Below are 269,309 nucleotides of genomic sequence, written 5' to 3'. Positions count from 1 at the left end.
TTCCTAGGAGCCAGACTCAGGTCTGAGCTAGAGCCCCTCTCACAGCATAGCAACTGACTTTTTCAAAGCCAGCAAGAGAATCTCACCCCAGCTTGCTATGATGGAGTCTTACATAACATAACATAATCATGGGAGTAACTATCCCATCACCTTTACCATATAATGTAATCTAATTAAGGGCATAACCAATCATATCCCTATCCACACTCAAGAGAAGGTAAATATACAGGGCATGCATACCAGACAATGGATACCTTTGGTGCACCATGTTAGAATTCTGCCCAATCATTTAAGAATAAATATAACAAAAAATGTGCAACACATCTTTGAGAAAAAAATATGAAACATTATCGACTATCAAAAAGAACATACCTGAATGGAGAGCCGTAAAAAGTTACTGTATGAGAGAAGGATCAAGATGGCGGAGGAGTAAGACATTGGTTGCACTCACCTTCTCCCACAAACACATCTACACATAGAAGGATTCACACAGAACATCTACTGAATGCTGGCAGAAGAACTTGCCAAAGCAATCTTGAGAAACAAAAAACAAGCAGGAGGCATAACTCTCCCAGACTTCAGGCAATATTACAAATTTTCGGTAATTATGACAGTGTGGTACTGGTACCAAAACAAACATGCAGCCCAATGGAACAGAATAGAGACCCCAGAAATAAACCAAGACACCTACAGTCAATTAATCTTTGACAAAGGAGGCAAGAATATAAAATGGGGAAAGGCAGTCTTTTCAGCAAGTGGTGCTGAGAAAACTGAACAGCTGCATGTAAATCAATGAAACTGGAACACACCCTCATACTATGCACAAAAATAAACTCAAAATGGCTTAAAGACTTAAATGTGAGACAAGACACCATCAAACTCCTAGAAAAAAACATAGGCAAAACATTCTTTGATATCAACCTCACAAACATTTTCTTAGGTCAATCTTCCAAGGCAACAGAAATAAAAGCAAAAATAAACCAATGGGACCTAATCAAACTGACAAGCTTTTGCACAGCAAAGGAAACCATTAAAAACGAAAACAAAAAGACAAAGTATGGAATTGGAGAAAATAGTTTCAAACACAACTGACAAGGGCTTAATCTCTAAAATATACAAATAACTTATACAACTCAACAGCAAAAAAAAAAAAGAAAGAAAGAAACAAAACAAACAAACAAAAAAACAACCCAATTAAAAAATGGGCAAAAGGCTTTTTTTCAGACATTTCCAATCAGACATTTCTCCAAAAAAAGATATATAGATGGCCAACAAGCCTATGAAAAAATGTTCAACATCACGATTATTAGAGAAATGCAAATCGAAATTACTATGAGGTACCACTTCACACCAGTCAGAATGGCCATCAATAACAAGTCAACAAATAACAAATGCTGGAGAGGGTGTAGAGAAAAGGGAACTCTCTTACACTGTTGGTGGGAATATAAATTGGTACCACCACTATGGAAAACAGTATGGAGGTACCTCAGAAAACTAAATATAGAACTACCATATGACCTAGCAATCCCACTCTTGGGCATATATCTTGTCTGGACAAAACTTTCTTTGAAAAAGATACATACACCTGCATGTTCACTGCAGCACTATTCACAATAGCCAAGACAGGGAAACAACCCAAATGTCCGTCAGCAGATGATTGGATTAGGAAGATGCGGTGTATATATACACAATGGAATACTACTCGGCCATAAAAAAGAACAAAATAATGCCATTTGCAGGAACCTGGATGGAACTAGAGACTCTCATACTAAGTGAAATAAGTCAAAAAGAGAACGACAAATACCATATGATATCACTCATATCTGGAATCCAATATACAGCACAAATGAACCTTTCCACAGAAAAGAAGGTCATGGACTTGGAGAACAGACTTGTGGTTGCCAAGGGGGAGGAGGAGGAAGTGAGATGGACTGGGAATCTGGGGTTAATAGATGCAAACGATTGCATTTTGAGTGGAAATGCAATGAGATCCTGCTATATAGCATAGGGAACTATATCCAGTCACTTGTGATGGAACATGATGGATGATAATGTGAAAAAAAGAAGAATATATATATATGACTGGGTCACTTTGCTATACAGTAGAAATTGGTGGAACCCTGTAAATCAACTATAATGGAAAAAATAAAAACCATAAGTAAATAAATACAAAGTCATGGTAAAATAGGAAAATATAAGTTATTGTATGGTAGAGCTCAGTTCATAAAACTCTTAACTCTCCCCTAATTAATCTCTAAATTAAATTCCCAATCTCAACAGGATTTTTCATGGAATCTGCTAAACTGGTTTTAAAATTCATATGAAATAGATTTGTTCAAGAATAATTAATGCAATTCTGGAAAAGATTGAGGAGAGAATGTGATTCATTTTACCAAACATCAAGATTTATTTTAAAGCTATAGTAATTAGAACAGTGTTAAGTCTGGCTCAGAAATAGACAAACGGATTTTTGGAAGAGAATGGAAAACCCAGAAACAGGTCTGTGGAACTTAGAATATTATAGACTGGCATTTCAAACACTGGGGAAAAGAATGAATATTCAATAAATATTCAAGACCAATAAATGATTTTGGAGGAACAAATTTTTACATGAAATTATATCTCTGCCTTGTATCTAACACAGAAAACAATGCTAAGTGAACTAAAGCTCTAAATGTGGAAAGCAAAATTTTAAACCTATTATAAGAAAATATATGAAAATATAATATGACCTTGGAGTAGGAAAGGTTTTCTTAACTAAGTTACAGAAAGCCCAAACTATAAAGGAAAAAATTAGTTTGACTTTATTAAAATTAAAACTTGTGTAAAATAAAAGCACTATTAACAAATTTATAAGACAGGTGCTAGCTTGGGAAAAGATTTGTAACACACATAACAGACAAAAAAAAGTGGTATAAAGAATTCCTGCAGTGCACATACACAAACAAAAAGACAAAATTAAAGAGAGGAAGAGGCAAAGTATGTGAAAAGGCTACAGAAAAGGAAAACCAAATGAGAAGATATTTAACCTCACTAAATATCAATAAAATAGAAATTAAAACAATGAAAAACCATTTCACATCCATCACATTGGCAAAAATTTTAAGTCTTCTGATACAGGATATGTGGAACGACAGAAACCCTAATGTAATGTTGCTGTAAGTGTAAATTGAGACAATCACTTTAGAGAGAATTTTGACACTCTTTAAAAATATAAAAGGCATATTTACCATATTACCCAGTAATTTCACTTCCAATTATTTTCCCTAGAAAATTCCTCAATGTGTGCACAAGGAGAATGTACTGAGATATTTGCTGCAGCACTGTAATAGTATAAAATTGGACAATGATCTTCAGTAAGTGAATTGATAAATAAAATGTGATATAGTCCTACAATCAAATACTACATAGCAGCTAAAAGAAATGAACAGGATTTATGTATTAACATTTGAGTGAAAAAACAAGTTGTAAAATAATATATATTATAAACATTATGCAATAATATATACTATGTATATGTATATTCTGAAACCATTTCTGTAAAATTAGAGGTGCACAATGCAATACTTTATTGCTTATAGAGATATAAATGTTTGCAAATAGTATTAAAACATGAACACCGAGTTCACAAAAGCATTTGTATCTGAGTGGAAAGAAGGGAAGAGGATTGAGGATGAGTGGGAGAGGGCACTTCAATCTGAATGCTTAATTGCTGTTATAGCTTTGAAAAACCCAGATTTGGAGTAGATGTGATGAAATGTTAACAATGAAGAAGCCTGGGCATACGGGTGTTTGTTATATTATGCTTTGTACTTTTCTGTGTGTTTTACATTATAAAATATGTCACAGAAAGCGAAATTTGGGACTCTTCTCAAATGATGCTGACAGAGAGGGTAACATTTTGGAGCCAATTCCAGGATGTTTGTGCTGAGCAACAACCAAAAGTGTAAAGGGAACAAAAAGAAAAGGAGATGATATGCATAATCACCACACTGTTCCCATGGACACGCTACTCAAGTATTCTTGTCTGTTTGTAAATCATATCAGTCTTCTCAAAGCTCAAAATGATATGATGAGATGACTAATACACCATTAATATTCTTATTGTTCTAGGAGTACAAAACTCTAAGGCTCTGGGTAGCAAATGTTATAAAAAGTCAAATTTATGGGACGATAAAGTATACAAGTACAATATTATTGAAAACCTTGCATATTATAAAACAAGATTTCTGTAGAGGGAATTTGATAGAATAGAAGCACTCTTATCCGATGCAATTACAGCTATAGTTAGTCAGCTAATGGAAAAAGTAAAGCAGGGAGTCATAGACATGACACATTAATAGAGTAAAATTTTTATTATAATTAAAATATAAATGTATATTCATGTTATAGACATAACACATTAATAGAGTAAATTTTTATTATAATTAAAACATATACATGTATATTCATTGACACATTAATAGAGTAAAATTTTTATTATAATTAAAACATATAAATGTATATTCATGTCATAGACATGACACAATAGAGTAAAATTTTTATTATAATTAAAACATATAAATGTATAAATATATATTCATTTAATATCAAGGTCTTTTCTTTGTGTGTACTCCTACTAATTGGCCTTCTCATTTTTCCTGTATAAACCATACTCACTGTTCATTATTTATGTGTTATAGTTTTGATGTCTTTAAAATGGAGCAAGAAGTTAAAGAGGATTCTGAAGAAATCTGAGAGAGAGAATCCTTTCAGTGTTTTAAGAGTAGCTAATGGGGGCAAGAGACAAGATGATGGAGTAGAAGGACCTTGAGCTCACCTCCTCTCTCTAGCAAACCAAAATCACAACCAACTGCTAAACAATCATTGATTTAAAAGACTGGAACCTGGAGTTCCCATTGTGGTGCAGCAGAAATGAATCCAGCTAATAACCATGAGGTTTCAGGATCAATCCCTGTCCTCACTCAGTGGGTTAAGGATCTGGCATTGCCATGAGCTGTGGTGTAGGTCACAGATGCAGCTTGGATCCTATGTTGCTGTGGCTGTGGCATAGCCCTGCAGCTGTAGCTCCAATTAGACCCTGGGAACCTCCATATGCCATGGGTGCGGGCCTAAAAAAAAAAGACCAAAAAAAAAAAAAAAAGATATTCCACTTTCGGAGTTCCCGTCGTGGCGCAGTGGTTAACGAATCCAACTAGGAACCATGAGGTTGCAGGTTCCATCCCTGGCCTTGCTCAGTGGGTTAAGGATCCGGCGTTGCCGTGAGCTGTGGTGTAGGTTGCAGACGTGGCTCGGATCCCGCGTTGCTGTGGCTCTGGCGTAGGCAGGTGGCTACAGCTCCGATGAGACCCCTAGCCTGGGAACCTCCATATGCCGCGGGAGCAGCCCAAGAAATAGCAAAAAGACAAAAAAAAAAAAAAAAAAAGCAAAGATTGGCAAAGTGGAAAAAAATATGACTCCAATATGCTGTTTATGAGACAAACATTAATTCAAAGACACACATAGGTTAAAAGCATAAGGATAGAAAAAGATATACCAAGGAAACATACCCAAAAGAGAGCTACAGCATCTATACTAATAGAAAGCAAAATAGACTTGAAGACAAAAATTGTTACTAGAGACAAGAAAAGACATTTCATAATGATAAAAGTGTCTCTATCGAGAGTATATAACATAAATGAACCTAACAACAGTGCCCCCAAAATATATGAAGCAAAAACTGACAAGATTTAAGACAGAAACAGACAATTCAATTTCACTAATTGGAGGCCTTATTCCTCCATTTTCAGAAATAAATAACACAACTGTGTAGAAGATTAACAAAGAATTAGAAGACTCAAATTACTATATACAAACACTAGACATAAGAGACATCTGTAGACCATTCCACCACCACCAACAAAATACACATTCATCTCAGGTATGCATGGAACATCCTCCATGATATATCACATTCTAAGCTGTAAAAAAGGTAGCTCAATAAATTTAAAGTATTAAAATCCACAAAATAGTTCTCTGAACATAATGAAATTAGAAATCAGTAATAAAAGAATGAGGCACTCACAAATATGTGGAAATTAAACAATACACTCTTTTATAACTAATAGTTCAGAGAAGTAACCATAAGGTAAATTACAAATACTTTGGGATGCATGAAAATGAAAATACAACATACCAAAACTTATAGAATGTAGAAAAAGTAGTGCTTATTATAACTTATAATATTGTTATAAATGCCTATATTTTAAAAAGCAGAGAGATCTCAAGTCAATAACATAATCTTCCACCTTAAGAAACTAAGCAGAGAAGAGCAAACTAAACCCAAAGCAAGCAGAAGGAAGAATAGTAACTAGAGAGGAAGTAAATGAAGAAATGAAACAGAGACCAGAAAAACAATAGAGACTATCAACAAAGTCAATAATCGGTTCTTTGAAAAGTCCAACAATATTGACAAATCTTTAGCCAGACTGATATAGAAATAAAGAGAGAGCAGACTCAAATTACTAATATCAGAAATGAGAGAGGGGGAGTTCCCATTGTGGTGCAGCAAAAACAAATCTGACTAGGAACCATGAGGTTGCTGGTTCGATCCCTGCCCTTGCTCCGTGGGTTAAGGATCTGGCATTGCCGTGAGCTGTGGTGTAGGTCACAGACGCGGCTCAGATCTCGCCTTGCTGTGGCTGTGGTGTAGGCTGGCAGCTGTAGCTCCGATTAGACCCCTACCCTGGGAACCTCCACATGCCGCGGGTGCAGTCCTAAAAAGCCCAAGGGAAACAAAAAAAAGAAAGAAATGGAAGAGGGCCCTGCTGATTCTGTGGTATCTGTTGAATAAAGAGAAGGGTAGCAGTGCTTCTCAGGTCCTCCGGAGACTTGGATTTAGAGGTGTATGGAAGGGACTCCATACACCTTTTTTTTTTTTTTTTTTTTTTTGTCTTTTTGCCATTCATTGGGCCGCTCCCGCGGCATATGGGAGGTTCCCAGGCTAGGGGTCGAATCGGAGCTGCAGCGGCCAGCCTACGCCAGAGCCACAGCAACATGGGATCCGAGCCACGTCTGCGACCTACACCACAGCTCACTGCAACGCCGGATCGTTAACCCACTGAGCAAGGCCAGGGATGGAACCTGCAACCTCATGGTTCCTAGTCGGATTCGTTAACCACTGCACCATGATGGGAACTCCCGGAAGGGACTCTTTGCCCTTATCATCATGATTGGCACTCTGACTGCACTACAGTGGTTCATTTATGACTCTGTGAAGGTCTATTTCAGGCTCCCTCACCCTCCTCCACCTGAGATGCCAGAGTCTTTGAAGAAGAAGCTTGGGTACACTCAGTAGATAGATGAAAGCAAATGTGGACTGAATCTGCTTGTTGATCAGGGTTGAGGAAAATGCAAAAGAAACTTTTATGTATTTGACAGTGTAAGAAATTGTCTATTCCTGATATAATTACTGCAGTACTGCCTTTGGCAAGAGTTTCAAACTTATTGTTGAAATAAACCCAAATGTTAATGAAAAAAAAAGAAATGAAAGAGGGGACATCATTAGCAAACTTAAAGAAATAAAAATGATTATAGATGAATACAATGGAAACATGCTAACAAATTTAATAATCTATGTAAAGTGGGCAAATTTGTAGAAAAACACAAACTACTGAAATTGACCCAAGAAGAGAAAAAATATGAATTTACCTATAGCAAGTAAAGAAATTTAATTAATGATCCAAACACTTCCCACAAAGAAAGTCTCAGGACAAGACACTTTCACAGGTAAATTATATCAAATGTTTAAAGAAAAATTAACATCAGTCCATATAAACTCTTCCAGAATATAGAAGAGGAGATTACACTTTTTATATGAAGCCTGATACCAAAACCAACAACATCACCAGGAAGGAAAACTACAGATCAATGTTCTTTATAGATATAGATGTGAAAGTCATCAACATAATATTAGCAAACAGAATTTAGAAGCACACAGAAAGGATTGTACACCATGACCAAGTGGCATTTAATCCAGGAGTATAAGGCTGGTTTCATATACAAAAATCAAGCAATGTAATATAGCATAATAATAGAATAAAGGACAAAAACCATAAGGTCATCTCAGTGGACAGAGAAAAAGCATTTGCCAAATACAGTATCCTTTCACAATCAAACTTAACAAACTAGGAATAAAGTGTAACTGCTTGAACTTGATAAAGGAAAGCCATTTATGAAAAACCTACATCTAATATCATGCTTAATGGTGAAAGACTGACTATTCCCCTGCTAGGGCCACAAAACAATGATATCCATTCTTAGCACTTCTATTCAACATTATACTGAAAGTTCTTACAAGTGTAATTAGGCAATAGGAAATAACTTCTTGTAAACGAAGTTAAACTATATATATATCACAGATGACATGATCTTGTATATAGAAACTTCTAAATAATCTACAAAAAATTCATTACAACTAATAATTGAGTTCATCAAGTTCACACTATAAAAGACTCATATATAAAAATCAATTGTGGAGTTCCCATGGTGGCTCAGCAGTAACAAAACTGACTAGCATCCATGAGGATTCGGGTTTGATCTCTGGCCTCACTCAGTGGGTTAAGGATCTGGCATTTCAGTGGTATAGGTTGCAGATGTGGCTGGGATCCCATGTTGCTGTGGCTGTGGTGTAGGTCAGCAGCTACATCTCCGATTAGACCCCTAGCCTGGGAACTTCCATATGCCACAGGTGCAGCCCTAAAAAGACAAAAAATAAATAAAAATCAATTGTTTTTCACTGGTAATAATTCAAAGATGAAATCAAGAAAACAATTCCAAGAGTTCCTGGGTGGTTCAGCAGGTTAAGAACCTGACATAGTGTCTGTGAGGATGCAGGTTTGATCCCTGGCCTCACTCAGTGAGTTAAGGATCCAGCGTTGCTGCAAGCTGTGACATAGGCTGCAGATGTGGCTCAGATCTGGTGTCGCTGTGGCTGTAGCATATGCCTGCAGCTGCAGCTCTGATTTGACCCCCTAGCCTGGGAACTTCCATATGCCATGGGTAGGGCCATAAAGAGGAAAAAAAAATTCTAGTTATGAAAGCATCAAAATAATAAAATACTTAAAAATAAATTTAACAAAAGTGCAAGACTTATGCATTGAAAGCTGTAGAATATCAATGAAAGAAATTTTAAGACCTAAATAAATGGAGAGAATTCTGTGAAAAAAATTAATAAAGTCAGTTCTCCTAAAATTAGTGAACATATTTAGTGACATTCTTATCAAAATCCCAGCAAGATGTTTTATACATGTAGACAAGATTATTCTAACATTTATGTGGAAAAGCAAAGGAACTGCCATAGATAAAACAATTTTGAAAAAGAACAATAAAGGGTGGGGGAAAAAATGTAATTGTAATGTATACATGTAAGGATAACCTGACCCCCTTGCTGTACAGTGGGAAAATAAAAAAATATATATTAAAAATAAAATAAAATAAAATAAACTTCTGTGTCAAAAAAAAAAAAAGAACAATAAAGAGGAAGACCCACTCGATTTCCAAACACATTATATGGCTACAATAATCAAGACTGTGTGTGAAAGCATAGACACAGAGATAAAGAACCCAAAAATAGGCCCACACAAGTCCAGCCAACTGATTTTGGACAAAGCTCTAAAATAAATTCATTGGAAGAAACGTAGCCTTTTCAACAAGTGGTACTGGAACAATAGGATATCTGTTGGCAAATAGAGGAGACTCAAACTAAACCCCAAACCTTACACAAAAATTAACTAAAAATGGGAATTCCCATTATGGCTTAGTGGTAGCAAATCTGACTAGTATCCATGAGGATGTGGGTTTGATCCCTGGCCTCACTCAGTGGATTAAGGATCCAGCTTTGCCGTGAGCTGTGGTGTAGGTCACAGACGCGGCTTGGATCTTGCGTTGCTGTTGCTGTGGCTGTGGCATAGGCTGGCAGCTCCAGCTCCAATTCAACCCCTAGCCTGAGACCTTCCATATGCTGCAGGTGCAAGCTTAAAAATAAATAAACAATAAAATTAACTAAAAACAGATCATATATTTAAATTCAAAATTATAATAATCTTAGAAATAAGCATAGGGGAATATCTTCAGAACCTACGACTTGAAGTGTTCTTAGGCTTGACACTAAAAGGGTGATCCATAAAAGAAAAATAATCAACAAATTGGACTTCAGCAAAATTTTGAAACTTTGCTCCACAAAAGACCTTGTTAAGATGATGAAAAGATAAGCTATGTACTAGGAGAATACATTTGCAAACCATATACCTGATAAAGGTCTCCTATCCACAATTTATAAAGAAATCTCAAAATTCAACTATAAAAAAATACAATCTAATTAGAAAATAGGCAAAAGATATGAAGAGACATTTCACCAAAAAGGACACGTGGATGGCACATAAATATATGAAAAGGATGTTCACACCATTAGCCCTTAGAGAAATGCAAATTAAGATCATAAAGGGATACTGCTGTACACCTATTAAAACAGCTAAAATAAAAAATAATGGTAAACCCTACTCTGGCAAGGATGTGGAGAAACTGGGTCTCTTATCCATTGCTGGTGAGAATGCAAAATGGTACAGCCATGCTCGAAAATAGTTTTATAGTTTCTTATAAAACTAAACATACAGTTACCATATGACCCAGGAGTTGCACTTTTGGATATTTATCTGAGAAAAATGAAACCTTATGTTCACACAAATACCTGTACACAAATGTTCATAAAAGCTGTATTCCTAATAGCAAAAATATTAGCAACAACCAAAATATCTTTCAATAAGTGAATGGCTGAGCAAACTATGATAACATACATTTAATGGGATAATACTCAAGAATAAAAAAGGAATGAGGAGTGTCCATCGTAGCTCAGTGGTTAACAAACCCGACTAGTATCCAGGAGGACGTGGGTTCAATCCCTGGCTTCGCTCAGGGGATTAAGGATCAGGCATTGCCATGAGCTGCGGTGTAGGTTTCAGACGCGGCTCAGATCCTGCATTGCTGTAGCTGTGGCATAAGCCTAGCTGTGGCGTAGGCCGGCAGCAACAGTTCCAATTTCCAATTTGACCCCTAGCCTAGGAACCTCCATATGCCATGGCTGCAGCCCTAAGAAGACCAAAAATAAAAATTAAAAAAATTAAAAGGAATGAAATATTGATACATGCAAAAATTTGAATGTACTTCAAGGACATTATACTGAATGAAAAAAAGTCAATCCCTAAATGCCAAACATCATATGATTTCTTTCATATCACATTCTTCAAATGACAAAATTATAGAGATGAAGAACAGATCAGGGGCTACCAAGGGTTAGAGATGGTAGGAGTTGAGGAAATGATGGATATAATTATACAGGCATCAGAAGATCATTGTGTTTTTGGAACAGTACTGTATGTTGATTACAGTGGAAGTTACACACATCTAGGTACCTTATATACTAATGCCCATTAGGGAAACTGGGTGAAGGGTACATTTGACCTTTTTGTACTATCTTTTTAACTTCCTGTGAATCTATACTTAGTTCAAAATAAAGAGTTCTTTAACAAATAAATCAGGTTGCTTACAAATCAAGCTGACCTTCCCTGCAATACCAAGTGCCAAAAGACAATAGATATATGTCAACAGTTTTGAATGGAAATACTTGTGACCCAAGAATTTTATACTTAGCCAAGTTGTCTTTCATATATGAAAGACATAAATACATGTTCAACTTCATTCATTTATTCTACAAGGTATTTTGAGCTCCTATTCTGTAATAGGCAATGTGCGAGGTGTTGGAGATAAAATAGTAAAAATAAAGATATGTTTCCTGCCTTCATGAAGCTCCCCTGCCAAAAGTACTGTGAAATAGGTTTAGAATGAAAAAGCAACTAAACAAAATGAAGAAATACTTTAAAAATGAGATAGATTCCATAAAGGAAACAGAAGTGCTATGATTCAGAATAACATGGGAGAACCTAATTTACAATATGTGTGTGACAAGTACTATTGGTCTCCCAATACAAATCATTCCCAGCCCCTTTATTTGTTGACAGAGACCCCTTATTTATCATTACAGAGGCTGAGAGAGCTAAACACCCACTTACCCAACCTTCCTTGCAACTAAGGGCCAGTTATGTGATCCTGGCCAATGGGACCTGAGAAGTTGGCTGTGAGGCTTCTTGGAAAGACTTCTCTCCCTGATAAAATGCAAAGGAGAACTTTTTCTTTTCTCTCTCTCTCTCTCTCTCTCTCTTTTTTTTTTTTTTTTTTTCCGGTCTTTTTAGGGCCACACTTGTGGCATATGGAAGTTCCCAGGCTAGGGGTCGAATCAGAGCTGCAGCTGTTGGCCTATGCCACAGCCACAGCAACTCGGGATCTGAGCTGCATCTGTGACATACACCATAGTTCATGGCAATGTCAGATCTTTAAACCGCTAAGCAAGGCCAGGGATCAAACCTGCGTCCTCATGGATATTAGTTGGGTTCATTACCGCTGAGCCACGACAGGAACTCCAAGGAGAATTTTTTTTTTTTTTGTCTTTTTGCCATTTCTTGGGCCGCTCCCGCGGCATATGGAGGTTCCCAGGCTAGGGGTTGAATCGGAGGTGTAGCCACCAGCCTACGCCAAAGCCACAGCAACGCGGGATCGGAGCCGCATCTGCAACCTTCACCACAGCTCATGGCAACGCCAGCCAGATCATTAACCCACTGAGCAAGGGCAGGGATCGAACCCGCAACCTCATGGTTCCTAGTCGGATTCGTTAACCACTGCGCCACGACGGGAACTCCAAGGTGAATTTTTCTATGCTATTTTTTGACGTGGTTGAATGGGAGTTTGATGTTTAAAGCTACGGCAGCCCCCTGAGGAAAATGGACTGAAAACAAAAGCCAAAAGATTTTCTGCTGTAGGCCACTATTTTCCTAGTCCTTTGGCTAGGGGAACAGGCCTTTCTTGGAGCTTTTTGCATGTGTGCCTGTTGGCAATTCAGGGTTGGAGGCTCCTGCAGCGCCCTATCCAATCAGGATATACAGAAGACACTAAGGAAACCCAGGGAACTCACCACTGTGTTGCTTTTCAAGTCCCAAGGTCCCTAGGCAGTCTATCATCTCTCCACCTTTCAGAGTGTTCCTATGCTTACTTGTTGTGTTATGTGTATTAGTTATAAGAGGGAGGACTTGGGAGGAATGGGATTATTCCATCTTTGAAAGAACTGGAAGTCCAGAAATTAGTGTTAAATGTTTCTTTTGGTTGCTCTGTAAGAGTTTGGCCTATATGGAGGCAAAGATAGAGCATGTACACTTGTTAGGGGACTATTGCATTTTTCCAGGACTGATATGGTAACTTGGACTAGAGTGATAGCAGTGGAATCAAATATACACAGACACATCTGAGATATATGTGGGAAATAGAATTAGATGGACTTGCTATTGGATTGGGTATGAGGAGTAGGAAAAAAAAAGAATCAAATAGAAACTGTTCAATATCTCTAGCATTTTTCTGAGATAGAGGAGACAAGGGCAGAGATGGGCTTCAAGGGGAGGGGTGAGGAAAGAAGCATTTTCATTTTGGACATGCTGTGAGAATTTAGTCTGTGAGATTTCTTAGCAGAGATTTCATGTAGGCAATTGGATGTATAAATTTAGAGCCTGGAGAAATGGTCTGGGCTAGAGAGTTTAACACGGGAATCTTCAGGTTAAAGCCATGAGACTGGACAAAGTTACTTACAGAGGACGTGTAGAGAGAGAAAAGGACCAGGACCAAGTCCTGAGGCGCTCTAATGCATAGAGGAAGAGAAGTCATAAAAGAAATATGAGAAGAGGAAGCCAGTGATGTAAGGAGCAAATCTGCAAGTCTTCTGTGACTGGATTCCCAGAAGCTGAGAAAGAAAAACATTTCAAGAAAGAAGGAATGGTAAACTACCAAATCCTGATGAAAGTAGGATTTAGAAGCCAGCAAGGTGGCCATTGGATATGGCAACATGGAGTCCATTTGTCATAATAAGAGAAGTTTCAGTTGAGTTATGAGGGTGGAAGCCCAACTTGAATGGATTGATGAGTAAAAGGAAGTCAAGTGGTAGTAGCAACAAAGAAGTGTATAGACAGCCATTTTGAGAACTATGGCTGTGAAGGAGAAGAGAGATATTCATTCATTCTGCTAGTAGTTACTGAATCACTAATATAGGCTAGGCATTTTTCTAGGCTCTGGGGATATATCTGTAAACATGGAAGGGTGACACATGCCCTAATGTGGAAAAGTATCTAGATAAAGACTCAAAAGAGGGTTTTTAAGGTTGGATAAACCAGAGTATGTCACTAATCTAATGGAAAAGAATGCTTTAATGCAGAAGAGGGGATAACCCAAGGAGAGAAGTCCTTGAGAAGGCAAAAGACAATAGGCTGAAAAGTATACATCCCCTTCTTGTGAAAATTACTTGAAGATGATCTCCAAACAAATGGTGAAACAAAGTTTAAGAATCGACTTCCAGTTGGAAAAATAATGATTTTTTAAAACATTTTGCTGTGATTTTTTTCAAACATACAGAAAAATTTTAAGAATTATATGGTGAACATTAATATACCCACCACCTAGATTCTATAATTAATATTTAGCTATATTTCTTTTATCACATAGCTATCCATCAACCCATATTACTTTTTGATGCATTTCAAAGTAAGTTAGAGATATTAATATACTTTATCCCTAAGTACTTAAGTATGCATAAAAGATAATTATTTTAGCACATGTATTTAAGTTCCTTCCTTTCATAATCCCACTGAAACAGCCCAAGAACTATAAAAATGGGAAAAAGTCTTTATGTGTTAACAATTAATAGATCAGAAACTTTTAAAAACATTTACAAGACAGATAAAAGCAGTCAGTAACCTACAATTCGATTCAGGCAACGTAGAGGCTCCATCTAAGAAGTAAGAGAACTATTCCCCAGAAGTGCTTTGGAGATGTCCTAAGTCAGCATCATGGCCTGGAACAGAGGTAGGACATAAGACAGGTACCAGGGAGAAAACCAAAGGACTGAGGTAACCGTTCCAGCATCCCACATGTGAACCAACCAGCTGAAGTCTGACCCCAGCCTTCATTTCCTGCAGAGGGCAAGCAAAGTGGGAGGCATCACTTTTTTAGCAATATTCTAAAAAAAGTAGTTTAACCAGTTAGAGAAAGGCTGTTGTGCTCCAACTAGGTTGCGGCTATCACAATAAGCATTGGCACATCAAGAACCATTCCTTGTTGTACTGTGGGCTCCCTATTTTCCACGGGCAATTAGACTTATGATCCAACACAAGAGTTCCAAATCTCAGACAGCAGAAACCTAAGGCAAGAATAGAATGAAAGTTTACTCTCAGGAGAAAATTCAAGTCATGAGAGACATTGGGACATGGTGCTGGCACACAGAATGGCTGTAGGGAAAAAAACTGATCATTTTACAAAATAGTTAGCCTGCCTGGCATATGATCAATTTTTGGTAGCTCATTCCATAACCATCATGTTCCCCAACATAGAAAAATAAATCTATAGAAAATATAAACTTTCTCTTTCCCCCTTGGTCTAGGATGAGGGAGACTATCTCTAACAGTAATAGATAAATATAGGCCCCTCTTCAGAATGAGCCATCAGAAACAAGTAATGAGCTTGCAAAAAGATTCACCAAATTAAGAGAGGAGATCATTCTGAGGAAATATTTACTTTGATAAAAGGTAACAAATAGGTGACAACTTGAGAAGATTGCAAACTAGTACTTTCAATGAGATTTGAGAGGACATTTCAAGTCTGAAGAAGGAACAATTCAAGCTTACTTTCAGATGAAAAATGTAATTACCAAATTTGAAAACACAGTGGAGATAGTAAACAGTACATTGGATCCTGCTGCAAGCCAAGTCAGTTATGTACAATTAAGACTAAAAAAGTCTTCTATAACCTAAAAAATGAAAAGATGATGATAATGCATAAAAAGGAAAAGCAACATGAAATAATTTCATTAGTAAAGAAAGAAATCCTTTAAGAGTACAGAGAGAATAAAATAGGTTAACCACAAAGGGGGGAAAAATCAGGTCACCCTCAGACTTTGTTCTACACCCCAAAATGTGAGAAGACGATTGAGCATTGTCTATGGAGTTTTAGGGGAAACCAAGGTTATGATGCCAGAATTCTATATCCCACCAAGCTATCACTTGTGTATGAAGGCAAAAAAAGAGACAATCCCATATATGCAAGGACTCAGAATTATTTCCTCACATTTATTTTCTCTATGCCTAATCCTGCTTTGTAGAGAAACTTCTCTGTGCGCAGACCACGGAAGGTGGCTCCAAACCCCTGGCCACAGCCCTCTGGACTAGTGCTGGACATATGACCCAAACTGAGCCAGTCAGGTTATTCTGAGATCTGGAAATGGAACCCTAAGGTACTGGTCAGGGCATTTGAATCAAAAGGCCATTTAAGGTCAGGGCAGGAGTCACCAGCATTGTAGACCTGCATGTTGAAATTATGGTGGAACAGTGAGACTCTGAGAGAGAGAAAGAATTGGATTTGCAGAAAAAAGAAAGAGAATGGAAGTGGATCCAGAGAGAGAAAGAAAAGAGAAACAATGAATTATTTTCCTGACCTTGATCATCTAAAGAGGCTGACTTGTTTTTGTTTTATAAAACCCCTTTATTGTCATTTTCATGTTTTATTTGTTAATGTTCTTTTGGTTGCAAGTAGCAGAATCAAACTCAGATTAGTTTATGCATGAAAGAGAATGCTTTATAAGATACAGGAGTGTCTAGAGAAATCCAAAGGCAGAAAGAAACTGGGCCTCAGGAAGGAATCAAAAATCTCAAACACCCAGGAAGTCCTCTCTCTCCATCTCTAATCTCTGCTACTCAATACATACTTGTTTCATTCTTCTCTCTCTCACTGCCAATTGATTCTCGCTGCTTCCTGGTCCACAAAGTGGGAAATGATTACAAACAGCTCATGAGTTTCCATCTCCATCGTTTAAGAGAGCTATCAAACTGAGACTGGAATCTCTTAGTCTCAATTTCAAGGGCCCCTCTGAAAGGGCTTATTGTTTCTGTTTATATCAGATGCCCATTCCCAGTCCAATCCTGTGGTCGGAGGAACAGGGTCATGTTTACAAACTTGGTGTCTGGAAGTATCTAGGGTGGGTCCCAAAGTCCTCTAAGAGGTGTTTATAGTTGATTATTTTAATAACAAAGATGAATACATTGGACAATAACAAATGTTGGTGAAGATGTGGAGAAATCAGAACGCTCTTACATTGCTAGTGGGAATGCAAATGGTGCAACTGCTTTGGAAAATCATTTGGCAGTTCCTCAAATAGTGAAACATAGAATTACTATGTGACCCAGAAATTCCACTCCTAGGTATGTATATACTTGAAAGAATTGAGAACATATGTCTACAAGACGCTCGTACACAAATGTTCATGCATTGTTTGTAATAGCCCCAAAGTGGAAACAACTCAAATGTCCATCAATTGATGAATAGACAAACAAAATATGGTACATTCATACAATTTAATATAATTCAACCATAAAAAAGAATGAAGTGTTAATACATGCTACAACATGGAAAAATCTTGAAAACATGCTAAGTAAAAAAGCCAACATAAAAGGCTACATATTGTGTGATTTCGTTTATATGAGATGTTCAGAAGAGGCAAATGTACAGAGACTAGAAGTGGTTGCCAGTGGTCCCCAGAGGAGAAATGGGGAGTGATTGCCAAGGGGCATGGGGTTTCTTCATGGGAAGAAGAAAATATTTTAGAATATTCAATACCTAGAATTAGATATTGGTGATGATTATATAAACTTGTGAATACACAAAAAAAGATTAAATTGTATACTTTAAAGGAGTGAATTTTTTGGAATGTGAATAATAATTCAACAATATAATCATATGAGAAAAATAATTAGAGACCATAAAAAAACAAATACGTGCTTATTTTTAAAAATCTAAACAATAAAGAACTCCACAAAGTAAAAAGTACAAGTAGTTTTCTGATCACCTCTAAGGGGTAACTATTGTTAATTGGTTGCTGTATATTCTTTCAGACCCTTTGTCATGCATGTAAGATGTATGTATACTCTCCATAAATAGGTTGGTGAGGGTTTTTTTCTTTTTTGCAAAGATCAAATAGATGGAATCATACTATAGGCTGATATGAAGATTTCTCTGAACCCTGCATGAATGCTACTTTATGTTAACCAGAAATTGCACTCAGTGTTAGGGGATGGGGTCAGGGTGCTGCTGGACACAGTACACTCTTAGATAGTCTTCTGGGAGTAGGGAAATTATTCCTTGGCTTCCAGTGGGCATCAGCTGCCTGGGTACTACCTTGCCTCTGCAGCCCAAGTGCTTTTCCTCACACAGCTACCCTTGTTTCATCCTTCAAGCAAACACCCTTGGCTCTCTTTGGCTACAAGTTTCTATCATCTCTAAGTTTGGAACACCTCCTCCCCCAAGATGGCTTAATCTTTTGTAGAAATTTTTGCCTGTTTTTTGATTCAAGGGTTTGGTTTCTTTTGTCTTTCCAATAACATTTGCCTTCCATCTTCCACAGATTCCTCATAATTCTAGGCCTACTGAAAGTACCTCTTCTAGTTTTCAAGGACAATATTTATTTCTTTTAAAAATATATCATTTATATCCTTTCCAAATATTTAGAGTAGGAACAGAATGTTGGAGCATGTGCTTATTCCTCCATCTTGATCTACTCTCCTTCATACTATCTTATGATTTGCCTTTTCATTTAGCAACATATAGTGGGGTACTAATTAGGGTCCCTTGATTGTAAGCAACCAAACTTGATTTTTTTTCTAACACAAAAACCAAAGGAATTTACTGGAAGAAGAATGAGATAATTCACAGAATTAATGAAAAAACAAAAACAGCAACTGAATCTCAGAAAGGACAAGAACCAGGACAACTCAGGATCTAGGTAGTCAGTTCTAATGGACAGGATGCCATTGTCAAGATGGACCTGCTCCAATGATATATTTCCTATCTTTGCGTTATTAAACAAAGGTTCAAGTTCCTGAAAGAGTCTGACTGGCCTAAACTAGATCACATGCTCACCCCTTCACCATGAGAAATAACAGGACTTAAATATTGGTTTCATCAAAAATGTGTGTGATTATTGGAGTGGGATACTTCCCCTTAGGAAAAATGAGTTATTACTAAAAGAAGGATGGTGCATAGGCAAAAACAATAGCTGTCCACCACAGGTCATTCTTGTCTACCCACTCTTGTCTACCTTCCTATACATGTAATTTCAAATTACATGCAACCCCTTATATAATGCAACTATTCTATGTCCAACTGAAAGTACACTCTCGTCTTCTTTATAGAGAGTCAACAAAAGCCTCACCAGCTATGACATTTAGATCCAAGTCCAGGATCTCTGTGTGATGTCTTTCCTTCTCCAGTTCCATCCTGATCCTTATAGTGTGCTAAATGATAAAGGTCAATCCATCACTTCTACAAATAGCAATGGAGGAGAGTTAAAAAAATAATTTTAAAACATATATAAATATGTACTTAACATATGTGTAACACATAAAGATATTCAAGGGGAAATTCATTTCTAGGAAGTTCCTGTCGTGGTTCAGTGGAAATGAATCAGACTAGTATCCATGAGGATGCAGATTCCATCCCTGGCCTTGCTCAGTGGGTGGGGCATCCTGCATTGCCGTGAGCTGTGGTGTAGGTCACAGACACGGCTCAGATCCCATGTTGCTGTGGCTGTGGCGTAGGCCAGCAGCTGCAGCTCCAATTCAACCCCTAGCCTGGGACTGTCCATATGCCATGAGTGCAGCCCTAAAAAGAAAAAAGAGAGAGAGTAAGAAAAAAAGAAAAAAGAGAAGAAAGAAAAAGAAAAGAAAATTCATTTATAAAACTGGTCAGGAACTTGTGGCTGGTATTTATGACTTCCCTTCCTGACTATCCATTCTAAATTCTTAGCCCTTGGTGGGCCTGCATATATGGAGTTGCTTTAGACTTCCACTAGGTTCTGGACATGGTAGTAGCAGGAAGTGTCCCCAGCAGAACCCCTACAGGTACCATCCATACTTATCCTTGCCCCATTGGGAGGTAGTAACCCTATTTCCCCTTCATAGAGTCAATCATCACAACTTAGTGAATAACTCCCTTTCTTTTTTCTGGCCTGCCTTTCCAGTGGCACAAGAAGCTTGAAATGACAAGGTGGCAGCAGTCAATTATACCTCAGGGGGAGCATTCCTATCTTCAGTATTAAAACCTCTAAACTGGGAGAGTTAAGAGTCACACAAACAGGAAGCAAAAATTTTATAAGTGATTCATTAAGTGTAATAGTGAGAAAGATCACTCCCTTTTTCATTGATCCCTGGACCCTTATGTTTTGGCTCTGAGATAAAAGCACCATATATTTATCAGTTACTATAGAATGGCAACTCACCCTAACAAGGTGCTACATCCCAACTAGTGCCCTAAATTCCCTTCCCAGTCTATAAGGCCAGTTCTTTTTGGGTCATGAGATATGTGGTAAGACAGTGAACATCGGTTCACTGCCTGGTTTTTCTGCTGTAAGATGAGTCCCTTGATTAGAACGATATTTTGTGTAATATCATAATGATGAATGAAGTATTCAATAGGCCCAGGGAAATTGAGATTTGTAGAAGCATGCTGAGCAAGGTAGGGAAATCCATTTCCAGAATAATTAGACATTACGGAGACAACAATCACTGCCTGCTGCATGAAGGAAGGGGTCTAATATAATCAACATGTATGAAGCTGGTTTGTCCTCACTAGCCATAACCCCTCATTGGAATCTCATTGCTTGCCATGGTTACTCAGCAAAGAGCCATCCAACCTTTCTGAGGGGAAGTTGGCCCTTTGTTTATGAGTCCGTTGAGCAAGCACTGGAGTGGTTGGGAAGGGAGGTTGACTGAAGTTCACAGGCTGGGTCATCTTGTTCAACAAATTATTGAGAGCCTCTTCTGTAGCTGGGAACTTTGGTGAGTATTATCAAGTCATATAAACAGTCCTAAATTCTGGGACCATTTTGAGAGTTCACTGTGCATGCTTCTTCCCCAGGTACCTATGCCACTATACCTCTAATCTTGTTCCTTTCCAGTTCCCAATCCTGCAATGAAACCATTTGAAATTGTCCATGATTTAGTGTACATCCCACGCCTCTCTCTCTCATTTCTGGAAAATGAACCAGTTTCATTGTTTGAAGTTCTGCCCTCTGATAAGATGTTCCTTTACCACTGTCCTTCAGAGTCATCCCTGAGTGAAACTGTAACACTGTAGCAGTCTACTTCCTTGGTAACAGCAAACATAACATGGAACAATCTGTAAACTAGGCCAAATAGGTTTTTTATTCCTCTATAATCTGACATTAGGTAATTCTTCATGATCCCATTGGTGTGGGATCCAGGGATTGTGAAACACCTGTTCATGCAACTTGCTTGTGCCTCCAGGGTCTGCTTGAATGTAATCTTGCATTTACTTCCCCTTCTTTACGGAATACTTGTGGGAGTGCCACATGCTATTGCTTGGTATATCAGAAAAAAAATAATGATATGCAGTTTAGGTTATATGCCTAAGGGTATTGTATGCCTAGGGTCAAGGCATTCAGTCTCCACCAGAGCAAACCAAGATGTGTTACTCAAAAGGAGATAAATGCTTGAGAAAAGGGGCACTGATGTATCTCAACCCCTTAAAGACCTTGGTTGTGATTCCCCATCAAGGTCTTCCATGGGATCCCCATCCTTTGCAGATTAAACTGTTTGTTTCATACAGGAGACAGGGGCAAGAGTTTAGGTGGATTTTGAATTTCACAGAGGCTACTGTTCCACTCCCCCAGCCAACACCACAGAAGGAAAAAGAGAGGAGGAAGGGAACTTCTTTTGATTCTCCTCATCCTATTGTGAGAATAAGCGGGGCCGGGATTCCTGCAGGAAAATGCAACAAGAAGTTGAGAATGTCCCTGTCACGATACTCCCAGGAGATTCATTCTGTCAAACTATCTCCCACTCCAGCAATTGCCTTCAGCACTTCATCAAATTTTCTAGTTTAATGTTCTTACTGGCTTATAGGGCATCAAGTAATGTCTGCCCCAGGGAAGCAAAATTTTGGATCCTGTAACTCCCTATAGGCACCTGTGTCTCTCCAGGTCATTTGGTTTGTGGCCTCAGTTCTGTGATATATTTATGAAGAGCCATTAATTTGCAGACCATCCAGCTTTTTACTTATTAGGGCAGGAGTGACATCTTCCCAACACTCTACGTCTCCAAGTCGAAACTGGAAGTTCTTTGGACACTGAAATTTGAATTTCATATATTTTCACGTCATAAAATATTGTTCTTCATTTGACTTTTTTACCCCTTTAAACATGTAAAAACAATTATTAGTTCACAGACTGTATTTGACCCAGTGGTGTTAATTTGTCAACCCCTGATCTAAGGGGTTTGCTAGTTTATGGATGGTCATATGATATGGGGAAAGATCTGCTGGGGGGTCTTCCAAGAGAGAGTTCCTCATCCTTAAAGACAGGCATAAAAGATAGTCCAGATTCTTCTTTTTGATGTTTCATGTTCGTATATGATACACAGAACTTTAGCCGCCACCTGGCAACTATGAGGAGACTAGCCTGAAGATAAAGCCAGGAGCCTGAGGATGGCAGAGCAGAAAGATGAAAAGAATTCAAGTCCTTGATGACATTGTTGAGTAGCTAAATTAACAAATGCTGGAGCCATCTTACCTTATTACCTATTACATGAGATAATACAACTTTCTTATCTTTAATTTTTTTTTTTTTTGGCTTTTTAGGACTGCCTCTGCGGCATATGGAGGTTCTCAGGCTAGGGTCGAAACGGAGCTACACCTGCCAGCCTACACCACAGCCACAGCAACACAGGATCCGAGCCTCATCTGTGACCTACACAACAGCTCAGGGCAACACCACATCCTTAACCCCACTGAGCCAGGCCAGGGTTTGAACCTGGGTCCTCATGGATGCTAGTCAGATTCGTTTCCGCTAAGCCACAATGGTAACTCCTAATTATTGTTTCTTATTGAGTTACATTTTCTGTTAGGAATTCTAACTAAAACAGTAAGTCAACAATTCTAGTTTTTTTGGAGTTCCCTGGTGGTCTAGCAGTTAAGGAACCAGGATTGCCACTGCTATTGTGCTGGTTCCATCCCTGAACCAAGAACTTCCACATGCTGCGGGCAAGGCAAAAAAAAAAAGACTGTTTGGGTTTTTCTAGTTTTTTTTTTTTTTTTTACTTCATCACAGAAAAAAATTATGCGCATTGAATGACACTGTTAAGAGAATGAAAACACAGCCACAAAATGGGGGCAAATATTTGCAAATCATATATCTGATAAAGGATTTGAATCTAGAATCTATAACTAGCTCTCGAAATTCAATAATTACAAAAACAATTAAAATTAAGAGCAGGCAAAATATTTGACCGAACACTTTACCACAAAAGACATATGGACAACAATAAGCACATAAAAAGACACTCAACATTGTTAGTCATTAGGGAAATGAAAATTAAAATCAAAATGAAATACTACTACTCAATATAGAGTACAGAATGACTAGAATTTAAAAAAAATTAACCAACCCAATTGCTAGAGTATGTGGAAGAACTGCAACTCTCATACTCTGCTAGCAGAATGTAAAATGATCTAGCCACTTTGGAAAACATTTTAGCAGCTTCTTAAAAAGTTAAACATACATCTGCCATATGATTCAATAGTTCTTTTCCAGGGAATTTAACCAAGGGAAATCAAAGTATATTTTCACACAAAGGCTTGTACCAGAAAGTTTATAGCCACTTTATTTTTTCAATTTTATTGGAATATAGTTGACTTACAAAATTGTGTTAATTTCAGGGGTACAGCAAAGTAAATCAGTTATACATATACATATACCTGTTCTTCTCCAGATTCTTTTCCCACATAGGTTACCACATAGTGCTGAGCTATAGAGTAGGTCACTGTTACCCATCTATTCTATATATAGAGGTATGTGTATACATCAATCTCAACCCCCTAATTTGCCCCCCCCACATTTCCGCTTTGGTAAACATAAATTTGGTTTTGAAATCTTTGAGTCTGTTTCTGTTTTGTAAGTTCTATTGTATCATTTTTATTAGATTCCACGTATTAGTGATTCCACATGATATTTGTCTTTCTCTGACTTATTTCACATACTATGATAATTTCTAGGTCCATCCATGTTTGCTGCAAATGGCATTATTTCATGCTTTTTTATGGTTGAATAATATTCCATTGTATATAGATGTACCACCTCTTCTTTATCCAATCATCTGTCGATGGACATTTAGGTTGCCTCCATGTCTTGGCTATTGTAAATAGTGCTACAACGAACGTTGGGGTGCATGTATCTTTTCAAATTATGGTTTTCTCAGGATAGAAGCCTAGGAATGGGATTGCTGGATCATATGGTAGTTCTCTTTTTAGTTTTTTAAGGAACCTCCATATTATTTTCCATTGCGGCTGCACCAATTTACATTCCCACCAACAGTGTAGAAAGGTTCCTTTTCTCCACACCCTCTCCTGTGAGGTTTTGATTTGCATTTCTCTGATGATTACTGATGTTGAGCATCTTCTCGTGTGTTTTTTGTATAGCCACTTTTTTTTTTTCTTTTTCTTTTTAAGGCTGTACCTGCAGTATATGGAAGTTTCTGGGCTAGAGATCAAATCAGAGCTGCAGCTGCAGGCCTATGCCACAGCCATAGCAACACCAGATATGAGTCACATCTGCAACCTTCACAGCAGCTTGTGGCAATGCCAGATCCTTAACCCACTGAGCAAGGCCAGGGATCAAACCTGCATCCTCAGAGACAACATCAGGTCCTTAATCCGCTGAGCCACAACGGGAACTCCACACTTTATTTGTAAAAGTCTCCAAATGGAAACAATCCAAAAGTCCAATAACAGGTCAATCGGATAAACAAATTGTGATACATCCATACAATGGAGTTCTACTCAGCAATAAAAATGGACAAACTACAATACAACAGCACAGATGAATCTCAAACTAAAGTGTGCTGAGTAAAAGAAGCCAGACGAAAAAGACTGCTTGCTACATGTCTCCATTTATATAAAGTTGTAGAAATTACAAACTAGTCTATAGTGACAGAAAACGGAGCAACTTATTGCCTAGGGGTAGGGCAAAAGGGTAGGTGAGGGAAATACGAAGGGGCATAGGAAATTTGGGGTGATGATGGATATATTCATTATATTGATTGTGATAATGGTTTCGTATATACACACATATATGTCAAAACTTATCTCAATTAATTGTACACTAAATATTTATAATTCACTACATATCGATTAAATCTCAATAAAAATATTAAAATAAAAAACTGCTTACACAAGTGTATATGGGTTTTCTATCACTTTTTACAATTTTTTATTAATGTATAGTTGATTTTATTTTATTTTAATTCTATTTTTGTCTTTTTAGGGCTGCACCCATGGCATATGGAGGTTCCCAGGCTAGGGGTCTAATCGGAGCTGTAGCTGCTGGCCTACACCAGAGCCACAGCAACTCGGGATCCAAGCCATGTCTGCGACCTACACCACAGCTCAAGGCAACGCCGGATCCTTAACCTACTGAGTTAGGCCAGGGATTGAACCTGCAACCTCATGGTTCCTAGTGGATTTGCTTCCGCTGCACCACGACGGGAACTCCAATGTATAGTTGATTTCAAATGTGCTAATAGTGTTTTCTATCCTTTTTAACTAAAGTTTTTAACTGATATAATTGTGATAGACGAACTAAGTCTAAATAATACATTTAACCAACATCCAATACACCCAGTTGCACAATGATGGAAGGAAAACCAGATTACTGAAATTAAAATTAGCATTTGGAAAAGAGAAAAGGAAACAGCACATAGCAGTCAGCTACCAGTCCAAAAATCCAGACTCTACTGGGATAACAAAACTTCCCTTCCTCTGATAGTAGAATAGATCCCTTGATCAACCAATATTTCTACTCCCAAATCTGGATTTGTCTTGGAAAAGTTTCTCCAGCCTGTTTTCCCCTTGGCCCCATAGAAGATGGCTACTGGGGAGAATTCCTCTTCTTGGGGCTGTATCACTTTAGTGGCCCACTTCTTGTTGGCAGATTCAGTGATTCTGAAAGTATGATCCATGATGCATCTGAATCAGAATCACCTGTTTAAAATGCAGACTCCTTGGCCTCACCCCTGAAGTACTGAATCAGAATTGCCGGAGGCCTAGGAATCTTCACTTCAATAAGAATTCTAGATGATTCTTAGGTATACTGTCACTCTTCTCATGTTATGCAGAGAAAAGTCCAATTTAGGTTTCAATATTATTTCTTCCCATATTGATAATCCCTTCTGAGACTGTCCCAACCTAATATTTCTCAAACTTAGGGTCCATGGCCTTCTTGGGGTCCAAAAGCGTATTCTCAATTCACAAATTCTTCATAAAATATTTTAATTTTGTGATTTTTCTTTTGATGATAATCTAATTATGATTTTGATTCTAGATATGAATGACTGTCTTATAGTCAGGTCCATCCATTTAATTTTAGCACACATGTTACCACTACTCTTGGTACTAAGGTTGATACTAAAGCATATTGTCTCAGCTGTTAGGTATATAACAGTGTCTATGCCCCTCTGTCCCTAGCTAGTAATATACTAACATACCCCAGTCCTTGTCTCAAAGATATAGGGGCTTCTCTCTGACAACTGCAGGGTGACCAGAAAGTATCCCTTTAAGTGCCATGGCTCAGAGTCCTCACACATTGGCTAGATGATTGTTGTACAAGGTCTCGAGGCACAGACAGGATCTTGTATCCATTCTTTTAACAAGAAGGCAATGAGGAAGTGAGGTTTGGGGGTACAGGCGGAGCATCTCTTCATTTATGCAGAGGCTTGGGTGTCAAGATGTCAAAGTACAAGTAAGGTGATATTTCCATTAATGAGACGGATACCCTTGAGACTTAGGCCCTGGCTATGGCTCTGGGTTTGGTTCTCTGGTCCCAAGCAGTCTTTCTCATGGCAATATCCCCTTCTACTTACCTGGCCCTTCTCAGCCACTGACCAGCTATGTAACTATATCCAGTGGCTGGTGTCCATTACCTTATTATTATTATTATTTTTGTCTTTTGAGGGCCGCACCCACAGCATATGGAGGTTCCCAGGCTAGGTGTCTAATCAGAGCTGTTGCTGCAAGCTTACGCCAGAGCCATAGCAACGCCAGATCCGAGCCTCATCTGCGACCTACACCACAGCTCACGGCAATGCTGGATCCTTAACCCACTGAGCGAGGCCAGGGATCCAACCCGCAACCTCATGGTTCCCAGTTGGATTCATTTCAGCTGCGCCACAATGGGAACTCCAAACAAGTGGCCGCACCTGTGGCATATGGAAGTTCCCCAGCTTCCATATGGGGTCAAGCCACAGCCACTGTAGAAGCAACACCGAGTAGTTATGCTGTGAGCCACAGGGGAAGTCCTCCATTACCTTAAAAGTCAGGTAAATGTTTTCATTTTTTCAAGATCTCAGCTTACCCCCAAGAAGGACTTCTTGCCACAATGTGTGTGTCACAATTTGGGCTCTCATAATCTACTACACTATGCTTCCATTGAAAATCTTTTGCCTCCACAAAGAAAACTCACTCTGCATCCCACATCCCTCTCTGAGAGAAAAAGGAATGGGTCATTTTCTAGAACTGGTTCAAAAACACATGCGTGATAGTTTCATGACATCATCAAAGGCACAGGGGCATCCATTCTTTTTTTCTCTGCCTTCCTCTACTGAGAGATCTTTCCTCCTGGTTGCAAGATGGCTGTAGCAGTTCCAGCATTGCATGCAGACATAGCAACATCCTGTTTAAAAGAGGGGAATTTCCTCCTATAAATCTCCCTCTGTGACTGAGGAAAACCATCCCCAAAAGTCCCCCAGTAGACTTCCCCTCGGGTCCCTAGACTGGGTCACATAACCATACCTAAACCAGTCACTGGCAAGGAGAATCAGGTCATCAATGATTGGCATTGACTATTCAAGATTCCACCGCCACCTCAACACAGGTCTAGGCTATGTCTCATCCCTAAGCACACGACCACTTCAGGATCATGCCAGCAAGGAGGAAGAGGAGAAATGGATGTGGGCAAACACCTGGCCTTGTCTGCTTTACCCACCTACCTCCTTTGACTATTTGGTTCAAAGAATGCTGCACAGAATTCCCAAGGGCTGTAGGTGGGTGGGTAGCTTGAAAGGTAGCTGTTTCCATATCCCCATTTGAGTTCACCACCCAACTCCCTTACTCTCTGATGGTTAAGTTTCTGTTTTCTTCAATTTCATACAAAGCTGAATCCCTCAAAGGATTTGCTGTTATCTTCTGTTCTGGATGTGGAAAGATTGTTTCCCATCTACACCAGGATATGTGAGGGGAGTTTTCCTAACCAGTTCCTTTATGAGCAATAAGTTATTTTGGTAGATCACTTTATCTGAACTTGTCCCACTTTCCGATTACACTTAGTATACAGTAAAGGGACCCAAGTTTCCTTACTACATGCTAAAAAGTTGCTATCTAATGATGGCTCACAGGGCAGCTTCAAATTTAATAACAGGACCCTTATCCGGTCATTTCCCTTTTTTTTTTTCTTCTTGTTCATGGTAAAAGGCAGTAGTGGCTAACCAGCCACTATTAAGGATACTAAAGGCAGTTTAACAATGGGTAATTTCCTGGTAGTCTTGCCTCCCTCACCCATTCCAAATCAGAGATCAGTGAACAGCCAAGTGTATTTTCCAAACACCAAAAAGCAGCAGCAAAACCTATGGCAGTGATTCATCCTGGTGGCATTTTAGATGTGTGTTAAGAATGCCTCATATTGGCTTCACTGCATTTTCTGATCAGAGATGAGCATCCCAAATATATTTAATAAAAGGTAGTTAAACCTCTCTAGTTTTGGGTCTCCCCAGGGACATGGGGCTCAATCTTGAACCTCTGCACCCTAGCTAACTGAAATACTATTGTCAGGAAATGTAAATCTAGGGAGATTCATATGCTGAGAATTTTAGAGCAGGAATTTCCTAAAGCTTTGGAGCTAAATTGATGCAATCAGAGAATATATTGTGCTGCCTGATTTTGTCCCCAGGTATGTTCAGGTGCATCTCATCAAGGGATCAAAGGCAATGGCTTGCTAAGAAAAGTACTCTAAATTTTCTTCCTCCACCCACCACCACCACCCACTTGCTCCCAGATCACCTAAGTCATCATGCCAGTCTCTAGACAAGGAAGTTATATTCTGAGGACAACACCAATTGCTTTCTCTGCCTTGTACAAGGCACTGAAGCTCCAGATACAGCCCCCACCTCCAACCATTAGGCAGTTCTCCTCTCCAAACTTGCAAGAAAATATGAAGGCCCCGAGGAAATAGAGCCCTTGTCTCTTTCTTTGATCACTTTCCTCAGCTCAGGGTCAGCCCACTCTGCCTTCCTCTACTCTGTCCCCAAATGAGGTAGCAATGACTCACTTAGTGCCACGTGATACCAAGCAGCCCCCAACTGTCAGCTTTTGCTAAGCCTTTTGCTACTCTTTTTGGGTGTGCATTTGAACCCACTTCCTCTGGTTAGGGACTTCCCCATCTTATGATTCTTGGAAGGAGCTGAAGCCTGCCTCCCCCTACAGACTTGAAAGTGCTACATTTATCCTCCTTTGTAGTAAGGGTGTTGGCACATAACCTAGACCAGTCACGCTAGATTTTGTCCTAAGAGAGACAAAGAATCGAGGACCCAAGCAGAGTCTCCAGCACTAGCACTAGCATTCACCAAAAGGTAGAGCTCCTTGCAGGGTGACAATGGTGAAAGCTGCAGACTGAAGTGCTCAGAGGTGCTGCAGTGGGCTCCTTACCAGACCAGTTCTGTGGCGTGGTTTGAGTGTTTGTTCCTGTCTGCAAACCTGCTTCTCTAGCCCATCTGCTGATTCTGGGAGCTGCCCAACATCCTTTTAATGAATTCTTTTCCTGCCTAAATCACTCAGAGTTGAATTCTGTTGCATACAATCAAAGATCTGGACTGACACACAGTTCTATCTCCTTCAGGAATTTGTCCTACTTCCGAGAAGTCCCAAAGGGCTTTTTTTTTTTTTTTTTTTTTTTTTGTCCCCAGGGAGAGTTGAAGGGGATTCTTTGTAGATGTCCAGTCTGTCATGAAAGCTAAAATTAGAAACAAGAGGCTACCCACCACTGTCCCACAATATCTAGTTTAGTTATCAGTGAGCATGTATGTTCTGAGCAATGTTGGAAAGCCCCTTTTAAAGATATTTTGCCCCAGCAAAATCTTTATGATGCTTCTTGAATTAATTAGTTTCACAACATCCTTTATATAGTAGACCTGGTCTTTGTGAATACATTATTTTGAAATGGGGATTTAAAATGTGCATTGGCAGGAACTAAATATTCAAATGTAATGAGTTTAGTTGATTATAAGTGTGTTTCTTTTGAGATGATGCAATAACTGTCTGGTGTTGAGGCTGCTGCTCCAGTGAGCACGAGCAGGAAGGCTTTCAAAGTTTATCTTGATGCATTTGAAATCTGGTAAGCGATTGGTTCTCCCTTTAAGCTCTGGTATAGAATCTAGCCCTAAATGATAAGGCATTAACATTGTCTTAAAACCTGACCAAAATAGGGCCAGCCCTTGCTAAAGCTTTGAATTCAACTCATGTGGGTCTGTCTGGGAAGGCCATGACTCTCATGACTACCAGGACTCACCTTTCCTATTTATCTCCAACTGCTGTGCCCACTCTGGGAGGGTCAAAAGTGGGCTGCATTGGGTGTTGTGTCAAAACTGCCCACAGAGGCTCTAAGCATGTGGGCCTTGCAGAGGATGCATACCAAGTATATATACATGCTGGGAAGGAAATCTGGGGGGAGGTGAAAGAACTGTTCTATATCTTGATTGTGGTGATGGTTATGACTCTAGGCTCTGTCTAAACTCATAGAACTAAGAAGAGGTAAATTTTATTGTATATAAATTAAAAATGAATTTTAAAAGTTTAAAGAATATGAATGCTATAATATCCATTTTCCATGTGTGAATTGTGGCTGTACAGTGGCACAGCCTGTGGGCACATGACCACAGTGCAGGACAGTGTCTCTAGCTAATCTGAAAGTACTGTGTGGCTCTCAGTTCATACTTCAGTAGCCACCTAAAATATGAAATTCTAAGACTTATGAGTGACTGCCCTTTTTAGGGTCAAGAAATCAGATGTGTAAGGAGGGTAATGGGCATGGCTTTTTCAGGCTCCTAAAGGCTGAATCTGTTCTCCTTTTATATTAATATAGTACTATTTATTCCTGGACCCTAAAAACTGACATCTATGTGCATAATGAAAGGCTTAGCAGAATCACTGAATGCTGAAAAATCAATCTGCACCGAACAGTCCATGGTCCCAGAAATAGGACAAATTTTCCCTAAAAGTTACATGGGGTGCCTGGATTCCTATCATTCTTTTGCTTTGTTGGTGAAGCCCTTGTTTCAATCATCTCCAGTTGCCGTACCACAGAACTCTTGGCTGAACTGTCAGGATAGGAGTATCTTAACTCTCAACAGTGTAGAATTTCTTTATATCCACGCCACCACACTGACCAACTGGATCAGAATTTCTGGGGTGTGGAGCCCAGATATCACTATTTTTTTTTTTTTTTTTTTTTTTTTGTGGTTTTGCTGTTGCCCCACTGGTTGGGTGAGGGTCTCTTTTTTTTTTTTTTTTTTTTTAATTTTATTTTTTTATTTTCCCACTGTACAGCAAGGGGGTCAGGTTATCCTTACATGTATACATTACAATTACAGTTTTTCCCCCACCACTTCTTCTGTTGCAACATGAGTATCTAGACATAGTTCTCAATGCTATTCAGCGGGATCTCCTTGTAAATCTATTCTAGGTTGTGACTGATAAGCCCAAGCTCCCGATCCCTCCCACTCCCTCCCCCTCCCATCAGGCAACCACAAGTCTCTTCTCCAAGTCCATGATTTTCTTTTCTGAGGAGATGTTCATTTGTGCTGGATATTAGATTCCAGTTATAAGTGATATCATATGGTATTTGTCTTTGTCTTTCTGGCTCATTTCACTCAGTATGAGATTCTCTAGTTCCATCCATGTTGCTGCAAATGGCATGATGTCATCCTTTTTTATGGCTGAGTAGTATTCCATCGTGTATATATACCACATCTTCCGAATCCAATCCTCTGTCGATGGACATTTGGATTGTTTCCATGTCCTGGCTATTGTGAATAGTGCTGCAATGAACATGCGGGTGCATGTGTCTCTTTTAAATAGAGCTTTGTCCGGATAGATGCCCAGGAGTGGGATTGCAGGGTCATATGGAAGGTCTATGTATAGATTTCTAAGGTATCTCCAAACTGTTCTCCATAGTGGCTGTACCAGTTTACATTCCCACCAACAGTGCAGGAGGGTTCCCTTTTCTCCACAGCCCCTCCAGCACTTGTTATTTGTGGATTTATTAATGATAGCCATTCTGACTGGTGTGAGGTGGTATCTCATGGTAGTTTTGATTTGCATTTCTCTTATAATCAGCGATGTGGAGCATTTTTTCATGTGTTTGTTGGCCATCTGTATATCTTCCTTGGAGAAATGTCTATTCAGGTCTTTTGCCCATTTTTCCATTGATTGATTGGTTTTTTTGCTGTTGAGTTGTATAAGTTGCTTATATATTCTAGAGATTAAGCCCTTGTCAGTTGCATCATTTGAAACTATTTTCTCCCATTCTGTAAGTTGTCTTTTTGTTTTCTTTTGGGTTTCCTTTGCTGTGCAAAAGCTTTTCAATTTGATGAGGTCCCATGGGTTTATTTTTGCTCTAATTTCTATTGCTTTGGGAGACTGACCTGAGAAAATATTCATGATGTTGATGTCAGAGAGTGTTTTGCCTATGTTTTCTTCTAGGAGTTTGATGGTGTCCTGTCGTATATTTAAGTCTTTCAGCCATTTGGAGTTTATTTTTGTGCATGGTGTGAGGGTGTGTTCTAGTTTCATTGCTTTGCATGCAGCTGTCCAGGTTTCCCAGCAATGCTTGCTGAATAGACTTTCTTTTTCCCATTTTATGTTCTTGCCTCCCTTGTCAAAGATTAATTGACCATAGGTGTCAGGGTTAATTTCCGGATTCTCTATTCTGTTCCATTGGTCTGTCTGTCTGTTTTGATACCAGTACCACCCTGTTTTGATGACTGTGGCTTTGTAGTATTTCTTGAAGTCTGGGAGAGTTATGCCTCCTGCTTGGTTTTTGTTTCTCAGGATTGCTTTGGCGATTCTGGGTCTTTTGTTGTTCCATATAAATGTTTGGATTGTTTGTTCTAGTTCTGTGAAAAATGTCATAGGTAATTTGATAGGGATTGCATTGAATCTGTAGATTGCTTTGGGTAGGATGGCCATTTTCACAATATTGATTTTTCCAATCCAGGAACATGGAATATCTTTCCATTTCTTTACATCTTCTTTGGTTTCTTTGATTAAGGTTTTATAGTTCTCGGCATATAGGTCCTTTACCTCTTTGGTCAGGTGTATTCCGAGGTATTTGATTTTGTGTGGTACAATTTTAAAAGGTATCGTATTTTTGTATTCCTTTTCTAATGTTTCATTGCTGGTATACAGAAATGCAACTGACTTCTGAATGTTAATCTTATATCCTGCCACTTTGCTGAATTTATTAATCAGTTCAAGGAGTTTTGGGGTTGAGTCCTTAGGGTTTTCTAGGTATAGAATCATGTCATCTGCATACAGTGACAGTTTGATCTCTTCTCTTCCTATATGGATGCCTTTGATTTCTTTTGTTTGTCTAATTGCTGTGGCTAAGACTTCCAAAACGATGTTGAAGAGCAGTGGTGAGAGTGGGCATCCCTGTCTTGTTCCAGATTTGAGTGAGAAGGCTTTCAGTTTTTCCCCATTGAGGATTATATTTGCTGTGGGTTTATCATAAATGGCTTTGATTATATTCAGGAATGTTCCCTCTATACCCACTTTGGCGAGGGTCTTGATCATGAATGGATGTTGGACTTTGTCAAATGCTTTTTCTGCATCTATTGAGATGATCATATGATTTTTGACTTTTTTTTTGTTAATGTGGTGTATGATGCTGATTGATTTGCGTATGTTGAACCATCCTTGTGAACCTGGGATGAACCCAACCTGGTCATGGTGTATAATTTTTTTGATATGTTGTTGGATTCGGTTGGCTAAGATTTTGTTGAGAATTTTTGCATCTATATTCATCAATGATATTGGGCGATAGTTTTCTTTTTTGGTGGTATCTCTGCCTGGTTTTGGAATGAGGGTGATGGTGGCCTCATAGAATGTCTTTGGGAGTATTCCTTCTTCTTCAACCTTTTGAAAGAGTTTAAGGAGGATGGGCACCAATTCCTCTTTATATGTTTGATAGAATTCACCTGTGAAGCCATCTGGTCCTGGACTTTTATTTGTAGGGAGTGATTTTATGACCTCTTCAATTTCATTTCTAGTGATCGGTCTGTTCAGTTGGTCTGTTTCTGCTTGATTCAGTTTTGGCAGGCTGTAAGATTCTAGAAAATTGTCCATTTCTTCCAGATTGTCAAACTTATTGCCATATAGTTGTTCATAGTATTCTCTTATGGTTTTTTGTATTTCTGCTGTATCCGTTGTGATTTCTCCTTTTTCATTTATAATTTTGGTGATTTGGGTTCTTTCTCTCCTCTTTTTAGTGAGTCTGGCCAGGGGTTTATCAATTTTGTTCACCTTTTCAAAGAACCAGCTCTTGGTTTTATTAATTTTCTCTATTGTTTTTTGAGTCTCTATTTTATTGATTTCTTCTTTGATCTTTATAATTTCCTTCCTTCTGCTGACTTTAGGACTTTTTTGTTCTTCTTTTTCTAATTCATTTAGGTGGAGGGTTAAGTTGTCAATTTGGGATCTTTCTTCTTTTTTGAGAAAGGCCTGGATTGCTATAAATTTCCCTCTGAGCACTGTTTTCGCAGCATCCCATAGATTTTGAGAGGTTGTGTCTTCATTATCATTTGTTTCAAGGTAGTTTTTAATTTCCTTCTTGATTTCCTCATTGACCCATTGGTTTTTTAGTAGCATGTTGTTTAGTCTCCATGGAGTAGGTTTTTTCTCTTTGCTTTTCCCATGGTTGATTTCTAATTTCATGGCATTGTGGTCAGAGAAGATACTTGAGATAATTTCTATGCTCCTAAATTTATTGAGATTCGCTTTGTGTCCCAATATGTGGTCGATTCTTGAGAATGTTCCATGAGCATTTGAGAAGAATGTGTATTCTGCTTTTTTTGGATGTAGTGTCCTGAAGATATCAATTAAGTCTAACTTTTCTATTGTTTCCTTTAGGATCTCTGTTGCTTTATTGGTTTTCTGTCTGGAGGATCTGTCCATTGATGTGAGGGGGGTATTTAGGTCTCCTACTATGATTGTATTCTCATCAATATCTCCCGATATCACTATTTTTTAAAACAGTTCAGGTGATGTCCATACTTTTGAAAAGGGGTGTTTCTATATTGTGGACTGGCAGGAACACAGGAAAAAGAATGTATTAGTCAGCTTAGGCTGCCAGAACAAAATACCACAGCCTAGGTGATTTAAACAACAGAAATTTATTTCTCACAAGGAGACTAGAAGTTGAAGATCAAAGTGTCAGCAGGATTGATTTCTCCTGAGGCCTCTCTCCTTGGCTTGCATATGAATGCTCTCTTGCCACTTCTTCACAGGGTCATCTCTCTGTGCGCACTCACCTCTGGTGTCTCTTTGTGTGCCCCAATCTCCTCTACCTAGTCAGATTGGATCAGGGCCCACCCTAACAGCCTCATTTTAATTTAATTTCCTCTTTAAAGGCCCTATATCCAAATACAGTCACCTTCTGAGGTACTGGGGATTAGGGCTTCAACGTATGAATGAGGGATACAATTCAGTCCATAACAAAGGAGAGGTTCATCTAAAACTCCTCAACTTTTTGTTACCTTAACCTGTTGGGTTTAATAGCCAAACTGATGATCCTTTGGGAGCGTGGCTGCCTGCATCAGGGGTAGGAAACTAGAGTTCAACAGGGCAATCTAGATTCTACCTTCACAAGACCATTCTCCCAGTACCAACCCCTGTTCCCTCTAGGAGCAGTGTTGGACACTTCCACACTGCCACTTGGTCTACAAAAGGCTCTGAAGTGGATCAGATAGGACATTAATCAAATCAACTCCAAGTTCCCTCCCACATCCTGGGTTATACAGTCTATCCCTATTGTATTTTCCCATCCTAAATTATGTCCAGCCACATTGTCTAATATGGTCCACCAAAAGTTACACATTCAACCTAAATGATAGCATTAAAATATCCAAAATAATGTACAAGTGTCCTAGACTTGAACAATGTGAAATTTCTCCTCTTCCAAAATGCCTTTTTTTTTTTTTCTTTTTAGGGCTGCACTTGCGACACATGGAAGCTCCAAGGCTAGGGGTCGAATTGGAGCTGCAGTTGTCAGCCTACTCCACAGCCACAGCAATGCTAGATCTGAGTTGCATCTGTGACCTACACCTCAGCTTGTGGCAATGCCAGATCCTTAACCCACCAGGCAAGGCCAGGGATTGAACCCACATCCTCATGGATACTAGTTGGGTTCTTAAACCACTGAGCCACAATGGGAACTCCCTCTTCTGAAATTCTTGATAGGAAAATTAATTTCAGACTTACAAAGAAATTTACGTCCAAAATAATTTCCTCTCTGATTTCTGTTTCTAATCATTTTCAGCTAGAAGGGTCTCACTCTAAGGTGTGAGGTGAGTGGAGCTTCCTTTGACAACTGCAACCTGGGCTATCATCCACTGGGAATAGGTGAAGCTCATGCAGGACCTCTAAAAAAGAATTAATCTGGAGTTCCCTTCATGGCTCAGCGGTAATGAACCCAAATAGGATCCATGAGGTGCAGACCTACGAAGATTAAAAAAAAAAAAAAAAGAATTAATCCAAGATTCACATATGTCTTACTGTCCAAGAGTTCAAAAAGGTAATTGGACACATAAGATTTTCCCTGTACCAGTGGTACATGTACAAACTTTAGAAGAAAATAATGCAAAAAAACAACCAGACAAACCCAGTAAGTGGAACATTCTGCAGAACCATTGGCCTGGTATCCTCTGCAAATCAGTATCATTAAAAATGATGTCTGTGGGAGTTCCCGTCGTGGCACAGTGGTTAACGAATCCGACTAGGAACCATGAGGTTGCGGGTTCGGTCCCTGCCCTTGCTCGGTGGGTTGGCGATCCGGCGTTGCCGTGAGCTGTGGTGTGGGTTGCAGACGCGGCTCGGATCCCGCGTTGCTGTGGCTCTGGTGTAGGCCGGCAGCTACAGCTCCGATTCAACCCCTAGCCTGGGAACCTCCATATGCTGCAGGAGCGGCCAAAGAAATAGCAGAAATACAAAAAAAAAAAAAAAAAAAAAGATGTCTGTGGAATTCCCACTGCGGCTCAGTGGAAACGAATCTAATTAGCATCCATGAGGACGCAGATTCAATCCCTGGCCTCGCTCAGTGGGTTAAGGATCCAGCATCACCATGAGCTGTGGTGTAGGTCGCAGACATGGCTTGGATCTGGCATTGCTGTGGCTGTGGTATAGGCTAGCGGCTGCAGCTATGTTTCGACTCCTAGCCTGGGAATCTCCAAATGCATGGGTGTGGCCCTAAAAAGACAAAAAAAGATTTTTTTAAATGGTATCTGTGCTAGATTAAAAGAGACTTACAGGACACAGAGACTAGAGGCAATGCATGGTCTGTGTTGGGTACTGCTTTGGATGAAGCAGCTGTAGAGGTCATTTTTAGGTCATTTGGGGAAATATGAATTGGATCTGGGTGTTAGATAAGTTGAAATTTACTAAAATAGCAAAATAGAGGGTGATGACTAAAAAAAGCAGGCTATAGAATAGTATGTAGTAAGATCTCAGTTTGGTGATAAAATAAAAGCATGTATATGCACACACACACACACACACACACACACACACACACACACACACACACACACACAGATCCTGCAGGTCCTACAGTGGTGGTTTCTGGGTAATGGAAATTCTACTTATTTAATCATTTATTATATTCCTGTTTGTCTATATTGTTTAGTGTTCTATAATGCATCTACACTGCTTCTATATTAATAAAAAGTTATTTAAAAGAAAAAATTATTAGCCACAAACAAAATTCAGCCCCTGAAGCAATTATCTGAAGCAAAAATATGTTGCCAAAAACTAGTACATAATACTGTCCAGATCCACACTGCCATCGGAAAGCAAAGCATATATCAAAGACAGTGATTATCTGGAGGAAAGAAGAGTAACCACAGAAAATGTGAGAGAAAGAAAGAATCATCTTGCTTTCTGCCTCAACAGGAGGCAATTTAGAGTGGGTTAGTTGTCTAGGCTAGGGTCTACAATCTCTCAATTTAAACTCTCCTGGGATTTATCAAGAGATTAACAATGGTATTTTTTACCCTATCGGGGAGGGTGGAGTTCCATGCATATTTACTGTTTCCTCTCTTGGAGAGTAGCATTTGAGACAGTTTCGTTTTCTTGAAAAGTTAAGAGATTTTCTGGGGTAGCACCCCTAGTCCTCAGGTCATCCTTGTTTCTGTTTGAAACTACTTATATTCCCATTTTGAACTCCAGGCCCCTGTCATCCCAGCCATTGCCCTGGGGATGGGTTTGGTGTGGTGACCCAGCCTCCATACACTTGTGAACAGCCATCACCTTCTGAAGCAAGCGTGGCTCTGAATCTGGTTCAGAATCTTGCTATAAAAGCTTCCTATTGCTGTTGAAACAAATTATCACAAACAAAGCAGCTTAAAATACACATGTGTTCTCTTACAGTTCTGGAGGTCAAATGTCCCAAATAGGTCTCACTGGCTGATAATCAAGTGTTACAAGGCTTGTTTTTTTCTGTTTGTAGGTTCCAGGACAGAATCTATTTGGTGTTCATTTGAGCTATTGACAGAATCAGTTCTTTGCAGTTGTTGGACTGAGGTTCCCATTTTCTTGCTGCCTACAAATTGAGGCTAACTACCTTCCTTGGTTTGTAGCCCCTCCTCCACCTTCAAAGTCAGCAACATGGGTCAAGTCCTTCTTGTATCACATCTCTCGGATCCACTCTTCTTCCACTTTGAAAGACCCACAGGATTGTGATTAGACCAGGCTCTCTCTGCTGCTAACCCCTTAGAGAGCTCCTTTTTGTTGTTGTTGTTGTTCGCTTTCTAGCTCAGCTGTCTATTTTTTTAACTTTAAAAATATTTTATAAAAATGTGGAACAAATGTTTCAAATTCAAACAAACTAATGAGACATAACAAAATGCAATGCATGAAACTTGACTGGATCCTGGTTTTTAAAAATGCTATGCAAAGACATTTTGGGGACAACTTAGGGAAATCTTCTTAAGGTTTGGATAATATTATTAAGTGATATTAAAGTTTTATTGTGAGAATATTATTGTTCACTTCCTTAGGTGTGATAAAGGTTTTGTAATTGCCCTTTCAAGATGTGATGTCATATGTCGATTATACCTCAATAAAACTAGGGTTGGGGGAGAAAGAAATTCTGGATCTGGAAAAACATCCACGGTTCAACAATTCTTATCTACTTTCACCTCCCAGAATTGGGTAATTCCAGCAGGAGGTACTGTCTTATTAAAATTAATGTCTATTCCAGACTTAACTCAATCTGTTTTTTAGGGCCACACCCACAGCATATGGAGGTTCCCAGGCTAAGGGTTGAGCTGTGTCTTCGACCTACACCACAGCTCAGCAATGCCAGATCCTTAACCCACTGAGCAAGGCCAGGGATTGAACCTGTTTCCTCATGGATGCTAGTCAGATTTGTTTCCACTGAGCGATGACAGGAGCTCCAACTCAATCTATTTTTGTCTTGCCTCATTTCCCTGCTATATGTTTCATTTTCCTTGCTTCCTTCTCTTGGAGTCCTAACCACATACGTGTTCTGAGCTTGTGCCCAAAAAGACAAGTCCTACATGCTTCTCCACCCATAATTTTGTTGCCTTGAAATTCATCTAAAATGCCTGAAGTAGTCTGTAATGATCTTGTTAGTCTCCCTCCTATAAATCCTTTCGAATGTTTCATACCCACTTAATATTATGGCATATAGTAGTTTTCTATTGCTGTTGTAACAAATCACCACAAACTTCAAGGCTTAATAATACAAATTTGTTATCTTACTGTTCTGGAGGTCAGCAGTCAGGTTTGGCTCAACTGGTTTCTCTGCTCTGAGTTTCACAAGGCCATAATCAAGATATTGGCCAGCTGGGCTCTTATCAGAGGCTCTGGAATCTGTTTCCAGGCTCATTCATGTTATTGTTAAAATCCACTGGTAGACTTGGGGACTGTGTTTCCCTGTTGGCTATTATCTAAGGGCAGCCCTTAATTCCTAAAGACATCTTTTCAGTCCTTGCACGTGGGCCCCTACATCCTACCCTTGGAATCCTTCTGACTTCTCCTGCCATATTTCTCCTGCTGTCAGCCAGGCTAGGTTCTCTGCTCTTAGGGGTTCATGATATTAGATTGGGCTTACCCAGAAAATCCAGGATAATCTTCCTATCTTAAAGTCTGTACTCTTATTTACAACTGCAAAGTCCCTTTTGTCATGTAGTATATCATATTCACAAGTTCATGAACATCTTTGGAGGAGACACATTTTGCCTGTACTATGTGGTTTTTTCTCAGCTGCTCTAAATATAGATATTTAAGGTCAGATTTGGAGAAACACCTTTTTATGGGAAACCTGCTCATAGCACTGGAGATCTGGATTCTTGCTGGTAGAGTAATTCCAGTGCATTTTTTCTTCTTTCCCTATGTCTCCTTGGTTTCTTGGGGACCCAGGCAACTTCTCTGACCTAGTAACAATTAAAATATCTCCATTTTCTAGTTATATCTTTAAGGCACTTTAGTTATGAGTGTATCACCTTTTCCCCTTTCATCTCTGCCTGTTCTCCAAGATCACGTTTTCCCAAGAAAATCCCTCTTTCTCCAGCTTAAATAGCATATCTTCTTAGATCTTTTCCTTTCATTCTGTCACTGATTTTGTTCTGACAGTAAGACCAAAGCTTGTTTTTATTTTTCTAATGTTTTCTTAAGGGAAATTTCAAACATACACAAAATTAGAATACTAAATGAACCCCTATGAATAATAATTATTCATTTAGCTTCAACAATTATCTTTCTTTCTTTCTTTCTTTTTTTTTTTTTTAGGGCCACATCTGTGGCATATGGAGTTTCCCAGGCTAGGGGTCAAATCAGAATTGTAGCTGCTGGCCTCACCACACCTCACCACAACGCTGGATCCTTAACTCACTGAGCGAGGCCAGGGATTGAACCGAGTCCTCAAGGATACTAGTTGGGTTCGTTAACCACTGAGCCATGACGGGAACTCCAAGCTTCAGCAATTATCAACGCTTCGCCAATTTTTAATTCATGTATCCATACATTTTCTTCTGGAATATTAAGCAAATCTCAAACATCATGTCATATCACTCACATATAAATTAGTATGAAGCATTGTTTTGAAAGAAAGCCAGTACCACCTTGATTTTGTGAGTAAATCATACTCCTAGAGAAGATGGTCTTTAAAGTTTTGGGGGGGAGTTCCTGTTGTGGCGCAGTGAAAATGAATCTGACTAGTATCCTTGAGGATGCAGGTTCAATCCCTGGCCTCGCTCAGTGGGTGGGGGATGCAGCATTGCCATGAGCTGTAGTGTAGTTTGCAGATGTGCAGATCTCCTACATTGCTGTGGCTGTGGCATAGGCTGGCAGCTGTAGCTCTGATTGGACCCCTAGCTTGGGAACTTCCATATGTTGCAGGTGTGGCCCTAAAAAGCAAAAATAAATAAAAAACGGTTTTTTGTTTAGCCTTTGGAATTTTAATAATTTTAAGATATGTTTCTCCACCTCGATACAAGAAGATGCTATATCTGATATATGGTAAGGACTCTCATTTCTCTATCTGTACCTTAATAAAAATCACCCATTTTCCTTGGTTAAGGCCATAGTGTGGGTCTTTAAAATCCAAAGTCATGGTCATGGCTCATGTCATTAATAAATCCAGTGCCAATCTGAGACCATGTGATGTATGTGTGGTAGGGTGAGTCTAGTAGTCTATGGATATGCCACAAAAATTCAAGAAGGCGGCTCCTCCAGAGTTTTTCCCTTGCCTCTGGGACAGGATGCAATTCAAATCAAGATGGAGAAACAGCACTGACGGAATGCCACCTACTGAATGTAAAGATATAATCTCACTCCTTAGTATTCGCCTGGAATTTAGCTACTTTTGCAATTAAATGCCCCAGCCTATAGTCCTAAGAATTTGAAAAAAGGGAGCAAAAATTTTTTAGCCTTCTGATGCTGTTTTGAAGCTATTTTTAGGTGAACTTTAATGGGTACCAAACTATTCTTTTCTTGATACTCTAATCCCTGTCTCTGCCACAAAAGCATGTACTTTGTTCTTATTAGGGTCCAAGTGGACCCTAATAAGACACCAGCCACAGCTATAGGGTCAAAAGCCAGCCACAGCTATAGGGTCAAAAACCTATGAGGCCTGTGAGTTCTAAAGCTGCTATCTATTAGAAGCAGTTGCATACCTGCAGACACCAATCATAATATAAACTTCTGCAAACTCCCAAAGCCAACAAGGTTCATGACCTACCTCTGTGGGAAAAAAAAAAAAGCAGCTGCAACACCTGTGCATACCAGCCACCACACTCCCACAAGGAGAACTCCCTCTCTCAAATGTTACTCTAGATCTCAAATACCAGTCATTGTATCCATTTTTCAAGTTTTCTCTCTAAAGTTCCTACAATCACCCTACTCTCTCCCCCAAATCCCGAACTAATTGAGACACATGTACAGGAGACAAAGAGGGATCAAAATGTTAAGATCTACTGTTGACTGGTTTGGAGAAGGGGTCTGTGGTCTAAAGCCTAAATCAGGTTTTCAACTTTTTCATCCCAAGACTAGAGTTTTGCACCTTCCTGAGGGAATAGATGGGTCTGTATAGCAGACCCTCATGTTGCTGAGCTCACCTTGGTGGGGCTGACCACACAGAAGGGCAGAGAGGATGACACAAGCATGCTATGAACAAGGGAGCTCTGAAAAAGAGAGCAGGATGCCTTCGATGACATTTTGGAATCTCACCCATTAGTCACTGCAGGGAGGAAGTGAGTGAAGACGCAGGTAGTGCAGAGGGTGCTGGGAAACTCCCTTCCCAATACATCCAGAAGGGCAAAAGTTTCCAGCTCAGGTACAGATGGGAACACTAAAAAGGGAAATAACACATAATTAATAGATAGGGTCAAAGGAGAAGCACCAAGAGAAGCACTCCCTCTCCAAAAGGCTAGGGCTTTCTCCAGTGGCTGGCTTTATAGCCTCACTGCATGACCAGACAATCTAGAACACAGTAATATGTAGAAATGGGTGTTCCAGTGTATGGCAGAAACAGTGGAACCTTATGAACCCTGTGAACATCTCTTAAGAGTCTTGCCTGATTACCGTGGCCATCTGGGAGAGAGAAAGAACTTTAAAGAGGATTTAAGCCCAGTTACTGGTGGTGGTTTTTTCTTTTGCCCCAAAAGTTAGAAGACATCAAGTCCAAATGCAAGACAGAGGATAAAAGCTTAAAACAGAGCTTGCAAACTGGTAGCCTGCTAAACAGATATCCAGTCCACAGATGGGTTTGATTTGGCCCATAAGAATTTTTAAAAATATTTTATTAAGGGTGTTCCTGTTGTGGCTCAGTGGTTAACGAATCCGCCTAGGAACCATGAGGTTGCAGGTTCGATCCCTGGCCTTGCTCAGGGGGTTAAGGATCTGGCGTTGCCATGAGCTGTGGTGTAGGTCGATGGCTACAGCTCCGATTAGACCCCTAGCCTGGGAACCCCCATATGCCAAGGGAGCAGCCCTAGAAAAGGCAAAAAGACAAAAAAAAAGAATTAAAAAAATATTTTATTAAATTACTCATCAGTATATAAAATTATTAGAGTTCATGTAAAACTTATGGCTTCCCTGGAAAAGTTGGGAGATTCTGGCCATATGGATGGCAAAATCAGCTTCTGTATGGCAAAATCAGCTGGACAGAGTAGCCACTGCTTCTTTTAGGAAGAGGCACAGTCTCCATGTAGGCTTTTGTGTGCCCTGCCTAGCCCTTGCGTACATTTGAGTTTATGATCTCTGATTTAAACTGACAAGCACTAGAGATTGTGATATGAAAGACACACAAATCATCTATCTCTGTGAGTGTTTAATCATGTCAGAGCGAGTATTTGGCAATGTGGAGAGTGCCAGGGAGGTGTGTGCCAAGAATCTGACCATACATCAGGAGGAGGGCTAAGAAGGCGTCTGTCTATGTAATAAGGATGGAGAAATTGTTATGAAAGACAAGAGAAAAGGGGGCCACAGCCCGCAGCATGGAGAAGCAGGCTAGGCTGGAGCAGGTGACAGCGGGAGTCAATTACAGCCAAGTGTTGCTAGGGCAACTCAGGTTCCATGAACAGCCTGGAGGGCCTCTGGCCTTCTCACTGCTAAGGCAGCTGATTTAAGAGGCAAGAGCTCTGAGGTCAGGGAAGCTTATGAGGAAAAAGATAAGGTTGCAGAAGCATTGTCCTGGGTTAGGGCTCAAGTGTTGGCAGTAGATACAGAGGAAGCCACAACATCTCACACAGAGCTACTGGTAGCCACTCTAAATGCCTCTCGGATTGATAAACATTTACATCTCCCCTCTTTAGGGCACACTTTCCCAAACTACAGGTTGTAACACATTGGTGGGCTGTAATGTTGATTTAGTGGGATGAGATCATAATGGAAAAAAAAAAAAGCTGAGTACAATTTTTAAAAAAAAAGTTGTATTACACACAGTAAATACTGTTTTGTGAAACGCTTCTTTCAGATGTGTGTGTGCATGTGTGCGTAGGTGCGCATGTATTTGTGCTGTCAAGTATGTTTCTTACTCTGTGAATTGAACTCAGAAAAGTTTAAGAGCTCCTGTCACAGGCTACAGAGTGAGTCACTGAGGCCAGCCAACTGATGTGCCTAATTTGGCATGTCTAGTGGATTTTTTTTTTTTGCACTTTTGTTTTTGTTTTTGCTGTTGTGAGCAAGAATGGCAGATGTACGCCAAATATAGCCTTCTAAGGAGGATTCTCTGGTATCAGAAAAAACACAGGTAATGTTGGGCCAGCTGGGAAACAGGTTTTGGGGTGTGGCTTCTCAGGAGAGGCATAACTACACCTGGCTGCTCCTCCCTGGGAGTGGAAGCACCACAGGTGAGTGTGCAAGTGAAGCCAAAAGGAAAGACTGCTTGGCAGTGCCGGATCCAAAATTTATTCTTGTCTGGAACTTTCCACGGTTTCTAGAGGCAACATCATTCCCACTGTTTTTTTGCACGGCCCATACTGTTGGTACCCTACCCAATGGCCATCCTTCACTTTCTTCCTCCCTAATACAGCCTCCATTTTTGTGACTATTTAGGGCAACCCTGTGCATCATGGGAGCTGAGATTCTCAAATGAAGATCTGCCTACAAAATGCCAGCCCTTGGGAGTTCCCGTCATGGTACAGTGGAAATGAATCCGACTAGGAACCATGAGGTTGCGGATTCGATCCCTGGTCTTGCTCAGTGGGTCAAGGATCCGGCATTGCCGTGAGCTGTGGTGTAAGGTACAGATATGGATCGGATCCCGAGTTGCTGTGGCTGGGGCATGGGCCACCTCCAATTAGACCCCTAGCCTGGGAATCTTCATATGCCGCAGGTGTGGCCCTAAAAAAAGCAAAAAAAAAAAGCAAAAAAAAAAAAAAAAAAAAAAAGAAGAAGAAGAAGCAAAATGCCAGCCCCCAATTTTTATAATATTCAAAAGACATAACAACTACTCAGTGAACTTGTTATAAATGTTTCTAAATGAAAGATATAGAAAACAAATTTATGGTTACCCAATGAGGGGAAGGATAAATTAGGAGGCCGGGATTGGCAAATGCACACTATTGTATATAAAATAGATAATCAACAAGGACCTACTGTATAGCACAGGGAAATTTAGTCAATATCTCATAATGGCCTATAATAGAAAAGAATCTGAAAAAGAATGTATAAAAATACACGCACACACACATACATATATAGCTGACTCAATTTGCTGTACTCTTGAAACTAACATGACATTGTAAATCAACTATACTTTAATTCTAAAAAGTTTCTAAATGTATAACCTCAATCTCTGCACCTAGTTAGTAACCAACAGTTTACAGATTAGCACCAGTCCAGGGACCATACTGAGACTAATCTGAGACAACTAATCACAGTAATTCTATTTATCTTGCCAAATGATTGGTTTCTGCATGGGCATGAGAAACGATTTCTGGCCATTGAGATAAGAAGGAATGTCTAGGGAGTTCCTGTCGTGGCGCAGTGGTTAATGAATCCGCCTAAGAACCATGAGGTTTCGGGTTCAATCCCTGGCCTTGCTAAGTGGGTTAAGGATCCGGCACTGGTGAGCTGTGGTGTAAGTCGCAGACGCCGCTCGGATCCCAAGTTGCTGTGGCTCTGGTGTAGGCCTGTGGCCACAGCTCCGATTAGACTCCTAGCCTTGGAACCTCCACATGCCGCGGGAGCAGCCCTAGAAAAGGCACAAAGACAAACAATTTAAAAAAAAAAAAAAAAGGAATGTCTACAGGAGGATCCTGGGAAAAGTTTTCTCTTGGTCTTAACAAGGGACATGTAATAGTTATGTTCTTTCTTCTTGATATTAGTGTAGGACTACACGATGACTGAGTAGCTGCGCCATCTCAGGATTATAAGATGAAGGACCAAAAGGCTGAGGATAGGAGTTCCCGTCGTGGCGCAGTGGTTAACGAATCCGACTAGGAACCATGAGGTTGTGGGTTCGGTCCCTGCCCTTGCTCAGTGGGTTAACAATCCGGCGTTGCCGTGAGCTGTGGTGTAGGTTGCAGACACGGCTCGGATCCCGCGTTGCTGTGGCTCTGGCGTAGGCCGGTGGCTACAGCTCCGATTCAACCCCTAGCCTGGGAACCTCCATATGCCGCGGGAGCGGCCCAAGAAATAGCAACAACAACAACAACAAAAGACAAAAAGACAAAAGAAAGACAAAAAAAAAAAGGCTGAGGATAGTAGAATAGGATGGAGGTAAAGTGGGTACTTGATGTTGCTGAGCTGCTGAATCACCTGCTCTTGAATCTCTCCCTCTGTTATTGGGGAGATAATAAAATGGCCTTATTGGTTGATCCACTTTGTGTTGGTTTTGCTGTTAATTGCAATTGAAAGAATTCTAACTGATGCACTTTGCAGGACATCACAGGCTTAACTAGTTTGAGTTCAGAGGCCTAACTGTGCTTATGATATTTTATAGTGAGCTTAGAATTCTTAGAAGAAATTGTACAAATAAAAAATGGTTAAACGAAGATGCAGTTGTATACCTGCCAGACAAAGGAGGTGTCATGCCAATTCTGGCATTATTTTTTGTATTTTATCTTTTAATTAACACAAAGTAAATTTTATTTTTTTTGTACATTGCTCTGTTAATTTTAGCACATGCATAGATTTGTGTAATCACCACTGTAATCAGGATACAGAATGGTCCTATTGCCCCATAAAACTCCATCATGCTTTTGCTTTGAAGTCACATCTTCCCCTTCTTCTAACCACTGATTGTTCTTCATGAGTATATTTTTGTCCTTTCAAAATGTCATATAGGAAGTTCCCTTGTGGTGCAGCAGGTTAAGGATGCAGCATCGTTGCAGCTGTGGCACAGGCTGCAACTGCTGCATGGGTTCAATCCCTGACCCAGGAACTTCCACATGCCATGGGTGCAGCCAAAAAAAAAAGTCATATAAATGGAAGTATACAGTATGCAATACTTATTTTGAAGTCATCCTCTTTCACTCAGCACAATGCCTTTAGGATTGATTTAAGCTGTTGCAAACAGAGTAGTGGTTACCAGAGAAGTGACAAGGGCACTGTGAAATGAGTAAAAGGGGTCAGCTGTATGGTGATGAATGGAAAATAAATTGGTGGTAGTGAGCTGCTGCTGTGTATACAGAAGTAGAAATATATAATGAGGTACACGTGAAACATAATGTTATAAACCAATGTTACCTCAACTTAAAATTTTTTTAAATATAAATTTTAAAGAGAGAATTATTCCTAATCAGTAAGAAAATACTAAATTCAATAAGAACATGGGCAAGCAACACAAATAAGCTACACATTTGAAAAAGGAATAAGACCGCAAATGGCTAAGAAACAAATTAAAAAGTGCTCAACTTTAGCAAAAATCAAAAATATGAAAATGAAAGCGATGACATACCACTTTGTATCAGACTAGCAAAGAAAAAAATGAGTGAATGAACAGTTTTGGTAAGAGCATGGGGGAAAATCCTTCTCATACTCTGGTACTATGAATATAAATTTGTATAATCTTTTTCAGAGGGCAAGTTGAAAAGTCATGCTATCCAATTGTAAAATGTGCATACCCATTGGAGTAATTCCATTTCCATCATTTTTCTTATGAAAGTACATACATGTGCAAATCTATTTACAAGGATGTCATTTTAGCACCCTATAATAATGAAAGCTCAGTAACAATCCAAAGGAGCACCCACCCCGTGCAACTAAATTTTTTAAAAAGGTGAATATTTAAGTATCGACATATTAAGAAACCCATAATCTATTGTTATCTTATCCACGTATTCCTCATGATCCTCAGGAGATTCTTGTAGGATGACTGTTACTTAAATTAGTAAGAGTTCTATAACCCATAAAAAGGGCATAATTCTAATATTGCTCACAGTGTTGTTTATTCATTCATTCCTTCAAAAAATATTCATTGAACAGATAAAATTGTAAGGCACTGTGCTAGGTGCTAGAGTACAAATATAAACAAAACAGACATAGCTTCTGCTCTAAAGGAGCTCATTGTCCACTATAGGATGTATGTATGCAGAGTGTATGAATGTCTGTGTGTGGTGGTGGTGGGGGGGAACAGACATCAAGCACTTAATTGTGCAACTGTCTTGGGTGCCTATGGAGTAATATAGCAGAATATAATGAAAGTGTATTACAGGTTTCCTTGGTCTAGTTTGGGGTTGGGGTGGTGAGGGAAGGTTTCCCAGAAGGGATATTTGAATTTTAAAAAGATAGTGATGGGTCAGACACTTTGTATAAATGCTTCCTCAGGAGATTAGTTTAAAAGAATAAGGCAGATGTATATAAACTGACAGAAAGCATGTCAAGAATACATTAGGAGGAGTTCCCATCGTGGCCCAGGGGTTAACGAATCTGACTAGGAACCATGAGGTTTCGGGTTCAATCCCTGGCCTCGCTCAGTGGGTTAAGGATCCGGCGTTGCCCTGAGCTGTGGTGTAGGTCGAAAGACGCGGCTCAGATCTGGCACTGCTGTGGCTCTGGTGTAGGCCGGCGGCTACAGCTCTGATTAGATCCTTAGCCTAGGAACCTCAATATGCCGCGGGAGCGGCCCTAGGAAAGGCAAAAAGACCGGAAAAAAAAAATCTTAGTGGATTAAGAATCTGACATGGTGTCCATGAGGATGTGGGTTCAATCCCTGGCCTCACTCAGTGGGTTAAGGATCTGGCATTATTGCAAGCTGTGGCATAGGTCAAAGATGAGGCTCGGATCTGGTAGTGTTGTGTCTGTGGCATAGGCCAGCAGCTACAGCTCTGATTTGACTCCTAGCCTGGGAACCTCCATATGTCGCAGGTGCGGCCCTAGAAAAGAAAAAAAGAATATATTACATTGGAGTTCTCTTGAGGCACAGCAGGTTAAGGATATGGCATTGTCACTGCAGCAGCTCGGGTCGCTGCTGTGGCGCAGGTTTAATCCCTGGCCTGGGAACTTCTGCATGCCCCACACATAGCCAAAAAATAAATACACAACACTTCTAAATAACTCATGGTCAAAAAAGAAATCAAAACCAAAATTATAGACTAGAAATTAATGAGAATGAAAGCACTACATAGTGAGGTCAAACACAGAAAAATTTATAACCTTAAGGGATTTTAGAAATAAGAAAGACTGAACATGAATAAGCCACACATTTAACATAAGCCATTTCAAAGAAAATAGCAAAACAAACTTAAAGAGAACTAGAAGACATTAATAACTATATAAGCTGAAAATTATTAAGTAGAAAATAGGATGGGGGAAAGTGGTAGAACAGGAAAATAAATCTGAGAAATAGTCCTTTGAAAATATCAACAAAACCTCTATAATCTAGTTAAAACCTCCATAATCTAGTTAAGAGAAAGAAATGCATAAAAATAATAACATGGTTTGATTGATAGATAGACATATGATAGCTATGTGATAAAGTAAGAATAGCAAAACATTAATGATAAAATCTATGTCGTGGGTATGCAGGTGTTCACTCCTTCTAAATAGAGGTAGTAGTGAGGGGGAAGGGTGGTAAAACATGTCTTTCATGCTTTGCTCCAGGTACCGTACTTCTGTGATGTTTGAATCTTTTACAACCAGAATGACTGATATAGTTGCTTGAAAAATGGAAAATAAACCTATAGTAGGCAGAATCCTAGAATTCCCCCCTCCCCCCAGATGTCCCACAGTAATTATTACATTGTGATTCTGATACATTGCCTGGCAAAAGGGATTTTGCAGATGTAATTAAGGTTCTCCTTAAAATAGGGAGATTATTCTGTATTATCCCAGTAGCCTTTAATCTAGTCACATAAGCCTTTTAAAAGCAGAGAGTTTTCTCAGGCTAGTGGCAAACAGGAAAGTCAGAGAGATTCCAAGCAAAAGAAGGATTGATTCAGAGTGCCACTGCTGGGTGGAAGATGGAAGGAGATAGTGAGGAAAAATGTGAGCAGCCTCTAAAAGCTAAGAGCATGGGGATCTTAGTCCTACAACAGTAAGGAACTAAATCCTGACAATAACTTGAATGAACTTGAAGTGGATTCTTCTACAGAGAACCTTAGGTAAAAGCCAAGTCTGGGGGCACCTTGGTTTTGGCATTGTATGATCCTACACAGAGAACTCAACCAAGCCCACCAGGACTTGTGACCTACAGCTGTGAGACAATAAGGTGTTGTTTTTAATGGCTAAATTTGTGGTAATTTATTATGCAACAATAGAAAACAAACACAGGAAGGGAGGAATTAGGAGGATGGGAGTAACATATACACACTACTGTATAAAATATTTAATTAACAAGCATTTACTGTATAGCACAGGGAAATCTACCTGATAGTTTGTAATAATCTATATGGGAAAGACTATTGAACTGATGATTTACATTCAAAGCCATATATGCACTTAGGAATTTGGTTTTTGATAAAGAGACAGAATAATCTGCTACATAAATGTTTAGGGCCCTATGAAAAATACTAATACATAATTAGTATTACAATGGAAAAATAGTCACCTATTAAACATACCATTGTTAGAACATTTAATGGCTTAGAAAAATGTTTACCAAAAAATTCCAGAAAATTAAAGAACTAAACCTAAATTCTAAAATATTACAAGGAAACATAGAACAATGTTTCTAATCTTGGAGTAGAAAGGTCTTCTTTTTTTTTTTCTTTTGTCCTTTTAGGGCCGCACCTGCGGCATATGGAGGTTCCAAGGCTAGGGGTCTAATAGGAGTTGTTGCTGCCAGCCTACGCCAGAGCCACAGCAACGCCAGATCCGAGCCGTGTCTGCGACCTACACCACAGCTCACGACAACGCTAGATCCTTAACCCACTGAGCAAGGCCAGGGATCAAACCCTCAACTTCATGGTTCCTAGTCAGATCTGTTTCTGTTGCGCCATGACGGGAACTCTAAAAGGTCTTCTTATGCAAGATTCAAAATGCAAAAGCCATAAAAGAAACGATTGATAAATTCAAACACATCAACATTTAAAACATCTATACCCAAAAAGACTCCATAAGCAAAGTTTAAAAATAAACTCTGCAAAAAATTTTCCCATACCTGTTAACAAAGACTTATACCCAGACTACATAATTTAATACTAAGTCAAACAATCCAATTGGAAAACAGATAAAAAATATGAACAGGCAAAGTCACAAAACAGCACAAGCAAATGGCCAACAAACATATGAAAATATCCCTTAACTTCAATAATAACCAGGTAAACACAAATAATGAGACATTTTTCAACCAGCATGCTGGCACAATATTCAAATGATTGGTTAATACTCAGTATGGTTAAAAATTTAGGGAAATAGTTATTCACTGCTGGGGGAGGTGTAAACTGGGTCTTTCTGTGTGGCAATTTGGCTTTACATATTAAAATCCTAAAACATGTTATTTTCGAGCCACCTATTTTACTTCTTCATATTTATCTTACAGAAATATTTTAGCATATGCACAAAAAAACCATATACATGGATTTTCATTGCAGCATTGTTGATAGTTAAGAAAAAAAGCAATGTTAACAGTATAAGATTTAAAAGAATTTATACCTATGAATATATAATAATATCAATAGTTAACTCTAGTACCCTCATTCAGTAGAATGCTACATAAAGGAAATGAGGTAGATTTATATATACTGACATGGAGAGATCTGAAAGACATAGTAAGTGAATAAAGCAATTAGAGTAATACATACAACTTATATTCATATTTTTAAAAAGTAAAAAAACATAACAAAGCTATGTATTTCTACATGGGTATATAAATATAAGAGGAATTTTACATTTATCTGTTTTGAGTGTTTTAGAATAATGTATTCATTCAAGTGTAATTAGGCAAACATTTTTTTTTCTTTTTATGGCTGCACTTGTGGCATATGGAAGTTCCTGGGCATTGAAGGTATAGCTGTGGCCTATGCCACAGCCACAACAATACAAGCCACATCGGCGACCTATGCCACAGCCTGTGACAATGCCAGATCCTTAATCCACTGAGCAAGGCCAGGGATTGAATTTACATCCTCATAGAGACAACACTAGGTCCTTAACTCACTGAGCCACAATAGGAGCTCCTATAGTTGAATTCTTAACCTGCTGTGCCATAGCAGGAACTCCTAGGCAACATTTTTTAAATGAAAAAAAGAACAAAAATGAAGCTAATTACATGTTAAATTACATGTAATTACATGTTAAAGAAAGGAATGTGTCATGTTGCCATTAAAATTATATTATGGACAAATAGTAAATGATATGACAAATATTCATTAGGTTATTGAATGTTATGATAACATTTTTGTTTAGAACAATAAATACATACACAATGCATAGAAAAAGGCTGAGGACATAAAACCAAAACATTAATAGTGGTCCTCTCTAGGTGGTAGGATTACAAGTTTTTTATCTTTTGGTATTTTCATATATTTTCTAAATAGTCTGCAATAAGAAAAAGAAACAAGAGGTGTGCGTGAGGGTATTGGTTGAACTAGGACTGTAAAAGGAGTGGAATTGGCAAGAGAAATAAAGGCTACTGCAGACTGAAATTAAAACTAGGATTGTAGGGTATGTGGGATTTTAGAACTAGGAGTTGGGGAACTAGACTTTCCGAGGCCTAGGAATCGACAGAAAAATTTAAAGGTTAGGCGTTAGCTAGAATTAATGCAGATGCTGTGAGAGATTGGAATTAAAATCAAAGTCCTTGTTGGACCTACTACATAGCACAGGGAAATCACCCAATACTCTGAGATGGCCTATATGGGAAAAGAATCTAAAAAAGAATGGATACATGTATATGTATAACTGATTCACTTTGTTGTACACCTGAAGTTAATCTAACATTGTAAGTTAACTATACTCCAATAAAATAAAAAAACAAAGTGTGCATTAAATTAAAAGGTTTTTTGAAAACTATAATAGCGATATTGGTGAAGGTATAGGAATATCTGAATACACTGGAATTCTAATATATTTCTGGTGGGACTGTTTATTGTTAACTGTTCTAGAGAGCCTATTCTATGTTTGGGGGGAGTGACCTTTTGACCCTAGCTACTTTATTTCTACAAATTTCTCCTTGAGAAGTCTCAGAAATATGCAAATATTTAGTTACATCAAATTTCATGTATTTCTTATAATTAAAAAAGACCTGGAGTTCTCTTGTGGCACAGGGGGTTAAGGATGTGGCATTGTCACTGCAGCAGCTTTGGGTTGTTGCTGTGGGGTGGGTTTGATCCCTGGTCCAGGAATTCCTACATGCCACCAGCTGCTTGGCAAAAAAAAAAAAAAAAACCAAAAAACCTGGCATTGAGGATTGCTTAAATAAATAATTAACATTATAATAGAATAACATTCACCCATTAAAAATAGCTTGTAAGAATATTTAATGGTCCGAGCTATCTCAAAGGGGCCTCCATAAAGCTGAGATTATACACAAAATTTTGTGTAAATATATTTGGCAGGCAGTAGATCCATTCATCAGATTCTCAATTTGGTGCATGAACCACTGCTCTGAAAGTGTTGGAATTAGAACCGGAGGGTACAATTAAAATTTTTATTTCCTCTATGTGTCAGTAGTACATCAGATAGTGATTTTGTCTGTATACTTTAAAATACTGAGTTAATACATACTTTTTGTTAAAACTTCAAGCCTTACCAAAGTATCTAGTTTTGACTCAAAGCTCCCTTCCCTTCTCACCCTCCAATTTCATTTTGCACCCCAGATGAAGCATGGTTAATGGGGTAACTCCTAACAGATTTTTATTCCTACGCGTTCACAAATGCAGATCCTCTATAAGCTCTTTGCCAATTGCACTGTCACCCCAAAAAATACCAAGAAGAAAAAGAGAGACTTCTTACTGAGGGTTCAGTACGTGCCTGAAGTAAGCGTTGTAAGGGTTTGCCCCTGTAAACTCACTGTGGTAGGCGCCCCCGACGTCTCCTGCCCTCCACACTGTGTCCCCACTCGCCCTCTTGACCCCCATTCTTCACTAGGCAGCTGGAGATTAATTTTTAAATGTAAATCAAATCAAATCATATCACCCTTCAGCGGTTTCCACCATGCCTCGAATCAAATCCCAATTCCTTAGCGACACTACTATCCTCTTTGGCTGCGTTTACTGAGCCTGGAGTAGCTCAGGCGCGGTCCCCTGCAGGGAACCCGGCTTCACCGCGGAGGGAGCGCCCTCCCAAGTGGCAGAGGCGGGGCTACTCGAGCGGGGGGCGGAGCCTCAGGCCGAGTGTGAGGAGAGCCAGCGGGGGGAGGTTTTCGGCGGAGGGCGAGCGAGGGGAGCAGGTCTAAAGCAGGGCCGCGGACTCGGCACGCTCCTGCGGGCCCCGCGGAGCTACTGCCGCCGAGGTGAGCGTCTTCCTCCGGGCTGAGGGGCGGGCTCTGTTCGCGCGGCCGTCCTCGGCTCCTCGCAGGGGGTTGTTCCCACGGGACCCTGCGCGGAGACGCGGAGGTGGCGGCCTTGGGGAGCCTGCGGGAGAGGCTGGTGAAGGGGCCCGGCGGCCTGCCTCAGCCCTCCCTCAAACCCCGCCTTCTCTCCCCTCCCCCAGGCCTCGGCCGGCGCCAGTGGAAGGCTCGCCGCATCTTCGGGGGCAGCCCGGGCAGCGGCTGGCAGCGCGGCGAGAGAGCGGCGGACAGTGGGGATGCGAGGTACCGGCATTAGTCTTGGCCAAGTGGCCCTAGAGAGGGAGTAAAGGCCGGGCCTTCTGCGTTTCTCTCAGGGGTTAAAGGAAGGCGGCCTCAGAGAAGGGGGAAGGTGAGGGGCTGGCAAGCAGGCTTCGCGGGTAACTACTAGGCGTCGTATATGTATGTTTTGGTATATAAATGGTACTACACACACACGCACACATTCATTTCGGCTAACAGCTTTTTAAAAACTTAATACGTCTTGTAGATTTTCCTATATCAGGGAATCTAAATTTATCTCATTTATAAACAGCTGCATTGTATGATTGTACTACAGTTTATTTAATCATTTCCCCATTGATGTACATTGGCTTGTTTCCCTTTTGGGGGAGGGAGGGGGCTATTACAAGCAATGCTATAATAAATGGGATTGTATATATACATATATATGTATATATATCTATATATCATGCACATGTGTATTTCTGTGGGAGAAATTCTTAGAAGAGTAATCGCTGGGTCAAAGTGTATATGCACTTTGAATTTTGATAGATTTGTCCAAATTGCCTTCCCCAAAGGCTATACTAATTACACTCTTCAATGTTGTGCGAGCGTGCCCATTTTTCCACAGTTGTGCCAACACGAATTATCAATTTTTGTAATTTTGTCTAAAGGGCAAAAATGGTATGTCATTGTTTTCATTTGCATTTACCTGATTACTAGCGAAGTTGAAATTATTTTTTATTTGTCCGATTGCAAAAGTAAACAGGCAAATATCAATAGTCTTCCTATCTATAAGCAATAAGCATTTTGGAAATTTAATACCAAAAAAAAAACCCTATTCTCAATAGCAAGAAAAACGAATAAAAATACCTAGAAGTAAACCCACAAAACTTTATTGAGGAATATAATGAAAGAACGTTTGCATACATGGTGAAGGAATACCATGCTTCTGGATAAGAAGGCTTAATTTTGTAGTGGTGTCCATTTTTCCTATGTTGATTTACACAATTCATGCAATTTCAATAAATATACCAAGTGTTTGGAACTTAATATGATTCTAAAGTTCATCCAGAAAAAAGATGGCAAAGAATAAACGAGAAAATATTTTAAAGATAAGTAAAGATGGGGGTATTTGTACTACCAGCTATTAAAGTGTACTCTAAAGGAACAATATATAAATTAGAATAGACAGAACAATGCATTAGAATAGGAAAGCCCACAAATCGAGCCAGATTGGAATCCTGGATTTATTGGAGAAATATTGTTGGCTAGAGGTGGAAAAACTGCCATATTAAAAGCTTCAAGCACGCATTCCCCCCCCCCCCTTGGAAGCTTGAATTTTCCTTTGAGGGCAGACTCCTTTGTTTGGAGAAAACCACTTTATTGAAGCTTTTGGTTGTGCCAAGGTAGAGCCTCAGGAGTTAAAATTAGTGGCTTTGGAGCTAGAACTAACGATATGAGCCTTTAGTTAGATTAAGATGGATTCAGTAGCCTGCAGTGCGGCGAGGGAAGGAGTCTGGATATTATCGGTCTTAAATTTTTTTTTTCCGATCTAATGGGCAGAAATTGTTATGTCATTGTTTTCTTTTGCATTTGCGTGTTTATTGTGAGATTTGAACGTCTTCTATGTGTTAGTCCAAGATAATATGTAATTCCTGGAGGAAGCTAACAATGGGAGATCTATTGCTCCTCTTCCAGAATGGAGTTTGGCTAATTGGTACAGCTCTGCCCGGAAGCGTGAGAATAAACAGGTTGACTTTTTAAATTTTCCTCAAGCACTAGGCTCTAGACACCTTAGATCGGGGGCGGAGGCAGTTTTCAGGACATGGCCGAGATTTGGCGCTGAGCTGTGTCATCGCGAGGTTTGGCAGCCAGCTCCGCAGTGGGTCGGAAACCTCGTGGTAGGCGAGATCCCTGCAGGACGCGAGTTTCCTCCCTTCCCCTGAAAACTCCCAGTCATTTTCGTGGGGGCCCCGCCTCTCTCCTTTTTAGGAGCGTGCCCCAGGTCTCGCGAGATCTCATGTTTCCTACAGGCGAGGCGAGGGCGGCATCCTGCGGTGAATTCGAAGGTCTCGCGGAGACCAAAACGTATTATCGCGATAGTTCTCATGGCGCATGCGAGAGCTCCCGGCGGCAGATTGGCTCCGCCCCTCGATGCTTCGTGAGGTTGTGCGTCATTTGCTTTTTGCTTCGCGTGGGGTGAGAGCGGAGCCGTAGCGACTTCAAGCTTTGGTGGGAGGAGGGGTCTGGGAAGGGCTGGGCTCAGGCTGTTCCCGTCGGGTAGAAGCTCTCGCGGGATCGCGCGGAGGCGGCCGCGGCTGGGCTACAGACTGCAGTAACCGCGGAGGCGGCCGCGGCGTCTTCGGCTCGTGCTGTTCCTACCCGGTGAGTTCTCGCGGGAGCGGGGTTACGTACTCGTGGGATCCGTTGGCGGTAGCGGAGGTAGCTCGGGGGTGTGGGGGGGCAGTGACTAGGGTCGGTCCGCCTGCTGTTAAGATGGCGGCGGAAGCTGATGTCTGTCCGGCCAGTACCCGGGACTGAGGTGTTGGCGTTTGTGACGCCTCTCAGGTACCCGACGTTAAGGAGGTGACGATTGGCGAAAAGCAGAGGTGCCAATAAGCCTAACCTGAGGCGAAGACCACCTCGCCTCTAGTCGGTTGAGGCGACACCATTTCCCGGGCCTCAGCCGCGTGTGGGCCCGCCTTTACCCCACCAATCGGTCAACGCCTCCGTTGTCGCCGCCGCAGTGGGCGGGTTGGGAAGGGAGGGGGGGCGGGAGTCCTAGAGTTCGTTGGGGAGTGGGGTTGGGGGTTAGATTGGGCAGTGGGGGAGAAGGGACCAACCTACGACGACTGGTTCCCTCCCCTTTGCCTTTTTGCGGGCCCGTTTCGGTTCTCTGCTCCTTCAGGGCCTAAATGATTCCTCTAGCTTTTCTTGAGTTGGGGTGGGCTCTACTTCCCCGACTCCCAGGGTCTTCGAACTAAGGTATAGGGAGGGGGTCACGCTTTGGTGCCTTTGACGTATTTCTCCCCCTTCTCCCCTAATTCCATCGTCCCATTGAATCTTTCTCATCTACATGGATATTTGAGGCTTATATTTAAGAGGGAGAGTCAGAGCTTTTCCCTGTCACCCTGTACTGCTAAGGAAGAGCTTAGCCCAAGTCCCCTAACCCGTTCTGTTCCCCTCTTCCATTGGTCCCCTTGACACAGGCGTTGACTAGAGACCCTTTGCCGTTCCCTGCCTTTATTCCACCTTCGTGGATGGAGTCATAGCAGCCTTCACGCTTGTATGACCCTGATCCGGAGCACAGGACACTGATTTTCTCCAACTCTGCTGCTCAACCACTCTTAGGTGGCACAATGAATGGATTGGTGGTTGTATGATTGCAGTCTTCATGACCTCTTCGTTTTCAGGGCCGTTAGCCTTCCCTTCCTCATAACACCCAATCCCCCTGAAAAGGGGGAAAAAAAGAACTTTAAAAAAAGGCTGTGGAGGGTATCCCTCCAGTAAACCAACTTTTTGCTTTTCTTTCTCCGCCACACTCCCCCTTAGAAGCTTGAGAGCCATCTCGCTCGCTCGCGCTCTCTCTCGCTCTCTCTCTCTCTTTTTTTTTTTTTTTTTTTTTTTTTTTTTGCTGTTAGCCATCTCTTACATGTTTCTCATTTCTTAGTACTCTGTTCCCTGCGGGCCTCCCCCCCCCATGCTCTTATTCTGGGAGCTGACTCCCCTAGAGAGAAAATAGCCTCCCGTTAGGCTCCACTGCATTTATCCCTCTCCATGTGCTAGAAAATAAAATAGCTTTGCTAGATTATTCTTGCCCCTCAATCATTACCCTGTTCTGCTCTCCCCCCATTCCACAATTACTATAGCAATTAATTCCCTATCATTTGTTTCCTTTTTAGATTACATATTCAACATTGTTTTCTCTTAGCCCCAGTGTTGCGTAGCTTGAGGAGACACCAGCATTACTCACTCAAGGGAGGCAGCCTGGTATGGTAGATATACTGTATGCTTTGGGTTCACATCACACCTTCTGACCTTGGGAAAATTACTTTACGTATTCTGTTTGCATCTTTATTATGGGATAGTAGTTGCTAGAATTAAACAATCTATGAAGTGTTTGCCTTATGATAGACATACAATAAACTGGTTACTTCTTCTTGGTTTTAGGATACGTTGGCAGATGCATCTGTGTCATATGGTAGTTTTATGACCTGGGAAAGAAGAGATTTATGTTCTTTTAACTGGGCCAGCCATCATTTTTAGTTTATTTCTGGGCCAGTCATCATTTTTTTATATTTTCCCCCCTCATAAGCCAAACTTTTTATCTCCAATATTTTACTATGTTTGAAGGTGTTTCCCACCTGTATTAACCTTCTAGTCTAGGAATTTTAATGGAAAATCACCATCCTGGAATGACCACTGGCCATAATGTTTCTGTCAAGAACCACACCCAGATGTTCTGCCTTTTGGAAGGGGTGTTTCATCCCTTGCCTCCTCCCTCCTTTGCTCCTTCAAAGGCAGTCAATGTGTCTTGTCACTCACCTTTTATAAAAGTAATGAAATTTGGTGCCATGCTTTTCACAGTAAGAAAGGGAACTTCTGCTAGCTAGTTCCTAAGTGTTCATACCTCTTTTCCCCTACCTCCTTTCTTTGGTCCCTGAGATCAGTGTGGGGATATGTTATTTGGTCTTACCTGAGCAGGATAATTCCTATCTAAGAGGTTTGGGGTTTTAGAAAGGTTGTTTGGGATACCGAGCTTTTCCAAAGTGAATTACTGACCCTCCTTTAGTACAGTACTGCCTGTTGTGTTTTTACCATTTTGTGTTTTCCAACATTCTTACTAAGTAGAAGTATTCAATTTGGATGTAGTTTTCCACTGTTCATATTTTAATTAGACCCACTATTAAAGTGAATGCTTTTTTTCTAATTACCTTGGGTGGATGATGGGGTTTGAAAAAGGAATATGGTGAAAAGTTTATGTAGGATTAAAATTTTATCATGGGTAACCATCATAATTAACTATATGCAGACATTGGTTTTGTGCTTTATTTAGGGTTTGCTTTATTTAGTTTGAGGTGCTTTGGAGGTAATAGGATTTTCCCCTTTTTTTTCATTGGAGGGCAAGAGATCACTTTCTGTTTGAGATTTTGCCTTGGTGTTCACAATGGGTCAAGCAGTGATCAGAAATTAAATCTCTATTTGAGTTTTGTATTCAAAACTAGAATTAAATCTGGGAATGATAATCTAGGTGTGACCTAAAAGGTTTAATTTATTCTCGGTTGGTCTCTGAGAAGAGAGGAAGGAGTAGCAATACTAGTTAAAAACTTCGTCTAAGGTTCAGTGGCGAAGTTCAGTCTGTTTCCAGGGTATTTGTCATTTGTCCCCCAGTATGGCCAAAAAGCATATGTAGGTGAAAAATGATTTATGTGTGTACTTTTTTTCACAAAAAAATTAAAAATTTAACATTGTCTTATTGTCAGTTCACAGAAAGGATATAACATTGTCTATTAAATAATCACTATTCCCTATAATTTTATTTCACTTGAGAGCAGAATTGAGTTTTTTGGGGATGTTGTCGCAAGGTCAGATTAAAATTGCTTTAGCCTTGGTTCTGAATTCTTGTTACTGCTCAAAGCAGTTCCTAAAAATGCAAATTGATATGTGAGGGCTATTGCTTAAGAAATAACTGTGATTATGTTTAGCATTGATATAATGGTTAGCTCGCTCACACCCTAATAAATGTGTTGTGTATCTCTCCCCCTCCTTTTTTCTTGTAGGTCCTCCAGTAGTCTGACCTGAGCACTCCAGAGGAACCAGCAGACCAACTTGGTGTCAGGAAGGTTCAGGAAGCTGTCGGAGCAGTGTTGGGATTTCCCACCAGGATGAGTATGATTGGCTGTGATTTTAGGTTAGTTTTTGTGGATCTTTTTGGGTAGTATTTGTATTTTACTTCCTGGAATGGAGATGGTGGGGGGGGGGTGTATTTCTGTTCTGTAATTGAGCTACTTTGGTTTTTTCCATTATCTGAATCTGATGTGGTACTGACTGTTTCTTGTGTTTAAATGCAGCTCATTACTAAATTAAAATTTAAATGAGTTCTCTCTGTTACATGATTTTTAAAATCACCTTAAGTATCATTCAGAAAATAAAATTGCAAGATATTATGTCTAATTCTTTTTGGAATTTTGAAACATATAAAAATTGGATAATATAAGGATCCCCTGTGTACCCATCATTGGCTGTAACAGTTACCAACTTGCAGCCTTTACTTTTTACCTGTACTCTACTCCAACCCCTCACTCCCTACCCCTTATATTATTTTGACATAAACCCCTGCTGGCATTTTCTTTCTATTTGCAAAATACTTGTATATATACTTTTAAATATCACTTCAGAACCATTGCCACAACTCAAAAAATTAACTGACTTTTTAAAATAGCAAATATTTTAAATTTTGTTTGTTCAAATTTTAGTTTGAATCAGGATCCAGAGAAAATCCATTTATCACAAAGGAGGATTGATACCTCTTAAATCTGTTTTAATCTGTAGGTTCCTTCCCTTTTTCTTCTGATTTATTTGTTGAAGAAATTGCCCTAAAGAGTTTCCCCCACATTTGGTGATTACATTCTCAAAGTGGTATCTAACCCATTCTTGCTAAGTTAAAGACCTTGGAGGACCCCATTATAATGGAACAATGGCAATAATCTCCTCTATCCCAGTTGGAGTTGATACTGCTGGCTTAAGCACTATCCCAAAATAACTAGTCATGGGTTCCTTTTTCTGTGGCAGAGTCTGATTTAATTGATACCTGACTTCAGTCCCATGTCTTGGCCCTGCTTACGGCTCTACATGAAAAGTAGGCCTCCTTGTGGAAGAAGCTAATGTTTCCTAGATAATGACCTGATTGTGCCTTTGGGGTTTTTCACCATGGTTTCAATTTCCTTAGGTGGTTTAGTTATTTTTATACTATCTTATAAAGTTGCTTTTTATTCTTTTGATGTTGGTATCTCAGCTGCTCTGATCCATAACTTCTAAGCTATTAAGACTTAGTGATGAGTTCCTTTGGCTGTAATATAGTTTTTGAAATGGCAATACTAAACAATTTTTGAGAGCTTCCACTTATATCCTGATTTTCCTGCTACCTGTTAAACACAAATACAGTTTTTCTGTTGTTATTTTTTCATTTTATTTCTTCTGAAAATGCTGTTCCCCAGCATAGAGTCCTTTAAGCTGTTCATTTATTTCCTTGTTCAGCATTGGATCCACTGTTAATGTCCCTTCCATGGTCGAAATTGTGAATGGAAGTTAGACATATATGCTCCAGCCAGCCTTTGACTTAAGCACAAGTGGGCAGAGCAGGGCCACTTGTGCCTACCTTTAAAATGAGTGTAATTCCAAGTTGAAGGGCCAGAGAGGATTAGAGGTCATGAATTAAAGTTTCTGAGGTATTTAGATGAAATATGATTGTGAATTACCGCTGCAGTGAATCATGATGAGTTCAGGCTTTTCAGTTCTTTGTTCATTAAGGGAGAAATTAGATCCTTAGTTGTAAATTTACTAAGTATAAAAGAAGTGAAATCCATTCATTAGTTCAACAACAAAAAAAATGTGTGCCCATTATGTAAAGTGATTAGATATTTACCTTTATCCTGAATTTTCTCTGCTTTGGAAGTTTGAACAAAATTCCTTTAAACCTTCTAATCCTGAGTTTGTGAAACTAGGGTAATTGTAGATTTTGGGGACAGACCATTGCACACAGTAGGCATTTCAGTATTTGAATTGTTTCCAGAGTTACAAGTTTACAATGGAAATTCTGTTGCCTTTTTCCCCTTTTGTTTTGTGTTTTCAACCATGGATTCAAAGTATTACTGAAATGCCAAAATCGGTTGCTTTGAAAGTATTTGCCCTTCGCATTCCATGTTAACCTCTCTTGCAGTTTGACTTAAGTTGTGAAAATGTGATGTGTAGCTGTAACCATATTTGGCTGCTTTACAATGATTTCATTATCTGTAAGGTTGATAGTCACAAGCAGTTGGGTGTTTTGCTGTATTGTTCTCTGACTCGTTTCTTCAATGATGGGTTACCAGATGTTTATATGTTAATGTCAGGGATAACTCAGCTCACAAGATTCTTTGGAAGCGCTCTCATTTGATGTGTCATAGGGGCCGAGTTGCTGAAACTCGATGTACTTGTTGACCAGCTTGGTTATAGAAACACTTTCAGATAGTGAAGGAGTGTTTTTCTATGAGTAAACAAGTGTAGGTTTTGTTCAGGCTGTTAAAACCTGAGCATTTTCAACTTTTAATTCCCTTAAAAAGTTTTAATCATTTGGCTTTAAAAATTACAGTGGTGACATGGATTGGTTCCAGAATGTGATTTTACGGCAAATTGGGATTTCTTTTAGCTTCTTATGAATGTATCTTTAAATGGAGTTTAGTATTGTAGATTGATTCAGTTTGGATTGCTGATTGGACTAGGTGAATGTGAAAATTTTTTCAACTCTAAAATTCTGATTGTATGATCTTAGATGTTGAAAGAAAACAGTTTTTCCTTTTCGGTAATCTTTAAGTAGTGACTAAAAGAGACCAGGAGTAGGGAGATGCAAATTGTTCTGGAATGAGTTTTTAGTATAATCATTTAGATTTTAAAGATTGGTAAGTGTGAACATACTGCCATGAATTTATGTACCATCTTTAGCATAACACAGATTTTGAGTCTTTATAATTAGGTTCCAGAGATAATTGGTCTGAAAATACTCGGTATATTGTATTTGGTGGCTCCTTATATTTCGGAACACATTTGGGAGATTGCTTTAATGATTACATTATTTGCTGCAATTATTTGCTTATTTGCCTGTCTTTATATAGTGAGTCGTATTTCTCCTCATCTTTGCTTTTTTTTAAAACTTACTAGTGTAATTCTTTATTTACTGCATTCTGCTGATTGAGTTCGTGTAGATGGACAGATCTTTCAGCACAGTGATTAAGAGCCCAGGCTCCCTGGGTTCAAGTTCTGACTCCATTTCTTTCCAGCTGTGTCATCTTGTGCAAATTATTTCACCTCTGTGTCACAGTTTTTAATCTGTAAAATAGTAATAATAGTGTTACCTACCTCATAGGGTTTTGGAGATGTGTAGCTGAGTTAATGCATGTAAAGTTCTTAGAACAATGGTTCTGAAACTTCAGGGAACATCAGAATCACCTACAAGGCTTGCTAAAACACAGGTTGCTGGGCTCCACCCCCAGAGTATCTGATTCTATAGGTCTGGGAAGGGCCCTGAGATAATGCATTTCCAACAAGTTCCAAAGGAGATTCGGTCGGGGAACCAGTGGAATAGAACAGTGCTTAGCACAAAGTGTTAACTTTTTATTCAGGACTATTTCCCAGTCCCTGAGTAAAACGCTTGACTCTCCAGTGCTGATTAGTACCACCTTCAGCCAGAAGCAGTTTTGAAGCCTTTTGTTACAGTGGTTCTCAAAAAATGTGGTTCCCAGAATCAGCAGAGGCACCATCAGCTGGAAACTTGTCAGAAATGCACATTTTTCAGACTCCACCCCAGTTTTATTTTAAATGTGTGTCTTGGCTTAATTGTGGGGTGTCTTAGACTTTTATTATCACTTTTATTGAGGTATAATTCACATAGAGTTAACCCATTTAAAGTGTACAGAAGTTTTGGAGTTCCCATCATGGCTCAGTGGAAACAAATCTGACTAGTATCCATAAGGATGCAGGTTTGTTCCCTGGCCTCGCTCAGTTGGGTTAAGGATCCGGCATTGCAGTAAGCTATGGTTGTGTAGGTTGCAGCTGTGGCTTGGAACCCGAGTAGCTGTGGCTATGGTGTAAGCCAGCAGCTGCAGCCCTGATTCGACTCCTAGACTGGGAACCTCCATATGCCATGGGTGCAGCCCTAAAAAGACCAAAAAAAAAAAAAAAAGGTGTACAGCGGTTTTTATTTAGTATGCTCATGGTTGTATGACCATTAATTACTACGTCAGTTTTAGAACATTTCAACACCTTAAAGGATAGAAACCCAATGTTTGTTAGTCTGACCCCTTCTCCTTTCTCCCACCTACCCTAGTGCCTGGCAACCGCTAATCTACTTTATGTCTATAGATTTGTCTATTCTGCATTTCATACAAATGGAGTCTTACCATATATTAGTGGCTTTAATGTGATTAAAATATTTTCCTTTTATTATTAAAAAAATACAGATATGAAAATCACTCCCCCCAACAAATTTATAGATTAATTATTTTAAAGCACTTGTATTACCACTACCCAAGTCAAGAACTAGAATTTTGCTTGTCACCCTAGAAGTCCCTCCATGTGCCCATCCCTATGATAGCATTCTCCCTCCCTCTGGATAGTAACTACTATTCTGACTTTATTGTAGTCACTTCTTTGCATTGTTAGGGTTTTATCATTACAAGTGTGCATCCCTGGACAGTGTAGTTTACTTTGTCCATTTTTTAAAATTCGGTTTGTCTTTAAGTATCTGTAGCTTACCTTTCTTCCTTTTCTTCATACTTTGTCTATTGAAGAACTCAGGCTGTTTGATCTCTAGAGTTTCCCACGGTCTGAATTTTACTGATTGCATACTCATTCAGTACAGTTCAACGTGTTCTTCTGTCCTCAGTATTTCTTGAAAATTGATATCCAGAAGCTTTATAAATTCAGGTTCATTCTCTTCTGCAAAGTTATTGGTGGTGTGCTCATGTGTTCATTCTCATTTGTTAGGTTGGAGTGGTGTCTTGGATTTTTTAATTTTTATTTTTTTGATGTTAACAACCACTGCTGCCCAAAGCTTAGATACATTATTAATTCATTGGGAGTTGCAAAATAGTGTTCTAACGCTATCATTTTTTCCTATATCAGCTGGAATAATTTCATAAGTGATAGAGTTTATATAAGAAAGGAGGAATAAATGCTCTTTTAAAATTTTTTTTCTGGCAACTTAACTAGTTCTGTCCCTTTGGACAAGTTAACTTAATAACCTATTAATTGCCTTATTTGTGGGGTTATTGAGAAAAAATAAGGTGTTAGTATACTGTAGATAGTCATTAGATGGTAATTTCTTTCACATACTATTTCACTCAATCTCTCTAGCACCTCAAAGATGGGAAGTAACTGATGATGGGAAGTAACCAGTTAGCAAAGCCTGTCTGGACCCTTCAGGTCTGTGGTTAGGGAGGAATGGTATTTGTTCTCTGATCATTTAGGGGCTAAGGCTCTGGCCAGAGACAACTGAATGTTTCACCAGAGTAGCTTTTCACTTTGCCAAGCCTTGGGAGTCACAAGCATACCCTCTGAAGGCTCTTAACCCAGTTCTGTGGTGATGTGCAATACATTGATTGCCTTGATCTCCCACCCTCCAGCTACATGGCCCCCTATTGTTTTAGTTTGTTCAGTTCAAGGTTCTGCTGAAGCTTAGTAACATGAGTCTTCCTAATGGTAATAGTATCATAACTATTAACATACTTGAGTAGTACTTTTAACATATCTTATATAAAATATAGCATATGACACATAGTAAGTGCTCAATAAATTGGAAACCAGTTTTGTTGTTGTTATGGTTAATATTATATCTTTTTTTTCCCCTCTCACATTGTCTCTTCAGTAAGCATTCACTGAGGGCTTCTAAGTGCAAGGAGCTTAAAGACATAAAATAAATGAGATCTAGTCTCTGCCCTTGAGAAACTCACAGTCCAATTTAGAACTGTATGTGAGATCATGCTTAAAGTTCCTTTTTCTTTGTGTTATCATTTCTTCTTGTGCTTTGTCTGTACGTGATATAACCCGTCTATTGTTTCTCAAAGCCTTCCTTACCTCTGTATCCCTTCCCAGCCTTTGAGACTGCTGAGTGTGAGAAAGCATGCAGTTGTCTTCTATGAATACAGGGTAATATCAAGAAAAACTTTTGGGCCAAGATTGGATTTCAGAGTGGCACATGCGGTTGACACCGCCATATCAGTTAGTTTATGGTCTTTAGATGGACCTACACACACCTGGTCTCCAGTTTCTGTCCTGTTGCTTTAACTGTCTTCCTTTCGCCTTCTTCCTCCCCTTCCCTCCCCTCTACCACCCCCAGGATATTTGCTACATAAAGATAGAGGCTCCTGTACACAGTTAGTGATCTCTCAAATATGTAAAAAGACAGCTATACTTGATATAAAGTAGGATTTGACTGGGCCTGGGGTTTATTGCTAAATTTTCATTCCTATCTATAAAATCATAATCAAAAAGTCTGCTTCATAGGTTGCTGTGAGCACTAAAGTGAGATGTATTGAAAATGTTTAAATTATAGAGTACCGTATAAAGATAAGGCAATTATAATTTACATAAAATAGATACTTAAAAGCTGTGTTAACTTGGGGCAAATTGCATCATCATTGAGCCAGTTTCCTCATCCTTTACATGAGAATGATGATATTCATTCAACAAATATTTGAGAATATACTCAGTAGTGCAGATACTGGGAACACACAGTTGAGAAACCGGAGAATGGAGGGCAGCGTGGTCTACTAGAGGAGGGAGACTTGTAAATCATAATCAAGGGAATCAGCACAATAACATGAGTGAACAAGATGTGCTATAGCAGTTTATAGGAGGGTGTCAGAGAATGTCGCACAGAATTTTGTTAGGGTTAACAAGATACAAAGTATGCCATCAACTCAAAAATACTATACAAATGAAGTTACTTAAATTAAATGTATCCCAGAAGAATCAATAGTTTCTTTGAACTGTTATTTCATTTTCTCATAAGACTTGTACTTTAGATGTGTTTTATTTCTTTGAGCTAGGATTTGTTGTTGTTGTTTTGGTCATACGTGTGGCATGTGGAAGTTCCTGGGCCAGCGGCTGAACCCATGCCACAACGGTGGCCTAGGCTGCTGCAGTGACAGTGCTGGGTCCTTAACCCACTGTGCCACAAGGGAACTCCCTCTTCAAGCTAGATTTTATGAGTCTTTAAGAGTGTTTTCAATTCCTATAGTAGAGTACCCTGGAAGTAATATTTTGGTCCAAGAGGATTTTTTTTTAACTCACTTTATCCCCATTTTCTAATTTCTAGTTAACTAAATTTAGGGAAAAAACTAGAAAATGTTCCTGTTTTGGGAAAAGATTCCTGCTCCCACAATGATACTCAGTTACCATTAGCATTTTGGTTGGTTGGTTCCCATCTTAATGATAAGAGTAAAATTTAAAAAATAAATCCAGTAGAAAATTAGGAGCAGACTTTTCCCAGAATAGGAACTAAAAATTCCCAGGGAGTTCCTGTTGTGGCTCATTGGTAACTGGTATCCATGAGGACACAGGTACAATCCCTTGCCCCACTCAGTGGGTTAAGGATCTGGCGTTGCCGTGAGCAGCGGTGTAGGTCACAGGCACAGCTCAGGTCTGGTATGGCTGTGGCGTAGGCCGGCAGCCACAGCTCCCAATTGAATCCCTAGCCTGGGAACTTCCATATGCTGCAGGTATGGCCCTAAAAAACAAATAAAAGTAATAGAAAAAAATTTTAAATAAAAGTAAAAATTTCCAGTAACAAGAAAAGATACTCAAACTGAATATCAGAAATGCAAATTAAAATGAGATCTTTTAAAACCATTGGATTGGCAAAAAATATTTTGGTAATATCAAGTCATGGCAAAAATACAGAATAGTCTGGTCTTGTAATACTGCTCACAAGTGGTGCAAATTAATATGGCTATTTTGGAGGTAATTTTGGCAAATCGCACTATAGTATATACTATGTGGTACTGTTCGTATATTTTTTTTAAACTAGAGTAAACCGATGAGTTTATTTGGGAGGAATGGTCAACTTTTTTATAATGTTTGCATTTCTGTTTATTAGAAATTGTAAATGTATTGAACAGTACCAAGAATAATATAGCAAAAACCTTTTCCTACCTCCTCCCTCCCCCATTTTTCTTTTTTGCTTTGTTTTATTTTGTTTTTAACGGCTGCACCCTCAGCATATGGAGGTTTTGGGCCAGGGATTGAATCTGAGTCAATGCCACAATGCCAGATCCTTTAACTCACCGTGCCAGGCCTGGAATTGAACCCGCACCTCCACAGCAACCTGAGCTGCTGCAGTCAGATTCTTAACCTACTGTACCACAGCAGGAACTCCAACTTATCATTTATAACATTTATTTTTGCCTCAAGTCCTGGGGGGGTGTAATAATACTTTAAACCAGCATTCCCCTCCTCCCTGCAATCATTACCATGAATTGCTTGAATTTTTATACTGTGAGAATGGTATAAATTACTCATGTAAGTAGAAATTCAGATACTATGTGATGTCCACACAACAGTCTGTTATTATATAAGATTAAATTTGCATACGATTTTAGAGTTGCAAAATCATTTAATAAGAATGCTTGGGGAATGGAACTTTTTAGCTATTTTTAAGTAATAAAAATTCATGATTATAGAAGTATACATAACTTATTGTTGAAAAGTACAGATAAGCACAGAAATCTCCCCAAATCCTACCATTCAGAGGCAAATACTGTTAACATGGTGGTGCACAGTATATTCTTCCAAGGCTTTACTTTATGCCTGTGTAGCATAAACATATATATTTTTTAAAAATACTATTTTTGAAAATTGATACCTTCTACATTTTTATTAGTTTTTAAACATAAAAATGCGTATATCATCAGCTATGTCCAACAATTTTTAAGAATTTACCCTATGTGATTTATATATACATTTGCATGTTTAATTTTTTTCTGAAACAAGTAAGAATAACACTTCATCCTTAAATCCTTCAGTATGCATGTCTTAAAAAGTACCTACAAAACCACATTACCATTATCACAACTAGGAAATTTGTTCTTTTTCTTAATATTATATGTAGTCCATATTCAGATTTCCTCAGTTCCCAAATTGTCTCTTTTTTTATCTATTTATCCAAACCAATATAGAAATCTTATTTTAAAATTTGGTTCTCACCTAATATATTTACCTCTGTTCCCTGTCACACTATGTACTTCTATAATGTTTTAATCACTAAATTATATTCTATTGTATGCATGAGTTACAATTTTATAGCCAATTCCCTATGTTCAAACCTTTTAAGTCCTAGTTTTTTGTGATATTAAAAAGTGTTTCCTAGGAGTTCTCTCCTGGTGTGGCACAATGGGATTGGCAGCATCTCTGCAGCGCTGAGATGCAGGTTCAGTCCCTGCCCAGGCACAGTGAGTTAAGGATCTGGTGTTGCCTCAGCTGTGGTGTAGGTTGCAACTGCATCTGATCCCTGGCCCGGGAACTCCGTATGCTGCGGGGCAGCCAAAAAGGAAAAAAACAGAGACAATGCCTCCTAATAGGCATTTGGTAATAAATAAGTGTTGAATAAAGGAAAGTAATATAGGAACATCCTAACAGAAATCTTTGTGACATACATGTGTATTCCCTTAAGAAATTTCCAGGACTGGAATTCAAAATGTAAGACTTCTGATACTTGTTGCTGAATTGCTCTTTAGAAAGACAACCTGTGTTATTCACTGTGATATCTTTAGCATAAAGTCCATGTTACTTTACAGAATGACAACACCTCAGGGTTGATATATTAGTCTAAGAGCATAAACCTGGATATATCCAGTATCATTTCTATAGATAACCTTTCTCACACCCATAACTGCTGCCATATTTGGCAGGAGTTGGCTTGACTCCTCTCCATCTTAGAGTGCCTTGCAGTCTTTTGACATAATCTGGGGCTCTAGTTCTCTGCTCCTCAAATTTCCTTAGCTACCTTGGTGAGGCCAGCCTTAAAAGGAAGTATAGTCTGGAGAGGTACAGATGTCACTTGAATACAGCCTTTTACATAGAGCATTTTAGATTTTTGCTTTTTTAAAAGCAAGGGCAAACTACCTGCATGGGTGAATTCAAATATCTACCTCTAGCAATACAAATTACCATTGGCTTTAAAAATGGTAGTCTTCTCCATGTCCAACAAAGGAGCTGAATAAAACTCTTATATTTAGTATTATCCATATCAAACTCCTTATTTTATAGGTGTACATTTAGGAGAAATGACCTGCCCAAAGTAACATGGCTGCTTGGTAGTGGTATTGGCCATTGAAATCAGGTTACTTAGTCTGGTATGTTTCTCCTATGCTATCTATATCTTTGCTGAAAGTTGAATTTATTTCTAAATGTGCCAGTAGGTGTCATCCATAGAAATGCAAGATAAGTGGCCCCCTTGTTTTATTTCCCCCCCAAGTGAGGAAAATTTAAGGGAGTATAAGGGTAAATGAGAAAGTCCAAAGAAAGCTCAGTTTCTTTTGCCCTTTTGTTTATGATTGTTACTTTTCAACTTGAGATCAGCCTGGGGCTCTTTCATGGGACAATTCGATGCTGCATGTTTTCATGCATATTTATCAAGGCTGTAAACCTATAGATGGGACTAAATTTTCTGCTTGTAAATCTTTCAACTTAAAGTGATGTTTTCTGGAGTTCCCGACGTGGCGCAGTGGTTAACGAATCCAACTAGGAACCATGAGGTTGCGGGTTCGGTCCCTGCCCTTGCTCAGTGGGTTAAGGATCCGGTGTTGCCGTGAGCTGTGGTGCAGGTTGCAGACGCGGCTCGGATCCCGCGTTGCTGTGGCTCTGGCGTAGGCTGGTGACTACAGCTCCGATTGGACCCCTAGCTTGGGAACCTCCATATGCCGTGGGAAGCGGCCCTCAAAAAGGCAAAAAGACCAAAAAAAAAAAAAAAGTGATGTTTTCTAAAGCTCATCTTTACTTCCCTTCCTTTTATGTTAGAACATACAGCAGGACTCCATTCTCTTTTGTAAATTTTATTTTTAATTTTTAAAAATTTTATTAAAGTATAATTTATTTACAATGTTGTATCAAGTTCTGCTATACAGCAAAGTGACCCAGTCATACATATAGTCTGTTCTTTTTAATGGTTGCATTGCATCCCAAGCATGGGTCTGCTATAACTTAATCATTCCCTGTTGTTGAGCCTTAGAAGTAGAATTCATTCTGGGTCAAAGGGTGGGTTTAATTACCCATTTAATTTTTTGATAGGTACTGCCAAAATAACCTCCAGTAAGGCTATATTGAATTGTCATTTCCACCACAGTGTTTGTAAATGCCCTTCTCCACCCGTTGATCCTTTTAATTTTAACCAGTCTTATGAGTAAGAAATGGCATCTCCTCCCTTTGATTAGCATTTTGAAATTACTAGTAAGATTAGACAAATGTTTATATCCTCTACAAATTGCAAAGTTCCCCTTTACTTGGTTTTCAGTTGGATTATTTGTCTGAGTTAGTTTGGGGAGTTCTTTGTATATTAGAAATATTAACCCTTTTTCCTGTTGCAGATATTTTTTATGTTTATGGTTTGGAATTTTTATGTAGTTGGTTCTTTCATTTATGGTTTCTGTGGTGCACATCTTTCATTTTTTTAAAGTTGTATTGTAGTTGATTTACAATGTTGTGCTAATTTCTGCTGTGCAACAAAAGTGATTCAGTTATACATTGGAAGATATTTTCTTTGCCAAGATTCCAAGAATATTTCCCTGAATTATCTTCTAATACTTTTAATAGTTTTTCATTTGTTTTTTGCTTTTTAGTGGTGCACCTGTGGCATATGGAAGTTCTCTGCTAGGGGTCCAATCAGAATCATAGGTGCTGGCCTCTGCCACAGCCACAGCAACACCCAATCCAAGCCATGTCAATCTGGATCCCTAACCCACTGAGCGAGGCCAGGGATTGAACCTGCATCCTCATGGATACTAGTAGGACTTGTTACTGATGAGCCACAACAGGAACTTCCAGCTTGGTTTTTTTTCTTTTGAGTTGGAGTTTGTGCCAGGTAGGAAACTGGGTTGGTTACTTTTTGCTTTTTAGCTTTTGAGAATAATTCAAGTTGTTCATGTTTAATGCTTTTAACAATTATCTTGAACTGAAGGCATAGTGTTATAGATAATGTTTTAAGGGATCTTAATTACCATATTTCAATTTTACCTACGTTGGAGGCTCACATTGTTTTAAAGTCACAAAGTCAGTTTGTGGCAAGGAACCAGAGTACCTTTGCATACCATTCCTTCATTTTTAGCAAATACCTTTCAAGTTGTAAATGTTTTAAAGCAGCAGAATGTTCACTTTGTTTGGTTTATTTAAAGAACATTGGAAAGGACTATGTGCCAGGCTGTATGTGGTGGTGTTAAATTTACTCAGCGCTAGTTCTGTCTGTATGTTGGGACATAGTCTTTTTCTAAAGTCTTTGTTTTAAAGCTTTTTTATCAATGAACTAATTTGATCCTCATAACAAACCTGTGAAGTTGGAATTCTCAGCATACTGAAAGGAGTTTGCTGCTATGCTGATAATTGTTATAAATAACTTTTTCTTTTAACCATGTAAAAGGATCTTTGTCTTTAGTCAATTAATTTAAAGTACCTCAAGATAGTTGAGATACACTTAGAATTTCTGAATCTTAAGTGGCATTGCCTAAACATTATTTAGTAGATTATTTAACCTTTGGAGAACTACAACTGACTGAGAACAAGACCTGGAGCTTCCTAGTCTTGTCTACAAAGTTGAGTTTATGTCAGTACTTAAAGCTAACAGTTTGGAGATTAATATATTCCTTATGTTCTTCTTATGCAGATAACATGTAGAAAGGCTGAGGGGGAACAGCTTTTTTGGCTCTCAGGTGTGTGGGGGTGGGGGCGTGTATGTGAGAGAGAGAGAGAGAAAAGGGATCCAGCATAAAATTGTTGGCCCTTAGATTAATCTGGAGCTAAAAGAAATAAAACAAATAATTGACTTACTCTTTGCCAGGCACAATCCTATGAGTTAGTCTCTGTTGTTTTGGGTTTTTGTTTTGTTTTGTTTTGTTTTTGGCTCTTCTAGGGCCGCATCTACGGCATATGGAGGTTCCCAGGCTAGGGGTCCAATTGGAGCTGCAGCTGCCAGCCTACGACAGAGCCACAGCAACGCCAGATCCAGCTTTTGTCTGCAAGCTTACAACACGCCGGATCCTTAACCCACTGAGCGAGACCAGGGATCGAACCCACAACCTCCTGGTTCCTAGTAGGATTCATTAACCACTGAGCCACGATGGGAACTCCCTCTGTTGTTTATTTCTAAGAGGTTACTGACTCAGAGAAAGATAGTAACATGTCTGAGATTATACAGCTAGTAAATGGAATTTAAGCCCAGCCTGTCTGACTCCCAGGCCCTTCCATTCTTCTTTTGTCGTCTACTTCATTTTTACTTTCTTCCAGTAGTATTTCTCAGTTTCTGTCTTGAAATTTAAAACAATAATCCACATATATGGAAGCAGGTAAATACATTACTGAGTTCTCTCCTCCTCTCATATAGATATATCTTTTGTCAGAATATTTTGTCATTAAAACCTTGCTTTTATTTAGAAATGTACTTAATCTAGCTTTTTAATAAAAAGATTTTGCTTTCTCTGCCTTTCTTCAGGACAGAGAACTAGAGGATTTTATCCAAGAATACAGAATTCCCCCTTCCATAGGGGAGGCTTAATTTTAGAGATGCTGTGTATTTCTTTATAAGCCTAGGAATATGAGAGAATTGGAGCCGAATAATGCAAAAGAATGGGAATTCTTTTTCTTTGGTTTCCTCTACCGTCTTTATTGTTTTTTGATAGTGGCCTGTCATGTGGCTTCAGGGGAAATACCATATGCCTCTGTTTCATAAATGAAAGTGAAAGCATTGTAGTGGCTAAGCAAAAGTGTTTTGGAGATATTTCTGTGGGGTGATAGTTCCTAATTTTTTCAGGTCACAGATCTCTTTAAGAAGCCAAAGAAGGCTATCAACTATCTTCTCAGGAAAATATATATGTGAAATTTTTCTGTAGAATTTTGGGATTTTTATAGTGATCCTTCAATATAGAACATGAAGGAATCTAGATATTTCTCCACATATCATTCATTATAAGAGGATTCCAAATTGCTGTTGTTTGTTCTTACATTTCCTAGGATATATATTTCTAGACCAAAGCACTATGCCCAAAGGTGGAAGCTGGGCTAATTGTTTCACTTTTACTAAAGGTGTACTCTGCTTTATGCAACTTTAATCTCTAATAATCCACATTTTTTAAAAAGGAAGAGGATTATGGTTGGCCTTATATAAGGATTTATCTTTATATACTGTGTTGATCTTATAATTGATTGTGTTTCTGGCTTTGCTTTGACCACTAGGAAGTTGTAATTTAACTGTTTGTTTTTGTGTACTGGCTTTTGTTGCTCTTATAATACCATTGCTTCTAATCTTCCCTTTTCTCTGATTTACACCTGGCCATCTCATACTATTACAATGCCCTGCATATAGTATATTCATAGCTATTTATTGAGTGAAAGGTACAGATTGAATGAATCTTATAGATTGGTTTTCTCAGTTGAAAATGTCTCCAAAACATGACTTGATTGGATTTTTTTAGCTTTGTTAAACATTTACTGGGTAGTCATTCATTCATTTATTAATCTACTAAGTGACAGCTCCTATGCTGGCAACAGGAATGCAAAGATAAATAGACAAAGTCCCACTCATGCATATCTCACTCCAGTGGGGAAATTGTAAAGAGAGGTGTGTTGATTAAGGGTATATGCAAGATACAGTGGGGACACGAAGGAGTGATGAGTTTTACTCTGGGGGAGGGAACAGCTGAAAGGCTTGACAAGGTAAGTGACATTTAGACTGAGCTTTAGGGGATATGCAGGGAGCACCCATTGGCAGAGAGAACAATTTGAGTCAAGGTATCAAAGGTCTTGAATGGTAGGGAAACTGTAAAAAGCTTAACATGGGTAAAGCATGTGGGAAGCCGAGAGGAATATTATGTAATGTCATGGCCCTGGTAAGAGGGACTGGGTCCTAGAGGTCTTGGATGATGGTTAGGTAAGGGTCCTAGGGGTCTTGGATGTTGGATGTAGGTAGATTCTGAGTTTGAGGGAGATTGCTCTGGCAGCAGTGTGAGGAGGGAGTGGAGGGATCTAGTAGGATAAAGTCATAATTTAAAATATTTTTAATTTATGAGATCTTCAAACACATAAAAGTTTGAAAATAGTATAATGAATCCCCATGTACCTGTTACCTGGCCTCAACAGTTGTCAACACATGGCTATACTTATTTTATTTATATCCCACTCCCTCCCTCCCTCATCATCATCATCATCATCATCATCATATTGTTATTATTATTATTATTATTATTATTTTGCTTTTTTAGGGCTGCACCTGCGGCATACGGAGGTTCCCAGGCTAGGGGACAAATCGGAGCTACAGCTGCCAGCCTACACCACAGCCACAGCAATGCCAGATCCGAGCTGCGTCTGCAACCTACACCACAGCTCACAGCAACACCAGATCCTTAACCCACTGAGCAAGGCCAGGGATCGAACTCGCAACCTCGTGGTTCCTAGTCAGATTTGTTTCCACTGAGCCACGACAGGAACTCCCCTCTCTCATTATTTTAAAGCAAATTCCTAAATGAATCACAGATTGGCAAAGCATAATTAATATCTAACAGATATTAATTGACTCTCAAGTCTGGCTATGCAGCCAAATCACCTGTGAAATCTTGAAAAAAAGAGAAGGTTCTCACCTCATATCTATTGAGTCAGATAATTTGTATGGCCAGATATTTTTCGTTTTCAAATTAAGTGTTATTTGATTTTGCACAGCCAGGGTTGCTAACTCCAGATTTAATTTTTAAATACATTTTTTGGGCGCTATGCCCACAGGATATGGTAGTTCCCAGGCCAGGGATCAAATCCGTGCCATAGCAGTAACAATGCCAGATCCTTAACCTGCTAGGCCAACAGGGAACTCCCTAAGTAAATTATTTTTAAGATATTTTTTAATTACCTCTGACTTTTGACATGTATTTTCCTGAACTCACCGAATGCTACCTGTGGCTCTTCTGGGTGACGTTCACCTGTTATTGGGAGGGTTTTGTGTGGTTAAGTTGTTGACAATTCAAGAGAGAGTGTTAGTTTAAAGGCTGATGTCTTAATTTTCTGCTAGAGCTGGACAAGACTGAAAAAATACTTCCATCTTTGAAATTGGATAAGGTGAGATGGAGAATAACCAACCAGTCATTGTTATAATTGATCTTTTGCACCAAATCCAGCCACAATTAAGGAAGGGGATGGGAGAGAAATCATTCTTTATTTTTTATGGCCAGATATGGAAGTTCCTGGGCTAGAGGTTGAATCGAAGCTGCAGCTGCTGGCTTAGGGCCACAGCCACAGCAATGCTGGATCCAAGCCGCATCTGCAACCTGCAGCTTGCAGCAATGCCAGGTTCGTAACCCACTGAGCGAGACCAGGAGTCAAGCCTCACAGACAAACCTATGTTTGGTTCTTAAGCCACTGAGCCACAACAGGAACTCTGAGAAACCATCCTTAAAGGGTAGACTAAGATTATTCCAGAGCACCAAAAATGTATAGGCAAGGAGTCTCTTCCTCTCCTCTTTAATAAGCATAACTTTCATGCAGGCATTACTGTTTTTATTTTTTTTTTCTTTGGGAATGCTAGGAAGGGCTTCTTGGCATGCTGCCATTTCCTCTCTATTGGCAAAACTGATTTACAACTTCAGTGAGGCATATTTTTTTGCCTTAATTCTTTTGTTGCCAGTGTATCTCACTCTAAGTAATTGGGAGTAATGACCAGAAGGATAATTCCTGGTTCTACAGCTCCCCAGATCTATAGGGTAGATGTGTAGGAGGCATGGTCTCAAACACCATTCTTACCTCCATAGTCAGTCAGTGTTGGAGGTTTCACATTCCTCCTCCTCCTCTGTATCTCTTCCCTTATTATGAGTATACTGCGGTAGAGAAAAGCACCAAGAGCGAGCCTAAAAACTTAGATCTGAGGTATAGTGTTTTCAGATTTCGAAGGAGAGACCCTGTCAAGGTATTTCAGTAGACTATTTTCAAATTTGGCTTGACGAGTAAAGGTTATTCCTCAGTTGCTTTATTATTACGTCTTATCATCAGTGTCCAGTAAAATCTAGGTCAGCAATCCTCAGGGCCATGTTTTATGTAGCCGAGGATAAGGATATCAGTGTCCATAGCAGGAGGTAGCAGGGTGGACTGTGCATATAGACATTTTGTGTACTGTGGAGTCGTGGAGCAAATTTAGTTTGAATCTAGGTTCTACCACTTGCTTGGTATGTGGCTACTCTTGTCCTCAGAAAACCAGGGATGATCTTCACCTCCATGTTAAAAGTATTAGAGGGAATGCATTCTAGTTGGTCAGTAAATGTTATTTGTTGCTATTATGATGGTAAGTGGTTCTTAGAATATTTGTTTGATTGGTATTAATGTAAATAATAGCTGGATGGAAAGGCCTCATAATCAAGTGGTATCCCCTTTAAGAAATCAGTTAATGGTGATGTTTCTGCCTCTAAGCAAATGGTGAATAGTAGGCTGGGTTTCAAGATTCACCTTGCTGTTGCCTGACATGATGGATGCATGGTCTGGGCGTTTTTCACCTGAATTTACTTTGAGAAACTGCAGAGAGACAAAAGGCAAATATAATCAAGTATTATGCTTTGTATTTGTAGGACATTGGAGTTTAGTGTTCTCTAAAGCATTGCTTAAAAACCCCCATAATGCTTTTCCATGATTTCAGTGGGAATTTTAGGCTGGCTTTGATTCATTCACACTCCCGTATATGTGTGCAGCCTTTCTTAATCTACCAATAATAAACCAATAAATGTTGAATGCTTGCTGTGTGCCATACTTCAAGATTTAAACAGCATAAGGTATAGGAAAGAAACTTCAAGAGCAGACAGCAGCCAATCCAAGGCATTTGTTTAGACAGTATTGTTCTTTTTTTTTTTCCTGTCTTTTTGCCATTTCTAGAGCCACTCCCGCAGCATATGGAGGTTCCCAGGCTAGGGGCCAAATCGGAGCTGTAGCCGCCGGCCTATGCCAGAGCCACAGCAATGCAGGATCCGAGCCGCGTCTGCAACCTGCACCACAGCTCACGGCAACGCCAGATCTTTAGCCCACTGAGCAAGGGCAGGGATCGAACCAGCAACCTCATGGTTCCTAGTCAGATTCGTTAACCACTGAGCACGATGGGAACTCCGACAGTATTGTTCTTAATTTGATGCATGCCCTTTGGCTCAGGGACTACTGTTTTCTACCTTAAAAACTGTATAAAAGAAAAAGTTCTCATTATAGATGAATGTGTGATTATAGCTCTGAAAAGCATGAAGCATAAATAAAACTATGTGTTATCTTGCCACCTAGAGGCAACTACCGATAATGATAATGCTGTATATTTCATCCTTTCCCAGGGTTTTTGTTTGGGGTTGTTTTGTTTTGTTTTGTTTGCTTCTTCACCCTGTGGCAGACATTTTCTCATTAATAATCAAGATGTCATAGGTACAGGGTACAGTGTGAGCACATAGGGAGGGACACTCAATCAAGTTTTAAGAGCTTAGGAAGAGGATTGTTCTAATTCTGGTTAGTACTATTTCTGCAGGTCAAAATCCATCTGACTGTTCATTATGTGAAGATGAAATAGTAAGAAGCTAAACAGTCCCTTACCTTCAATTTTCTTAGGGATTTTCTTTCCATTATCTCCTCTTCCCCTCCCTTACCTTTTAATGAGACCCTATAATTCTCTGCTTGCACTTATAGTCAGCCTTTTCAAAAGAGTGTTCTACACATGCCATCTATATTGCCTCACCCTCTATTGATTTCTTGATTCATTCCCGTCTGGCTTCCTTTCCAACCACCCCACTGAAACTAATGCTTATTGAATTATCTCTAGTCCCAATTTCAATGGACATTTTTCTGGACATACCTCATTTTGACATTTGACCCAATTGATCAGTCTCACTGTCTTTTGTCTTTCATGATAACACAGTGAACTAGTTTTACTTCTACCTTACCAGCCTCTCCTTTGCTGGATTCTCCTCTTTAGCCTTGCCTTTAATGTTAGATCAAATAAGTCAAGTTTTGGGTCTCTTTCCTTTATTCTCTGTAAGTGATCATTTCCAGACCCATGGCTTCAAGTACTGTCTATATGCTGACAATCGCAGATTTTATTCTCAGTGCATACTTCTTTCCTGAACTCAGTTCTACAAATATTTGCACACATACTATGTGGAAGATGCTGTGCTAGATACTGAGACCTTAACAACTGTAGAAAGTCAAACCAGTTATATTAATTGATATTTGCAATGCAAGAAATAAAGCCAGGGGTACTATCACAGAAAAATAACAACTAGACTAGTTTTAGGTAGGTTGCCTTGGGAAGCCACTTTGGGTTTTAAGTCAGTTCCTCAAATAGAACTAGCTGTGGGAGGAATGGGAGTGTGGAACAGAAGCATTCCGATAGGAATGGCACCCTAAACAGTCTAGAGTTCAGAAAGAATTTAGAGTACTCCAGAAACTAAACAGAAAGACTGATGTGGTTGTGCAGGAAGATTGAAGAGAGTTCCAGGAGCCAAATCATGCCAGGGCCCTCTGGGTCATGGTTAGAGTTTGGAAATAATTCTAGGGAAACTGTTGAAAGGTTTTAAGGAAGGAAGTAACATGAGCTGATTTATGTTTTAAGAAGATTACTTTTGCTGCTCTCTGGAGAGTGGATTGGATGAACGTGAGTATGGAAGTGGAGAGATAAGTTTCACAGTTGAGGAAACAGAAGTGCACCATATGCTGATTTGTCCATGCTCATACAGTAAGTGATATATGAGGGATTCTAACCTGGGTTTCCTGATTTGAAGCCTGTATTATGATCTGTTGCTTTCTCAAACTTCAATATATGAGTCACCTGAGGATCTTATTAAAATACAGATTGATTCTTAGGTCTGGGTGGGGCCTGAGATTTGGCATTTTTTATAACTCTCAGGTGATGTCAGTGCTGCTGATCCTTTGACCATACTTTGAAAAGTAAGGCCAATCTACCAGTACATTCACCTGATGTTGACCCAGATTTGGGAACTACAGTTGTCCTCTGCCCTTAAGCTGATTTCAGTGTTGAAAGTCATTCTAAATTTGATCAACTGGAGGTGATTACGACATGTAGAGATAGCTTGGTACACGGAGTTCTGGTATGACCTAACAAAGGCAGTAGGCCATTTCCAGGCATTTGTTTAGAATTAACTTCATTGCTTTTTTGGCCACACCTGTGGTGTGTGGAAGTTCCCGGGCCAGGGATCAAACCCGCACCACAGCAGCAACTTGGGCCGCTGCAGTGATGCTAGATCCTTAACCCACTGTTGAGTGCCACAACAGAACTCCTGGAATTAACTTCTTTTTGTTAGAGGCTTTTTAATGTATGTAATGGAATTTTCACTTATTTAACTTCTAAGCATTAGGTAGAACTCATTCCCTAGTTAGTCTTCCATCATTAGAGAGATTGACAGTATCTCAGCTTTTCTTACAGTATTTTTTTTTTTTGGATAATAGGATCCAACAATGTAGAGGAATCTCACAAATTTGTATTTTCATCTGCAAGCATTTATTGTTGTAATAAAACTAGTAAATAAAGTGAACAGCATGTTACTTAAGCATGGACTTGGGTGTCAGAAAGACCTGGATTTAGATCTTGGGGCCAACATTAACTAGGCAAGGTAATTTTCTCTGAGCTTCAGTTTTCTATCTGTAAATGAGGACAAAACTTGGTTTGAGTGGTGAGGATTATATGAAGCCCCCAGGCAGCATGTCTCAAAAGTATATTCTTTGTGATACTTAAATTGGACTTGCAGTAGATGCCACCTGAAAAAAACTGGTTCTGTGTCCTGATAAGTTTCCTTTACCCAGGATTTCTTGGAGCTGTTAGTAATGTCAGTGAGCCATGCGACTGTCCTAAAAGAAGAGAAATTTATAACATTTTCCAAATTATTGGAGCATGGCCCTGGTGGAGCAAGGTGCTCCAAAATGCTTAACTTTTGAATTTTCCTAATTGATGTCTCTAAGGCAGTGATATCTATCTTTTTTAAAACTGTAGGTGTTTCTTGCAGTTATAGAAACTTAACTCATGTTAAGTGCAGTATTAACCAACATGGGGACATATGCTCCTTTGTTCATCTCTTTTGGCTTGGTTAAAAATTGGGTTCCTGTCATCTGAATCTGTTTATGAATAGTTTGGAAACTGTGGCAATTGAAAAAACCAGATGCACTTGTTCTCCCAGAACCCTGTCAAGCATAGGCATGGGAGCTTAGCTTGACCAGTTAGATACTCACACTTGGGACTTTGCATCTAGAGCCACTGATGCAGATAACCTGAGACCCATTTAGAAGTCATACTGCCACAATCAGTAGCTTTCAGGCACCCAGAGTCTAGTGTTAGCAGAGGCACCCCCAACTAAGCTGTGTCTATGGGAGGTTGTTGGCTGTAGTTGCAGCCTGCTTAGCTTCCTTGGTTACTCCTATTTTCTGAATGTGGATCTCGCCTTCCTGTTGATTGCATGAGCTATCTTATCAGTTATCCTTCCAGTAAGTAAATCACTTTTTTGCTTTAGTTAGCCTAAGCCTATTGTTCTTAACCCAGTCCCTTGACTGGTACAAAATCATAAGTCAAAATAAGGTTTAGTTAAAGTGAGATACACACTTTTTTGTGTAAAGATTTGCCAGTGACTTCATCTACATTTTTTAAACCAGTAAAACCATTGTGAGTTATTGGCACAAGTTGGTGCTCTTGTTTGTTTTTTTGTTTGTTTGTTTTTGGCTTTTTTATTGTTGGGTTTTGAGAGGTCTTTATTTTTTTTATTTTATTTTTTTTCCCACTGTACAGCATGGGGATCAAGTTATCCTTACATGTATACATTTTTCCCCACCCTTTGTTCTGTTGCAATATGAATATCTAGACATAGTTCTCAATGCTACTCAGCAGGATCTCCTTGTAAATCTATTCTAAGTTGTATCTGATAACCCCAAACTCCCGATCCCTCCCACTCCCTCCCTCTCCCATCAGGCAGCCACAAGTCTATTCTCCAAGTCCATGATTTTCTTTTCTGTGGAGATGTTCTTGTGTGCTGTATGGTAGATTCCAATTATAAGTGATATCATACGGTATTTGTCTTTGTCTTTCTGTCTCATTTTGCTCAGTATAAGAGTCTCTAGTTCCATCCATGTTGCTGCAGGTGGCATTATGTCATTCTTTGTTATGGCTGAGTAGTATTCCATTGTGTATATATACCACATCTTCCGAATCCAATCATCTGTCGATGGACATTTGGGTTGTTTCCATGTCCTGGCTATTGTGAATAGTGCTGCAATGAACATGCGGGTGCACGTGTCTCTTTTAAGTAGAGTTTTGTCCGGATAGATGCCCAAGAGTGGGATTGTGGGGTCATATGGAAGTTCTATGTATACATTTCTAAGGTATCTCCAAACTGTTCTCCATAGTGGCTGTACCAGTTGACATTCCCACCAGCAGTGCAGGAGGGTTCCCTTTTCTCCACACCCCCTCCAGCACTTGTTATTTGTGGACTTATTAATGATGGCCATTCTGACTGGTGTGAGGTGATATCTCATGGTAGTTTTGATTTGCATTTCTCTAATCATCAGGGATGTTGAGCATTTTTTCATGTGTTTGCTGGCCATCTGTATATCTTCCTTGGAGAAATGTCTATTCAGGTCTTTTGCCAATTTTTCCATTGGGTGATTGGCTTTTTTGCTGTTGAGTTGTATAAGTTGCTTATATATTCTGGAGTTTAAGCCCTTGTCCGTTGCATCATTTGAAACTATTTTCTCCCATTCTGTAAGTTGTCTTTTTGTTTTCTTGTTGGTTTCCTTTGCTGTGCAAAAGCTTTTCAGTTTGATGAGGTCCCATGGGTTTATTTTTGCTCTCATTTCTATTGCTTTGGGAGACTGACCTGAGAAAATATTCATGATGTTGATGTCAGAGAGTGTTTTGCCTATGTTTTCTTCTAGGAGTTTGATGGTGTCCTGCCTTATATTTAGGTCTTTCAGCCATTTTGAGTTTGTTTTTGTGCATGGTGTGAGGGTGTGTTCTAATTTCACTCCTTTGCATGCAGCTGTCCAGGTTTCCCAGCAATGCTTGCTGAATAGACTTTCCTTTTCCCATTTTATGTTCTTGCCTCCCTTGTCAAAGATTAATTGACCATAGGTGTCAGGGTTTATTTCTGGGTTCTCTCTTCTGTTCCATTGGTCTGTCTGTCTGTTTTGATACCAGTACCACCCTGTTTTGATGACTGTGGCTTTGTAGTATTTCTTGAAGTCTGGGAGAGTTATGCCTCCTGCTTGGTTTTTGTTTCTCAGGATTGCTTTGGCAATTCTGGGTCTTTTGTTGTTCCATATAAATGTTTGGATTGTTTGTTCTAGTTCTGTGAAAAATGTCATGGGTAATTTGATAGGGATTGCATTGAATCTGTAGATTGCTTTGGGTAGGATGGCCATTTTCACAATATTGATTTTCCCAATCCAGGAACATGGAATATCTTTCCATTTCTTTACATCTTCTTTGATTTCTTTGATGAAAGTTTTATAGTTCTCGGCATATAGGTCCTTTACCTCCTTGGTCAGGTGTTTTCCGAGGTATTTGATTTTGTGAGGTACAATTTTAAAAGGTATCGTATTTTTGTATTCCTTTTCTAATGTTTCATTGCTGGTATACAGAAATGCGACTGACTTCTGAATGTTAATCTTATATCCTGCTACTTTGCTGAATTTATTAATCAGTTCAAGGAGTTTTGGGGTTGAGTCCTTAGGGTTTTCTATGTATAGTATCATGTCATCTGCATACAGTGATGGTTTTATCTCTTCTCTTCCTATATGGATGCCTTTTATTTCTTTTGTTTGTCTAATTGCTGTGGCTAGGACTTCCAAAACTATGTTGAAGAGCAGTGGTGAGAGTGGGCATCCCTGTCTTGTTCCAGATTTGAGTGAGAAGGCTTTCCGTTTTTCCCCATTGAGTATTATATTTGCTGTGGGTTTTTTTTTTTTTTTCTTGTCTTTTTGCTATTTCTTGGGCCGCCCCTGCGGCATATGGAGGTTCCCAGGCTAGGGGTCGAATCGGAGCCATAGCCACCGTCCTACGCCAGAGCCACAGCAACGCGGGATCTGAGCCGCGTCTGCAACCTACACCACAGCTCACGGCAACGCCGGATCGTTAACCCACTGAGCAAGGGCATGGATTGAACCCGCAACCTCATGGTTCCTAGTCGGATTCGTTAACCACTGCACCACAACGGGAACTCCTGCTGTGGGTTTATCATAAATGGCTTTGATTATGTTCAGGAATGTTCCCTCTATACCCACTTTGGCGAGGGTCTTGATCATGAATGGATGTTGGACTTTGTCAAAAGTTTTTTCTGCATCTATTGAGATGATCATATGATTTTTGACTTTTCTTTTGTTAATTTGGTGTATGACGTTGATTGATTTGCATATGTTGAACCGTCCTTGTGAACCTGGGATGAACCCAACCTGGTCATGGTGTATGATTTTTTTGTTATGTTGTTGGATTCGGTTGGCTAAGATTTTGTTGAGAATTTTTGCATCTATATTCATCAAAGATATTGGCTGATAGTTTTCTGTTTTGGTGTTATCTTTGGTTTTGGTAGAGAGTTCTTTATATATTCTAGATAGTATATATAGTTTGCAAATATTTTCTCCTGGTCGATTTTATAGTTTTACGTTTAAGTCCATGATATTTTTTGAGATGTAATTGACATATAACATTATATTAGTTTCAGGTGTACAACATAATGATTCCATATTTGTATTTATTGTGAAATGAGTACAATAAGTCACTACACATAGTTAAAATTTTTTTGTGATACCTTTTAAGATCTACTCTTAGCAACTTTCGAATATACAACACAGTATAACTATACTAATATATTAACTGTAGTCATCATACTGCATATTACATCCACGTGACTCTTCGTGTTATAAACGAATGTTTGTGCCTTTTGACTACCCTCACACATTTCACCCCCAACCCCTGCCTCTGCAGTCTATTTCCTGTACCTATAAGTTCTGTATTTTGGGGTTTAGTGTTTTTGTTTGTTTGAGATTCCACATATAAGTGAGATCATACAGAATTTGTCTTTTCTCTGGCTTATTTCACTTAGCATAGTGCTCTCAGGGTCCATTCATGTTATCACAAGTGACAAGATTTCCTTCTCTTTTGTAAGATTGAATAATACACATTTTATATATTTAGTAAATACACACCACATTTTCTTTATTAATCCATCAGTGAACACTTAGTTTGCTTCCATGTCTTAGCTGTTGTAAATAATGCTGCAGTAAACGTGGAGTGCATATACCTTTTCAAGTTAGCTTTTTCATTCCCTATAGATGAATACCCAGAAGTGAAATTGCTAGATCATATTTTTAATTTTTTGAGGAACCTTCATTCTGTTTTTCTGTAGTTGCTACACCAGTTTACATTCCCACTGACAGTGCATGGGAATTCCCTTTTCTGTACATCTTTACCACATGATGCATTTTGAGTTAATTTTTATATAAAGTGAGACTGAGAACAAAGTTCATCTTTTTACTTGTAAATGTCTACTTGATCTGGCACCACTTGTTGATAAAACTGTCCTTTGATTGACTCTTTTTTCACCTTTGTCAATCATTTGGGCATATTTGTGTGGATCTATTTATTGGTTCTGTATTCTGGTCCATTGGTATATGTGTCTGTACCTCCTCTGTTACTACATGTATAGTTTTGACTACTGTAGGAGTCGGGGGGGAGGTCTTAAAATTGGATAGGAGTGATTCCCTCCCTCTTCTTTTTCAAAATTGTTTTACCTGTTGTAGTTCCTTTGCCTTTACTATGTTGAATATTCTTAGTCCCTGAATATAGTATATCCCTTAGTATTTTTAGGTGTTTGATTTCCAAATCAACATTTCGTTGTTTTTAGCATACAAGTCCTTATATACTTTTGGATTTACAGCTGTGTATTACAGATTTTTTTGAGCAATTGTGAACAGTGTTGTACTTTTTCAATTTGGAGTCCATGTGTCCATTGCTGGTATACAGAAATATGATTTTGTGTATGTTTATCTTGTATCCTACACCTTTGCTGAGATCACTTGTTCTGGGAGGATTTTTTTGTAGAGTCCTTGGGACTTTACACTTAGATAATCCTTTGTTATCTATAAATAGGGACAGTTTTATTTCTTCCTTTCTGATCTGTGTATGTTACTTTCTCTTCTTACCTTATTTCAGTGACTAGAACACTATGTTGAATAAAAGTGGTGGGACCAGATCTCCTAAGAATTGTTCCTAATTTTGGAGGGAGAGCATTCAGTGATTTGGGTTGTACTGAGTTGGGGCTGATTTCTGCTTCCTGCAGCAGAGGAAGTCTTATAGCCTCCCACAACTGATGACAGCCACAATGATGTGACAGCCACTTGCCCCAAGTAATGGGTGTGAGGTTTTGTGAGAAAAAGCAAACCCGACTATGTGTACAAATAGCTCACTTATAGCTTCCACTACATGAATCAGATTGTTGCTAGAGTCCTGTTGGCCTCATTTGGAAGTTGTTGGCCGAAGGCATTTTGCTTATTTTCTGTTAGGTGCTGAGGTAAATTTTTTTTAAGTAATCTAGAATCATACCCTAAATGTGAATGTTAGAAGGAAAACATCTTTTTTTTTTCTTTAGGAGTGATCCCTACAGCAACATTTTAGAATGTATTCTGGATTTTGCACAGACTCTTTCTGAATGCTCATTGATTGAGTGGATGCTAGCCATATGGGCAAATGCATGTTATTTCTAAAATACCGAGTATGTTGGACTAGATCTAGACCAAAAGCTGCCTAAATTTATATTTGTGCTTGGTCAGCTGTATAGTATGCCAGCCTTCTTGGAGTAGAAACATTGACCTCTAGTGACTGCTGTATAACAAATACATTATTAGAAGTAAAGAGCTCTGCAGATCACCTCTACCTCTGCATATGTCCTAGTTGCTAATGGGGGGAGCTTTATTTCTCCCTGTGCCTTGGCCAGAGCATCGTAGAGGACCTTAGTAAAATGATTGTGTTCTGTACTCAGGACATTTCTAGTGGGAGTCTTATACTTCATTTGCTAATTTAAAAAAAATGAAAGTATTTTGTTTCCTTTGTTCTTATGACACAGTATATTTTTATTGGTTAAAACAGTAGAAGATATAGGAAAAACACAGGTAAAATAATAATATATAGTCATTTTAGTTAGAGCTAACATTTTTGATGCATACCCCTTCTAAGCTGTTTTCATTAGACATGGGTTTATGCTATTCATTCTGTCTTGTAACCTTTTTATTTCACCATGAACATCTTTTTTATTATATAATTGTGTGCAGTGTTTTTAATGGTTGTATAATGTTCTATTTTAAACCAGTCTTACTTTGGATGTTTGATCCTTTTTGTTTCTTCACTATTGTACATGGTCATGCAGTATGGATTCTTATGTTCAAATATTTGTAAACATCCTTATGATTTTCTTTGGATAAATTCCCAGAAAGTGGAATTGCTAAGTTTTCCAGAAAACTAAAGAATATAGTGAATTTTTCCATCCCAAGGTGTGTTAAAAACATTTCACTCCTATTTTCAAGTATGAGTTTGAGAAGTTTGGGAGTGGGGGAGCATTTTCATTTTGGCTTAAATTGGTTACAGGCTTATGTAACATGAATGTGGGCCAGTTTTATCTGGAGAGATTCTATACCCCCTCCCCAACTTCATAGCTGTGCCTCTGAGTTGGCCTGCATCATTAACTCCAATTTTACTTTAAGAATTTGTATCCTCTTTATTCTGTATTGTCTGTGTACAGGCATGTAGAGATTAAGATTGTACTTTTTAAGTTCTCACTTTTGGGGGATTTTCTTTTCAGATCATAAAACAGAAAATCGAAAACATGAAAGTAGACAGGACTAAACTGAAAAAGACACCTACTGAGGCCGTAAGTATCCAAAGTTTGCCTATTTTTTTCATTTCAGAAAAAAATCTTTGTAGCCATTCACTCATACTGATCTTCCAAATATATCATCAGAACAGCAATTTGTCTTGAAACAGTTGAATTTTCTTTTGAATTTCTCTTCTTTAAAAACGTGAATAAGCTAGTGATCGATGGGTAATGAGCACTAAACAGTTTGTAGCATTATGTCTGGCTGCTGTTCCTCTGCATTGAAAGGCAGTATGTTGTAGTAGGAAGAGCAGACATGGGTTCAGATTCTGTCTGTAGTTGCAGAGTCTTTCTCAATTTTTTTAGAAAATTAAAGCAGTAACACCTTTCTTAGTAAATTTCTTGTGAGGCCAGTGTTTCAGCTCTCTTTATTGCTGATTCTTAATCATACAGTTAAGCTTAACCTTATTAATTTGTGTATCAAGTGGCCATATCTGTTGATCCTGTGTAGAAATCCCAGCTCCTAATATTCTGTTGGCTAGCTTATGGTGCATTCTGAGATTAAGAAAGTATTGCATTGTTATGACATTCCTATAGACCCTATGTGCTGTAGTTCAAGAAGCGCAAGCTTTGGAATTAGACACGGGTTTGAATCTTACTAGATTTTGGTGTCTAAAAGTTTATTAACTCACTTCCTTTGCATTTTATTAACTTGCCTGGTTTCCATAGCTGTAAAATGGGGTTGATAATTTCTCCTTCATTGATGTGAGGCATTTTGCTTAGCCAGAGTATCTGGCACATAATTAACTACTTGATTTTCTAAATAAAGGCTACTTGGTCTTTTAAAAACTGTAACTACCTGGTGAGTATCACCCACAGGTATCGCTATTGATTTTTTTGCTGTATTTGTTACAGTCTTTAAAAAATAATCGCATGGGCAGTTTTCCTGCCCTTTTTTATTCAGCGTTATACTAATAAGTATGAGAAGTGCTGTCTTTCCACATCCTCTCCAGCATTGCAGATTATCTTTACAATTTTTGTTAATTAACGGAGAAAAGGTACTTCCCTGTTCTAATTTGCATGCTTTAATACATATATTTCCACATTTTTTGGCCTTACATCAGTTGTTTGCTAGTGCTGTTTATTTTGTATTTGACGTTGGAACATTACTTTCTTACTGAATTGTGTACATATTGAGTGTATTCATTTTACAAACCTGTTCATTTCCTTTTCATTTTGTTTTTTTGATGTGTTTTGGCATCTAGAATTTTTGACAATTATAATCTCAAATATTTTGGAAACCTAAGAGCAAAAAGAAAACTTGTTTGAAGTCATTAAACTTCCAGAATAAGTCAACCTTGTAGATAATTGGGGAAATTTCGTTTCTTTTTCTCTTACCTAGTGGATTGTTAATGACTTTGTTCTTGGAGTCACACTTATACAAGTTCTTGGCTCATGACATTTGATAGCTACTAGAAAATTACTTAGGAGAAACTCCTAGAAATGAAATTTTTAGATCATTGACTGTGTACATTTTTAAGGTTTGAAGAAGACACTTTCCTCAAGCAGCATGCTCAATTCCCCATGCTGTGGTCAATACTAGATATAATTTTTAAGAAAATTTATTTGCATTTTGGCCCCCTTTATTCATTCCCCCCTTCCCCTCTTGCCTCCCCCACTTCTGGCAACCACCAGTCTGTTCTCTGTCTTTATGAGCGTGGGTTTCATTTCATTTGTTTGTTTGTTTGCTTTCTAGGGCCACATTTGTGGCATATGGAAGTTTCCAGGCTAGGAGTTGAATCAGAGCTGAAGCTGCCAGCCTATGCCACAGCCACAGCAACAGAGCAATGTGGGATCCAAGCCGTGTCTGTGACCTACACCACAGCTCCTGGCAATGCCAGATCCTTAACCCACTGGGCAAGGCCAGAGATTGAACCTGCATCTTCATGGATACTAGTCAGGGTTGTAACCCACTGAGCCGCAATGGGAACTCCATGTTCTTTTTGTTTCTTAAATTCCATATATAAGTAGGATCATATGGTATTTTTTCTTTCTCTGAATTATTTCACTTAGCATAAAATTCTCAAGGTCCATGAATGTTATCACAAATGGCAAGATTTCATTCTTTTTTATGGCTGAACAGTATTCCATTGTATATGTGTACCATATCCATTCAGCTATCGATGGACACTTAGGGTGTTTCCATGTCTTGGCTATTATAAATAATGCTGCAGTGAACATGGGGGCTTATGTATCCTTTCAAGTTTTCATTTTCTCTAGATGAATACCCAAAAGTGGAATGGCTGGATCATATGGTAGTTCTGTTTTTAATTTTTTAAGGAACCTCCATACTATTTTCCATAGTGACCTCACAAGAAAGACATTTGTTGATCACATTATGTATTGGCAGCTGTGCAAAGTATTTTCTTCCCTGGATTTGACATCTTTATTGGAGCAAATCAGTATAAACCATGGCAATTGGTATGCAGCCATTGAACTGGCAGGTGCTTTCTTTTGTGTTACCATGAGTAAGGAAAATCACATTTAGTTTGCATTTATGTTGCAGGGACAAGACGGTAAAGATACACTTTTGTCCCTGGTGCATCCTGCAAACTGCAAGGCCCAGAGGGATCTTTATACTCCTGATAAAACAACATCATACTGGTTATGTCAAACAGATACCATTGTGCCACCTCAGTCTTGTGACCAGAAAACACAGACACCTTAGATGCCTTAGATATATTCAAAGGTTGAGAGCCTGACACATCAGGACATTTTCTAGGGGTCCAAAGGTCTGGGATGTCGGGATTTCCCTTCTAAAGAGAGAGACAGGTTTCTACATCTTGTACCACACACCATGAAGAAAGAGGAGCAGTGTGTAGGGTGCCTCTTTGAATTTTGGAGCCATCATATATCACATTTAGGCATGTTTTTGACCCATTTACTGGATAACTTAAAGTGGTAGTAAGGTTTGGATCTAGAAAAGACTGAAGGGTTCAGGCTATGATGTAAACTGCCCTACTCTGTGGACATTATGACCTAGTAGATCCAGGTGTCTGACTTAAGTGTCAGCCAAAGATGCTATATGATGCCTCTGGCAAGGCCCAGTAGAATCACAGCTAAGACCTAGAGGGTAGAGCTTGATCATGCTGTTCTCTGCCAATAGCTATTTAGGAAAGCAGTGTCTGGCTTGCTACTGGGCCTTGATAAAAAAGACTGCGTGATTATGAGATACCAAATGATTACAGGACACAGATGTTTGTCATGAACTAGGTGCCATCTGGTCCACCGAATCATAAAATTGGATCTTCATATATATAGTTGCAATCCTTTGGAAATTGAAGTGGTGTATTTGATAATAGGCCTGAGTAGGTCCAGAATGCACAAGTGAACTGCATGAGCAGATGGATAACTCCCATGTTACCTGTTTCTACTGTTTCACCACCTCTCCCTCAACCTGTGTGACTTCAAGAAGAGGAAGAAAAAGTGCAGGCCTGTTTGTGGAAAGATTTTATACCAAGAATTTTACATCACTTTAATTCCACAGAAATTGGAGGTATCTCTTAATAATGCTTACTTTAAAGAGAGGAAAGGTTTTGGATTTAGCTTTTTAAAAAACCATTTGCTCTTAAGTCCTTATTGTTCCACATTCCATTTGGGGTGCTGAAAATACCCCTAGTTTAAATCTTGGAACATTGCTGGATAAATTGGTTGTATTAATTCATTTTGCAGAAGATGATAATGAGCTTTGAAGAAGTAGCTTACCAACTACCAAATTCTGAAGCCCATGCTCCTTGTAATAGTCTGCTGTCTTTCAGTGTTTAAGCTCCTATTATATAAGATAGTGCTTTATGTACGTGTAAACATTTGAGCTTCACATTTCCCAGATAGTTCTTAGGTCTTTTTTTCTTGCTAAGAAAACCGTGGCTGAGAGGTTGGATTTGCTTGGTAAACATCAAGCTAAAAACTGAACCCAAATTGTTTGGTTCCAAGTCTAGGCCCATTCCCAGGATACCATACTGCTTTTACAAAGTTAAAGAGCAAGTATAATCACTTGCAGCTGCCATCTTAATATAAGCTTCTCTGCCCCAGTCCCTATCCCTTTCCCCTCCCCTCCATTTTCAGAAACTTTACTGTGAACTCTGAATCCACACCTTGTTACCTGACACACAAGCCCTTTCATCAGTAAAAGAGAGCAGGAATATACAGAAGTAGAAATCCCAAGAATGGAGTCCTAATTTTACATAGTTCAGAAGCTCTTTGCCGCCTATAATTGTGTGGTTTAATACTGCAGAACAATAAGAATGTGTATGTGTAACTGGGTCACCTGGCTGTACAGTAGAAAATTGACAGAACACTGTAAACCAGCTATAATGGAAAAAATAAAAATCATTATAAAATAAAAAAATAACAATAATACTGCAGAACAATATAGCCCATACTAATCTTATCTTTGTGAATTAATGAGGGTGTCTCAGTGTTTCTCTAATTAAACATTTCTTATCAGGCATTCTGGTTAACTTTTGGGCCATGATACAGATTCCTTCATTTTGCTTTTATTGATATTTAGCTTTTTCCTTTATTTCTGTTTTCTGTACCCTTCCAAGTAGTTTGTCTATATCTACAAGTTCATCCAGTTAAAAAAAATACACAGGTTAATTTCGTTATAAGATTTCCATATTAATTTCAAATGATTGGCAAATTTCCACTTAAGTAGTGCATTCTGTCAAAAGTTAAATTGTCGAGTGTGTTGGTATAGGGTTTTTTCCTTGTATTCCTTCTCATTATTTTATGTTTCCCTCAAACTCCAAAACACCCTTTTGTGAATACCTGTTTGTTTTTCTCAGCCTGCAGACTGCAGAGCCTTAATAGACAAACTCAAAGTTTGTAATGATGAGCAACTCCTCTTGGAACTGCAGCAGATCAAAACATGGAACATTGGAAAGGTATATAAACCCATACTCCCAAAAAGATGGGCTCTCTGGACTAAGTACATCATTTTATATGCTCTGATATGGAAAAGAAACCACAATAAGGTAGCCTCGCTCAGCAATTAAGCGTCTATTTTAATATGTGTCTGGCACAGCTCTAGATCAGGAACTTTTAGTTTGTGAATGGTTGCCAAGGAAATTTTGAAAGACAAGAAATGTAAAAGGAATATTTTGCTAGCCGAGGATGAAGAATGTTGTTTATATACAAGGTAATAAAGAATCTCAGCCACAAAATTTTAGTTTGACAATATGAGTTTGAGATAGTCTCAGGGTTTTTACTTTTAATTTAAAAGGCTCTTCTTTAGTTAACTCTAAAAATGGACACTTTTGAAAAAATTCATTCTGGCAGGGAAAGTCCTTATATTTTTAGACCTCACACTGTTGCCAGAATTCTCTCTCTGAAGACCTAGCTAGGGGTTTTGTGGTGTCTCCTGGTGTTAGCACATATGTATCTTTTTTTTTTTTGGTCTTTTTTGCCATTTCTTGAGCCGCTCCCTCAGCATATGGAGGTTCCCAGGCTAGGGGTCGAATCGGAGCTGTAGCCGCCGGCCTACGCCAGAGCCACAGCAACACAGGATCCGAGCCGCGCCTGCGACCTACACCACAGCTCACGGCAACACCAGATCCTTAACCCACTGAGCAAGGCCAGGGATCGAACCCGCAACCTCATGGTTCCCATTCGGATTTGTTAACCACCGAGCCACGATGGGAACTCCAGCACATATATATCTTGATGGGTATAACAATGAACTCAGGTCCACATGGCTCAAAGTATGATCTTTCTCATAGGTGCCTGTACTGATCTGGGGTTGAAGAGAAGCAAAGGTGCAAAGTGAAATTCTCTAGGCATCATGCTCAGCAATGTAGCAAAGCTCAGCTGTAAAGCACCCACACAGTACTTCTACCTTATTCTTATATCCTCTTCTTTTTTTTTCCCTGCTCCAGTGCGAGTTATATCACTGGGTGGATCTGTTGGACCGCTTCGATGGAATTCTGGCAGATGCCGGACAGACAGTGGAGAATATGTCATGGATGCTCGTGTGCGATAGGCCAGAAAGAGAACAACTGAAAATGCTTCTCTTGGCTGTGTTGAACTTCACAGCCTTGCTCATTGAGTACAGCTTTTCCCGGCATCTGTATAGTTCCATAGAGGTAGGAGAGGTTCAGGCCTATGTGATCTGTTCTTAACTAGAATTGTTCGTGTCCAGAAATAAGGAAATTACTGTTTCTCTCTAATGATTGCTTGTTTCCTTTTCATTATGGAGTTTTGGTGTTTTCAGCGTCAAAGACAGTGGTAGGATATTTCTAAAGATACCCTTCACTGGGTTGATGGGAAGGTTCTTTTTACTGTCACCTTCACCTTGTCTTTTAAGATTCAAGAAATTAATGAGAATGTATCGAAGTATCGAAATATTCTGGATTTTCAGGAATTGATCTCTGTCCCAGGTTTTTAGAGCAGCCCCAAATTACCTTTAAAACATTAGATGTAGTTTAATTTCCTTGACACATTACTTTACTGTACCTTCTGCTCTTCTAAGTTTTAGCATGCTGTTTTTCAGTCTCTTCTCCCCCTCCCCAAGATGTATATTAACAACATACTATATATTCTTTAATCAGGTGGGTGCAGCAATCAGTGAACTTTTGAATTAGTTAAAAATCAGTGTAAGAAGAAACTCTTACTTTATCCTAGACTTTTTATCATCATTGATTTAGTGCCCTGTTATTACATGTTAATTTTTCAAAGTCTTCTTTAAAAGAATCAGAATCAAAACGGGTAGAAAGTAAATGGCTTAAGAGAAATGCCATAACCGAACTAAAGACCTAGCACCTACAGTTTTACATGGGAGGTGGATAAAAAGTCTGTTAAAGATGAAATAGATAAGCTGCAAAAGGAAATCCATAGCCTTTCAGATAATCAGCAACCAGAAATACTTTGCATCATTTCCAACTAAATTATATACTGATTTTAACACAACCAAATGTTTGAATATGTTGGTGAATTTCAGTTATATTAAAAGGCCAAAGTAGTCACTGTCAAGCTTTTGTTACCTACACTGTGTAACGTAACAGACATAATTGGTTTTTTGTTTTTTGTTTTGAGTTTTTTTGTTTTGTTTTGTCTTTTTGTCTTTTCCAGGGCTGCACCGGCATATGGAGGTTCCCAGGCTAGGGGTCTAATCAGAGCTGTAGCCGCCAGCCTGTGCCACAGCCACAGCAGCCAGGGATCCAAGCCACGTCTGCAACCTACACCACAGCTCACAGCAACGCCAGATCCTTAACCCACTGAGCAAGGCCAGGGATCAAACCCAAAACCTCATGGTTCCTAGTCGAATTTGTTAACCACTGAGCCACGACGGGAATTCCCTGTTTTTGTTTTGTTTTGTTTTTTTGTTTTTTTTAATGGCTGCAGCCTCTGCATATGGTATTCCTGGGCCAGGAATTGAATCTGAACCACAACTGTTACCTATCCCTGCAGCTGTGGCAGTGATAGATCCTTTAACCCACTGCACTGGATCAGGGATCCATGGCACTGAACCAAGCTGCTGCAGTTGGATTCTTAACCCAGTGCACCATAATGGGAACTTCCCAGACATAAGTGTCATGACACCTATTGTTATTTTTGGGTTTCTTTGTTTTTTGTTTTGCTGGGTTTTTTTGTTTTGTTTTGTTTTGTTTTTGCTTTTTAGGGCTGCACCTGTGGCATATGGAGGTTCCTAGGCTAGGGGTCTAATCGAAGCTACAGCTGCTGGCCTACCCCACAGCCACAGCAATGCAGGGTCCAAGCCGCATCTGTGACCTATACCAGAGCTCATGGCAATGCTGGATCCTAGACCCACTGAGCCAGGCCAGGGATCAAACCTGCACTTTCATGGATGCTAGCCAGATTTGTTTCCGCTGTGCCACAAAGGGAACTCCGTTTTTTTTTTTTTTTTTTTTTTTTTTTTGTCTTTTTAGGGCTGCACCTGCTGCATATGGAAGCTCCCAGGCTGGGGTTGAATCAGAGCCACAGCCACAGCAACGTTGGATCCAAGCATCGTCTGCAACCTACACTACACGTCACAGCAACACCAGATCCTTAACCCACTGAGCGACACCAGGGATTGAACTAGTCGGATTCATCACCACTGAGCCACGACGGGAACTCCTATTATTTTTAGTTTCTATGTGAAGGACCCTGTGCTTTAATTAACTCCAGTTTTATATTTATTGTAAGGATACAGAAGGAGCATAAAATTATCTTAGTCTATACTTTTAGTCTGTTTGGAGACTTAATGTTCTTGAGCTCTACTGTTTATTGAAATACCACATTTGTCTCTTTTGTAATCTGTTTCTTCCAGTGGAGACACCTATGCAATTTTGATTTCCCATTCAGTTTTTTTTTTTTTTACTTTAGTTGAACACTTTGGCTTGCTGTTAGATTGTAAGCTTCTTGAGGATAAGGATGCATGTTGTAGGTGCTCAAGTATTTATAATTTTTTTTTGTATTGTTTAACTTTTGGTAGCTTTATAAATGTTGATAAATCTATTATTCCATTGGCATTTTTAAGTTTTCAAAGTCTTGTATGCCTGATACCATAAACTTGCCCCCCAATTTTTTTTGTGCCCTATAGCATTTGACAACTTTATTGGCTTCCTCTGATATGCAAGTGGTGCTGGCAGTCCTTAACCTTCTGTATGTATTTAGCAAAAGATCAAACTACATCACACGCCTTGGATCTGACAAGAGAACCCCACTGCTAACCCGGCTGCAGCATTTGGCAGAGGTGAGTCATGGATGAAGATTTGGAAGGGCATAAAAGTTGGACTGTATCATTCCTTTTCACAGGTGTTTTCTTAGTGTCAAAATGAATAGGAATCCCTATATTAACTTTACTGGCTTAGTTGAGTAGAACTATGGGGGCCCATTTAGCTAAGCTCCAAAAAAAAAAAATCCTAGGAAGTTGTCTCAATTATTATGAAGTAGTTTTTTCATGAATCTGTGGCTCGCAAAGGAGAATCTCTGTTCAGAAATAGCCACTTCTCAGAGTTCCCATCATGGCCTAGCAGAGACGACTCCAACTAGGAGCCATGAGGTTGGGGGTTTGATCCCTGGCCTCATTCAGTGGATTAAGGATCCAGCGTTCCCATGAGCTGTGGTGTAGGTCGCAGATGCTGCTTGGATCTGGCGTTGCTTTGGCTGTGGTGTAGGCCGGCAGCTGTAGCTCCGATTAGACCCCTAGCCTGGGAACCTCCATATGCCATGGGTGTGTCCCTGAAAAGACCAAAAGAAAAAAAAAGCCACTTTTCTGAAAAGTTTAGAATCAGATTCTACCTAGAAGGAAATACTGGGTATAATAAAAGATCTGGGTTTTGAGTCCTGGCCCACCTTATTAGCTCTGAATACCAGTTTTTTCATTGAGAATTTAGTTATATCTACTTGAGTAGTTTCAGAATAAAAACAGGGTTCTTAGTACTGTGCTTAGTAATTGGTCTTCTAGCTCCTCCCTCTTATCCTCAGAGTGGTTTCTAAGGGCTACCTGAAATGCCATCTTCCCAAGTCCTAATTTTGCTCCAAATAAAATTTAACTCTCAGTTTTCAGGTTGTCCATTTTTTTAGGTCGACAGTGAGGAGAAAGGAATGTGAATGGGCAATAATGGGGCAAATGATTTATATAAATATGTGAAAGAAAATAAACCTGAGCAACAGTATTTAAGGTGTTAGAACAAAACTAATAAGCTTCTTACTTAGTTCAAAAGGTGGTGGTCTGCATTTGTTAATACATCTTTTTTGCATGAGACTTGATATAATAGAAGCTGTCTTTGATTAAATTAGAGCCAGTAGTTGGAGGTGTTTTTTACATGATTAATACATACCATTTTTAAAAAACTAAAACGCAAAAGTCGATTTCCTTACTTGTCTTTTTAATGTAGGGCCAAGGACTTGACTTGTAGTAAGACTGTTTAGTCTCTTAAATAAACCACAGCTATACTCAGATTTCATTAAAGTGGAGCAACAATGTAAAGACTTAATTTATAAAGGAACCTTAATACAGAATTAAAATCTTTATAATTTACCCTAAATCTCTTTTCCCTAGTTTGACAGTTTTTTTTTTAGCATCTTGCCTTTTGGTCTTTACAAAATATTCAGCTTAGCTTTTATAAAATAGGAGTTCCCCTTGTGGCTCAGTGGGTTCCAGCATTGCCGCGAGCCATGGTATAGGTCACAGACACAGCTTGGATCCTGTGTTGCTGTGGCTGTGGTGTAGGCCGGCAGCTGCACCTCGGATTCAACCCCTAGCCTAGGAACTTCCATATGCCACATAGGCGGCCCTAAAAAGCAAAAAATAATAATAATAATCTCCTTTTCAGTTTAAGCCATCATTACACATAGTATTTGTGTGTGTGTGTGTGTGTGTGTGTGTGTTATAAGGGCCACACCCATGTCACATGGAGGTTCCCAGGTTGGGGTCAAATCAGCTACAGCTGCTGGCTTACACCACAGTCACATCAACACCAGACCTGAGCCGCCTCTGCAACCTCCACCATAGCTCATGGCAATGCCAGATCCTTAACCCACTGAGAGAGGCCAGGAATCGGACATGCATCCTCATGGATGCTAGTCAGATTCGTTTCCGCTGAGCCACGTGGGAACTCCAATACATAGTATTTTAAATTATATAATTATAATACATACAACTGACATAATTGAGTTTGGGGCCAAACACACCTGACTTGGAATGTATATGCCTATCTGGTGGAAGCAAAAGAGTTCCTGCAGCAGACTGCTTCAGTCAATGTGTTTTACAGAAGGCATGGAAAATACAGTTAATCTGTCAAGTTGGTTTAGTGGAGGCCTGTTAATAGCAATATCCAAAAAGTTGAAATGTACAAAAATATCTAAGAAAACACTGGTAAGGAATCAGGGTCATTTTAATGTATCAGATAACAAAATGTCTTAAGTTGTAATGATTTTTAAGTTCTTGGTTGTCACAGGAAGAGACAAATGTGCCTCTAAAATGAAATAGTAAGCTTCATGTTGCTTATGATCCAAACAGAAAGTTGGCTGTTTAAGGGGAAAATGTGTTTAGATCACTTCACACTGTTCACGTGATTTTGGAAATATTTTTAGAGGTAAATAAGGCAACTTTCAATATCTTTTATGAGGAAGGATTTTCTAAGAAAGACAAGTCTAGAAGCTGTTTTAAAAATTGACAGAGTGGAGTTCCCATCATTGCACAACGATGAAATGAATCTGACTAGGAACCATGAGGTTGCAGGTTCGATCCCTGCCCTCTCTCAGTGGGTTAAGGATCCAGCGTTGCCATGAGCTGTGATGTAGGTTGCAGGCGTGGGTCTGATCCCACATTGCTGTGGCTGTGGTGTAGGCCAGCAGCTGTAGCTCTCCGATTATACTCCTATTCTGGAAACCTCCATATGCCACCAGTGCAGCCCTAAAAAGCAAATAAATAAATAAAATAAATAAAAATTGATAGATTTCATTATGTGAAAATATTAAAACCTCTGTATAAGATAAATATAGATAAAAGCTGACTTAAACTGGGAAGAATATTTGCTCTATGTACAACAAAGGAATAATAAAATGTGTAAACGGCTCCTACAAATCAATAAAAATGTAAATAATCCAGGGGGAGAATATATAAAAGCATATGAATAGATAATTCACAGGAGTATGGAATATTCTTTAAAATTGGCCAATTGAACAAGAAAAGATTACACTAGGAATAATCAGGGGAAATGTACATTAAAGTGAGTTTTTTTGTTGTTTGTTTTGTTTTTGTTTTTTGTTTTTTTTTTTGAGCGAGGCCAGGGATTGAACCCTCAACCTCATGGTTCCTAGTCAGATTTGTTTCCGCTGCATCACGATGGGAACTCTACCACAACTTTATTTTAAAATACTTTTTATTTTTTGGCCACACCCACAGCATATGGAAGTTCCTGGGCCAGGGATCAAATCTGAGCCTCACTGCAACCTACATCACAGTTGCAGTAATGCTGGATCCTTAACCCCTGTGCCATAGCAGGAACTTCCCTACAACTTTCTTACAAGTGCTTGATCTTTATTTTATCACAAAAGATAGATTTGGTAGTGACAGTAATAGAAGTATTCTAAAACAATTGTGACAATAGAAGAAACAAAAGGAAAGTAATTATGAAGATGTATAGCCTTTCAAGCTTATTCCCTCTTGCAAATTCACATCATTGGTTTGACTTACCTGTCTATGTGGTACCAAGTATTTATATCCCTTTATCCTCATGGTTTTGAGCAAATTCTGTGTTACTTCACTGTAAGTCCTGGGAATAGCCAAGAAAATAGTGAAAATGGAATGAGAAAGTAATTTTGCTGTTGGGTAATAAACTTTTCTATAAAGCTAAAAGGAATTTAAATAGTGTAATAACAGTGGGAAAGTTTCCAGAAACAGATCCAGTGTGTAAAAATCACTGAGCTCAATCAGTCATTTCTAGCTTTTGATATAAAGTGAGAGACACACAACTATTCCTTTCAATTGAATATTTAGAGTCCATTAAATGTTTATTAATTGGCCAGATTTCAGTATTGTTGTATCAGGGAATAGAAGGCCTAAGGAGAGGGAGAAAGATGGGGAAAACAGCCAGTCAATGGAGCAGTCAGCATGCACAATTTTTTTCCGTTACATTTGCCATCTTATGTGGGCATGGTTCCTGGCACCCCAAATCAGTGACTATAGTAACATCAGTGATGACTGATTGCTGATCACAGATCGTCATAACAAATATAATGATGAGAAGGTTTGAAATATTGCAACAATTACCAAAATGTAATGGACATGAATGAAGTGAGTAAATGATGTTGGAAAAATGAAAGAAAAAAGAAAAAACAGTGGACTTGCTCAATGCAGGTTTGCCATAAGCCTTCAATTTGTTTGTTTGTTTATTTGTTTTAAAAAAAACAGCATCTTATAAGCACAGTAAAGCAAAAGCACAGTAGAACAAGGTATGCCTGTGCATAGTCTCAATCTTGAGGTAAAAATCAGAGAAATCAAGTAACTTGTTTTGGGTGCTATTAAAGATGAACATAGTAGCTATCTTAAATCTTCCACTTTTCACTGGTTCCTCCTATTTATATGTATATTTAAAAAGAACAAGCATGATGGGAGTTCCATTGTGGCTCAGTGGCTAACGAACCTGACTAACATCCATGAGGATGCAAGTTCAATCCCTGGGTTTGCTCAGTGGATTAAGGATCTGGCATTGCCATGAGCTTTGGTGTAGGTCACAGATGCTGCTCGGATTGGGCATTGCTGTGGCTCTGGAGCAGGCCGGAGGCTTCAGATACGATCGGACCCCTAGCCTGGGAACCTCCATATGCGGCCCTAAAAAAAAAAGAAAGAAAAGGCATGAGAAAGCAAGAACATAGTTTTTTTTTCTTGGGACAGTGTAGCTAAAGGTTTGTCTATTTTTGTTGATTTATTCAAAGAACCAAATTTGGTTTAGCTGGTTTTCTATTTTGTCTCATTTATCTCTGCTCCAATTTTTACTATTTCTTTCTTTCTATTTGCTTTGTGTTTAGTTTGCTGCTCTTTTTCTAGTTCCTTAAGGTGGATGGTTAGGTTACTGATTTGAGATCTTTCTTTTTTAAATGTAGGCAATTAATAGCTGTAAATTTCCTTCTAAGCACTTTTATCACATAAGTGTATCCTATAAGTTTTGATATGAAGTGCTTTCATCTCAAGGAATTTTTCTTTTGATTTCTTCTTTTACCCATTGGTTGTTAAGAATATATTTTTTAATTTCAATGTGTTTGTTAACTTTCCAGATTTCTTTTTATTGTGGCTTTCTAGTTTCTATTGTCACTGGGTATGATACTTTATAAGATTTTTTCTTTTTAACTTAAAGTTTATTTTGTGGCCTAACATGGTCTATATGGGATATGTACTTGAGAAGAATGTGTATTCTGCTCTTGGGTGGATTGTTCTGTGTATTTATCTGTTATATCTAGTTGATTTAATGCTAAAGTCTTCTATTTTCTTGTTTATCTTTTGTCTAGTTATTAATGTTTTTCCTGTGTATTACAACTAATATTTTCATTATTGAAATGTTGGTTCAAATTAATACCAACCTTTTTTTTTTTTTTGGTCTTTTAGCCATTTCTTGGGCCGCTCCCACAGCATATGGAGGTTCCCAGGCTAGGGGTCCAGTCGGAGCTGTAGCTGCCGGCCTACGCCAGAGCCACAGCAATGTGGGATCCTAGCCGTGTCTGCAACTTACACCACAGCCCACGGCAACGCCAGATCCTCAACCCACTGAGAAAGGCCAGGGATCAAACCCGCAACCCCATGGTTCCTAGTTGGATTCATTAACCACTGAGCCACAATGGGAGCACCAATACCAACTTCATTTTAAGAGTAGACAAAAAGAGTTCTTGTCGTGGCATAGCAGAAGTGAATCTGACTAGGAACCATGAGGTTGCAGGTTCAATCCCTGGCCTCTCAGTGGGTTAAGAATCTGGAGATGACATTAGCTGTGGTATAGGTCACAGAGCTCAGATCTGATGTTGCTGTGGCCATGATGTAGGCCAGCAGCTGTAGCTCCGATTGGACCCATAGCTTGGGAACCTCCATATGCCAGGGGTGTGGCCCTAAAATACAAACAAACAAAAAAGTAAATAAAATCTTTGCTCCTGTATAGCACTTTCCCCCCCACCCCCTTCTTAGGGCCACACCTGTGGCATACAGAAGTTCAACGCCAGATGTCCAGCCCAGTGAGCAAAGCCAAGGATCAAACTCACATCCTCATAGATACTAGTCAGATTCATTTCCTCTGTGCCTTAACGGGAACTCCTTTATTGATATTCTTTATTTGATGAGACGTCATTCTCATGGTTTCCATTAGTCGTTTATATATGATTTTCTTTAGCTCTTTAAGTATATTTAAAATAGTTTGTTTAAAGTCTTTGCCTACTAAATCTAGTTTGTGGACTTTGTCAGGAACAGTTTCTATTAGTTTTTTTTCAGTTTTATGGAGATATAATTGAAATGAAACATCATGTAACTATGGTATACAACATGGTGATTTGATACATGTTAAGAAGTGATTACCACAGTAGGGTTAATTAACATCTCCATCACCTCACAAAATTACCATTTCTTTTTTTGCGGTGAGAACATTTGAGATTTACTCTCTTAGCAACTTCGAAGTATATAATACAGTATTGTTAACTATAATTACCATGCTGTATTTTAGATCCCTGATCTTTTTCATCATGCAATTGGAAGTTTATACCCTTTGACCAACATCACCCCATTTCTCCCAACCCCCATCACTTTCCCACAACCAAATACTCTCTATTTCTGTTTCACTGTTTTAGATTCCAGATATAAGTGATACCATACAGTAATTGTCCTTCTCTGACTTATTTCACTTGCTAGAATATCCTCAAGGTCCATCCATGTTGTTGCAAAAAGCAAGATTTCCTTCTTTGTAATGGCTGAATATTTTATTGTGTGTGTATTGCACATCTTCTTTATCCATTCATCCATAAACAGTTGTTTCTGTACCTTGGCTAGTATGAATAATTTTGCGCTGAATATAGGACTGCAAATATATCTTTGTCCTGATTTCCTTTGGATATATAGCCAGAACTGGGGTTGCTAGATCATATGATAGTTGTAGTATTAATTTTTTGAGGAACCTCCATACTGTTTTCTCTAGTGGCTATACCAGTTTATATTCCCACCAGCAGTGCACAAAGGTCCCCTTTTCTCTAATACTCACTAATACTTGTTATGTCTTGTCTTTTTGAAAATAGCCATTCTAACAGGTATGAGGTGATTTCTCATTGTGGTTATGATTTGCATTTCCATGATAACTAGTGGCGATACTGAGTACCATTTTATGTAAGTGTTGGCCATTTGTATGTTAGAAGAATGTCTATCAGTTCCTCTACCCATTTTAAAATCAGATTTTTTTTTTGTTGTTATTGGGTTGTATGAGTTCTTTAGGAGTTTTATGGTTGCAGGTCTTAATTCATTTCCAGTTCATTTTTCAAATGGCGTAAAATAGGGGTCTAATTTCATTTTTCTCTGTTATCCAGAAAACTGGTTATCCAATTTTCCCAGCACCATTTATTAAAGAAATTATACTTTTCCCATTGATTATTCTTGGTTCTCTTTTAAATATTAGTTGACTGTACATGTGAGGATTTGTTTCTAGGCTCATGATTATGTTCCATTGGTCTATGTGTGTTTTTATGCTAATACCAGCTTCATACTATTGGGGTCTGGAAAGAGTAGGATTTCAGCCCTTAATTTGCAAAAACTTGTCTTGTGACCTGTCATTATAATCTATCTAGGAGAATGTTCCACATGGGCTTGAGAAGAGTGTGTATTCCTGCTGTTGCATAAAACATATATACACCTAGTAGGTCCATTGGTCTAAAGTATAGTTCAAGTCCAGTGTTTCCTTCTTGATTTTTCTCTCAGTATTATCTATCCATTGTTGAAAGTGGGATATGGACATCTCCTACTATTATTGTATTGTTCTCTATTTCTTCCTTCATATCTATTAGTATATGCTTAATACTTTTGTGTGTGTGTGTGTGTGTGTGTGTGTGTGTCTTTTTAGGGCCGTACCCACAGCATATGGAGGTTCCCAGGCTAGGGGTCCAATTGGAGCTGCAGCCACCGGCCTACACCACAGCCACAGCAACGCAGGATCCGAACCGCATCTGCAACCTACACCACAGCTCACGGCAACGCCAGATCCTTAACCTGCTGAGCAAGGCTAGGGATTGAACCTGTATCCTCATGGATACTAGTCAGGTTCACTAACTGCTGAGCCATGACGGGAACTACATATGCTTAATACATTTAGATGCTCCCATATATGGCCATATAATTTAGAATTGTTATGTCCTCTTTGAATTGACCCCTTTATCATTATATGATGACCTTAATTGTCTCCCATTACAGGTTTTGAATCAAAGCCTGTTTTGTCTGATATGGATATAGCTACCCCTGCTGTCTTTTGGTTTCCACTTACATAGAACATCTTTCTCCACCTCTTCACTTTGAGACTTTGTGTGTCCTTAAAGTTGAAATGAGTCTTTTCAAGATAGCATTTAGTTGGGGCTTGTTTTTTGTTTTGTTCCATCTAGCTGCTCTGTGCCTTTTGGTCAGGAAATCAGTCTATCAACATTTGGAGTAGTTATTAATAGCCAGGGACTCAGTAATACTATGTTATTAATTCTTTTTAGGATGTTTTATATTTCCCTAGTCTCTTTCTTTTGCTGCCTTTCTTTGTGAATTAGTCATTTTTCATAGTAGTATGCTTTGATTCTCTTCTGTTCATTTTTTGTGTACCTAATCTAGGTTTTTGCTTTGTGGTTACCATGAGCCTTACGTAAAACGTCTTAGAGATATAGTAGTCTATTTTAAGGTGTTAACAACTTAACTTTGATCACAAAAAAACTTCACTTTTTTAAACCTTACTTTTTTGCTCTTTTTTTTTTTTCATGGCCGCACATGTGGCATATGGAAGTTCCCAGGCTAGTGGTTGAATCAGAGCTTCAGCTGCTAGCCTACACCATAGCCTCAGCTCACAGAAATGCCAGATCCTAACCCACTGAGCGAGTCCAGGGATCGAACCCACATCCTCATGGATACTAGTTGGGTTCCTTACTGAACCACAACACGAACTCCTTAAACTTTGCTTTTGACTCCCCTCCCATCTTACGTTTTTGATGTCAGTTTACCTCTTTTTATATTGTGTATTCATTAACAAATTATTTTAGCTCTTTTTTTAAAAAATGCTTTTGTTCTTTATCATCCATGGATGGTTGTTTACGACAGTGCTCTGGGGCTTTCAAACAGCTGCTGAGAGTGGCTGCAGTCAGTTCACAGGCATCTGCAGGGTCCACAGCTGAGACTGAGGTCTCTATGCCTATTATCCAACAAACCGGTGGGCAAGACTTCTCCCAATTCCCTTTGCATATGGGAATTCCAAAGGCACTTTTGTCCTTGGATGGATGCCAAATTGATTTGGGTGGGGGCAACAAAAGACATCTTATTCAGCCATCTTGCTGATATCACTCCTCAGGTTGCTATACTGTCCCATGTCTTCGCCCCATGATTGTTTTATAGTGTCTTGTTTCTTTGCATGCCTCATTTTGTTATTGAGTAATCAAGGTAATGTGGCACCTCTGAAAATCAGATCCTTGCCCTTTCCTAAGATTTATTGTTATGGTTTGTATTTGTTTAGACTTTGCTGAACTGGTTTCGTATGGTCATTGAAATTTATTCTGTTAGCTCTGCTAGTGATTTGCCTTAAACTCTTAGAACTGAAAATAAAAATATCTCAGTCTTCTCCTATGGGTTTTATGTGTATGTTGGCATCTTCAGTATCAGTACTCATTATTGTTGCTATTCCACCATGAAGTTTACAACTCTGGCTTAGCCTTCACGCCTGGCTTGCTTAGATCCTAATGTCAGCCAGAGGTGTGGAAATTTAGTGCTTTCTGAGGTCTTTTCTGAAAATGTGCCCAAACTTGGGCATACATGTGGCCTCCTAGAGTCTCAGGTTTGGAGCTTTTCAAAGCATCTTACTCCCTAACCTTTCTTCCAAACTTTTCGATTTAACTGTTTTTTATCCCAACTGTATGCCTTTTCCTAGGAAGCAGGGACTAATATGCTTACTCTTGAATGTTTTGAGCAAATGCCCACCCTACCCCTGGGAGAGTTCTGAATTAGACAAAAATGATTGATTTCTCAAATGCTGTTGAAAATGTAGGCTGGGTTTTAAGCAAGATTGTATGGCTAGGGTTTGAAATTTAGAAGTCAACATTAGTGTACAGTTGAGCTATTTTCCCCCGTTACCTTACCTGATGAGTTTTTTAGACTGTGGTGGCAGAGTACAATAGTAGTAAGCAATGCAGAATCTTCTACTTTGCACTTTGGCTATGCCAAAAAGTGAGGAACTGGAGAGCATGTGATTCCACACTAGTGAGCAAGGTGAGCAGGCTGAGCATGGAAAACATAGTAGTACTAATGACCCCATGGATCAGGACTGACTTTTCAGCAAGCATGACTACAGGCATGTAAAATGCATTTAGCTTGCAATAGCTGCTTATGTTCTTCCCAGTAGCATCCTCACGGAACAATAAAATTGATCTTGTTGGAGAAATCACTTTTAGGCAGACCATCTTGCCTTGAGTTTTACTTAAGTCCTTGCTTTTGTTTGCTCCCTCTTTTTGTTTGACTTTAACATTGGATGTCTTCTTAACACTGTGTTCCAAACAACCACATACTCTTAAATATTTTATATACAAATAGGCCTTAAGCAGTGTTTTAATACTGTCTTTTTTTCCTTTTCCAAGAGCTGGGGTGGAAAGGAGAATGGCTTTGGACTTGCAGAGTGTTGCAGAGACTTGCATATGATGGTAAGTAACTCTTTGGGATATGAATGTCTTTTGGCAGAGCTGTGTATGGTCTCTTTCTGAGCCTTACTTAATAATGAATATATGGTATTTAAAGTTGCCACTTCACATCAGGACCTTTGAGGAACCTGAGAACAATTGAGACCTAGGATACGTTTTGTAGAAATGCTTGGGTCCTTGGTGTACTGGTGGTAAATGAAAAATCTGAGAAACACAGTATACAGTGTATGATCATACCCATCTCTTGAGTAGGAAATTGAATTTGGCAAATCAGTTTGAAAGTGATGAAAAATCCCAGAAAGTACATTTCCTTGTGTTATCTCACTGGAACTGTCAGAACTCTGGGCACTCTGGCATGACTTAAGAATGGCTGCTTGGAGTTCCCGTCGTGGCGCAGTGGGTAACGAATCTGACTAGGAACCATGAGGTTGCGGGTTCGGTCCCTGCCCTTGCTCAGTGGGTTAACGATCCGGCGTTGCCGTGAGCTGTGGTGCAGGTTGCAGACGCGGCTCGGATCCCGCGTTGCTGTGGCTCTGGCATAGGCCGGTGGCTATAGCTCCGATTCAACCCCTAGCCTGGGAACCTCCATATGCCGTGGGAGCGGCCTAAGAAATAGCAACAACAACAACAACAAAAAGACAAAAGACAAAAAAAAATAAAAAAAAAAGAATGGCTGCTTGGAGAACAGTTCTGCCATTTGGGTTACTGAGAACTTGAAATGTTCTTGTGCTTTCCAAGTTTTCCCCTCATGCCCTGTCTCACGGTGGTGGCAAACCCATGTTTAGGTTATGAGCTCAGGCCATCCACCCCTCTGCTTTGATGTGTTACTGTAGAACCATAAAGCACAATTGGGTTATTAACACATAAAGCACAATTGGGTTAATTCCATGCCATGAAGCAACTATATTTCCCAGCAGATGTACTGTTTTGTTTGTCGTGTATAGGACAAATGGCTGCAATGAAATTTAGCATATTTATCTTAGCAAGCCTTTTTTCCTCTGGGAGAATGGTTCTTTTTCTGGTCACAGAAAACTGCAAACTAGAACAAGTTACTTTCCCACCTTAGCTGGTATACTTTCTTTAGTGTGCATTATATGAATGTATACTGGTTGATATGGGAGGTGATATTTGCCTGTTTTAATCATCAAAGCTATATAAATTTTAAAGGGTTTTCAGTTTAGAATTCTAATTCTGAGAAAATAGTTCTTGGGTTGGGTGTTTTTTGTTTGTTTGTTTTTGTCTTTTTAGGGCTGCACCCATGGCATATGGAGGTTCCCAGGCTAGGTATCTAATCGGATCTGTAGCTGCCAGCCTACGCCAGAGCCACAGCAACACCAGATCTGAGCTGTGTCTGTGACCTACACCACAGCTCATAGCAACGCCAAATCCTTAACCCCCTGAGAGAGGGCAGGGATTGAACCTGCAACCTCATGGTTCCTAGTTGGATTTGTTTCCGCTGCACCATGATGGGAACTCCCTAGTTTTTCATCTTAAAGTTTAGTTGAATAATTCTGAGGCTCCTTTTGTGTATCAATCTTGTTTTTGGCCACTTAGGCAAAACAGTATGGTATACTCTGTAGTCTTTTATGGTGTCTGTTACCCATCTTGGTCCCAATCTATGTTGAGAAATCATGCATCATTTTATTGATATTTGGCATGTCATGGGATTTTGAAAAGTTTATCTATTTTAAAAGGAAGTAAGACATACACATTAAAAATTTTTTCAGTATAAAGAGTGTATAGTAATTCTCCAGCTCCAGAGACAACCACTGCTACTGGTTTCTTTCAAAGATACACTTTAATGGGCCTGCTGGATTGGCAGTCTTTGTTTGTTGTTATTATTGTTGTTGTTGTTGTTTTATTTTGTCTTTTTGCATTTTCTTGAGCCGCTCCCAGGGCACATGGAGGTTCCCAGGCTAGGGGTCTAATCAGAGCTGTAGCCACCGGCCTATGCCAGAGCCACAAGCAATGCAAGATCCAAGCCCTGTCTGCAGCCCACACCACATCTCACGGCAACACCGGATCCTTAACCCACTGAGCGAGGCCAGGGATCAAACCCGCAACCTCATGGTTCCTAGTCGGATTCATTAACCGCTGTGCCACGATGGGAACTCCCTGGATTGACAGTCTTAATTTGTTTTTCATGTTGCTTTTTCTAGAGCTAAAGAGGAGTTTTTGTGAGAGTCTGGTTTATATTGACTTGGTATCTACCTGTGCAGAAAAGCAGTTGGATATCATGAGAAATGATGTAGAATGGTATGGGAAGGAGTATTTAAAGAATTATGGAGGTGTGTCCATGGGGCAAAGTTTGAGTAAAATATTTCAAAAAGTGGTGATACACACTAAGGTTTCCATAATATTTTCTTCCAGTCTCGAAGTGGAACATACCTCCTTGTCTTTATCCTTCATCCTTGGATTTTTATTCATTATTGAGGGCAGACTTGACCCTCTTTCCTCTTAAGAATAACTATAGTCAAAATTGATCTCTTGCGAGAAAAAGCAACTAATAACTTGCAAGTAAGGAATATGAAAGCTTTTGGAGCTCTGGGCTCCATTCTCCTGATTTTGTGTTGTTATATCTGAGCTCTGCTAAAACAAGGAGTGAAGGCACTGTAGCTGCTGACTATGCTGCCCATTCTGCTGCCACAATGAGTTGGACAAGTGGCTAGGGCTTTGAGGGAAGATTTGGGACAAGATGGTATCTGATTCTTTCATATGTTTTATATGCAGAAATACCCACCCAGTGCAACTACACTACACTTTGAATTCTATGCAGACCCTGGGGCCGAGGTCAAAATTGAGAAAAGGGTGAGTTTCATTCACACTTGCTCAAATACAGCCTGTGATCTATAGCTGGGATTGACTTCTGTGAGGGAATGATGTTAAGCTACATTGCTGCCCTGCTAAGCTAAATAAACCCAGCAACTTCCCAGAAATGTGTTCAATGTATGCCTGGCTCTGATAGCTTTGAATCTCTCTCATGTTGAAATTGCCAAAAGACAGGACTCTATTTATGAAGCACTGTTACTTTTCTCAGTCTCAGTTGAGATTTCCACCATGTAGTACAATAGTCTGGATAGTCATGGCTCAACTTTCTCTACTTTAGCCAGCTTGCAAGAAGTCTATATATTGCTTACAGGGTCCTGCTTCAATTATCTGGTTGTTCCATATTCTTTGAGGAGATACAAAATTTCACTTTGGTTTAGAAGTAGACTAGTGAATAAGATCTTTTTTCTATTACATTACAATGTATGTAATATAAAATAATAATCGTTCTAGATTAGTGGTGCCCTGAGAACAGCTCTAATAGATATTTAGAGAGAGACCATTTTCATGGATTCGTTCTTTGCTGTGAATACGGAACAGAGGCTCTAGGTATTTAGTCAGTGAAGGCTAAAAAAGGGTAAGGAAGAGTATGAAACGTATCTGACTGTGTGCATTGTGTTTTGATTCTGCTGCTTTCCAAGAAGCTTTCCTGAGAATATAATCTATATGTAATGGATATTTGGGGAGACTCAAAAGATACTTTGATTTTAAAAGCATTAGTTGAGGCTTCAACCTAGGGTGACATTTGTTTTTCAGATAGCTCTTGTAATTGCAGGCAGGGGAAGCTAAGGTATAAAGTGACTCCTAATAATTCTTCTGTCTTTTAAATTTCAGACAACTAGTAATACACTACATTATATTCACATAGAGCAACTTGACAAGGTAAGAGAAATCTTTGACTATTGCTTAGTTTCTTAATATTTGATTCACTTTTTGTTCCTAACTCTTTTTTTCTAATGTAGATTTCAGAAAGTCCTTCTGAAATCATGGAATCTCTTACCAAAATGTACAGCATTCCTAAGGATAAGCAGGTATGATATGTCTTAAAAATATCTAAAGGGTGTAGTTGTTACCTATATAAGATCATTGGTATGCGCTGGGGCTGGGAGATAATGTAGTCGGACCACGACCACATTAGCCTCTCGGGCCTTAGTTTCCTCATCTTTTATGAGGCTGATACTTACTTTCTAGGCCCTTATGAGAGTTTGAGGAAAACCAAGCTGTCTTATTCACCATGAGTATCTAATAAGTGGTTGGTAGCTCAACGCTTTTGGGTACCAAAAGAGAAAACATTTAGTTTTTTGTTGTTGTTGTTGTTGTTGTTTTTCCTGCTCATTGTAATGGTGATTAAATATTTAATTTGATTAAAAAATTAAAATTAGAACTCTTGCTAATTATCAAATAGCCCAATGAGTAAGATTTAGCCCTCAGAAAATGTAGTCACCTTTTCCACTGGTTTTCTAATTTAGGTCTTATGTCTCTACAGATGCTGTTATTTACACACATACGGCTGGCCCATGGCTTTTCTAATCATAGGAAGCGATTGCAAGCTGTTCAGGCCAGGCTGCATGCAATATCCATATTAGGTAAGCGAATAACACTATAATTAACAGGCCTTGGTTAGGCAGTTTAGACTTGATTTCCTTTGAATTTCATCTGTCTTTGTTGCTTTAAGGCTTATTGTAATTACCTAGGTGGCAAGTTACATTGTAAAATTGCCAGCATTCCTAGTTTTCACTGTTATTTATCATTCTTGGGCTCCCAAATGATGGATCAGAAGAGGATGTGATGGTTATTGACATATCACATGAGTTTAGTCTTTTTTTTTTTTTTTAATGGCTGCATCCCCAGCATGTGGAAGTTCCCAGGTCAAGGATTGAATCACTTAACCCACTGTGCCAGGCCAGGGATGAAACTCCCTACAGTGACCTGAGCTGCTATGGTTGGATTCTTAACCCCACTATGCCATAGTGGGAATGCCTTTTTTTTGTTAGTTTGTTTTTTAAATTTGGGGTGTTCAGATACTCATCTTTCCCCTGCACCCTATTTTTCCCTCTTGCCATTTCATCTTCCTCTTCTTTAGGAGTATAGTTTTTTGTTTGTATTTTTTTAGGGCCACACTCATGGCACATGGAAGTTCCTAGGCTAGGGGTCGAATCGGAGCTACAGCTGCCGGCCTACATCACAGCCACAGCAATGCCAGATCCCAGCCATGACTGCGACCTGCACCATAGCTCACGGCAACGCCAGATCCCTGACCTACTGAGCAAGGCCTGGGATCAAACCCACATTCTCATGGATTCTAGTCAGATTCCTTTCTGCTGTGCCACGATGGGTACTCTTGGGAGTGAAGTTTTGAAATTCATTAAATAGTCAATACTGTGCATTTTACTTTTTCCTGTAAGGTGGTAGGTAGAGCGGAAAGCACATTGGTTTTGGGGTCAGTCCTGGGCTTTCACCCTGACTCAGCAGATTATTAGGCACCTATTTATTCTTTTGGCCTCAGTTTCCTCATTTAATATTGGGACAGTATGTATTTTATAAGCTGATCAGGATTAAATGAAAACCTGTAAAGCACAGGCTAGGCCCATAGAAGGTATGAAATGGTAGCTGCTGTTAATATTACCATTCTTTATTATGTTATTGTTTTTCTACTCTTTTAAACACTGAATTCCTTGAAGTGAAATTCTACTGTACTATTTATGCTCAGCGTAACTAAATGAATGTGCTCAAATCTCACTAGTTTGCACTTTAGAAGGCTCTCTCCAGTATTACCTCTGTGGGATTCATTGGAAATGGATTTACACACAATCTCAAGTTTTCAACTTTTTTTTTTTTTTTTTTTTGTCTTTTTGCCAATTTCTAGGGCCGCTCCCATGGCATATGGAGGTTCCCAGGCTAGGGGTCAAATCGGAGCTATAGCTGCCAGCCTATGCCAGAGCCACAGCAACACAGGATCCGAGCTGTGTAACCCACTGAGCAAGGGCAGGGATCGAACCCGCAACCTCATGGTTCCTAGTCAGATTCGTTAACCACTGCGCCACAATGGGAACTCCACATTCTCAAGTTTTACTCCAGTGTCATACAAGTTTCTCAGTCTGCAATAGTCCATTAAATCTGTTCTTTAGAGCTTATGTGTTTCCAGTGAAAAACAGGAATACATGAAGAGATTAAAATGGAGGTCCATGGCATAATACTTATCAAGTAGTGATGTTATAAAAAATTAACCTTTCATTCTCTTTTCATACTTTCAATCCTGAAAATCCTAGCTTAAGACAATACCATTAATAGAAGAATGTTCTGATTTGGTAGGTATTTAGAGCTTATCACCGTATTTAATTCAGTCCTCTAGAATTCAGTGATTCTGCCCTCTAATGCTGGTGGGAAGGGAATCCTTCCCCAGAACCAGTAGATGCCAAAGGTTTGTCATTGGGCAGTGGCTTGACCACTGCCTTCTTGCCTAAAGTGTTTATTTCTCCTTTTGCAGTGTATTCCAATGCCTTGCAGGAGTCAGCAAACAGTATCTTGTATAATGGGTTGATAGAGGAGTTGGTAGATGTCCTTCAGATAACAGATAAGCAGCTTATGGTGAGTATTTATTAATATTTTCCTGTGTATATCAGGCTTGTTATGTATTTATTTGCCTTTTGGTTTTTCTTAGCGGTTTAGAATGAACCACAAGAGGGAAGTTTAGCCCTTTTACTTCCTCCTCCTCTTTGGATATTTAGCTATAAATTTAACATATGGTGGATTTTCAGTATTATTCTCACCAGACTTTTATCTATCCCAAGCAATTACCAGTAGTAGTAGAATGACTTTTTTTTTTTTTTTTTTGTCTTTTTGCCATTTCTAGGGCCGCTGCCATGGCATATGGAGGTTCCCAGGCTAGGGGTCGAATCAGAGCTGTAGCCACTGGCCTATACGCCAGAGCCACAGCAACGCGGGATCCGAGCGGTGTCTGCAACCTACACCACAGCTCACAGCAATGCTGGATCTTTAACCCACTGAGCAAGGCCGAACCCGCAATCTCATGGTTCCTAGTCGGATTCATTAACCACTGAGCCATGACGGGAACTCCATAGAATGACTTAAATTTTAGAATAGGTATTGTAACTGTTTGGTTCAGTCATTTACTTCTTATTTAACACATCTCATGTATATTTAACTTCTGTTTTCATAGGAGATTAAAGCTGCTTCTTTACGAACATTAACATCAATTGTCCACTTAGAAAGAACCCCCAAACTCAGCAGTATTATTGACTGTACTGGAACTGCTTCCTACCATGGATTTTTGCCTGTACTTGTGCGGAACTGTATCCAGGCCATGATTGGTAAGTTTTGGTGGTTATTATCCTAGGTACCAAGAAGAGCCCTACCCTTTTGTTTGTTTTTTTTTTCCTGATTTTGTTTAACATCCTGCCAACTTAACACCAAATTCTGAGTTTGCTCTTTCTCTCCCTCTCCCAAACTTCCCTTGTAGATCCTTCCATGGATCCATACCCTCACCAGTTTGCCACTGCTCTCTTCTCTTTTTTATACCATTTGGCCAGCTATGATGCTGGTGGTGAAGCCTTGGTCTCCTGTGGAATGATGGAAGCCTTATTGAAGGTGCTTTACTTTTTTAAAAAATATATATCTGTGGGGAATCAACTAAGAGAAGGGTATAGAATTAATTCTAAGTTTGAAGTGGTTTACAGTGAGAAGAGTTAGCATAAGAAAGCTTACTCAGAAAATGTTGTACTTAATTTCACAAGTTGGCCTTCTAGTTACCTCATTAACAACTGTGAGCAGCTATTTCCATTATTAAGAATTGATCATAGTCCAGCATGGTATGATAGGAGGCTTTGGGTTCTAATTAAGATGTTGCCACATCTTATCATGACTTTAGTAATGATAGGATTTGCTATGTGCTGGGCACCAGGCACCAGCTCTTTTCTTCCTGAATATTTAATCCTAAAAAGTAATTTATGTCCCTATTACTTCAGGAGGTTGTCTCTCAGAAGTGATAGAGCTATCATTTGACAAGCGCCAAAAATCAAACATATTTTATTCTGCTATACCATGCTGTTTCCCTGAGACCTTTGACTGCTTATTTCCAAAAGAGCACATAATTTACAGCTTTGTCTTTCCATTTTATTGGTTTTACCTTTTCCTCTCCCTGATAGGTCATAAAGTTTCTTGGTGATGAACAGGACCAGATAACATTTGTCACCAGAGCCGTCAGAGTGGTTGATCTCATCACCAACCTGGACATGGCAGCTTTTCAGTCTCATAGTGGACTTTCTATCTTCATTTATAGACTTGAGGTATACAAGAAACAGTTTGCATGTACTTAAATGTAGTGAGAGCTGAGTCTGGGAACTCTTATAATAACCCTAAAGAGCCATCTTATCCCTCTTTTGTTTTTAGAAACTAATTGTATAATTTGCCTGTGACATTGTTTTGTTATAGTTGTTTTAATCTCCAGTATATGTGTAGGATTATCTTACTGTTTTTCCCTTGATCATAGCATGAAGTAGATTTGTGCAGAAAAGAATGTCCCTTTGTGATCAAGCCAAAGATCCAGAGACCCAGTACTACACAAGAAGGAGAAGAAATGGAAACTGATGTGGATGGTAATAACAGTTACTAAGTCAGTATTTTTGTGCTTGACATCTTCCTGTCATCCAACCCCAATTTTCATTCTTCCTGATAAATGCTAAAGTGCCCAACTGACTTGAGCATATATTGTTTGCAGCAAAACAATTTTTTCTCCATAAACGATTTGTGTATTGTTCTCCACAAGGATAACCAGAAAAGGGAGGCACAAGTTGTTGGGAATAGAAATGGAAAGTAAAGCAGGTGGTGGAGCTGCAGTAGAGTTCTGCAGTCACTCCATGGTGTTAATCTGTTTTCTTTCAAGACTTAATAGCTATTTCCTTAAGTATTGGTTCATTACCTTATTCCCTCTAAAATGTAAATTCTATGAGATGAGGATACTGTTTTGTTCACTGTTATAATCTCAGGTAGTGTCTAATATATTGTAGGTGTTTAAATATTTGTTACAGAAAGATAAGGAGAATATGGACTCTAAAATGAGACCCTCTGAAACTATCTGGCTATTTTGAAAAGGAAAGGGGTGAAAAAGTTGTTGGGTAGGGAACCACCTTCAAATCATAATATCAGGAAGAAGACCAGATACTCATAATCGTGTTGTTCAATGGTCAAATTTATTTTCATTTTGGGTTTCAATATTTTAATCCTCACATTGATATCATTCATCTCACCTCATAGGAAAAATATTCACAGTCTTTCTTTTGGTCGTGCCTTTTATTCAAAGTAATTTCCTCATCATAACTTTTACTTTAGTTGCAGATGTGACTATGGAAAGTAGTCCTGGCTCATCCATCTCTATGGAGCATCGGCTGGATGTTGAACTAAGAGCATCAAGTTCTAGCAGCACTAGCATCTCCTCTGGCCCTGGCCCTCGTCCAGGTGTGTAGACATGTAGATACACAGCCAGTCACACTGATTGAATTACTAAACTAGTGAAGCAGGGTGCTTTGAGGGAGCGTTAAGTGGTACATTTGAAGGTTTGCCTCTTAAGACTGGGCATGTTACTTTACCATTCCAGCATTCATTTTCTCATATTAGCATTTATTTCATAGTGTTTTATAATTTTATCAAAATAGCCATGTCTGAGGGCAGGTAATAGTAACTGGCGATCAAAGAGTTAATCTTTTTACTTTGTAATTTTTCTTTTTTACTCTAGACTTTTAATTTTAATGTAGTTTTGTGTAGTCCTTGGTGGTTTATTTTTTCCAGCTTTAAGGCTTAGGTAAGTGTTTGTCCCAACATTCAGAGATACCACTTCGAATACCTGCTAGTGTTGCTATAGTGTGTATGATTCTCCTAAAAATTATTACTTGTGGTCTAATGGTGAATCCAGTATAATCCTCTTTCTCCCTTGCCAGGAGTCCAGTGTATTCCACAGCGAGCTGCACTTCTCAAATCAATGTTGAATTTCCTCAAGAAGGCCATTCAAGACCCTGCTTTCTCAGATGGCATACGACATGGTATTTGATTCTAAATACTGTCTGGAAGGGTGACTCTCTCAAAGATTGGTCCTTTTCATACTTTTTAGGAAGAGGCTATGCCACTTTGAATAGCTTTTAGTTTAGTGTCACTTTTCCTAGACCTAAGGATATCATAATGATTCACCTGTTTTTTTCCTTTTCAGCTTTTCAATCTGTATTTACTTCCAGCCTGCTATCCCACTCTGTCTCTCATTATCTGTATTCTTTTATTCTTTGACCCACAGTTAAAAGGTTATTTATTGCATGGAAAGGGAATAAATAATAGAATATTAGGAAGAAACAAGTGGGGGCTATTAAATTGGAATCAACATAGATTTTTGTTCACCACTGTGTGGCATATGTAATATATTGATTGCTCCATTATCCCCACTCATCAAACTACTCCCAGACTGATGGTATTCTCCTTGACGTTTGCTTTTCTCTTAGTGATGGATGGTTCTCTGCCTACCTCCCTGAAACACATCATCAGCAACGCAGAATACTATGGCCCATCGCTCTTTCTCCTAGGTAAGTGGAGTTGATGTTTGTATCAAACTAAAATAAAAGAGTTCTCTGTGTGTTTTATACCCTTGCAGGATTTTACTATCCACATTTGTCTACTGTGTGATTATGTATCTTTCTAGTTGGTGATGAAATAGAGAAAGGTCAAAATTGAGTTTCAAATAAATATCCATTTGCAGTGTATTACGAATCATTTGTAATACATAGTATTAGTTTGCATTTGGCTTTTTGTGCCACACTTTCTTTGCAGGTGTGATAAGAAACATCTTTATTCAACAGTTAGTCCCTAACCTTGGTCTAGAAAGTCCAATCAGAATGGTTTTCATTCTCAGAATTGAATGTCAGGAGTTCCCGTTGTGGCTCAGTGAGTTAAGGACCTAATATTGTTTCCGAGGATGTGGATTCGGTCCCTGGCCTAGCTCAGTAGTTAAGGATCCTGCGTTTCTGCAACCTGTGACTTGGATTGGGTATTGCCTTGGCTGTGGTATTTCTCCTGGCCCAGAAATTTCCATAGGTCACAAGTGCAGTCATGGAAAAAAAAAAAATGTCACACCCATTAGCTGTACTATAGAAATTGTTTCTCTCTGTAAAAAATGCAGTTTTGGAACCTGTGGGTACTTTGTAGTTATTTGTAGACAATTTGCTTGCATTTTGACGTTAGCATTACTTTGAGTACTACTGTTGTTAAAACCTCATTTTTTTGGCATTTATTGAGAGCCGTACAAGTTCAAGACAATACACGAGATATATATGTTTCTGGAATTCTCCCTAAAACTGTAAAAGAATTTAGTGAGAGGTATAGAATAGAGAAGCCCTCCTTGTACCAGTATCACACATATTTAATACTTTGGGGGTGTCTAGAGGAAGTAGTTTTGGATACTGCCAGCACATACTTTGTGTTTTGTGTTTGGCAAAACTCCCTTGCCAAAGCAATTTAGGGTTTTTGTATATTTGAATCCTGTGATCTCACTAAATTAGTTAATAGTTGTTTTGTTGATTTCTTAAAATATTCTGTAAGTCTTGTCATCTACAAATAGTTTTATTTCTTTATGATTTTTATGCTTTTTTTTTTAATCTTACTGCCTTGACAAAGATTCTAATACAATGCTTAACAGAAATGGTGAGAATGGGCCTTTTTGTTTTGTTCCTAGGGGAAAAGCACTCAGTATTTCACCGTTATGTTTGAGGTTAACAGAAAATTTTTGTGTTGAATGTTTTGTTCCTCTTGACCAGATCAAGGAAGTGTTTCCTTGTGTTACAGCAACTCCATTTTAACATGGAGAGACTTCCTTCCAAGGTTAGTTTCAGGTGGAAAAATGCATAACAATAGTCCTTTTGTATAATAAAAGAAAGATTAATTACACAGTTGGAGAAACCCCAAGTCAAGGGTCAGGGAATGATGGCTCTCTCTTTGGGAGAAAGCCCTAGAACAGAGAAGAACAAGTTCACAGGCCTTTTCTCTAAAGGGGCAGTTTAAGAAGCAACAGGAGGATACATGTGCTTGTCAGGTAGGGGTGGGGAGCAGGTGCGCTGTCTCAGGATAATTCAGGAAGCATTAAATGAAACCTTTGAGCACATACACAACAAAATGTCGATGGAGATCAAAATTCCTTCTTTAAAGTCTTAATTCATCCTGGTGTTTGAATTAGCCTAACAGCCTCCCAGATTTCCTATAAACAAACTTGTATTGGAGAGGGACCAAATTTGCAAAAGAAACCCAGAATAATTAGCAATTATTATTTTAGCTTCATTAATGATAGTGTGGAGCCTTTCAGAAACCCAGGCAAAAGTAGATGGTCAGGAAAAGAAATTAATGGATATCTGAGAATCTCTTAGAGAAGTTTAGTAATATTATTAGCTGTTTTAGTTTGTTGTTTTACTTGTTGAACTATTCTGGATACCTTTCCTATATTATTAACCCACATGCAACAGGAAGTCCCCTTTTAAGTAAGGCACAAGCTCTACCTTGAAATACCAGTAGGTAATATAATGCTAATCTGTTAACAAAGATTGCTTTGTCCCTCATTAAGGGCTTCTAAGGTCTGAGCTGTTGGATTTATATGGTCAGCCAAGAGTTATGCCATTGTCTGGGTAGTCTTTATGAGATGTGTGTTACAGAATTGAAAACACCTCAACTTGTGCTGTTATACCAAAGATGAAGCCCAATATAATAGCTAAAAAGATGGTCTCTTTTGTAACAGGACTTGATGAAAGAGCTTTCTAGTCAGATCTAAGGTACCCTGGGTATCAGATATCCATAGGACATGGGTGAAGGTATATGGATTTAGAAGGGCACAGGTGGTGAAGTATGGAAGACCCTGATGAGCAGGAGTTGTGTTACTGGAGAACCAGTAGCCTAAGGGCATTGGAGGGTAGAGCTTCTAGTCAGCAAATTTTATCAGGGTAGACATGCAAGGGCAAGATAGCCGTTTAAACTTTCAATTGGATAAGCAGTGAGATCCTGCTGTTTAGCACAGGGAACTGTATCTACTCACTTGTGATGCAACATGATGGAGGATGATGTGAACCAAAGAGTGTGTGTGTGTGTGTGTGTGTGTGTGTAACTGGGTCACTTTGCTGTACAGCAGAAATCGACAGAATATTGTAAATCAACTATAATTTTTAAAAATTAAAAAACTCTCAATTGGTGGGGGAGGCTAGGGAGATCATGAAGAAGTCAGTGAGAAAGTACCTGCTATGATTATGAAGTCCCACTGCAATAATTACATGCTGAAACTCACCAAATAAAGATTCTGATTCCTTCTGAAGCCCATCTCTGGCGCTTCTACCCCACTTTTTGCTTTTTAGGGCCGTACCCACGGCATATGGACATTCCCAGGCTGGGGGGCGGGCAGGGTCTAATCAGAGCTGCTGCTGCCAGCCATAGCCACAGCAACAAAGGATCCGAGCCGCATCTTCCACCTACACCACAGCTCATGGCAGTGACAGATCTTAACCCATGAGCGAGGCCAGGGATCAAACCCATATCCTCATGGATCCTAGTCAGGTTCATGACTGAGCCACGACAGGAACTCCCCCAACTTTTATACCCAGCCATGTCCCCTTTAACTTCCCCAATTGCCTTTTCTTCTCTCTTACCTCCTGTCTTATCCTTGCCACATTTTAATCTGTTGATGTATACATATGCTTTGTCCCTAGCCTAGCTAATGCCAATAACAGCATAGTGATTGTGGACTGCTTAACTAGGGAGGATGACAGTCAGTATGAATACTGAAGACCTCCAAGGAGGCAATATTTATCTGTGTAAGTGGTTGCCTGGCCTCTGGGGCACCTGGTAACATTGGAGGTTTAGCGGTTAGGTGACATTCTCTGTTACTATTACAAAAAATATTGCCCATCAGTTTGAGGAAGAAAGAAATGTGGGATAATGTAGAGTGAAGTATGGGACTGTCAAATGAGGAGAAATCAGCTCATGGAGCCATGGAGTTGTTTTGAGTGATATGACAGCAGTTAGGGGGCAGTTAACATTTGAGGGTATCAGCATTGAGGCCAGGATTATCAGTTATGCTGAAATCATCATCTGGGATTCTGGATTTGTAGAAGGTCCTGGCCTAGCCCCAAAACCTTGAAGGAAAGTTTTATACATTTGAGAAATAATTATAAAAGTGACTGAATTGCTTTGTCTCCAGGAGTTATAGCATAATTTCTTACAGGAAAACTGTGGCCTGAGTGAGGTTATAGCATGGATAAGAAAGAACCCGAAAAGTTTGGCATTGAGCTGGAATGGTAGGATCCCAGACCCAAACCAGCCAAATGAAGTATTGCCAGGCCAGATGGAACTAGAATGTTCGTAATATTTTCAGACCTGTGGTCTATGGGCCTTGGCATGCTGGAGATTCCCACTTATTATAGGAGCCATTGGCATTGTTATCTCAGATAATGTAGTAGTTTCTCATTCAGTATCTCTGTAATAGAATGGATCCAGAGCTAGCATCCTACTTAAGAATGTTGGTGCTAGAAATAATTTAAGGCGTTCCTGTCATGGCTCAGTGGTTAATGAATCCGACACGGGTTGGATCCCTGGCCTCGCTCAGTGGGTTAAGGATTTCGCGTTGCCATGAGCTGTGGTATAGGTCACAGACTCGGCTCGGATCTGGTGTTGCTTCAACTGTGGGATAGTCTGGCAGCTGTAGCTCCAATTAGACCCCTAGCCTAGGAACTCCACATTGCCATGGGTGCAGCCCTAAAATAAGCAAAAGAAAAAAGAAAAAAAAGAATGTTGGTACTGGAAACTAATTTAAGATTTTCCTTTCCTCTTTGGAAGAACCATAAAGTTGTGGATGTGGGGCCAGCTAGGCACCAAGATCTCCATTTCTGGCAAAGAGGGTTCTCCAGGTAGTAGACTATCATGTTGAAAAAGGTGTTTGGCAGAAAATTTCTCATGGCATACAAAATAGTCAGTTTGGGAGGAGGAGGGCTCTTAATTTTCAGTGAATCCCAGTCCATTATCCATTCTCAATACAAGTGCCAGTCTATGGATTACACCAGAATCAAAAAGAGAATGATCTTTTTTTTATTTTTTTTTTTATTTTTTGTCTTTTTGCTATTTCTTGGGCTGCTCCTGCGGCATATGGAGGTTCCCAGGCTAGAGGTCCAATCGGAGCTGTAGCCACCGGCCTACGCCAGGGCCACAGCAACGCAGGATCCGAGCCGCGTCTGCAACCTACACCACAGCTCACGGCAACGCCGGATCGTTAACCCACTGAGCAAGGGCAGGGACCGAACCCACAACCTCATGGTTCCTAGTCAGATTCGTTAACCACTGAACCACGACGGGAACTCCAAAAAAAGAGAATGATCTTTAAGTGAGGAAGGATTTCATCTGGGTATGATAGATTCCCATATGGGGAGTGTCCCCCTTCTGGCTAGAAAAGAGAATAGCAATTCCTAGCAGAATTTTGTTAGGCTGTCAAATGACTTAAAAGGCTAAGAATTCAGAATAACTAAGAAAGTGGGCAAAAGAGAGACCCATTTAGGAGAACATTGTCTTTTTTATAAGTTTAAGAGAGTGTCCTTGAGTAGACTGTTATGTTTATCTGTTATGCCTGCTGTCTGTGGACAATAAGACAGATTGGAAGCTCAAGTGATGTCTTGTTTTTACACCCCATATCCAGACTGAATGAGCAGTAAAATATGTACCCTCATGAGAGTCAGTGTTACTAGGAAGCCCAATGGGAACTAACATTTTGCGATGCCTATAATAGTGGTGTTGTTAGAAGTAGGATGGCAGGAAGGATAAACCAAGAGCAGGCCTGTATAACAATCAGTCTTTGTGAGGACACAGCATTGTGCCAGTGGATTGGGGCAATCGCTTACAAATTTGCTAGTCAGAGAAGGGGTGTTTGTTTATTCCTTTCCATGTATTTCTGTTGGCCATGATGCCAATGAGGGCAGTACATAAAGATCACATTAAGAGGCTCCAGACTGGAGCTCAACTTCTCTCCTAAAAACAACAAAATTCACAACTAAAAGCTGAGCAATCCCCACCCAAATGGACCAGATAGCTTAAAAAAGATATCCTATTCCAGAAGAAAAAGAGGAGGCCACATCAAGAGGTAGGAGGGGCGATTTCACGGCATAAACAACCCCATACCTCCTGGGTGGGAAGCAACACAAACTGAAAACTAACTGGTTCACAGAGAGAGACTCATCTACAAGAGTGAGAGTTCTGAGCCCCACATCAAACCCTCACGTGTGGGGATCTGTCACTGGGAGAAAGAGCCCCTGGAGCATCTGGCATTGAAGGCCAGTGGGGCTTGTGCGCAGGAGCTCCACAGGACTGGGGGAATGGAGACCCCATTCTTTAAAGGTGCGCACGGACTTTCACATGCACTGGATCCCAGGGCAGAGTGAGGTCTCCATAGGAATCTGGGTCAAACCTGACTGCAGTTCTTGGAGGACATCCTGGGAACACAGGGGTGAATGTGGTTTGTTGTGAGGGAGGGACATTGAAAGCAAAGGTCTCAGGAATATTCAGCAGTTCCCTTTCTCTGGAGGTGGCCATTTTGGGAAAATCTGGTCTCACCTGTCAGTCAGCCTGAGAAGCCCCAGGGCAAACAACAATCCAGGTGGGATCACAGCTCCACCCCTCAGTAAACAGGCTACCTAAAGACCCCTCAGGCACACAGCTGCCTCTAATCCCATCCAGAGACTAAGCCCCACCCACCAGAAGGATAAGAATCAGCTCCACCCACCAGTGGGCAGGCATCAGTCCCTCCCATCAGGAAGCCTACAGCAAGCCCCCATACAGACTTCAGCCACAAGGGTGACAGACACCAGAAGTAAGAGAGGCTACAACCCTATTATCTATAAAAGGTCACCACACCAAAAACCTGTAAAAATGAAAAGACAGAGAACTATAACTCAGATGAGGGAGGAAGGAAAAGCCCCAGAAAGTCAGCTAAGCAATGAGGAGATTCTCAGCCTCTAGGAAAAAGACTTTAGCCTGTTGATGCTGAAGATGATGCAAGACATTGGAAATAAACTGGAGGCAAAGATGGATAACTTACAGGACACAGTGACCAAAGAGATACAATATATAAAACAAGAAGAGATGCAAAATACAATAACTGAAATAAAAAACTCACTAGAAGAAGCTAACAGCAGAATACAGGAGGCAGAAGAACAAATAAGTGAGGTGGAGGACAGATTAGTGGAAATTATGGTTGCGGAACAGAAAAGAGAAAAATGATTGAAAACAAATGAAGAGAGTCAGAGAACTCTGGGACAACGTGACACGTGCCAACATCCGTATTATAGGGGTGCCAGAAGGAGAAGCGAGAGAGAAGGGGACAGAAAAAATATTCCGAGATAACAGCCAAACACTTCCCTAACACGGGAAAGGAACCACTCACTGAAATCCAGGAAGCACGAGTACCATACAAAATAAACCCAAGGAGGAATACACCGAGACACATGTTAATCAAACTGACCAAAATTAAAGACAGAGAAAATCTTGAAAGCAGCTAGGGAAAAGAAACAAGTAACATACAAGGGAACCCTGATAAGGCTATCCTGGCAGATTTTTCAGCAGAAACTCTGCAGGCCAGAAGGGAGTGGCATGATATACTTCACATGATGAAAGGAAAGAACCTCCAACCAAGATGACTTTACCCAGCAAGGCTCTCATTCAGATTTGAAGGAGACATCAAAACCTTCACAGATAAGCAAAAGCTGAGAGAATTCAGCAACACTAAACCAGCCTTCCAACAAATACTAAAGGAACTTCTCTAGGCAGAAAAGAAAAGGCCACAAGCAGAAACAAAAATTCCACAAATGACAAGGCTCGCCAGTAAATGTACACTAAAGATACGAAATCATCCATGCACAATTATCCCACCAAAGTCAGAAATCATGAGAAGAGGTGGGTACAAATGCAGGACACTGGAGATGCCCTTGCAATTAAGAGAACAACAACTTAAAGCAATCTCATATACATATAGACTCTTATATCAAAACTTTAGAATAACTGCAAACCAAAAATCTACAATTGATACACAAACAAGGAATCTCTGAAGAAGTATTATCTCATAGTAAATAAGTGCTTAATCTACCATGAAGGCAGTCATTTGACATCATTCTTAGAATGCTGAAGTCTTCTTACATCTGATTCTGATTTCCTCTCCATCAAAGAATTGATGATATTTATAATTAAATAATGCAACTATACAATTAAATAATAACATTCTACAATTGTATTATTTAAAAAAAAAAGATCACATTAAGAAACCAGAGTTTGGGTAAGGCCATTGTCCATGGGGATACCACAATATTTAACCCAATATTTACTCAAGGGTCTGGGGACTACAGTGACTGGCCATCTCATGGACCCATTGAGCTTATTTAAAAGGTGTGGGCTTGTTAGCTGTGGCATTAAAATCTGCTTCTGTTGTGGTCTTCGCTTGAGTTGAGCATTAAAATGTGCTTCTGTTGTGGTCTTCGCTTGAGTTGAGGCATGAAACCAATTGTAATATGCAAAGTCTGAGCAGCAATGTAGCCCCAATGTGGAAGGTTCCATAGGGTATGATCCTGAATGGGATAATAATTTGAGTCCATTCGCCAGAAAAACACCATTAACTGCCACCCAGGAATCTATGAAAACATGGGAAATGGACATACTTTTGTCGAAGTGTGTTCTGCAGTGCCAAATAACCACAGTCAGCTTTTGTGTTGACTCTTGAGTCCCATCCTTTAATCAAGAGTGACCCAGTCATGAAATGGAAAGCAGCAACTCTTGAGCAGGCTCTATCACATGTGATTGCCGTCCATAATGTAAATGAAATCTCTTTCTAGTAGGTTTTCTACTCGTTAAATATATGCCCCTGTGCTTTTATGTCCTATTCCAAGTACCCTGAACAGTCTTGAAAACCGAGGTCACTTGGTTAGGTAAATTACCCTCAAGACAAAAGCCTGAGCCTCTGAATTCTCAATGCTGTTTTCGTATTCTGGATCTTACATTAATTTTTTTATTTTTTAATTTTTTTATTGTTTTATCAACATCTAGACTTTTAAAATGTCTTACTCTGTCTTCTGCCATACTAGACAAAATAAAACCTTTAGCCTGCCTTTACTTCTTTCTTTGATTCATTTTTTAAGTTAGTTGGAATATGTCTTTCAGTAATTTTTAGGGTTTTATACTTCCTTTTCTTTAAGAATCCTGTGTGTATAAATGAGACTGGGTCACTTTTCTGCACAGCAGAAATTGGCACAACATTGTAAATCAGTTATACTTTAATAAAATAAATAAATAAAAGAATTCTGTGGATGTTTCTCTTTTTTTATGTTCATGTTGTGGATAACCCAGATGTTAAACTGGTTCTTGTTTCTTTGTAAAGAGAAAACTTCATTTTCTCTTCACCCTTGAAGTTCACAAATTTTATCAGAATATATTTAGTTCTATTTCTTTTCAGTGCTCCCATAGCAGTTCATTAGGCACTTTGTAAAATCTGATTTTTTTTTTCTGCTTCAGGAAAACTTCATTGGTTCCTTTTAACCTATATGTTCTCTTCTGGAAACCCTATTGTGTAGCCAGTAAGACTATCATATTGATCTCCTGTTATTTGCTTTCTGAGAGAATTTCTCTATAATCTTCCAAGATGCTTTTGATTGCCAACTATTAGCTTATTTTTAAGAGAACTTTTGTCTTAGGAGTTAGTTGCTTGGTTCCATCTGGAGCTAATTGGTTTTTGTGTGTGTCCATTTTAATTTTTAATCATCTATTAATTTTATTTTTTCTCTGGTAATACTCTTTTTATTGTATTTTTCGAGATGTGCTTCATTCAACATAAAATTTACCATTTAAAGTATACCATTTAGTGTTTGTATAGAATATTCCCAATGTTACACACCCATCACCACAGTCTAATTTCCATCATCACCAAAAGAAATTCCAAACCCATTAGCACTCCCTCCCAATTCTACTTTCCCCCAACCACTCATCTACCTTCCATTTCTGTGGATTTATCTGTTTTGAACATTTCATCTCAATGGAATTATATAGTATGTGGCTTTTGTGTTCAGCCCCTCTCACTTAACGTAATGTTTTCAAAGTTTATCCCTGTCATAGTAGGGATCAGTACTTCATTCCTTGTTACAGATAAGTTCTGTTCCATTGCTTGGCTATTCCACATTTTTTTATCCATTCATCCATTGATGGACAGTTGGGTCCTTTCCACTTTTTGACTGTTAGACTAATTCTGCTATGAACAAGTGTGGAAGTTTCTCTGTTGACATGCGTTTTCATTTCTCTTGATTGTATACTCAGAATGGAATTGCTGGGTCATGTGGTAACTCTAACTTTTTGAGAAACTGCCAGTCTATCTTTCACCTTAGTAATTTTCTTTACTCCCTTTATAGATTACCTAGGCTTTGTGTGTGTGTGTTTATGTGTGTGTGTGTGTATTCTATTTAATCCTCATAAACATCTCTGAGGTTGCTATTATCATGATCCTTAAACAGATGACTGAATGGAGGATTTTAGGTTAAGTGATTTCCTGAAGATTAGAGAGCTAAAAAGTGAGGAAGCTGGGACTTCAGGCCAGATATTAGGACCCTGAGTTTAGGGCTCCTTCCACTAAAGCGCATACTCAGTGAGGCGAGTCATCAGATTCATCTGTCACGCTGTTTTGCCATCTGCTCTGTATTATTTTTAATGGATCTTAATCATCGTCCTGCTTATGAAATAGTAACATTAGCTCTTACAAAAGTGCAAACATTACAGTATAGTACATTATAGATATGAAAAGTGAAAGCCCCTGTTTATCCAGCCCCACAGAGAGCTTGCTATTCATAATTTTGGTGTGTATTCCACCAAAATATTTGCCATGCACGATAATGTACTTTTGTAATTATTATTCTGTTTTTTTTAAAGCCTATCTTCTATTCATACTGTTTTGGCACTTGTTTATTTTCTTACCGACTGTTTCAGAAGGAGGAGGAGGAGGAGGGCATGGGAGGGACTGGAAGTTTGGGGTTAGTAGATGCAAAATACTGCATTTGAAGTGGATAAGCAATGAGACCTGCTGTATAGCACAGGGAACTATATCTAGTCACTTGTGATGGAATATGATGGAGGATGATGTGAAAAAAAGAATGTATATGTAAATGTATAAGTAGGTCACTTTGCTGTAGAGCAGAAATTGACAACATTATAAATCAACTATAATAAAAAATTTTAAAAACCAAAAAACCGCAAACATTAGGGTATAGTACATTATAGATATGAAAAGTGAAAGCGCCTGTCTGTCCAGCCCACAGAGAGCTTGCTATTCATAATTTTGGTGTGTGTTCCCCCAAAATATTTGCCATACACAATAATATACTTTTGTAATTCTTTTTTTTTAATCAAGTAGTAGAGGTTTATTTTTATTTTTTTTTTACAGAATAAAATACATATATTTAAACACAATTACATTCACAGAGATTATTATATCATGGATCTTAAGAAAGAGATTAAGTGACTCCCTCTGGAGAAGTGGAGTGGAAAATATGCTGAGACAAATAGGAATCATCCATTAATATTAAAAGAGAGTTTAAACTGTCCCCATTGCACAGTGTTATTATGACTTAGCATTATAGTTAGACCTCCTTAAAATGACAGACTTGATGTCTTAGTAACCTCTAGTAATACACTAGTTTTAGTTTATGAATACTCAATTTTAGTAGCTCCTTGGAATCTACACATTTTGTACAAATGAAAGTCTATGGAAGGGTCTGTCATATACCAGTAGAAACCCCAAAAGGACTTAACATTTGCCATACATTTATAGCTCATCAGAAATAACAAAGTTCACTGACAACTGTTGGTCCCAGTAATTAGCAGTATTATCTGCTGTTTCAATAGCATTTGATGAGTGGTGTTTTGTTCACCATCTTGAACTGAAAATCCTCAGGTTTCTTTTAGTTCTCAGGCATCAACAGTTACAAGTTTGTTTTATAGATGGTTTATAAAGTTTTCAAAAATTTCATTAAATGAATTAGGAAGCCATGTTTTAATTGCTTCTAGAAGGTTTCATAATACATCTAAAATTGTTGGCCTGGTTCCTTTCTGTTACTTGGTAGTATTTTTAATTTTAAAAAACTCTTGTAATTATTGGTCTATTCTGCCTTTCTTTCATTTCTTGATAGGCATTTTTTTTTTTTTTTTTTTAGGGCTGCATCCAAGGCATATGGAGGTCCCAGGCTAGGGGTCTAATTGGAGCTATAGCTGCCAGCCTGTGCCACAGCCACAGCAGCACCAGATCCGAGCTGCGTCTGCGACCCTACACCACAGCTCATGGCCATGCCGGCTCCTTAACCCACTGAGCAAGACCAGGGATCAAACCCACATCCTCATGGATTCTAGTCGGCTTCGTTAACCACTGAGCCACGAAGGGAACTGTCTTGATAGGCAATTTTTAAGGACATTTTCTTACAAAAGCATTGCGTTTCTTTCTTTTCTTTTTTTTGCTTTTTAGGGCTGCATTCATGGCATATGGAGGCATATTACAATTAGGAAAAAAGTTAACCTCGTTAATGTAAAAATATGTTCATTAATGTAAAAAATCTTAAATTTTTCACTTTACATATTTTTTAAAAATTGTTTGTATTTAAGGTATACAACATAATTTGATATACCTAGTAAAATATTTTCTACAGTTAAGCTAATTAACATACTATCTCTTCACATAGTTTACTCTTTTTTGTGAGGAGAACACCTAAAATCTACTCTTGGCATTTCTGATACTCCATACAATATTATTAACTATAATTATCATGCCTGTACATTACCCTCCAAAAATCTTGAAAGGGTAGTCACTAAATTCCTAACAGTGATCGATCTCTAATGAGCAGTATTAAGTACTTTTACTTCATAGTAAGCATATGCATGCATTTAAATTGTTGTACATTGAGTTCTTTGTTTTTATTTGAGCCTTTGGAGTTTTAATACTTGTGGAGAATCTTTCAGTTTCTTATATTTCTTATCCTTTTTCTTAGCTACTGAAGTGGTGACTGTGTTCGTATTTCAAGAACCATCACTGCTGTCCTCACTCCAGGATAATGGATTGACAGATGTCATGCTGCATGCTCTGCTTATCAAAGATGTGAGTCCTTTCTGCTGCTTTGTAAAGAATCTTTTTTGTTTGTTTGTTTCTTTTGCTTTTTAGAGCCGCACCCCTGGCATATGGAGGTTCCCAGGCTAGGGGTCCCATTAAAGCTATAGCTGCCAGCCTACACCACAGCCACAGCAACACTGGATCCGAGATGCATCTGCAACCTACACCACAGCTCATGGCAACGCCGGATCCTTAACCCACTGAGCAAGGCCAGGGATCGAACCCGCAACCTCATGGTTCCTAGTTGGATTCGTTTCCACTGCGCCACCACAGGAACTCCTGTAAGGAGTCTTGTGTATAGTACCCCTGGCCAGAGTTTCCTAACTCTATCTGGACTCTTTCAGGTGTCTCCAAGTTCACTTTATCATCTCTTTAGGTTCCTGCTACCCGTGAAGTCCTTGGCTCCCTCCCAAATGTATTCAGTGCACTCTGCTTGAATGCCCGAGGTCTTCAGTCATTTGTACAGTGTCAACCTTTTGAACGTCTCTTCAAAGTTCTTTTGTCTCCAGATTACCTCCCAGCCATGCGGAGGAGGAGGAGTTCTGATCCTCTTGGTAAGTCACCAGAATTTATCTCACAGTACATAATTGGTTTGCTGTCATGCCAAGATTTAGGTGATTATCAAGCCACCATTTAGCAAGGAAACTCTTCCTTGCCCTTATTCCATTTCTGTGGTTAGGTATGCTAAGCTTAATGGGAATTATCACCATACATTCTCTTGCAGGTAAAAAAGAATACTTCATCTATAACCTCTGCTCATAATACGTCCATGCTTCTCAACAGTTAAATGTTCTGTTATACTGCTGGCAAGAAATAGATATTAGAGAATTAGCAGTAGACTTTCAGGTCTACCATCTAGTCTTCAGCAACGGGAGATAGGGAGTCCCAAGGTGTTGATCCTGGTAATCTTCTATTCTAATGTCCAGGTCCCTAAGATAGTCACAAATAAATAGGTTTCTTTCTCAATGTATTTGAGACCAGACCATTGAGACATAGAAGGAAGGTAAGGTTCCAGAAAGAATCCAGTTTTCAAAAATGTGCTTTGTGCTTTCAGCCACCACTGTAGCATTCTACCCACTAACATTCTTTACTGGAGCAGAAAGGACTAAAAGTTTATATACTTCTTTCTTTTCTTGCTCTCTCTTCACTCTATAATACTAGTTCAGACTTTGGCAGTAGAGATTACTAGGATAGAATATAGCACACATGGTTGCTTTAAAATATGTTTACTAGACTGATAGGTTTCCTTTTTCCTGCCTAGTGATTTGGTTGCGGAGGTTGGTGTGAATTCACTTGTGAAAGCATGGCATTAGAAAAACACTACCAGCTCGGTTTCTTCTTTCCTCCTTATATTGGCACAAAAAATAGCTCGAGCTATATTTTATGCGGTCTTTCTAACAGTTCCATTTTTTTTGCTTTAAGGGGATACTGCCTCCAACCTGGGGAGTGCTGTTGATGAGCTTATGAGACATCAGCCCACCCTCAAAACAGATGCGACAACTGCGATCATCAAGGTGGGAAGTGGCCCGTTGGGCATGAAAAAGCAGTGAAATTGGAGTGTTTAGGAAAAGGCATAGTTTACTGGAAGTCATTTGGATTCTTAGACTATACCTACAAGAGCATTATGTCTGCCTCATTTTGTCCCAAGTCCTTGGGTTGGTTCTTCAGGCCACCCCCAGTCCCTCCCCTGACAAATGTCACTTATGTGTTACTTTCTTTTATAGGATATTAAGAAGTTGCCAAGGCTTAGCTTCTGTTTGTAAAAGCATATTAATTACCCTTTATAATCTTTGTTGCTTATGGGGTTTTTTTGGGTTGGAGTTTGGTTTTTGTTCACATTTACTATCCATGCCAGTTACCTCTTAGAATTGTTGAAACTAGTATGAGTTACTGGTACTTGGCAAGTTAGAACTTGGAGTCAGATCTCAGTCAGTCAGTCACATAATAGCCATGTGACCCTGAAGAAGTTACTTAACTTCATAGGACTTCAATTTCCTTCTTTGTAAAACGAGGTTAATAACTACATTCCAGGAATGATGTATAAAGTATTTTGGGATTTCTGTATGTAAGTAGTGCTCCAAAAATGTTAGTCATCTCCACATTCCTTAATTACTAATAAACAATCTTGTTTCCTTTGCCGTTTAGTTACTTGAAGAAATCTGTAATCTTGGAAGAGACCCTAAGTACATCTGTCAGAAGCCATCAATCCAGAAGGCAGATGGCACTGCCACTGCTCCTCCCCCAAGGTCTAATCATGCTGCAGAAGAGGCCTCTAGTGAAGATGAAGAGGAAGAGGAAGTACAGGCCATGCAGAGCTTTAATTCTACCCAGCAGAATGAAACTGAGCCTAATCAGCAGTGAGTGTTCACAAGACAAATTCTCTAACACTGTGATCTAGAGCATTGTTTCATCTGTAAAATTAAGGGAGTTGGATTAGATCCAGTTTTAAGGTTCTTCAGTCCCTGAATGTCTATAGTTTTTCTTTCTTTGACCCTTGTGTGTCATTTGTGCTTTGGTGTTTAATTGTTTTGGTTGCCTCAGTAAAGCTTTCTTTCTTAAAAAGCTGTTCATGAGGAATTCCTGTTGTGGCACAGCGGAAACGAATCTGACTAGGAACCATGAGGTTGTTGCGGGTTTGATCCCTGGCTTTGCTCAGTGGGCTAAGGATCTGGCGTTGCCGTGAGCTGTGGTGTAGGTCACACATGCAGCTTGGATTTGGTATTGCTGTGGCTGTGGCATAGGCCAGCAGTACAGCTCCGATTAGACCCCTATCCTGGGAACCTCCATGTGCTGTAGGTTCAGCCCTAAAAAGGACAAAAGTTAAAAAAAAAAAACTGTTCATGAAATTGAATCAGAATTTAGTATATCAAATTGAACAATCAGATGGTTTCACTTTGTTGATTTCATATTCCATGTCACTGATTGCTTAAATGTTTCCGTAAGTGAATATGAGACATGTTGCACTTTTGAAGCCTATCTCTTAACAAGTTCTTAAGGGTTAAGAGATTTCTTGTTGGTTGGTCTTTGTTTTTTGTTCATTTGATCTGTTCACTCCAAATAAATCAGACTTTGAAGTATACTATTTTATCTAGGCACAGTAGATTTTCCTTCTAATATTTATTTGCAGTGTGCTGTACACAAAAATTGATTTACTGGGAGAGGGTGAACTTAAAGACTGCTGGTAGATAGTCCACTTTGGTTTTTTACTTACCATGTTTGCATGCAAGGGATGAAATGCACCTGCTGTAGCTGGAACTCTTAATCGCCTTCCTGCTAGAAATGGGTGCGATTCCTCTGGACAGTCATGCATTCACTCATTTAATAACTGTTTTTGATGTGTAAAAGTAGCTATGAGGAAAGCATAAGCATTTTACGCATGGATATGAATGGGTTTGAGCTGGTCTTGAAGGGTGGCTTTGGACTTAGGAGAAGACTATGGTGGAGTAGATAGGAAGAGCAACTGGTCTAGAATCCAAAACAGGTAGGCCCTCCTGGAACTCTAGAAAGTAATGAGCCTGTTGATACGAATCTTTTTGGAGATAATGCATTAACTAAGTGCATTGCTTTCTTGGGCAGATATATTTTCCTTATCTAAAAAGGCAACCTTACTTTCATCTAGCACCATCTTTTGTTTTGATTGGAATGTTCTCTTTCTGGAAAAGGAGGATACCCTAAAAGAAGGCAAGACGTTATTTGCAAAGAAGTTGGAATCTTGGTGCTTCATTGCCACACCCTTGATTGTCAGCCACCTTGCTGGGATAGGGTTCCCTTTCCTGGTTGTAAACTAGGGGAGGATTTCTTGATTGTACACAGTGGTGGAGATTTTGAGTCAAGCTGTGTACATTCATCTGCACATAACTGTTCTGCCTGGACATCTTGTACCTTTTGTCTAACATGCCCAGATTTTAAGCTGTTGTAGTAAATTGATATTTTCTCAAGCCCTCGTATATCTTCATTCTCAGTTCTTTTCTTGGGATGTCATGTGTTACTATGTTCTATCCATATATATCTTCCATCCCAGATTATCTCCTCCTTTTCCATCTGTCAGCTTCCTGCAACTCCAGCTCAAATGTCTTATTCTTATAGGAATTTTTTTTTTTAATCTCCAAATGGGAAGTTGATCTTCTGTGTTCTCCCAACAGTGTTATTAAAATTGTTTATATATTCTAATGATTTCCCCCATTAATCTTCTCCAAAACAAGGACAGTGTATCATTCTACAAAGTATCCCAGTTACTTTGTATATAGTAGATAATCAGTCAATTTTATTTAGTGGGTTGATGGAATGAATCAAGAGCATTAGGGAGTGCCCATTGTGTTGCAGTGAAAATGAATCTGACTAGTATCCATGAGGATGCAGGTTTGATCCCTGGCCTTGCTCAGGGATCTGGTTTTGCCATGAGCTGTGGTGTAGGTCGCAGACATGGCTCGAATCTGGCGTTGCTCTGGCTGTGGCGTAGGCCCGCAGCTATAGCTCCGATTCCACCCCTAGCCTGGGAACTTCCATATGCTGCGGGTGCGGCCCTAAATAAAAGCATTAGATTAAGGATTCCAAGTCCTAAATGCCAAGAGAGCTGGGCCTCATGAAACATGAACGAGAATAAAGAAATAGTAAAAAAAAAAATCTAGACTCACAACATTATGCCCTACCATAGTACTAGTCATTTGTTGCTTCTAATTTGCAAAGGACTCTAATAGTTGCTGTTCATGGTATCAGTGTTCTCTGTAGTCTCCCTGGTCTGGGTGTTGATCAGTACCTCAATGACATGACATGTTCAAGAGTCTCACAGATAGCAATATGTGTACTTTTCCACTTTTGCCACTTTTACAAGCTTGGGTCATCATGTGGATTATTAGAGCTTCAAGGGAATGAAAAAGACTGTCTGGACGCAACCTCCATTTTGAAAGCCACAATCTATTAACTGGTTCTTTTATCTCCTTATCTCAGATAGTTGTGGGAGTTGCGCTATACTTTCTGCCAATATGGGAAGCGGCTTAGAAAATTTTACATTGCGTGCCACCCCTCTCCCCAAAAGTCATGTTTGTATCCCTGCCCCACCTAATCCAAAATTCTTCAATTGCATTTCCAAACAAATTCTTGTCTCCCATACCCACATCTGTTTTCCAATGCCTTAAATACACACATAAGTAAATTTTTTCCATTCTCTTTAATTGAGGTATGATTTCTCTATAATCCACTAACTGTACAAAGTTTCCTATTTCCCTACCCTAAATTGAGGCAGCTACTTATTTTATTTCTATTATTAATGGGAAAGTTTGCCTATCTGGAATATCATATAAATAGAGTAAATGGAGTCTTATATGTATGTGTATCATATCTGATGAATGTACTCTTTTATATCTGGCTTCTTTTAAATAGCATGTTTTGAAATTAATCCATGGTATGTCTTATCAGTATGTTGTTTTTGTTGCTGAATAGTATTCTGTTGTTTAAATATACTACAGCATTTATCTATTCTTCTATTGATTAACTTTTGTTACAAGTTTTTTTTTCCCCCCAGGCTAAAACAGTGTGCTTTTACCTCCCCCCTGCCCCCGAAACCAGCAGTCGGCATTTGAAAAAATGGTTGTTCCTATTTGATCTTGAGACACATGTTTTGTGCTAGGGATCTGGAATTAGTCAACCCCAAATACATGGAGTTCTGTTCTACATTCAGAGGCATTCACCACAAGTAGTTTTAAATAGTTGTCTTTTGGCTTCTTTTCTTCTGCCTTCTAAATTGTTTAATTTCAGCAAAACTAATATTGCTGGGGTGAATATATTTGCGGATAAGTAACCATGGTTTTTAGTTGAGGCACCATGGTTTATTTTTGTGATCTATTCCATTTATTTTACCTGATCTAACAACCTATCCTGAACAAGAAATGGGTTATATAAAACCATGTGTTTAGAACTTGAATAGCAACTGTCTGGGCTTTAAAGGCAGCACATGCAGAGAAGCAGTTGTTCGACTGGGAGGAATCCTTTGCTAAAGGCAGCTGTCTCTCAGGAGTAAGAAGAAAGACCTGATTTTCCTACCCACCCCCCCCCAAACCTAAAACATGAGATCAGTTGTCCTATATCCATGTACTATGACACTCAGTTTGAATCCTTGTCTATGTCTGATTAAGGGCTCCAGAACCATAAATACACATGTAAAAGTGACCAGGGTAAAATTAAGTTTGGGAATGTTTGCATGTTTTGGAGGAGGAGAGGCAGAAGTTTTAAATATGACAGTTAAGGTAAATTGTTTCATTTACTGTGGGAATGTTGTCTTTAATTGTTTCAAAGATGCTGTGGGTCAGAGTTTCATATGAAGTTAGGATTAGAATTTTTCTTAAAACCATTTGGTAGGGGGATTTCTGCTGAACAGAGTTAATCATTTTACTATTCCTATATGATGTCCTGAGCCTGGAAGCTGAGAAGATGAGGGTTGGGAGAAAAATGGTTAGTGAACAAGTTTGTTCCTGGAGAACCACTGTTGGTTTGTTTTCTCTCTTGTTCTCCCCAACTTACATCTAGCAAATGAAGGGAGTACCTAGGTCCCATTTCATGATAGTACTTCGGCTCTTTACCTTTGTATTTGGCTTCTGCAAAGGGGCAGATGTCTCCTTAGGCTAGAGCCACACACTCCTTAGCTGTAGCAGTGGATCTCTGGGGTCTTCCTAAGGAGGTGAAGAAAAGCTGGGGTGGACAATTGGTGTATGTACCAGGGAGCGCTGCAGTGGTTCTGAGAAAGTTTATAGTCAAGGAAAAGTTTGTAATCTTCCTGTGAATCATTTCATTCCTAGCTTATAGGTCCTCCCTTTGTACAAAGTTCTTGCCCAAATTCACATGTTCACAACACCTACACAAGCCCAAGGTCTGGATATTTTGGTTCTAAAGCCATTCGTCATGTCTCTCTCTCCACTCTCTTTGCCTAGTTTTCATTTTGCTGCCAAATGTCCTCATGCCTAGCAAATCTTTGATCACATTTTATCTTGCTCAGAGATGAAAATTACTAGGCTCTTGCCAATTTTCCTGCCTTCTCCCTCCCCTACCTCTCCTTTCTGCCCTTTTCTTCCAAGGACCTATATCCAAAATGCTCCATTTTGACTCAAGTTTTGTTTTTTGCTAGGGTTTGTCTTTTTTTTTTTTTTTTTTTTTTTTTGTCTTTTTGCTATTTCTTTGGGCCGCTTCCGTGGCATATGTAGGTTCCCAGGCTAGGGGTCGAATTGGAGCTGTAGCCGGTGGCCTATGCCAGAGCCACAGCAACGTGGGATCCGAGCCACGTCTGCAACCTACACCACAGCTCACAGCAATGCCGGATCATTAACCCACTGAGCAAGGGCAGGGACCGAACCCGCAACCTCATGGTTCCTAGTCGGATTCGTTAACCACTGTGCCACGACGAGAACTCCGGGTTTGTCTTAATATGTAGATTTTGTTTCATTTCAGTATAATTTTGGAGTTTTTTACATCTCTTTCCTTTGAGCTAATGACTGCATTTTCTGCAGCATGGCATTGCAGTCTTTTTATCTTCAGTGCAGCATTGAAGCATCTGAACTAAAAGGACCTGGTCACAGTAGAAAATTGACAGAACACGGTAAACCAACTATAATGGAGAAAAAAATCACTTAAAAAAAAAAGACCTAATTACAATTTTTGGATAGTTCAGGAAAAGGTTGTTAGAGAAGGAAGCCTTGGAAATTTCTTTGATGAACTTCAACTATTCTGAATGGTTTGTCAATCTAAGCATGGAATTTTGAGCAAAATTAAATTCCATTTTTCGCTCTCTATAACTTTAAACCTGTTGTAAGAACATGGTAAAGATGTTTTTGTATTTGTTTCATTGCCTAGCCCCTTCAAGCAAATATTTAAATAGTCTCTTAATTGAACTTGTTTATTTTTAATATCTTTCCTATTGATGAATTTTTTTTAGTTTTCCCAAGATAGAATAATTTCTTTTGTGATATGTACAAATGCTGTTTGTGAAAGCTTGGTTTTTCCTTTTGTGCTCTCAATGTGCTCAGGCTAAGAAAGCTAGCTTCAGAATTAATTTCAGGAGTTCCCATTGTGGCTCAGCGGTTAACGAACCTGACTGGCATCCATGAGGACGCAGGTTCGATCCCTGGCCTTGCTCAGTGGGTTGGAAATCCGGCATTGCCATGAGCCAAGGTGTAGGTCACAGATTAGGCATGGATCCAGCGTTGCTATAGCTCTGGCATAGGCTGGTGGCTACAGCTCCAATTGGACCCCTAGCCTTGGAATTATGTCATGGGTGTGACCCTAAAAAGAGAGAAAAAAATTTTTTTTTAATTAAAAAGAAAATTAATTTCAGCTCTTTTTTTCCATATACTATATACTAAAGGCTGTAAGTCTGAGAAGAAGTCCTAGAATTTCATGCTGTTTCCTTTTCTTTGCTTTGTTTTCTTGCACTGATATTGTGGATTTCCGTGTAACTTAACTCTTTTCTCCTTAACAGGGTTGTTGGTACAGAGGAACGTATTCCTATTCCCCTCATGGATTACATCCTTAATGTGGTAAGATTAATGGTAGGGCATACTGAATAAAAGGTGTGTGCTTTTCTGGAAAATGTGTGGGGTTACCAAGTAATCTAATAATTTCAGTGTTTATTTTCACTGGGGCCCTTCGAGTGCAGAGTAGTGGGGAAAGATGTGCAAACCTTGTTCTGTGGGACTAATTTGCCAAAAATTAGCTAACAACCCCTTTTTATTGGTATTCCCAATTTTATGTTCATTCCCCTTTGGAATCCAAGCAAGAGGATTAGGCCAATCCAGAATTATGTTCTTTGAATTTGTACCAACATATTTTTTTCCTGTTACTTGCCATTTTTTCCCATTAACTTCTCTTTTACCCCCCAAAAATACATATATATAGTGATGTTTTCTTTTAATTTCCTATGTGTCTCACAGGAAAAAGTGAAGAGTTTGAATTTTCTCAGAATTATTTACATATAAGGGGAAGCCCACTCAGCATTTGTTCTAGCCCAGTAATGCACTTCCAGACTTTCAGAGATGGTTTCTCTTTTTCCTAAAGTGTTTGTGACCCACACTTTACTTTCTTACCCATATAAAATGCTCTTCCAGAGTTCTAGGTTTCATTTGCATTATAAGCATTATGAGTACATTTGAAGGAAAGTATCCTCTTCCAGGGGAGAGGCAACACATTATCATGTAAGAAGCGCTAAATGAGCACATTAAGAGATAAGATCTGATTCTGCCACTAATTCATGATGTGGCCTTGTGCCTTCAAATTATATGATTTTAGATGTGGCTGAAAAGGTAAATTTGGAAGAAGTTGTAATTAGGCCTTATTTTCTGGGTGTTCAGGGTTCATATATATCTATCTCCACTTACCTGAGATTTTAATATTCTAGAAAATACTGATTTCATGACTATAAGGTTACCCATGTCCTTATTCCAAGTTGACATTTTAGTTCCAAATGTCAAACTCTAATAACCTTTTTTTAAAATCTTCATTACCTAGATGAAATTTGTGGAATCTATTCTGAGCAACAATACAACCGATGACCACTGCCAGGAATTTGTGAATCAGAAAGGACTCTTGCCTTTGGTTACCATTTTGGGTCTTCCTAATCTGCCCATTGACTTTCCCACATCTGCAGCTTGTCAGGCTGTTGCAGGTGTCTGCAAATCCATATTGGTAAGAAGCATCTGGCCAAATGTTTTCATTTCTTTTAGAAATCAATTTTGCAATACTTCTATATGTGTTTTTATTCCCCTCGAACTAAAACATAATGAAGAAATTTGTGATTATGTACTACAAGTGAATTTTGTGGCTAATAAATAGTGTGTACCATATTATCTCTTACAGAAAAGTCAAAGTGTTCTTTGTTCCTATGTTTGTTTATAGTTCTAACATTATGAGGTTATTGGAAGGGAAAGTACATCTCCAAGAAATCTTTGGAGCTAGGTTTTAACACAATCTGGTATTGTTTAGCCATGTATTTTTTTTTTCCTTTCTCAGGCTTGATAGTTGTGTATTTTAAGTATGATTGACCTATAGTTCATTGCTCAAATTTTGCCCAAAAATGAAGTTTCTTTATCTTAAATAGTGGAAAAATAGACATAACATGATATTTACCACCTTAACCATTTTGAAGTATGTTAGTTTAGTACATTCACATTGTTGTGAAACTCATCTCCAGAACTCTCTTCTCCTGCAAAACTGAAAATCTGTACCCATTAAACAACAACTTTCAATTCCCCTTTCCCTACCAGCCCTTGGTAAATACCATTCTACTTTCTATCTCTGAATACCTACTGTTCTAGGTATGTCATGTAAATAGAATTCATATCTTTCTGTGACTGGCTTATTTTGCTTAGCATAATGTCCCCAAGTTTCATCTGTGTGTAGCATATGTCAGCATTTTCCTTTTTTAAGGCTGAATAATAGTCCAATGTGTATATAAATTGCATTTCATTTATCCATTCATTAATCAATAGACATTTTGGTTGCTTCCACTTTTATGGAACATGGGTATACAAATATTTCTCCAAGACTCTGCTTTTATGTATGTGGTGAAAACACTTGAGATCTACTGCTCTCTTAGCAAATTCCTAATAAATAATTCAGTATTTATCAACTATACTCACCATGCTTTACATTAGATCCCCAGAACTTATTAATCTTCTAAATAAAACTTTATATGTACCCTTGACTATGTAACTCTCCACCCCACCCCACCCCCGGCAACCATTCTAGTCTCTGGTCCCAAGTTTGAGTTTGATTTTATTTATTCATTTTTGCTTTTTAGGGCTGGACCTATAGCATATACTCACACCACAGCTCACGGCAATGCCGGATCCTTAACCCAGTGAGAAAGGCCAAGGATCAGAACTTGCGTCCTCATGGATCCTAGTCAGATTCATTAACCACTGAGCCATGACGGGAATTCCTGAGTTTGACTTTAAAATGAGACCCTGCTTTCAGTTATTTTGGGTATCTACCCAGAATTAGGATTTGCTGGATCCTATGGTGGTTCTGTTTTTATTTTTATTTTTATTTTTTTTTTTGTCTTTTTAGCTATTTCTTGGGCCACTCCCGCGGCATATGGAGGTTCCCAGGCTAGGGGTCGAATTGGAGCTGTAGCCACCGGCCTACACCAGAGCCACAGCAACGCAGGATCCGAGCCGCGTCTGCAACCTACACCACAGCTCACGGCAATGCCGGATCATTTAACCCACTGAGCAAGGGCAGGGACCGAACCCGCAACCTCATGGTTCCTAGTCGGATTCGTTAACCACTGCGCCACAAAGGGAACTCCTGTTTTTAATTTTTTGAGGAACTGCCATACTGTATAATTTTTTGAGGAACTGCCATATAGCATCTCTACCATTTCACATTCCAACCAGCAAAGCACAAGGGTTCTGTGATTTCTCTGCATCCTCACTAATACTTGTTATTTTTTAAGTTTTTCGATACTAGCCAATCTAAGGGGTATGAAATAAGATTTCATGATTTTGATTCGCATTTCTCTATTGATAGCAATGTCGGCATCTTTTCATATGCCTATTGGCCATCTGTATGTCTTTGAGAAAAAATGTCTCTTCAGGTCCTTTGCCCATTTTTTAATAGGTGGATTTACTTTTTGTTGTTGAGTTGTAGAAGTTCTTATATTCTGGATATTAATCTTATCAGGTAAATGATTTACAGGTTGTTTTCTCCCATTCCATGGGTGCTTTTCTCTCTGTTGATAGTAACCTTTGAAACAAAAAAAAGGGGGTTTTAATTTTGATAAAGTCCAATTTGGTTTTGTGTGGGGGAGTTTTATTTTGTTTTTGTTTTTACTTTCGTTGCCTGTGCTTTTCTGTCATATCTAAGAATTCATTGCCAGATTCAGTGTCATACAGCTTTTATCCTGTGGCTTTTTCCAGGTGTTTTGTAGTTTTAGGTCTTTGATCTGTTTTGAATAAATTGTTTATATGGTGTAAGGTAAGGTTCAACTTCATTCCTTTGCACGTGGTTATCCAGGTTTCCTAACAGCATTTGTTGAAGATTGCCCTTCCCCTGTTGCACCCTTGTCTTGGCAACCCAGTCAAAAAATCATTTGACCATACGTGTATGCAGGTCTTTATTTTGGAGCTTTCTGTTCTATTCCATTGGTACTGATGTCTGTCTTTATGCCAGTACTACACTTGATTACTGTAGCTTTGTGGTAAGTTTACAAATCTGGGGGTGTGAGACCTTTAACTTTTTCTTTTTTAAGATACTTATATATTTATTTGGAATCACTTGAGATTCTGTATGAATTTTAAGAGGGATTTTTCTGTTTCTAACAAAAAAGGTGTTGGGATTCTAGGAAGAATTGATGCATTAAATCTATGAAGCATCTTTATTAGTTGGGTTGTGCAATGATAAGTAATTTCTGCTAAAAATCAGAAATCCAATTTCTTACATGGAAAGATCCATAATTGTGACATCTGCATTTAATATTTCATTTTGCTCTTTTTGCAAATATTTAAGTGTTATTCATAAGGGAGGGAGGGGAAAAAGCTGCTCCATCATTATACTACCTGCTTTAAGATAGACTGCATGAGGATGGATAGATTTATTTAAAGCCATAGGAGGAGTTCCTGTCGTGGCGCAGTGGTTAACGAATCCGACTAGGAACCATGAGGTTGCGGGTTCGGTCCCTGCCCTTGCTCAGTGGGTTAACGATCCGGCATTGCCGTGAGCTGTGGTGTAGGTTGCAGACGCGGCTCGGATCCCGCGTTGCTGTGGCTCTGGCGTAGGCTGGTGGCTGCAGCTCCGATTCAACCCCTAGCCTGGGAACCTCCATATGCCGCGGGAGCGGCCCAAGAAATAGCAACAACAACAACAACAACCAAAAGACAAAAAAAAAAAAAATAAAGCCATAGGAAAGACACATAAATTCTCCTGTCTTTGAATGGCAAGTAATAGTGTTTACTGTCAAGATTTTTCTGTAGATTCAAAAAGAAATTACAAATGCCGTATAATCCTTGACTTGTCTCCAGAAAAAGAAAATACCTACCTAGCTGATGCCTATCCTATAATTGTCTCTTATTGTGGTTTTAAAAAAAAAGTACATTTGTAATAGTGGGTCATTTCCATGCTTTGGGACCTTGCCTAATATTGCTCTCTATTGAGCAAAATTTGAGATTAATCTTAGTGCACAGAGTCTTTGTTGTAACAATATTCCAATTTGGTCATCACCATCTTTTAAATATGACCATGTTTGAAAGTCTCATTTAAAGACGTAATATGTTATTTTTAAAGGAAGCATAAAGGTATGTGATAACTGCATTCATATTTTGGCTCCATTTAACAGGTGAGAGACCATGGCCACATCTGAAATTAGTGAAACCAGTCTTCGACTTCTTTCATTGTGACTGTTCAAGATATATGCACATGAAGTTAATTGTACATTAATGCTTTAATTATTATTGTTATTTCAGACACTGTCACATGAACCCAAAGTCCTTCAGGAGGGTCTTCTGCAGTTGGACTCCATTCTTTCCTCCTTGGAGCCCTTACACCGCCCAATTGAATCCCCTGGGGGCTCAGTGTTGCTGCGAGAACTGGCTTGTGCAGGCAATGTTGCTGATGCTACCCTATCAGCTCAGGCCACACCTCTACTGCATGCACTCACTGCTGCTCACGCCTACATCATGATGTTTGTTCATACATGCAGAGTTGGACAGGTAAGAATTATCTTAAAGTCAGTGAGATACCTAGGGCATATACCTGGCATTTTAGTGTGCTTAGAAGCAGTTCTACTTAGGCTAGTTGCTATAAAAGAACAGTTTAAGGGTGAGGAGTTTTTTTGGGTGGGTCACTTGAGTTTACGCTTCAGGTTGCTGTCTAGATTCACTTTCCCTTAGTATCTTTTTCATTAGAAGTTGAGTGCTCATATGATTTGTTTTGTGAGGTTGAGATAAGTAACAGGCATTAATAGATCTATAACATCCATAGAGATCATAGGGGTATATATAGTCACCCCTTTTAGCAGGCAAGCTCAATTGGGTGCTCATCTGGCCTTATTTCCTACTCTTTCTACAAATGCATTAACAGATTACTAAGGACTTTCCAAATATCAAACCTTGTAACTGCAGCCCATGTTACGTGTTCCAGAAAGTTAAGTTTTTGGGGTTTTGTTTGCTTTTGAGTGTTCACAGTTTTATTTACTACCTTTAGTAGTCAAGCATCAAGTCTAAAGATTAATGGTTTAATATTTTTAGCAGCCCTGTTTTATGCCCTTGAACAGGAGTGTGTTCTTTGGATCAAATTAAATGAAAAGCATAGTTATGAACTATTTAAAAAATAATTACATGACAAAGCTTGAGGGCTTTATTTATTTATTGAAGTAAAGAAATAAAAGGGAAATAACAAGACCTCTCAGCACCTAAAAAAATTAGAAAGTGTCAATGAGTCTATAAAACTCCTTAATTGATTTAGAAAAGAGGAGATGCCTGTGACTCCTGTTTTTCACTTTACAAAAAAGCAATGAGAAGGGATGTTAGAGACAGATAAATATTGTAAGAGAATACCTTGTGGAACTGTGATCTTAAATGTGGAAATTTGGATGAAGTAGACAACTCCGAAAATAATAAGGAAAAATAGAATCCCTTATCCTTCTTAAATAGCTGATTTTGAATGTAATTATTCAGAGGTCATCCCAAAGATCACCTTCCTTTTTACTTTGGTTGCAGAGTGAAATTCGTTCCATCTCCGTAAACCAGTGGGGCTCTCAGTTGGGTCTGAGTGTTCTAAGCAAGCTGAGCCAGTTATACTGTTCCCTGGTGTGGGAAAGCACTGTCCTTCTATCCCTGTGTACTCCAAACAGGTAAGGGAATTGTTAATCTCTTTTGTTGTCTCTGTTGTCTTTCCTAACAGAGAAACTAAGCTTAGTAAGCCTGGAGGATTGCTTTGGTCAAGGACAGAAAAGTGAGTTCAGAGGCTTCCTTGTCTGTCTTAGTCCATTCAGACTGCTATAACAGAATCCACAGACTGGGTCTTTATAAACAATAGCAATTTATTGCTCAGAGTTCTGGAGACTAGAAGTCTGCATGGTTAGGTGAGGGCTCTCTTCCACATAGCAGAATTCTCGTTGTATCCTCACAAGGTGGCAAGGGACTCTGGAGCCTATTGTATAAGGCAGTAGTCTCACTCATGATGATTTCACCCTTAAGAATTAAGTACCTACCAAAGGCCTTACTATTAATACCATCTTATCAGGTATTAGGATTTCAGTGTTTGAATTTTGAGGGGACACAAACATTGCATCCATACATTGTCTTTCCCACTTAGCAGCCGAAGGACTTGCTTGCAGATGTGTCGTCTTGTACATCTTTGACCTCATATCCCAGTTATGTTGTGTCAGCACGGTAGGTATTTATAATTTGGTCCTTTTGTTAGCCAGATCTAGAGAGTTGAGTTGGAAACCTTGTTGAGTGCTACCTCAAGAATTCCATCATTGCAGATGTTTTGTTAGGTTAACTTAAAAACAGGTATATGTTGGTGTCAGTGAAGCGGGTCAGAGACATTAAATAAGCACAACATTAAAAAGACAGCTGTCAGGGCTCCAGTCAGGACCCCCTGCAGCCCAGAAAAGCTGAAACAAGCCTGGCCGAGTCGGGAAAAGATCTCAGACGGTTTTTCTGAGTCGGGCTGCCCTGGGGAGGAGCCTCCTGGGTCTCCAACGGCCCTGCTACCCGCCCAAGCCCCCAGGGGGTGCTGAGACCTAGTGGACCAGCTGCATAGGACTGCCAGCTCCAGACAGGACCCCCTGCAGCCCAGACAAGCTGCAACAAGCCTGGCCGAGTCGGGAAAAGATCTCAGACGGTCTTTCTGAGTCGGGCTGCCCTGGGGAGGAGCCTCTTGGGCTTCCAGTGGCCCTGCTACCCGCCCAAGCCCCCAGGGGGTGCCCCACTCCCGCAGAATAGCTGCTCAGCACCACCAGCCCCCTGGAAGAGCCCCTGCAGCCCAGAAAAGCTGCAACAAGCTCGGCCGGACTGTGAAAAGATCCGCCTACATTCTCAGGCTGTCCTTCTGAGGTGGGCTGCCCTAGGGAAGAGCCTCTTAGGTTCTCAGCGACCCAGATAGCTGCTCCAGCCCCCAGGGGGTGCTGCACTCCTGAGGAACAGCTGCCCAACACCGCCAACCCCCTGCAAGAACCCCACAGCCTAAAAACACCAGAGCAAGCTCTGCATGACCAAGTGAAATCTGCTACCATCGTGATGTGGACCTCCCAGTTCTGTCTTCCCTCAGGAAGCCCTCCTTTGCTTCAAAGAAACACTGTTAGCCCCATTAACACTCCAGAAAAGCCACACTGCCTCAAAAAAGATTGAGCACCAACGCCAGCCCTCAGGAAATATTCCACGGCAGTGACAAGGCAAACACTGCCCGATAACGGAGAGTACAACTCCCTCAGGAGAAAGAAAACAACAAGCAAGATGAAGAAGCTGAGAAACCACCCCCAGTCAAACCAACAGGAGAACTCACCTAAAACAGTCAACAATGAAACAGATCTCTGCAGTCTGACAGACCTGGAGTTCAAAAGAGAAATAGTGAAAATACTGAAGGAATTAAGAGACGATATGAACAGTAATGCAGATACCCTCAGAAAGGAGCTAGAAAATGTAAGGAGGAGCCAAGAAAAACTAGAACATTCATTTGCAGAGATGCAAACTGAACTAAGGGCAGTAAAAACCAGAATGAATAATGCAGAAGAACGAATCAGTGATATGGAAGATAGAATAATGGAAATCACTCAATCTGGTCAACAGACAGAAAACCGAATCAAAAAACTGGAAAGCAATATAAGAGACCTATGGGATAATATAAAGCGGGCCAATCTACGCATAATAGGAATTCCAGAAGGAGTAGAAAAAGATAAGGGGATGGAAAATATATTTGAAGAAATTATCGCTGGAAACTTCCCAAATCTAAAGGATACTGGGTTCAAGATACAAGAAGCACAGAGGGCCCCAAACAAACTGAACCCAAACAGACCCACACCAAGACACATCATAATAAAAATGGCAAAAGTTAGTGATAAAGAGAGGATCCTAAAGGCAGCAAGAGAAAAACAGAATGTTACCTACAAGGGAACCCCCATAAGAATATCAGCTGATTTCTCTACAGAAACACTACAGGCCAGGAGGGAATGGCAAGAGATATTTAAAGTGCTCAAAGGAAAAAATATGCAACCTAGAATACTCTATCCAGCAGAATATCATTTAAAATAGAAGGGGAAATAAAAAATTTTTCCCAACAAACAAAAACTTAAAGAATACAGCAACACAAAACCCAGGTTAAAGGAAATATTGAAAGGGCTTCTCTAAACCAAAAAGAAAGGCAGGAAAGGGAAGAAAAAAGAAAAAAGAAGAAAGAAGAAGAGGAAGAACTAGGACTGAGGAAACCGCAATCAGAGAGCAGTCACTCAAATAAGCCAGCATACAGATTTAATCATGAACATGCTTCAAACAAAATAAAATTAAAAGGAAAAAAATAAGAAAGAGTCATCAAAACCATAAAATGTGGGCAAGGGATGTTAGGAGGTAAATAACCCTTTTTGTTTGTTTGTATGTCTCTCTTAACTTTAATATAGTAATGAAGGGTTTGAACTTACAGGACCATCAGGCTAAAACACACAATTATGGGAAGGGGTTAGCATACTTAAAAAACAGGGCAACCACAAGCCAAAGCCAAATATTGCATTTGAAAAAAAGAAAAAAATACGCTCAAGCAGATAATAACAGGAGACCATCCAACCAAAAAAAAAAAAAAAAGAAAGGAAGAATGGAGAACTGTAGAATCAACTGGAACACGAGGTTCAAATGGCAATAAATAATCATCTATCAATTATCACCTTAAATGTCAATGGACTGAATGCCCCAATCAAAAGACACAGGTTGGCTGAGTAGATAAAAAGGCAAAAACCTTCAATATGCTGCCTACAAGAAACTCACCTTAGGACAAAAGATACATATAGATTGAAAGTGAAAGGGTGGGGGGAAATATTTCATGCCAATAGACATGACAGAAAAGCAGGAGTCGCAACGCTCATATCAGACAAAATAGACTTTAAAACAAAAGACATAAAGACAAAGAAGGACACTATTTAGTGACTAAGGGATCCATCCAAGGAGAGGATGTTACTATCATCAACATATATGCCCCAAATATAGGAGCACCCAGATACATACAACAAATATTAACAGACATAAAGGGAGATATTGATGAGAATACAATCATAGTAGGAGACCTTAATACCCCCCTCACATCAATGGACATATCCTCTAGACAGAAAACCAATAAAGCCACAGAGATCCTAAAGGAAACAATAGAAAAGTTAGACTTAATTGATATCTTCAGGACACTACATCCAAAAAAATCAGAATATACATTCTTCTCAAATGCTCATGGAACATTCTCAAGAATCGACCACATATTGGGACACAAAGCTAACCTCAATAAATTTAGGAGCATAGAAATTATCTCAAGTATCTTCTCTGACCACAATGCCATGAAATTAGAAATCAACCATGGGAAAAGGAAAGAGAAAAAACCTACTCCATGGAGACTAAACAACATGCTACTAAAAAACCAATGGGTCAATGAGGACATCAAGAAGGAAATTAAAAACTACCTTGAAACAAATGATAATGAAGACACAACCTCTCAAAACCTATGGGATGCTGCGAAAGCAGTGCTCAGAGGGAAATTTATAGCAATACAGGCCTTTCTCAAAAAAGAAGAAAGATCCCAAATGGACAACTTAACCCTCCACCTAAATGAATTAGAAAAAGAAGAACAAAAAAGTCCTAAAGTCAGCAGAAGGAAGGAAATTATAAAGATCAAAGAAGAAATCAATAAAATAGAGACTCAAATACTATGAACAACTATATGGCAACAAGTTTGACAATCTGGAAGAAATGGACAATTTTCTAGAATCTTACAGCCTGCCAAAACTGAATCAAGCAGAAACAGACCAACTGAACAGACCAATCACTAGAAATGAAATTGAAGAGGTCATAAAATCACTCCCTACAAGTAAAAGTACAGGACCAGATGGATTCACAGGTGAATTCTATCAAACATATAAAGAGGAATTGGTGCCCATCCTCCTTAAACTTTTTCAAAAGGTTGAAGAAGAAGGAATACTCCCAAAGACATTCTATGAGGCCACCATCACCCTCATTCCAAAACCAGGCAGAGATACCACCAAAAAAGAAAACTATCGCCCAACATCATTGATGAATATAGATGCAAAAATTCTCAACAAAATCTTAGCCAACCGAATCCAACAACATATCAAAAGAATTATACACCATGACCAGGTTGGGTTCATCCCAGGTTCACAAGGATGGTTCAACATACGCAAATCAATCAGCATCATACACCACATTAACAAAAAAAAAGTCAAAAATCATATGATCATCTCAATAGACGCAGAAAAAGCATTTGACAAAGTTCAACATCCATTCACGATCAAGACCCTTGCCAAAGTGGGTATAGAGGGAACATTCCTGAATATAATCAAAGCCATTTATGATAAACCCACAGCAAATATAATCCTCAATGGGGAAAAACTGAAAGCCTTCTCACTCAAATCTGGAACAAGACAGGGATGCCCACTCTCACCACTGCTCTTCAACATAGTTTTGGAAGTCCTAGCCACAGCAATTAGACAAACAAAAGAAATAAAAGGCATCCATATAGGAAGAGAAGAGATCAAACTGTCACTGTATGCAGATGACATGATACTATACATAGAAAACCCTAAGGACTCAACCCCAAAACTCCTTGAACTGATTAATAAATTCAGCAAAGTAGCAGGATATAAGATTAACATTCAGAAGTCAGTCGCATTTCTGTATACCAGCAATGAAACATTAGAAAAGGAATACAAAAATACGATACCTTTTAAAATTGTACCTCACAAAATCAAATACCTCGGAATACACCTGACCAAGGAGGTAAAGGACCTATATGCCGAGAACTATAAAACTTTCATCAAAGAAATCAAAGAAGATATAAAGAAATGGAAAGATATTCCATGTTCCTGGATTGGGAAAATCAATATTGTAAAAATGGCCATCCTACCCAAAGCAATCTACAAATTCAATGCAATCCCTATCAAATTACCCATGACATTTTTCACAGAACTAGAACAAACAATCCAAACATTTATATGGAACAACAAAAGACCCAGAATCGCCAGAGGAATCCTGAGAAACAAAAACCAAGCAGGAGGCATAACTCTCCCAGACTTCAAGAAATACTACAAAGCCACAGTCATCAAAACAGGGTGGTACTGGTATCAAAACAGACAGACAGACCAATGGAACAGAAGAGAGAACCCAGAAATAAACCCTGACACCTATGGTCAATTAATCTTTGACAAGGGAGGCAAGAACATAAAATGGGAAAAGGAAAGTCTATTCAGCAAGCATTGCTGGGAAACCTGGACAGCTGTATGCAAAGCAATGAAACTAGAACACACCCTCACACCATGCACAAAAACAAACTCCAAATGGCTGAAAGACTTAAAATATACGACAGGACACCATCAAACTCCTAGAAGAGAACATAGGCAAAACACTCTCTGACATCAACATCATGAATATTTTCTCAGGTCAGTCTCCCAAAGCAACAGAAATGAGAGCAAAAATAAACCCATGGGACCTAATCAAAGTGACAAGCTTTTGCACAGCAAAGGAAACCAACAAGAAAACAAAAAGACAACTTACAGAATGGGAGAAAACAGTTTCAAATGATGCAACTGACAAGGGCTTAATCTCTAGAATATATAAGCAACTTATACAACCCAACAGCAAAAAAACCAATCAATCAATGGAAAAATGGGCAGAAGACCTGAATAGACTGTTCTCCAAAGAAGATATACAGATGGCCAACAAACACATGAAAAAATGCTCAACATCACTGATTATAAGAGAAATGCAAATCAAACCTACCATGAGATATCACCTCCCACCAGTCAGAATGGCCATCATTCATAAATCCACAAATAACAAGTGCTGGAGGGGTTGTGGAGAAAAGGGAACCCTCCTGCACTGCTGGTGGGAATGTCAACTGGTACTGCCACTATGGAGAACAGTTTGGAGATACCTTAGAAATCTATACATACGACCCCGCAATCCCACTCTTGGGCATCTATCCGAAGAAAACTCTACTTAAAAGAGACACATGCACCCGCATGTTCATTGCAGCACTATTCACAATAGCCAGGACATGGAAACAACCCAAATGTCCATTGACAGAGGATTGGATTCGGAAGATGTGGTATATATACACAATGGAATACTACTCAGCCATAACAAAGAATGACATAATGCCATTTGCAGCAACATGGATGGAACTAGAGAATCTCATCCTGAGTGAAATGAGCCAGAAAGACAAAGACAAATACCATATGATATCACTTGTAACTGGAATCTAATATCCAGCACAAATGAACATCTCCTCAGAAAAGAAAATCTTGGACTTGGAGAAGAGACTTGTGGCTTCCTGATGGGAGGGGGAGGGAGTGGGAGGGATCGGGAGCTTGGGCTTATCAGACACAACTTAGAATAGATTTACAAGGAGATCGTGCTGAATAGCATTGAGAACTTTGTCTAGATACTCATGTTGCAACAGAAGAAAGGGTGGGGGAAAAATGTAATTGTAATGTATACATGTAAGGATAACCTGACCCCCTTGCTGTACAGTGGGAAAATAAAAAAAAAATATTTAAAAAAAAAATTACCAATCACTAGACCTGGGGTGGAGGGTAGAAAAAAAAAACATACATGCAAATAGCCATCTTTATAATATGTGAAAATTTATTAAAAAGGGAAATAGTATAATCCAAAAAAAAAAGACAGCTGTCAGGGATTTTTTTTTGCTCACTGTTTCTCTCCTTGCAGCCTACCATCTGGGTGTGAATTTGGTCAGGCGGACATGCAGAAACTTGTTCCAAAGGATGAGAAGGCAGGTACGACCCAGGGCGGAAAAAGATCAGGTAACTCCAAGAAACCAAAATCCTAGCCATTTAAGTTCTGTCTCTGTGTCTTTACAGGTCTGCTGTGAAATTTTAGTTAGCTCTATCGTCTGTAGTCTTCTTTTTTCTGTTCATTAGTTGTTTTCGTTTGTTTGTTTTGTTTTGTTTTTTGTCTTTTTAGGGCCGCACCTGCGGCACATGGAGGTTCCCAGGCCAGGGGTCCAATTGGAGCTGTTGCTGCCAGCATACACCAGAGCCACAGCAACTCCAGATCTGAGCCGCGTCTGCGACCCAGAGTTCACAGCAACACCAGATCCTTAACCCACTGAGCGATGCCAGGGATCGAACCCGCAACCTCATGTTTCCTAGTCGGATATATTTCCGCTGCACCACGATGGTAACTCCTCTTTCATTAGTTTTTAATTATTTATGTTAAACTATTTTCATTTATTTTCTCTATTAAAAATACAATGATAAAAATTAGGAAATGTAGTAGTAGAAAGAAGAATCACCCATGTTTGTACTACAAAAAATATTTCAGAAGTGTCTACCTAATCTTTTCCCCTGAGGATATGTTTTATTAACATTGTTGTGATTGTCATAGATAAAATACTTCATAGATCTTTTTTCCATTAACATTAAGTGCCATGTAAATGTACCATGAATTAACCATTCACTATTAAGTTTCTAATGTACTATATTGGAAAATTAACATCTTTGTATGTAGTTTTATGCAAATATAAGATTGATTCTTAGGAATTATCTTGTGGTGCTGCAGGTTAAGGATCCAGTGTTGTCACTGCAGTGGCTCAGGTCACTGCAATGTCTCAGGTTCGGTCCCTGGCCCAAGAACTTCCACATACTGCAGGCATGGCCAAAAAAAAAAAAAAAAATTAGAAATTGCTTTATCAAAGTGTATGATGGGACTTTAATTTTTATCTTTTTTTTTATTTATTTACTTTGTCTTTTTGCTATTTCTTGGGCCGCTCCCGCGGCATATGGAGGTTCCCAGGCTAGGGGTCCAGTCGGAGCTGTAGCCACCGGCCTATGCCAGAGCCACAGCAACCTGGGATCCGAGCCACATCTGCAACCTACACCACGGCTCACGGCAATGCTGGATCATTAACCCACTGAGCAAGGGCAGGGACCGAACCCGCAACCTCATGGTTCCTAGTTGGATTCGTTAACCACTGCGTCACGACGGGAACTCCAGGACTTTAATTTTTATATGCTTATTTTTCAGAACCTTAATTTCTTAGGTTAAATATGGTAAATTACCATTCTAAGTGGCTGTGGATCACTTTAGAACCACAGGTGTTCAATTTGGTGACCACTAGCCATGTGTGACTGTTGACTACTCGTAATGTGGCTAGTGCAACTCTAAAAAACCAAAATAGGCATTTCCTTCATGGCTCAGTGGTTAACAAACCTGACTAGGATCTATGAGGATGCAGGTTCGGTCCCTGGCCTCTCTCAGTAGGTTAAGATCCAGCCTTGTCGTGAGCTGTGATGAAGGTTGCAGACAATGCTCGGATCCCCTGTCGCTGTGGGTGTGGCATAGACCAGTGGCTACAGCTCCAATTCAACCCCTAGCCTAGAAACCTCCATATGCCTCAGCTACAGCCCTAAAAAGCAAAAAAAAAAATTAAAAAAAAAATTTCTTTCATTCCTCCTTTCCATGTGCATGCTCTCACTCATGCTTTCTCTCTCTCTCCCTCCTTCTCCCCAGCCCCTTATTAAGGGGAGTGTATTATGGGTGGAATTGTGTGGTTCCCCTGACACACACACACACACACACACACAATTATATGTTGGAGTACTAATCTCCTAGCACCTGAGAATGTGATCTTATTTGGAAATAGAATTGTTGCAGATATGTAGTTAAGATGAAGTCATAGGTTGGACAGAGAAAACAGAACTTTTAATTCTTATTAATTTAAATATAACAATTATTACTTTATTCAGTTGTTGGAAGACTTAAGTATGTACAACTTAGGTATGTGAATCTTTTTTTTCCAGTAAATTACATGAAATATAGATCAATTAATGAAAATTGAATTCAGATGTGTTAAAAGAGATATCTCCTTTTTTAATAATTACATAAATATCTAAATATTTTTATATTTGATTACATGTTGAAGTAACAATTTTTATTATATTGGGTTAAGTAGTGTATTACTAAAAATTAAGCTTTTGGAGTTCCCACTGTGGTACAGCAGGTTAAGAATCCAGCGTTGTGGAGTTCCCGTCGTGGCGCAGTGGTTAACGAATCCTACCAGGAACCATGAGGTTGCGGGTTCGGTCCCTGCCCTTGCTCAGTGGGTTAACGATCTGGCGTTGCCGTGAGCTGTGGTGTAGGTTGCAGACGCGGCTCGGATCCCGCGTTGCTGTGGCTCTGGTGTAGGCCGGTGGCTATAGCTCTGATTCAACCCCTAGCCTGGGAACCTCCATATGCCGCGGGAGCGGCCCAAGAAATAGCAACAACAACAAAAAGACCAAAAAAAAAAAAAAAAAAAAGAATCCAGCATTGTCTCTGAGGTGGCACAGTTTCGTTCCCTAGCCAAGCTCAGATGTTGTTCACATTATATTTCTATTGGACAGTGCCATTTTAGAAAGTAACTTTTATATTATACTACAAAAGAAGTTCCAAATTGCAATAAGCAGAAATTATACAGTCTTCTGGCTCTACTGCAATAAACCTAAAATTAGTAAGACCAGCTTTTCTAGAAAGTTTTTTGTCCTATACTCTGCCTCAGGGAGAAAATAAATTTGACGAAATTATTAAGAAAATAGTAAAGATCATTCTGTGTATTAAAAACTATCAAATATGTTTAAACTTTGAAATTGTACTGTGAGATTACCATAGATAGAGAAAATGCTAAGGAACTTAAAGCAGAGGAGTTCCTGTTGTGGCTGGAGTTCTGTTGTTGCTCAGTGGTTACCAAATCTGACTGGCGTCCATGAGGAAGCAGGTTCGATCCCTGGCCTTGCTCAGTGGGTTAAGGATCTAAGAAAGAAAGAAAGCAGAGATAATTTATGAAACAAGTAAGGACTTACATGACATCTAGTTATTGTATTGTGGGGAAAGGGGAGATAATATATACAAACCTCTGGCAAAGTTAATTTTGAAGATAATACACTAAAAAACTTTAGAATCTCAAATTTTGTCAAAGTATTCAAGGAAAGAATAAAATCTTGGTTTTACAACGAACCCAGAAAAAAATTGGACTCATGGTCAAAGAGTTGCCTTGCATAACAACTCAGTTTTTTTTCCCTAGCGTTTCTTTCACACACTTAACAAAGATTACTCCATTTCCACAGTTTTTCCATAATATTACAAAGAAAACTTGGAAGTGTTTTGTAGTTTTCCTAATGCTGATTCTTAGGTCTCAGAGCACTATGCCAAAAATAATAATAAAAGACACATCTCAACATTCATAAACAAAAATCTTAAATTCTAGGAAGTGTTTTTCCAGTGGTAATCTGTGATGTATGATTTGAGTTTATTAATAAGCTATAAAATTCTAGAAGGGCATGCACCTTGAGAGTGTGGGATCACTGTGCACATTATAGTCTATGTGAAGTTCCTGAATCATGCAGTGTACCTATAGTCTTCCAAGGTAGCACTGGATTAAGACTTCATATGCTCTCATGGGAAAGTGTCAGTGTTAGCTACTTAGAAGGAATCCAGGGAGAGAAGCTTATCAGTACAGTTGTATGCTTTTTGTTTTTTTGTTTTTTTATGGTAGCACCCATGGCATATGGGAAGTTCCCCAGTCAGGGATTGAATCCAGGACGTAGCTGTGGAGACACTGGATCATTTAACCCACTGCGCCAGACTGGGGATTGAACCCAAACTTCCGCAACAACTTGAGCCCCTACAGTCAGATTCTTAACCTACTGCAGCATGGCAGGAACTCCAACAGTACAGTTTTTTGGGGGTTTTTTTTTGGGGGGGGTTAAGATTTAGGAAGTTGTGGACATTTAAAGAGTAATAAGCACTATACTACAGGTAGCTCTTTCTTGGGATTCTTGAGAAAATGGAACCAGGTAAGTGCTGGTTCAACGTGGTCTTACTGCTCCCCTCTTATGTCTGCAGATGGGGAACAGGATGGAACCGCTGGAAGTATGGATGCTTCTACCCAAGGCTTGTTGGAAGGCATTGGGCTTGATGGTGACACACTGGCTCCTATGGAGACAGATGAACCTGCTTCAGACTCTAAGGGCAAATCTAAAATCACACCTGCCATGGCTGCCAGAATCAAGCAAATCAAGCCATTATTATCAGGTGAGTAATTCTGTTCCACTGTCTTTTAGAGCCTTAATCAGTCTTCATACCGATTGAGTTGGTATGGCTTTAAGGAAGTTTTAAACTTAACTAGCTCGTTTTCAGGTATCTGCTATGTGACAGGCTTATACTAACTGTCAGGGATACAGAGACGAGAGAATCGCTTTCTGAAAGGCAGGTCTACCCCTCCTTTCCTTTCTACTGCCTCTTCTACTACTGCAGATGGCTTCTGCTCCTACCATTCCCCTCAAATGTCTCACCAAGGTATCACTTGTCTCTTTGTTCCTAAGTCCATTGGATACTTTTCATTTCTCTTCTCACTTGTCTGAGGGCTGATGGTTGACCTACCTTCTCCTCCTTCTTGAAATACTCTTCTTGGCTTTTGTGGTATTAAGTCCTTCTCTCCTGTTATCTGTCTGACTACTGTACTCAGCCTCCTCTTCCTTTCTCTCTCCCTTAAACGTAGCAGGCAGGTGACACAGCTGATTGATATTTTACTAGTTACTTTGGCAGCTCTCTGGAGACTGCATTAACATGATACAAGACCACAGTGAGGATGTGCATTGATCTGTCTTTGCCATCATTTGCCCCTTCATGTAATATTAGTATTTGGGAAACCTATTTTGTATGTTTTTTGATATTTGCCACTTTCTGATACCTTAATCTAGAGGAAAATGAAGACAATTCCTGAGAATCAGGAGCTCTGCCCCCAAAAGCAAGCAAAACATGGCCTTTGGTGTTTCCACTTGTTACTTACAACCACCTTGAATTTTATGTCCTGTTCTGATTTCTTTTATTCTTCTCCTTGTGTTTTAATTTGAAAGTCTACTGCCATTTTCCCCAAACTGAAGGGAAATTGACCATCCAAGAAGATGCTCTATGACCTTGGAATGTTAATGAGGTTTCTGTAGGCCCAGCCCGTGCTTTTGATGTCTGTTTCTGGTTACTGGCCTTCTTTCTCTTTCATCCTTCTTAGCTACCTTTTACTACTAAATTGGCTATTTACCTGTGGTCAGTGGTGGAAAAGTATAAAACTTAAATGTTATTTTTAGATGCATTAAACTCTCAGTCTAGGCATACCCAGATTCCAGCCAGGCAGTGCAAGTGTCTGTAGGCTGTTCCCTCATTAGGATTAGGAGATCTTAATTTGAATGGATTAAGAAGAAGGAAAACCTGTTCCTTTCTTATTATTCTATATACCTCAGAGCTTAACTAAGTTTTTTGGGTGTAATATGTGACATCAGCTCAAGTAGAACGTATTTTTTCACATTGGGTTCATGTATATAAAACATGTACCTGTATATAAATAAGAGAAGTACTTTGATTTAAAACTAGTCTTTATCTGTAGATCATGATGAAATAATATTTATTTCAGAAATACAGTGAGCATTTTGTGATTTTAAGAGTAATATTTATTGTAGAAAAAGTACAGAGAGATGTTTTAAGCAAAGCAAGGAAACACTCATATATTTAGAAATAGTTTCTTCCCCTTTTTCTATACATTTCCTTGTACATGTATTTATTTGGATTCTACTTCTTTTGGTTCAGTAATACATACTAAAAAGCTTCCTACAAATGAACATTGGAAGTGCTTATAATCTACCTAACACCTTATAAAATTTTTGTAAGAAGGCCACTTTTTAAATTTTTATGCTAACAATTTTTTCTCCTTTGGGGACCATACATTTAATGTTGAGATAAAACACCATTAATATATATGAGAAGTTCTTTTCTGGTCTGAAGTGTTAACATTTTTGCCATTTTAAAAGTTCTCTGTAGGCATTTTAAGTGACTCAGTAATTCAACACATAGACGTATCATGTACTTATTAACTAGTTTATATTGTGTATTGCTTTCTACAAAGGTGGTTTCAATTTATACCTCCTCAAACAGTGTGAATGCTTATCTTGTTTGTCTTTCATATTTATTATATATTGAGTGCCAGCATACATCTCTGCCTCTTGCCCTCAAGAGGCGTTTATTCCCTGTGGAACTTCTTTTTCAGATTATCATATGTAGAGACAAATCGAGGTGTTTCATTGAATGTTGTAGGGGAGGGGAGTCGTCAGTCATTAAAATGTATTAACAGTAACGTGTCTGTTATAATGAAACCATTCTGAAAATACTATACAGCCTTATTCTTACTTTTGGATTCCAGCTTCCTCCAGGTTAGGCAGAGCACTTGCTGAACTATTTGGACTCCTTGTTAAACTTTGTGTGGGGTCTCCTGTCCGCCAGAGAAGGAGCCATCATGCTGCCAGCACCACCACAGCACCAACACCTGCTGCCCGATCAACAGCCTCAGCCCTCACTAAGCTCCTCACAAAGGGCTTATCTTGGCAGCCTCCACCATATACACCTACTCCGCGCTTCAGGTGAGATTTCTGCTTGAGATGAAATAGCTAACTGGTTCCTTCTCTACTTGAATGTAGAGTAAGCCACTGAATTGGAGGACTTAGAGGTCCCTTGTTTTACTAGATATCTATACCCCAAATATAGGTTAAGGTACTTGTTTTGGTTCTACTTGGTCTAAAATAAAGAGATTTTAAAATGCATTTGTGGAGTTCCTGTCGTGGCGCAGTGGTTAACGAATCCGACTAGGAACCATGAGGTTGCGGGTTCGATCCCTGCCCTTGCTCAGTGGGTTAAGGATCTGGTGTTGCCGTCAGCTGTGGTGTAGGTCGCAGATGTGGCTCAGATCCCGCGTTGCTGTGGCTCTGGCGTAGGCTGGCAGCTACAGCTCCGATTAGACCCCTAGTCTGGGAATCTCCATGTGCCGTGGGAGCAGCCCAAGAAATGGCAAAGAGACAGACAAATAAATAAATAAATAAAATGCATTTGTAATCAAACTGCATTCCAGTAACCTTGTATTTTGTAGTAGGTAGGAACTGTCACCCTTTTTTGCCTTAGAAATTTTAATATCCAAACTAGTCACCCACCTGTATTCTAGTCAATCTGCTAGTAACTTGAGTGCAGTGTTAAATTTTACTCTTGACTTCTACTACTTGAATTTCCCATTGCTTCTGTGTCTCTTCAGAGAAGGTTAAATTTTTTTTCCTTATTTATTTATTTTTTTTCCCACTGTACAGCAAGGGGATCAAGTTATCCTTACATGTATACATTTTTCCCCCACCCTTTGTTCTGTTGCAGTATGAGTATCTAGACATAGTTCTCAATGCTACTCAGTAGGATCTCCTTGTAAATCTATTCTAAGTTGTGTCTGATTTTTGCTTTTTTCTTTCAGGCTAACATTCTTCATCTGCTCAGTTGGTTTTACATCCCCAATGCTGTTTGATGAGAGGAAATATCCCTACCACCTCATGCTACAGAAATTTCTCTGTTCTGGAGGCCACAATGCTCTTTTTGAGTAAGAATCATGTTGCTTCATAGAGAAGCATTGCTTCGAGTTTGGTCTTTTCTGTGTACCTTAGAAGCCCACAACTTTTTAAGCCACCTATCCTGTGACAGTGGAATATATAGAGACAGCCATTGATTGTACCCTCTCATGTTTAAGGGACTAACTGTATATATACATCTCCATTTTCCTGGAGGGAGGGATTTCGCCTGTCCTAGACATGTTTGTAAGGGCCTCCTTTTCTCTTAAGTTGGTATTCAATGCCTGATACATATTTTTCTATTAGACATCGTTTTCTACTACTTATCTGAATGTGAGAATTTTTATGCTTTTGGTCAGAAAATTCTAAGCTATGCTTCACTTTGGGTTTTTTGTTTTTGGCTTTAAAAAGTAAAGGTAGAAGTAGTAATAATTTTGCCATATATGTATATAACAAATTATCACTTCATGCACCTTAAACTTAGATATGCTTACACATGTTATATGTCAATAATATATTGGCAAAGCTGGAATAAAAACCCAAATAAAAGGTAAAGCTCTATATTCACTATCTTTTGTAATAACCTATAATGGAGAGGAATACATATATGTGTATATATATATTCTAGAGAGAGAGAATTGAATCACTTTGCTGTATACCTGAAACTAACACAACATTGTAAATCAACTGTACTTCAGATTTTTTTTTAAAGGTAAAGCTAATAAATATTGGACAGACTGAAGTAACAGCTCCAGGAGGGACTTGGGAATTTTTTTAATGTGTTCCTATCTTTCTCTTCCCTCACCTCAATCTAAAATACTAATATTCTACCTCTACACTTTCTCTTATTTGAATTTAGAACTTTCAATTGGGCTCTGTCCATGGGTGGCAAAGTTCCTGTTGCTGAAGGATTAGAACATTCAGACTTACCTGATGGTACAGGAGAATTCCTGGATGCCTGGCTAATGTTGGTGGAGAAGATGGTGAATCCCACCACGGTGCTTGAATCTCCGCATTCTCTGCCTGCCAAATTGCCTGGAGGTGTTCAGAACTTTCCACAATTCAGTGCCCTCCGTTTCCTTGTGGTAACTCAGAAAGTGAGTATTCAGCATTCAAAAACCAAGAGCCAACTAGGTAGTTTCTACTTTGTTTTGTTCTCCTTAGTGAAATAACTTGATTGTTGGAGAACCCGTGGATCTTCCTCCCACTGTATTCTGCACTACCTTGTGCAGAATGGTCTCAAGACCACTTATAATTTTCTGTGGTGTAAACATTTGGGCTGTAAACTTCAGATTGGTTACCTCTAGGTGGGGTTAAATGCCCCTTCTCTGTGCTTCCTCGAGCCCCCTCAGTACTAACTAGGATTTTGTTGTTTGTACTAATGGATTAGTAGAAGGACCATCTCGTAGGTCTTCGACTTATTCTTCATGGGGCTTTGAGTTGAGACAAAATGATCTTCACACAGCTTTTTAAATGACTTATAGGCAGCTTTTACTTGCATCAAGAACCTGTGGAACCGGAAACCCTTGAAAGTGTATGGTGGGCGGATGGCTGAATCCATGCTGGCCATCCTATGCCACATCCTCCGAGGAGAACCTGTGATTCGAGAGAGACTGAGCAAAGAGAAGGAGGGGTCTCGAGGAGAAGAGGATACAGGACAAGAGGAAGGTGGCTCTCGCCGGGAACCACAAGTCAACCAGCAACAACTACAACAGGTGGGGTTCAAGCCTCACACTCCAGGGCCCAGACTTTGCACCTGATGGAGTGCATTGCTTGTGGGGTTTCTGAGTTTCTAAGTACATAGTCCTGTTAGTCAGGGGATAGATTTAAATTTGCTGCCTCTTTTAGTGTTTATTTTCTTCTCCTGAGAAAGCTGGTGTGAAGTCCCAGTACTCCTAATAGGTAAAAGATTTGTGTCCTCCCTAGCATGCTTAGTATTGGAGCTCTTTTACAGTTTTCTCAATAGGCTTCAGCTGCCATGTTCTTTAGAGGCAAACAATCCTCAACTTCTTTCCGATTAACCTATTAAGAGAAAAAGGATATTGTAACCCAGATTTATTTCCCAGCAGGAGCTTTCTGAAATCTTATTCATTGTTTTCATTTTTAAATAAAAATAAATTGGAGACTAGAAGTGGGGAGGAAGCACTTATGATCCTAACATTTCAATCTCAAAAGCATCTAGCATATTCCTCCAGGAATTTCTGTGTACGTTCATGTATTTTCTTTACATCTAGAGTCCTGATCAAACATGTCTTCTATATACATGTCACATTTTAATGTTCAGTTGAAGAAAATTTAGAAATACACCAAAATAAGATAGTCATTGTGTCCTTTTTCATCACTTAGTTCTATGCCATATTTTTACATCGTTAACATCATCCAGTATATAATCCTATACTATTATCATTAAGAAAATAGGTCTTTTTTACTTAGTCATTCTTTTATTTCTGGACATGTTGGTGTTCTTGTTATTTGATGTTGTAAAGCTGTGGTGTGTGGGGGTGATTTTGGTACATATCTTTCTGTGCATCTCATGATGATTTCCTAGTTGTATATTTTCTGGGTCAGTTTTTCAGGCTCTTGTTTTGTTGCCAGTTGGTCAAGAAAAGTAGGACTTGTTTTTGCTCTGTGTGTGAATATCAGTCTTTGAATTAGAGTAATCTTGATAATAATCATCTAGCTGAATTTTCTTAAAGGATAGAATTTAGAATCACCTTGGCTCCTTGCCTCAATGTGTAGTTCTGTTGAAATGGTATGGAAGCACCAGGGAGAAAAGATCATTCATGTTATCTAAATCCCTTAGCTTGGTAAATGTTCTCAGTAAGAAGTTAGGAAAATTTGTTTCCACCTTTCAAGGATTCCTTTTAAAATGTTTGGATTTGGATTTCTCTTTTACCATGGTTTTGAGATCCTGCATTCTTTTTGTAGCTCATGGACATGGGCTTCACAAGGGAACATGCCATGGAGGCCCTGTTGAACACCAGCACCATGGAGCAGGCCACAGAGTACCTTCTAACCCACCCTCCCCCGATCATGGGAGGAGTTGTTAGGGTGAGTTGGCTCAGGGGCTTTAATCTCTCAGGGCATTGGTTTGGCTACTGATGTGCTTTACTTCTCTATGTCAATATTTTCTGTATGTGCTAACCGTCATAGCTCTAGAATATAAGAAGCAGAAGTTTCCTATCTCTCAACTGTGCAAATTACTAGACTTTTGCCGAAGATGATAAATTATCCACAGTCAGAAAGTGATTGGAGAGGTTCTTTTCTGAGATGCAGAATAGGTGGTTACATTGAAGCTCCTTTCCTATATTTAATTTCATGGTGATTTTTCCTTCTTATCCTTGTAATGACGAGGTAAGCCTAATTGAGTTTGACTCTAGGGAGAGGCATTCAGACCCCCTTCTCTTCCTCTCTAAAGCTTGAGCACAGGATGTCTGATTCCTTATGAGGTGTGTGTAATTGCTGGATTTTTCTGTTGTTGCTCTTTAGGATCTGAGTATGTCCGAAGAAGACCAGATGATGAGAGCAATTGCCATGTCTCTGGGACAGGATATCCCAATGGATCAAAGGGCAGAATCACCTGAGGTAACTAGGAAATGGGGCATCCAAGAGGGTCTGACACATTAATCTTAGTATTTCTACGAACATTCTGCTACTACTACAAAATGATTGGTGGATTTAAAGTCTAAACAAAGACATGAGAGTGCTCATTCATCCCAACCTTGCCATCACTAATCTGCATTGTATTGACCTGAAGCTTTAAGTGAAACAGGTAAAGCATTGGTATTTACTATCAAATAAGAGGCCCAAAATGTACTTGGTAGTGCCCATTAGGTCAAATATGTCTGTCTTTTCCTAGGTAATAATCACTTCAGTTTACCATACTGGAAGAGAATGCAGGACAGTGTCTACAAATGATTTTGTGGGAGGTGATGTAGGATGATGCAAATAAGTTGCCAATGCTTTGAGGATTGGCAGCGTTCTTCCCCTGTCTTGCTTTAGCCTGTATAGCTGCCCTCATACTCGTTGCCACACCCTAATGAATGTATCACCTACTTGAAGAGAAGGTGGAGAATATTCATATGGTAGGGCAAATATATTCTTTTTTTTTTTTTTTTTTTGTCTTTTTGCCATTTCTTGGGCCGCTCCCGCGGCATATGGGAGGTTCCCAAGCTAGGGGTCTAATCGGAGCTGTAGCTGCCAGCCTACACCAGAGCCACAGCAATGTGGGATCTGATCGACATCTGCGACCTACACCACAGCTCACGGCAACGCCAGATCCTTAACCCACTGAGCAAGGGCAGGGATCGAACCCGCAACTTCATGGTTCCTAGTCGGATTCGTTAACCACTGCGCCACGATGGGAACTCCCGGCAAATATATTCTTAGAGTCTTCTCACTTCCTTCCTTCAACTCTCCTAAATACTATCATTTTTCTTTCCCTGCCTCCAGGAAGTTGCTTGCCGGAAGGAGGAGGAGGAACGAAAAGCTCGGGAAAAGCAGGAAGAGGAAGAGGCTAAATGTCTAGAGAAGTTCCAGGATGCTGATCCATTGGAGCAAGATGAGCTCCACACTTTCACAGATACCATGTTGCCAGGCTGCTTCCACCTTCTTGATGAGCTCCCAGACACAGTGTACCGAGTGTGTGATCTGATCATGACAGCAATCAAACGTAATGGAGCAGACTATCGAGACATGATTCTGAAGCAAGTAGTTAATCAGGTAAGTTCTCCAGAGGCCAGAAGAAGTGAGTATATAAAATGGTTTCCCTACTGTCTATCAAAGCCTGATTTATTTTTTGAAATCAGTGTTTGCATTTTATCCAATGTGGATGCATTTCTTGGAATTCTATAGATCTGGTTATCTAACTCTTTCTTGTTTCCTAGAAAACATGAATTAACTACTTTACCAAAAAAAAAAAATCTTTGGAAGGAAAAATCAAAGCTCCTTTTTTTTTCTACATAACTCTTATTAGATTCATCTAAAATGTCCAAAATGTATCTCTTGAGCCATATTAGGCCCTCTGGACTAACAGTAAATAAATGTTTTCCCCTCTGTTTCTGTATAACAACCATCTTGACAAGTGAGTCCCCTTCCTAATGAGTAGGCTTTTTTCAAGGAGTGATTTTCTTCATTGTAAAATTAATGTTTGCTAGTTGTTGAAATAGAATAAGAAATAACTCTTAGAGTTTCCTTGTGGTGCAGGGGTTTAAAGATCCAGTGTTGTTACTGCTTGGGTCACTGTGCAAAACCTTAATAGGAAAAACCAGTTATATAGAATTCATTACAAGAAATTTTCAACATGAATACTAAAGCAAGACCAATGTTTCTAACATTCTGGGTTTTGGGGGGGTTTCTGTTTTTAATAATTCTGGGACATGTGTAGTAAAGATTTTAAGTTGGTAGAACCTTTATGGAGTTGATTATATTATGCACCAGAAATGTGTAAAATATTAATTTCCTTTAACTTAGAATTTAGAGTACTTGTAATCTAACCTAAGAAAATAATTTTTTAGAGGTGCTCCGTTAGTAGCATACATCTTCTTTTGATACAGACACTAAATCCCTAGAGTAAATATGTTAATATTTACTTACCTTCCTTCAGTGAATGTGTTAGAGGTAGAGGTATTTTACAAGGTTGAGAATGTTTTGACAAACCTCATCATACTTTATCTACAGTTAATTTGACTTGGCCACTTCTTTGCTTTTCTAGGTGTGGGAAGCTGCTGATGTATTGATCAAAGCTGCTCTTCCCCTGACAACTAGTGACACAAAAACTGTGTCAGAGTGGATCAGTCAGATGGCCACCCTGCCCCAGGCCTCCAATTTGGCTACTAGAATCTTGCTTTTAACACTGCTTTTTGAGGTAAGATTTAGACCTTGGCCCCTGAGATTCATTCATTCATCAAAGAATCTTCAAACACCTACTATTTGAGAAATTGGAGAAGGTAGAGAGAAAAGTACAAAATACAGCATTCCATGCCACACGAATGGTATAAACAATTTTATGTGAGTTCAGGGAGGGCAATATATGCATCATTTCTGAGAAGGGTTTCTCAGAACAAATTTTAATTAATTGAATTGGGTCTTAGAGGATTGAGGGGTGGCAATTAAAAGAAGGTATTTAGAATGACTATCACAATTAAGTTGTGGAATACTTTTGGCTTCTGTGAGGAAAACTAACTAGCAGCCAGAGATGTGGAAATGGGTAGTAGGTGTCATATAGACTCTATCTCTTCTTTCCTACCTGGTCAGTCAGCAGATTATTTGAGGTAAAGTTTGGTTTGGCCAGGACATGTTCTTGTTCTAACAAGCATAGGGATTGACCTTGAACAGGTTACTCTTCACTTGTTCCTTTCTTATTTAATTGAAAAACCTGGACTTAATGGAGTAAACTATAGAACTCAGGAGTTTTAAGTTCAGTATGTGTCAAACTATGTATCTACAGTCTTAGAACTTTCCTTTGTGATGGAAGTGGTAGTTCTTATTATAGCACTTATGAATAGATACTTTTGGGAAAGGTTGCAAAGTACCGAATGCTGGGGATCCCCAGTAAAATCATAAGAATGACCACTCATGAACCCCCCCTTTTTAAAAAAAAATCGTAAATGACAGTGTTAAATATTCTTCTAGTCTTTAATATACATTTAAATAGTTGGGGGTTCTCTTGTGGCTCAGTAGGTTAAGGATCTGGTGTTGTCATTGCAGTGGCTCGGGTCACTGTTGTTGCGCAGGTTCGATCTCTAGCCCAAGAACTTCCGCATGCCACAGGTGTGGCCAAAAAGAAAAAAAACACAAGATCAGACTCTTTGTATTTAAAAAGTTTTATATTCTTTTCTCTCGGTATTATAAATATTTTCCCATGTCATGTATATATTATTACATCTTGGACATCCCCTCGTTTAAGTTATTACCTGCGGTTGGGCATTTAAATTACTTCCAGTCATTTCCTGTTAAATAAATAACACTTTAAGTAATAAAGCAACCCATTAACTGGTTGCTGTGTTTAATTATTCCAATGTCCTTGGAAGATTATAAAGGTTCTCTTGGAGTTCCTATTGTGGCTCAGCAGGTTAATGTTCCAGTGTTGCCACAAGCTGTGGTGTAGGTCCCAGACCCAGCTCTGATCCCGTGTTGCAGTGGCCATGGTATAGGCCAGCAGCTGCAGCTCCCATTCGACCCCTAAGCCTGGGAATTTCCATATGCCACAGGTGCAGCCCTAAAAAGACACAAAAAAAGTAAATAAAAATTATTAAAATAAAGTTTCTCTAATCAGAAGCTTTTCAGCTAGACTAGATGGCAGTTCTTAATGATATTAAGGATACTAATAACAGTTTCCATATGATGCACACACTAATATACTAAACATTATGTTGGACACCATCACATTTACCCTGGGTATAGAAATTATTACTCCCTTGGAGTTCCCGTCATGGCACAGTGGAAGCAAATCTGACTAGGAACCATGAGGTTGTGGCTCAGGTCCCCCATTGCTATGGCTGTGGCGTAAGCCGGCAGCCATAGCTCCAATTAGACCCCTAGCCTGGGAATCTCCATATACCTCAGGTGCGGCCCTAAAAAGTCAAAAAAAAAAAAGAAAGAAAGAAAGAAATTATTACTCCCTTTGACCTATGAAGAACCCAAGGCCTGGAAAATTTAAGGAACTCATCTCATATCACACAGCTCATAAGTGGGGGAAGTGGAATTTGAATTCAACCAATTCTGTTAGTGTTCACCTTTATGTTCTATACCATGCTAATACTTGATACTGAGTAAAAGTTGGTGTTTGGTTTTTTGGTTTTTTTTTTGTTTGTTTGTTTGTTTTTTTTGTCCTCTGATCAATCAGGAGTTGAAACTACCATGTGCTTGGGTGGTTGAATCTAGTGGCATCCTTAATGTCCTAATCAAACTCTTGGAAGTGGTTCAGCCCTGCCTACAGGCCGCCAAGGAACAAAAGGAAGTCCAGACCCCAAAGTGAGTTACCCTGTATCTCTCCTGGTCTCATTTCTGTTGCCCTAAAGCTTAGACCCTCAGCTTAGGGCTTGAGTCAGGCACTTTTCTGGAGCATCTGTGGGACAAATCTTGGCTACCTTTTATAGTTTGAAAATTGTGAGATGGAGTTCCTGCTGTGGCATGGTGAGTTAAGAATCCGACTGCAGGGGCGAGGGTTCAGTTCCTGGCCTAGAAACTTCATATGCCATGGGTGCAGCCATGAAATTTGAAAAAAAGAAGTTCCCGTCGTGGCTTAGCGTTAGCAAGCCTAACTAGTATCTAGGAGGATGCAGGTTCAATCCCTGGCCTCACTCGGTGGGTTAAGGAACCAGTGTTGCCGTGACATGTGGTGGCTCAGATCCCCACGATGCTGTAGCTGTGGTGTAGGCCAGCAGCTACAGCTCCGATTCAACCCCTAGCCTGGGAACTTCTGTGTGCCATGGGTATAGCTCTAAAAAGACAAAAAATGAAATAAAATAAAATTTGTAAAATAGAAAAATTGTGAGGTATCTGATGAAATCAAGATACATTTCCCTGTTGTCTGCAGGTTTCTGGCTTGCCCTGAGTAAATCGTTTGTCCTGTTTTAGGTGGATCACCCCAGTGTTACTCCTGATTGACTTCTATGAAAAGACAGCCATATCCTCAAAAAGGAGAGCCCAAATGACTAAGGTACGTAATATAGTGTATATGGTGAGCAGAACCACTTGGTATCTTGAGGCAAGAATAGACCAAAAGAGAATATGGTACCAAAAAAAAAAATGTTCTCTGATCAAAGCATAGATCTCTTGAGGCATCTTATCTTGATAGTTTCCTCTTCTGAATGGAAAGTTAGAATTAATTTTTTTATGGAGCTGCTTGCCATAGGGCCTAAGAATTTACCCTGGAAGTAAATGTTAAAGAAATGTGCTATGTCCAGAGGAGGAGTGGCTCTTCTGTTATGTGAAGGACTGAGTATGCAACAATTCCTCCAAAAGCAAGTGCTCCTTATGTGAAAATTATATATGCCGTATCATCTCAGTACCTTCTCAGAAAGAGAAATTTTGTTCCAGTACATCTAAACATTTACCTTTTGTGGAAAATAGTTGGAAACAAAAGGAAAGCAGTAGATCACAGAATAAGGGTAATAAAGTGTTCTGTGCCTATGGAGAGGTTCCAGAATGTGAGGATTAACATATATAAAAACTTATTTCTTGGTTTCCAAAATACATTAAATGTCCATTATATTTCTTCTTCCTGGCTTAGCTTTAGCAATGAACACTGATGAAAATAATATTTTTTTCTAACAGTCAACCTCATAGGAAATAAACTTTGTGCTCTTATATTTAGTATCTACAGTCCAACAACAACAACTGGCGCTGGTTTGATGACCGCTCTGGACGTTGGTGTAGTTACAGTGCAAGCAACAACAGCACTATTGATTCTGCCTGGAAATCTGGAGAGACAAGTGTGCGTTTCACTGCAGGCCGAAGAAGATACACTGTCCAGTTCACTACAATGGTGCAGGTACAAGCTCACTTGATTGAAAAGGCAAGGGGCTGGGTATGCCTTTCCATTTGCTTCTTCCTGAACTAGCAATCCTGACCTGTGTTACCACTATTACCACTATTAAATGAGATACAGTTTTCAGAGAACTGTATCTTTCTAAAGTCATTAGGTAGGCCATTGAGGCTGTGGCAGTTTGATACTCTTCCACCCAGAAATGATTTTAAATGTTTAGTCAAGGATTAGGGAATGGTTGGGGATGGTGTCTGCTCTGTTGTGAAGTTTATAATTTGCAGTAGGATCTTGTGTGTACGTACAACTTTCCTTCTGGTGACCTTCAGGCTTTCTCTCTATATATGATAAGGATGGGATAAATTGCCAAGGTTCCTTCCATTACAGAATTTTGCGGGGGAGTTCCAACCTGTCCACTCCCCCCTTACAGCTCTTTTTTTGGTAGAGATATTTCTGTCTGCTTGAATTCATAGGTTAATGAGGAAACAGGGAACCGGCGCCCTGTGATGTTGACACTCCTGAGGGTACCACGGCTGAATAAAAATTCTAAAAACAGCAATGGACAGGAACTAGAGAAGACACTGGAAGAAAGCAAAGAAATGGATATCAAACGTAAAGAAAATAAAGCCAATGGTATGGACTTCTAGTTTTGAATCTTTCAAGGAGTGTCTTACATAAAGTTAGTATGTCTTTATAGCTTAAATTCTGGCCATTTTCATCATGAGTAATTTCTTACCCATCAGATTGCTTGGTGACTTAAAGATACATAGTCCTTCCTTTTTATATCCCTTTTCATCTGGTCTTAGCATTGTTTTTTGGTATGTTTCTCTTAATGGGACCTAAGTATTTGGTTACTTAGGAGGGAGCAGATGAGAGGAAATGTCAGGCTAACTGTCCGAACACTTACTTTCCCATTTGTAGATACCCCCTTGGCTCTAGACAGTACAAATACTGAAAAGGAGACAAGCCTGGAAGAAACAAAAATTGGGGAGATACTGATCCAGGGCCTGACAGAGGATATGGTGACTGTTTTAATCCGGGCCTGTGTGAGCATGCTAGGAGTCCCTGTGGACCCAGACACTTTGCATGCCACCCTTCGCCTCTGCCTGAGGCTCACCCGAGACCACAAATATGCCATGATGTTTGCAGAGCTGAAGAGTACCCGCATGATCTTGAATTTGACCCAGAGTTCAGGCTTCAATGGGTTTACTCCCCTGGTCACCCTTCTCTTAAGACATATCATTGAGGACCCCTGCACCCTCCGTCATACCATGGAAAAGGTGAGTCTTTTTGGTGTCTAATTCTGGTGTAGCTTTATATTTTACTTTGTCCTCCTTGGTCTCAGAACAGATAGACTTCTGGTATCTGTTCAGGTATATAGCTAGGTATTATAGATAATATGCTCTGCCCAGCAAAAATGTCCCATCTATCTGCTCAGGTGCTTAACATTTAAAAATAAATTTAAATTCAATATAATGATAGTTCTTATCTAGAAAGTCCTCTCTAGCAATATAAGTTTCTTAAACCAAAACTTCCTAATAAAGGACTGGAATACTTTCTACCAAGTTCATGCTTTAAAGATCATTTCCATACATCTGAAATTAATACAACATTATAAATCAACTATGCTCCAATATAAAATTTTTTAAAGTCTTTAAGCTAAAAAATAAAAAAATTCATTCCCTTGTAGGAGTACTTCACCCAAGAGGCTGTTTTCTAAACAGGCTTCTAAAAGTACAGTTGGCTCTTGGCAAAAAAAGGTTTGAATTGCCCAGGTCTACTTCTACATGCAGATTTTTTCCAATAGTAAACTCTGTAGTACTACATAGTCCACATTTGGTTGAATCCATGAATATAGAACTCCAAGTGTGGAAGGCCAACTATACCTGGATTTTCAATAGCACAGAGGGTTTGTGCCCCTCACCTCCCCATTCAGGTGTCAGCTGTAGTAAAGTTTGTGGAATATTTATAACTGTGATAAGCTCTTTTTACAAATATCCATTGTGCACATGGGAAAACTGAGGTTTAATATGTTTATTTTAGGAAACATATAAAACCGTAGAAGAAATAAAGTAATTAGAGAAATAATAACCTTTATAACATCAACATTAAGACATCAACAGAGGGGTTGGGGGCTAACATCTTACTAGTAAGGCTTTTTCTCCTTGGTACTTTTACACACTTCCCTCTACTAGTTCTTTGTCAACAATCATCATGTGAATATTACCAGACTTCACTTCCAGTTTCCTCTCTTGGAACATTGTTTCCCACATTTATATGTCATGTTGCTATTTGCATTTTTGTGCATAGCTTTGTCACATTTTTATTGTTTTTCTTATAGAATCTTAAAAATTGGATCAAAAGGTATAAATTATTTTTTTTACCTTGCTTACCAGAAATCTGGTGCCACTTTATTCATCTGTGTATATATGAGTATATATCTCACATTCTTCAGACAGTTCCGAGGAACCTCTTTGATTTTACTTGACATGAGCAAAGTCAAAAGAAGGAGGGCTCTTAAAGGCAGCATGTACACTGATCCAAGGTCAGGAGACAGCCTAGCAGGGAAGAAACTGCAATATACAGACAGATATATTTAAAACATTTAAAGCTTATACAGCTTTTAAAAATGCTAGGAAAGAATAGAGTTTTTTGTTGGATGACAGAGAATTTCTAAACTTAAATTTATTTGGGGGGTGTGGGGAACAAAGGAAAATCAGTGGCAGTTTTAACATATCAAGTGGCAAAATGTAAATGCTTGATAATATCCGTTGCAGGTACGGGTGTGGAGAACCAGGCATACTCTTACTTTTGGTAGGAGTGGAAATTGGTGCAGCCACATTGGAGGGCAATTTGGTACTGTCAGTTTAAGATATCCTTTGACCTAGAAATTCTATGGCTAAGAATTTATCTGATAACTAAAGTCAAGTATGCCGAGGTACATATACAAAAATGTTCACTGTAGAAATGCTTGTAATATCAAGACTAGAGATCTAATATCCAGCAGAGGACTGAATAAATAAACTATGACACATTCTTTATAGTGGAATTACACTTGACTGTATTTTAAAACTCGGAATTATTTTATGATTGCAGCCTGATAAGCAAAATATAGATGTTAATATTGCTAAACTAAAGATCATAGCTGATTTGTTAAGAAAAGCATTAAGAGTCCAAAAGATGTTTACCTTTAGGTACATAGTCCACAAAGAAATAGATCCTGGAAAATACAGTGGGTGAGTTTGAACCATTCTGGTTTAAAATAGGGATGGCATGGGAAGACTAGCAGCTGGCACTTAAATTTGGGAGCCATAATCCGGATGGATGATCAGTGATCTACATAGTGGAGTGTAGGTTTGCCAATTTCTATGAAGATCATATACCATCTAGTCTTATAATTGGTAGTTTTATGGATACATTGAATGCTGTAACTTTTTTATAAGCCACATTTTTTGAATGGGGAAGGAGTAGGATTTGAAAGACCCAAGTGTATCTTTCTCCCAAAGATCAAAGGCTGTCATCCACTGTCTTGAGGCAGAGCTTGGTTAGTATTTTAATCCTGGTAACTCTTCCTTGAATGTCCTTGTGCTTTAGAAAGTGATCTTTAATCAGTACTCTTCTCTGTTTCTTTACTAGGTTGTTCGCTCAGCAGCTACAAGTGGAGCTGGGAGCACTACCTCTGGTGTTGTATCAGGCAGCCTTGGCTCTCGGGAGATCAACTATATCCTTCGTGTCCTTGGGCCAGCCGCATGCCGCAATCCAGACATTTTCACAGAAGTGGCCAACTGCTGTATCCGCATTGCCCTTCCAGCCCCTCGAGGCTCAGGAACTGGTGGGTTTACCTTTCTCCTGGCCTTTGAGACTTCGAGGTCTGTAGCTCAAAATTGTGCAGTATAACCCCAAAGATTTTCTGCAAGGAGACACATATCTTGGAAAACCTCCTTAGGCAAACATTAGGATATTGCTGGTTGATCATGTGGGTTACTTCATAGGTAGTTCAGTAGCTTCTCTGCTCCTTGCCCTGTGATGATTCCTGCTAGAGATGCCAAGGACTCATTCAATCTAGTCCTTGCCTTAAAAGAACTTATCTTGATGTGGCAGTAGGGCTCACAATACAGTGAATAGTTTACGAACTATTATTATCTCTGTAGATAGAGTGATAATTATCGATAGAGTGATAATTTAGGAACAAATGGACATGTGACTTACGTGATGCAATAGAAAGTACATAATATCGTTGGGGTATTCTTGCCAAAAATGTTTGACCTTTAATTATGAGGAAATAATCAGATAAATGCAAATTGTGTGACATTGCATAAAACAACTGGTCTAGACTCTTCCAAAATACTGCTGTCAAGAAAGGGGGGGAAATGCAAACGTCTCCTAGATAAAAGGTAACCAGAGAGAAAACCACCAACCTTGATGGGATTCTGTATCTAGACAAAGGGGGGTTGAAGAAATTAAAGTACTTACTATATATTAGATAATGTAATTTTATCTATGTTAAATTTCTTGGATATTATGGTATTCTGGTTACGAAGGAAAATACTTGGGGGGTCCCCACTATGGCACAATGGGATCGGCAGCATCTCTGCAGAGCCAGGATACAGGTTTAATCCCTGGCCCAGCACAGTAGGTTAAACTATCTGGCATTGCTGCAGCTGGAGCATAGGTCACAACTGTGGCTCAGATGTGATCCCTAGCCCCCAAAACTCCATGTGCCATGGGGCAGCCAAAAGAAAAACAAAAGCAAAAATTATCCTTCATCTTAGGAGGTACAGGTTGTCAGACATATTTAGGGGTAGACAAATGGTGACTCTAGATGAAAAATATATGGATGTTTTTCGTACTAACCTTTTTCAACTTTTCTGTTGAATTGTGGGTGGGGTTTTTTTTTTTGTTTTGTTTTGTTTTTTGGTTGTTGTTTTGCTTTTTATGGCCGTACCAGTGTTATATGGAGGTTCCCAGGCTAGGAGTCCAACGAGAGCTACAGCTGCCAGCCTCCACCACAGCCACAGCAACATCAGATCCGAGCTGTATCTGCAGTCTACACCACAGCTCATGGCAATGCTGGATCCTTAACCCACTGAGTGAGGCCAGGGATTGAACCTGCAACCTCATGGTTCCTAGTCAGATTCATTTCTGCTGTGCCACCACAGGAATTCTGGTTTTTTGGTTTGTTTATTTTTAATAAAAAGTTGGGAAAGGGCCTGATTATTTTTGGAGCCTTTTTGCTAATGTATGGCCCCCTTTAATCATTCAAATTTTCAAGAAAGAAAATCGAGGCTTATTGAAGTAATTTGGCTATGATCCTGTAACAGAACTGGATTTCAAAACAAAGTGTCCCCAACTCCAAAGCCTGTACTCTTTTATTAAAAAACCATTTGAGGGAGTTCCCGTCGTGGCGCAGTGGTTAACGAATCCGACTAGGAACCATGAGGTTGCGGGTTCGGTCCCTGCCCTTGCTCAGTGGGTTAAGGATCCGGCGTTGCCGTGAGCTGTGGTGTAGGTTGCAGACGCGGCTCGGATCCCACTTTGCTGTGGCTCAGGCGTAGGCCGGTGGCTACAGCTCCGATTCGACCCCTAGCCTGGGAACCTCCATATGCCGCGGGAGCGGCCCAAGAAATAGCAACAACAACAACAACCAAAAGACAAAAAAAAAAAAAAAAAAAAAAAACTATTTGATACTGCTATATTAAAGTCTGTGGATTTAGGGAATATAAAAGCCAGATTTTCAAGTAGACTACTTGAACAATGCTTGGAAGTGGCCCCCCTCCTGAGTCTTATCTGTAACCTAATATAGGTACTGCTTCATTAATGATTTTTCTGTCTCACTTTGGCTTAGCCTCAGATGATGAATTTGAGAATCTTAGAATTAAAGGCCCTAATGCTGTACAGCTAGTGAAGACAACTCCTTTGAAGCCCTCACCTCTGCCTGTTATTCCGGATACTATCAAGGAAGTGATCTACGACATGCTAAATGCTCTGGCTGCATACCATGCTCCAGAGGAAGGTATGTAACTAGCCCGCCTGAGGAGGCTGGGCACTTTGCTTGGGTCATTTCAACCAATTCATGGCTTAATGAGCTCTCAACTGTTTGCCCACTTCTTAGGAATCAAGATGAATAAGACACATAATGCACTTCTCTGAACAAGTTAATAGTCACATAAGATGACAGATGCCAAGGTAGAGGTGGGACCTATAGAAAAGTTTCTTAAGTGATTTCTAAAATAAGTCGAGATAAGGAGATTACTAGAGTCGTTGTATGAAAGTACATCCCATATAGAGGGAATAATGAACAAAGACTAAAAAAGGAAATAATAACATCTTATGGGCAGGCTGAAAATAAAACACCAAGAAGTCTCTAATGTTTTCACTCAGAAAAATAAAATATCTTTGGGGGTTTTCTTGTGCAGCAAGTTAAGGGTCCCGTGTTGTCACGGTAGCAACTTGGGTGGCTGCTGTGGCACAAGTTCGATCCCCAGCCTGGGAACCTCCACATGCCGTGGTGGCAGCCAGAGAAAAAGGAAAAGGAGAAAAAAATCTTTGTTTCCCAAAGAGCTGGGAACAATATTAGAAGGTGTAGCTAGGCTTTCTGACCTTTGAGACCAGCATCCCAATCTTCTCTTCCTAGTTAAGGTGCTACTTTTAAGTATTAGGAAGGTCATGAATGAATTGCATGGAACCCAGACCCAATCCAGTCTAATCTTTCTGGGTTTTATTCAGGAAATACTTATTTGATAGGTCCCACAGAATTGCCAAAAATTGATAAATAGTGCATTTAATAAGTCAAATTTTCATGTAGCACTCTTATTCGTATACATACAGAGCTCATTGCTTTTCCTACAATCACAAAACCTTATCTTTTTTTTTCCTTAGGGCCGTACCCAAGGCATATGGAGGTTCCCAGGCTAAGGGTCGAATCAGGTCTGTAGCTGCTGACCTATACCACAGCCACAGCAACCTAGATCCAAGCCATGTCTGCAACCTAAACCACAGCTCACGGCAGTGCCGGATCCTTAACCCACTGAGCGAGGCCAGGAATTGAGCCTGCGTCCTTATGGATGCTAGTTGGGTTCATTAACAGCTGAGCCACAACAGGAACTCCCCAATCATAAAACTTTTACCCCCACCTCCTAAACCCTTCCCCTCCAAAAAAAATATAATTATTTAGCTATATAAACAACCATTTATTCACCTCCCACTATACTAAGCAAAATATCAGGTATATTCATAAGTTTAGTAGCGACAGCTAAGGACAGTGAGGAAACTAAATTGCCTGTGGTCCCAAAACTAGTGATAAAATGAGGCTTTCAATCGTGCTGTCTCTACATATCTCATTCTGGGGGTTTGGGGGGAGCACAGCATGCAGCAGCTTGATGTGGGATCTCAGTTCCCAGACCAGGGATTGAACTTGGGCCACAGCAGTGAAAGTCCTAACCACTAGACCAGCAGGGAACTCCCTATATATACTTCTCATTCTTAAAGTCTAGCCATATTACCATGTAAACAGTTGTACCAACTTGAAGCAGAACTGACCGAGCTACCAGACTGTATTAACATTACACAGTTTGAAGAGTTTCATCTTGTTTTTGTTTTTCTAGCAGACAAATCTGATCCTAAACCTGGGGGTATGACTCAAGAAGTTGGCCAACTCCTGCAAGACATGGGTGATGATGTATACCAGCAATACCGGTCACTTACTCGTCAGAGCAGTGACTTTGATACACAGTCAGGATTTTCCATTAATGTAAGTCAGTTCCAACCTCCCTTTTCAATATCTGTGTTCTTAGTATTTAGGGTTATGCCAACAAAATTTCAAAGGTATTAATTGATGTATCTGTAAATTATGTAATTCATTTTTCATTCTCATCTTCCCCTGTTCCCTTTCCCCCCAGTCTCTCAGTTGCTGTTTATAATGATGGTGTCCCACAGATTTAGTATATAAAGGGAAAATGTGTTGAAAGATGAAACAAAGAGAATCTATAGCATTTGTAACCAGTACCCTGTAAAGGAGTCCTGCCATTCAGGGATAGTGGTCTTTGAAATTAACAATGGCTCAGTAATTTTTTTTTTCCATAGAGTCAGGTCTTTGCTGCAGATGGTGCCTCTACTGAGACTTCCACATCTGGGACATCCCAAGGAGAAGGTAATGGTCCACTTTTTCTCTTTTGTTCTTATTTCTTGAGAGGACAGCTTGAAGAAACTGGGTGCCCTGGTCAGGGGATAGGGGAATACAGGCATAGATTGTGTGACACGAGAAATATAGCCAATATTTTGTAATAACTATAAATGCAGTATAACCTTTAAAATTATGAATCACTTGGGAATTCCCATCATGGCTCAGCGGTAACGAACCCAACTAGTACCCATGAGGATGCTAGTTTGGGTTCGATCCCTGGCCTTGCTCAATGGGTTAAGGATCCAGTGTTGGTGTGGGCTCTGGTGTGGGTCGCAGACATGGCTCAGATCTGCCGTGGCTGTGGCCGGTGGTTACAGCTCCAATTCAACCCCTAGCCTGGGAATTTAAATATGCCATGGGTACAGCCCTTAAGAAAAAATTATGAATCACTGTATTATACAGCTTTAACTTGTACAACAACTGTACTTCATTTAGAAAATAAAATGGGCACTTCTGGAGTTCCCGTCGTGGCACAGTGGTTAACGAATCTGACTAGGAACCATGAGGTTGCGGGTTAGATCCCTGGCCTTGCTCAGTGAGTTAAGGATCCGGCATTGCCGTGAGCTGTGGTGTAGGTTGCAGACGCGGCTCGGATCCCGCGTTGCTGTGGCTCTGGCGTAGGCCAGTGGCTACAGCTCCGATTGGACCCCTAGCTTGGGAACCTCCATATGCCACGGGATTGGCCCAAGAAATAGCACAAAAAAGACAAAAAAAAAAATGGGCGCTTCTGTTGTGGCCCAACAGGCTAAGGACCCAATGTTGTCACTGTGAGGATGCAGGTTTGGTCCCTGGCCTTCACTCAGTGGGTTAAGGATCTGATGTGGCTGTGGCTGTGGCATAGGCCCCAGCTGCAGCTCTGATTTGACCCCTGGCCCAGGAACTACCATATGCTGCAGGTGTGGCCATTAAAAAGAAAAATTAATGAATGGATGGATAGATAAATGAATAAATAAAGTTAATAGAACTGTAACTTAACTAACCTAGTAGCGGTTGCTATGGTAACATCTTTTAATTCTACTCTTTATTCCTTCCCATATATTTCTTTTGGTAGCTTCCATGCTGGCTTATAGAGTTTTGGTGATAGTAATGCTGTTCTAGCTATAAGGTTTTCATGGTGGATTCTTGCCTTCTAACAGAGCTCATTGGCTACTCACCAAAAATTAGCGAAATGTCATGTGGAAATGATTCTAATGAGACCTTTCAAGAACTACTTCTCCTTGATAAGAAAGACCTTTGAAATCTGAGTTAATAGATGTTGTACTTAATACTAGATTAGTCCCTGGAGATGAGTTTTAAATGCTCATAATTAGTAAAGTGTTGATTAACTTCTTTTGGTGGGTTTACTCATATGTAGTGTATAGTACGGGTGATGGCAGTATCATTCGGTATCATTGTCTATTATGTGGCAAACTGTAGTAGACACCAAAATTAATCAGATTCATTCCCTGCACCTTTGTCTAATAAGGGAGACACAATTATTGTAATATTAAGATAATACAACTATTGGAGTAGAGATGTACTGGGATAAGGTATAGTAGGCACATGATATGATACTATCTTAGCTTGCCTGGATGAAACAGGAAAGCATTTATAGAGGAGATGAGCATTTGAGCTGAGCTAGATTAAGTAAACATGTGCCATGCAGACATGTGGGAAAAAGAGGTAAAAGTATACGAGGCATGTTGGGAGAACTACTACTAGTACAATATTTCTGGAACATAAAATGTATAAGTAGAGGGAAATGACGGAAGATGTGTGAAGAGTTGGGAAAAGCCTCCCTGTTGTACTATACCCATAGAGCATATCTGAGACCTGAGTCATCTTAGCTATATGTCCTTCCACTGCAGTAGGAAGAGGGCATTTCATTTGTACTAGTGGCTTAAAGTGGTATCCTTTCCACCTAAGGCTTGATTTTGTCAATGTTCCAGTGTGGAATTGAACTAGTGTTTGGCTCTTTTTCAACAGCTTCAACTCCAGAGGAGTCTCGGGATGGGAAGAAAGATAAAGAAGGGGACCGGGCCTCTGAAGAAGGCAAGCAGAAAGGCAAGGGCAGCAAACCTTTAATGCCCACCTCCACTATTCTTCGTCTTCTGGCAGAGTTGGTGAGATCCTATGTTGGTATTGCTACTTTGATTGCCAACTACAGCTACACTGTGGGCCAGTCTGAGCTGATCAAAGAGGTAATAATTCTAATTCCTGCTTAAGATTTTATACTGTCATCATTTGAATACCTGCTATATATTGGATGCTTTGCTAGGAACCCATGCATGCTAGCACAGTGATGACAGAGCCAGAGGCCTCTTAAGACACATTAAAGAACTAGGCCTTTTTTTTTTTTCTATGATGCTAGCTAGGCCTGATTTTTTTCCATCAGGCTCATTTGCAGGGAATGAATTGATGTAATATAGGGGGTTTTTTGTTTGTGTTGTCTTTTAGAAAATCATTTGGTCTGCCTTATAGGGACTGCAAAAGGCAAGATTAGAGTCAGATCAGTTAGGACTCTGATATAGTAGTCTAGGTAATAAAGAACCTTGGTGAAGTTGGAAGGGAAAATGAGTGAGTTGAAGAGATGTTTTAAAGGTAGAGATGGACAAGATTTGGATGTGGAGCATGAAGATGAAATAAAGGACTCAGATGTTGCTTGTTTTGTGGGGGGGGGGGTTATTCCTTTTGGTAAAAGAAGAATTGGTTTAAAGAGAATATGTGGAATTTGAGTAGTATCTCGGGGACAGAATAAACCAAATACACAATATTGATATCTACTAGATGTACTCAACAGCTGGCAAAGACAGCTGATGTGGTAACAGTATTGGTTATAAACAGAATATAAGAAAAGCCTAAATGATGTTTATCAATAGAGTGTGGGAAAGAATGAAGTTATTTTTTATGTGTCTTGATATAGAATTATCTACAGGGTGGACTTTTTCAAGTGGGAGGGCACTTTAAGAAACCATATCATGGTCCCATTTATGTAAAATGGGTGCTCGAGGAGTTTTTTTTTTTTCATAAAGGGGACCTTGTTTTGGAGGTCACCATAATTATTTTTTGGTTAGTAAGCAGTAAAGGGTGTGTGTGAGAATGGAGCAGGAGCAGTAACGTTGCAGGCAAAGAATCTATGAAAGCAGCTACTGTTATTTTAAGCAATGTTTATCTTAATCCAAGCTCTAAAAATATATACAAAAATACACAACTCCAGTTAATTTTTCTTGGTGACTACCACCCTAAACAAAACATTAAACAAATCATTAGAAACTCCACAAAAGCTACCTCACTCATGCCTTTTGTGCATCTCTCCGTCCCCTTTGAGCTTCCATTATCTTGAGTTCATAAATTGGTTTTTACACTTATGCTGTGGAATCTTATGCTGTGTCCTCCTGTGTCTGGCTTTTGCTTAATATGTTTGCAAGCTTCATCTTTGTGTGTAGTTGTTTTATTTTCATTGCTATAACGACTTCCATCGTGTGACTGTAACACAGTCTTATCCATTCTTTATCTGATAGACAATTGGCTAGTTTTCCTTTTGGAAGTATTAAAAGTAGTGCTGCTACAGTCATTCTTATACATATCTTGGTAAACGTACATAAGTATTGCTGTTGGGTAGTATATGCCTAGGAAGAGAATTGCTGCTCTCTTCAGCTTTAGCAAGTGCTCAGTTTTCCAGAGCAGTTGTGTCGGTTTATATTATCACCAGCACAGCATATGGGAATTTGGATTATTTCACCTCCTTGCCAGTACTTGGTATTTTTCCTATTTCTCATTTTAGCCATTCAGGTTCATAGTGCTATTGCATTATGGTTAAAATGCCCCTGCCTTTATTGACCATTTGGATAGTCTTTTTTCCAAAGTGTCAAAAAGTCTTTTATTCTTGTTTTCTCCTGAGTTCTTCATATATCCTAGATGTAAGTCTTTTATGGAGTATGTATATTAAATATACATTAGACATTTATTTCAAAACTTAAACTCATTTATGCCAGTTGTAGTTATAATAGCATACTTGTGGAATAAGACATTTAATTGCATTTGAATAAGTATCTACTTTCATATATGTCAAATGACTGTTTACTAGCAATGAATACCCATAGATGCTTTACAGATACTATTGAAAATCTTCACCTGGGCACTGTAAGGTTGTTGGTATTGTTCCCCTAACAGAGAAAGGAGAAGGCTCAGAGACATTGTTAACTTGTCCAAGGCCACTCTGCAGAGTAGCAGGACTAGGATTAGAGCCAGGTCTCTAGTTTCATATCCAAATTCTTTATACTCAGTCACAATGCTTTCCCAAATTGCAAAGCTTTTAAAGTATACAATTGAGTGAGTGGCATTTTGTACGTTCACCGTTGTGTGTCTATCATCTCTAATTCCAAAATTTCTAGTGCATTTTTCATCCAAGATGTGTTTGAATGACAACAGAATTAAGTTTATTTCTAAGGTAAAGAATTATCAGGGTAGAAATCAATGTCAGAGGGGGAAAAAAGTCTGACTTATTTCCTTCCTTGTTATTGGGCCTTTCTTGCTATTTTAAGTAATCCTGCATTAAATATTTCTGCATATTCATATCTGTGACTGTGCTGTGTGATTCTTATTCAGCCCCTGCCAGTTTCTCACCTAGGACCCTGGGCACATTCTAAGTGTCAGTAAATGATTATAGCACTCAGTTAGGACTCAAGGTTTGAATCATCACCGTTGACCTAAGTTCTTTGTTCAAGCCACATTTCTTTAGGCCTCAGATTAATGAAGATTAATGAAGTGTAAACTTATAGTGAGAAATGAAAGGGAATTGGAAGCATAAACTCTAGATTTGCTCTCACTTAGCTTGCACCTTTAAGCCCTGATTTTCTTATCTGTAAAGTGGGCCTAATAATGATTGGGTGACTTTGGAGTTTCCATCGTGGCTCAGTGGTTAACGAATCCGACTAGGAACCATGAGGTTGCAGGTTCGATCCCTGGCCTTGCTCAGTGGGCTAAGGATCCAGCGTTGCCGTGAGCTGTGGTGTAGGTTGCAGACACGGCTCGGATCCCGAGTTGCTATGTATGACTCTGCCGTAGGCCAGTGGCTACAGCTCCGATTCAACCCCTAGCCTGGGAACCTCCATATGCCGTGGGTGCGGCCCCAGAAATGGCAAAAAGACGACCAAAAAAAAAAAAATGGGTGACTTCAAGGATCAGTTCTGTGTATGTGTGTACCTTGTTGATGTGCAAACAGTATGGCATAATTGTGCTTGTGAGTAAATGTCATGATTAATAACTTTTCAGGACTGCAGTGTGCTAGCTTTTGTTCTGGACCACCTCCTTCCACATACCCAGAATGCAGAAGACAAGGATACACCTGCCCTGGCCCGCCTATTCCTCGCAAGCCTGGCTGCCGCAGGGAGTGGCACAGATGCCCAGGTGGCCCTTGTGAATGAAGTAAAAGCAGCCCTGGGAAGGGCACTGGCTATGGCTGAGAGTACAGAGAAGCATGCCAGGTAAACTTCATGCCCAACTTAGTGCTGATAACCAGTATCATCCCCTAACTCCAGTCTTGGTCTATGGGATTCCTTGCACTTGAATGGGAGTTTTGGTCATACTGGCACTATACATTCTCTGGTTCTCTTAGATAGTTCTAGCGCTACAAAATTTTGAAAACACTGATGATACTTGGAGGAGGTAGGCAGATGGCTTAGAGAAAACAACGGGATGTTTTCATTATATTTCTAGGGTCTTCATGTGAGAAGTTGAGTTATATTCAACTTTACTTTTTAAAATTGTGTTTAAAGAAAATAAAGAATGCTTCCATCCAGGGAGTGAATTCTTACCTGTTTAGATGTTACTTCCAGAAGGAAGCACTTAAGGGCGCAGGAGGGTTATCCGAGGCAAGTTAGTGAAGATGTGACCTAAGAATAGGCTGTGTTCACATGATGGAGATGCTGAACTTCTCTCCCAGGCTTCAGGCAGTGATGTGTATCATCAGTACTATCATGGAGTCCTGCCCCTCCACCTCCAGCTTCTACAGCAGTGCCACAGCCAAGACCCAACACAATGGCATGAATAACATCATTCGACTCTTCCTGAAGAAGGGACTGGTTAATGACCTGGCCAGAGTACCTCACAGCCTGGACCTGTCCAGGTAATATCATTCCTGAGCTCTAGCCCCAGGCTTTTACCCTTTCTTTAATCATGCTGCATACTTCATTTGCTTAGTATTTCACATGCCCTCACCAGGTAATTAGTGAGCAGCCGGTATAATAGGAAAAGTTTGAGTGTAGGTGGGAACCTGAGTTCTTAGTATTGTGACTTTTAAGCAAAACACATTCTATTCTTTAGGCCTTAGTTTTCTTATTTGCTGGCAAACTGGGGAGTTCAACTGTATCAGTAATTTTTTTCCCAAGCTTCCCCCCTTTAATTAAAAGTAACCTTTTATTAAAAGAAAATTATATTGCAACAGTAACAAATACAGATGAACAAAAATAGACACTATTCCTATCACTCAGATACCACTATTATTTTACTGTATATAGGTATGCAGTGGTTTTCCTCACATACATATTGTATGTTTTACTAAAATGATCATGTATGTGCTATTGTATAACCTGGGTTGGGAGTTTTTTGTTGTTGGTTTGGGTTGTTTTTTGTTTTTAATGTGAGTTTTGTTTGAGGACTTGTTTATTTTTGATTTGGGGAGTTGTTACCGTTTGGAGGGTTTTTTTGTTTGTTTTCTGTTACTCATCTCTGCCTTTCTGTGTAAGTAAATTTTCATCCTGTCTAATGCCCAAATCCATATTCATAATTTTTGTTCAAACCAGAATCCAATTATGGACCTTATATTGCATCTGGTTATATCCTCTGAGTCTCTGTTATTCTAACACAGATCCTTAATTTTTTTTAAATCTTCATTTTATTGCTGTTTTTCATGACACTATCTGGTTGAAGTGGCCAGTTCTTGTTCTCCAGAATGTTTTTTTGAGATTTGGTCCACTTTGTTTCATGCAGTGCAATTTAACATGTTCCTTTACTCCCTATATGCTGTAGACTTAGAGGTAGAGGCTTAACAGAGCAATTTAAACATTATTGGCTAAGATATATCATAGATGATGTACATCTCATATTGTGTCACGGGGAGATACATCTCTTTGAACTAATCATGGTAAGGTTAACCACTAGGGAAGAGTTATAATTATCATTGTACTGTTAAATTTTCCCCCGTCTTACTAGAAAATAAACTATATTATTACTTTGGACTCTAGTTCAACTATATATCAACTGTATACCTAATTAATGGTCTTAACACCAGTTGATAATCCTTGCCTGTGTCTTTTAATTTCCTAGAGGGTCATCAGTGCAACTTGCTAATTTCTGTCATTCCTTCTACATTACTAGCTGCTATTTTTCTGTGATTATAGCTCCAGTTCAAGAGGGAAAATCTGTCCCTCCTTTTTTTAATTTATTTATTTTTGTCCCTTTTTTTTTTTTTCTGGTCTTTTTAGGGTAACACCCACGGCATATGGAGGTTCCCAGGCTAGGGGTCCAACTGGAGCTACAGCAGTGCCAGATCCTTAACCCACTGAGCGAGGCCAGGAATCGAACCCGCAACCTCATGGTTCCTAGTCAGATTTGTTTCCTATGTGCCACAACAGGAACTCTCAGTTCCTACTTTTAAAAGGCAAGATAAAGACCTCATTTTTTCCCTTTAGTCCCCAGTTTTCAGAGTAAAGTCAAAAATGGGTTCAACAGTCTCCTCAAATGCCAGCTCTGGCTTTCTGTTTTCTGTGGAGAAAGAAAACAGAACATTATGGAGTCATGAATTTTCCTTGAATTTTAAAATCTGGCTGAATTACCTAGATCATTATAGTCATTCTCCTTTTCATGCTCTTTTTCATTACATCTTTTGGCTTTATGGGGCTTCTTAAAGCTGACTTTTTTGTCCTTTTAATACAACCTCATCGATTTTTTTAAAACATCTAAAAATTTTGAGCTCATAGTAGTGTAATGAGCATTGTATGTCTCACCTAGACTAAACAGTACTGAGTATTCTGTCCTATGTGCTTTAGTTCCCCCTTCTCCTCCTCTTTTCTGGAGCTAAATTGTTTGAAATTTGTTATAACAATGTGATGCTTAACCTCTGTATACTTTTGCATGTGTCTCTTAAGAACAAACATTCCCATGTATTACATAGTTAGAATACCATCATTGCCTCTAAGAAATTTACCGTTAATATATTAGTACCCACCATATATTACATATTAATATATCCCCGATTACTCCAAGAGTGTCTATAACCTAGGGAAGAACGTGGTGATCCAGGATCCAGTGGGCATCACTCATTGCATTTGACTGTCGCATGTCTCATTTCTTGACATTTGACTGTTTTAAAGAATCCAAAAGGTTAAATGTTTTAGAGAACATCCCATAGTCTGTATTCGTCTAATTGCTTCCTATGGCTAGGTTCAGGGTAAACTTTTTTGACAAGAATACTATCTAGTGATGTTTGCCTCATCTGTGAGATGATCCTTTGAGTTCATGTGAAGATCACATGCATATCCTATGCCTGAAGATTTTCAACTCAGTAGTTTTAGCACTCATTATTGATCTTTGCCTAGATCGCTTACATTGCTGGTTGCAAAGTGATAGTTTTCTGATGCTCTCATTCCTTTTCATTAGCTGGTGTTCTTATATAATGAAGACCTCTTTCTGCCTGCTTTTGGTATCCCTGTGGTTGTAGAGTATATTTAATCTGTTATAATCCATTACCGTCATTATTCTTTTTGATGACCAAATTTGGCCTGTAGTGATGACCCCATTAATTTTTTTAAGCTTGCTTTTTTGCAGGCATTCTGGCATAAGGTGTCTCAGGCTCACCTTCTGATTAGCCTTGGTTCCTTTTAGCATGGATTTATATTTTTGTGTGGCCATCCATACCCATGGTATATGGAAGTTCCTAGTCCAGGGACCTAATCCTGTCTGTACCTGCCACCTACACTGCAGCTACGACAATGCCAGATCCTTTAACCCACTGTACCACAGCGGGAACTCCCTTAGCATGGATTTCTGTGCTCAGTTCATCTCTATATCTTCTTTTATCTCAGTCCCAACATGGCCAACACGGTCAATGCTGCTCTGAAGCCTTTGGAAACACTTTCCCGGATTGTGAACCAGCCCAGTAGCCTTTTTGGCAGCAAGAGTGCTTCAAGCAAGAGCAAGTCTGAGCAGGATGCCCAAGGAGCTGCTCAGGATTCTAATAGCAACCAGCAGGATCCAGGTAGGGAATAAGAGCCAATGGACTAGAAAGCTGGCTGGGTGGGCATAGTTATTTTATGGGCATGGCATCACAACTGTTCTGGCTTGGTATTGTTTCTCTGGGAACTTGCTGGCCTTCCACAGATCTGTCATAGTGGCGTGGGAATCTGCCCCACAAAGAATTCCTTAAAATTGCAGCCTTATTTGGCTCTCCTCACACGTAGCCTTGTCTTTTCCTTTGTCACCCATTCATTTATTCTCTGAGAACTTGCAAATTTTCCCAAGGAAGGGACCTTATTGTCTTCATGCTTGCCTCGTGGTGCCCCACTCATAGGCACCCTTTGATTATTTTGCTGGTTGGTTGATTGTTTCAGGCGAGCCTGGGGAAGCAGAAGTGCAGGAGGAGGATCATGATGTCACTCAGACAGAGGTGGCAGATGGGGATATCATGGATGGGGAGGCTGAAACCGACTCAGTGGTGATTGCTGGGCAGCCTGAGGTGCTCAGTTCACAAGAGATGCAGGTAGGGAGGCAGATCACCCAGCATACCCCTGTTGTGGCACTGAACCAAAACCCCAAAGTGTTGTGGGTGGGTGAGTACTTTAGATCCTTGCCTAAATGCTGTCTATTTTGAAGAGGAGCACAGATGATATGCTTAGTAGATGCTCAGCAAATGTGTTTCAATTGTATTAAATGAGGGGTGGGTTCAGGGCCTGGATGCCATGTGCTATGAAATGGAATAGATCCCAACAGGAAAACTTAGTCATGGCTGAAATGTTGATGTGGAAAGCTGGCCTGCGCCCTTTGGGCCCAGGGTCTTTGATTTACTTGGCTCTAGTCATTAATGGAAGCTCCTTAACATCACTGTTGCACCTATAGCACCAGCTCTCACTGGGGCATTCAAATGGCAGTCTTCTAAAGACCCTAAAGAAAGCGTTATAATTTCTGGAGCTGGTAGCAATAGTAAGAAACGGGGCCTATAGTCCTGAGCTGCTAGCTCTAAGGAGATCTGCATGTATTCCTGAACAGTATAAAGACTTAATCTGGTCTCAGATAACTGGGCGAACCTATTTGAAGGACAGTCTGAGTGTGGATTGGCAGCACGTGGTAGTTTCTGTGCTCTTAGCACCAAGTGTGTGGTGTTTATGTAATATCCTCTGTCACATATTATCCTAGAAATATATGCTCCCTTGCTGGCTTTTTTTAGGGTTTCAGTGCGAGCACAATGATAGACTTGTGTGCATCCATATATATGTTCTATTTCTCTCCAGGTTGAGAATGAGCTGGAGGACCTGATAGATGAGTTGCTTGAGAGGGATGGCGGATCTGGGAACAGTACAATTATAGGTGAGAGCCCCAGAACTGAGTATAGCCTCTTCCTTTGCCTCAGTCTCTCTTGGGAGGACCCTTTTTCTCATCATCTGCTTGCTCAGCTCTGCCTAAGGGCTCATAGCCAGCCTAGATTGCTGCTTGTCTTGATGTTGACAGTCTTACAGATGAGAAATTCACAAGCCATCTACAGACCTGTGGCTGGTCTGAAGCATTGCCTGTGTGGGAGGGGTGGAGGGGGTGGCCATCAGTATAGATAATACATCAGGCACATCAAGAGTGTTTATTCATGGAGGCCTAGAGGAGGCTATAGAGGCTGTAGGGTAAGAAGGCACTTAACTTTCAGTTCTTCAGTGAAATCCAGGGGCTTTCTGCCTCTGAGTCTCAGTAGTGTAAAAATAGTGATCATTCCCTTAAGGATAGCCCTTTTAACAACTCAAGAGGGAAAACAGCAAAGGTACTCTACTGTCACCTGGCTCCAAGGGTATGTGTTATTTGTTTTTTGTTTTTTGTTTTTTTTACTTTTATTGATGAAGGAAATCAAAGGAAAAACGGAAGTAGACATGTATTCCTAAATTTGACAAGGCTTTTTCACACCCATTTATCCTCCGTGGTTTCACATTAGTGGGATTGGCAGGGCAGATGTGATCATCCCATTTTACAGATGAGGAAACTGAGACTCAGACAGGTAAAGTGACTGGCCAAGCTCACCTAGCTAGTCAACAGCAGAGAACCCAGGTCTTCTCCCTCATCCAAAAAAAAAAAAAATGGATATCTGCTGGGTGTACATAGCTACTTTAGGCGCACCCAATCTGGAAAGGGAAGTCCTCTGTTGTTCAGTGAAGGCTCTGCTCTGTAACCTTCAGTGAGCAGAAGTGGAGAGGATGAATCACAAGAGGACGTGCTGATGGATGAAGCTCCTTCCAACCTCAGCCAAGCTTCCACCTTGCAGGCCAACCGAGAAGGTGAGAGTGCCGAGGCCAGAAAGGCCTCCCTTCTTGCCCTGCACGTCTGACAGACACTACACTAGGGTTTTCCTGGAGGCAGCTGCCCACATGTGCAGAATAAGGAAGCATCTGTCTGCATGCGCTGACATACACCATCCACTTTATCCTCAGCCAGTTTTTCAAATAACATGTTACTACTGCTTGCCCAAAAGTTTGTCACTTCTTACTTGGTTCGCTTTCTTCTCACCCACCTGCTATCATCGCTACAGATTTCCCTCTTACCAACAGGATGCAGTCAGTAGCAAAGTAGGGCTGGAAAGGCAAGGGGGCACCAACAGACTTGGCCACGTCCTAGACCATGGCTCCTCAAGCACCACTGTACAGCCAGCCTCCACATTCAGCCACCCTTCTCAGCGTGTTGATGCATTGATTGGCACTCTCAGGAAATCAGGGCTGGCTCACTAAGTCTGTACATCACCCCAGATCTGGTTCTTCCTCTCCTAGAGTCAAATACCCCATTGCCTTCCCACTCAGTCTGCCGGCCTGCACAGTAGCCTGTTTTCTAGCTACTCAGTATAGTCCTCCAATGTGCTCCCTTTGTTTTAGATTCCATGAATATCCTGGACCCTGAGGATGAGGAGGAGCACACTCAGGAAGAGGACAGCAGTGGCAGTAACGAGGATGAGGATGATAGTCAGGATGAAGAGGAGGAGGAGGAGGAAGATGAGGAAGATGATCAGGTGAGGGGGGACTGTGTTTGGGTGGTTCAGACAACCTCTTCCATGGGAACACAGCTGGAGAAAACCAACAGTCTGGGTTGCTAGCCTCAGCGCCTCCCTCCCTCATGTGCAAATGTGGCCATGACACCAGACTTCAGAAAATCCTTACCTCCAGCAATTCTCCATCTCCTATTTTCCCCTTAAGGAGGATGATGAAGGTGAAGAGGGAGATGAAGACGATGACGACGATGGCTCTGAAATGGAATTGGATGAGGATTACCCTGATATGAACGCTTCTCCCTTGGTCCGATTTGAGCGCTTTGACCGGGAGGATGATCTCATCATTGAGTTTGACAACATGTTCTCCAGTGCTAGTAAGATACAGGGGCTCAGCTGGGTTTTATCTCTTGATTCTTACACCCTGAACCAGAGCAGCTATCAATCTGATACAGAAAGCACTTCTTTTCCTATGCTGACTTTCTGGGGCAAGGGATATCTGAATCCATCTTTCTCAATAAGTATAAACCTAGAAGAAGGAATTATGAGAGGCTGCTTTTGTTCTCTCCACTTCAGTAAACAGGCAGCCATTTTAGAGCCTGGACAACTTGATGATACTCTTGAATTTTTTTAAAAAGTGAGACCAAGGCTGACTGCATCAGGCACCCATGTGCACGCTACAGTGATAGGGAAATTACTAATCCTAATGTCTGTAGCAGTGGATCTTGAGAGTTTGGATGGACACCTTTGAGCTTGGCATTGGAGAGTAGATTTAAACACATTCACTCTGTTCATCAAGGATGCATCTTTTCGGAGGAGAGAGAGAATCTTCCCTCCTCCCCCATCAACATCAGAATTGCCTTTTTAGCATCGAGTTCTTAAGCTGTCTTGAGAAGGCAGGTCTTTACCCTCAGATCACAAGTACAACATAGTAGAAAACACTGAACTGTTCTGGTCTGTTGTCTTGGCCAAGTAGTCTCTTACCTCTTTGAGCCTCAGTTTGTCACCTGTAAATTAAAAATGTAAAAAGAAAAATGGGGTGGATTACATTATTTTCAAGATAGTTTTTATTCTGTGATTTTCTTTGCGTTTTTATGATTTCCATCAATCTTTCTTACTAAGTTGAGCCTCTGTCCATTCAGCAAATTGAACAAATAGTTGAGGAGTGCCTACCAGGGATACAGCAGTCCTTTTCCTTCGTAAGAGCTTATAGTCTGTTAGGAATTAGGAGTAAGCAGGCATTACATTGTAGTTTGGTAAGAAAGCAGAGAATAAAGGGTTTTTATGCCAATTTGTAGAATCAGAAGGAGTGATATCTAGGCTAAGATCAAAAGAACAGGTGAAAAAGGGGGAGAGGAGCCTCAAGGCCGAGAGAACAGCATGTTTCTTAGGGGCCTACAGGTATCACTGTGGCTTAGTGTAGAGAATGGATTGGGAAAAGGTACTATTTAGCAGTCTGTTACAGTATCTAGGTGAGAGGTAGTGGCATAAGTTATGATAGTGTCAGTGGTTGTAGATGAAATGTGGGAATGAGGGAGAAAGGACAAAGCTCAGGTTTCCGTGTGAGGAAGTAAGGCCCAGGAGACATGGTTCTGCTTGAACAACCATGGAAGAAATTTCTTTTTGGCACTGACCTCTTTGCATATTGTCCTTGCAGCAGACATCCCCCCATCCCCAGGAAATATCCCTACCACCCACCCACTGATGGTACGCCATGCAGACCACAGTTCCCTGACACTGGGCAGTGGCTCCTCTACAACGCGTCTTACCCAGGGCATCGGACGCAGTCAGAGGACCCTGAGGCAGCTGACAGCCAATACAGGCCATACCATTCACGTTCACTACCCTGGGAATCGCCAGCCCAATCCTCCTCTTATACTCCAGAGGTGAGTCACAAGAAAGATTGTTGGACTTACTGAGTTTCAGTATTGTCTGGACCTGGGAGGATAATGCTCCCATCACACACACAAATGTTTTAGTCCTGTTTCTTTGTGAATTATATGTGCATATTTTAGGGGAACACCAGATTGTATAACATGTTCTTTTGCTTAAGTGCTCCATGTATACATTCAGCAAATCATTAATTGTCTCATATGCCAAGCACATAGCACTTAAAGATAGAGACAAGACAGGATCTTTGCCCTTGGGCTTAGAGTTTCCCCACTAAAAAGAAACATTGTAGAAGTGAAAGAAAAAAATAAAGGTGTCAGAGTGGTCAATATACAGATTATAGTAGGTGTACAAGAAAGGTATTATACTCTAATGCAGTACCTGGCATTCATTATCAGTGACATCGATCTAGGAACTATGGAGAAATTTGCAACCTCAGCCAAAAAGAAGTTTCAAACTAATGGAGTGGTTAGAAACATAAGACTTACATACAATATGATCAGGTCCATGATAGTCTTATGCATTTCCTAGAGAATACAGGAAGGATCTCACAGTAACAGGTTGCAGGGCTCTTATAAATGTTCAGTGACCATGGCATCCCACCATTACCCTACAGGTTGCTTGGTCCCTCTGCTGCTGCTGATATCCTTCAGCTAAGCAGCAGCCTTCCCCTTCAAAGCCGGGGCCGGGCCCGCCTCCTAGTGGGCAACGATGACGTCCACATCATCGCCCGATCTGATGATGAACTACTGGATGACTTTTTCCATGATCAGAGCACAGCTACCAGCCAAGCAGGCAAGTTTATGTGGTGAAAGAGAGGGTAATGTTTGTCGGGTTGTTTTTCCCTTCTGAGGGAAAGCAAAACAGTATCTACCCTGCCTAGAGAAACCCCATTTTATAGGAGCCAGAACCATTCAGTGACTTGAGACCAAGGGCAATAATAAAACTATTATATCTGGATACCTATGGTGTGCCAAACTTTGTGATAGACCTTGGGTCCTGTTAGGGAAGTACTGCAATTTTTGGATTCATTGATATTTGATAAGGTAGAGTCTCACTTTCCTTTGTTCCTCTACAGGGACCCTATCCAGCATCCCCACAGCTCTGACCCGTTGGACAGAGGAATGCAAAGTTCTTGATGCTGAGAGCATGCATGACTGTGTTTCAGGTGTGTGGCAGCTTGCTTATCAAGGCAGTAGTGAGTCTTCCAGGGCTGGGACAGTTGTGTGGAAAATTGTTTCCCTGGTTCTTTGTGGCCATAAGCTCTGCCTCTTGGCTTTCTCCCCCACCTCCCCTGAGTAACCTCTGATCCTTGCTTCTTTGGTCCAGTTGTTAAAGTGCCCATTGTCAATCACCTGGAATTCCTGAGGGATGAGGAGCTGGAAGAAAGGCGGGAGAAACGCAGGAAACAGCTAGCTGAGGAAGAAACAAAGATAACCGACAAAGGCAAAGAAGATAAGGAGAACAGGGATCAGAGTGCACAGGTGATTCCCAAGAGCTGAGAGTATTCTTATTTGGCTATGTCAGCCTTAACTTTACCTCAGTTTTGGCATACACATGGCATCAAGAGTCACCGAAGAGTCCAGGACATTCACGTTGAACCTGAGAGATATCCCATTCCAAATTCACTGTACAATTGCATGGTTTTTAGGCAAAGAAATTCAAACCCGGAGGATGGGGGAATTACTTCTCCAGTGTTTTGCAGGGGGAAATGAGCCAGACCAAGAGCGCCTCCTAACTCACCAATTACACTATGTAGCTTCTACTTTCACTGACTACTGGTGGACTAGAAGAATGACCTTGACTAAGCCCATGCTCTTGGTGTTTCACTCCCATTTCTCTCAGTGGATTGCCTTGCCAAGTATTGGGGATACCTTACCAATATGATACCATTCCAACATTTGAATTAGTTGGGCTAGGCTTCAGATCAGAGAAAATGTTCCTACCCGGAACGTCACATGTCATTTTCTAGGGCTCAATTTGTGAAATCTCTAACATGATTTTGTTTTTTCTGAAACCTCTGGAACTTCGAACGATATAGCATTAAAATATACAAAGTAAATGCTGATAGAAATACAAGGAAATTAGGAGTTCCCACTGTAGCGCAGTGGGTTAAGAATCTGACTGAAGCAGCTCGGGTCCAATCCCTGGCCTGGTGCAGTGAGTTAAAGGATCTGGCATTACTGCAGCTGTGACATAGGTTGTAGCTGTGGCTTGGATTCAGTCCCTGGCCCAGGAACTTCCATATTGCCACAGATGTGACCATATTAAAGAAAGAAATACAAAGAAATTAAAAGACTAAAGTTGAAAGATTTTATTAAACCACATTCAACACTCAGGGTAGCAGATAGATTTTAAAGGATATTGAAATGTTCAATTGTGATAAACTTGATCTAACAAATACTTTTGTATAGAACTTTTACCTAATAGCTAATAACATTGTTTCAAACACATGAAAAAGGATAGGAAATAAGCAAACCTGACATGTGATTGAAAAGTGTACATCATGAACCCAAGGAAGGGAAATAGATATCATAGATGAAACTTTTTTTTAAGAAATTGTTGCTGGTCTCAATGATGATTTTCAGGTCATGTACCATGCCCAAGCCTAACTCTAACATAGTTTTAATTATCCTTTCCTCTCACTGTTCAGCTCCCTGGCTCTTTCCCCCTTGTTCCCAAGCCATCCTTGAACATTTTTAGATATATTTGCATGTTAAAGTGCTCATCTTCCATCTAGGTCATATGTGGGAGATGATGACTATTACAGTTGACCTCTAACTCATGTGCTTTCAAAGTCCCACATTGGTCTGTCCCTTTTCTTTGCAGTGCACTGCATCTAAGACAAATGACTCCACTGAACAGAACCTCTCAGGTAACTCTCCCTCCCTTCTCTTTTTCTTGCTAATTGGTTGGTTCTTTATCCTGACCCTTCCAAGTAGCTGGCCTAAGTGGGCTGAAGATGAACACTAGTGCTCTGTGGGATGAGGTAGTAGATTGTATAGTTTTAGGGTCATACCCCATCTTGGAGATAACTATACAGTCTACTGTCTTTCCCACGGTAGTACACTTCCCCTCCGACGTGCTCTGTTTAGGTTCTCGTTCTGATTATGCTGTGCTGTGTTCTAGCATATGTAGCAAGGCCATGGGTCCTGTCCCCTTTTGTGACTATCATGGTGTGGTCTTCCATGAGAGTGCCTGATGACAGTGGTTCCTAAATACCAGTCCTCAGTGGCAATAAACAGAACAAGGGAGGTTTGATGAGTTTTTCAGAAAGCTGAATTTGCTCAATTTAAAAAACCATTATAAATTATGAAGATTGTGTATTTCCTACTTCTTTGGTATCAAATATTTTTAATAAGTGATATTAATGGGATATTTTTCTTACTTGGCTAAAATAAAAGTTGGTTATTTTTTCTTTTTATATAAGATTTCATTGGGTCTGTGGAATCTAAAAGTCTAGGAATATTGTCTTGAACAGTCTGCTTCGAGGGAAGACAGCTCTGTGGGCTAAATGGTATTACTACTATATGCTCTCTTTTCCTCCGTCTAATCTTCCTAATGTCAGCACCATTTTGTAATTCTAACAACTGATCCATGTAGTATTATATGTCTCCTCCACCCCTATTTCCTCAATTTTCTTCTCCTTCCCTATATCTTCTGTCTCCTTTGGCACTTGAGTTGGGAAATGATTCTACCAAACCCTACACAATGTTTTTTTAAAGCAGTGAAACAGGTTAGGTGTCCTGGTGGCCATGAATCTAGCAAAAGGTCTTTGAAATGGCCTGTCGTCAGGTAAAATGGCTCTTTGCCTCCTGCCCTTCTAGAGGATTCTGCTCATGCCGGGGTGAGGTAGTAAGTTGTATTGTTGTGGGGTAGGGATTTTAGGCCCCAATTAGAAGATAACTATACAACTTACTACTTTCCCTGGGGTGTAGCATGTTCACATTTAACCTTGATACCGCTGCCTCCATCAGAGGTTTAGATGTTCCTTGGATAGTCAGGACTGCAAGACAAGGGAGGTGGAAGGGGACAGGTAATATTTAAGGTGAGGCAAATATTAGAGTGACTTGAACTCTCCCCCTTCTACCTGGGGCACAGAAATGATTTAATTCTTAGAATCTACAAGGAGTCACATCTTCAGTTCAGGGACTAAGATAGCACTGCGCCTTAGCCCTCATCCTGAGTATACTAGACCAGCCACAAGCTGATCCTAGAAGCACTTGGTGGTTGAGGGGACTCTTGCATCACTGAGTGGGATACTTGTCATGCCACATGTGCTGATTGAATGACAACCCCATTGTCTTTCTTTCCGAGAAAGATGGGACTCCCATGCCTGACAGCTACCCAACAACCCCATCTTCAACTGATGCAGCTACATCTGAGCCCAAGGAGACCCTTGTAACTCTGCAGCCCTCACAACAGCAACCAACACTCCCACCCCCACCAGCCTTGGGAGAGATTCCTCAAGAGCTGCAGTCCCCAACTGGAGAAGGGGGGAGCTCTACACAACTATTGATGCCTGTAGAGCCAGAAGAATTGGGTCCCACAAGGCCAAGTGGAGAAGCGGAAACAACTCAGATGGAACTATCTCCTGCTCCCACTATAAGTGAGTAGAATTTCAGGGTTTGGGGCTGGAGGTATAAAACAGGAGGGAAGAATGGACATCTTGGTGGTTTATCTTTACTCTCTTACCTTAGAGGAATAATAGAAGCTTAAGCCCTCATAGTAGGATCTCATCTTGCACATTACCATTTTAGCTAAAGTCGACGTTTCTTTTTGTACTCATGTGATTATACATCTGAGTATCTTAATGATACTAGTAATGATGCCAACAGTTTGAGGTAGTTGCTCTGTTCCTGGCTATCATGCCATGCTTATTTAAAAAACAATCCTCCAGGAGTTCCTTTTTAGCACAGAGGGTTAAAGATGCAGCAACTTCAGTCCTTGGCCTGGGAACTTCCACATGCTGCGAGGCATGGCCAAAAAAAAAAAAAATCCTCCGAAGTAGAGGGTGTTATCTCCATGAACAAACTGAAACTCAGAAGTGAAATAATTAGCCCAAGATCACTCAGTAAGTGGTTGAGCTGTGATTAAAATTCAGATCTAGGAGTTCCCGTCGTGGCGCAGCAGTTAACGAATCCGACTAGGAACCATGAGGTTGCGGGTTCGATCCCTGCCCTAGTGGGTTAACGATCCAGCGTTGCCGTGAGCTGTGGTGTAGGTTGCAGATGCGGCTCGGATCCTGCGTTGCTGTGGCTCTGGCGTAGGCTGGCAGCTATAGCTCTGATTCGACCCCTAGCCTGGGAACCTCCATATGCCACGGAAGCGGCCCAAGAAATGGCAAAAAAAAAAAAAAAAATTCAGGTCTATATAACTCCGAAGCTTGCTTTCCTTCAACATTTCCAGGAATGGCAAGCACATGACCATACATAGAGCAGCTCTCCCATCCTGACCAACACCATTTATCTCATGGCACTATTTCCACTAGTTTGAAATGGGGCCTCAAAGTTCTTCTCAGCACTGTTCCAACAGGGTCAACTGAAGCCTATTTGCTATCGCCATTCTGTATTATACTGCCTGTGACATGCTCTGGAGAAACCTTAAGGTGTAGGGGTTTTTTCCTTCAGGGAACCTTGTTTGTTTAGATAGGCAGAACCAAAGGACATATGCAAGTGGTGCCTGCAGGGAATTTGGAAGTGACAGGATCCCTTACCTCAGTGCCTAGAGAAGTACTTCACATGCATGCCTGGAACACTATAGATGTTCAAGAGATGATAGAAAGGACTTAAGCTGAGTCCTTTAAAAGCAAATGAAGTTGAGGGGGGAGCATCAGACCAGCGTGAAATGAAGGTGAAGAAGTGAGAAGTCTGTCTGGCTGCTTCTTAATTCAGCCCCCTCTTCGAGGCAGAGATCTAACTTCTCCATGTGACTTCCTCCTAGCCTCTCTTTCCCCAGAGAGAGCTGAAGATTCTGATGCTCTGACAGCTGTCAGCAGTCAACTGGAAGGCTCTCCTATGGACACCAGCAGCCTGGCTTCCTGCACCCTGGAGGAGGCTGTGGGTGACACCTCAGCAGCTGGCAGTTCTGAGCAGCCCACAGCTGGCAGCTCCACTCCTGGGGATGCCCCACCAGTTGTGCCAGATGTACAAGGCAGGGGTGATGGGTCAGGGGAACCTACCCAGCCCCCTGAGGACAGGTGAGCTCTGTGTGAGTAAGAGGAGGGCAGGATGTGTTGGCGGGTACATCAAGCCACATTCGTACATGTTAACTAATGCACATGCTTTGTATACTGGGGAAGTCAACTTGGCTTCTGTGAGAAAAGGGGTAATAAGTAGGAAACTGTGCCCAAGAAATAGCAACAACAACAACAAAAGACAAAAAAAAAAAAAAGGAGTTCCCGTCGTGGTGCAGTGGTTAACGAATCCGACTAGGAACCATGAGGTTGCGGGTTCGGTCCCTGCCCTCGCGCAGTGGGTTAACGATCCGGCGTTGCCGTGAGCTGTGGTTTAGGTTGCAGACATGGCTCGGATCCTGCGTTGCTGTGGCTCTGGCGTAGGCTGGTGGCTACAGCTCTGATTCAAGCCCTAGCCTGGGAACCTCCATATGCCGCAGGAGCAACCCAAGAAATAGCAACAACAACAACAAAAGACAAAAAATAAAATAAGTAGGAAAATGTAATACAGAGAACAACCTGAAAATGATTTCCTTCAGCTCTCCCCCTGCATCCTCTGAGAGTTCTTCCACCAGAGATTCTGCTGTGGCCATTTCTGGAGCAGATTCCCGGGGAATCCTAGAAGAGCCACTGCCTTCAACAAGCAGTGAAGAAGAAGATCCTCTTGCAGGTGAGTTGCATGTATGCTCAGGCCATCTTAGCTTAGGAATGCCCACCAGTCAAACTGTTCAAACCAGACAGAGGGCAGCATATATATGGGAGGAGGATCTGTAGTAAGGGGATGTTGACACTGCACAGTGGAATGAGCCAAAGCCTTTGGAGTCATCCTCACTCTCCCACCACCTTTTAGGATCTGGAGCCATTATTCAGCATCTTGATCCTCATTGATACTGAGACGGTAATAATAGCTACATGGTGGGGTCTTGTTGAAGGTTAAGTGACAGTGCACACAGAGAACCTGGCACATAACAAGAGCTGTTCTGAGCCTAGAGAAAGGGTGGGTAGGCCTTCTCTCTGTGTTCTGTATTATTGGCTTGTAGTAAGAACAGACAAAGGTGGTTTCCCCCAAAACAAGGCCATGGGTTTCTTTCATCCAAGTATGTTTTAGGCATCAGTAAAATTGAGAAGTCCCTTCACATCTTGCATCTTCCCTTAGGTATCAGTCTCCCCGAGGGTGTAGACCCCTCTTTTCTGGCTGCTCTGCCTGATGACATCCGCCGAGAAGTCCTGCAGAACCAGCTGGGCATTCGTCCTCCAACACGGACTGCCCCCTCAACAAATAGCTCAGCTCCTGCAGTGGTGGGGAATCCTGGTGTGACTGAAGTGAGCCCTGAGTTCCTGGCTGCCCTGCCTCCAGCCATCCAGGAAGAAGTATGTGAGCGGGGGGCTGGTGGGACCAGGCTGCCTAGCCATAGGTATGCCCCCATTGACTCCTCCTGCTCCATAGGTGCTGGCACAGCAGAGAGCTGAGCAACAGCGAAGAGAACTGGCACAGAATGCCAGCTCGGACACCCCCATGGACCCTGTGACCTTCATCCAGACTCTGCCCTCAGACCTGCGCCGTAGTGTCCTAGAGGACATGGAGGACAGTGTGTTGGCCGTGATGCCACCTGACATTGCAGCCGAGGCCCAAGCCCTGAGGCGAGAGCAGGAAGCCCGGCAGAGGCAGCTCATGCACGAGCGGCTCTTTGGGCACAGCAGCACCTCTGCACTCTCTGCCATTCTCCGAAGCCCGGGTACAGAGGGAGACAAGTGGGAGGGCTCTGGAATGTCTAGCTTTAGCCACATGAGACACTTTCCTTTTGTATTACCTGGATGTAGTGCAGTACACATGCCCTGCCCAATTTTAGTTTCGTTTTTTTTTTCCTTCCAGCTTTCACCAGTCGCCTAAGTGGCAACCGTGGGGTCCAGTACACTCGCCTTGCTGTGCAGAGAGGTGGCACCTTCCAGATGGGGGGTAGCAGCAGTCATAACAGGTACTATTGCCTGTCCTTGTTCACCTTGCCATACCACCTCTCATGTCTGCTACTAGTCTAATTCCTTTTATTTATAGGTGGAGAGGCTGGATATCTCTCTAGAATGTTTGCTTGAATGAATGGGGGGAAGCCAGATCTTTGGACTCCCCCTTCAGAAAGCCACACTTTTGGGTTAGTGTAGCTACTGTAGACCATAATCCCAAAGTAAGGTAGCAGGCAGTAGCTGTGGTTACAGCAAGAAAAGCCACCTGCCTCCCATGCACATAGGAGAAGAGTGAGCTGCTTGCCTTGAGAATATAACATCTAGGCTGCAGAAGTAGAGAATTTATTACTAACCAGGCCAGAGTGGACCATGCCAAAATGTGAAGGGAGTAATCACTCTATACAGCAGGCAATCTCCTGGTAGTCTAAAGAAGGCTGAAATAAGCATTATCTCCTAAGACTCTAGGGACAGTCCAATTTTAACAGTTGATGATACAGACTTAGGCTGGAATGTGTGATGTAGGGCAAGTCAGTTAACCTATCTGAGCCTCTTGCTCTTCCTTTCACAATTGGGTTCTCTAATCTTTACAGTAGCCCTGTGAGGAAGCTGTTATACATGTTGTAAAGTGACTGGTACGTAGTAAGCACTCGAGGGGGCAACTCTTGTTACCATTTAGAGTCCTTGGACTGGACACCCTCCCTTCTTGAGATTCCTGGGAGGTATCCAGTTCATCCCCCTCCCTTAAGCCTGTGCCTAATCCCAGAGCTCTAGCCAAAGTGTTACCCAGAAACCATGCACTGTTCCAGGCCGTCTGGCAGTAACGTGGATACTCTCCTACGCCTCCGGGGACGGCTCCTCCTGGATCACGAAGCCCTGTCTTGTCTTCTGGTACTGCTTTTTGTGGATGAGCCAAAGCTCAATACTAGCCGTCTGCACCGAGTACTGAGAAATCTCTGCTACCATGCCCAGACCCGCCACTGGGTCATCCGCAGCCTCCTCTCCATCTTGCAACGCAGCAGTGAGAGTGAGCTATGCATTGAAACACCCAAGCTGTCCTCAAGTGAGGAAAAGGGCAAAAAGTCAAGCAAGAGCTGTGGGTCAAGCAGCCATGAGAACCGGCCCCTGGACCTACTACACAAAATGGAATCTAAGAGCTCCAACCAGCTTTCCTGGCTCTCAGTATCCATGGATGCAGCCCTAGGCTGCAGGACTAATATATTCCAGATTCAGCGTTCAGGAGGGCGCAAACATACTGAGAAGCATGCAAGCAGTGGCTCCACTGTCCACATCCATCCTCAGGCTGCTCCTGTTGTCTGCAGACATGTTCTGGACACACTCATTCAACTGGCCAAGGTGAGGAACCCAACTCCTAGAGATAGAAGAGGGGTATCAGTTACTAGGTGAAATCTGAACTCTGGGGGAGCTAACAAGTCTTCACTGTTGGTACTGAGGCCTGTATTGCTTCTGGGAAATTGTGTAGTAAATAACTTTGTGGGGTTCTTTATCTTCACTCTTTATGATTTTTATGCATAATCTCATTCAGTCCTCAGAACAACCCTCAGCAGTCTGTATGGTTCCCATTTTACAGATGAAGAAGCTGGGATTCAAAAATTTTTAGTTTTGTCATGTGACTAATAAGTGATGAAGCTGGTTGGAACTTAGTTTAGTCTTTTTTCTAATAATTTTGCTCCCATTTGTTGAGGGATTACCTTGTACCAGGCACTATGCAAATTATCTCTAATCTCAACAGTTTTGCACAGCAGTATAGGTAGCCTCCCATTTTATAAGTATGGAGATGGATGCTCAGAAAGAGTTTGCTAATCAGTGTTCCCATTGCATCACAGCAGAAACAAGTCTGACTAGTATTCATGAGGATGCGTGTTCGATCCCTTGTCTCTGGGTTGGGGATCCAGTGTTACCATGAGCTGTGGTGTAGGTCACAGACAAGGCTTAGATCCTGAGTTGTGGCAGTGGCATAGGCTAGCAGCTACAGCTCTGATGCATCCCCAGCCTGGTCTTTTCCATATGCCATGGGCGCAGCCCTAAAAAGCAAAAAAAAAAAATTTTTTAGAAGAGTTTGCTAATCATCTGTGTCTCTCCAAAGCTTTTCTTTTTCTTTCTTTCTCTCTCTCTCTCTTTCTGTTTCTTTCCCACCCTGCAATGTATGGAGTTTCCAGGCCAGGGATCACATCTAAGCTGCGGTTGCAACCTAAGCTGCAACTGTGGCAGCACCAGATCCTTAACCCACTGTGCCAGGCTGGGAATCAAACCTGCGTCCCAGCACTCCCAGGATGCCACTGATCCTGCTGTGCTACAGCAGGAACTCCTCCCTACCAAGCTTTTGTTCATTTCTCTAGGCTGCTTCACAACATCAGTTGGATAAAACTCCTGTGTTACATCTAGGTGCCAGTTGTCTTTACTTGTCAGGAAGACATTTTCTATGTAGACCTCCTAGACCAAGCCCATCCTTCTTTTCCCGGCAGGTGTTTCCCAGCCACTTCACACAGCAGCGGACCAAAGAAACAAACTGTGAGAGTGATCGGGAGAGGGGTAGTAAGCAGGCCTGCAGCCCATGCTCTTCACAGTCCACCAGCAGTGGCATTTGCACAGACTTCTGGGACTTATTGGTAAAACTGGACAACATGAATGTCAGCCGGAAAGGCAAGAACTCCGTGAAGTCAGTGCCAGTGAGCGCTGGTGGTGAGGGGGAAACCTCCCCCTACAGCCTTGAGGCCTCTCCATTGGGGCAGCTCATGAACATGTTGTCACACCCAGTCATCCGCCGGAGCTCTCTCTTAACCGAGAAACTCCTCAGACTCCTTTCTCTCATCTCAATTGCTCTCCCAGAAAACAAAGTGTCGGAAGCACAGGCTAATTCTGGCAGCAGTGCTTCTTCCACCACTGTTGCCACCTCAACCACATCTACTACCACTACCACTGCTGCCTCCAGCACGCCCACTCCCCCTGCTGCAACCACCCCTGTCACTTCTGCTCCAGCCCTGGTTGCTGCCACGGCTATATCCACCATTGCCGTAGCCGCTTCGACCACAGTGACTACCCCCACGACTGCTACCACTACTGTTTCAAGTAAGTGTGGATGTAAGCTGGGAATTTGGGGTGTGTACACCTACCTCACTCCCCCACTCCTGCATCCCAGTATTCCTCCCTAAATGATAGCAATCGGCTTGGTTTGTGTTTGTGAGAGCCAAACATGTTCATTCTCATCCTCATTGGCCCAAGTTCCTCTGTCTTCCCTCTTCCCCTCCTTTCCTCCTCTCCCTTCCCCCCCACCTCCACATACCCATACACATGAACACACATACTCTATCTTCCTTTCCTCCTTCTTTTTCTCCCTCCCTCCCCCCGCCCCCATTCTTCCCTCTCCCTCCCTCCCTCCTTTCCACTCCTGTGAAGAACAGAAGGCATTCGCTGAATGTGGCTTCCCCTAGGCTAAGCACCAAAAGGAGGAAAGTCCCTGTTTTCAAAGACTTCCCAAACTTTCTAACCTGGTTCAAGAAGCCAGTTCTCAGCAAACAGTTAAGAGCAGGCAGGATACAATATGAATTAGGGTAAAATGGAATGGCCAGGTAATCCCAGGAAGCAAGTGGACTGAGCTCTGTAACAGACTAGTAAACATCATTGGAAGGAACAGATTTTGGAGGGGGCTTTCTGAGGGTGATGGTAGAACAGTTGAGAAAAATGTCTAGGATTCTTTGTCACTTTAGAAGGTAGTCATAAGAGTCCTTGGCATCTGAAGTCATTTGGATTTGGCTATCATTTTCACTACTTTTCCATTTTGAAGCCCTGAACAGTACAGTGATTCCTTGGCTTTACCACTGAAGTCTCTGACATGCAGGTTTCAGAGGCTTACAGTGTTCTTTGTGTTTCCTCAAAGCTTCTACTACTAAGGCCAGCAAATCTCCAGCAAAGGTGGGTGATATGGGTAGCAGCAGCACAGACTTTAAAATGGTATCCTCTGGCCTCACTGAAAACCAGCTCCAGCTCTCTGTGGAGGTAAGTCCAAATTCTTCTGACCTTCCAAGGTTGGGGGAGAAAGGGTTAACTGGGGTGGATAATGTTTTAGTTCACATGTTGGGGCTTACCCCATCTCCCTTGTTTTTCCCAGGTGTTGACATCCCACTCTTGTTCTGAAGAGGGCCTAGAAGATGCAGCCAATGTATTACTGCAGCTCTCTCGGGGGGACCCTGGAACCCGGGACACTGTTTTGAAGCTGCTACTAAATGGAGCCCGCCATCTGGGTTATACCCTTTGCAAACAGATAGGTAATAATAGGAATAAAGCACCCTATCTTTCTAAAACCTTCCACTTAGGTGTTAACCTCTTTATGGAAGCCTTCCCTGAACCCCCCGGCTTAATTGAACTCAGCTATGCTGTTGTAGCACAGCCCCCATGCACTCTCATCTGATGCTTAGTGAAGGAAAATGAGCACCCATAGGGCCAGGGTTGCTTTTCCATTCTGGACACTCATAAAAGGCACATGATGAGCCTGTTGAGGCAGATCCACTACATGCATCTGCACTACATTTAGGCTCAGGAATTGAGAGTCAGAATAACAACCTCTGCCTTTGTGCAGTTTTGAGGGTACAAAAATTCTGAGAACACTTACAAAGCATCTGGTTTCAGTCTTCTTCCTGCTTTATCAAGAAGAAAACTAAAACCCGGGGTAACAGAGTCATCGAATCAAAGAGCAAAGCCAGATTTGTTTTCAGCCTAAAGATTCTCTTGGCTTTTTCCTACCCCTGTCCCAGTCATGGGTCTCCCTAGGTCTCAGCTAACTGCTTAAGTTACCTCCTCACAAACATCCCTGGAGGTTGAGATGATATGAGAGTTAGGGTGACCTAGGGTATTCTTTGTTGTATGAAAATTACGAAGTTCTTCCAGAAGAGGACTCTGGCATTTCTTGACTGCCACCATTTATTCAGTATCCATGGGCCAGGCAGTGTCCTATCACTCTACTAGACAGTTATCTCCTAATTCTCAAGACATCCTTCTGAAATTAGGCAGTATCAGGCCCATTAATAAGATACATGAGCAAATTGGGAGAGAGGTTAAACAGTTTTTCTCAGATTACCACAAAAAACTCAGAAGTTCAAGAATTATACAGGCTTCAAGAGAGATACTATTTTCCCCTCTGCACTGAGCTATATTTAGATTGAACAAATTCTAGAGGCCAGGTGAGCCAGTGGTCCCTGAACAGTTGATCCAGGAGCACATATGGTAAAGTGAACAGAGCAAAATTCCTGTTTACTCCAGGTTGTCTACACCTGAGCAAAGAGGATGGTCTAGGAAGGTTTCTTGGAAAGGTTTGGCTTTTAGCTGCTTCATTAGAGAAGTCTCTGAACACTTGCTGGCTTCTCTGCCTACCCAGGAACCCTTCTGGCTGAGCTACGGGAATACAATCTGGAACAGCAGCGGCGAGCCCAGTGTGAGACCCTCTCTCCTGATGGCTTGCCTGAGGAGCAGCCACAGACCACCAAGTTGAAAGGCAAAATGCAGAGCAGGTAGGGAGCAGCTGCCCATTTGGCTATGGGGCTGGGATCTGGGACATTCTAAAAAGTTGCTCCTACTGGTTTCCTGGTTATTATTTTTCCCCCCTCTCTGGGCAGATTTTCTTTCTGTCCCATATACACTTGACCCTGTTTTTCTGCTTGTGTGAGTTTCTCCTGAAATTCCTTATCCCTCTGGTTAACACCAGAAAGCCTTGATTGCGCTGGGTGTTTATGCTTTGATGCTCTAAACACACACAGTATATGCAAGCCACCTCTACACTATCCAGGTTTGACATGGCTGAGAATGTGGTAATCGTGGCATCTCAGAAGCGACCTTTGGGTGGTCGGGAGCTCCAGCTGCCTTCTATGTCCATGTTGACATCCAAGACATCTACTCAGAAGTTCTTCTTGAGGGTACTGCAGGTCATCATCCAGCTCCGGGACGACACACGCCGAGCAAACAAGAAAGCCAAGCAGACAGGCAGGCTAGGTATGGAACTGGGGTATCCAGTTGAGGGGCAGGGTTGGTGGTAGAAAAACAAGACCCTGGAGGACAAGACTTAATGTCATGTCTCCTTCCTGTTTGACTTTTTCAAAAGGAAGTGATGATCCTTTCTTAAAATGTTGGTGGCTGCATTCTGTATCTCACTCAAGCCGTCTACGTAGGAAATTTCACTGTCTTTTGGTGAACAAGATTTAACTTACTGAGTATGCCTCCTTTCTGCTTCCTTGATCACTCCTGGCTAAAACTTTATAGCCATGTTGCCTCAGCCATGGCCTGCCAAATGCTATGTCTTCCCCCCGTTCCACAGAGCCCTCTCACCTGCCACCATCCATCTGTCTAGCCCCGTGTCTCCTATCCTTATCTGTGACGGTAGCTCTTAGTGCCTGGTGATGAGCACTCTGAGGCTACCTGAGCTAAAGCTCAAAGACCTCAGCCAGATGCCCTGTGGCAGCCCAGGAGATGGGAGAGAGAATATTGAGCATTCCCTTTTTCTACAGTTTACATCTTACCTTCTTTTTTCTTTCTCCCAGGTTCCTCCGGTTTAGGCTCAGCTAGCAGCATCCAGGCAGCTGTTCGGCAGCTGGAGGCTGAGGCTGATGCCATTATACAAATGGTACGTGAGGGTCAAAGGGCGCGGAGACAGCAACAAGCAGCAACGGTTAGCATGATGCCTGTGGCCCCTCATTCATTTGTCTCTCCTCCCTCCCCCACCACATCATCAGTGGGGTTTCATTGCCCTTACCTTGTATGCTTTTGCATTAAGTTTGCTGTATGAATGCTTCTGGACAATAGGGTTACTTTCTCTTGGTGCTTTCGTTACTGTTTGTTGGTTTGGTTTGATTTAAAGCTTGGCCATCATACTTCACTCCCAGCTATCCAGTCAGCAGTGGCGCTTTTGCAGACTGCATAATGCTAAGTGTCTGGGTTCTAAGGGGATATGGGATAAAGATTTTCCAGTCTTACGGAACAATACAACTACATCAGAGACATGTCAGGGATCCTGCCCTTGGAACTCACCCAAACTTGGCCCATATTCCATATAGCCTCTTCTTACTTTGCCTGGTCCCTCCACCCTGGTCTCTGCCTCTATTCATACTCCCTTGGCACCCAGACACTCAGGCACTTTTAGGAGAAAGCCTTCAAGTTCCTAGGTAGCCAGTTCATTATTGGAATCGCAGTGCAGAGTGGCCGTAAGAAAAGCCTGGCATCTTGTGTGTATGCTATGGCACTTACTGTTTTCCTATCTTTGCGTAACAATGCAAGTCACCTTCCCAAGATCCGAGATAGAAATGTACCCTGCGGCCTGTTTTTCCTTTATATCTAATTACTCTTACACAGTGTCATTTCATTGAGCATGCTGGGAACAGCCTAGAATTTGAGGGCTGTGGCTCCAACAAGGTAGAAGGAAACAATAGAGAACTATTCTGCAGTATATTTCCTGCCCAGTCTTTTCCCACACCTGCTAGGACAGATGGTGGCTTTTTGGCTTTTTTCTTTTTAGGGCCATACCTGCGGCATATGGAGGTTCCCAGGCTAGGGGTCTAATGGGAGCTACAGCTGCCGGCCTATGCCAGAGCCACAGCAACGCCGGATGCCTAACCCACTGGGCAAGGCCAGGGATCGAACCTGCAACCTCTGGTTCCCAGTCGGATTTGTTTCCGCTGTGCCACGAGGAGAACTCCAGATGTTGGCTTTTTAAATCCAACCCATCAAAGGTTTCACTAGTTCCCTTCATTTCCCCTTTTGTGAGCAAACAGGAACGAGCAAACCTACCTTCTGCCCATGTGTATGAGGGATGTGTGTGTGTATATATATAGATAGATAGATTGTGTGTGTGCGTATATACACACACACACATATATTCATATGTAAACTGTCCCTAGAAGTCTTAAAGTCTGTATCCAGGAGGCTGGTGCCTGACTAGACCCAGGCCTGGAGTAGAGGCAAATGTGGGCATTCAGAAAGCTCTTTGGAAAAGCTTGCTAGCTCAGGGTGGAGGACCACAAAGGACATAGGAAGGCCATTCTTTTGTCCTAGAGAGCTTCCTAGGGAAACTTTTTTCTGTATGGGAGGCTTCTTTCCAAGCTTATGATGTATGAGAAATTATAGAGCAGTCTCTAGCCTGTCCCTAAGGAAAACAGAGTTGCACCTTTATGTGACTTTGTCTCCCTTTTATCCAGTCGGAGTCAAGCCAGTCAGAAGCATCTGTTCGAAGGGAGGAGTCACCCATGGATGTGGACCAGCCATCTCCCAGTGCTCAAGATACTCAGTCCATTGGTCAGTACTACTTCCCATTTCCAACCCAACAAAAAAGGGAGAGTCAGTCCTCATGGAATGGCTGCTAGATCCCCTGCTTTCCACATACATAAGCTCAGTGTTTTCCACTGTGTTCTGAACCCTGGTTTCTGTATGTTGATAGGCACATACCAATCAACTAAGATCACTAACCATCACCACCAGTCCTCGTCGGAGAATTATAGCACACATTGCAATTTCTGTAGTTTAAAAAAAAAATCTATGATACGATATTATGTGTGGAGACAGCATTTGAGTCTTGTCTCCCCATTTACTATCTCTGGGACCTGAGGCAAACTTCTCTGTTTCCTTGTTTAAAATAGGGATGTTCGTAGAGTTAAATAAGTTTGTGTGTGTGTGTGTAGCACTTAGAGCAGTAGCTAGCACCCAGGTGCTATCATTAGCAGCACTTCTCAAGGTTAACTTCATATGGAATACTTTGGGGGAGTTCCCGTCGTGGCGCAGTGGTTAACGAATCCGCCTAGGAACCATGAGGTTGCGGGTTCGGTCCCTGCCCTTGCTCAGTGGGTTAACGATCCGGCGTTGCCGTGAGCTGTGGTGTAGGTTGCAGACACGGCTCGGATCCCACGTTGCTGTGGCTCTGGCGTAGGCCGGTGGCTACAGCTCCGATTGGACCCCTAGCCTGGGAACCTCCATATGCCGCGGGAGCGGCCCAAGAAATAGCAACAACGACAAGACAAAAGACCAAAAAAAAAAAAAAAAAAAAAAAAGAATACTTTGGGTTTTTTGGGTTTTGTGTTTTGTTTTGTTTTTTGTCTTTTTGCTATTTCTTGGACCGCTCCCGCGGCATATGGAGGTTCCCAGGCTAGGGGTCCAATCAGAACTGTAGCCGTCGGCCTATGCCAGAGACACAGCAGCTCGGGATCCAAGCCGTGTCTGCAACCTACACTACAGCTCACGGCAACGCCGGATCGTTAACCCACTGAGCAAGGGCAGGGACCGAACCCGCAACCTCATTGGTTCCTAATCGGATTCGTTAACCACTACGCCACAACGGGAACTCCAGTTTTTTCGTTTTTTAGGGCCACACTGGCAGCGTGTGGAAGTTCCCAGGCTAGGGGTCAAATTGGGGCTGCAGCTGCCGGCCTACACTACAGCCACAGCAACAAGGGATCCGAGCTGCATCTATGACCTACACCACAGTTCATGGCAACACTGGATCCTTAACCCACTGAGTGAGGCCAGGGATCAAACCTGCGTCCTCATGGATACTAGTCGGGCTGTTTCCCCTGAGCCACAACAGGAACTCCCCCTTTTTAAAAATACATTAAACCATTTAATGACCCTTAGTTTCTGTGGGAGCTAATAAGGCAATGAGAAGACCAGCGCTGTCTGGTAGAATTTCCTTGCAATAGCCATTAGCCACAGATAGCTATTGAACACTTGAAAAGTGTCTAGTGTAAATAACTAAACAAACTTTTTCTTGTATTAATTTTATTCAATGTAAATTTAAATACCATCCAGTCTAGGACTAGAGCTTGCTTTCATATGTTACTCAGTGGCCAGTAGACTAGTTTACTCATTTGTCTGATGGCCTGTGCATTTGATGTGAATGAAGGAAAAGCCTCAAGGGCTTCCTGAATATCTCCTCTGTGTGCCCTCTAGGCTCAGATGGAACTCCACAGGGGGAGAAGGAAAAGGAGGAGAGGCCACCTGAGTTACCCCTGCTCAGTGAGCAGCTGAGCCTGGATGAGCTCTGGGACATGCTGGGAGAGTGTCTAAAGGAGCTGGAGGAATCTCATGACCAACATGCAGTTCTAGGTGAGTTGTGGCCACAGGGCCCAGGTCCCAACCCACTGATCTGCTCTGAGGCCCTTTCTGCCAACTTAATTTTCTTCCTTCCAGATTACTCCTCTCCCTCAGTGTCTCCATAGTGAGAGTTCAAAGAAACTTTTTTTTCCCTCTGAAATCAGCATCAGAAAACTTTGCCTTCTCTTTTTAGCTGGTTTCTTTTACTGTTTAGACCTGGGGAATCTATAACTCTTTGCCTATCCCTTTTTTTTTTTTTTTTTTTTTTTGGGAAGCTCTGACTTCATCTGTGGCTTCATTTTTCTTTGGTACCATTATATTTCTCCTGCAGGTTTTTGTTGTTTTTTCATATAGTACTTTTGAAATTTGATTGTGAAGGTGAAGAGGTTTGTATGTTGAAGTTTATAAAGTAAAATGTCACTTTCCTTTCAATCCTATCCTCAGTGCTACAGCCTGCTGTTGAGGCCTTCTTTCTGGTCCATGCCACAGAGCGGGAGAGCAAGCCTCCTATCCGAGACACCCGTGAGAGCCAGCTGGCACATATCAAGGACGAGCCTCCTCCACTCTCCCCTGCCCCCTTAACCCCAGCCACTCCTTCCTCCCTTGACCCATTCTTCTCCCGGGAGCCCTCGTCTATGCACATCTCCTCAAGCCTGCCCCCTGATACACAGAAGTTTCTTCGCTTTGCAGGTACAGGGAATTCTTAGGCCCTCAAATGTAGAAGGCTTCATTTCTCCTACAGGGTCATTTCATACACTTTGTTCTTATCTGATTTGCAGGGTGAGAAAGAGGGAGGGAGGGGATATGTATGTTGGAAAGTGAGGCTAGTGAGGTAGGGACTGGGACTGGAAGTCCTTGTGTGCCACACTACTTTTTTCCTCTGAAATGAGGAAAAGAGTTACCGGCTGGTTGGCTGTCATCCATTCTTCCAGGACCCATGATGTGCTGATTCCTGCTGTCCTTTTTCCCCTCAGAGACTCATCGCACTGTGTTAAACCAGATCCTACGGCAGTCTACCACGCACCTTGCTGATGGGCCTTTTGCTGTCCTGGTAGACTACATTCGTGTCCTCGACTTTGATGTCAAGCGCAAGTATGTGCCCTATTCATTGGGGGAATGGCCTCCCCCCTCCCAGAAAGGAACCAGAATTCCTTCTGGGGTAGTGTTTTTAGGGAAGGAAAATTCCCTTGGTGGCAGCCCTTGGAATGGTGCTGGGCAGGGAGAAGAGACTCATTGTGCCACCTAAAGACTCCTTGGCCTTCTCCAGCCCAGTCTCCATTCTTCATCAGAGAAATGCAAGCTTTTGTTTAACCACATCATTTCTAAAGTCCCAGTCCATCCTTTGGGGTAATCAGGAGGTACAGGTAGCTATAGTATACTTACAGCAGGGCGTGGGGGAGGGCTCCACAGCACCCCTGTCATTTTTATTCTCTTCCTTCCTGTGCACCTACGTATACTTAATTACCCTGTTGTTACAGAAACTCTATGCCATAATGTCTGAGGGCCCTATTTATTGGAGATGGGAAAAAATTAGAGTTGATAGTGAATGACCTGACTCTACCAGATAGGGGGCATTTCCCTAGGGGAACAGGTGGGGAGCAGGAGTCAAAAGTGTCTGGAGGATTTGGGGAACATCACTGTGGGTCTTCATCATAATCAGGCACCTGTCACTCCTAACCTTATTTTCTTTCCTTTCCTATCTCCAGATATTTCCGCCAAGAGCTGGAGCGTTTGGATGAGGGGCTCCGGAAAGAGGACATGGCTGTGCACGTCCGCCGTGACCATGTGTTTGAAGACTCCTATCGTGAGCTGCACCGGAAATCCCCTGAAGAAATGAAGAATCGATTGTAAGAGGCCAGAGCAGAAAATAGATGGGATGAGAGGGTTGGGACCCTCCTACATGGCGGTAAAGTCTTACTCAGGGCCCAGATGTACAGGAGAACTTAGAGGGGTGCTGCCCTCACCAGTAGGAATCCTAATAGGAATCTGGCTTAATCACTGAGCCAACTGGTTCCTGGGCTGAGCTATGCAGTAATTCCTGGACAGAATATTTGGCATTTACAAAGGTACACCTGATGGCTTTGCAAAGAGAGCTTTCTCCATTGTTACACCAGAAACAGGAAACCTGCTGAGCAAATGGTATCCTAGGTTGAGGGGGACCCCTAACAAGTTGGTAATGACTCACTAGTGATTCTGATGCCACCCAGAGGAGATAATGTAGTTTGCAATACCGCATGTCATGGGAGCCAATGAGATGGTAAGACCTACTGAAATAGTTTGAGGCTCTTGAACTCAGGAACTTAGATTCCACCCTTCCCTTGTGGCATGGGCTTACCATCCATGTTATCCCACAGGGAGTCAAGAGAGGCTTCCAAGACGAGATAAACCCTACTCCACCACCAAATCCTTAGAGATGTCAATACTCTGAGCTCAGCTTTCTCTGATACCACTTGATGACTCCTCTTCTTGCTTTCCCTAAGGGAGGCCTTATTATGCTTTCATACCTTTCCTGTTGTGTTCTGGAATATCAGTGAGCCTTTACTGATACTTCAGGACATCTCTTCCATCAGCAATGCCCCTTTTTGTCCCAGATCCCCACCTGTCCTCCAGGCTCCCCTGGCACGGTACTCCCCTAGCCACTGCTTCACTCAATCACTTACTCACTTGGACCATGCTGTACAAAAGCATGATATGTCCTACGCTTTTTGCACATCTGTTTCTTCTCTCTTATCCAGGTATATAGTGTTTGAAGGAGAAGAAGGGCAGGATGCTGGAGGGCTCCTGCGGGAGTGGTATATGATCATCTCTCGGGAGATGTTTAACCCTATGTATGCCTTGTTCCGTACCTCACCTGGTGATCGGGTCACCTACACCATCAATCCATCTTCCCACTGCAACCCCAACCACCTCAGCTACTTCAAGTTTGTTGGACGCATTGTGGCCAAAGCTGTATATGACAACCGCCTTCTGGAGTGCTACTTCACTCGGTCCTTCTACAAACACATCTTGGGCAAGTCTGTCAGGTGAGGATACAACAAAACCCTGAGTCCCAGAAATCTGGTCCTTTTTTTGTGTCCCATACATATAGGCTGCTTCTCCACCCCAACTGATGACCCTAATTGTGTCTATCTAGATATACAGATATGGAGAGCGAAGATTACCACTTCTACCAGGGCCTGGTTTATCTGCTGGAAAATGATGTCTCCACACTAGGCTATGACCTCACCTTCAGCACTGAGGTAGGTCAGGAGATCCTGACCATAGCATATCCCAGCTAGTCTAGGTTCATCCCCAAAGATAGTTCACTGTAGAAAAATTATACAAGTAAATACAAGTGAAAATTTTTAAAAAGACTGCTCTCACCCCAAACTGTTTTCCATAGATCGTGTTGTGTTTTGTGTTAGCTGTGCCCTTTTACTACTGACAGTTTCCTTACTGTTGGCCTTTATGCATTTTAGGACCAAACCCTTGGCCTTTCCCTATTAGGGGGTTATGAGCTCATGAGAAAAGTCACTATTTTTAATGACCTTATGCCATCGCTCTGCCTAGGATATAGTTAAGAGTTTAGGGTATGTTCCCAGGTATCTATGTTAAGTCCCATCCTAGACCAAACCTGATTCATATTACTGGCGTTTTGGATATTCTAGGTCCAAGAGTTTGGAGTCTGTGAAGTTCGTGACCTCAAACCCAATGGGGCCAACATCTTGGTAACAGAGGAGAATAAGAAGGAGTATGTACACCTGGTGTGCCAGATGAGAATGACAGGTAGGGGAAATGTCCCTTAGACCCCCTAGTTGCTCAATATGGGAAGACCTCAGGCCTTACTCATTTCACAGACATTGTTTCTTCTCTTCCCCTATGCCAGCCACAAATGCCTTGCATAAATGGAGTCCAAAAACCTGACCAAAAATATTTCCCTTCATCCACCCTCATACGAGGGCCTAGAAACAGAGTGGTAGGTGAGGTAGGCAGATCAGTCAGCATCCTGCCAGGTTGGGAATCTCTGACCTCTAACAGTTGCTCAAGTTCAGATGCCACATGGCTTGTTGGTTCTCTCTCCAGGAGCCATCCGCAAACAGCTGGCAGCTTTCTTAGAAGGCTTCTATGAGATCATTCCAAAGCGCCTCATTTCCATCTTCACTGAGCAGGAGTTAGAACTGCTTATATCAGGACTGCCTACAATTGACATTGACGATTTGAAATCCAACACTGAATACCACAAGTACCAGTCCAACTCTATTCAGGTGAGCTGCTGCTGGCATCCTTCCCTGTATCCTTAAGCAGTGCTCGTTTGTATGACACCAAATAAAACCATTACTCTTATGGGAAGGGAGTTTTATGTGTTTCTGTACCTAACTCTTTACTCTTCTGGAGTATTTTCAGGTGATGTCGTTGGTCATCTAATGAATGGAGAAACTGAAACCTGTCTCACAGAAGAGACTTGCCTAACATTCTAAATCCCATCCCTCTTTCTTCCAGAAGCTTTCTACCTAATGCTGGGTTCTTGTCTCCATTCCTGCAGATCCAGTGGTTTTGGAGAGCATTGCGTTCTTTTGATCAAGCTGACCGTGCCAAGTTCCTCCAATTTGTCACGGGCACTTCCAAGGTGCCCCTGCAGGGTTTTGCTGCCCTTGAAGGCATGAATGGCATTCAGAAGTTTCAGATCCATCGAGATGACAGGTCCACAGACCGCCTGCCTTCAGCTCACACATGGTAAGATTTAGATGAAGGGTTTGTTCTCTCTCTCTCTCTCTCTCTCTCTCTCTCTCTCTCTCTTTCTCTCTCTCTTTTTTTAATGGCCATGCCCACGGCATGTGGAAGTTCCCAGGCTAGGGAATTGGAACCATAGCTGCTGGCTTACACCACAGCCACAGCGATTACCTAATCCTTAACCCACTGAGGAAGGCCAGGGATTGAACCCACATCCTCATGGATACTCATCAGATTTGTTACCGCTGAGCCATGACAGGAACTCCTCCTTTTTGGTGTTTGGATTAAACTTACATATTTGTCACTTCTAGGCCCCGCCCCATGGTCAGGAACCCAAATCTGGTTCTGGCTACCCTGGACCTGATGTAGTTCACAATTTAGTGATTTTTGTGGCAAAAATTATGTTTGAGATGAGAAGCTGGCCCAGACTCCTAGTGAGGCTAGGGAAACATTGCAGGTAAACACTGCCACGTTGAGAGCAGAGTGTATTCCAGGGCTTAGCATGGCCTGAACAAGGAGTTGCAGGGAGCAGAATGCTAAAGAACTTGACAGAGGTGACCAATGATCCTGAATGCCTCCTTGGAGCTTTCATGTTGGGCCACAGTGTTTAAGGTGGAGTGGCAGGGTCAGATTTATGCTTTAGGTGCCTGGTGGTCAATATTGGGACCAGATTAGAGGAGGGTAGGCAGGGCTAGGACAAGATTAGGAGTTAATGAGCAGAAATCAAGTGGGAACCATGGGAACACAGGGATTTGGTTGTCATCTTTTGTCACAGACTGGTCTTTCTTCCTTCCCTAGTTTTAATCAGCTGGACCTGCCTGCCTATGAGAGCTTTGAGAAGCTCCGCCACATGCTACTATTGGCCATCCAGGAGTGCTCTGAAGGCTTTGGGCTGGCCTAATAAGGCCCTGCCCACTACTATGGGGTTTTTCTACCATTGTTGGACCTGGAAAGGGGGGAAGTGGAAACAAAAAAAAGAACCAGAAAGAAAATGTCAAAAACCAATAAATGAAATCCACCAACTCACCATGTGTGTGTCCCAGCTACCCAGTTTTCCCCAGAGCATACCCGTTCCCCCTTTCCTGTTCATTTCTCTCTCCTTCTCCCTTTTCTTCACTTCCTCTCCCCGTTCCATGCCGTCCATGATCCCCCCACCCCATGTGTTAAAAAGGCAGTAGCCTTTGCAGGGACCTGTTTGTCCCAACTGTTTGAACAGTGTGCTCCTCAGATTCTGTGTTCAGAAGGATTTGCTGCATTGAGACTTGAAACCTTTGGATAGGGGAAAAATTATATATATATATATTTTTTTGTTCTGTTTGCATTTCTTAATTTGTGCTTGGAATGTGTTGATGTGCACAGCTAATGATTCAATGCGAGACAAGATTGGCGTCTGTGTTGTGGAGGTTTCAAATAAAGCGCACTCTTCATAACTCACTTTTCACAATGGAGTTTTTTTCAAGTTTAAAAAGAAACACTGCTTGAGCACATGCTAGATGGCTGGAGAACAGATCCAAATGGACTCTCCACAATAGTCTTTTGTCACCACACTGGTGCATCCTCCTTCAGAGTCATTTTCCCCACAATCAGATCAGCAGCCACTAGAAACTGGAGGAATCTGCTTTTTCAGAATGGGATTTGCACTTGCACTTGAGGGTGGTGATGGTATTAAGAGATTGCAGCCAAGAACAAAGCATCACCTTGCTCTAGGGGAACAAACTAGCAGGTTTTAAGGAAGATTCTGAGAAATCACTCAACTGAAAGGTTCTATTTGGTGAGCATTTATAAAGGTCTCAAGTCTGGAGCTGAGTTTAAAATTTTGGTTTCATTTATTAATGTTTTCATTTATTTCTAACAAATTTCAGTGAGCAATTAATTTAACTGTTCTGCTCCTCAGAACAGTTTTCCCATCCTTTCTGTTTCATCATCTGTTTCTCTGCCAGTCTGTTCACAGATCACCCAGCAGTCTCTTGTTTTTCTCCATCCAGCACTTAAAGTTGATCTAAGGACTTTGGTTTGAGGAGTTCCCGTCATGGCGCAGTGGTTAACAAATCCGACTAGGAACCATGAGGTTGCGGGTTTGGTCCCTGCCCTTGCTCAGTGGGTTGACGATCCGGCGTTGCCGTGAGCTGTGGTGTAGGTTGCAGACGCGGCTCGGATCCCGCGTTTCTGTGGCTCTGGCGTAGGCCAGTGGCTGCGGCTCCAATTCGACCCTAGCCTGGGAACCTCCATATGCCACAGGAGCGGCCCAAAGAAATAGCAAAAAGACAAAAAAAAAAAAAAAAAAAAAAAAAAAGGACTTTGGTTCGAGCCTTCAAAGAAAAAAGTAATAAAAGTTTAGTTAGAAAAATAACCTTGGAGTTCCTTTTGTGGCTCAGCAGAGACAAATCCTAACTGGGAACCATGAGGTTGCAGGTTCGATCCCTGGCCTCGCTCAGTGGGATAAGGATCTGGCGTTGCCATGAGTTGTGGTGTAGGTCACAGACATACCTCGGAATCCCATGGCTCTGGTGTAGGCTGGCAGCTGTAGCTCCAATTCAATCTCTAGCTGGGGAACTTCCATGTGCCGTGGGTGCGGCCCTAAAAAGCAAAAAGAAAATCTCAAGTAGTACTCACTTTTTGTGTTTTTTCTCATTCTCTGAGGCTCTACTTAAATATTTTCCTCTTGGCCGTGCTCCAAAGTGTAGATCTAGGAAAACAGTGGTATGTGTGGCCTTAACTTGATCCCTTGGTCCTGATGTAAATGGCTGCTAGTCTTTTTTTTTTTTTTTTTTTTTTTTTCACACTTGTCTGTTCCTGGCCCTCCTGACCACTGAGAAGACTGGTGAATCAACCCTGTCCCTGCTATAACCTTCTAGTTCTTCTAGGGAGGAGACAGGTCATTTCTGTGACCAGATGTAGGAAGGGGTCTCTGAGAGCCCAGAGAAGTACCTGGTCTAGCCTGGGAGATCAGGAAAGGCTTTCTATTGTCAGGGCACTTGGGTTGGATCATAAGACCATGTGACAGTGAAAATTAAGGATAGGAATGCAATCTAGGTCAAGGCAGCAGGAGGCCCCAGTTGATAGGGCATGGTTGAACGCAGGATAGTGGCCTGAGAGAATAAGTAAGCAGAAATAAAAATTAAGAACTGGTTCTTTGAAAAGAATGATAGGTCATTTAAATTTGAAAGAGGTGCAAGGACTGGAAGTTGAGAATACAGATGGAATAATCCTGAAAGGAAATAAATCTAATTCAATGGCATACCACAAAAACCAAATGTGACCAAGCATCATTGGCCTTTAAGATATGCTTATGGTGTGATATTCGTCGCTTGAGTATCAAAAGAGAAAGATGCAAAGGCATTTGCTAATAGTAGCTATTCCTGATAACTTTTAAAGGTAAAGATACTACCTTAATAAGGTAGCCTCCGACCAACAGCCATCATCACTGCGAGCGCATCAAGTGGTCAGTGATCACCATTAACACTATTTTACCAGTTCTAACTGTTTCCATAAAGTAGGAAACCAGGTGGGGCTGTTGAAGAGAAACTATTTTGCTAAACCAAGAAAATCAAAATTGGAACTTAGGAGTTACTATTGTGGCTCAGCGGGTTATGAACCCGACTAGTATCCATGAAGATGTGGTTTGATCCCTGGGCTTGCTCAGTGGGTTAAGGATCTGGCGTTGCCATGAGCTATGGTGTAAGTTGCAGATGTGGCTTGGATTCCGTGTGGATGTGGATGTGGTATGGGTGGCGTGGGCTGGCAGCCGCAGCTCCAATTTGACCCCTGGCCTGGAAAATTCCATATCCTATGGATGCGGCCCTAAAAAAAAGGAAAAAAAAAAGAACTCAAAAGTAAGTCCAGCAAGAGGCCTGATTATAATGAACGAAACATTCATGTAAACATTTATTATCCAAGTGAAAATAATCTGATAAATTCATATAATGAAAACCTACACAGCAGTAAATTATGAGACCTACCTGTTTAAAAATTACCAAAAAATACTATATACATATGTACCAGGAACATGAAAAACCACATCCACATGTACGAAGAGTAAGGAAGCCCATGCATGAGTATGACAAAGTGCTGCACAATGTTCAGGATAAGCTATGGGGGACAGAAGAGGATGCAGTTGGGAAGAGGTACATTACCCAGAGGGCTTAAACTATATTGTTTTATTAAGGTGGCTGGTACTGAGCATGTAGGTTAACTTATACATGTGAGATATTTCACAATGTTTTGAGATGGACAAATTTTTTTTTTTTTGGTCTTTTTGTCATTTCTTGGGCCGCTCTCGTGGCATATGTAGGTTCCCAGGCTAGGGGTCGAATCGGAGCTGTAGCCGCTGGCCTATGCCAGAGCCACAGCAACGCGGGATCCAAGCTGCGTCTGCAACCTACACCACGGCTCACGGCAACGCTGGATCCTTAACCCACTGAGCAAGCCCAGGGATTGAATTCATATCCTCACAAACATTATCAGGTTCTTAACCCACTGAGCCACAGTGGGAACTCCCAGGTTTGGGGCTTATGTTTTAATTGGATTTTTCATTTTCTTACTGTTGAGTTTTAAGAATTCTTTGTTTATTTCAGCTAATAATCCTTTACCAGACACATCTTTTTCAAATATTTTCTACCAGTTTGCAACTGGTCTTTTCATTCTGATAGTGCCTTTCACAGAGCAGAAGTTTTTAATTTTAATGAAGTCCAGCTTATCAATTCTTTCTTACATGGAACATGCATTTGGTGATATATCTAAAAAGCCATTCCCGGATTTCCCTGTGGCTTAGTGGGTTAAGAGGATCGGGTGTTGTCATTGCTGTGGAGGAGTGAGGGGTGTTTCTCAGGTTCCATACCTGACTGGAGAAACTTCTACATGCCATGGGCTCAGCCAAAAAGAAAAAACAAACAAAATGTCATTGCCAAACCGAAAGTCATCTAAATTTTTCTCCTATGGTTTCCTCTAGGAGTTGTAGTTTTCCATTTTACATTTGGGTCTGAGTTAATTTTTTTGAAGGATGTAAGTTCTGTGCCTAGGTTCCTTTTTTTTTTTTTTTTTTTTTTTTTTTTTCTCTTTAGGGCCATACCTGTGACATATGGAAGTTCCCAATCAGAGCTGCAGCTGCTGGCCTACACCACAGCCAACAGCAACGCCAGATCCAAGCTGTGTCTGCATCCTACACCACAGTTCACAGCTGTGAGCTGGATCCTTAACCCACTGAGCAGGGCCAGGGATCTAACCCGCAACCTCATGGTTCCCAGTCGGATTTGCCAACCACTGAGCCACGATGAGAACTCCAATTTGTTGTTTGTTTTTGAGCTGTACCCATGGCATATGGAAGTTCCCAGGCTAGGGGTCAAATCGGAGCTACAGCTACCTGCCTACGCCACAGCCACAGCAACTCAGGATCTGAGCCACGTCTGCCACCTACACCACAGCTCACGGCAACACCAGATCCTTAACCCACTAAGCGAGGCCAGGAATCAAACCCACATCCTCATGGATCCTAGTCAGGTTCGTTAACCACTGAGCCACGAAGGGAATTCCTGTTATTATTTACTTTTTAAGGCAGCATTTGGAAGTTCCCAGGCTAGAAGTCAAATTGGAGCTACAGCTGCCGGCCTACACAGCCACAGCAAAGCAGGATCCAAGCTCACAGCAATACCGGATCCCCAACCCACTGAGCAAGGCCAGGGATTGAACCCACATCCTCATAGATACTAATTAGATTAGTTTCCGCTGCACCACAACAGGAACTCCAACATCACTTTTTGTCATCTTAATTTCTACAGGATCTGTAGTGTTGTCCAAAATCCCACTCCCGTTATTAGTCTTTTGGCTCTTCTCTCCTTTTTCCCTCATCAACATTGCTAGAGGTTTATCAGTTTTATGACCTTCACAAAGATCCAGCTATTGGTTTCTTCGATTTTCTCTACTATTTTTTTTTCCTACCTCAGTGATTTCTGCTCCTTTTTATTTTCTTTCTTCTGCTTACTTTAGGTTTGATTTCCTCTTTTTATCGTAATTTCTTAAGGTAGAAGCTGAGGTCACTGGTTTGGGAATATTCTTTTCCAATATACATATTTAATGCTATACTTTTCTTTTTTAAGTACTGCTTTGACTGCTTTCCATACATCCTGATGCACTATATTTTCATTTTAATTCCACTCAAAATACTTGCTAGTTTTTCTTAGGATTTCTTCTTTGACCCATGGTGTGCTGGTTATCAATCTATTGCTTCTCAAGTTCAAATTCACTCTTTCTGCCTAGTCTGTGATAATGAAGCGTATTTTAACTATATTTCCTTTGCCAGCTGGCACTGAAGCTTTCTCAGTAGAGGGTGCTGGAGAGATATTGCAAGAGGAAAAGAGGATTCCTTCCTGATTCCTGTGTGCTCGCTTGGCAGACTCCTTCTGCATAGCTTTTTCTAGCATCAGACTCCTACAGTTATCACAAACTCATCCAGTGCCTGATTTCTACAATGCATGGTGGTACCCATTGACCTTTCCTTCCCCAGCACTCACCCTCAGGCAGTCTGGCAACAAGCAGAATGACTCTGGATTTTTTATTCTTTATTTGTCTTTTTAGGGCCACACCCATGGTACATGGAGGTTCCCAGGCTAGGGCTCGCATTGGAAGTGCAGCTGCCGACCTACACCACAGCCATAGAAACATGGGATCCAAGCCGCATCTTCGAACTATACCACAGCTCACGGCAATGCCAGATCCCCAACCCACTGAGCGAGGCTGGGGATCCAAACCTGCATCCTCACGGATACTAGTCAGATTTGTTTCCACTGAGCCATGACGGAAACTTGCAGAATGACTCTGGATCTTGAGGTACTCATAGCTTCCCCGGGGCCTGGCTCCTGTGGTACACAGAGGCCAGCAGCCGTCAATGAACAGCTTTCTCCTGCCTCCCAGCAGGCAGAGTTCTGGCAAATTCCACCACTGCAGCACTGCAGTGACTTCTCTGCCATACAGTGAACTATAGTCGTGTCTCTCCAACAAAATCTGGATCTCAGGCTCAGGGGCATTCTCTCTCAGCCTTAGGGATAGTGACTACTTCTTATATCTGCCATTTCTGTATTCTTTAGAGTTCTCTTCACATCTCTCTAACCAAGCCCTCATGACTCCAATCCCCTGTTACAGGTAATTCCTTATATTAACTTTCCCTGTTCAAATTACTGTGTCATTCCTCTCTCCAGATAGGACTCAGGCTGATACAGATTTGTTACCAGAAGTGGGGCCAGGAAATAGATCCACAGAGATGAGACTTTGGGACTGGTTTGTTCACACCTCTGGGCTTAGACACAGTGCTGAACTCCTTGCCAATGAGAAATGGATGCTAGCAATCCATGGTACGCAGTGGTATATAACAAGTAATCAACCTGGGTTGACTGTGATGAAGTGCCAACTGAAGCATGTGCCCTGGAAGCTGAAATGGCTGCTGCACTTGACTATTATGACCGTAATCATGACTACGAAGACCACGATTGGGGGATGGGTGATTTTGAATCCACTTGAGCACTTAAAAGAGAAAACCAACAAGCTTAGGTGTGGGTTTTGTTTTTGTTTTTGTTTTTTTGTCGTTTGTCTTTTTAGGGCCACACCTGTGGCATATGGAGGTTCCCAGGCTAAGGGTCGAATTGGAGCTGTAGCTGCTGACCTACACTACAGCCACAGCAATGCAGAATCCAAGCAGCATCTGCGATCCAAGCACTACAGCTCCTATACCACAGGTCACGTCAACACCGGATCCTTAACCCACTGAGCGAAGGCCAGGGATCAAACCCGCAACCTCATGGTTCCTAGTCAGATTTATTTCCATTGTGCCATGACGGAAACTCCCTTAGGTCTGTCTGTTAATTTCTCAGTTTAGGTCACAATCTAAGAACCACAGTGCTTTCATGCTGCCTAGCTACATGGCTAATATTGCTGAACAGCAAATACAACATTTAATTGTAAAAGTTGTTGCATTACAATGACAGTTGAATTCCCAGTCTTGACAAGCTTCTCATGTGAAAGTTATGGTATTGACTGGTAACGAAGGGGATCCAGAAACTTGGAAGAGCGACATCTGTTTGGTCCCAGATAAAACTGACAATCATGAACAACCAAGTCGCTTTGAGCCTTCCTTCCTGATGGAAGTAGCTTGCCCTTCAGTGTCTAAGATTAACCTTTCTCTTCTTAAAAACCACTGTGGTATCCCAAGGGGGAGGGGGAGGGAGTGGGATGGACTGGGAGTCTGGGGTTAATAGATGCAAACTATTGCATTTGGAGTGGATAAGCAATGAGATCCTGTTGTATGGCACAGGGAACTATATCTAGTCACTTATGATGGAACATGATGGAGGATAATGTGAGAAAAAAGAATGTAAAGAAAATGCTGTGATTAACTCACTAGGTCCAGATGTCTAGAAAAGGGATGCTCATTCTTCTCAAGATCCACCACAGGGCAGTTCCTATCATGGCTCAGCAGATAACAAACCCGAGCAGCATCCATGAGGATGTGGGTTCGATCCCTGGCCTCACTCAGTGGGTTAAGGATCCAGCATTGCCATGAGCTGTGGTGTAGGTTGCAGACATGGCTTGAATCCTGCATTGCTGTAGCTGTGGCATGGGCTGGTGGCTACAGCTCTGATTAGACCCCTAGCCTGGGAACCTCTATATGCTGCAGGTATGGCCCTAAAAAGACCAAAAAAAAAAAAAAATCCGCCACAGGGACACAGTCTTTAAGGCATTAGCCTGCTGTGGCCCCCTTTGCCTGGCAAAGCAATAAAGCTATCTTTTTCTCCTTCACTCCCCCCCCCAAAAAAAAAAGATCCACCACAAATACCCCCTACTGCTGATAGACCTTGAAGTCGAATCTCAATATGGTCCAGGTGAACAAGTGCACACTATGACCAAAGAAGAAATAGCTTACACACCAAAATAATTGCAAGACTTTGCTGATATATATTGGCAGAAACCTGGGGAATATACGCAGAAGAGGATTGTGAGAGTGTTAGATGAAGGAGGGCAAAATATAACTCTAGATTGTGCAGACATCATTGATATGGGTACACCTACTAGAGATTCTGGATTTAATATGTCAGCACAAGCAGCTGGAGGTGGTGCTGCTAAGAGTTTACTTGGTTGGTTAGCTGAAACTGAGACTCAATTACGGCCTACAGTGAATGAGGTTGAGATACCAGAGGTGCCCTGGCATGATATGGAGGGAAGAATCCAAAGGCTCAGAGTGATAAGAATGTTGGACAGCACACAACCCCCTTCTATGTTCTATGACAAGGCTCGGAAGACAGTACCTTCACCAAGACAGTGAGAAAAACTTTAGTGAGAAGAGCACCTGCATCCTTGGAAAGTCCTGTGGTTTCTCTCTTCTGTAGGCCAGGAATGACTGTAGGGGAGGAATGTTCCTGAAGGCAATCCAGAGATCATCAGGGCTACCCCTCTGATCACAGACCCAGAGTCCAAAGGACTTGGGGGCAGGGTAATTTCAAAGAAGGGGCCACTGGAACACTGCCTGGCACCACCTCACGTGGTGGGTTCTGCTACCGCACTTGCCACTGGGCTCCCCAGCGGCCCCAGGTGCATCTCCAGCGGCCTGGGGTAGTATGGGCTGCATTGAGCAGAACCAATAGGACATTGTGCCTCCACCTAGATTTCAAAGGACTGGGCCTCCTGGCAGAGCTCCAGGTTCAGGACTCCAGAGGCAAGAGCCACAAGCCTCTGGCAGAGAACCATGTGGAAGCAAGTTGTCCAAAGCTTTAGGGGCCCAACCCCTGCCCAAAAAAGCCACCCCACTGTGCTTCACCCCAGTGTATCTGAAAGGTTGGCCTCCACCCCAGTGGGCTGGAGGCCAGAACACCTGGCCAAGAAGATTATTTTCAAGGCTTAAGGTCTAACGGCATTTTCCTCTTGGGTTTTGGACTTGCTCAGGCCCTTGTCACTTCTTCCTTCTCTCCTATTTCTCCCTTTTGGAATGGGAATGTCCAGCCTATGCCTGTCCTAACACTGTATTTTGGAAGCATGTACAGCGCCTCCACTGTATTTGAAAGCAAAACTTGGAGTTCCCATCATGGCTCAGCAGTTAACGAACTGACTAGCATCCATGAGGACTCGGATTCGGTGCCAGGCCCCCCTCAGTGGGTTAAGGATCCGGCGTTGCCGTGAACTGTGGTGTAGGTCACAGAAGCGGCTCGGATCCCACGTTGCTGTGGCTGTGGTGTAGGCCAGCAGCTACTGCTCCCATTCGACCCCTAGCCTGGGAACCTCCATATGCCTCCAGTGCGGCCTAAAAAGACAAAAAGGCAAAAAAGAGAAAAAAGAAAGCAAGACTTTCTGGATTCACAGCTGGAGAGCAATTTTCCTCAGAATAAATTGTACCTTGAGTCTCACCCTATCATCAGATTTATTTAGATGAGACTTTGGATTTTAGACTTTAGAGTTGATGCTGGAATAAGTTAAGACTTTTCAGGCTGCTGGGATGGAATGTTGCTTGTGAGAAGGACATGAATTTTGGAGGGTCAGGGGCAGAATGCTATACACTGAATATGCTCTACCCCACAATTCATATGTTAAAACCGAATCCCTAGTGTGATGTTATTTGGAGATGGGGCTTTTGGAAGGCGATTAGGTCCGACTAGGAATCATGAAGTTGAGGGTTTGATCCCTGCCCTTGCTCGGTGGGTTAAAGATCTGGCGTTGAGGAGTTCCTGTCATGGCTCGTTGGTTAACGAATCCAACTAGGAACCATGAGGTTGCGGGTTCGGTCCCTGCCCTTGCTCAGTGGGTTAATGATCCGGCGTTGCCGTGAGCTGTGGTGTAGGTTGTGGACGCGGCTCGGATCCCACGTTGCTGTGGCTGTGGTGTAGGCCGGTGGCTACAGCTCCGATTCGACCCCTAGCCTGGGAACCTCCATATGCCGAGGGAGCGGCCCAAGAAATGGCAAAAAGACAAAAAAAAAAAAAAAAAAAAGATCTGGCATTGACGTGACCTGTGGTATAGGAGCTGCGGTGCTTGGATCGCAGACGCTGCTTGGATCCCGCGTTGCTGTGGCTGTGGTGTGCCGGAAGCTGATTGGCCCCCTAGTCTGGGAACCTCCATATGTCACGGGTGCAGCCTTAAAAAGACAAAAAAATAAAATAAAAGAGGCTCCAGGAGTTCCCATTGTGGCACAGTAGAAACGAATCAGACTAGTATCCACTGGCCTCTCTCAGTGGATTGTGGGTTAAGGATACAGCATTGTAGGTCGAAGACACAGCTCAGATCTCATGTTGCTGTGGCCGTGGCTCCAATTTGACCCCTAGCCTGGGAACATCCATATGCCATGGGTGCGGCCCTAAAAAGAAAAAAGAGAGAGAAAGAGGCTCCAGAGAGATCTCTAGACCTTTCCACCAATGTGAGGACACAGGAAGAAGAGAGCCAGGAAGCAGTGACTTGGATCTTGATCTTGGACTTCCCAGCCTCCAGAACCGTGAGAAGTAAGTGCTTATTAATAAGCCACCCAGTCTATGATATTCTGTTAGAGCAACCAGAACAGGCTAAGACAGTTTCCCTGGTTTCAGTGGCCCTGACAGAATCCCAGAGAAGCAGGGGCCAAGTGGCAGCACTTAACTGCCAAAGACAAGATGGGCACATCTACATAAAGGGCAGCATGAACGTACAGGCAAATGATTATGATGTTCCTAGGAATAAAACAGATGAATAGGCTACTAGAATATTGCTCAACCTATATGACAGGAAAAATTCTAGATCTAGTGGCCAAAAATCTGACTGAAATCACCACAGTAGACAGTAGACAGTCAGCCTCTGCTTCCAGAAATCAATTCACAGACCCAGAGCCCCTTGATTGAAGGACAGTCCAAGTCCCCTTGAGAAAGGAGCCTACACCATTGCTGCAAGAATATCTTCCTACAAACCTTCCCCAGGCGGACCTGTGGCCATTTAATAGTGAAGGAGGGAAGTTGCCATTGCGGCTTGGTGGTAACGAACCCGACTAGTATCCATGAGGACATGGGTTCAACCCTTGGCCTCACTCAGTGGGTTAAGCCGTGAGTTATGGTGTGGGTTGCAGACGGGGCTGGGATCTGGCATTGCTGTGGCTGTGGTGTAGGCTGGCAGGTGCAGATCCAATTTAACCCCTAGCCTGGGAGCTTCCATATGCCACACGTGTGGCCCTAAAAAGACAAAAAAAAATTACTTCAAAAATAAACATAAATAGGAGTTCCCATCATGGCATAGTGGTTAACAAATCCGACTAGGATCCATGAGGTTGAGGGTTCAATCCCTGGCCTTGCTCAGTGGGTTAAGGATCTGGTGTTGCCGTGAGCTGTGGTGTAGATCACAGACATGGCTTGGATCCCGCGTTGCTGTGGAGGTCAAAAATGCAGCTCAGATCCTGTATAGATGTGGCTGTGGCGGAGGCCGGTGGCTATAGCTCCAATTAGACCCCTAGCCTGGGAACCTCCATATGCCGCAGGAAGCGGCCTTAGAAAAGGCAAAAAGACAAAAATAAATAAATAAATAAATCCATATAATTTTTTTAAAAAAGTGAAGAAGCATTGGGGAAAAGGAAATACCCAGACTTTGTGAGGATTACTGATACTGCTTCTGATTTGACACTAATTCCTAGGAACCCAAAAGGTAACTGTGGCCCAACAGTCAAAGTGGGGGCTTTACGACTATCAGGTGATAGAGTCTTAACTCAGGTCTGATTCCCATTGAGTCCAGTTGGTCCCATAACCCATCTTGTGGTTATTTTTCCAATTCCTAAATTTATCCCTAGAATAAACATGCTTGGAAACTGGCATAATACCAGTATCAGCTTGCTGATAATAATGAGAGCCATTATGGTAAGAAGTGCATTTAGGCTTCTTAATTTCCATTCCCTTCAAAGTTAGTAAACCAGAAGTGATAACACATCCTTGGGGGAATGCAGAGATTAATGGCCTCATAAAAGAACTTAAAGAAGTGGATGTGTTGACACGTATCACATCTCCATTTAATTCACCAGTCTGGCTTGTGCAGAAGTCAGACGAATCTTGGCCAATGACCACAGACTATCATAAATTTAATCAGATGGTGACTCGAATTGCAGCTGCTATTCCAGCTAAAGTATTATTGGAACAACTTAACATAACCCCTGGAGCTTGGTATGCAGCTATTAGCCTGCCTAATGACTATAAGAAACCATTTTCTTTCACCTGATAAGAACAACAGTATAACTTCAAAGTGTTGCCTCAAGGCTGTGTCCAATCTGCAGAGATCTTGATAATCTTTTTTTTTTCTTTAGATTCCTTAGTAACAATGAAAGGGTTGGGTGATGGTTTATTTTTTTGTTTTGGTTTGATTTTTGTTTTTGTTTTTTGGGGCCGCACCCATGGCATATGGAGGTTCCCAAGCTAGGGGTCTAATTGGAGCTACAGCTGCCGGCCTACGCCACAACCACAGCAACATGGGACCTACACGACAGCTCACAGCAACACTGGATCCTTAACCCACTGAGCGAGGCCAGGGATGGAACCTACAACTTCATGGGTCTTAGTTGGATTCATTTCCGCTGCGCCACAATGGGAACTCCTGGGTGATGGTTTATTTTAAGTGACACATGGCTGGACCAGTGCCCAGATATTTGGTCAAACATTATTCTGGATGTCTCTTTTTTTTTTTTTTTTTTTTTTTTTTGTCTTTTCTAGGGCCACACCCACGGCATGTGGTGGTTCCCAGGCTAGCGGTCTAATTGGAGCTACAGCTGCCGGCCTACGCCAGAGCCACAGCAACTCAGGATCCAAGCGGTGTCTGTGACCTACACCATAGCTCACGGCAACGCCGGATCCCCACTGAGCAAGGCCAGGGATCGAACCTCATGGTTCCTAGTCAGATTCGTTAACCACTGCGCCACAAGATGTTCGATGTTTCGACAAAGGTGATTTTTGGGAAGTGAGATTAACATCTAAATTGGTGGACTTTTGAAAGCAGATCATCCTCCATAATGTGGGTGGGCCTCACCCAATCAGCTGAAGAACTGCCCTCCGCTGAGCAAGAAGGAATTCTGCCAGCAGATGGCCTTCAGACTTGAACATCAACATCAACATTGGCTCTTCCCTGGGTCTCCAGCCTGACAGCCTACCCTGCAGATTTTAGAGTCGCTAGTCTCCAGAGTTGTTAGGCTATATGAGTCCATTCCTTAAGATAAAGGTCTAATACACACACCTCCTATTTGTTCTGTTTCTCTGGAGAACCCTGATGAATAAATATAGTTGGATATAAACCCCGCAAAAATTCAGGGGCTTGCTGCCTCAATGAAGTCCCTAGGAACAGAGGTCTAGAGCATGTTGAAAAATGCCCTCCAAGGTGAAAAACAAATTGCCACACTTCATACCTTCTACTACTACAAAGAGTTATAACTCTTGGGCTATAGTCGGAATGTTGGTGCCACCCCCCACCAAATTCATATATTGAAGTTCTGATTTCCAACATGAAGGTGTTAGGAGGTGTTCTGCAATGTGGTTAGGTCATGAGGATGGAGCCCTCATGAATGGAACTAGTGTTCTTTTTGTGTGTTTGTTTGTTTGCTTTTTAGGGCCGCACCCACAGTAAATGGACATTCCCAAGCTAGGGTTTGAATCAGAGCTACAGCTGCCAGCCTACAGCCATAGCAACTCAGGATCTGAGCTGTGTCTGCAATCTACACTACAACTCATGGCAACTTGGGATCCTTAACCCACTGAGCGAGCCAGGGATCGAACCCGCAACCTCATAGATACTAGTTGGATTCATTTTCACTGCACCACAACAGGAACTCCCAGGACCAGGGCTCTTATGAAGATGACTCCACGGAGCTCCCTCACGCCTTCTAACATGTGAGGTTATAGTGAGAAGATAGCTGTCAATGAGGAAGCGGGCACAAATCTGCCAGCACCATGATCTTGGAATTCCAAACTCCAGAACTGTGAGAAATAAATGTTTATTCTTTTTTGTTTGTTTGTTTGTTTTTGGTCACACTTACAGCATGCAGAAATTCTGGGGCAATAACCAGAACCACAGCAGTGACAGCGCTGGATCCTTAACCTGCTGCACCACCAGGGAATTCCCAGAAGTAAATGTTTATTTTGCTTTGTTTTGTTTTACTCTTTTTTTTTTTTTTTTTTTTTTTTTTTTGGCTGCACCCCACAGCATGTAGAAGTTCCTAAGCCAGAAGTCGAAAACTTGCTGCAGTTTCGGTAATGCCAGATCCTTAACTTGGGGTGCCACAAGGGAACTTCCAATGTTTGTTCTTTATAAGCCACTCATTATGTGGTATTTTGTTATAGCAGCCTGAACAGACTAAGACACCTTCATAGGCTTCTTGGTTTTTGGAAGCAACATTTGAGTGGGCTACTTTTCTTTCTTTCTTTCTTTCGGTCTTTTTAGGGCTGCACCCTCAGCATATGGAAGTTCCCAGGCGAGGGGCTGAATTGGAGCTACAGCTGCGGGCCTACACCACAGCCACAGCAACTCCAGATCCCAGCCCCGTCTGCAACCTACACCATATCTCACGGCAACACCGGATCCTTAACCCACTGAGCGAGGCCAGGGATCGAACTATCGTCCTTATGGATACTAGTTGAGTTTGTTAACACTGAGCCACAACAGGAACTCCTGAGTGGGCTACTCTGAACCCCTCTACAGAGTTGCCCACAAGGTTTCCAGTTTTGAATGGGACCAGAACAAGCTTAAGCTCTGCAGTTCAGATTGCAGGACAAGCTGCTCTTCAACTTGGACCTTATGGTCCAGCAGATCCAGTGATAACTGGATGTGTCTACAACAAAGAAGAGTACTATATGAAGTTTGTGGTAAGACAAATGAGAGAAACACAGTGTAAGCCTCTAGGATTTTAGAGCAGGTTCGAGCCCTCTTTTGCAGATAACTAGTCTCCTTTTGAGAAACAGCTGCTGGCTTACTACTGGGACTTGGCAGAGACTGAACACCTAACCATGAGATACCAGGTAACAGTACAGCCTGAGATGCCCACGTGGGTATCTTGTCTGACTCACATAGCCATAAGATTAGGCATGTGTAGCAGCCATCTATTATCGAATGAAATGGTATAGAAGAGACCAAATTGGGCAGATCCCGAAGGTCCAAGTAAGTTGCATGAGCAAGTGGCTCCGACTCTTTTGACCCCAACTCCTGCTGTATTGCCTCATCTCTTTCAATCAACGCCTATGGTGTCCTGGGGCATTCCTCATGACCAGTTGACTGAGGATGAAAAGACTCAAGCCTGGCTTATATACGCGGGTCTGCATGATACAAAAGTACCATCTGAAAATAGACAGATGCACATCACAGCTCTACTCAGGAGGGAACCTGAATGACAGTAGTGGAAAACCCTCTCCAGTGAGCAGAAACAGAGTAGTATATTCAGTGTCCCACGCATCTGAAGTGAGAGATGGCCAAAAGTATAGATCTATGATGATGTGTGGTCAGGGACATGGAAGGGACAGGACTGGAATATTAGTGACAAGGAAGTCTGAGGAAGGGAGGGGTGGACGGACCTCTGAATGAATAGACAATGGAGATATTGTGTCCCGTGTGAATGCCCACCAAAAGGCATGCACTGCAGAGGAGACTCTTAAAATCGGGTGGATAAAATGATGTGTTCTGTGCCTATCAGTCAGCCTTTTTCACCAGCCACCTCAGTGTTTGGTGAAAGAAACAATGGGCCCATGTATTAGTCTGTTCAGGCCACCGTAACAAAAAATACCATAGACGGGGTGGCTTAAACATCAGGAAGGTATTTCTCACAGTTCTGGAGGCTGGGAAATTCCACTATCCAGGTGCAGGGTGATTTGGTTCCCGGTGAGATCCTTCTTCCTAACTTGCAGACAGCAATCCCCTTGCTGTATGTTCACATGGTGGAGAGAGAGGCCTCCCTCATGTCTGTGCTTTTAAGGGCACTAATCCCATCGTGGGGACTCCATCCTCATAACTTAATTACCTTCCAAAGGCCACATCTCCAAAAACCATCACACTGGGGGTTAGGGTTTCAACATATGAATTTCTGAATTTTGAGGGGCAAAATTCAGTCCATAGAAGCCCATGAACAAAGTAGCAGAGACAGACACTATGCCTAGACTCAACAACGTGGACTTTGCATTGCTGAGAATGGTGTGGTTAACGCTACTGCTGAGTGACTAATCTGCCATGAAGGAAACCAAAGTTGAGTCCTCGATATGTCACTCTCTGTGTAGGGACCAGCCAGCCACCTACCTGGTGGCAGGCTGATTATATCGGGCCTCCTTCACCATGGAGGGGAAAAAGATATATCTTCACAGGAATAGAAACATTTTCTGCATGTGGCTTTCCCTTCCCCGCCCATAATGCTTATGCCAGCATCACCATCTGTGGGCTTTTCCGCACAGCATTGCAGCTGATCCAGAAACTCATTTCACAGCAAAGGACATGTAGCAATATGTTCATGCCTATGGAATTAACTGGTCTTACCACATGCCACATCATCTGGAAGTAGCTGGCCTAATTGAGAGGTGGAATGGCTTTGAAGACTCAGTTATAATGCTAGCTGGGACAACACCCTAAATGGATGGGATTCTATTTTATAGGGTGCAGTATACACCCTGAATCAGAGACCCTTATACCTGATCTCCCCCCATAGCCAGTATAAATGGGTCCTGAAATCAAGGGTAGAAGTAGGCATGGCTCCACTATTACACTTAATAACCCACTTGCAAAATTTTTGTTTCCTATCTTGGCAACTTTGAGCTCTGCATGTTGGATATCCAAGGCCCTCTGATTGATTTTTTTTTTTTTTTTTTTTTTGCCTTTTAGGGCCGCACGCATGGCATATGGAATTTCCCAGGCTAGGGGTCTGTGATAGGCCTATGCCACAGCCACAGCAACGCAGAATCTCAGCTACATCTGTGACCTACACCACAGTTCATAGCAATGCCGGATCCTTAACCAACTGATGGAGGCCAGGGATCCAACCCACATCCTCGTGGATACTAGTCAGATTCGTTACCACTGAGCCACAATGGGAACTCCAGTGACTATCTTTGAGCTGGGACATCAATCTTTTTCTGCTGAAAAATCAAACGCAGAATATCATCCTACAACTGGTTGAATTACAATGCAAGTTGAACTCCTAGACTCACAGGATGTCTACCAGTAAACTGAGGCAGGAGTTCCTGTCGTGGCTCAGCAGAAATAAATCTATTAGCCATGAGGATGCAGGTTCGATCCCTGGCCTCGCTCAGCGGGTTAAGGATCCAGTGTTGCCGTGAGCTGTGGTATAGGTCGCAGATGCAGCTCGGATCCCACGTTGCTGTGGCTGCGGCGTAGGCTGGGAGCATCAGTTCCGATTTGACCCCTTGCCTGGGAAGTTCCGTATGGCAAGGGTGCGGGCCCTAAAAAGCAAAAATAAATAAATAAGTAAACTGAGGGCATCGATGTGGAAGGAACAGGATCCTGTATGATGGATGGGTAGATGTGAGAAGACCCACATGAAGCTGGGGACACTGTGCCCTAAATTCTGATAAGTCTTCTTTGCCAGTGGGAGAGGCCTCTACCAGGGGGCACATTGATGGTTATACTGAATTGAAAGTTCAGACATTTTTTCTTTTTTTTTTTCTTTTTTTTTGGTCTTTTTGCCATTTCTTGGGCCGCTCCTGCGGCATATGGAGGTTCCCAGGCTAGGGGTCTAATCGGAGCTGTAGCTGCCAGCCTACACCAGAGCCACAGCAACGCGGGATCCGAGCCGCGTCTGCAACCTACACCACAGCTCACGGCAACGCCGGATCCTTAACCCACTGAGCAAGGCCAGGGATCGAACCCGCAACATTATGGTTCCTAGTCAGATTCGCTAACCACTGCGCCACAAGGGGAACTCCAGAAGTTCAGACATTTTGAGCTCTATGCCAATAAGGAAACTATAGGAGAAAAAAAATGGGAGGAGATAGAGTTAATTTACTGGCTGGAATCTTCACTATCAAGGAGAAAGCAGGTTGCTGCTGCACAAAGAAGGCATAGAGGACTATATCTACAAGCCATAGGATTATTTGGGGTGCCTCTTAGTCCTTCTGTACCCAATAGTAAAAAATAATCGAAAAACAAAAATAAAAAAAGGGATCTAATTAAACTCAAAAGCTTTTTGCACAGCGAAGGAAACCATTCAAAAGATTAAAAGACAACCTACAGAATGGGAGAAAATCTTTGCAAACAAGGCAACTGGCAGGGGCCTATCTCCAACATATACAAACAACTCATACAACTCAACAACAAAAATACAAACAACCCAATCGAAAAATGGGCAGAAGATCTAAATAGACATTTCTCCAAAGACATACAGATGGCCAATAGGCACATGAAAAAATGCTCAACGTCACTAATTATCAGAGAAATGAAAATCAAAACCTCAATGAGGTACCACCTCACACTGGTCAGAATGGCCATCATTAACAAGTCAACAAATAACAAATGCTGGAGAGAGTGGAAAGAAAAGTGAGCCCTCCTTCACTGTTGGTGGGAATGTAAATTGGTACAACCACTATTGAGAACAGTATGAAGGTACCTTAGAAAACTAAATATATGGAGTTCCCGTCGTGGCGCAGTGGTTAACGAATCCGACTAGGAACCATGAGGTTGTGGGTTCGATCCCTGGCCTTGCTCAGTGGGTTAAGGATCTAGCATTGCTGTGAGCTGTGGGACGCGGCTCGGATCCCGCGTTGCTGTGGCTCTGGCGTAGGCTGGCAGCTACACCTCCGATTCGACCCCTAGCCTGGGAACCTCCATATGCCGCAGGAGCGGCTCAAGAAAAGGCAAAAAGACAAAAAAGAAAGAAAGAAAGAAAGAAAGAAAGAAAGGAAGGAAGGAAGGAAGGAAGGAAGGAAGGAAGGAAGGAAGGAAGGAAGAAAGAAAGAAAGAAAGAAAGAAAGAAAGAAAGAAAGAAAGAAAGAAAGAAAGAAAGAAAGAAAGAAAGAAAGAAAGAAAAACTAAATATAGAACTACCATATGATCCAGCAATCCCACTTCTGGGCATATATCTGGACAAAACTTTCGTTGAAAAAGATGCATGTACCCCTGTGTTCATTGCAGCACTACTCAACAATAGCCAAGACATAGAAACAACCTAAATGTCCATCGACAGATGAATGATGGATCAACTGCATCTTGGAAGCGCTAGGACACAGGTTTGATCCACAGCCTGGCACAGTGGGTTAAGGATCTGTGTAGGTCAGCAGCTATAGTTCAGATTTGACCCCTAGCCTGGAAACTTCCATATGCCACAGGTGTGGCCCTTAAAAAAGAAAAAAAAAAATCCCAAAACAAACAACAACATAAATGAATGCTATTTTAAGCTTGCTTGTTTTCTTTTTCTTATATTGACATGTTTATTTGTATATGATGGCTACTTTCCTTTTCTCTCTCCATCCTGTTTTTACTTTATATCATTTTTGTTGTGTATACAAATGCTGTTAGAAGTTAATTTTACAAATTAATCTTATTTTTATTTTTTTGTCTTTTTAGGGCTGCACCCGCAGCATATGGAGGTTCCCAGCCTAGGGGTCTCATTGGAGATGTTGCCGCCGGCCTACACCACAGCCCCAGCAATGCAAGATCCGAGCCACGTCTGCGACCTACACCACAGCTCATGGCAACGCCGGATCCTTAACCCACCGAGCGAGGTCAGGAATGGGACCCACAACCTCATGGTTCCTAGTCATTTCATTTCCGCTACGCCAAGATGGGAACTCCAAATAATAGAGTATCAGTGGGACTGTGACTAAAATTGAGAAATAATTTACCCAGACAGCAATGGGTACAATGATTCTTGGGAGTGTGTGTCTCTTCATTTTCGGGAAAGGGTGGTAACTTTGTTACAAGAAGAATAGCTATATCTTGTCCAGTACAAGTAGAATTGTTTTTGTGCACGAATTCTAATGTGAGTAGAAGGGCACACACAGAAGCTGGGTAGTCAAAGGGGTGGATTATTGGGTCATTTATTGATTTTTGCCTCTTGGCTTCAAATTCACTGTTTATGCCTGCTCTACACAAATGGATTGGGTCCATTCAGTTTTTTCCTTTGCCAGCTGGCACTAGAGCTTTGCCAGTAGAGGGCACTGAAGAGACATTGCAAGGAGGAAAATGGATTTGCTTCCTGGTTCTGGTCTGCCCACTCCGCAGGGTCCTGTGGCACATACAGCTTTCTCCAACATCTCTGTCTTAAAACACACACACATTCTCCAGTGTCTGGCTCCTGCCATGTGTGGTGACCACCAGCACTCAGGGTCCAGCAGCTCCTCCCTGATCCTTCATCAGCCAGCTTAGTAGCAGTTTGGTCCTGGCTTCTGAAGCTCTCACAGAGTCTCCATTCTCAAGTTCTTGCAACACAGGGCAACCAGCAGTGCCCAGCAACTTCCTCTGGCACACTCCCTCCTTTGTAGCAGAGTGCTTCTGATGACACATCTCCACAGAAACAGCATTCTTCTGGACCCAGAGGGTGGATTTCTGGTAAGTTCCAGAAAGCAGATTTCTAGCAAGTTCCACCATCCAAAGAACAACAACCATTCGTTCTCCAACAGGGACTGGATCTCAGCTCTGAGTTTGGGGGGGTGGGGTGGTGTAGGGTCTTCCCTGGGTGCTGTACTTCAGCTCTGCTCATGCTTTGCTCTATCTTCTTGAATGTATGAATTACATTTATAATTGCTTTGGGATTTTTTTTTTTTTTTTTTTTTTTTTTTTTTTTTTTTGCTTTTTAGGGCTGCACTTGCAGCATATGGCAGTTTCCAGACTAGGGGTAGAGTCAGAGTTACAGCTGCCAGCCTACACCACAGCCACAGCAACACGGGATCCAAGCCACGTCTGTGACCTACACCACAGCTCACAGCAATGCCAGATCCTTAACCCACTGAGCAAGGCCAGGAATCGAACCTGTGCGCTCATGGATGTTAGTCAGATTCATTTCTGCTGAGCCACAATGGGAACTCCATCCTGTTGTCTAATGTCTAGAAACCACTGTTCAATATATTTTATCTAGTTTTTTAGTTGTTTAAGGTAAAAGTAAATCTAGTCCTTGTTACTCCATCATGGTTGGAAACAATCATCACCCAACTTTCTTTTCTGACCCAACTCCTGAGATGTTGCCTTCTAGAACTCACGCTGAGTCATCAGCAGAATCCCTCCATCCTCAACCTCTTCTCTGAAAGTTGAGTTTGCCTTCTTGCTTCAGCAGGAACATGAATCTTCCCAGACAATAGTACATCTCTCTTGAATACTGAATTCCCTCTCATAGTTCCCATACCAGTGATTTAGGAGATATAGCTGTCCTTGCACACGTGCACACACACACACATGTCCCAAGACCATACTCAAGAAGTCCTCCAGCTCCTTTGAGGCACAAACATCAGTCTACAAGGCTTTCTCTGTGTCTTTGTTACAGTCATCTACCACATCCCTCACCAAGCCTCCTTGGGTTTTGAAAATTTTCTTTTCTTGGCTCACTGTCACTCTCTCCAACTCCTCTCTTGTTCAGAATCTTGGGGATTTCAAAATCTACATGATGGTGGATTCAAAATACACATTCCAAGCCTCTGGCCTCACTGTTCCCTGAGTTCTTCTTCTCCATTGATGTTGTACCCACCCTCCTTCAGCCATCCATACCCATCATTCTTTGACCACCACCTCCTTTTTTCCAACTCACTTTCCTTTTTGTATTAGTCAGAGTTTTCCAGATAAACAGAAACAAGAGGATGTACATGAAGAGATTTATAAGGAACTGGCCTGTACAACGACAGAGGCTGACAAGTCCCAAGATCTTCATGGCGGTGACTTAGCAAGCTGAAGAGCCAGGGGAGCCAATGGTATAGTTCCTATCCAAACCTGAAGTCCTAAGAACCCAGAACTGTTGGTGTAGTTCCAGTTCGCAGGCCAGCAAGCTCAAGACTGAGTCACTATTTCAGTTCACAAAGGCAGGAAAAACAGATATCCCAGTTCGAAGAAAGCAGTCAGGCGGAGGAATTCGGTTTCACCTGCCTTTTTGTTCTATTCAGGCCATCGACAGATTGGATGAGGCCAATCTGCATCGGGGAGGGCAATCTACTTTACTCAGGCTACTGATTTAAATGTTTCTATGTTTCGTTTCTTTTCCTTTCCTTTTTTTTTTTTTTTGTGTGTGTGTGTTGTTGTTGTTGTTGTTTGTTTTTGTCTTTTTCTGCAGCATATGGAAGTTCCCCAGCCAGGGACCAAATCCAAGCCACAGTTTAGACCTATGCCACAGCTGCAACAATGGGAGATCCTTAACCCACTGCACCACAGCAAGAACTCCTGATTTAAATGTTAATCTCACCCAAAATCACCCTTACAGGAGTTCTCCTCGTGGCTCAGCAGAAATGAATCTGATTGGCATCCATGAGGACTCAGGTTTTATCCCTGGCCTCACTCAGTGGGTTAAAGATCGGGTGTTGCGGTGAGCTGTGGTGTCATAGACATGGCTCAGACCCTGTGTTGCTGTGGCTGTTGTGTAGACTAACGGCTACAGCTCCGATTTGACCCCTAGTCTCGGAAACTCCATATGCCTCGGGTGTGGCCGTAAGAAAAAAAGACAAAATCACCCTCACACAAACACCTAGAATAATGTTTCACTAAATATCTGGGCACCCCATGGCACAAATCCACCCTTGTCAACGTGGCACACACACACATCTCCTTAAGTCATATTTAATCCCCAAATGATGATAACAACAAGGTTATCCTTCTACTTAACATGATTTAGCTATCCTTCATAAACCAAGAATGCACTAACTCCTTACCCAGAGAAGGAAGTGAAGTCCTTGGGTGACGTTTAATCTTCTCCTTGATATCCCGTAAGTTAAAAATACTATGAGGTGACGTTAATAACACTTTTTTAAAAAAAATTTTATTATAGTTGCTTTACAATGTTCTGTCAATTTCTGCTGTACAGTAAAGTGACCCAGTTATACATTCTTTTTCTCACATTTTCTTCATCATGTTCCATCATAAGTGATTGGATAGAGTTCCCTATGCTATACAGCAGAATTATGAGCTTTACTTATTTATTTATTGGCTGGGTTCCCAGGCCAGGGATTGAAACCTCACCATGGCAGTGACCACACCAGATCCTTAACCCACTGAGCCACCAAGGAACTCAACAATGTTTAAATACTATGATCTAAAATGAGCACATCTTATGTTCCATGATAAGAGGATGAGAGGGAAAAAAAGATATTTCACGTACACATTCATAACAAAATGTCTTCTTCCATTTAGGCTGCTATCATAAAAATACGATAAGCTGGGGGGTTTACAAACAGTATTTATTTCTCACGGTTCTGAAGGCTGAGAAGTCCAAGATCAAAGTGTTGGCACATTTAGTGTCTGGTGAGGACCCGCTTCCTGATTTATAAATGTTCATCTTCTCACTGTGTGGAAGGGCAAAGGAGCTCTCTGGAGTTTCATTTTTTCTCTTTGTGGCTGCGCCTATGGCATGCAGAAGTTCCTGGGTCTGGGATCAAACCTGACACACCAAAGTAATGACAACACCAAATTCTTAACTGCTAGGCCACCAGGGAACTCCAGAGTTTCTTTCCTTTTTTTTTTTTTTTTTTGCTTTTTAGGGCAGTACCCTTGGCATATGGAAATTCCCGGGCTAGGGGTCAAATAGGAGCTGCAGCTGCTGGCCTTCACCACAGCCACAGCCGCAGCAACATGGGATCTGAGCCGTCCTGCGACCTACACCACAGCTCATGGCAATTCAGGATCCTTAACCCACTGAGCGGGGCCAGGGATCGAACCTGCATCCTCATGGATACTAGTTGGGTTCCTTACCGCCGAACCATAATGGGAACTGCTAGAGTTTCTTTTATTTTTTTTTTTATTTTATTTTTATTTTTTTGTCTTTTTGCCATTTCTTGGGCCGCTCCTGCGGCATATGGAGGTTCCCAGGCTAGGGGTCGAATCTCAGCTATAGCCGCTGGCCTACGCCAGAGCCACAGCAGCGCGGGATCCGAGCCGAGTCTGCGACCTACACCACAGCTCACGGCAACGCCGGATCGTTACCCCACTGAGCAAGGGCAGGGATCGAACCCGCAACCTCATGGTTCCTAGTCGGATTCGTTAACCACTGAGCCACCACAGGAACTCCTAGAGTTTCTTTTATAAAGGCACTGATTCCACCCCCGCCTCCCTCCCTCTCCCCCCCCCCGCCAGAAAAGGAGTTCCTTGGTGGCTCAGCATGTTAAGGATCCGGCACTGTCACTGCTGTGGCTCAGGTTCAATCCCTGCCCAGAGGGATCTTCCTGGCACGCCATGGGCCTGGCCAAAAAATTAAAAAGGCACTTATTCCATCCCTTTTACAAGGGCTCTGCTCTCATGTCCTAATCGCTTCCCAAAGGCCTCAATCCCAATTTCAACACATTGAGGATTAGGGTTTCAATATATGAATTTTGAAGGACACAAAAATGCAGTCTACAGCACAAAATAAGGAGGAGGTATTCACGATTACAGTCCTCTTTTTTTTTTTTTTTTTTTTTTTTTTGCCTTTTCTAGGGCTGCTCCCACAGCATATGGAGGTTCCCAGGCTAGGGGTCTAATCGGAGCTGTACCCTCTGGCCTACGCCAGAGCCACAGCAATGTGGGATCCGAGCTGCGTCTGCAACCTACACCACAGCTCACAGCAACACCTGATCCTTAACCCACTGAGCAAGGCCAAGGATCGAACCCGCAACCTCATGGTTCCTAGTCAGATTCATTAACCACTGAGCCACAGACAGGAACTCCTACAGTCCTCCTTTCTGTAACTGGTCAAGTGCTTGTAGCTAAGGAATTTCCTGTATTCAAAACACACTCTTCCTAACTTCCATTGTGGAATACTGGTCCAATGTCCCCCTGGTAGTCAGGATCAGTCACCTCAGCCAGCACAGTAACTCCCTTCTTTGTCTGTTGATTCAGAGCCACGAAAAGACCCCCAGAGTGCTGGGGCAGCAGTCTTTACTTTCATTTCAGTGGAATTGCTGATGCAGCTTCTGGTAGAAGAATTCCTCCCTTTGGGACTCTATGCCTTCAGAGCATAAGGTCTTAGGGAACGGGAAGCACCCTATGGCCCAGTCAAGCTGACCCATAAAAGTAACCGTCACAACCTTCAACGCCATTAGGATCCAGAATTGATTGACCCGACTACCGTTTCACTGTTCACTGTTCCTTTCCACCTCTCTCATGTCCTCCGTTCCCTCCTTACCCAGCTTGAATTCTACGGTCCATAATTATGATCCCTCTGTTTGACTGCACCTCTCTTACTGCATCTAATTCACTACAGCCTTTCTCCTAATGAAAATACAGATCCAGTCAGTGATCAGTAATGGTGGCCACACCCCAAAAAGAGACACACTGGATGTCACCGTAGTCCCTTCTGTGTGCCTGTGTCTGACACCGTGTTTGAGGAGAATTCCTATGGCTGGTTCTGGGTATGTGTGACCTCAGTCTGCGGGCCCCTTTGTTTCTCACCACCTTTGCTTGTGTATGTACCTGCGTCACTGTGGCTGTGTAGGTCTGGTTTGGCATCACTGTGTGGTAGCCGGTGTGGGCTCTGCCCATATCTATGCTCATGGGCTGTATGTCTCTGCATGGCATGTGGAGCTCTATGGGACTTGTGGCTCTTTGCGAGTGACTGATGGTCACTATACTGGGTGTCTCTGGAAGACTATGACTGCATGTGTCTCTGTTTGCTGTTGCCACGTGTCAGAGGGTTTGTGCCTATGTCTGGGTTTGTGTGCCGTGGGTGTATAATGCACGGTCACTGTACGTGGATATCTCTGGGTGACTTGGGGGCTGAGCCTGTGCCTGTGCTGGCCCCTTTCTATGTGTCTGTGCCTCTGACTGAGAAGAGAGACGGCAAGAAGAAACTGATCTAGAATCTTCTCCCCTCCCACTCCCAAAGGCCAAGGCCACCATCTTGCAGCCCCAGGCATGCACTGCAAGAGTCAAGTGATCCACTGAGAGGGAAGAACCTGCTGCCGGTATCCAGGGCTCTTCCCAGATGTAGGGCTTCCCCCTGGGAAGGAGAGAAGGAAGGAGGAAAGTGACGTAGCCCCTTGAGGCCCTCCCAAGTGTCCAGGAATGCCCCACCCCTCCTATTCATCTCCCTATTCTAACCCTGCCTCACAGAGCCCTCAAAGATAAGCTCTATACTGGCCCCACTCCCAGCAGAGTCACCTAAATGTCATTTACCCACACCTACCTCCTGTGCCTATGGCTCTTCCCACCACCACCTGCCCCTGCCCTGCTCCAGGAGAGCCTCTCCCCTCCCTCCTTTACCCTTCCTCCTTCTTCCCCCGTGCTACCAGATTGAGCCAAGATGGAGTGCACACCTGGAAAACCCTGAGCCCCAGAAGTTCCCTTGTGGCATAGCGGGTTAAGGATCCGGCGTTGCCACAGTTGTGGTGCAGCATGGGTTTGATCCCTGGCCTGGGAACTTCTGCATGCTAAAGGCCTGGCCCACAACAACAACAACAACAACAACAACAAAAACCCAAGCCCCAAGCATTTCTTCCCTTCTTGGATCCTTGTCACTAGCCAAGCTTATTCCCAACTCAGGACCTTTGGCTGTCCTCTGCCTAGAACACCCATCCCCCACGTCCATGCACAGCTAGATCCTACAGGTCATCATGCTGGTTTCAGTTAATGCATCACCTCAGAGAGGCCTTCCCTGATCACCACCAGTAAGTGGCCACACTCTCAGTCCTCTCTATTTCACTTCCCTGCTTCGCTTTCTTCAGGGCATTCATTACCCTGGCATGATGTACTGACTTGTCTGTTCACTGTTTGCTGCCCCTGCCAGAATGACAGCCTCCTGGGGAGCAGAGGTGGATGTCTGTTTTGTTTGCTGCACTGTCCTCAGCACCTAGCATAGTGCAGCTGCTCAGTAAGGAACGGATTGGATGAATTAAAAGCGCTCAGTGTTTAAGATGTGGGCCCCCATCTCCCCAACCCTCAGGTCTTGGCCTCACTGCTCAAGGCCCTGAAGGGGGGCAGGACAGACTGGGCTGAATATGAAGTCAACAGTACCAGTCGCGGCGGGGTGGGGGGGAGATAAATTAGGACGCTGGGATTTTTTTTTTTCTTCTCAGGGCCACACCTGAGGTATATGGAGGTTCCCAGGCTAGGGGTCGAATAGAAGCTACAGCCGGTAGCCTACACCACAGCCACAGCAACACAGGATTCGAGCCATATCTGGGCCCTACACCAAAGCTCATGGCAACACAGGATCCCTGACCCACTGAGCGAGGCCAGGGGTTGAACCCACATCCTCATGGATACTAGCCGGATTCATTTCCGCTGCACCACAATGGGAACTCCAGGAGGATGGCATTAACGTATACACACTACTGTATGAAAAATAGATAACTAGTGAGGACTTACTCTATAGCACAGGAAAATCTCCTCAATATTCTGTAATAACCTATATGGGAAAAAGAATGAATATATGTATATGTATAAGTGATTCACTTTGCTATACACCTGAAACTAAAACAACACTGTAAGTCAACTATACTCCAATAAAATTTTTAAAAGTTCAAAAAACAAAAACGAACAAACAAACAAAAAACCAGTACCAGTCAGGTCAAGGGCTCTGGGCCAGCCTGAACCTGGCAGTTCCCACCCTGGGCACACTCCCTGCATCCAGCCTTGGCTCCTGGGCACCTCACACCTGGGAGCAGGGAAGAGACTTTGCTCTAACCATACCTGCGCAGATCAGCAGCATGGAGGCACTGCTGAGCTAAGAGGACCTCTGCCCGTCTAGGGTGGAAGGCTAGCCCCAGAGTCCCCTCCAGGGAGGGTTCCCCTGCCTCGTCCACCACCCGGCCCTGAAAGTGGCAGAAACACAGAGGCTTTCAGAGCTCCTAGATGCCCACCCTGGCCCTGTGGTGAACAACTGCATTCATTTATGGTTTATCCTTTCCGTGTTTCTTTTTGCAAAAATAAGCAGATACGTGTCTATATTCTTATCTCTTCTTTATTATTGTTATTATTATTATTGTATGGCATATGGAGGTTCCCAGGCTAGGGGTCTAATCAGAGCTGTAGCCACCGGCCTAAACCACAGCCACAGCAACACCAGATCCAAGCCGTGTCTGCAATCTACACCACAGCTCACGGCAACGCCAGATCCTTAACCCACTGAGGGAGGCCAGGGATCAAACCCACAACCTCATGGTTCCTAGTCGGATTCCTTTCTGCTGTGCCACCATGGGAACTCCTTTATTATTATTAAGAGACAGCACTTTCTTGTGGCATAGCGGGTTAGGGATCTGGCATTGTCACTGCAGGAGCTTGGGTCGATGCTGTGGCACAGGCTTGGAGCCCTGGCCCAGGACCTTCTACATGCTGTGGGCACAGCCAAAAAAAAATTGTATATATATATATAGCACTTTCAATGCAATATTACAACACAAGGTGGTGGAGAAAGTTCCTAAATACCTGGAAAGTCCACATTTTTCTCCATAATATACTTAGATACAAGTATGTTATCTGAGACTGATATAGCAATGTTCAAGGCTCCAAATTCTAAAGCAGGATGTTTAAACCAAGACCCATCCCTTTGAAACGATATTAAATTTTGTTGTTTTTGCAAAAAGAAAAAAAAGAGAGATAGATAGTCTATTGGCTTTTTTTTTTTTTTCTTTTTAAGGCCACACCTGCAGCATAAGGAGATTCCCAGGCTAGGGGTCGAATCAGAGCTACAGCTGCTGGCCTACACCACAGCCACAGCCACGCAGGATCCAAGCCTCATCTGTGACCTACACCACAGCTCATGGCAATGCCACGATCCTTAACCCACAGATCGAGGCCAGGGATTGAACCTGTGCCTCCACAACAACCCAAGCCATGGAGCCGTTACAGTTGGATTCTCTCTCTCTCTCTCTCTTTTTTTTTTTTTTTTTTTTTTTTTTTTTTGCCTTTTAGGGCCGCACCTGTAGCATATGGAAGTTGGAAGTTCCCAGGCTAGGAGTTGAATCAGAGCTGCAGCTGCTAGTCACAGTCACAGCAATGCCAGATCTGAGCCGCATCTGCAAACTATACTGCAGCTCACAGCAGCTCAGGATCCTTAACCACTGAGCAGGGCCAGGGATCAAACCTGCATCCTCATGGATACTGGTCGGGTTCATTACCGCTGAGCCACAATGGGAATTCCCAATCCCTTGCTGATTTTACTTTTAGTTCTGCCATAACTCTAGACCAGTACTGTCCAATAAAACATTCTGAATGATGGAAGTGTTCTATTTTTACACTGTCCAATATAATATGGTAGCCACTAGCCACATAATACTACTGAGCACTTAAATGTGGCAAGTGTGACTGAGGAACTGAATTTTTACTCCTTTTTTGGCTGCGCCCACAGCATATAAAAATTCCTGGGCTGGGGATCGAACATGCACAACAGCAGTAGCCAGAGCCACAGCAGTAACAACACCAGATTTTTAATCCTTTGAGCCACCAGGGAACTCCCTGAATTTTTACTTTAATTTTTTAAATTTAGTTTTTTGGCCTCGCCCATAGCACATGGAGGTTCCTGGGTCAAGAATGGAATCTGTGAGAGTTCCCATCCTGGCTCAGTGGTTAACGAATCCAACTAGGAACCATGGGGTTTTGGGTTCGATCCCTGGCCTTGCTCAGTGGGTTAGCAATCTGGTGTTGCTGTGAGCTGTGGTGTAAGTTGAAGATGCGGGTTGGATTCTGAGTTGCTGTGGCTGTGGCATAGGCCAGCAGCTATAGCTCCGATTCGACCCCTAGCCCGAGAACCTCCATATGCCACGGGTGCGGCCCTAGAAAAGACAAAAAAAAAAAAAAAAAAAAAAAAAAAGAATGGAATCTGTGTCACAGCAGCAACCTGAGCCACAGCAGTGACAACGCCAGATCTTTCACCTGCTGAGCCACCAGGGAACCCCTATTTAATTTTTTTATTGTGGTAAAACACAAAACACATAAAATTTACAATCAACCATTTTAAAAGTATACAGTTCAGTAGTATTAAGTACATTCACATGGTTGTGCAGCTATCACTACCATCCATTCCCAGAACACTTTTCCTCTTGCAAAACTATAACTCTGTATCCATTAAACAATTACTTCCCAGTCTCCCTCCCCCAGGCCCTGGCAACCATCATTCTACTTTCTGTCTCTATGAACTGGACCACTCTAGGCACTTCATGTAAGTGGAATCATACAGTATTTGTTCTCTTGTGAGTGGCTTATTTCCCTTAGCATAATGCCCTCAAGATTCATCCATGTTGTAGCATGTGTCAAATACTTTAATTTATATGTAAATAGACACATGTAGCTAGTGGCAACCATATTGGGCAGTGCAGCTTTAGATAATATGCTTCCATCACTTTGTCTCAATTTTCAACTTGATATAAATTGTTCTAGAGTATTAAAAAAAAAAAGGAAATTCCCCAGTGGACTTATTGCAGCTCAAGCAACTCTATGTAATAGGAATTCACCTAAAGAATGCTGATAGAATTTTATTCACTACTTCCCCCCACTCCAGGAAAAGAGAAGCAGAAGTCATATTTATTGTGTTTAGGATTGAGGGAGTATGTTTTATGGCAAAAGGTGCAATAGCCTTTGAAGATGAGCCATGAGCCACACATCTGCCTTAATATCCTAGGGGTGCGAGGAAGGGTTTTCTGATGGACAGAAAGCAGGTGGGAGAATTATCATGAGGGCTGAGATAGGCTGGGATCACTGCTCTTAGCCCTGCCAGATCCATTCATTTACGCATGCATGCACTCCACAGATGTTTATACACTGCTTAACTCTGGCCATGTTCTAGCTGCTGGGGACACACAACACAGCAACCAGACAAAGCCCCTGCCTTCGTGAATGTCACTTTTTCACAGGACAGAGACAAATAATAAACAAGTAATAAAAATAAGGAACTCGGGAGTTCCCATTGTGGCTCAGCAGCAACAAACCCAACTAGTATCCATGAGGACGCGGGTTCGATCCCTGGCCTTATTCATTGGGTTAAGGATCCGGCGTTGCCATGAGCTGTGATGTACATTGCAGACTCGGCTCGGATCCCACGTTGCTGTGGCTGTGGCATAGGCTGGCAGCTACAGCTCCGATTCGAACCCTAGGCTGGGAACATCCTTATGCCATAGGTGTGGCCCTAAAAAGACAAAAAAAGAAATAAACACACTCAGATGATGATACTGAGTGCAAATAAGAGCAAAGGGAGAGGGCATGCCAGGTGGTGGCTGAGATAGGGAGGGCTTGCTATATTATATGAGACTTTCAGGGCAAACCTCACTGAGGAAGGGGCACTCAACCAGAGACCTGAAGGAAGCCTGGATTATTAGCCTCATTGCTTCCCATGGTCTAGTTCAACATGTTCCTCTGACACCTGAATATCTATAAACCAGTGGTTGGATCTATAAATTGACCTGCTACATGTTCAGTTTTGGAGCAAGAATCCTTCACAGGTGGTGCTGTGAGTTCTTCCATCAGGAAGCATGTATGTCTGGCTTGCTCTTGCAACTTTGTGGCCTTAGATAGCCATTGCCTGGATCCATTATTTCATTAGGGGTGTGCAGAGTGGTGAGAGTCCATTATTTCTTCTTCAATATAAAAAAGTTTGGTTTTGTTTTGTTTTTGGCCACGCCTGCAGCATGTGGAAGTTCCCAGGCCAGGGACTGAACCTGTGCCACAACAGTGACCCAAGCTACTTCAGTGACAATGCCAGATCCTTAACCCACTGCACCACAAGGGAACTCCAAGAGTTTTGTTTTCTTTCTTTTTTTTTTTTTTTTTTTTGTCTTTTTGCCTTTTCTTGAGCCGCTCCCGCAGCATATGGAGATATGGAGGTTCCCAGACTAGGGGTCTAGTCGGAGCTGTAGCCGCCGGCCTATGCCAGAGCCATAGCAACGTGGGATCCGAGTCACGTCTGTGACCCACACCACAGCTCATGGCAATGCAGGATCCTTAACCCACTGAGCAAGGCCAGGGATAGAACCCCCAGTCAGATTCGTTAACCACTGTGCCACGAAAGGAGCTCCTAAGAGTTATTTTTAAAATCCTTGTTGTATAAGAGATTACTTTCAAACATTTCCCTCTCCCTTCATCCTAAAGCTCCTCAGTTTAAAAAAAATTTTTTATTGAATGATTCTTTAAATTCTCTAGTGCTTTACAATTTTCAAGTTTCACACACATGATTTCATATAATCCCATAACAACCCTTTTATTCCTCTACCCCTATCTTGCCCCTCCCCACAAAAGCCCCTAAGATTCTTTTACTTTTTTATTTTTATTTACTTATTTTTTGCTTTTTAGGGCCACACCCACGGCTTGGAGATCCCCAGGCTAGGGGTCCAATAAAAGCTGTAGCTGCTGGCCTACCCACAGCCACTGCAACACCAGATCTTTAACCCACTGAGCAAGGCCAGGGATTGAACCCTCAGCCTCATGGATACTAGTCAGATTCGTTTCTGCTGTGCCACAACAGGAACTCCAAGCCCCTCAGTTTTAATGCTCATATTACAAGAGCCCCAATTTGGTCGAAGTCATCTACCAATTCTTATTTCTCTAGAATTTTAGCTCCTAGATCACTACCCCTCTCTCCAATATCACCCCAGTGATTTCATTTCCACTTAAATGACCCTTCCACCTTCACACGGAGACCTGGCCTGCCTTCCTTGACTGCCTCTCCTCCAGTGATCCCAGTCACTTACTCCCACAGAAATAACCTTGACATCATCACCCAAACTGGAACAAGTATAACATTAAGTTCATGCATCCCACTCTCAGACAACTTCTTTCCATTGCGTCAGCTCATTCCTTCTAGTACCCCAACTATAACAATCATCACACCCTAAAAAACAAACAGACATTGGGGAATTACTGTTGTGGCTCAGTGGTTAATGAACCCAACTAGTATCCATGAGGACGGAGGTTTGACTGCTGGTCCCATTCAGTGGGTTAAGGATCCGGCATTACCATGAGCTGTGAAGTAGGTCACAGACACAGCTCGGATCCCGTGTTGCTGTGGTTGTGGTGTAGGCCGGCAGCTGCAGGTCTGATTCGACCTCTAGCCTGGGAACATCCATATGCTGCAGGTGCAGCCCTAAAAAGCAAAGGAAAACAAAACAAAACAAAAAACGGACACTGAAACATCTTAGAGACTTTGGACTCAGGAATACAGACACCTAGGCATATCAGAGACAATGGAAACATCTGTCCAAATCATTCTGCCTTCAAATCCTGACAAAAATAAGTGAAGATCTCAAAACTCCCCATATGGACAGAGCCATCAAAATTCATAACCCCTTAATCCCACAGGTACCACGCAGACTGAACACAAATCCCCCAAAGATCAGAGACCTCAGAGCTCCCCGGTAGCCTAGTGGGTTAAGGATCTGGCATTGTGACTGCTGTGGCTTGGGTCTGCTGTGGTGCAGGTTCGATCCCTGGCCTGGAAACTTCTGCATGCTGTGGGCACAACAACCCCCCCCCCGACCCCGCAAAAAAAAGATCCGAGACCTCACATGCTGGGATGCAGACTCCCCCCCAAAATTACAGGGATTTAACAACTTTGGACACAGACTTCCAATAGCACAGACTTCATTCTCAGAAACACACCGGCAAACAACTTAGATACCCCATACATCAGACACATACCCCCTAAAAGATGTGAAACATCCAACCCTGACAAAAACCTGCCCAAACCTCAGAGAAACTCATCACCTCAGACACCTCACATATCAGACATAAATACTCAAAGAGCTCAGAGATATCACAGACCAGATTCCAAACACATTAGAAATTATACACCCTGGAGTTCCCATAGTGGCACAGTGGTTAATGAATCCGACTAGGAACCATGAGGTTGCAGGTTCGGTCCCTGCCCTTGCTCAGTGGATTAATGATCCAGCGTTGCCGTGAGCTGTGGTGTAGGTTGCAGACACGGCTCAGATCTGTGTTGCTGCGGCTATTGGGTAGGCCGGTGTCTATAGCTCCCATTTGACCCCTAGCTCGGGAACCTCCATATGCCACCGGTGTGGCTCTAAAAAGACAAAAACAAACAAACAAGACCCCGCAAACAGAAATTACACACCCTGAACACGGATCTGCAAGAGGCTCACAGGCCACATATGGTAGGCATAGACCCCCCAAAGTCTACACATCTCATACTGTGGATGCAGAAGCCCAAACAAATTTGAGACCTTGCACCTTGAGACACAGAAACTCTGAAAGAAAGCAAACATCAGATCGTGGGACAGAAAATTGAAAACATTTCAAAGATCCTCATTAGATGGCCCATCTCCACAAAAGCATCATAACACCCAGAGAAAACCCCAGAAATAGTTCAGAGGCAGCACATCCTGGAAATAGATCCCAAACAGAGCAGAGACATCTCATTCTATGACAAAATCCCCCAAACAACTGTAGATGCCACACATCTAAAGATACAGACCCATAAACTGTCATCTTGAGCTGAAATCCAGAGAGCTGAGTGACCTCACATTCTGTATGTCAGCTCAGCTCAGAGGACTGAAACATACCTCTGAACAGGAACCAAGAATAAAAACCTTAAAATGCCAGAGCCTCCATAGTCAGGGACACAGATGCACAGAATATCAAAACCTGACCATCAGGAAGAGTCCATCAAAGGTTGAGAGTCCCTACACCCTGGATGGCAAAAGCACAAAGAGCTCAGAGGCCTCAACCCAAGTAGAAAAGAGACAAATCGGACAAGGAGGAGGGGGAGGGAGTGGGATGGACTGGGAGTCTGGGGTTAAAATATGCAAGCTATTGCCTTTGGAATGGATAAGCAATGAGATCCTGCTGTGTAGCACTGGGAACTATATCTAGTCACTTATGATGGAGCATGAATGTGAGAAAAAGAATGTATATATCCAAAAAAAATAAATAAATAAATAAAAAATAAAGGAGTTCCCGTCGTGGCGCAGTGGTTAACGAATCCGACTAGGAACCATGAGGTTGTGGGTTCGATCCCTGACCTTGCTCAGTGGGTTAATGATCTGGCGTTGCCGTGAGCTGTGGTGTAGGTCACAGATTTGGCTTGGATCCCGCGTTACTGTGGCTCTGGCTACAGCTACAGTGGCTACAGCTCCGATTAGACCCCTAGCCTGGGAACTTCCATATGCCGCGGGAGCGGCCCAAGAAATGGCAAAAAAAAAAAAAAAAAACACCTCCATTTGAGAATTGGAAGGGAAATAAGGGTGGAATTCCAGAAAAATAAATAAATAAAATAAAATGCAGACCCCTAAACAGCCCAAGGAATTCAAAGCTTGAGACAAAGAAACACAAATATCTCAGTGACCTCATATCTTGTGACACAGACTCACAGACATCTGAGAACCTCAGACTATGTGTCAGTAACCCCCAAATATTTCAGAGGGCTCATACCCTGTAAACATAGACCAAAGTACTCGAAGTCTTCACAGACTAGGAAGCAGTTCATGGACCACCACCTTAGGACATAGATCCCCAAAGAACTAAGTGATCTCAGGAGTTCCCATCGTGGTGGAGTGGAAACAAATCCGACTAGGAACCATGAGGTTGTGGGTTCGATCCCTGGCCTTGCCTAGTGGGTTGGGATCCGGCTGTGGTGTAGGTCACAGACCCGGCTCAGATCTGGCGTGGCTGTGGCTGTGGCGTAGGCCGGCAGCTATAGCTCCAATTCGACCCCTAGCCTGGGAACCTCCATATGCCTCGGGTTCAGCCCTAAAAAGATTTAAAAAAGGAAGGAAGGAAGGAAGGAAGGAAGGGAGGAAAGAAAGAAAGAAAGAAAGAAAGAAAGAAAGAAAGAAAGAAAGAAAGAAAGAAAGAAAGAAAGAAAGAAAGAAGAAAGAAAGAAAAAGAAAAAAGAGCTAAGAGATCTCATGCATGGGACACTGTCCCTCAATCAATCTAGAAGCCTTACTCTGTCCCATGCAGATAAGGAAGGCAGTGTAAGTGGTCTGGTGTTGTGGCCACTGCCTCCCTCCTCCTGCCATGGGACCAGGAAGGGAGCTTTCTCCAGTTTCTCCTTTATCCTTCCAGTGAGGGCTTGGTGGGGTTCCTAGAGTAAAAAGACCAGCAATATAGCCCCTAGAAGCTTCACTCTCTCTCCCTAGCCTCCACTCAGCCTCCGGCAACCTGTCAAAATTTCTAGTTTAATGTTCCTTCTGCTCATGTAACATCTGGTGGCTTCTGCCCCAGGTGGGCAAAAGCTCTGGTCCTGTGTCTCCCTGTAGGCACTTGTTTCTCTCCAGGTATCAGGATGGCCATCTGTCCTGTGATCTCAGTTCTCTGATGAGTTCACACCATTGTTTTTTTTTTTTTTTTTTAGCTTTTCAAAAATTTTATTTTATTTTTAGGGCTGTACCCGAGGCATATGAAAGTTCCCAGGCTAGGGGTCAAATCAGAGCTGTAAGCCGCTGGCCTATGCCACAGCCGCAGCAATAGCAATGCCAGATCCGAGCCTGGTCTGCGACCTACACCACAGCTCATGGCAAGGCCAGATCCTTAACCCACTGAGTGAGGCCAGGGATCAAACCAACCTCCTCATGGATACCAGTCAGATTCATTACCGCTGAGCCATGATAGGAACTCCTACATTCCCTCTCTTATATTATCTCCCATCATGGTTGATCCCAGGTGACTGGCTTCTTTGGTTCTTTACATGTCCAAGTTGAAGCCAGAAATTTGTTCACTTATTTTTTATATTAAAAGCTTTATTCCTTTTTTTTGGAGTTCCCGTTGTGGCGCAGTGGTTAACGAATCCGACTAGGAACCATGAGGTTGTGGGTTCGATCCCTGCCCTTGCTCAGTGGGTTAAGGATCCGGCGTTGCCGTGAGCTGTGGTGTAGGGCCCAGATATGGCTCGGATCCTGTGTTGCTGTGGCTCTGGCGTAGGCCGGCGGCTACAGCTCCGATTCGACCCCTAGCCTGGGAACCTCCATACGCCGCAGGAGCGGCCCTAGAAAAAAAGGCAAAAAGGCAAAAAAAAAAAAAAAAAGCTTTCTTCCTTTTCATCTATTTCTCTTAAGCCAGCATCTGTTGTGTTTATTCATTCTTATGTTCCTTCTAGTTTATTTTTCATTTAATGTTTATTTTTTTAAGTATAGTTGATTTACAAAGTTGTGCCAATTTCTGCTATACAGCAAAGTGACTCAGTCATACATGAACATACATTCTTTTTTTATATTCTATTCCACTATGGTCTATCCCAGGAGACTGGATATAGTTCCCTGTTTTATACAGTAGAAACTTATTGTCTATGCATTCTAAATGTAACCTTCCTTTTAGTTTAGTCTTCAGTTTTTAAATTTTTTTATGGCTGCACCTGTGGCATATGGAAGTTTCCAGGCTAGGGGTCGAATTGGAGCTGCAGTTGCCAGCCTACACAACAGCCACAGCAACATGGGATCCAAGCCACATCTATGACCTATGCCACAGCCACAGCAACACGGGATCTGAGCAGCATCTGTGACCTACACCACAGCTCACGGCAATGCCGAATCCTTAAACCCACAGAGCGAGGCCAGGGATCGAACCTACATCCCCATGGATCCAAGTCGGGTTCATTAATCACTGAGCCACAAAGGGAATTCCAATCTTCATTTTTGAAGTAAACTCAAATCACCTATTCCAAATTTAAATTTATAACTCTTTAAAAATGTGTCTACAAAAAAAAAAAAAAAAGACATCATCCCATAAGGACAAAAAGAATTAGAGAGGAAAATTCTGGAATGTATTTTGGTATATGAGAGGCATATGGATAGGTGGTAATAGATATAGCAGACCACAAGAAGTAAAATCATATACTAGCAGTTGGGAAGATAAAAATCAGCATAATATTTAGAGTGGAATTCCCACAAGATTCCAAAATTAACAGTATCGGTTACCTCTGGAAGAAAGGGTGCATCCAAAAACAAAGATGGATTATCTAAGAACTTTAAAAGCAACATGATTTTAAAATGGATAAAACAGACATTTTTCCAAAGAAGACATACAGATAGATGGCCAACAAGTACACAAAAAGATGCTCAACATTGTTAATCATCAGAAAAATGCAAATTAGGAGTTTCTGTCGTGGCTCAGCAGTAACGAACCCGACTAGTATCTATGAGGACGCAGGTTTGATCCCTGGCCTCACTCAGTGGGTTAAGGATCCAGTGTTGCCATGAGCTCTGGTGGAGGTTGCAGACTCGGCTCAGATCCTGGTTGGCTGTGGCTGTGGCTGGCAGCTCCAGTTCTGATTGGACCCCTGGCCTGGGAACATCCATATGCTGAAGGTATGGCCTTAAAAGACAAAAAAAAAAAAAAAAAAAAAAAAAGACCACAAATAACAAATGTTGCTAAGGATGTGTAGAAAAGGGAATACTTGTATACTCTTGGTGGGACTATAAATTGGTGCAGCCACTGTGGAAAACAGTATGGAGGTTTCTCCAAAAAACTAAAAATAGAATTACTGGTTCACACTGAGTTCCAGGTCACGTGGTGCTTGCTAGGGGTGTTGCAGTAGAGATCTGGAAGGGCTGTGCTTGCAAAAGGATCAACATGCCTTTGGACAGAGATTTACTGCATCCTTCCTTGGAAAAGGAGAAGAAAAAAATGTAAAAAGAAATTGCTGGTTCAAAGTCCAAATTCTTACTTTATGGATGTAAAATGTCCAGGTTGCTACAAGATTACCATGGTTCTCAGCCATGCTCAGACAGTGGTGCTTTGTGTAGGCTGTTGAACAGTGTTGTGCCAGCCAACAGGAGGGAAGGCCAGACTCACAGAATGATGTCCATTTAGAAGAAAGCAACACTAAGGACACACACAACTTCTTGAATTTTGTTCTATTGCAGAGAGCCTTATCAGTTCAGTAAATCTAGTTAATCTACCAAGATAATGTAATTATGTTTAATTTTGTAAGGTAGACAGACAATAGAACTCTATTTTGGTGTCAGTTTTTCTTTCTTTTTTTTTTTTTGTCTTTTGTCTTTCTTTTTGTTGTTGTTGTTGTTGTTGTTGTTGCTGTTGTTGCTATTTCTTGGGCCGCACCCGCAGCACATGGAGGTTCCCAGGCTAGGGGTTGAATTGGAGCTGTAGCCGCTGGCCTATGCCAGAGCCACAGCAATGCAGGATCCGAGCCACGTCTGCAACCTACACCACAGCTCACGGCAACGCCAGATCGTTAACCCACTGAGCAAGGGCAGGGACCGAACCCGCAACCTCATGGTTCCTAGTCGGATTCGTTAACCACTGCGCCACAACGGGAACTCCCTCAGTTTTTCAGTAAAGTTTTTTGTTTGTTTGTTTGTCTTTTTAGGGCCACACCTGTGGCATATGGAAGTTCCCAGGCTAAGGGCTGAATTGGAGCTACAGCTACTGGCCTACACCACAACCACAGCAACTTGGGATCCAAGCCACATCTGCAACCTACATCATAGCTCACGGCAACACCAGATCCTTAACCCACTGAGCAAGGCCAGGGATTGAACCCACATTCTCATGCATCCTAGTTGGGTTCATTAACCACTGAGCCACAAAGGGAACTCCCTAAAGTTTTGATTATGGGCTAACAATAAAAATAAAAATAGAATTATCAGAATTCCTGTCATGGCACAGTGGAAATGAATCCGATTAGGAACCGTGAAGTTGCGGGTTCAATCCCTGACCTCGATCAGTGGGTTAAGGATCTGGTGTTGCCGTGAGCTGTGGTGTAGGCCGGCAGCTGTAGCTTTGATTAGACCCCTAGCCTGGGAACCTCCATGTGCTGCTGGTGTGGTCCTAAAAAGCAAAAAAAAAAAAAAAAAAAAGAATTACCATATGACCCAGAAATTGCACTCTTAGGAATTTATCAACCCCCCCCACAAAAAAACACACTAGTTAGAAAACTAGCACCCCAATGTTCATAGCAGCATTATTTACAATAGCCAAGATATGAAGCAACCTGTTTCCATCAATAGATGAATGGATAAAGAATACACACACACACACACACACACACACACACACAGGAATACTACTCAGCCACAAAAAAGAATGAAATTCTGCCATTTGCAACAACATATACTTAAGCTAAGTGAAATAAGTCAGACAGAGAAAGATAAATACTACATGATTTCACTTATAGTAGAATCTAAACAAAACAGTGAGTATATTGGGAGTTCCCATCATGGCTCAGCGGTTAATGAACCTGACTAGCATCCATGAGGGCGCAGGTTCAATCCCTGGCCTCACTCACTGGGTTAAGGATCCAGCATTGCCGTGAGCTGTGGTGTAGGTCACAGACGCGGCTTGGATCTGGCGTTGCTGTGGCTGTGGCATAGGCAGGTGGCTATAGCTCCAGTTGGACCCCTAGCCTGGGAACCTCCATATGCCATGGGTGCAGCCCTAGAAAGACAAAAAAAGACAAACAACAACAACAACAATGACAGTGAATATAACAAAAAAGAAACAGACTTACAGATATAGAGAACAAACTAGTGGTTACTAGTGGTGAGAGAGGATGGGCAACAGAGAGGTAGGGAATTAAGAAGTACAAATTACTATGTATAAAATAAGTAAGCTACAAGGACATATTGTAGAACACAGGAAATACATCCAATATTTTTTTTCTTCTTTGGCTGCCATTCGGCATATGGAGTTCCCAGGCCAGGGATAGAATCCAAGCTAAAGTTGCAACCTATGCCACAGTTGCACCAACACCAGCTCCTTAACCCAATGTGCCTGTCCAGGGATCAAACCTGCATCCCTGCCACTGCAGAGACACCAACGATCCCATTGTGCCACAGCAGGAACTCCCCAATATTTTATAATAACTATAAATGGAGTATAACCTTTAAAAATTCTGAATCATGGGAGTTCCCATGGTGGCTCAGCAGTAACAAGCCCGACTAGTAGTATCCATGAGGATGCAGATTCGATCCCTCACCTCACTCAGTGGGTTAAGCTTCTGGCATTGCTGTGAGCTGTGGTGTAGGCTGACAGCTGCAGCTCCAATTTGACCCCTAGCCTGGGGACTTCCATATGCCACAAGTGCGGCCCTAAAAAGCAAAAAAAAAAAAAAAATCTGAATAACTATATTGTACACATGAAACATATAATATTCTGTATCAACTGTACCTCAATAAAAAAAAATAAGAACTTAGGGAGTTCCCGTCGTGGCGCAGTGGTGAACGAATCCGACTAGGAACCATGAGGTTGCGGGTTCGGTCCCTGCCCTTGCTCAGTGGGTTAACGATCTGGCGTTGCCGTGAGCTGTGGTGTAGGTTGCAGACGCGGCTCGGATCCCACGTTGCTGTGGCTCTGGCGTAGGCCGGTGGCTACAGCTCTGATTCAACCCCTGCCTGGGAACCTCCATATGCTGCGGGAGCGGCCCAAGAAATAGCAACAACAACAACAACAACAAAAAAAAAAAAAGACAAAAGACAAAAAAAAAAAAAAAAGAACTTAGACCCAAACATCTCCTGTCCCACTCCATAAATCTGGAAGGACATAAAAGATCTGAAAACTATTAATAATTGACCTACTATAGAATGCTATAGCCAATGACAACAGAATAAACTTTTTTTGAGATGCATATACAATATTTATCAAAATTAACCATACCCAGAGCTATAGAGTAAGCTTAATAAATTTCAAAGTATTGAAATAATTCAGAATATATCCTCTGATTATAGAAGAAGAATGTGACATCATAAATAACATTATAACTAGAAAATCCAGAACTGCTAGGAAAATTAAGTAGTACTAAATAACAGAAGGGTCAATGCAGAAATCAAATTAGAAATTAAAAAACTGAATGATAATGAGCATAAAATATATCAAAACTAGAAGGGTACAACTAAAGCAGTCCTTACAGTAACTTTTATAATCCTGAGTGCATGTGTTGGGAGAAGAAAAGCCTGAAATTCAATAAACTCAGATTTCATCTTAAGTAAGTAGAAAAAGAGGAGTAGATAAAACCCAAGGTAGTAGCAAAAAGGAAACAAAGGAAGTAGAGAAAATAAACACATAGAAAACAAAAGTATAAAAAATTAATAATTAAGATTTGGTTGTTAGAAGACTTTTTTTTTTTGGCCATGCCTGTGACATGTGGAAATTCCCAGGCCAGGGATCATCAAACATGTGCCACAGCAGCGACCCAGGCCACTGCAGTGACAACACCAGATCCTTAACCTGCTGTGCTACAAGGGAACTCCTAAAAGACTTATTTTTAAAATTGACGGGGCACTCCCATTGTGGTTCAGCAGGTTAAGAACCTGACTAGTGGAGTTCTCATCGTGGCTCAGTGGTTAACAAACCCGACTAGTATCCATGAGGTTGTGGGTTCAATCCCTGGCCTTGCTTGGTGGATTAAGGATCTGGTGTTGCTGTGAGCTGTGGTGTAGGTCGCAGACGCAGCACGGATCCCGAGTTGCTGTGGCTCTGGCATAGGCCGGCAGCTATAGCTCCGATTCCACCCTTAGCCTGGGAACCTCCATATGCCGCGGATGCGGCCCTAAAAAGACAAGAGACCAAAAAAAGAACCCAACCCCAGCCTCAACAATAACCTTAACCAACTCCTACTCATCCTTTAAGACCCAGCTCATGAAGCACTCCTGTGAAGGCCACTCTGAGCCCCTCTGCTAGTCTGTCTGAGGTAGAGTTAGGTATTCTCTGCCCTCTGTTCCCTCTAGCTTTGGACTTTTTTTTTTTTTTTTTTTTTTTTTGTCTTCCATTTTCCATCAGGTTCTTACCCAAGAGGCTAGATACAGTTCCCTGCTCTGTACATCAGGATACCATCATCCACCCGTTCTAAATGTAAGTCTGTAATAGTCTGCATCTACCCACCCCAAAATCCCCAGCAGCCCCCCTCTCTCCCCCCTCCCCCCTGGCAAACACAAGTCTTACTTATTTCTGACACCTAGCACACTGTGTTGTTTTGGGAGTTCCCATCGTGGCTCAGCCGTAACAAACCCAACTAGTACCCATGAGGATGTGGGTTCGATCTCTGGCCTTGCTCAGTAAGTTAAAAGATCTGGCGTGGCTATGGCTATGGCTCTGGGGGTGGCTGGCAGCTGCAGCTCTGATTGGACCCCGAGCTTGGGAACTTCCACATTCCTCGGGTGCGGCTCTTGAAAAAAAATGCATTTTTCTTGGTTACTCATTAGTCTGAGCTTCTGGAGGAGAAGGATTGTGATTTTTCCATCTCTTTACTTCTCTACAGCACAGACCCTGCACAAAGGAAGTACTTAGAGAATGTTTGATGAATTCTATTACTCTGTGGGGGTTTACTGGTATTCATTCTGAAAATTGCTGGTCTGCCCTTCAAGCTAAAGCCCTGATAACTGAACAAAACAGTCTAAGACTAGTATGAACAGCACTGAGGAAACTGGATTATCACCTCTTTAATTTTAGCGGATTTCTGTCCAAAGAATCTAGGGCTAAGATCTCAATACCTTATTTACATTGTATTATCAAGTAGGCTTTGAGGGCTAAGATCTTATTAAGGTTAACAAGCCAGCCTTTGAGTACCACCCCCTCAACCAATTCACTGCCTGACAAATTGCTTTGCTTACTCAATGGTCCTCACCTAGGCTCTACATTCAAAAATCCGCTGGGGAGCTTTTCAACAGCCTGCTGCTCAGGACACCCGGCAGGCCCAGGCCAGTTACTTTAGAATCTCTGGGTGTGGGTCCTGGGTAGCAGTGTTTCCTGAAGTGCCTCAGGCGATCCTAATTTTATCGGTCAAGGTCGAGAGTCATTTAAAGCCACACAACTCCTAACACTGGCTCTGCCCTTTTTTTTCTCCTGCCCTTTTATTTTCTCCTCCCCCGTGTCTACCCTTCCTTCCTAATCTTATCTCCACGCTCCTCTCCTCTCCCTCCCACTGGCATGTTCTCCAGTCATTCACGCTTATCACTGTCTTTTCTTATCTTTTTCTTTTTTTTTTTTTTTGGTCTTTTTAGGGCTGCATCCAGGGCATATGGAGGTTCCCAGGCTAGGGGTCTAATCGGAGCTACAGCTGCCAGCCTACGCCAGAGCCACAGCAACTCGGGATGCGAGCCGAGTCTATGACCTACAGCTCATGGACCTACAACTCCAAATTTAGCATCTTGATGATCTGACCTACCTGGCAATTGAGTAATGGAAACCACACAGCTGGGAAAGCCTGCAGTGAGCCTGGGCCTCTGCTCCTTTGTGGTCATGTCGCTTCCCTTCACTGGATCTTCATTTCCTCTTGAGTTGAATGGGGAATCATAACACTTGTTCTGTCTTCTAAAGAAGCTTATGTGAGGAACACACAAATAATGGACCCTAATGTCCTCTGGGTACTGGAGAGCACTGCGGAAATATAGGGAATCATGAGAGCTGCATGACCAGCATAGAGGACATACGGTTTTACTACCACTCATGCAAAACAAGATTATATCATGTTAGGAGTTCCCATCGTGGCTCAGCGGAAACGAATCTGACTAGTATCCATGAGGACGCAGGTTCAATCCCTGGCCTCTCTCAGTGGGTTAAGGATCTGGCGTTGCCGTGAGCTGTGGTGTAGGTCGCAGACATGGCTCAGATCTGGCATTGCTGTGGCTGTGGTGTAGGACGGCAGCTACAGCTCCGATTAGACCCCTAGCCTGAGAACCTCCATATGCCATGGGTGTGGCCCTAAAAAGACAAACAAACAAACAAAAAGACTATATCATGTTTGCAAAATAACATGAAATAGTTATGGGAGTTCCCTTCATGGCTCAGTGGTTAACAAACCCGACTAGGATCCATGAGGATGCGGGTTCGATCCCTGGCCTCACTCAGTGGGTTAAGGATCCGGCGTTCCCGTGAGCTGTGAAGTAGGTTGCAGACACGGCTCGGATCCCAAGTCGCTGTGGCTGTGGCGTAGGTTGGCAGCTGTAGCTCCAATTCGACTCCTAGCCTGGGAACTTCCACATGATGCAAGTGTGGACCTAAAAAGAAAAAAAAATGAAATAGTTATGGATACATTCATATAAAGTTGAAGAATGAAACCTACATAGGTGTGAAAACTCTAAATTTAGGATAGTGGTCACTGGAGGAGGAAGACAATGTTGGGGGGGGGTTCAACTGTATTGTTAATGCTCTCTCTCTCTCTCTCTTTTTTTTTTTTTTTTTTTTTTGTCTTTTTATGGCTGTATCCACAGCTTATGGAAGTTCCCAGGCTAGGGGCTGAATCGGAGCTGCAGCTGAGGCCTATGCCACAGCCTTGGCAACACCAGATCTGAGCGGCATCTGTAAAAACTACAGCACAGCTCACAGCAACACCAGATTCTCAACCCACTGGGCAAGGCCTGGGATGGACCCACATCCTCATGGATATTAGTTGGGTTCTTAACCCACTGAGCCATGACAGCAACTCCTAATGCTCTCTTTTAAAAAAACCAAATCTGAAGTAACTATAATAAAATGTGAAGGTCTGGTTAAACTGGGGGCGTTTTATATTATTCTCTACTTTTCTTGAAAGGAAGACAATAACTATGTAACAGGAGGATATAAATATTTTTAAAGCAAAATAAATAAAAGGGATTTTTATCATCTTGCCCTAACTTAGTTCTATTGTCCACCCTGGTATAGTGTCAGGAAATGATAAATCTTAGAACTGAGAGCTTCTTCAAAACCTTTTTGTAAAACAGAGGTGTATGAATCAATAACAATAAGTTTTATTTTAAACTCATCTGTTTCCTCTACCTGATTTTGGAGGTGTCACTGAGGACATTTTTGCACATACTATGCCAAATTATGAATTCTCAATAAGTGTTCCCTTGAAGGAAACAGAAGGAATGGGGGAGAGAGGCCCAGGAAGAGCCTGAAGTGAGAGAGGGGAGAGGTTGCAGGAGGAGGAAGAAGAGGGGTTCCTTCACCCGGATGAAGTCGCACTCAAGTGTCAGTGGGTACCCAGATTATCATCTTCCCCCTAGTTCAGTTGTCTCTGCAGTTTCTCCATGGCAGGCTTGAACACACCCACTATGTGGCCACTAAGGGCTCTGTAATAAGGCAGCAAAATCATTGTGCATGATGTCAACTTCTTCAATAATTTCAGAACTGATCTTCTACTCTGGCAACTAGTAGCTCAGTGCCTGGCACAAAAGCCACATCTCACTTGCTAGCACTTTTGATCTGGGGTAGGTGCACTGTGTGGCACTGTGTGGCAGCATCTTACATTCCTGACCAGGAATTGAACCTGTTTCGTGGTACTAAGTGCTGAATCCTGGCCACTAGACCACCAGGGACTACTGCCTAGAAACAGGGCCCTGACTCTTGTCTTTCTTGAAGAAAGAATTCAGCAAAGAGACAGAAATCTTGTGAAATGGATAGAATTTATTAGAAGAAAAGTATATGTGGAAAGGTGCAGAAGTGAACTCAGAGGGAGTCATGCACTTTTGGGGTAGTTTAAATCATTTATATGGGGGCAATTTTCCAGGTTCGCTCTGGCCAATCATCTTGTTTTGTCTGGCTTTGCACCCATATTTGGTCTGACTCAGGGCCCTCCCAGACGTGCATGCACATCTTTTAGCCAAGATAGATTCCAGTGTGAGGGCTCCTGGGAGGTTGGCAGAACCATGAGGTTGCAGGTTTGATCCATGGCCTTGCTCAGTGGGTTAAGGATCTTCGGCAGCTGCAGCTCAGATTCAACCCCTAGCCTGGGAACTTCCATATGTTGTGGGTGTGACCCTAAAAAGCCAGAAAGAAAGAAAGAAAGAAAGAAAGAAAGAAAGAAAGAAAGAAAGAAAGAAAGAAAGAAAGAAAGAAAGAAAGAAAGAGAAAGCAGGAAGGAAGGAAAGGAGGGAGGGAGGAAGGGAGGAAGGAAGGAGGAAGGAAGGAAAGAAAGAAAGAAAGAAAGAAAGAAAGAAAGAAAGAAAGAAAGAAAGAAAGAAAGAAAGAAGGAAGGAAGGAAGGAAGGAAGGAAGGAAGGAAGGAAGGAAGGAAGGAAGGAGGCCTTCCTCTCTCCTGGCTGCTGCAGCCCCACACCAGGATACACTACATGGCTGGGTGAGCTTCCTAAGAACTATTGACTTTAAGATTCCCCCATCCATCCTCCCCCTCTCAGCACAAGGTGTCCTCCTGTACAGTGAAAACTTGCATGACTTTATGGGGCGGTACTGCTGGCACATAATAAGTACTTGTGACTTGGCCCCTGACTCTACCCAAGACCTCAAACTTCAATTGCCCCATTCTTCCCTGCCCTCATGACACTGCTTTCACTGTGTGTTACCTGCACTCTGGCCCTGGCAGAGATAAGCCTGGAACTGCCTCAGGGCTTTTCACTTGTTCTTCTCTCCTCCCCCCCACACTGCTTTCCTTCCCAGACCTTTGCATATCTGGGTTCTCAGTTCACCAGTATGGTCAACCCCTTCTCCAAGTCTCCCAGGTCTTCAATACCATCACTATCCCTGAGAGTCTTATTTGCATGTTTATTGTTGATTCTACCTCCCTTGAAAACTGCAAAAACTCTCAACAGGAAACACTCCATCCAAACAGCACCCTACCCTACTTGACCAAACGTTAGCCTGACTTCATTTTTTTATTTTTTATTTATTTTTTTTGTCTTTTCTAGGGCTGCTTCCCACCCACGGCATATGGAGGTTCCCAGGCCAGGGGTTTAATTAGAGCTGCGGCCGCAGGCCTATGCCAGATCCCAGCCGCGTCTGCGACCTACACCATAGCTCAAGGCAACGCCAGATCCTTAACCCACTGAGCAAGGCCAGGGATCAAACCCGCAACCTCATGGTTCCTAGTCATATTCCTTAACCACTGAGCCACAATGGGAACTCCTAGCCTAACTTCTGACAGCCCAAGGCTGGGTGCCTGCTATGACTCAGCCCCCTTTTGAGTTCTTGTCTGAAAAAGCTCAGGGCTGTCAAAAGAAGCTACCATTTGTTCTAGCCAATATTTGATGATAGGCTCCTGACCTCCCTTTCTTTTACTAAAAGGGGCTTACAGTTGTGAATTCCTCCATCTCTTTGAGATGTACATGTATCTCCTAGATTCACAACATCTTTCTTAAGGACCTAAGAGCCATTCCTTTGAAATGGAGGATAGGGCCTTAGACTCCCAGTAACTGTGAGAGGACAGAATAATCCTAACTTAGATAATTGCCAGCTAGCAGATACAGCTGGCAAAACTGTAATCTGATAGGGTGGGGGGGGGTCCCCAGAGAAAAAGAACCAGATACAGATTGCTTTTGTTTTTTGTCTTTTTAGGGCTGCTACTCGGCATATGGAGGTTTCCAGGCTAGAGGTTGAATTGGAGCTGTAGCCGCTGGCCTACACAACAGCCACAGCAATGCCAGATCTGAGCTGTATCTTCGACCTACACCACAGCTCATGGCAACGCCAGATCCTTAACCCACCGAGCAAGGCCAGGGATTGAACCTGCGTCCTCATGGATACTAGTCAGATTCGTTTCCTCTGAGCCACGACAGGAACTCCCAGCTTTTTGACAAAGAGAAGCCACTTTATCACACTGGTCAAATGGTCATCAGTAAAAAAGCCTATACCTAACAAATGAGGAGGGTGTAGAGAAAAGGGAACCCTCCTACACTGTTGGTGGGAATGTAAACTGGTGCAGCCACTGTGGAAAACAGTATGGAGTTTCCTTAAAAAACTAAAAATAAGAGTTCCCATTGTGGCTCAGTGGTAACAAACCTGACTAGTATCCATGAGGATTCAGGTTCTATCCCTGGCCCTGCTCAGCCGGTTAAGGATCCAGTGTTGCCACAAGCTGGGGCATAGGTCATGGATGCAGCTCAGGTCTGGTGTTATCATGGCTGTGGCATAGGCCTGCAGTTGCAGCTCTGATAAGACCCCTAGCTTGGGAACTTCCATGTGCCACAGGTGCGGCCCTAAAAAGCAAAAAAAGAAAAAAAAAAAAAAGACAAACAAAAAAATCCTAAAAATAGAGTTTCCCTATTGTCCTGCAATCCTACTCCTGGGCATATATCTGGATAAAACTCTAATTCAAAAAGATACACACACCCCAATGTTCATTGAAGCACTATTTACAATAGCCAAGATGTAGAAACAACCTAAATGTCCATCGACAGAGGAGTAGATAAAGAAGATGTGGTACATATATACAATAGGCTACTACTTAGCCATAAAAAAAGAATGAAATAATACCATCGCAGCAACATGGATGGACCTAGAGATTATCATATTAAGTGAAATAAGTCAGAGAAAGACAAATATCATATATCACTTATATGTGAAATCTAAAATATGACACAAATGAACTTTTTTTTTTCTTTTTAGGTCCACACTTGTGGTATAGGGAAGGTCTCAGTCTAGGGGTTGAATCAGAGCTGCAGCTGCCAGTCTACACCACAGCCACAGCAATGCAGGATCCAAGCTGTATCTACAACCTCCACCACAGCTTATGGCAATGCCAAATCCTTAACCCACTGAGCAAGGCCAGGGATCGAACCCACATTCTCATGGACACTATGTCGGGTTCTTAACCCGCTGAGTCATGACAGGAACTCCACAAATGAACTTATTTATGAAACAGAAAAAGACTCCCAGACATAGAAAAGAAACTTATGGTTGCCAAAGGAGAAAGGGGGTGGGGGAGGGACAAATTAGGAATTTGGAATTAGCAGATACAAACTACTATATATAAAATAAACATGATCCTACTGTATAGCACAGGGAACCATATTCAATATCTGTAATAAGTCATAATGGAAGAGTATGAAAAAGAATATACAAATCAATTTGCTGTACACAAGAAACTAACACAACATTGTAAATCAACTATAATTTTTTTTAAAAAAAGTGTTCCCATGTGGCTCAGTGGTAACGAATCCAACTAGTTATCCATTAGGACACGGGTTCAATCCCTGGCCTTGCTCAGTGGGTTAAAGATCCGGCGTTGCTGTGAGCTGTGGTGTAGGTCACAGTCGTGGCTCAGATCTGGTGTTGCTGTGGCTGTGGCTATGGCATAGTCCGGCAGCTACAGCTCGGACTTGACAACCATCCTGGGAATTTCCATATGCCACCAGTGCAGCCCTAAAAAGACCAAAAAAAAAAAAAAAAAAAAAAGAGAGAGAGAGAGAGAAAGAGAAGACATTTTAGCTTAAGCCATTTTGGGATCCAAGCCTGGCTACAATGCGTGCCCTTGAACAGGTCTCAGTAATGAGGATCTTTAGGGAACAAAAGAACAAATGGCTGTTATCAGGTGAAAGAAGTAATAATAGCAAAGAAAATAAATCAGTTGTAAAGACCCCCGGTTCTGTGTTAAGGACAAAGATTAGCCTGAAGCATTTTCTTGAGCTGTTCTGCAGAATTTAGACCCCTCTCAAGCTTTCAACCACCAGATCATCTGGATTCTAAGGGATGATGATACTGACATTATCTAACTCTCATGACCTCAACTAAAGCTTGGATTCTTTTGACCTTTGCCCCAATCCTATGCTGAATTCTCCTCTGCTCAAGCCCCCCTCTCTCTCCAAGTTTGTATTCAGCGCTGGTGGACAGAGGCTGAGTTTCGGCAACACTCAGTGTTCTCTTTACTTGCTGCAAATAATAAATCCTTCTTTCTCTCACTTTTTTTTTTCTTTTTTGTCTTTTTGCCTTTTCTAGGGCCGCTCCCGCGGCATATGGAGGTTCCCAGGCTAGGGGTCGAATTGGAGCTGTAGCCACCGGCCTACGCCAGAGCCACAGCAATGTGGGATCCGAGCCGCCTCTGCAACCTACACCACAGCTTGTGGCAATGCCAAATCCTTAACCCACTGAGCAAGGGCAGGGACCGAACCCACAACCTCATGGTTCCTAGTCGGATTTGTTAACCATTGTGCCACAATGGGAACTCCTTTCTCACTTTTTGACTTGGTTGTGTCTTTTGGCTCAACACTCACTAATCGGTAAACCCAGTTTTGGGGTAACAATTGCTTTTACACTGACCAACCCTCTTACTTGCTTTTTGTAATTTTTCACTTCCCTCACTTTACTTGAGCCTCTGTTTGCTCTTCCTCCCTCTTTTCTTTCTTTTTTTACATTTACTGATGAGCCATAATGGGAACCTCTTCCTTCTCCCTTTAAAACACCCAGTCACCTCTGGACAAATTGGAATGGAGCTTAGCTCTTTCCCCTTCTGTCAGTAGTTACTGAACAATATCTGTTTTCACTGCTTTAACTAATATTTTGTTTTGTTGATCTTTTTTTTTCTCTTCTTTTTAAGGGCACATCTTGGCATATGGAAGTTCCCAAGCTAGGAGTCGAATCAGAGCTGCAGCTGCTGGCCTATGCCACAGCCACATCAACTTGGGATCCAAGCCACATCTGTGACCTACACCACAGCTTGGGGCAACACTAGATCCCAACCCACTGATCGAGGCCAGGGATTGAACCCACATCTTTATGGATACTAGTTGGATTCTTAACCTGCTGAGGCACAACGGGAACTCTGTTCTGTTGATCTTTATCAATTTCCACCTTCACTGACATCTGTTTTGTTCACTGATAAACCCTAAGTGACTCCAAGAGCAACTGGCACAACAAATATTTGCAGAAAGAGCAAATAAACATTGGATAAAATGTAAATAGTAAAATGACCCTAATGGGCAGTACTCCACAGGTACACAAGCCTTGTGTTTGCCCGGCTTCAAGGCCAAAGAAGGAGCCCAGAGTCAGTGACAGATACATCAATGGCTTAATGGATAGGGAGGATCTTACATGTCTGGAGCAAGGTCCTGGAGTGACACCCCACTGAGTGCAGCCTATGTTAGTGAGGGCACTGAACAGGTCTTCACTCCCAAGAGGGAAGGGGAGATTGCCAGTTATAGGGGGAACTGACATCAGATTGGCCCATCAGTTAACAGGCACGCCCCTCACCGCCTCTTTCATAAGAATGATCACTAGCTGGGGCAAGTATGTAGAAAGGTCAGTCTTGTGACTAGGATGTAGGTGCAGCTGGCACTGGTCAAGCTGGGGATGCTTAGAGAGCAAGAGAACAGCCACCTTGAGTGGCCTAATCATACAGACTCCAAGACTGGAAGAGAGGAGATCAAATTTTAGTCTCACCATTTGTCTTGGTTAACTTGTTACCTGAGTCAAGTTGATTCATCACCCTGGTCCAATCTCTATCTGTGTAACCTGGCACAAGACACAGAACCTCTCTGT

General features: G+C 41.3%; 1 protein-coding gene, 2 non-coding genes and 1 pseudogene across 35 annotated transcripts; all 4 read left to right on the top strand.

The window, feature by feature from the left end:
- The first annotated feature begins 55,269 nt into the window (after positions 1 to 55,269).
- HUWE1 (HECT, UBA and WWE domain containing E3 ubiquitin protein ligase 1) lies at positions 55,270 to 217,611 on the top strand. Of its 33 annotated transcripts, none has more exons than XM_085007938.1 (85): positions 55,270 to 55,363; positions 55,564 to 55,663; positions 61,423 to 61,553; positions 89,446 to 89,514; positions 94,305 to 94,403; positions 95,394 to 95,600; positions 98,060 to 98,212; positions 108,799 to 108,861; positions 111,589 to 111,666; positions 112,519 to 112,566; positions 112,647 to 112,715; positions 113,171 to 113,270; positions 115,172 to 115,272; positions 115,865 to 116,015; positions 116,165 to 116,292; positions 116,850 to 116,990; positions 117,194 to 117,299; positions 118,033 to 118,158; positions 118,638 to 118,739; positions 119,187 to 119,267; positions 131,757 to 131,863; positions 132,252 to 132,429; positions 133,298 to 133,389; positions 134,021 to 134,232; positions 140,340 to 140,397; positions 141,365 to 141,541; positions 145,318 to 145,563; positions 146,572 to 146,705; positions 153,793 to 153,887; positions 157,966 to 158,154; positions 160,313 to 160,529; positions 161,399 to 161,521; positions 162,349 to 162,586; positions 162,974 to 163,204; positions 164,418 to 164,540; positions 164,979 to 165,074; positions 165,942 to 166,211; positions 167,203 to 167,355; positions 169,336 to 169,463; positions 170,070 to 170,151; positions 170,809 to 170,985; positions 171,450 to 171,609; positions 171,898 to 172,256; positions 174,613 to 174,808; positions 176,822 to 176,989; positions 178,584 to 178,726; positions 179,059 to 179,125; positions 181,124 to 181,338; positions 184,412 to 184,623; positions 185,082 to 185,264; positions 188,221 to 188,393; positions 188,746 to 188,894; positions 189,643 to 189,718; positions 190,567 to 190,665; positions 191,254 to 191,387; positions 191,572 to 191,740; positions 193,021 to 193,249; positions 193,870 to 194,048; positions 194,332 to 194,421; positions 194,583 to 194,737; positions 196,083 to 196,128; positions 197,575 to 197,862; positions 199,197 to 199,452; positions 199,968 to 200,098; positions 200,585 to 200,799; positions 200,876 to 201,164; positions 201,302 to 201,404; positions 202,194 to 202,740; positions 203,871 to 204,474; positions 205,283 to 205,401; positions 205,514 to 205,670; positions 206,777 to 206,909; positions 207,185 to 207,387; positions 207,933 to 208,060; positions 209,583 to 209,679; positions 211,324 to 211,479; positions 211,912 to 212,157; positions 212,442 to 212,559; positions 213,174 to 213,314; positions 214,203 to 214,490; positions 214,601 to 214,706; positions 215,115 to 215,232; positions 215,530 to 215,711; positions 215,990 to 216,180; positions 216,976 to 217,611. In XM_085007938.1, the coding sequence occupies exons 4-85, from the start codon at positions 89,470 to 89,472 to the stop codon at positions 217,076 to 217,078; spliced, it is 13,245 nt and encodes a 4,414-aa protein (XP_084864064.1). In that variant the 5' UTR covers positions 55,270 to 55,363; positions 55,564 to 55,663; positions 61,423 to 61,553; positions 89,446 to 89,469; the 3' UTR covers positions 217,079 to 217,611. The 33 variants fall into 33 exon arrangements, with proteins under 33 accessions (XP_084864064.1, XP_084864069.1, XP_084864065.1 ...); XM_085007943.1 differs by having other exon boundaries at positions 178,581 to 178,726; positions 199,212 to 199,452; positions 207,933 to 208,015; XM_085007939.1 differs by having other exon boundaries at positions 178,581 to 178,726; positions 199,212 to 199,452.
- On the top strand, positions 196,232 to 196,314 carry MIRLET7F-1 (microRNA let-7f-1). The gene has a single exon (NR_038500.1). It is a non-coding gene; the product is annotated as a microRNA let-7f-1 (primary transcript).
- Positions 197,099 to 197,178, top strand: MIR98 (microRNA mir-98). Its single transcript, NR_038546.1, has one exon. It is a non-coding gene; the product is annotated as a microRNA mir-98 (primary transcript).
- A 38,120-nt stretch (positions 217,612 to 255,731) lies between the features above and the next one.
- Positions 255,732 to 255,997, top strand: LOC106506969 (small ribosomal subunit protein eS27-like pseudogene; annotated as a pseudogene).
- Positions 255,998 to 269,309: the final 13,312 nt, after the last annotated feature.

The sequence above is a fragment of the Sus scrofa genome, chromosome X, assembly GCF_054392235.1.
Source record: "Sus scrofa isolate SSC_HxYL_T2T_F1_AM1 chromosome X, Sscrofa_HxYL_maternal_Yorkshire_Landrace_v2.0, whole genome shotgun sequence".
Taxonomy (NCBI): domain Eukaryota; kingdom Metazoa; phylum Chordata; class Mammalia; order Artiodactyla; family Suidae; genus Sus; species Sus scrofa.
This window is presented reverse-complemented; position numbering and strand designations above follow the sequence as displayed.

Excerpts from the sequence above, each read along its gene's own strand:
- HUWE1 (XM_013986152.3), top strand. The coding sequence starts at position 89,470 with ATGAAAGTAGACAGGACTAAACTGAAAAAGACACCTACTGAGGCC. Across the intron at positions 98,213-108,798 it reads GGCTGCAGCATTTGGCAGAG|AGCTGGGGTGGAAAGGAGAA; the intron begins GTGAGTCATGGA and ends TCCTTTTCCAAG. Across the intron at positions 191,741-193,020 it reads CAACATGTTCTCCAGTGCTA|CAGACATCCCCCCATCCCCA; the intron begins GTAAGATACAGG and ends TTGTCCTTGCAG.